Here is a 247,435-nt window from a genome sequence, read left to right as displayed (position 1 = left end):
TTAAAGTTTTATCAAAACAAAAGACTGTCCTTGGATAGGCGTTGTGGGGTGCCTAACACCTTCCCCACATGTAACCAAACTTTTGGACCTAAGAATCAAGATTTTTTGTCATCCACATTAGATTAGGAAAAATGTCTTTTTTCTTAACCTAGGATCGATAATAAAATCAACTAGAAATAGGTGACCAATCACACCTTAGGAAAACCCAATGATTGGTGGCAACTCCACTTACCTATGGTAATCCCTTAAAATTTAGCCCAAATTTCTACCGTAATGCTAAAGGTAGACCTACCTTCCTCCATCAAGAAAGAGAGAGCACACGAAGCTCCTCGCGAAGCACACCATCACCATTATCGAGAGGGACCCTCCAACGGGGCCCCGCGCGTGGGAGCTGTTGCCACGATAGGTGGTCGAACGAGGGCTCGCAACGACGGCAGCAGTTTTTTTCGTTTTCGTCCCAATCGAGGCCGAGCGTCGACAATCCTTATTCTTGGATTTGCCCTTGCCTTTGTTGTAGTGAGTTTGAAATTCTTGTATAAAAGAGTTCACTCCTAATTTTTGTTGTGTGGATGTTGCAACCATGGCCATCAAGTACTGTGAAGAGTCATTTGATGAGTCTTTCAATGATTGCTCTTCTGAATTTAAGACTACATGGATTTATTTAAAGGATAATGGGTCATTCCTTATCATTTTTCCAGAACTTTAGAGCACTAGCATTGGGGGTGTAAAAACCCCCAGTTGCTATTTTAGCCACCAAACTCATAAAATCATGCTCCAGCCAGGTTGTTATACCTAAAAATAATTGCAACCGGTACATTGCACTAGCAATGGGTGATGTAAAAAAATACCTTTTTTATATTCTCAAATATTACTTTATCTATTTTACCAACTCATCTAAAAATACACTCAACATCTCAGTTTTTATTTTAACATTAAGTAAAATAATATAAATTATCCTATTAACGCATTCTCTCTCTTCTCTCCCATATCTTTCTTTCATCTTTTTTGTACTTTCATATACTTTCATATTTACCTTTATGTTTAGCAACTATGAATAGTAGGTTGTATATATCCAACCTTGCTATTCATGGTTGCTAAAATTTTTTAGCAACCCACACCTGGATGAAGCCCAATTTGAGCGGGTGGTTTGCTAAAATAGCAACTAGGGGGATTTTACACCCCACAAATGCTTACAACCTCACTGTAGTTATTCCTACTATCTCAAGCCAGCACTATCAATAGGGAATGTAAAAAAATTACCTATTTTACCTCCTCAAATACTATTTTATCTATTTTACTAAATCATCCAACAATATATCTAACATCCCAATTTTTATTTTTAAATACAACCTAATAAAATAATATAAACTACCTAATAAAAAACTAAAATGTAAGAAAAGAGAGTGTGAGAGGAAGAGAGAGACTGAGAGAGTGTGAAAGATTAAAAAAAAAATTCTTTACAACCCCATGAATAGTAAGGTTGCATATATGCAACTACTGTAACAAGGAAGGAAATTTTTTTAGATTTACATACCCGGATGGAGCATGATTTTAAGGATTTAGTTGCTAAAATAGCAATTGGGAGTTTTTGCACTTCCAATGCTAGTGCTAAGGGCATCCGTTAGCATTTCCCTATAAGATAATTGGATAAAAAACATTAGGCTTAGCTCCATTAGGTTTACCGTAGCTAGTTATAATAGAACTCATGGAGCTGAGTAAGAATATTGACTGTAATTAAATTGTTAATTTGCATTGCTTAAAGGGAAAGTGTTTTGTAGGGTCACGATTTACAGGCGAAGCCCAAAACGTATGAGATATCGGCCCAATGAGCCCAATACAATAAATTTGTAGAGAGTAGGTCGAAGAACTAGGCCCTAATGAATTGAACAACGGCTAGTATTGAATTGAATGACAATCAAACACAAGTAAGAGATTCTGATCTCAATAGACTTTCAATCCGAGGAGGTCACCCTTATATAAGTTAATCACAGATGGATACAAAGACAATTTATGGAGGATCTCTCTTATATATTCTGATCTCTCTTTTTTCGATCTCCATCTTATGGAGGATCTCTCACATTATATAGCTCCCTTTGGGTCATCTTGATCCTATACTTGTTGATCATCTGAGCCTCTACTTGAGTACCCGTCCCATCAGACCCTCTTTGGCTTTCTGTGAGTTATGATAGCCAAGACAACATTATTCAGAGGTCTTCTCCACATAAATGCAGTCAGAAAAGTAGCTGTAGTGTATTTAATGCGATGGTAGCAGCTTTCCCTTAGATATTTTTGGGTTTCCTTCTTTCTAGTATGTTCGTAAGGCACGTTCCTATCATTGGAGTTTCTTGGAGGGTCACTCTAATTGCCGGAATACATACTTGAGCTGCATTCATCATATTCGAGGACGAGTTCCTCCTCGGATCACTCTCCATTCGTTTCCTACTTATGAGACTTTAACTAGGAACTTCTAATAGTTATTTGTTCCTCCTCGAACCTATCAATGTCCTCAGACAAAGCCCATGGCCCAATATATGATCTTGGGCCTTTATCCTTATAATAGCCCCTCAAAATTCCGGTTTTTCCCTCTCATCCAAGGAGAAAAAGTGGGGTTTTAATTTTTGAGAGATAAGACCAACTGATTCCTTGATTCACACGTGTGGGAGTGCGGTTTTACGCACATCATAATTGCTATTGACGCTTCGTAGCCCACAAGGCGTTATTAATTACTCCAGGCAGCTTTATGTCCTTTGTATCCAATGGTGAGGCACCAATCCAACGGCTGACATTTTTCCCTAGAATTTTGAATAGGAGTATTCCCATTTATTTCCTCCCTCTATATAAAGCCTTGAGGGAACTCATTTTCTTCTTTACTTCACAGATCTTCAAGTGCTCCAGAGAATTCCAACGCCCCATCTCACAAAACACTCTAAACTCCAGAGTCTCCACAACTCTTTCTTGTAAGAAGTCTTTGAAAATCTTCCTAAAAGTTCCAGAGATCAACATACTTATTCTCATAAGTCTTTATTTCTTTATATTCTTCTTTTTCTTCTTGGCCTTCCTCCTCGGCCTTTTCTTTTTCAAAAGCCTTTTTCTGCGTCATTTCTGTTCATTTAGATAGAGAGATTCAAGCACTTAGTAGACTCATCGGCCGGTATGGACGGTTTTAGGGCCAAATGCCATATCCCACAGGGGGTGGTTTTAGAGTATTGTCCCTTGGACCGAATACTTACTGACAGAGATGTGGGTCAAGTCGTCATTCCCATTATTGCTTTCATAGAGGGGAGGAGTGACACTTCCCATGGGTAGGATAACCAGGAATTACCTGATTAACCACAAACTAACTCCCCATCAGTGCGCCCCCAATCTATTTAGGGTCCTGGGTTGCGTAGATGCTCTTAACTAGCAGATGGGCTTGGGGCTCACATGGCATGATGTAATTCACATGTACGAGTGCCACAAGCTCAACAGCGTGGGATACTATCTCAAGTCCCAGTCCGACGTCGTCAGAATGGTATCGTGTCTTCCTAAATCAAACAAGGGCAAGAAGGACGACTTCCTTATTGTCTCCGGGGAAAAGAGTGACAGTCTTCATTGCCTAACTTGGGTGGGATATCCAGGTGGGGTACCCTAGGAGTAGGTCCTTTCGTAAGGATTTCAGTCCTCTCTCATACTATACGTTTTTTATAACTATTTTAACATTTCGTCTTCTCGGATTATAGTTTTTATTTTTCTAACCATAATTTCATCCTCGAATATTTTGCAGATAAAAACCACGTCGCTCTGAGACTTAGCTATGTTAACGTACTGAGTCTTAACAAACTACTAAGGTCCGAGGTATTCATCAGCGAAGACGAACAATTACGAGCTGCCCATCTAATTTTGGACTACGAACCCTTGTCTCGCATATTCCAAGACGCCTGGCTAGGCAATAAGGGTTGGTGACTCTAGGCTGAACCGAACAGACATATCTAAGCCAAGATTTTTTATTCAAAAAAATCTCCCACCCATTGAATTGCCTATTCAATGCGCTCTTCCTCAGGTAGCGGCTTCGAGAGAGGAGTTAACCTCTTCTCGTCACACTCTTGACATTGAGATCGACCAGTTCCGCTTTGAAGAGGCAAAAGGAGCACCAGAAAGACCTGTAGAGCTCTTGGATTTTAAACACAAGTCCAACAGACGCTCTACAGCTCATCCTCCGAAGCTAATCATAGCTCAAGTTGACACTAGCTTAGAAATCGAAGAAGAAGGAATGGATTTGAAGCCAAGGTCTGACTTAAAGGGGTTACTGACAAACAAGAACAAAGGGTCCACGTTGAAGGAAGTTCCTAAGACCCAAGTTCCTCCTAGTCTTCCTCTTCCTCCTCCTCCTCCACCTACAGACCTCGGATTGAAGGCCATTCCAAACTTGAGGAAGAAGAGGCCAATTGAAGACCTATAAGAAGGAGAGGTGGAGCCTCAAAAGGAGGCCAAGCAACAAAAGAAGGGTAAGGATCCCAAGGACAAAAGGGCCAAATTAGTGGAGAGTTGGGATGAGGCTGAAGTACGTTGAGGGCAACGCTCCTGGGCCCCTCGGCTAAAGGTGGAGGGTGCTCTTATTCCTTGGGATGCCACAATATGGGAAGCCCAAAGGGGGTACGCCACTGTCCTTGTCGAGACTCTAGAGCAACCCCTACTTCTCCCTCGGGATATGGAGAGCCTTAGGTGTACTAGGCAACCCGACCTCTTCATGTCATTAAAGAGTGACCTTGCCATGGTAAGTCAGTCAACACTCTCCTGAGTTTAACGCTGGGATTTTTATTTATTCATATGCATATATTTGACTATTATGCTATTGTCATATAGCTTAGTCAGCAGGTTTACGTGGCCAAGGAGTGGGTCAGGAACGCTCATGACAAAGTCAAAGCTGAGGTCCACTCCCGCCTTGAATTTAAGAAGGCCTTCGAGGCCCTTAAAGAAGAACATGCCCAATTGTCTGGGAAATTAAAGGAGGCAAACAAGGCTCACCTAAGTGCTGAGGCGAGCCTAAAAACCATGGAGAGGCAAATAGAGGACCAGCGCCAGCAATTGCATATAACTGAGATAAACCTGGCCACTGAAAAGTAACACGTTTTGGATCTCAAGGCTGAGCTACAAAAAGCCAAAGATGTTGCTCGGGTGTCCAGGGAAGCCGTTGAGGCCACGATGGCTGCATTTTATGACCGTGGGGTGCTAGACACGAAGGCCCGCTTGGCAGAGGAGGTGGTTGCAGTGTCCAGGGACTACTACACCAAGTCTTGGGGAGTAGCAATGGACCAGGCAAGAGTCCTTGTAGACTTCGAGCTAAGGAGGGCCGAGAGTATCTTTTTCCCAGAGGATATTCGAGAAATTCCGAGTACGATTCCTCCTTCTGAACAACTCCCTACCACCCATGCTCCCCATCCTGAAGCTGAAATTTCTAAAGGGCTGGGGTGGGTGAGGAGGCTCAGCCTCCGGTGAAGGCCAGCCCCTCCGAGGATGCCCTTATGATCAGGGATGTTGTCTCCCAGACTAAGGATGCAGAGGCTAAGTCTAAAGCTGATGATGTCCACTCTGAGGCTATTGATCCCCAAAAAGACCCTCCTCAAGCCAAGGCATAGGATCCAAGATATAGGACTTTCTTTTATAGTAGTTTGTTTGTTTGTTTGTTTTTTTCTTATTTTTTTTATTTTTTTAACTTTTTGTAATGGCGTTCTGCCCTTTGACAATGTATTCCCTCTTTTGTTTAATGAAAAATACTTTTCTTTCTTATCTCTCGTACCTTTACCTTTATGTGCTTTGAAATTTATGACTGTCATAAATAGTATTGCACTGTTGCTGTGCTAACTTTAATAAAAAATGGAAACAATTGTGTATTAGTAACAAAGAGATTTTTACCCTATGCTTGCGCTGCGAAATGACTGAACACTTGTATAAATAATCAAGGTCATTAATCCGAGGAGTTGTGCATAACCCTGGATCTATTTTAACACTTAGCGAGGATCAAATATTGAATGTTACTTTTGCCCAAGTATGTGGCCTGAGAGACCTGGCATAACGTAGGATCTGTACACTTAAAAAGATGTCATAGTGTGTTAACTTCCCCAAAGCATTTTGTCCGAGGACCCAAACATGACTAAGGTTCTGTTGAAACACTTAAATAGATGTCATAGTATGTTAATTTTCCCAAAGCATTTGGTCCGAGGACCCAGGCATGACTAAGGTTCTGTTTAAACACTTAAATAAATGTCATAGTGTGTTAATTTTACCTAAGTATGTGGTCCAAGAGACCTAACATAATTTAGGATTTGTTTAACACTTATATAAAAAAAAGAATAAATAATGGGAAGTGTCATGCCTTTATACAACAAATGAACATATAGATAAAAGAAACTTTCATTAATAATAATACCTTTTCAGGTTGTTTATATTCCAAGAGCGCGGTATTACATGTTCATCTAAGTCTTCTAGAAAATATGCTCCTATACCAGCCATCGAGGTGATGCGATATGGTTCTTCCCAATTAGGCCCTAGCTTTCCCCATGCTAGGTTTTTTGCAATACCCAGAACTTTTCTCGATACCAAGTCACCAGGTACTAATGGCCTCTGCTTTACGTTGGCATCATAACCTTACTTGAGTTTGTGTTGGTAGTATGCCAACTGAACCATTGCACTTTCTATTCTTTCTTCAATAAAATATAAGCTCTTCTAGCAACTCATTGTTACTGTTCGGACTGAATAAGCTGGTCTTTAGCGTTGGGAAACCAGTTTCTAAAGGAATAACAGCCTCTACTCCATAAGTCATTGAAAAGGGGGTCTCCCTTGTTGATCTCCGAGGTGTGGTTTGATATGTCCACAAGACATGTGGCAGTTCTTCCACCCATTTTCCCTTCGCATCATCCAACCTCTTCTTGAGTCCGTTCACTATGACCTTGTTCACAACCTCAACTTGTCCATTCCCTTGAGGATAAGCCGATGTAGAATATCTGTTCGTAATTCCCAAATCACAGCAGTATCTTTTGAAAGATTTGCTATCAAATTAAAGGCCATTGTCCGAGATGAGGGTGCAAGGGACCCCAAACCGAGTAACAATATTTTTCCCTACAAATTTCTTGGCGTCCATGTCTCTGATATTTGCTAAAGGCTCAGTTTCAACCCATTTAGTAAAGTAGTTCGTGCCGACCAGTAAGTGTCTCTTATTCCCTGCGGCCTTGGGGAATGGACCGACAATATCTAAGCCCCACTAAGCAAAAGGCCAGGGGCTAGATAGGGGGTTAAGGATTCCTCCTGATTGATGTATATTTGGTGCAAATCTTTGGCATTGACTACACTTCCTCAAAAAATTCCAAGACTTCCACAATCTATAAGAAGTGTATGTGCAAAGAATTGTTGGTCATTGGATCCACTATCATCAAGTACATTATTGAGTCAGGTTTCTCTCTTTTTCTCTCTCTTTAAGTTATAAAGAAACAAATTTTGTTGTCTTCTCTATTAGGACATATGTGTTTCACATGTTTGGAACATATGTCACTATTTTATGTAATTGGCTAATCCTTTAACAAAACACACTTTACTTGTATTTGGATAGATCTAGGATGTGTTTAATACTTCAAGAAACCTTATTTCAAGATCAAGTGTTAAAACCATGCAAGTCTGTCTAAGAATCAAGCTGAGAAAATGCCTATCATTAAAGCTCGACAGCTAGCATCTATCAAGCTTTAAGAGCTGTTCCAGCCCCGTGGCTCGACAGCAGCTCGACAGATAGCTATCTGTCGAGGTTTATGGAAAATAGAGTTTCAGTTCTATTTTGACTTCAATATGTGATTATGTATTTGAGCTTTCTTTTCTCACAACCCTAGACATATAAAAGGATTATTTTAAGGGCTGTCAAAGGTGACATAAATTGCACAAGTGTTGAGCAAAGTTTGTTCAAGCAAATTGTGATCAGAGACAGAATTTGTCCTAGTTCATCTCTCTTGTGAAGAAGCTGCTATGTTTGTGCACCGTAGGGTTTTGTAACCAAAGAGCTTTTCAATCTTCATCGTTTGGATGAACTGAAGAACTTTGCAGCTAACAACCTTCTCTAGTTGGTGATTGAAGTCGCGTACTAGGATCCGCGCAATTGGTTAGTCACGTACTGGGAGCCGTGCATCAAAAGGAGAGATTGTCACCACAGAACAAGTCCAATTAGGTATTGGGGTAAGAGTTCAACTATAGGTTGGTATAAGGTACTAGGATTCCTTTACTTGTAACTGCTTGTTTTGATAATAGTTGATTCTCAAGAGTGGTAACATTTAAATCACCTGATGGGATTTTTGCCATGTTGGCTTTCCTTATTCGTAAACAAATCATCGTGTCAATTTAATTTCTGCTGTACTTAGTTTAATTGGTGATTTGTTTGTACTACCATGCGCTTTGCATGTTAATTTGATTAATTAATAAACTTGTCTAATTAATCAATTGATTAATTAATAAACTTGGCCTATCACAAATACTACATTACTATATTTCCTAATGCAGGTTGGAGAAATTATAGGGAATTTGCCAAATAAAGAATGTGAAGGTGCAAAAGGAGACATATTAATGGATATAGGGCCATCAACTCGATTTTCACATCAAGTTCTCTCTCCTTCATTCTCATCATATGAGGATGATGATTGTGAAATTATAGTACTGGGAATTGAGATTCCAAGTTGGTTCAACTTCAACCATTAGAGTGAAAATTCAATATTGTTTTGGGTTGGCTGCGAAATTCCAAAAATTACCATCAGTATTGCTTTTGGATCAGAGGAGGCACATAGAAGTGGACTTTATTATCAGGTTTACCTTTCCATCAATGGTTGTGAAAAGAAACACCATAAGTCAATTTCTAAAGAACAAATTAATGATCATCTATGGTTGTTTTCTATATCTACTCAGAAATTGCAGGAGCAATTGAATAACTCAAATTCGTCTAAACAAAATCACATTGTGGTTACTTGTGAAACCCATCATTGGATCAGTACCCCTTAGGTTATATGTGCGACGATATTGAAATCTAAAAGATCTAGACGTGGGACTGATGCAGCACGTGTTAAAGTTCCCCATATCATAAAAAGGTGGGGGATTCATGTAGAATGCATATGTTGCCCTACGAAATCTGGTGTTATTTGCTTCCCCTTTCCGAGCGCTAGGCGTGGTGGTTGTTCTTCCTCGGTCACTTATGACACTAACTCCCTGCCTTTTCAATCTTTTTTCCCCACTTCTTGTGGCTTGAATATGTATCATGATATTACCAACAATGAAGGAGTTTAGTGGCCTTCAATGGAAAAAACAAAGAACGAGTTTGAATCTGGATTGAAGGGCTTTCATGGTGATTTAAATCTATCATTATCGGTCCCTAATGACCCTGAGCTCCTGCCTTTAATACGTCTTCCTTATGACTCAAATATGGATCATGAGGTTTCTAACACCGTAAGTGATTTGGGGCATCTGAGTTTGTTAGCAAATGTCTCAGAAGCAAAAAAACGTGAGCCTCCTCTGGTCCCTGATACAGCAAATGAGTCTAACTTTGGCTTTGGTCAGCCTGGTTTGGCATTTGGCTTATCCGTTAGTGGTGGATTTTATTTGGGTTCATCTTCAATGACCCGTACCTGCAACGAAGCAAATGAGGACATCTTGATCATCTTCAAAGAATTATGCTCCAACTCCAAGTTATCCCCCTTCACTTTTAAGTACTACAACTCCAAACCTTTTTTTTTTCCTTGGGAATTTGAATGGTATTGTTTTTAATATACAATCAGTGCTTGGTCTGTTTCTTGACATATATACATAAATGAAGTGTTTCAGCTTGTGTTATTGAAGTTTTTGTTATGTTACGAATGCTTGGAGTCACGGCCCTTGTAGTCATGTGCTAATTGTTTTCCATAAAAATCATTTTATCAAGTAGCCTGTGCTGGTTATGTCTGTTTAATTAAGTAATAGCAATAGAAACATTTCCAAAAGCAAATATATATTTCCACAGTGCATAATATGATTATTCATTGATGAAAGCACTAGCAGATCATCCTCTGTTGATGATGAAGATGATGTTCCTACAGTAAAGCCCAAAATGCTGTCGTCCAAGCAATTGGTGAAACACAGATTTTTTTTTTTAAATAACTATAAAATCTTTGCTATTTTATTAGTTAGTTAAGATTTGAAACTATTTTGGTATTTAACAAATCGAGTCCAAAGGAGTCGATTTTGGTGTATAAATCGAGTATATTGCACTCGATTTCCCATTGCACAACAGCTGAGCTGGATACACTGTCGACGTAGGCTGGAAATCGAGTAGAAAGGACTTGCTTTTCCTCCATGAAAATCGAGCTCAAAGGACTCGGTTTTGTTTAATGGAAACTGAGCCCTCTGAACTCGATTTTAGTTCAGCCAAACATGGATTTTTTTCTATCTTCCTTTCCTTTCTCTCCAAATGCCATCCCACTCCACTTCCAAGCCCCAAAAACCCATGAACAAATCAAATCCAAAACAAAAAATCAAACCCACTCTCCAACGTGTTCTTCTCCTCCACTAGAGCGGCGGCGAGAAACCGTGTGTCCGATCCGTAATTGGCAAGAAACCGCCTGGGTTTGGTAATCGGCGCCTGGGTTTTTGCATCGTTGCTTCTTTCTTCCACTGGAGCGGCGGCGAGGAACCACACAGTTGCTGGGTTGCTTCTTTCTTTTACTGGGATTTTGCTGGGTTGCTGGGTTTGGTAATCGGCACCTAGTTTTGCTTGCTTCTTTCTTCTTGTTCATCGCGTTTTGATCTCTGTTTCTGCATTACTAAATCGAGTCCATAGGACCTGATTTAAATGTATAAAAATTGAGTCCAATGGACTTAGTTTCTAGGCTTAGAAACCGAGTCCAATGAACTCGTTTTCTAGGCTTAGAAACCGAATCCGTTGGACTCGATTTCTCGCCTACATGGACATTCTGGCCACCTCAGCTGCTAGCAAAATAATAAATAACAAACCCAGAAATCGAATCCTCTGAACTCGAATTGCTAGATACCAAATTAGTTTGAAACGTTTCCTAAGTAATGATATTGTTTGGGTTTTGTAGTTATTTTCTAAAAAATCCCCACATGTCTAAGAATAAGAAGAACGGCACCGTTTCTCATTAAACAGAATGGTGACGTTTTGATGAACAATGCAGCTGTGCGCTTTAGAGTGTGCCGTGTTAATGAATGGAGTTAGTTATTCTTTAAACTCGCACGTGTATAGGTTAGTTAGATTTTAGCATAACAAACTCATATATATTAGGCTAACAGATTTAGATATTTTCTAATCTCACTCTTTGGTGTGTATATATTGTAACAGATTACACTTTGTAATTAAGTTGATGAATTCCAGTTTTTGTTCATAGTCTTTCTCTCTTTTTCTCTCTCTATTGTATGAGATTTTACAATTGAGGTACCTGTGTTATGTAATTAAATTCTGCAGATTGAAAGACCTTTCACCAAAAACAATATCAAATACTGGAGGACTTCATCAGATGCCTGGTCTGCGTGACTATGGACTTGCAGCTGTAGCAAGGGGTTCTTTTCAATACTTCTCGGATGTTTAAAGTCTATTTCAAAATATTTTATTGATTAATTTGTAAATGTGTATAAATTTAATTGTGTTATTTCAGTTTAAACCTGTAGTATACATGGAAATGTGAACTTCCATGAGGGCAAACATACGGTGAATCAAATTGTGAGATGGCTTGATGCGCGTGGCCCATAAATAAAGCCCAGTGAGAAATTATAGAGACAGGTTGCAGAGCAAATAGACAGCCAGACTGACTTCTCTTGTAAATCTTGATCACATGCAGAGCTATAGTCTTCAAATTTCTAAATTTTTCTGGGCAATCTTGATCACATGCATTTTCTGCACAGTATAGTGTTACTCATTATTATAGTCTCTGCTGTTTTCTTCAATAGCAATCAAGTCAGATATTTCATATTTTACATACAACGGACTTACAATGACCTCGTCCGTATATTTCTCACTAATAAACTATCATTTGTCCAAAAAGTTAAAGGTAAATTAAATATTTTGCTATCATTATAAATTCACAATGAAAACAAATGGCCAAGATTGGAATATAATGGAGTGGACTTACTTTTAGAATAGAGAAAAATTGGGTTGGCAAGAACTCATCGGATATGTAAGCATAGTTCCTTTATGTTTAATTTGGCCAATATGGTGGTAACAATCCACGAACTCAAGGTGAGGAAACGCTCTCAGTTTATTTGGAATATGTCTCTGGTGGCTCAATCCATAAATTATTTCAAGAATATTAAAAATTACAACAGGCAGACTGTTTCTGGACTCGCCTAGTTATATGAAAGGAATACAATGCACAGGTGTAAAAGGAAGAACTGAACTTATACAACCAATGGCCGAATGGCCTTACTTTATATTTCTTTATCCTTTTCTTCCTTCAACGTGTCTCACAAGCTTGACATCACATCTTTGCGACTTGACTTTTGTACATCCCTTTATAAATGTTGCAAGACTTTTGTAAATAGTTATAAAGGTTGCTGGACTTTTGTACATAAAGAAAAAAAGGATCACTTCAATTATTCTTTTTGGAAAGGCGAAAAAAGGATCACTTTTGGTTAAATTACCTTTTTTTTAAAAAAAATTATAAAAAGTTAAAACCCTTCAAAGGCCTAAGGGTAAAAACGTAATAATAGGCCCTCATTATGACCCAGCAGAAATGCGTTTACTCGACAAAATTTTTCTTTACAAAAGCACTGTTTAAACCTCCATTTGTACTTTTATATATATATATATATATATATATTTATATATATATATATATATATATATATGTTCCCTTGAGAAGATTGCACATTTTATATAGACTAATAGATTTTGTGTAAAATATATTGAAATGCCATGAAAAAAAAAATGGATAAACACTTGAAAAATTAAATTTTTCGTGAATGGTAAAAAGGTGAAAACTTGGACAAGATAAAAGAATGCTAAAGGTGAGTTTGGTTCAAATTTTTGATATTGTACTTTTTGAAAAGTGATGGTTTTAAAAATTACGACATAAAATTGGATTATTTTAAAAAGTTGAGAGTTTGATAAGAATGGTTAAAAATTGCTTTTTGAAAAAATTGAGTGTTTTAAAAATATGTATTAAAATTGTAGTTTTAGGTGTAAATTATTAAAAATGACAAAACATATATATGATAAACTTTCACCTTCTTATCAGTAATAATGTTAGAGATATATATTGGACATATTAGTCCAATGTAATAGACCCAAGCCCAGTCTTGCTTGTACTAGTAGTCTAGGGTTTAGTCGCCTATATATACTCATGTTATGGTTCATTGTAATACAAGTTATTGTACTACACTCTTATACATAATAAAGATGTAGCCCTTAAGGGATTCCTCCGTGGATGTAGGCCGATAAGGCTGAACCACGTAACCTTCGTGTTCTCAGTATTCCTATCCTATGTTTCTCCTTTCGCATCCACTCTAGCATACACAACATGGTATAACACATCGCGTTGCTAATATTCATACATTTAACATTGTATGAGAGCCAAAATTCATTCTTGGCATCAAACAAAATATCTCTAGTAAGCAAAGAAGAATATCACGTACACACCATCATCAAAAGTCACACATGCTTCTCTGCTGGATCTTGACTCCACAGCATCTCGTAGCCACCATGGCTCTGTGCTGTGTCAAAATCCAACAAACCAAGCAAGCCGTGACTTAACTTATCAGATCGGCGCAAATACAAGCTTCGCCTGACGAAACCAACACCACAGACATGCTCCACGACCTCTCACGACCAAAACGTAGAAATCTGGTCACCCGAAGCCCTGCCACGTGCCTCCACGCGCCTCAGTTGTCTTCTGAAAATCTCCCACGTGCTGCCTCAGATTCCTGACTTCTAGATCGTGTTCTTGGCACATGCGCCGCCATGACGGCCTCCTCGTCCACCGATCTACAAAACCTAAGATTCCGGCCTTCATCTGAGCTTACACGCGCTTTCATGCGCTACCAGGATTTTTGGCATATACTTCACACGCTGGTGGACTTTGCACGCGCTTTCCACGCGCCGAAACTGTTGCTGATGTCACCTGATGACGTCATCACTACACGTCAGCATAACACATCATCAAACACGCAAGCCTTAGTACACGTCAGTGGCTCTACTGCTCAATCCGTGACCCAACCCAGAAACCCGGAACCAACCCGGACCAGTATCCGTTGACTTTAGCTGGACTAGTTGACTTTGACTTTTTGCGTTGAGCTTTGACCAAAAGTCAAAATTTCTGAAAAGGCCTATCTTACTTAGTTTTTCGCGTAGATTCCAATTTCGAACTCCGTTTTTTCATTTGAAACTCTGAAATTGGTCAATTGGCACATTCTTCATTGTGGTTTCTTTAAAAACATTCTTCACGGTATCTTCAAGTGATCTTCTCATGCTTATCCAATCTCAAACCTTCATCGAGCTTCTGCCTTGAGTTTGAGGGAGGGTGTCAGAGATATATATTAGACATATTAGCCCAATGTAATAGGCCCAAGCTCAGTCTTGCTTGTACTAGTAGTCTAAGGTTTAGTTGCCTATATATACTCATGTTATGGTTCATTGTAACACAGGTTATTGTACTATACTCTTATACAATAAAGATGTAGCCCTTAAGAGATTCTTCCATGGATGTAAGCTGACAAGGCTGAACCACGTCATTTTCGTATTATCAGTGTCCTATTTTATGCTTCTCCTTCCGCATCTATTTTAGCATATACAATGTGGTATAACACATTCCGTTGCTAATAATAATTATATATAACAAATAATAACTAGCATCTTTGTCCCAGTTAACTCAACTAGTAAAATTACTGATGATTAAATAAGAGATTTGTGGTTTAATCCCCACCTACATCAAAAACCAATTGGTGTCTTAACTTGATGATAAAAAGCTATTATCAAGAGTAGACGCTATAAGTTGAAACTCTTTCAAAAAAATAACTAGCCTCTTTGTCCCATCAAAATATAAAATAAAATAACTAGCCGCAATGTGCATGCTCGAAAACTCTTCTATCTTTTTTTTGTTGGAGGCTTTATAATTCTAATTAGAATTCATAGAAGAAAAAACACACAAATATGTCATACAATAGAGAGTTGAAAGATTTTCGATTCAACTCTGTATAAGTGAAAAACTAAGTTGACAAAAGAAGAAGGAAAATCATTACTCTCTTTGTGAAGAAATTATTGTATTATATATTTCTCTTGAGAAAATATGGTTTTTATGTGTGGGACACTCATATGAAGGATTTACTTTTATGTAAAAAGACAATATAAAATACTGAAAGTACATCAAACAGATTAACTTAATTTTGATGATTTTGTAGCATTATAACAATATTAGTTTTGGGCCAATATTAATTAGTATTACTTGTTCGTTTATTTAAACCATTGGACTTGAATAAATCCTAGTTACATAGCATTTTGTGACCTTGTTAACATTTTCTTCTAATTACTCAAAAATTAAATTGAAAATTTGCATTATCGTGCAAAGGAAACATTCTAATGCTTATATATATCCTCCCCCCCCCCCCCCCCCCCAAAAAAAAAAAGAGAGGAAGAGAAACATTCATATATATATATATATATATATATATCATGTAATCCTGCGTCAGATAAAATGAATGAAAATATAGACCTACCAAAGCAAACAAAGAATAAAAGGAAGAAAGGGTTAATGGCAATTATCTATTGTAAATTATGGTTAATTTGCAATGTTTACCTTTAACTAAATTAATTTTTACAATTTGAGATTTGAGATTTGAGAATAATTCGCAATATCTACTCTACCATCTAAATTACTTAACAAGTTGATTGGTGGTACACACTTACAAAATAACATATTAGTTCACAATATTTTTTATTTCCCTTTAGTCACCTAATGATATATTTTGCTAAGGCTCAAATGTATTTCACAGCCTTTAAGTTTGGAACTGCTTTTCAATCGGTCACTCTACTTATTAAACTTATAATTTAAACTCTCAAATACTACAATAATGTCAATATGGCATTACGTCACCTCTCGTTATATCTTTGTTGTAAACCATACAAAACAACGTTGTTTTAAAAGCAAAATAGGGGGAAAAAAATAAATTGTAAAAAAGAGTAAATTATTTTAGAAAGTTTAAAAAAAAAATCACTCCTCTCTCCCTATCTTCCTCCATCCCATTACCCACAACAGCCATCACCACCCGTCGCGAGTACAGCACCACTCCCTACCCTCAAGTCCAACAACAAGTTTAGTGACAAAAACAACCTTCACAATAAAACCCAAAACCAGATGGCACATCACCACTCTCCACTTGCAAGTTTAGCTTAGGGTACAATGGTGATGTGCCTACATTTTTCATCTTGATTTGGGATTGTGGAGAGAGAAGTGTGTCGATGGTTTTGAGTTAGGAGTAGTGGTGTGGATAATGGGGGAGAGAAAGGATGAGATCATATTTTGTGTAACGGTTGCATACAAAATCCTTCTCACATAAATATGGACCGCACAAGTGTAGGACTAGCCTCCATGTAATAAATATGTTGTATACAACCATTGCACAAAATGATATTTGGAATGAGAAGTAACTAAAGGCATATTGACATGATCCTAATACTTGAGGGTTTAAATTGCAATTTCAAAAAAATTGAGGGATCCAATTAGAAGCCACCATAAACGTAGAGTATTTAAAGTAAATTTTGACTTTTGTTAATTTTTACTCTAATTTGGAGTGTTTGGTAATTAAATATTATAAATAAATTTCAAACGATGGTATTAAATATAAAATTTTAATAATTGAGAGTAGAGGGATATGAATTCATTGGAAACATCAACATGTGCTAGTTGTACTATAAAACTCTTGGCTATTAATTACAAATTTCAAATTAATAGAAATATTGTAAATAATAACATAGTATTTGTGTTGAAGTGTAATTAAGCAAATATAAAAAATCACTTTGAACCTTTACTCTTGGCTATAACACTCTCTCTTGATGTTTGTATAAATGACAACCTCCTTTGAGATTTAGTGATGGCACATGTAAGAGGGCATGAACTTCTCTATTACATTTATACAAACTTAAGAAAAAATAATGTTATTTTGGGAAACTTTTTGAGTTGTTGTTGTTGTAATTTATCCTAGGATAAATTACAACAACAACAACTAATTGTAACATTCATTATATACTTATATGTGAAAGAGATTAAAATTTGTCCAATCAATTATTGTGAAAACTATTGTGTTCATAATATTTCTCATGCAATTATTATCTTCAAAAATGAAAGACTTTGCTTTTTATAGGGGAAGACTTCTAAATTACAAGCTTTTGATAGTGGAAGGCTTCTTTCTTGTAGTGGAAGACAATTCAAATGGGTTGATGTTTTGTGATTTGTGAGAAAGATGACTATATTGCTTTTTGTAGTCTAGACTCTATGAACGTGGATCACGAACTGATTGAAAATTTTGAATGTTTTCGATAAGAAGAAATTATTATTATTATTTATATATTTAGTGGAAGATAGGCCTTTTGATTTATTTTATTTTTAATAAAAAAAATTATAAAAAAGGCTTGGCCTCAAGGAAGGGAAAAGGGAAGCGCACAACTTTTCTTTTTTTGATCAAAAGACAAAACTTTTTATAGTGGAAGATTTTAGGAGATTCACTTTTTTATTATTTATTTTATGTGAAACATGCCTTTGTTTTTTGTTTTTTGTTTTTTGTTTTTTTTTGAGATAATATAAACAAAATACATAGAGAATGGGGAAGGAAGGAATGGGAAGACAAGACTAACAACACTAGTACTTACAAAAAGGCCTAACATTTGTAAGTACTAGCGAGGCTTATGAGAAACATGCTATATTTTATATTTTATTCATCATCATATTAATCCTAAGGGAAAAAAATCATCGGCACAAGACTGTCGTCAGTCTCCTATAAATTAGCACCCAATTCTAAACGAAAATAAAATTCTTAGGGAAGAAGGGTAAAAATGGGTTTTGGGAAAAAATGTAAGGGTAATTAAAGAAAATAAGAGAAAGTTTACAATGATAGCCTATTGGGTGTTTGCTACATTATTTTTCCAATAGTCCAATGCAAAATAGTAAATTTTCACATTTGGGGGCTGAAAACGCAACATGGAAAATCCTTACCAAACGCAAAATTTACCATTTGAAAATGCACCTGTACTATCTAACTTGGGAAATGAAAATGTAAAAACGTTGGACAAGATCAAATATTTGGGATAAACACTGTAAAGTCTACGACTATAGTGAAAGTGTGAATGGTTCATTGGTGCAAAAATTAAAAAAAAAAAAAAAAAAGAAAAAGAAAAAGAAAAGGAATGAAAAAGTTATATAGTTTGAAAAAGTGGCCTATTAACTATATTGTTTGGAAACCGAAATTGGTTTCCCATTTTCGCCAAGAAACGAGTGTTCACAATATTGTTCATTATCTCAAACCCGTTTCTCCCAACGCAAATAGATGTGCCCAAAGAATTTTTTATTCTCATTTCTTAACTCATGATGCCCACAAACAAAGACCACTCCACTCCTATGGGATTTCCTAAGGTTGGTTTGTCTCTGTTTTTGACTTTCTTCCATTTTTCCAGAGATACCCATTTGTTTTTATTTATTTATTTATTCTTGTGGGTTTTGTGCAGCTTGATGATTCATTATTTGTGGGAATTGAGATTGTTTTATCCTCAGGTTTGTCTCTATTTTCCACTTTCACTGTCACGGCTTTTGATGCCAATTCACAATAATCCTGCAAGCTCCAATTAATGAATGAAAATTACAATGAGAGATAAATCCCCCATGTTCCAAGCCCACCCCACAGTTACAGTGCTACTACATTTTCTGTTCTTTAGGTCATGCAACACTATGACTTGCAGTATCCACTGCAATTCTATGCTATGTTTAGAATAGCATACAAGATCCTTCACTGGTCTCTCTCTTTATCAATTCTTGAACTAAGCCCTTCTTAGTGATAAAAACAAGCCACAGTATTACCTTAAATGTTATGTAACAAAGCCTTACCTAATGTTCTTCATTGGAAATAGTTGATTGAGTCACATTAGTGACATTTCTATTATTTGATATGTGGGGAAAAATGACAGCCACATGAAATCTTGTCCAGATGTGATTCCTGTTAAAAAAAGAGACTACATAGTCCAACCAACAACCTACACAGAAACCAGACTTCATGGAGAGAGAGAGAGAGAGAGAGAGAGAGAGAGAGAGAGAGAGAGAGATGGTAAATTTACAAACAACATAAAAAAAATTGAAGGGGTTCACATCCTATAGTCAGAAAATTACATCAACACTGTCTGTTATGATTTCTAAGTAAAAATATTATCAAGACAACTTGGAGAGAAAATTGACAGCCAGTCTAAGTTCTCTTGAAAATGAACATAATGGAGTGTACTTAGTTTGAGAATTGAGAAATTCAATGAATGACCCAACCAATCTTTTGTTTGGGTGGAAAAATTGGGTTGGCAAGCACTCATTGGATTGCTAGAAATATAGTTCCTTTATGTATAATGTGGCCAATATGGTGGGAACAAAATTAGCGAATGTTTTAAGATTTACCACTAGCTCTATTTACTAGTTCTTTATTTGATTGGTCTCGCGTTTGGGAATTTACGACCTAGTCATTCCATCTTAGAGTGTATAGAGTCGTAGTCTTTATGTACATAATATTGCTAATCTGTAATTCTTTAGACTTCTTCATGTCAATTGTAGTAATCTTTTTGCAATAAATATTTCTTTACAGAAATAAAAAAAAGAATAATCCAACCAATCAATGGCCTTGTACCCTACTGGTACTTCCCCTCTTAACAGAGGTGTAATGGGCATAGGAGAAGTGAGGTTAGCAATTATTCTATTGCCTAGCTAAAACCCCAAAAAAAGACTAATGAATAATTCCAATTATGCTTCTGGAATGGTAACTGGTGTTGTATCTCGGTTGCAGAGGACATGGTGATACCATGTTCAACATGAGATCAAGAAGCTCAGGTCTAGGTGGTCAAGGGGTCCCACAAGCCCCACATCACCTCTTCTCCCACATTATGGCTTGAGCCTGGAGTCCCCAATTGGAAAGCAAGAAGATGGAAAGAGTCAATGCCAGTGTCTGCCTCTTCCTCCTGGTTCTCCCACCAGCCCTTCTGCCTTGCCCAACACAAGAACAAGTGTCATTAAAAACAGAACTTCTACACAGAACAAATGGAACAAAGGAAGGGTGACTTTGGGGCACATCAATCACACTGATTTCATAAAATAGATTGGGGTCCATGTAGAATGCATCTGTTGTGGTTGTGGGTCTTCCTTGGTTCCACATAGACGTGTTGGAATCTGACGTCAATAACAAAGACGAAACCATTGACCAACCCATGCCAAACGTCCCCAAAAACACTACTTCCCCCTCTTCCGTTGGCTCCAACTCATATCGAAGAGGCCGAGCAGAAAGCAAGGTTCCATTGGTTACCACAAATGGATCAGAATTAGGCTTGAGTCAGCCAGGATTGGGATTTAAAAATGGCTTTGATGGTTCGTCTTCGGTGGTCCATACCTTTGTCAATGATGATTCCAACACCAGTTTGTATCCACCATCAAAGAAAACAAGATTGAACTTCAAAGAAATATGATTCCATATGAAAAACAACCTTGACGCCAAGGTGTGCCTCCTTTATCAACATCTTTGGCTGCCTTTGTTACTCTCTCTCTCTCTAAATTTATAGGCATATTCATAGGATGAGTATTTATAGAGAAATCAACTTGCTGGACTTTGTAATTTTTATTTATAAGATAATTATTAAATTTCTTTAATTTATTTATTTTAATACAATTGGCCCAGTTTTTGTTTTGATACACATCAATGTGCTCTTCAATAACTCAAGACCTCTGCAGATGACCATATGGCCCCATTTCTTTCTTGTTTTTAATGTTTTGGTTCTATACCATACCTTAGATATTCAAATTTTGCTTTCATTTTTCAAAATGCATTTCTCAATATTGAAATGTTGTGTACTTTATGATGGTTTTTAACTATACATTTGCTATCTATGTTGAATGTGAGTATTGTCACTTTTCAACTGAAAAAAAGAAAAATGAGAGTTCAAACTCAAGTTATATATAGAATTTAAGTGAACCATAAGTCAACTTGTAAATCAACCATGTTTTTTTTTTTTTTGCAGTTCTCTTTCTGAAGTGACGTTGAGGAAATTGATCCGGCATTCATATAGTATTCTTAACATTCCATTAGTTGCTGACTTCCTTTGAGGATTAGACTCTCCACTCAAGACGAGCTGTTAAAATGGGGGGTTAACTAGGGATGTGTTGTGTCATGCGTGTCTTCTGTTTAATACCCTGCTTTCTTGCAACTCATCTTTTTCTCATTGGAAACCCCTGGGCTTCAAGGTATGGAAAGATTCACAATGTCTTTCTTTTTCCAATGCCTTTTTTGAAAACATGTATACTTTGAATGTGAAACTTAAGTTTTTACCGAATAATGAGATGTTTGATCATTGTTTGAAATTGAAATTTAAGTCAAGAACACAAGTTGTTTGATGAAATGCTTCTTTAGAATATTGAACCTGCTTGCTTAGATGTTTCTGACCTATGCAACTCATTGCACCAATTGTTAAGTTTTTATTGTTAATTTCTAAAAAAATAATTTTATTTGATTACTTCTGCTTTTCTTGTGTTTTTAAAATTTTGATTATCCTTTCTCAAAGAGCCTATAGCAGCAAGTTAAGTCATATTGTGTTATAAAATCCTAGGTATATAATTGGTACCAAGTAGTTCTCTGATGTAAAAATAAGTTGAAGGGTAGAAGTTTAAAAGCACCATAAGCAAACTTGCTAGGTTTGCAGGGGTTTATTATGGTTGGCTTAAAAGAAATGCTTGTGTATTCTATTGCAATTTCAAGTCTGAGAAAGCATTAGGGCCAATGAGTTTGTAAAGAGAGAATTTTTTTTTTTTTAGTGTATAGAGTCACTTTGTAATTTATTTTTTAGGGGATTTGTGGTGCGTGCGCACGGGGGGGGGGGGGGGGGGGGGGAGGTGGGGGGGCATGTGGAGGTCCATATCTATGATTTTGATGGTAGCCATAATTGAGGGATTTAGTTTGATTCAATGCAAGTTAGTCGCAGCTTCTATTTAATTTCCTGCTTGCTCTGTTTTTGTTGTTAGGTGTTGCAACTATTAGCTACTGGTGTTTTCTGTTTGTAAAGTCTGTTTCTTTAATAAATTTATTTTTTCATCCAAAAAAAACTTATGATTACCTATGATTTTCTTTGAGGACCATGACCATTTTCACTTATTTTCTACATTGCCAAACAAACTACAAAGAAAGTGCGCATGCAAACCTGAATTCCTTTGCAGCCAAACCTCATTGTTCTAAGTAGCTTTTTTGTATTGATTGCATTGCTCCTATGGTTACTTTACTTTGCCATTTACTGTATGTATATACATTGGTTTAATCATTGAGAACATGCAACATTTGAGAAATATCTGTGTTGTGCAATCCCTTTTTTTTTTTTTTTAGGGAGTGGGGGTGGTGTCAGTTTCTCTTTTTGCTTTCCTCCTCCTCCTCTTCTTCTTCTTCTTCTTCTTCTTCTTCTTCTTCTTCTTCATCTTCTTTTTAATGTGTCTTATTGTTAAGATATTAAATTTAATGATAACAGATGAAGGTGTTTCAAAATCAACTCTCAGAGACCTAAATGCTAGAGATCTATCCAAGCAAGCTGAATCATGTAATGCTCAGTGTGGTAAAATATTGAAAGGTCCTAGTAGCCTAAAGGTTTAGCTTTGTTGTTTCTTTTTACTTTTAGATTTGAGTTGTTAGGGGGAATTCTAAACCCTTGAGTTAGTATGATAAAAATGTTATTTTGTGGATCTCCATCTTTAGTGATCGATATTTTGGTGAATATTCTAGGATGGGAGGATCAGAACATGGTCAATGAGATAAATTGCAATCTTTTCATAATAATTCATTAGTATCGAACTCTCTTCTATTCTTTAAAAATCTTGTAAAGCAATTTCCCCTTTCATTAAATTGCTCAAAAATACATAATTTTTTCCCCATTTTGGTGCCTAGATTCTGCTTCAAGAGCTAAGGAGTCACATTGGAAGAGAGGAAAGGAGTAAACACCTTTGCTATGGTATTTTCTATCACTTATGATATAGGGATTTAATTATTTTTTATACAAATTAACTGATTTAAATCTTTATTTGTGTTTTTGTCTAGGAATGTGAAGCAGCCTTTAAAGGACTAGATCCTATGTTAAAGTCATCAAGATGTACTTTTCTACCACTAAAAAGGTAGGAGATCTAGATGAGGATCTTTGGTTAGTTTTCATGGGAAAACATAGAAAGCTATTTGTCGAGATTTTGGTTTTGTTTAATACTGAGTGATTTGCACTAAAAAAAGAATTGGGCATAAAAGTTTTCATAAGAATACTCGAAACCCCAAAATAATTTTGAAGGTTCTAAAATTGATGCAAATTTGGGAGAAATTGCCAAAGGAGGGTATTGCAGTTGAGATATTACTTCAAATGTAAATAAATTTTTGAATATTTAACCAGATGGGGCAACATCATCTGTTGCTAAATGAAACTATTGCATAAAGACATCCTCTACGAGTTTGAGAGCAATTCTGCCCCCCACCCTTGGGTTTAGATTGCCTTCATCTTTAATTAGCTTAAAACAAATTATCATTGCCAATCTAGTCATTCACCCACTTGCAGCTCTCTCATACTTTCATATCTTGCAAATGAATTGTTAGGTATGATGGTCATGTATTGGATCCACTAGCCAGTCTTCAGTTCACAACGGGAACATACTACACGCTGGCATCCAACATTAAACAACTTGCGCCAAAGATCTATGTGGGGGTCCATGTGTGTTTTTCTTAGAAGGGGGATGCAATCTCAATTCTCTTTCATACTCAGTGGCAGATTCATTCTGTGCTTTTCTTGGGGAGCAGAGCTTGGCATCTGAGTTGGACAAGCCTGCCGTTTTGTATAACTAACTATCAACCAAGGAGCAAGTGATTCAGGGGGTGAAGCACACACATTCCCTGTGAAGATGTCTAAACCTGTGGTCATAGTAGATAGGACTGTGCCAAAAATGCAAAAGTCATACAACTGTATGTACATATTAGCATTTGGCTTAATCAAAATCTATTTTTATAGCTGCCTACCTTTGATATGATCTATCTTGCTTCTATGTAGATTTAGCTTGTTTTGCATCAAGGTAATCTCTGAAAATTTGTGTAGACAATATTCTGCATCTGTAATTTATGAGTCTTGATAATTTTTGTGTAGATAGCATATGCTTAGAATCCTAATCTTGAACCTCATCAATGATTAATTTATGAGTCAAGTCAATCTCTCTCTCTCTCTCTCTCTCTCTCTCTCTCTCCTTGTTGGAGCGAGGGCATGTGTCCTTGTGTGATTGGTGTTCTCTACAGTTTTATCATAATTTTTCTCTGCTAAATTCCTCTTTCATTACTCAATTCTGTGATCAAGTTTAATGGTGTAAAAGAGTTCACCCTTGGTTTTCATTCTGTGGATGTTGCAGCCATAGCCATCAAGTATTGTGAGGAGTCAATTGATGGGTCTTTCAGTTATTGCTCTAATGAGCTCAGAAATACATGGATTTCTTCAAGGATAATGGCTATGGTTATAGATGGCAACCCTCTTAGTATTATGAGCAGCAGTTCCTCATTATCTATAGTTCATTATCTATAGTTACTCCTACTATCACAAGCCTATAGTGAGTGAGCTCCTTCATCAAGCTTCACAGAAACAAGATTGGAGTTTCTAGATTGAAGTAGATTGGTGCTTCAGGATAACTCAATAGAGCGTTTGAGGCTATTCACGAATTTCAATAGGTCAATATTATCTTGTATTTGGTCACAAGGAAGTCATCAACTTTACCCAGAATAATATTTAGTCATCATCAAATCTATATTATCATACATCATATCATATCATATATCATATACTATATATAATAGTAGAAGCTGAGAGAAAGTTGATTCCTACAATTAAGGAGGTGCTGCCATGTAGGAAAATTGCCTATCTAAAAGTCAACCACGTTTAAGTAAAAAAGTGATACATTATACTGTTTCCCAAGCTTAACATCGTTGGATAGTGTTTGCATATATATATATATATAAGCCTTGCAACTAAAAAAACCTATCGATACAAAGAAGAGGAAGGAGAAGAAAAGGAGAAGAAAAAATGTGTGCGATCCAGAGGAGACAAAGAGAACTACCACCGGTCACGATGAGAGGTCCAAGAGGTATTGAGATACGGAGATAGAGAGAGGTAGATACAAAGAAATAGAGAGACAGACCATCAGATCTGTGTCCTCCACCGGTTAGTCTCTATTTTTTTTTCTTTTCTTTAAAGTTGGGTTTAAATATGATTTAGGTCTGGGTATTCTGATTGGATTGGATTGGATTGTATTGCATTGGATTGCATTTAGGTCTTCTTCTTCTTCTTCGTCTTCTTCTCAAAAATATTATGTATCATTTTTAAAGGATGCCAACAGTATTGATCTTATGTATAAAGTTATATAAAATATTGAGAAAAAAAAATTTTATATTACAATCTACTAAAAATGTTTTTTAAATATTTAAATCTTTATATTTTTTATATCACTAGTGTGTTTTACAACTACCACATGTATTAACTTAAGTCTTAATATTCTTAAGTTGTTTCAGTAAAAAGAAAAAGAAAAAAAAAGTCGTCACAAAAGAGGAGTTCATGTAAAGTTTTTGCAAAATGGAATATATGTTTTGTAAAGCCACCAAATTTGATAATTTGCAAATGATGGAACCACTCGCAACAATATTTGCATAGTTATATAGTTCTAGCTAAAGCAATTGTGTATACTTTTAGTCGTCAAGAAACACACATCTACAAGTTGTTAAACGTTCATCTTGGGTAGTTTTAATTTTTCATATAATTTTACCTTCACATATTCATCTATTTTAATTTAGATTTTTTTTTCAAAAAAAAATAGACTTTAATTTAGATATTTATAAGTAAACAATGAAATAATAATTCATGAATAATATTTTTTTTTAAAAATTATCTATACTTATTTATCTTGTGCGGTTGTAACTTTTCATATAATTTTGCATTTATGTATTCAACTACTTTAATTTAGATGTTTATAACTTAATAATGAAATCTATAAATAAGGTAATTAAAACAATCATATTTCTATAATTCAAAAGGTCACAATTTCATTTTTCAAAAAAAGGCCTTTTACATTTCCTTGGAATTTTTTTAAAATTTTTTTAAAAAAACCTTTGACATACCACTAACCTAACCACTTCATACATTAAAAATATTTAAGGCTCATTATTACTTCTGTTAATGTATTATGGATATCTTAATTGATTGAGACCAAATTAGAGAAATGCCATTCATATTTCCTTGAAAATAAAGAAGGGGAAAAAAAAAAATCTTTGACATACTACTAACGTAACTACATCTATAACTATTTAAGCCATCCATGATATCTATTTCTTATTGATAACCATAAAATTTACAACTAGCAAGGGAACATACAAAGTAATAAAGAATAACTGAATGAAGAAAAAAAAATGAAATTAAACGTCATAATAACCGTTTTTTGGAAAATAAAAAGGTGATCAAGAGTAGTAAAAAATAAAATAGAGATGGCTATACAGAGGACATTTAAAACTTTATAGGGCAATAAAATCAACAATTAAATATAATAATACAAAATTTAAACTTAAAACTAATCAAACTCTAACTAGGGAAATTATATATATATATATATAATCATAATCATCATACACCATGACTTGAAAAAATTTGATATATAGTTCTACCTCTTATTTAATGTTTGTTATGCAAATCATCAACCAATAAATATATAATAATGGTAAAAAATGTTATAGACAAGATTATGAAAAATATGATAAAACTTTTTTTTTTTAATTTTAAAAAACTCTTTATAAAGTCTAGGGACTAAAATAGTATTTTATCTAAAAAATTATAATGCGCAATGCACGGGTTTGCGATTAGTTGATAATTAAAAATAGTACTTATTAAGATGGTTGATCAATGTGTGAACAATCCTGCTTTACGGAATTAGACCAAAGGAAAGGTGGGAACCATGATGACAACTTGAATTTAAAAGAAAATTATTAAATGCCCATTGAACAAAGAAGGAACCATTAAAAATTCATCAATATTTATACAAAAAGATCATTTCGAACCATTTAGCAGCATTCGATGAATAAAACTGATGCAAAATTCAAATCTAAAATTGAGTAAGGAAGACCAGTTTCGTCAATTGGTTTAGCATTAGTTCATGGTGTATGATTTTGCATATACCAGCACTACGCAAGAAATCATTGTTCATACCAATATTTCAAGCTAGACTTTGAAAATTTTCCCCATTGAGACTATTAGAAGTGGATCTCTACCCACTTCACTATCCCCACTTAGACTAATTCAAGATACTAAGATGCTACTACCATTATTGAAAAAATAGACTTTTTAAAAATAAAAAATAAAACGATATGAGGACTGCTCAACTCTTTCATTGAAGCACCACAACACATTCATTGAAGCGCCATGGCACAAACTGCTCAACTCTTTCTATGCAACATGCAAAACGATACGAGGACTTCTACCACTAAATTACAGCCATGGTGTTATTGAAAAACTAGATAGCATTTCTCATCTTTTATTCTCTTGCTAGTATCTATTATGAACAAATTTGTAGTAAGGAAATCACGTAGACCGCGAGATTCATTTTTTATAAAAAAAATACAACTTCTTACTGACCCCTCTAAAAATATATCCTAGAGTCGCCACTAATTTACAACTTTTTAGAAACTCGAGTTTACTATATAACTCAAGTTCCAGAAACTCGAGTTTTCAGAAGACCTGTTAACAAGTCTTCTGAAGTATAAAAGAAGTTTGAAGCAAGACCAATCTACTAGCATTAAATTGACTCCATTTAAATTGACCAATCTACATATTTAATGTTTCTACATTCACGTTGAACCACATTAGCAGCCACGTCATCATTTTTTGTTTCCAATTTTTCTTATATATTTTTTAAAACATTTTCTCATTTAAGGTGACTTAAAAACTCCATTATTTAAAAATTAAAATATCTTTTAACTATAATTTTTATTATTAATTTTCCAAAACTCTCCCTCCATTTTACCTCTTCATCTCCCCATTATATTCTACCTTAATATCATTCTTTCTCTACCTTTTTACCTTCCTTTATTTTGACTCTTCTTATTCTCAACATTTTACTATAAGTTTGACATTTTCTTTTTCATTTTATGCATAGTCTCACACAAAAAAATGTTACTTCTCTCTCTCTGAGTCTCTCTCTCTCTCTCTCTCTCTCTCTTCATTTTTTGTTTTATTTTTTTACTTTTATTGCATCAATTCTTTAGGTTGATGAATTTTTGTGTTAATTAGAATTCTATTTTGGGTTGATGCAATTTAGTTTTGTGTTTTAAGTTGTTATCTTTTATATTCACTTTGATCAAATATTATCCTACTACATTATAGATATAGTATATAATAATATAATGTTATTATATTACATAAAATGACTTGGATAATTTGATGTTTATTGCAATATATTTTATTTTTACTCTTTTTTCCTCTCATCTTATTTTATTCAACATTTAAATCCAGTCACATCCTCCATACTATTAAATTATGCAGCACAAATCAAGAAAATGGCTAGATACAAACCTGCCTTCCTTTACCATACATTGGGGGAATCAATATATTTGTGTGATAAAGGGTCATATAATTTATAATTTAGATAGCACCCTTTGAATGTGTCTAGGCCCATAGATTGAGCAATTTGTAGACTTAAAAGGCTATTGAGAATGAACTTTTTGAATCAAGTCTAAAAAAAATGAACTACTATATATCATTTAGATAAAAACTTTCATGATAGATACATTAATATTTTTTTGCCAAAAATTTAAATCACGCAAACTTAATAATTTTATATTATGTGTTAGCATCGTCTCTGCTTCTTCTTCTTCTTCTTCTCAAAAATATTATGTATCATCTTTATAGGATGCCAATAATATTGATCTTATGTGCAAAGTTACATAAAATATTGAGAAAAAAAATGTTTTATATTACAATCTACTAAATTGTTTTAAATAATATTTAAATCTTTCTATTTTTTATATCACTGATGTGTTTCACAACTACCACATGTATTAACTTAAGTCTTAATATTCTTAAGTTGTTTCGGTAAAAAAAAAAAAAAATGTTGTCACAAAAGAGGAGTTCATATAAAGTTTTTTGCAAAATGAAATATCTGTTTTGTAAAGCCACCAAATTTGATAATTTGCAAATGATGAAACCACTAGCAACAATATTTGCATAGTTATATAGTTCCAGCTAAAGCAATTGTGTATACTTTTAGTTGTCAAAAAACACACATCTACAAGTGGTTAAACGTTCATCTTGGGTAGTTTTAACTTTTCATATAATTTTACCTTTACATATTCATCTATTTTAATTTAGATTTTTTTTTTCCAAAAAAAAATGACTTTAATTTAGATATTAATAAGTAAACAAAGAAAAAATGATTCATGAATAATAATTAAAAAAAAAAAATTATCTATACATATTTATCTTGTGCAGTTGTAACTTTACATATAATTTTGCATTTATGTATTCATCTACTATAATTTAGATGTTTATAACTTAATAATGAAATCTATAAATAAGGTAATTAAAACAATCATATTTCTATAATTCAAAAAGTCACAATTTCTTTTTTCAAAAAAAGGCCTTTTACATTTCCTTGGAATTATTTTTATAAAACCTTTGACATACCACTAACCTAACCACTTCATACATTAAAAAAATTTAAGGCTCATTATTACTTCCGTTGATGTATTATGGATATCTTAATTGATTGAGACCAAATTAGAGAAATGCCTTTCATATTTCCTTGAAAATTTAGAAGGAAAAAAAAAAAAAAATCTTTTTCATACTACTAACGTAACTACATCTATAACTATTTAAGCCATCCATGATATCTATTTCTTATTGATAACCATAAAATTTACAACTAGCAAGGGAACATACAAAGTAATAAAGAATAAATGAAGGAAGAAAAGAAAATGAAATTAAACGTCATAATAACCATTTTTTGGAAAATAAAAAGGTGGTTAAGAGTAGTAAGAAATAAAATAGAGATGGCTATACAAAGGATATTGAAAACTTTATAGTGCAATAAAATCAACAATTAAATATAATAATACAAAATTTAAACTTAAAACTAATCAAACTCTAACTAAGGAAATTACATACATATATATATATATATAATCATAATCTTCATACACCATGACTTGAAAAAATTTAATATATAGTTCTACCTGATCTTATTTAATGTATATGTTATGCAAATCAACCAATAAATATATAATAATGATAAAAAATGTTATAGACAAGATTATGAAAAATATGATAAAACTATTTTTTTTTTTTTAACTTTTTATAAATTCTAGGGACTAAAATAGTATTTTATCTAAAAAATTATTACGCGCAATGCGTGGGTCTGCGATTAGTTGATAATTAAAAATAGTACTTATTAAGATGGTGGGTCGATGTGTCAACAATCCCGTTTTATGGAATTAGACCAAAGGAAAGGTGGGAACCATGATGATAACTTGAATTTAAAAGAAAATTATTAAATGCCCATTGAACAAAGAAGGAACCATTAAAAATTCATCAAGATTTATACAAAAAGATCATTTCGGACCATTTAGCAGCATTTGATGAATAAAACTGATGCAAAATTCAAATTTAAAATTGAGTAAGAAAGACCAGTTTCGTCAATTGGTTTAGCATTAGTTCATGGTGTATGATTTTGCATATACCAGCACTACGCAAGAAATCATTGTTCATACCAATATTTCAAGCTAGACTTTGAAAATTTTCCCCACTGAGACTATTAGAAGTGGATCTCTACCCACTTCACTATCCCCACTTAGACTAATTCAAGATACTAAGATGCTACTACCATTATTGAAAAAATTGACTTTTTAAAAATAAAAAATAAAACGATACGAGGACTGCTCAACACTTTCATTGAAGCACCACAACTCATTCATTGAAGCGCCATAGCACAAACTGCTCAACTCTTTCTAAGCAACATGCAAAATGATACGAGGACTTCTACTACTATAAATTACAGCCATGGTGTTATTGAAAAACTAGATGGCATTTCTTATCTTTTATTCTCTTGCTAGTATCTATTATGAACAAATTTGTAAGAAGGAAATAACGTAGACCGCAAGATTCATTTTTTATAAAAAAAAAAAAATACATCTTCTTACTGACCTATCTAAAAATATATCCTAGAGTCACCACTAATTTACAACTTTTTAGAAACTCGAGTTTACTGTATAACTTAAATTCCTGAAACTCGAGTTTTCAGAAGACCTATTAACAAGTCTTCTGAAGTATAAAAGAAGTTTGCAGCAAGACCAATCTACTAGCATTAAATTGACTCCATGGCAAAGCTGGATTAGACATATAGAACAACTTTTTTTTTTTTTTTTGGCAAGTAGAAAAAAACCCACTTATACTTACACTAATACTATTGAGTCACTGTCCAAAAAAAAAAAAAAAAAAAAACCATTGAGTCATTTCTTCCTTTTCACTCTCACAATCTGACCTTTTTTCATTGCCCCAATTTATTTATTTATTAAAAGCAATGAATAAAAATAACATCCATGTCTTTTAATTTTTTAAAATAAATAAATTTTCTTGAAAATTCGGAACCTCTTGAAATGTAAGAGAGCTGCTTAATAAGAATCCTTCATGAAAATTTCAAATCCTGGTTGTCAAGGTAATCAATCCTATGCTAATAAATTGTTTCATCTTGTTTAGGCATTCTGTGAATAACTTCCTCCATTAGTATGTTTAGAGTGATAAGTTCTACAATCTTCGCTCCTTTTCAATAATTTCTTTCTATCTAAACATAGGGTAAAAATGAAACAAACCATGAAGCTTTAATAGGTCCAAACTTGAATAGAAAAACAAAATCACATATAATTACATCTTTATTCTTTGTAGAATCTGAATCAAGCAGTAGACGGTTAATAATAATAATATATAGTCAACTAAATTTCATACCATTATCTAATTTCTAGTCACCTACACCTCCACTCTAGTACAAGAAGGATCATGGTTTCTATACAAGATTTGAGGAGGATTAGATTATATTATTATCAAATCTACGTTGAACTCCTTTGAAAATAGAACTAATTCACTATTGTAGAAAGCATTGAAAAGAGTTGCATATTCTTTTAACTTTTTTTTTTTTTTTTGAGAAATAAACTCACGCACACACAAGAAGAAGGACAGAAATTCTAACAAAAAGACATACCACAAAATCTATTCAAAAGCCATACATATTCTCATAACCTAGTGATTTCAGAAAATGACATTATATATTGAACAATTACCTACCCATATGATTAGCTGATATACTATTACTTTGACATAGGCCAATTATTTATTTTTCTGGTGCAACTCTGAATTTTGAATTCTGTACCATGCAATTGTATACTTCCAAAATCCAAATGTTCTGAATGCACAAACAATGAATTAGTTTTATTTCCATGGGAATCCTAGTGCACCCAATTCCTAATGAATTAATTAGTTAATTATCATCAATAAAACTGGTTACCTACTAAGATTGGAAGAAAATTTTAATAAAAAGGGCGATTGCAGTTCAACCTCAACAGCTACCTCAAGGTCGGTAATCAACGGCACATGGGTAACAAAATTAGTCATCAACCACATACCGCCAAAAGAAGTCTTGGTCTTTGTCTCATTAGGGGAAAAAATGTATAATTAATTGGTTACCCACAAAGAATAATTGCAGCTCAACCTCAAAAGTTGACTTCAAGAGCATCATTATCAACGGCCTATCTTGTATGTCGTCACAAGTAAGGCATCAACCATACCGACACAAAAAAAGTCTAGGTCTTTGTAGGATTGACGCTATTTTGTCATCATCAAGAGGCTGTGCTCCCATATTTCTACTGTATAGACGCCTTATTTTGTTAGGCAAACGTAAATTTTGCATATTGGAAATGAAAATGCAAGCAATGAATCTGAGATTATTGTGCTCAATTCAATTCCAAACCATCCTTCTCTTGTTGGTTGTACTTCTACATATTAAAACTCTTTTTGTTTCTAGTATTAGTATTGCCACCCCAACTTATTTCGGTGGGAATGAGACTGATCATCAAGCTTTGTTGGCCTTCAAGAGACAGATAACACGTGACCCTGAAAACGTTTTCAGCTCTTGGAATGATTCCCTCCATTTCTGCGAGTGGGAAGGTGTTACTTGTGGCCGCAAGCATAGAAGAGTCACTGTATTAGATCTGAGTACCAGAGGTTTGGTGGGTTCCTTGTCTCCATACATAGGCAACCTCAGCTTCATTAGGGAAATCGTGCTGGCAAACAACACCATTGGAGGCAAAATCCCTGATGAAGTTGGCCGTCTATTCAGGTTGCGTGTATTGAGGTTGACTAATAACTCCTTCCAAGGGGAAATTCCTGCAAACCTTTCCCATTGCTCCAACATTAAGATTCTTAGAGTCGGATTCAATGACCTTTCGGGATCAATCCCAAAGGAGCTTGCTTCTTTATCAAAGTTGGAGATTCTAGCTCTTCGCACTAACAATCTCGGGGGAGGAATCCCACCTTTCTTTGGGAACTTTAGCTCTCTCCAAGTTTTATCTGCAGTCGAAAATGTCTTTGGAGGACACATTCCAGATGCCTTGGGTCAATTACGAAGCTTAAATTTACTTGCACTGTTTGGCAATAAACTCTCTGGTTTGATCCCTCTATCTTTATATAATCTTTCGTCTATTACTGAATTATACTTGTACAGAAATAACCTCTAGGGAAAAATTCCAGCTTTTATTGTGAATCTTAGCTCTCTACAATTATTAAATGTATTCGACAATGTTCTCGCAGGACATATTCCAGATACCTTGGGTCAATTAAGAAGCTTAACGCACCTTACACTCGGTGGGAATAAACTCTCTGGTTTGATCCCTCTATCTTTTTATAATCTTTCATCTATTACTGAATTATACTTGTACAGAAATAACCTCTAGGGAAAAATTCCAGCTTTTATTGTGAATCTTAGCTCTCTACAATTATTAAATGTGTTCGACAATGTTCTGGCAGGACATATTCCAGATACCTTGGGTCAATTAAGAAGCTTAACGTTCCTTGGACTGTATGAGAATAAACTCTCTGGTTTGATCCCTCCATCTTTATATAATCTTTCGTCTATTACTGAATTTTATCTCTGTAAAAATAAGCTTAGTGGAAGTCTTCCTACAAACTTATTCCTCACCCTTCCGCATCTCCAGTGGTTTCTAATCTATGAAAACCAATTTACTGGATCTCTTCCAGTCTCATTATCTAATGCTTCAGAGCTACAGTATTTCCAAGTTTACATGAACAATTTTAGGGGAAAAATTTCAGTCAATTTTGGAGGCCTGCACCGTTTGGAGGTATTATCAATTGATGATAATAATTTTGGAAGTGGAGATGATGATGATGAAATGAATTTCTTTCAATCTCTAGTCAATTGTAGCAGTTTACAGAAAATAGATCTTTCAGGGAATCAACTCAAAGGAACGTTGCCTAATGTTTTGGGTAATCTTTCGACCCAGCTTACCCATTTTGAAATTGCAGATAATCTTCTTTTTGGAGAGATCCCTATAGGGATGGGTAATTTGGTCAACTTGACAGCCTTAAGGATGAGTGGTAACAAGTTTTCAGGGACAATCCCAGATGATATTACTGGTCTTAAAAAGTTGCAGCGTTTATGGTTAAATAACAATAGGCTCTCAGGAATGTTACCAATTACCCTCGGAAACCTAACACTGTTAAATGAACTGTACTTATATAATAACAAATTGCAAGGAACTATCCCATCAAGTATAGAAAATTGCCAAAATTTGTTGTTGTTAGATCTTTCACAAAACAATCTCACTGGCATCATTCCAAAGCAACTCTTTGCGGTTTCCATGCTGTCAATTAGACTTAGTTTAGCTCAAAACTTTTTCTTAGGATCACTACCTTCTGAGGTCGGCAATCTTGTCCATTTATATGAGCTGGACTTATCTGAAAACAAGTTGTCTGGTAAAATTCCAAGCAGCCTAGCCTCTTGCACAAGCCTTGAGTACCTTTACCTGGAGGGTAATTTATTTCAAGGAGAAATTCCAACATCCCTGAGTTCTTCGAGGGGTATTCAAGTCATGGATCTTTCTCGGAACAACTTCTCTAGTCAAATTCCAAATTTCTTGGAGAAACTCTCCCTAGAGAATTTGAATTTATCCTTCAATGATTTTCAGGGAGAGGTTCCAACAAAAGGGGTTTTCGCAAATGCTAGCACAATATCACTCATTGGAAATAGTAGATTGTGTGGGGGCATATCGGAACTAAACTTGCCGAGGTGCTTAACAAAAGAAGAGAAGAAAATAAAGTGGCCTTTTTCAGTCAAAGTGGTAATCTCAATGGCATGTGTGATTTTGGTAATAACCATAGTGTCATTTTTCTTATTTTATTGGCGCAAAAATAAAAGAAATGATAATTCTTCAGAATCTTCCTTGAAGCAATTATTTTTGAAAGTGTCTTACCAAATGCTCCTTAAAGCAACTGATGGATTTTCATTAGCAAATTTGATTGGTGTTGGTAGTTTTGGCTCAGTGTATAAAGGCATCCTTGGTGACAATAGATCAACTGTTGCAATTAAGGTACTAAATATTCAACGTCAAGGAGCTTCCAGGAGCTTCGTCTCCGAGTGTGAAGCCTTGAAAAATATTCGTCATCGAAATCTTGTGAAGATCATAACTTGTTGCTCAAGTGTGGATTTTCATGGCAATGATTTTAGGGCTCTAGTTTACGAGTTCATGCCAAATGGAAGTCTAGAAAATTGGTTGCATATGGATCTAGAAACAAATATCATGCAGGTAGAGATACGAAATCTGAACATTCTTCAAAGAACAAACATTGCCATTGATGTCGCTTGTGCACTTGATTACCTACACCACCATTGCCCAATGCCAGTTGTTCATTGTGATATAAAGCCAAGTAACATTCTTTTCGATTGTGATATGATTGCTCATGTTGGAGATTTTGGGCTTGCGAAGTTTCTTTTAAGACTTACCGATTCGAAAGAAAGTAGTTCGATTGGAATAAGAGGAACAATTGGGTACACCCCTCCAGGTAAACATGATTTACTGTACTTTTTAATTGTTAACATATGCTTTCCCATATTTACAATGATTATTTTTGAGCTCCCACAATATAATGTGAATACATTATCTATATTAAATATTCTTAATGACAGAGTACGGTTTAGGAAGTGAGGTGTCAACCAAAGGAGATGTGTACAGCTATGGAATTTTATTGTTGGAGATGATAACAGGAAAGAGACCCACAGATAGTGTGTTCGAGGGAGGCCTTAACCTTCACAACTATGCTAGCATGGCCATACCAGACGGTGTAATGGAAGTTGTGGATCCAAAACTTTTAAATAATGTTGATGAAGTTCTTGGAAATAACAGTGGTTGCCTTGCAAATAAAATAAAGGAGTGTTTGATATCCATGGTCAAAGTCGGAGTGGCATGCTCTATGGAGTTGCCACAAGAACGATGGGACATTAGCAAGGCCATCTCTGAGTTGCAATTGGTTAGGGACATTATTCTTGGTGCTAGGATTTAGCACATCATGCTTGGCTATATGGAAGGTAAAAATCAAATTTAGCTTCTCACCATCTTAATGTTGGTATTAAGTTGTTTACTTATTTTGATCTTTTCTCTTAATGTTGTTTACTACTAACTATTCGCAGGTCCAAAAAGTCTTGTGCTCCTTCAAAGTGTTACATTGGATGGAAAGACTTTTCTGGCATTCTAGATAGGCTTGCCTATGGTTATTCATTGAATAAGAAGTATTTTGCATGTTTCATATACTTTGTCTTCTATATGTTTCTTTTATACGCCTAAGTAGCTCAAATAATTTCCTACAATCTTGTATTAGTTTATTAAATCTATTGTTATATATTATGCTTGGACAATTAAATACCAACTTTATTTGTAGATGTAAAATAATTTTCTACAAATAAGAAGAATTATTTTTCCCTTGCTAATTCCCATTCTTCAAAGCTTGAGCTCATAAAATAGAGGGATGGTCGATTTGGCTTATCAGTGTAAATTACATAACATGCTATGTTTGCCTAATTTTCAATAACAAAAGTAATCTGATGATCATGCTTGACAAGATAGGGCACACAGTAGATACCATACACATAATTTCAAGATCCTGTTGGCTAGTCAACTCTATTATGGATTTAATTCTATTATAAAAGTCGAGCTATAATTGTTAAGATGAAACTAAAAAATTTGGAGTCACCTAATCGTGTTGAATAACAGTTAAATTAAAAAGACAGTTTATTAATTATACAAGACTTTTTTTAGAAGCTCCACAAGTAATTCATGCTCTTGTTGGTCAGCTAAGATGGGTTCATGTTTGACCTTGACGAGTACCAAAATCATATCGGGTATGAGCAATAAGTGTATTAGATTAAGATAAGTTGTTATTCTGATAGCCTTTACCTGGTATTTGACGTGTTAATGACAAGAAAAAGCCAATAGATGTGCTCAAAGGATTTTTGATTCTCAGTGGAGTCTTTCTTCAAAGAGAAAGTGGTATCATTCCTTAACACATCATGCCCACAAAGACCACCACTCCACTCCTATGGGATTTCCTCCCACTATCCTCAGGTTGGTTTGTCTCTGTTTTCCACTTTCTTCCATTTTTCCAAAGATGCCCATTTGTTTTAATTAATTAATTTATTTTTGTGGGTTTTGTGGAGCTTGATGATTCATTATTTGTAGGAATTGAGATTGTTTTATCCTCAGGTTTGTCTCTGTTTTCTACTTTCACTGTCACGGTTTTTGATGTCAATCAGTGCCTTGGTAGTCTAATTAATCACGGTTTTGTGTAGTATTTTGCTCATCTAGGTTTCGTAGAAATTGTCTTATTGTTGGATATTGCATATTACACGTATGATTCTTTGGTTATACAGGTTTGATTTTATTATATGTATGATTTTTTGTTTTTCGTCCAAGTTATTTTTTGGAGGAAAAATTCTTACCATTAGCAAGAGGGTCAAAGGCAAGTTTAATAAATAATAGCTTATAACTATAATAAATAAATAAAAACCTATAAAAATCACAAGGATAAAAGTATCTGATTGTATATGAATTTGTCAAAAAAAAAAAAAAATTGATCGAGAAGCCCTTCTCCATCATTGATGATGATTGAAATTGTAGGTAAAAATGATCGAGAAGCCCTTCTCCATCATTGCTCTGCAGCTTTGTTAATTTCTTTATGGTTATTAAATAATGTGGCTTTGCTGGCAGGGACATCGACATGGCTAAACATGTACATTTATCAAGGTATTGAAAGATTCACATAGTAAGTATACTCTGAATTTGAAACTTTCTGATAAATTTGTGTTTCAGTTTTACCAAATAACGACTATGTTTGATGATTGTTTTAAATTGAAATTTAAGTCAAGCACACAAGTTGTTTGAAGAAATGCTTCTTCAGAATATTGAACTTGCTTGCTAAGATGTTTCTAACCTATGCAACTCATTGCACCAATTGTTAAGTTTTGATTGTTAATTTTTACAAAAGATAATTTTGTTTGATTACTTCTTCTTTTCTTGTGTGTTTTAAATTTTGATATTGTTTATTGTCATAGATGTTTCTTTACTTTAATTGATTCACTGAATAATATTACTTAGATTGTTCATTATTTTATTGAAAGGTAAATGACAACCGGACAAGAATGCATTGAACTCGTTGTCAAGAAAAGTGAAAATCAAATTGGCACTAAACTATGGCTTCAAAATGGGCCACTTGTTCTTTGGTTATCCTTTCTCAAAGAAGCTATTGAAGCAAGTTAAGTCATATTGTGCAATAAAATCCAAGGTATATAACTGGTACTAAGTAGTTCTCTGATGTAAAACTAAGTTGAAGTGCAGAAGTTTTAGAAGCACCATAAGCAAACTTGCTAGGTTTGCAATGGTTTATTATGGTTGGCTTAACATAAATGCTTGTGTATTCTTCAGCAATGTCAAGTCTAAGGAAGCATTAAGGCCAATGAGTTTGTAAAGAGAAAAGTTTTTGTTACTGTATAGAGTCATGTTGTAATTTGTTTTTTAGGGGGTAGGGGGCAGTGGGGAGGTCCATTTCTATGATTTTGATGGTAGCATAATTGATCGATTTAGTTTGATTCTTTGCACATTAATTGCAGCTTCTATTTAATTTCCTGCTTGCTCTGTTTTTGTTGTTAGGCGTTTGCTGTTTGTATAGTTTGTTTCGTTAATAAATTTAATTTTTCATCAAAAAAAAAAAATTATGGTTACCTATGATTTTCCTTGAGGACCTTGGCCTTTTTCTTTTTCAATTACATATTTTCTACGTTGCTAAACAAATCAAAGAAGGTGTGCATGCAAACCTGAATTCTCTTGCAGCCAAACCTCAATTTTAAGTAACTTTTTGTATTGATTGCATTGCTCCTATGGTTACTGTATTTTTCCATTTACTGTCTTTTTTTCTTTTTTCTTTTTGGTTTAGCTGTTGAGAACATGCAACATTTGAGAAATATGTGTTGTGCAATCCTTTTTTTTTGGGTGGGGGGGTCAATTTCTATATTTGCCTTTCTTTTCTTCTTCTTTTTCTTTTTAATGTATCTTATTGTTAAGATATTAAATTTAATGATGAACAGATGGTGTTTCAAGATCAACTCTCAGAGAACAAAATGCTTTAAATCTATCCAAGCAAGCTGAATCACGTAATGCTCCGTGTGGTAAAATGTTGAAAGGTCCTATTAGTCTAAAAGTTTAGCTTTATTGCTTCTTTTTACTTTTAGGTTTGAATTGTTAGCGGGAATTTCAAACCCCTGAGTTAATACCAATTTTTTAATTTTGTGGATCTCCATCTTTAGTGATTGATGTTTTGGTGAATATTCTTGGACGGGAGGATCAAAACATGGTTGATGAGATAAATTGCAATCTTCTCTTAATAATTCACTGGTATTGAACTCTCTTCTTTTCTTTGAAAATCTCTTATACCAATTTCCCCTTTCATTCAATTGCATAACAATTAACAATACATAATTTATTTCCCCGTTTTGGTTCCTAGATTCTACTTCAAGAGCTAAGGAGTCATATTGGAAGAGAGGTAAAGAGTAAACTCCTTTGCTATGGTACTTTCTATCACTTATGATTTAGGGATTAAATTATTTTTTATACAAATTAATTGTTTTAAATTTTCGTTTGCCTGTTTGTCTAGGAATGTGGAGCAACCTTTAAAGGACAAGATCCTATGTCAAGGTCATCAAGATGTACTTTTCTACAACTAAAAGGTAGGTGATTCAATTAGAAACTTTTAAAAAGGCATCTTTCAAAGTGCACCTTGCTCTTAAGGTTCTAAAAAGTTAATAGAGTTTTTGGATCACAAAATAAGACAATAAATTGATTGTTAATCTAAATGACGATCTTTGGTTAGTTTTCATGGGAAAACACAGAAAGGTATTTGCTGAGATTTTGGTTTTGTTTAATATTGAGTGATTTGCACTAAAAAAGACTTGGGCATAAAAATTTTCATAAGAATACTCAAACACCAAAACAAAATTTTTGAGGTTCTAAAATTGCTGCAAATTTGGGAGGAGCTTCCCAAGGAGGGTATTTGCAGTTGAGAATAATTGGGATTACTGAGTCTGTTCAAAAATTTGGATGTTCCAAGTTCTAGACCATTAAAATTATTATTCAAGTTTATGTTCTGTATGTATTTTAAACTATTCAATTAGAATGCGGAGTCATAGATTGGTTTATTCATTTATTTAGTTTATTTGATATTCATAAATATGTATTACAGTATGTTTCCTGGTCATATTTATTTGATGTTGATATACAGTTAGATTTAGATATGTTGATTTCCATAATCAGTGTATAATGCATTTCGACATTTTCCAGGTGTGTGTGTATGATCAGGGCAAGCTTTTTTGCACCAATGGTCCATTCTTGTTGCATTATGTGGTGTTAAAGAAGTGTTTTTTCTAAAAACTGGATCCAAAGATGTGTTTTTAATAAGTTGAGGGTGGGGGGGGGGGGGATTTTTGAAAAATCAGTGCTTTTTAACTTGCAACAGACAGGTACAAAATTGTTTGAGATGGGCTTTTTCTTTCTTTTTCCGTTTTCCCTAGGCAAATTGGGGGAGTGGGGCTGGTGGGGTTTGAACCATCATGACCAGACACCATAAAAGGTGTTGGAACACTATGGTACCTCTTGAATACCAGGGTTTTGTGAATGATTGGTATTTTAGCATCTTACCTTTCAAGCCTATGAAAATTTACTGTTAGCTGGTAATTTCATACATGCTGGCCAAAAATTAAGTTGTTGGGCCGCCTAAGTGCCTTTGTTTGGGATCTCTGGAAGAATATATTTCTATGATCATAACATAAAAACATATGTTTTTATTTGCTTGTTTCTTTCCTTGTTAATTAGGAATATTTGAATTAGTAAAGATGGAAAGACCACAAATTCATCATTTTTGGGATAACAACTATACCTACTGGCTAATGATAAAACTCCTTTATCCCTTAAGTTTTTATGTTTTTGTGCTTAAAATGATCCTTCCATTCTATAGGATCCTCTGTTTGCATTTGTTGGACCATTCTCTAAGGCTTTAAATTAAATTCTTTTGAGTAGTTTCAATTCAAGCTGTTTCCATTGGAAAACGTTAATGCTAGCTTTTGAAGTCCAAAGTCATAGTGCTTTCCTTTCTGGTATTTGTAGGGACACAACAAACACATGGGAAGTGGACACTCCAGTTAAACCACCAGATGTACTTTTCAGCATATTTCTTGGCAGTGTAACACATGATCAGATATTGAAGGTATGGATCTCTCTATCTTTTCATGATATGTCCATACGATGGTGTAAAACCTTTAGAGAATTTGGCAAATATAATTATTTTTTTGGATGCTTTGTTCAATTGTATATATTACATGAGGTGTATGAATATGAGAAGATAAGGGATTAACTCCATCAGATATTTCGTAATTGGAAACTCATATGTTGGGGGCAGTTTCTTCAGTTAGTGATTTGGGGAAAAATTGGCAGTTTTTTGAGACCATGCAAGTGCTTTGACTGAATGGGTTTGCATATGTGCTCATCAAATTTGTTGTCATGAACTGTGTAGTTATTTTTGCATGATTTTTAATAAAAAAAATTATGTCAAAGTAGAATTTGCATCATTTAATTGCAAGCTTCCATCTTTTAACTTTAATAAATATATAGATAGAGGGTTCAAAAGTCAAGACACATCTATTACATTTATCTTGCTTAAATGATCCTTGGGTATCTTCTTTAAAATTATTTCAATAGGAATGCTTTTAAATCAATTCATTTGAAGATATGTTTAAAACTATTTCTGGTTTTGAGAAAAAGAAGGTTTTCTTGAATAATTATGTTCTTGTTATTATATAGGGTGTAGGGGTGGGGCTGCAGTTTAAATGCTTTGTACATCCTAGTATTCCTTTGGCTGTATAAAACACTCAATGAATGCCCATATGAGGGGTTGGTTCCTAGCCACTAGTTCAATCAATTTGGCTGACTCAGGTGTTCTTACGTTGAGATACAGTTGCTTAAGGCTAGCTAATAAAGATGCATATGTGACTGCTTTAAAAGCAAACCAAAAGTACGCACCAAGAATTAGCATTTGATTGTGCAATAATTGTAAGTAGCACATGCTTTATAATTTGGATTTCAGGTTATTGTGTTTTTACATTGCATTTGAATTGCTCTCAAATTTTTCTTAATGTTTGTTTGGATTATGGACATTGTAATTGATCCCCATAAATGACCGATTTTGTCATCATCTTTCAGATGATCTTTTTATGTTGTCTTTCAAATGCTATATGGACCATTTATCTCTTTCTATATCCTTTGCACATTTATTATTTTAAAGGAATATGATCAACTTTTTATTAGTAAGACAATGATGGCCCTGCCTTATTGAATGGGATCTATGTGAGTGTTTCATTTTAATGTTTCAATATTTCAGGTATCAAGAGAAGGGAAAAAAAAAATGCAAGTAAAATAACTGATTTTATCAGTTCAAACAAGTTTCTTTGCTGATTTTTAGCTTGATGGCGGTGTAGATTATTTCAGTTTCATCTCAATTCTGATATGAAGATTTGCTTTAGATTTCTTTCATAAACCAACCCATGACCCTTCATTTGGAAGTGTAATGTTTAGCATGCCATTGCATGGCAGCGTTGGTTGATCTTTTATGAGAGGATCTATGCAGCTTTATTTATTTTTAGTTTTGTTTCCTTGGAGGACTTGGGATTATTATAAAGTATTTGATTGTCGTGTATCATGTTTCCTCTTTTGGAAGATTGGAAACTTTCACGGAAAATTGGGTACTTTGGATTACCAGTGCTGTATATAAAACTTTTGCTTGGAAATATTTTCCTTCAATTATTGTTGGTGGGCTTGAGAATATTATCCTTTTTGTATATCATGATGCTAAAACTTTATTAATTCTGATGGATAAATTATTCAGCAGATGGAAAGAAAGGCACATTGGATATGAAGAAAAATTGTTAAACCTTGATGTATTTGCAAAAAAGGGGTTTGTATATGACCCACAAAACAATTTTTTTTTTCTTTCTGGTTCTTACAGTCTGATTGAGAGCTTCTTTAACATCAATGTTTCCTCATCTAGTAAAGTCATGTATATTAGTTGAATCGATTGGGATAGAAAGGTTTTCCAGTTGCACTGAATGTATATCTGGGACATTTCGTTCATTTTTTTTGTCCTTATTTTATTGAATTTAAATTTTTTGATATGAATGATGTTTGACTTGGATCTTGATGCTTTAATTTGCAAGCTGCATGTTGTACACTCCACTCTTTCTTATCATGGTATATTGATGCAGGTTTGAGTCACTAGTTGCGCCTGAGCAGGAATCACTGAAGTTATATTTGTTAGTTGATTCAGTCTCTTGAGATAATTCTTATTTGTTATATTTTATGTGCAGTCCTTGAACGATTTCATTTTCTTTTTCTTTTGACACCCCCAAATGTTCATATTTTCACTGAAGTTAGCAGAAGTAGATTCTAGTTTTAAGTTATTCTATGCTGTAAGTGAGTTTACTTCTTGTTTGCACTATCTATTTTCTAAAATTTTCTGTCATCTTTCAGGTTTTAGCATCTAGAAACCGCCTGGATCCACCTGTGGGCTTTGCTTTGATAATACCTCCAGGACATTGTCCTATTCCAAAGGGGCCTACGGGGTTGTGTTTTAGGAAATGTGGCCATTGTAGCTCGTTATGCCCAACTTTCACATGGGCTAAGGGTGTGTTTATCATTGATTTTGATGCTCACCATGGAAATGGGACAAATGATGCTTTTTATGATGATCCAGATATATTTATCATTTCAACTCACCAAGTAAGAATTAATTTGGTCCAGGCCTGTGTTATATGTTTTCCCCTGCAATTTAATCACAAACTGCTTCTCCTGCTTAATATTCAAGGCCTTTATATTATTGATTTTGATCCATTAAATGGATGTACATCTTAGAAGTTCATTTCTCGGCAACCAATCTAATTCTATTTCATCTTGTTTGTTATAGGATGGAAGCTACCCTGGTACTGGTAAAGTTGATGAGGTAGGTCATGGAGATGGTGAAGGAACAGATTAAATTTGCCTATACTTGGAGGGTCAGATGATATTGCCATGACAACTGTGCTTGATGAAATTATTGTACCCTGTGCTCAAAGATTTAAGATTAAGGCAGATATAATTCTTGTCTCTGCTAGGTGAGTATTCCATTTCTATAAAAAGCAATTCATACTGCCGGTGAAAAACAATCTATGCTCTATTAAGCAGCTTCACTGTGCAATTTATTTCTCTCTGGTGAAGAGTTGTATATAGGTCAAGCAAGTCTATGGATATCCTAATTATTTCATAGATTATAAAATAAACTCATTTAGGTATATATAGGACTAGGAGAAATCCTAAAATGAGGCTCCTATGGGTGGAGCTAGAAATCTTTATAGGAAGAGGGAAGGGGGGCCGGGGGGATGTGGGGAGGGGGGGTGGGGGTGGTTGGAAGAGGGATTTTAAGTGAATAGCCACAGATCATCGCCCAACTTCTAATTTAAACAACGTATAGATGCAAATATTAGGAATACTACCGTGACATAAAATACTAACAATACTATCTATACTAACTATGACAAGGTTAGAGTTTTTTTTTTTTTTTTTTTTTAATAAATAAAACTTTTAAATATTAGTTGGCCTTTAATGAAAAAGGATGAAATATGATGTAATTATTGGGAAGTTATTTTACAAGGCTTTCGACAAAGTTGTTTGGGGTCATCCAATTTCAAGTTGTATGGTTGTGCACTTGTGCTGCATCTGCAATTTAATTGTTAGTGTTTCTTTCAATGACAATAGTGCATCTGTCACTAATTAGCTTATTTTTCAAAATATAACTTTTCTTTTTCTTGTTCTTTTCTTTTTAGGTTTGCGCTATTTGGGTGGCAGAAATGAAGGCATGAATTCAAAATGGATAGACATTTAAGAGTTTCTCCAGTATTGAAATTTAATTTCAAATAATCAAATTAAACTCACTTATCTATCACTGGATTTGAAACGATTAGTTATTGCACGAAAAATGTAAAGAATCTTTTTAATATTCAGCCTCATAGTCTTTCACCTTTTTTTATTATAGAGATTTTCAACTTATAGCATCTGATAGATATTTGGTAATGCATCCAAATTTGAACAACCCGAAAGGGCAACATCCTCTGCTATCAAATGAAATTATGGCATAAAGACATCCTCTATGGTTCTAAAGGCAATTCTGCTGCCCACCATCCCCTACCCGCTGGTTTAGATTGTCAGCATCTTTAAGTCGCTTATAACAAATTATCATAGTCAATCTAGTCATTAGCCCGCTTGCATCTCTCTCTCTCTCTCTCTCTGTGTTGGTAAAAGTGTGCTTAAGCATGAAGTGCAAAAGCTCCAGCGCTTTTAGCGTCTAAAGTGAGGTGCATTCAAAGAAGTGTGCTTTAGGTGCGCTTTATTGTGATTTTTTAAAAAGCTCGAACACGGTTTTGAGTGATTTTTATATTTTTCCAAAAAAAAAAAAAAAAAAAAACCAAAACTTAATTGTAGTCACCGAATCTTAACACTATTGATATAAACCATTAATTTGGTGTATAAAATGCAATTTATGGTGTAATGCTACACACCTCTATAAGAACTATTTGGGATCATAATCACTTTACAGTCCACTATTGAACTTATATTGACTAGTTCTTATTTTCATATACTTATTAAGTTATTAAATTATTAACTAATATTAATAATTAGTCATAGCACATTATGGCTACTGGAGATTCAAGAATGGATATTGATGGAAGTACTCATCTAGTTGATCCAAAAAATTGCAAAAGGACGGGCTTATATAAATGTTATATGAATTTTTATAAAATATTTTATTTCAATTTTTATATGTTTTATTTTTTTTTTTTTTTTTATCATTTGATTGTTGTATTGTCCATTGATAATTATTTTCAAATTTATCAAATCATTAAAAAAAAAAAAAACGTGCATCTCACTTCAATAAAGTGTATGCTTTGAGCCTAGGCTCTTGGAGGACCTTGCGCTTAAGTGCGCCCGGTGCTCTCTCTCTCTTTCTCAAGAATTTGTTAGGTATGATGGTCATGTATTGGATCCAAAAGCCAGTTTACAGTTCACGAGGAGAACATACTACACGCCAATGTCCAATATTAAACAACTTGCCAAAGATCTATGCGGGGGCTGATGTGTGCTTTTCCTAGAAGGTGGATACAATCTCGAGTTTGTCATACTTAGTCGCAGATTCATTCAGTGCTTTTCTTGGGGAGCAGAGTTTGGCGTCCAAGTATGACAACCCTCCCATTTTGTTTGAAACACCATTTGCCAAGGTTAAGCAAGTGATTTAGAGGGTGAAACACATACATTCCCTGTGAAAATGTACAAACCTGTGTTATATGTATTAGTAATTTTAATGCAGTTCACCTAATTCCATGTATATTTGGAAGGTGTCTATGAGTCTTTATGCCTAACTCCTATAGAAATGTCTCACTTCAATGCTAACTTGGTATACGAGTATTGGGGAAAAAAATCCTTTATAGTATGGTTAAGAATTTATGAGTTGAAGTATATTGTCCTCTATGTAATACTTTCAAAGTCTGCATTTTGTGACATCAATCTCTCTTTTTTTCTTATTTATTACAATTTTGTGACCATCAATCTATATTGCTTGTACTTTGGAGTGTTTATTGGTTCTATATGACCTTTGGAGTTTGGACCCTAATTCTTGAACTACCCGGATTTCACAAAATGATTTGTTCCAAAAATATTAAATAGAGGAAAAGGTTATCCTCCTCATTCAATTAATTTGTTACAGTTTAGATGTTTGAAATCATAAGGGGTGTCCAACTAATTAGGGGTACCCGAAAAATTGTAAAATTAGTCTAGTATGATTATGAACCAACCCTAAAATAAAATTTGCTTTATATTCTAAACTATTTTTGTTTCATGTAAAACTTGCAATAAATTGATGGATGGAAATTTATGAAGAATGGAAAAGTAAGAGGAAAGAAAAGATTATTGTTTTTCTTTTGCGTGTTTGGAAGGGAATAAAAAAGTGGAATAATAGAAATATATTAGGGTAAATTACAAAAAGTTCCTTTGAAGTTTGGACTTTGGAGGAAATCAATATATTAGCCATTTTGTTAATAACAGTAGAAAAATATTCCAAAATTTGAAAAATTTATGAAGTGTGCGTGGTACCTACGCTGTAAGAAACTAAGAATTGTAAAGGAAAAAAGAGAATTACCAGAGGCAGCTAGATTTGCGGAGTTACTGTGTTGGAAGTGCATTTTTAGAAGTTTGATGACAAGGAGCAGTAATATTTAACCGACAAAGTTTTCTCTAATCATGATTAGTTATATTTCCATGGGAATCCCAGTGCACCCCCCAAGAATTCCTCTTATGAATGGTAGAAAATTATCATCAACAAACCTGGTTAGCTACTAATTAAGAACGGTAGAAAAATTTAATAAAAATGGTAATTGCTCAACTCATTGCAGTTCAACCTCGACAGTTACCTTCAACTTCAAGGTCAATAATCAACGGCACATGGGCAACACTAGTATCTTGTCTTGTATCCTATTTACCAATTTGCGTGGCAACTTCAACGCAACCATATATACCTTTAGAAATGGTCATTCTCATTGATACTTGAAAGAGTAATTCATGTCGGCACTATCGAGAAACTGTGCACATCATGTAGAAAAACAGAGTCATGCATCTATTAAATTGTATGCAAATAAGTCATGATAGGCATGCAAAAAATCAAACCAAAGTCATGCTTGCAAAAAATCAAACCAAAGTCATGCTTGCAAAAAATCAAACCAAAGTCATGCTTGCAAAAAATCAAGACATACATTTAATGTTATCTTGTATGTGGTCACAAAATTAGTCATCAGCCAAATACCCACGAAAAAAGTCTAGGTCTTTGTCTCTTCAGGGGAAAAAATGACTAATTGGTTATCTACAAAGAATAATTGCAATTCAGCCTCAAAAGTTAACTTCACGATCAATATCAATGGCACAAGAACAAGACTAGCTATCTTGCATGTCGTCACAAGTAAGGCATTTATCATACCCACACAAAATAAAAAAGTCTGTGTCTTTTTAGAATTGTATGCAAATAGTCATGCTCGGCATGCAAAAAATCAAACCACCAAAGTCATCCTTGCCAAAAATCAAGACATGCATTTGATGTTAGTGGGAAAATTCAAGCCACCTTTTGACACTCATAGGTCATAACCAAGTATTTTCAGAAAATGACATTACGTATTTAACATTGGGAAATGCTAACAGATACTCTTAATTCATTTAAAAAAAGTTTTTATAGAATAAGAAAAAAAAATGTTTTGAAAGTTTTTTTCGTTTTCCATAAAAGTGGTGTGAAAACTTTTCTAAAATGAATTGTTAACCATTCCCTGATCGAAGGCACTCGTTAGCATGACCCTTTATCTACTCACATGATTAGTTGTTTCGCTTTTCATATAAGAAAAAGCTTAACTAGTTATTTCTCTTACTTTGACACTGACCAATTATTTATTTATTTATATATATATATTTTTTTTTTTGTAACCATGAGTTTTTAATCTGTAGCTTGCAATTGTACTTTCAGAATTCAAATGTTATGAAAGCACAAAAAGTGAAACATTTCTATTTCCCTGGAAATCCCAGTGCACGTTAGTTCCACTTATGACTTAGATATCTAATGATAGAACTAGGATTTCAAGCTAAAGGGACCTGGAATATAAGGGAAAAAAAAATTCTAAATAGGCATTCATATAGTATTAATAAATTATAAATACTCAAAATCGTTATTTATTAATACATTAAAATGCAATTATTTACCAAAAAAAAAAATTAATATTAGGCTAGCTAGGATTTTTTTTTTTTTTTTTTTTTTTTTTTTTTTTTGAAGTTAGAGAACATTCACACTAGTGGTGCTAAAAAATTTAATTTTTAATACCTCAAAAAACTAATTTATCTATTTTATCATCCCACTTTACAATATACCTAACAACTAATGTTTTTTTTTACCACTTCATTTAAAATAATATAAACAACTCATTAAAATACTAAAGGAAGAGAGAGAATTTGAGTTTTTTAATTGAAGGTAGAGAGATAATCTTAACAAAATAAAATATTTTATTTTTAACAACTTGCTACAGTTAACAAATATTTATACCAATTTACTGTAGTTGCAAAAAATTTAGTTTTAACTTCTCCAATAACACATGGTTTTTTGGTAGTAATATATATATATATATATATTTTTTTTTTTTTTTGTTGCTAAAATACAATCACCATTGTGAATGTTTTTATTGTTTTTGTTAGGTTTTTGGGTTGGATAATTGCTAATTGAAGGAGGGCCTAAGGTTTTGAAAGGGGTAACTACAAAAATGATATATATATATAAATAATAAGTAAATAAAAATTAGGTTCGTCCTTAGATTCGCCCTAATTTTAGCAAATTCCTCTGTTAAGGCCCAAAAATAGTGATTTTGTCTTTTTTAGTAATACTCCCTTCATTCCAATTTGTTTGTCTTGTTTGAAAAGTCAAACTTTTTAAGGGAACATAATTTACTGTATTGTCTGCCTTATAAAAATGTATAAGAGCACGTTTGGTACACTGTAATGATTACTACATGGGAATAGGAATAAGTATTATAAGGAATACATTAAGTTGGAATGTAATAAGTATTACTATTCATTAGTTTGGTGACTATTTAGGAATAGAATCCTGAATAAGTATCCACAATTTAGTAGAGTATAAAAAGAATATGTAATTAAATAATTTTTAAGTCAAATTTCCTAAAATACACTTATTTAAGGGTGTTCAAAATAGAGCTAATAATTAACAAGAAGGAAAATTTATTTTCTATCCTTTTGAAGATGTGACAACTAATGGCTTTTTAGGAAATTTTTTTAAAAAGTTATTGCATAAGGTGAATGAATAGATATTCAATACTTTTGATAATGAATAGTTATTCCTCATTTTGAAGAATAGCTATTCATAAGGAATAACTATTTATTGTAATAAAAACATAACCAAACAACCGAATAGTTATACCATAGAAATATCTATGATATTACAGTGTCTATTACAGTCTACCAAACGTGCCATAGGTTTACAAAACTATCCTTAAATAAATTTATTAGTTTTTTTTTTTTAAAAAAAGAGAGTTATTCTTAATGATGCAACTAAAAAAGTGGCTCAATTAGATTGATTTTTTAAATATTTGTTAGTTTTCTTTTCAAATAGTTTTGAAAATAAAGTAAGGTTATAATAGGAACATTAGTAAACTAATAACTTTTATTTTTAGAAATAGGACAATATTTTGGGACATCCCAAAATAGAATAGAAGACATACAAACTTGGACGGAGGGAGTATTTGTTTTCCTTAATAACTTTTAGTTTAAAAGTCAGAATCATTGTTATGGATTCCGTTCTGTTCTGGCCGGAACGGCCGAAATTTCTCGTACCGGTGTGTAAAACAGAATGGTAATACCCTCCTTTCCACCTCGGATTAAATTCCGCCCCATTTCGGCCCGTCCCGGGCGTTTCGGTCAATTCAGGCCAATTTTGGCCGAAATTCATTTTCCGGCCGGTATGAATTTTGTCTTCTTATTTTCCCTTTTTGAACTTGATCGGCATCTTTTTTGCTAGATCACCAAAAATCCTCCTCAATCTCTCATCTATATCTCATTTTCACACTTGTAGCTCCTTGTCTCTCTATCATCTCTCACTATCTGACCCTCTCAACCATGACAGAGAAGCTGAAAAGAAAATTGAAGAGCAAGATGAAGCAAAAAAAAGTGTGACTTACGAAACAAAAAGGGAGAAGAAGAAGATGAGAAGAGGAGAAAATAGCTCAGAAGGTGAAATGATCAAGAAAAAGTAGCAATAATGAAAGAAGTAGCATTTGAGCAGCTAATAGTGTTGTCACTAGTCACATGGGTGGGTTGGGAAATGGGAAAAATTGAAAAAGAAATCAGTAGGAAGCAACACTAGTCACGTGGGTGGGTTGGGAAATGGGAGAAACAGAAAAAATAGTCAATAGGAAGCTTCTTGGAAGCTCACTTGTGTACAATTACACAAAATATGAGTTTTATTTTATTTTTTTAAAACCATAATAAATGTTTTTTTAAAATAATAATATCACTTCTTTTAATAGAAAACTATATTAAATTTATTATTTTATAGAATAGTAATAATATATATATATATATATATATTTTAGCAGTAATTTCGAAACGGTTTCCGAAACGGTACCCGAAATTGACCGGTACCGAAATATTCCATTCCAATAAACAAACCGAAACGGTATTCATAACAATGGTCAGAATAAGGTCTTGTCTATTCTAAGACATCTCTTACAGATACTAGTTTCAATTTCCGCAATTATCTCAAATTTTCTATTTTTGATAAAAATTACTATTTTGCCACCTAATTACATGATAACACACGAATTAGGTTTTTTTAGGCGTTTTTCTAGTTGCCCAAAATCTAGACCTTTGCCTATTGCTTCTCTTTGGCAGATTCCATAAACCTATCACCTTTTGAATTTAGGGAACCCCTAGTGGATTTGAGGTTTTCATTAAGAAACTAACGTATTTAGTTTCTTTTCATTTTGAAAATGTGTTTGTATTTATTTAGCTTCCGTGACATCACTAGAATGAGCTACATATATCTAGAAGCTAAAACATAGTATTTATTGTTACTACACTCTTGTTGAACCAACTCATCCGCCACGTCATTATTCTTTTTCTTATTTATTTTTCACCTTTAATTTTATTGAAAATATTAAATATATAAATATATTGTATTTACAAATTTATCTTAGGCAATTTTTACTTTACATATTCATCCATTATAATTTTGATACTATAACTAAATAATAAATCAATGAAAAATTAAAACATAGTAATGAATGAGATTTGTTGTTGACCTAATTTAGGGAAAAAATCATATTATAATATGTCATATTTTGTATTCTTTTCATGCTTTAGTTTATTTGGAAAACAACAAAATAGTCTGAACAACATAATGAAGAACAGCTTGAGCAGTTGAAGAAGATTGTCTTTGTATAGTTTCCTTTCACTATTTGTAAATGTTTTATTTAACAAATTAGCAACAAATTGTTATGTCCTTGCTATATGACGTTCCTTATCTCATTAGTGTATTTTTTGAGATTTTTAAGAAATTAGATTCAATTTTGTGTTTAAAATTATTTATTTATCTATTCAGTATTCACATTTTGAATTAGATTATGACAATATTTTGATGTATAATAGACAGCACATGCCTTCTTGGAGCAGTAGGAACGCTAGAAGTCATAATACAAAATAAAAAGGGGGTGCCAATAGAGGCCATCGGGGCGACAATGTTAGAGTTGCATGAAATTTGGCAGGTTGAAGGGAAATGACATTTTGATCCAAACTCATGTAAAACGGCATTCGACAATGTTGAAATTGCATGAAATTTAGGCAAATTCTTCGTTAAGGCTCTGAAAATAGTGTTTTTGCTATTTATAGTAATATTTGTTTTTCTTTAATAACTTTTAATTTAAAAGTCAGAATAAGGTCCTATCTATTTTGAGACGTCTCTTAGAGATAGTATTTTCAGTTTCTGTAATTATCTAAATTTTGCTATTTTTGGCAAAAATCACTATTTTGCCACATAATTACGTGATTAGTGCGGATTAGGGTTTTTTGGCGTTTTCATAGCCGCCCTATGGTTTCTTTTACTATTTAAACATATTATAGCAGTCAGGGAAATTCAGTTTTTCAGATTTATAAAATACAAACTTTGTCTATTTCTCTTTAGTGGATTCCAGAACCCTATTACCTTGTGAATTCAAGGGACCCCTCATGGATTCAAGTTTTTCGTTTAGAAGCTAACGTGTTTAGTTTCTTTTTCCATTCAAAAAGAAACATGTTTGTTTTCTTGTAGCTTTCGCGACATCATATTTACACAATACTTCTTCGTTTTTTCAAAAAATTTCATCTACTTTTTTCCTCTTTGGAATTATACTCTTGGATTAGATTATAATCATCATTTATAAAGCTAAAACCATCACTTTTGCTTGGGATCAACCACCTGTTGCTCTTCCATGACTTCAAAGCCCTATTATAAAATTTGAATTTGATTATGCAATGGATATTTAGCTTGATCACATCACATTTCATATATAGGGCCGACTCAAGGCCTAGGCTTAAGGCTTCACTTGTAAAAAAAAATAATAATAATAATAAAAAGTCTTAATATTGCATAAGAAAAAGGCCCCCAAAATTGCTTAAAATGTCTTAATATTGTAAAATGATAATTTTTTAAAAGAAAAAATATAGGTGTGGTTTGCAATTTTTCCCCTCACCTTCAAGAAGGCGTCCAAAATATTAGGCCAATTGAAATCCAGCTCAATTGAAACTATAAACTATTTCACCAAAAAAATTATTATAAGTGTGTCGAAAAACTTGTGAAAGAGATGTAAATAAATTGTAAATACAAAAACTTAATTAGCAGTTTTACATCTTAGAAAACAAGAGCAATTTTAATACAAAAAAAAATGTATATAACATAAAAAGTCAAATAATAGTATTTAATTAATATTTAGAATTGATTCAAAAAAAAAATAGAATTAAAAAAGCCCAATAAAATTTTCCACATTAGGCCTTATAATATATTCAGCCAGCCAGTTGATATGTTTTACATATTTGGGAGTAAAAGTTTGACTTTGATGTGAGTTCTATTTTTTCCTTTTTTTTTATTTTTTATTTTGAAATTCTAATTTTGTTGAGTTTTATTAATTTTTTAAGTACGTTTTTCAATGTTTTGGATTGTAGTGTATAAAAAATTGGGTTTAAAAAAGTTTGTTTAAAACTAAAAGAATAATTTACAAACTCTATATACTTTTTAATGATACACAAAATGTTATAAATAAATTTACTATATAAAAAATATTTTCGCTAATGTACCTTTTGAATTTCTAATAAAAATTGAATTGTTTTCATTTTGGTACGACATTTTATATATATATATATATATATATTAAATTTGTAATTGTTAATATAATAAATGAAAATATGATTATGAAATACATTACTTTTTATTATATTAGTCTAACTTGCAAAAAAATAAATTTAATGAGATCCCCCCCTAAAAAAATTATCACATGAATCTGCAACTAATTTTAATAAAAATTGTGATTATAGTTCAACTACCTCAATAGTCTATCAAGGCCAATAATCAACGGCACATGGGCCTATTTTAGCAATTTGCGTGGCAGCATCAGCACAACCACAAAAGATGTATTGGTATTTCCATTGTGTAAACTGTAAACTAATATTTTGAATTCCATTCCAAAAGTCATTTCGGATTAATTAGTGGAACGAAATATTTCGATATCGGTATGTACGGTATACCATTTCAAAATTATGCACCAAATATATATAAACCTCGATAAAATCCCTAATTTTAGTTTGTCTTTCTAACCTTTTTTTTTATTTTTTTTTTTTAAATATCTATCTTTATTTATTTTTTTTTTTTAGAAAAGAAAAAAGAAACCTGTCTATCTAACTTTTTTTTTTTTTGGTATACAATATAAATATAAAATGATAGTATAATATTATTATTACGTAACAAAATATAAAAGAGAAAATAGAAGTGTCTTTTGCCTTTGGTCTCTATTCTCTCTCTCACCTGCCAAAATTATTCTAAAGACCTAATAAATTACACATCACAATAATTCTCAAAATTTGTTTCTCAAAAAAATAAATAAATAAAAATCCATGTTCACACGTTTCTCCTCATTTCCGGTCCACCATCTCCCTTTATTTTGTTCTCTACTTTTTTTTTCCTCTTCTTAACTCTATTTCTTGCTTCATCGGTTCTCAGTTCTCAGTTCTATCTTTTTCCTCTTCCCCACTTACCTCAAACATCATATCAGTTGCCGATTCTTTCATGTTTTCTCTCTCTTTTTCAAGTTTTTTTTCTTCTTCTCTCGAGTGTTATAATTTCGGTATTCAAAACAGTGGTGTAAACGCCTTATTTTGTCAAGAAAAGCACAACGTAGATTTTGCTCATTGGACATGATACGGCAAGGAAGAGGATCTTCATTTGCAGCAATGAGTCTGAGTCTATTGTGCCCAATTCACTCCCAAGCCAATGAAGCCATCCTTCTCTTTTTCATTATTCTGCTGCATGTAACAATTCTTGCTATTTTTGCTGGTAGTAAAAGTACTGGCACCTCTAGTTACTTCGGTGGGAATGAAACAGATCATCAGGCTTTGATGGCCTTCAAGACACATAACATTTGACCCTCAAAACATTTTCAGCTCGTGGAATGATTCCATCCATTTCTGCGAGTGGGAAGGTGTTACGTGTGGCCACAAGCATAAAAGAGTCACCGTATTAGATCTTCATTCCAAAGGTTTGGAGGGTTCCTTGTCTCCATTCATAGGCAACCTTAGCTTCATTAGGGAAATTGTGCTCTCAAACAACACCATTGGAGGCAAAATCCTTGATGAATTCGGTCGTTTGTTCAGGTTGCGAGTATTGAGGCTATATAACAACTCCTTCAATGAGGAAATACCTGCAAACCTTTCCCATTGCTTCAACCTCTACTTCTTTGATGTAGGTAGAAATAACCTTTCAGGATCAACCCCAATGGAGCTTTCTTTTTTGTTGAAGCTGGAGGTTCTTTATGTTGACACGAACAATCTCAAGGGAGGAATTCCAACTTTCATTGGGAACCTTAGCTCTCTACAAATTTTATTCGCATCCAACAATGTTCTGGGAGGACATATTCCAGATACCTTGGGTCAATTAAGAAACTTAACGGATCTTGAATTTAGTAGAAATAAACTCTCTGGTTTGATCCCTCCATCTTTATATAATCTCTCGTCTATTACCTTTTTTTCACTGTCCCAAAATAAGCTCAGTGGAAGTCTTCCTACAAATGTATTCCTCACCCTTCCGCTTCTCCAATGGTTTGTAATGTATGAAAACCGACTTACCGGATCTCTTCCAATCTCGTTGTCTAATGCTTCAAAGCTACAATACATTGAAGCTGACGCGAACAATTTTTCGGGAAAAATTTCTGTCAACTTTGGAGGTTTACACCGTTTGGAGGAATTATTAATTAGTAGCAATAATTTAGGAAGTGGAGATGATGATGAAATGAATTTCTTTCAATCTCTAGTCAATTGTAGCAATTTACGGAGAATAGATCTTGCAGCGAATCAATTCAAAGGTATGTTACCTAAAGTTTTGGGTAATCTTTCAACCCATCTTATCGTTTTTTCGATTAGTGAAAATCTTATTTTTGGAGAGATCCCTTTCTGGATGGGTAATTTGGTCAACTTGACATTCTTATGGATGAATGGTAACAAATTTACAGGGACAATCCCAGATGATATTGGCAGTCTTAAAAAATTACACCAATTATATTTACATGACAACAGGCTCTCAAGAAGGTTACCAATTACCCTTGGAAACCTATCATTGTTAAATGAATTGTCCTTAGATAATAACAAATTGCAAGGAACTATCCCATCAAGTATAGAAAAATGCCAAAATTTTTTGTTATTAAATCTTTCTCAAAACAATCTCACTGGCATCATTCCAAGACAACTCTTCACAATTTCCACGCTGACAATTGGACTTTATTTAGCTCAAAACTTTTTTGTAGGATCACTACATTTTGAAGTCGGCAATCTTGTCCATTTAGGATTGTTGGACTTATCTGAAAACAAGTTGTCTGGTAAAATTCCAAGCAGCCTAGGCTCTTGCACAAGCCTTGAGTACCTTTATGTGGAGGGTAATTTATTTCAAGGAGAAATTCCAATATCCTTGAGTTCTTCAAGAGGTATTCAAGTCATGGATCTTTCTCATAACAACTTCTCCAGTCAAATTCCAAATTTCTTGGAGAATCTTTCCCTTAAGAATTTGAATTTATCCTTCAATGATTTTCAGGGAGAGGTCCCAACAAAAGGAGTGTTTGCAAATGCTAGCGCAATATCACTCATTGGAAATAGTAGGGTGTGTGGGGGCATATCAGAACTAAAGTTCCCGAGGTGCTTAACAAAAGAGGAGAAGAAAATGAAGTGGCATTTTGCACTCAAAGTGGTAATCTTAATGGCATGTGTGATTTTGGTAATAACCATAGTGTCCTTTTTCTTATTTGTTTGGCATAAATAATAATAATAATAATAATAATAATAATAATAATAATAATAATAATAATATCTCTTTAGAATCTTCCTTGAAGCAATCATTTATGAAAGTGTCTTACCAAATGCTGCTTCAAGCAACTGATGGATTTTTGTTAGCAAATTTGGTTGGTGTCGGTAGTTTTGGTTCAGTGTATAAAGGCATCCTCGGTGAAGATAGATCAATTGTTGCAATTAAGGTACTAAATATTCAACGTCAAGGAGCTTCCAAGAGCTTCATCTCTGAGTGTGAAGTCTTGAAAAATATTCGTCATCGAAATCTTTTGAAGATCATAAGTTGTTGCTCAAGTGTGGATTTTCGTGGAAATGATTTTAAGGCTCTAGTTTATGAGTTCATGCCGAATGGGAGTCTAGAAAATTGGTTGCATATGGATTTGGAAATAAATAACGGGTAGGAAGAGATACAAAACTTGAACCTTCTTCAAAGAACAAACATTGCCATTGATGTTACTTATGCACTCGATTACCTACATCACCATTGCCAAATGCCAGTTGTTCACTGTGATCTAAAGCCAAGCAACATTCTTTCGATTGTAATATGGTTGCTCATGTAGGAGATTTTGGGCTTGAGAAGTTTCTTTTAAGACTTACAAATCCAAAAGAAAGTAGTTCAATTGGAATAAGGGGAACAATTGGGTACACTCCACCAGGTAACAATAATTTACTAGTCTTTTAAAATGTTAGCATATGCTTTCCCATATTTACCATGGTTATTTTTGAGCTCCCAAATTGTAATGTGAATACATTATATATATATATATATATATAATATTCTTAATGGCAGAGTATGGTCTAGGAAGTGACGTGTCACCAAAGGAGATGTGTACAACTATGAAATCTTATTGTTGGAGATGATAACAGGAAAGAGACCCACAAATAGTGTGTTTGAGGGAGGCCTAAACATTCACAACTATGCTAGCATGGCCTTACCTGACGATGTAATGGAAGTTGTGGATCCAAAACTTTTAAATAATGTTGATGAAGTTTTTGGAAATCACAATGATAGCCTTGCAAATAATATAAAGGAGTGTTTGATATCCATAGTCAAGGTTGGCATGCTCCATGGAGTTGCCACAAGAACGATGGGACATTAGTAAGGCCATCTTTGAGTTGCATTTGGTTAGGGACATTATTCTTGGTGCTAGGATTTAGCACAACATGCTTGGCTATATGGAAGGTTAAAAATCAAACTCCTCACCATCTTAATGTTGGTATTAAGTTTTTTACTTATTTTGATCTTTTCTCTTAATGTTGTTTTCTACTAACTATTCACAGATCCAAAAAGCCTTGTGCTCCTTCAAACTGTTACATTGGATGGAAAGAATTTTCTGGCATTCTAGATAAGCTTGCTTATGGTTATTCATTGAATAAGAAGTATTCTACATGTTTCATATACCTTGTCTTCTATATGTTTCTTTTATATGCGTGAGTAGCTCAAATAATTTCCTACAATCTTGTATTAGTGTATTAAATCTATTGATATTATGCTTGGAAAATTAACTATCAACTTTATTTGTAGATGTAAAATAATTTTCTACAAATAATGAGAATTATTTTTCACTTGTTTCCCATTCTTCATCAATATATTTTTCTTCAAAGCTTGAGCTCATAAAATAGAGGGATGGTCAATTTGGCTATATTAGTGTAAATTACATAACAATGCTACATTTGCCTAATTTTCAATAACAAAAGTAATTTGATGATCATGCTTGACAAGATAGGGCACACAGCAGATACCATGCACATAATTTCAAGATCATGTTGGCTAGTCAACTCTGTCATGGATTTAATTCTATTATAAAAGTCAAGCTATGATTGTTATGATGAAACCAAAAAATTTGGATTCACCTAATCATGTTGAAGAACAGTTAAATTAATGCTCCACAAGTAATTAATGCTCTTGTTGGTCAGCTAAGATGGGTTCGTGTTTGACCTTGACGAGTACAAAATCAAATCGGATAGTATAAGCAACAAATGTATTAGATTAAGATAAGCTGTTATTCTAATAACCTTTTCCTGTTATATATTTGATGTGAATGCATCGTCGTCTTTGAGTATTAGAGCGGAGGAAGTATGTGTTCAATGCATTGTCGTCGTCTTTGACATGAATGCATTTTTTGTCGAAAATACTTTTAGAAACTTTCAATTCAAAATCTTTTGAAGTGTGTATAGATTGTGTGCAATAACAACTGTGACCTTTTTATTTTGAGAAGTACTATGTGACCTTTCTCTTTCAATTCAAAGAGAAAGAGGCATCATTTCTTAACTCATCATGCCCACAAAGACCACTTCACTCCTATGGGATTTCCTCTCACCATCCCCAGGTTTTTCTCTGTTTTCCACTTTCTTCCATTTTTCCCGAAATACCAATTTGTTTTTATTTATTTTTGTGGGTTTTGTGTAGCATTTTGTGCAGCTTGATGATTCACTATTTGTGGGAATTGAGATTGTTTTATCCTCAGGTTTGTCTCTATTTTCCACTTTCACTGTCACGGTTTTTAATGCCAATCAGTGCCTTGGTAAGTCTAATTAATCAAGGCTTTGTAGAAATTATCTTGTTGTTGGATATTTCATATTACACATATGATTTTTTTTTATACATGTTTGATTTTATTTTGCTTTTGAGTCTTTGTTAGGGTTCTTTTTTGGTTATACAAGTTATTTTATTATATGTATGATTTTTTGTTTTTCGTCTAAGTTGTTTTTTGGAGGAAAAATACTTACCACTAGCAAAAGGGTCGAGGCATGATTAATAAATACTAGCTTATAACTTAATAAATAAATAAAAACCTATAAAAATCACAAGGATAAAAGTATTTGATTGTATATGAATTTGTCAAAAAAAAAAAAAAAAGATCGAGAAGCCCTTCTCCATCATGGATGATGATTGAAAGAAAAGCTATTAGCTTTTGCTCTGCACTGTGTGACTTTTGTGTGTGTCTGTTTTAGACAATTTAAATGAGAGAAGGTAAAAATGTGATGCTATTTGTAGGCCGATTAGACTTTTCATGGGCGGACTAAAAACATTTGTTTTTTTTTTTTTTAGAATACATTGCATTTATCCATGTGGCAGTACGTTGACCATCCAGCTCTACTGACTATGCATCCGCCACAACATATCAAATTATCGAAGGAAATGATTTTGGGTACATTGAAGTGTGTCAATGATGATTCCAACCCTAGTCTATATCCACCATCAAAGAAGACAAGATTGAACTTCGAAGAAATATGATTCCATCTCTTAAAAAAAAAAAAAAAAACCTTTATGCCAAGGAATGCCTCCTTTATCAACATCTTTGGCTGCCTTTGTTACTCTCTTCCTCTGAATTTATAGGCTCATTCATAGGATGAGTATTTATAGAGAAATCAAGTTGCTGAGCTTTGTAATTTTTATTTATAAGATTCTCTTCAGTTTTTATATTTTTGTTACTTGAATAGTTGAATTATCACTGTCAAATTGCATTGCATCATTTAGCGGTATATAAGTTTTTAGCTGAATCTTTTCTTGTTAACAGGAAATAAATTTTCTTAGTCAGCTTTCACATGCAAATATTGTTTGACACTACGGAAATGAATTGGTAAAAGTTGATCTCATAAAGGCCAGTGGATATGCACATGCACATACAACCGCACACACATACACAGTAATATAGATAATCAGGACAAAGGGAGGGGTAACGAAGGACTTCTCATGTTCAAATCTATGTAATATGTAAATATTGGATCCGTCATATATTCAGATGACATTTTAGAAAACTAATGATATCAAAGGTTGAATATCTAGTTTCACTTTCTTTTCTATAAGATATGAGGGATTGAAATCTATGTCCACAGCTAATTTTTATTAGTCAGTGAAAATGGCACTTAAGCTAATCCCAGTTTTGGAACTCCATCCAAAATTCAAGTAGAAAAAAAAAATCACTTTGATTGATAGAGATTATGCAACAATGCTAGTGGTTCCCAATTCAACAGCTTTTAAAAGCCCGTGGTGATAACATCCTTCCTTTCTATCATCATTCGTGCTTCGTAATTGTGAGACATGACTGATTTCGCTTCCATACTTTTATTTGCAGGGATAAGTGTAAACTGGAAGCAAGTGGAACAGTAGTGGAACAATGGGTGAAGCAAGCGAAGTCACAAGATGCTAATGAGTACTGGACCCTATTAGCACACAGCTCCTTTAGTCAATTTTAGGGATACGAGTTTCTCAGCGTGATTGGTCTGGAACTCGTTGGCTGTAATAATAATATAATTGAATTCATGAAGCCCGATAACTTCCCTGTATTGGAATTTATGTTTCTAGTTAACTCCAATATTGTTACTCTCCCAAAAAGCATTAGTAGCTCCCCTAGATTAGAACTTCTTGACATTGACAACTGCAAGCAGCATCGAGAAATTCCAAGGCTTCCACAATCAATGGGAATGGTGGATGCAAGGAACTGCATAGGGTTGGATCCAAAAACATCAAGCACATTATTGAATCAGGTGATTTCTCTCTCTCGTTTAAGTTATAAAGAAACAATATTTACTACTTTCCCCAAATTCATGTTACTTAAATTTCTTGTATTTGCTAAATGCAAGCAGTATTGAGAACTAGGAGGAAATTGGAATTGTTCAATTAAAATACCAGGAACTGAGATTCAAAAGTATTTCAACTTCAACCAATGAAATGTTGCATTAGCAACAAATGTATCATATTAAGATAAGTCGTTATTCATTTTAGAGAACCTTTACCTGGTATTTGACATGAATTTATTGTCGTATTTGAGTATTTGGGTAGTATAGTTAGAGCCATAGAGGGGAGGAAGTATGTGTTCAACTCAAAAGATAATAATTATTAGGATTTTTTTTTTAATAGATACCGGAAGATCAATTATTCTATCGTCTATCTAAAAAGCCAAAAAAAGATGTTAATGGATAATTCTAATTGTGCTTCTTTAATGCTTCTGTGAATAGTAACTGGTGTTGTATCTTGGTGGCAGAGGACATGGTGATACCATGTTCAACATGTGATCAAGACGCTCTGGTCCAGGGTTGAGGTGGCCCACAAGTCCCACATCACCTCTTCTCCCACATTATGGCTTGAACCTGAAGTCTCCAATTGGAAAGCTAGAAGATGGAAAGAGTCAATGTTATTGTCAGCCTCTTCCTCCAGGTTCTCCTACTAGCACTTCTGCCTTGCCCAACACAAGAACAAAGGAAGGGTGACTTTGGGGCTTGTATACCTTGGATTTAAGGTAATGAAGTTACAATAAATGTTTGGATTATCTGGGGGAAACTTTTAGTATTGCATATTGTCATATAGACTAAAAGTTCCTTGATTGGTTTTTTTTTTTTTTTCCACAGATAAGCCTAATTTTATTATGGTAACCGGCTAACTGCATACATGTGCCAGATGGTATGGTGCGTTTAGTATGGCTACAGGGTAAAAAAGTCAAGGTGTTATTACAAATGTTAAAAAATAAAATAAAATATAAATGAAACCATGTCTCCAGATAAAGAAAAGAAGATTGATGAACAAGTGCTTTGCAATCATTATTAGACACATGAAGTGTACCCGGTGTGAGTGGTCCACATGATGGACATGAAAATAAACTCAGCAGCAATGTGATGGAAGTAAAAACTCAAGAATAATGTAGCAAGAGTAGCATTTTTTCTATTTTGTTAATTTGCTAATTGTTATATTTGCATCTATAACAGTGGAAGTGAGCAAATGTGTGCAATTAAAGAAGTCAGAGTTGTTTTTGATGATCAGATATCAAAGCAACTGAAACCGGTATTTTTTCATCCGACAGTATATAAGTTTTTAGCAGAATCTAGATAGACAGTAATATAGATAATTGAGACAGAGAGGGAGAGTGAAGGACTTTTCACGTTCAAATCCATGTAATATTGGATCCCTCATTCATAATAATTCCAGATTATCATATTCTTAGGGTGAGGAAACAATCTCAGTTTATTTGGAATATGTCTGGTGGCTCAATCCATAAATTACTTCAAGAATATGGTTCCTTCAAGGAATCTGTCGTTCAAAATTACAACAGGCAGATTCTTTCTGGCTAGTTACATGAAAGGAATACATTGCACAGTTATTTGGGTATCAATTGTGGTTCTTTAGTTCTTTGTTTTAGGAATTGCGGGCTTGCAGCTTTGTTAATTTCTTTATGGCTATTTAATAATGTGGCTCTCCTGGCAGGGATGTCGAAGGGGCAAACATTTTATTAGATCCTAATGTTAAACATGTACATTTATTTTTTTATATGCTTTCCTGTTAATCATCAAAAGCAATTCTGATTTTTTTTGTTATTCTGAATCAGATAACAGTTTCTTCCTCTGTATTTCTTTTCGATCATCAGAAGTTTCTCCTTTTATGTTTCCATCAATGGTAGTAAAAAACAAATCCATGTTGAAAATATAACAGATTTGTTTGAGCATCTGCTCATGGATTTTGTATCTTTTACGCAAGAGGATGAGTATTTATTTCTATTCAGATAGAATCACGTTGAGGTTGAGGTTATATCTTTTGATTCCATAGAAGTAAGTGAATTACCTACGAATGAAAGCTCTGGTTTTTTGGAGCCCATCAATCCCGGCATCACTCGCACCAATTTCATAAAATGGATAGGGTTCCTCTTCATTGGCTCAAACCTTTTTCAATGATGATTCGAACAACAATCTGTATCCACCATCAAAGAAGACAAGAAAATCTTGATTGAACTTTGAAGAAATGCATTTTAAAAAACAAAAGCAAAATTTGAATATCTAAGGATATGGTATAGAACCAAAACATAAAAAAACGAGAAAGAAATGGGGCCATATGGTCAGCTGCAGAGACACCATAGGCCACAGAGCCCACGCGCCACCATTGCCTCAGTGTTTGGCTGACCCGAGACTACCTTAGCCTCTACACTCTTGTTTTGCTAAGTCACGCGCCGTCTAGTGCCATCATAGGTGGTAGATCAGACGTGGGTTTTGAGGTTGAGAGAGTAAGAGAGTATAAATTAGAGATAGGTGTTGTTTTGGCTCGGATTTAAAGGGGTCGAGATGTGGAACCACCGTCTGTGGTGGTGATGAGGATCAGAGATAGTGGAAGCTTGGGCTTCAGCCATGGGAGCTTCAGAGGTTAAAGACAGAGCTCGGGTTTAGAGTGAGAGAGAGGGCTCGGTGCGATTTATTGTGGTGGCATTGATGTTCAAAGTGGGAGCTTGAAGGGTCGGCCATGAAGATTCTAGAGAGTGAGGTGGACGGCTAAGGTTTAGAAAGGTTAAACCCCAATTTGTTTTAAGGCTTAGCATTCGACCCAGGCCTCCACACTTTTATTTTGAACCCACATGCTCATCAAACTTTCAGCCCACTTTGGTTTTAAACCTATACCTTGTTTTAAACATATTCAGCCCACCTTTTAAATAAAAGGCTCCATGGATGTTTTCTTTTCTTTAATAAAATGCCATCTTTTCTTTATTTGCTATTATGTATTTTTGTTACATTCTTTTTAATCCCTTTTCCCATATTTACATATTCACATATTTTCGCTATGTTTGCATTTTAATTCATTTCATCTTGTTTGCATCTAATTTGTTGTTTCCCATATTTGCATATTAATTCATAAATTCTCAGAATCATGTTTTAATACCAAAATTCCCAAAAATCATGTTTTAATACCAAAATTCCCAAAAATCATGTTTTAATCCCAAAAATTCCCAAAATCATATTTTGACCCCGGTCTTCCTCAAAAATTGCTTTTTGACCCGGAACTTTTCAATATTCATATTTTGACCCCTGTTTTTTCCATAAAATTACATCTTGACCCCAAGTCTTTCCAAAATTGCAATAAAACCCTCAATCATTTCAAAAATCACAAAGAGGCTCCTGAACCCTTTGGAAGTTGTTTGAAGGCATTCAAACAACTTCCAAGGTCTTTTAATTATCTTTAAATCCACACTTTTTCCTTACCTTCATTTAGAATAATTGATTTGCACCTTGTGTGATGTTTGCATGCCATGTCTAGGTTTACATACTCACGTGCTTGCTTCCATGCTTCTAACCTCATCTATGCTTAGATCTACATGATCACATACTTGATATCATGTCTATGGTTATGCCTTACTTAGATCTACATGTTTGTATGCATGTTCTATGCTCTTATGCCTATGTCTATGCCTTCATATGCTTGTATGCTCAGATTTGTGATCTTCTATGCTTTTATGCTTACATCCACATGCTTAGACCTACATGCTTGTTTCCTTGCTTCTATGTTCTCTACATGTTTTATGCTATTTTCCATGTGCTTGTGCGCTCCATGCCATGTTCGTGTGCCTAGACTTAGGTTATGTTTATCATGCCATGTGCTATTGTAGCCCTTTTGTTCCTTTTGTCACATCTTCTTGTGTTTTGGCCTATCGGTTCAGACCTGATCTAGACCCTATGATCTTTGTCGTCGTCCATACACCTTGGCCCATATCAAAGAGTTTGGATCACCCCTATTTGCATGTCTATGCTTGCTTGCTTCTGTGCTTTATGTTTGTGTTAGCCTCTCTAGTTTTAGGCTTTGCCATGCTTGACGCCCTCCGCGGGCTTGATCTTGTTTGGTTACACCCGACGCCAGTGAGGCCTTGTTCGGATGTAACCATTTAGGAGGCATCTCCGAATGTAGGGTTGCTTCTTGTGTGCCCTTCCCTTTTCTGCTCCGTGCAATGATATGCTTGTTTGTGCCACTCGTTGGCTTTATGTGCATCCTTACACACTTGCTTATATTTCCATGCATGAGTCTTGCTTGCTAGTGTGTCATTCATACTTCAACACAATGAAGCTATGGACACCCAATTCAAACCTACATTTGTCCCTCACGGACACCTCCTTTTGTTTGCTTTCTTTCTTGTTTTCCCTTTCGCTTGTTTGTTTGCTTTCTTGCTTGTTTACTTGCATCCTTGTTTCTATGCTTGCCATGTCTATCACATTTGTCTGCTTTATGCCTCTTCCATATGCTCTTTGCGCCTTTTTCTTTCCATTGCTTGTCTATTGGTTTATTGTCTTTGCCTTTGCATGTACACACATGGAGCGAGGGCGCATAGAGCTAGGGCACGGTTTCCCAAGCACAAGCAAAAGGGGCAAGGATGCAAGCATGTGGATTTGAGCCAAGCGGCTACAGTCAATAGGTTTAGGGTTTAGCTTTTCCCTTTGGTTATGTACTCTTCTAAACCCCTTCCTTCCTCCCCCCTTTCTCCCCTAGATGGTTTGTATTAGGTATATCATGTTGTGTACTATTCGTCCTCATCTTTAGAGTAGGCGACCCCAGTTTACTTTCCTGCACCTATATTTTGGGTCATGCTCTAAGGATGCAGGCATTTACTTTACTGCTCTGTGTGCTCGCATTGTGTATGATGTATGTGAATATATATATATATATATATATACCTACTTACCCCTTTCTGATATGATTGTCATAGCCCGTGTTACCTAAGGCAAGCGATGCCTAATTTCCACCACGAAAGTAAGGTGACTTGTCGCCAGATTTTCACCATAGAAATCTGGCACTTTGCTCAAATGCCTTAGGAAAGTATAGATTGGGACCACACCCATTTAAAAGACAAACCTCAAAGCCCCCATGTATGCAAAGCCCCGAAAGCCAATATCGAAATCATGTTTTTACTGCCAATTTTCAAAAATTAAGGCTTTATTAAAACAAAAGACTGTCCTTAGATAGGCGTTGTAGGGTGCCTAACACCTTCCTCACACGTAACTAAACTTCCGGACCTAAGAATCAAGATTTTTTGCCATCCATATTAGATCAGGAAAAATGCCTTTTTTTTTATCGGTAATAAAATCAAATAGAAATAGGTAGACCTACCTTCCTCTATCAAGAGAGAGAGAGAGAGAGAGAGCACCCGAAACTCCTTGCGAAGCACACCATCACCATTATCGAGAGGGACCCTCCAATGGGGCCCCGCGTGCGCAGGAGCTGTTGCATGATGGGTGGTTGAACGAGGGCCCACGACGGTGGCGACGGTTTTTTCCGCTTCCATCCTAATCAAGGCCAAGCATCGACAATCCTTATTCTTGGATTGGTCCCTGCCTTTGTTGTAGTGAGTTTGAAATTCTTGTATAAAAGAGTTCACTCCTAATTTTTATTGTGTGGATGTTGCAACCATGGCCATCAAGTACCGCGAGGAGTCATTTGATGAGTCTTTCAGTGATTGCTCTTCTGAATTTAAGACTGTTGTGAAATTTTAAAATACTCACAAGTGTATGAACCGTACCGAAGTATAGTTGGACAAGAACGAGGTCGAACCCACAGGGACTTGTATGAACGTAGGAAAATTAATTAAACCTTAACCAAATTCATCCTAATCTAGTTTAATAAAAATTGGTTGTTTGCAATCAAATAAACTAAGCAAATAATAAAATTAAACCAATAGTTAAACTAAGCAAAATATATAAAGTAATAAAAAGATGTAAACAATCAAGAGAAAGGAATTAAAGTTTTGGAATCCACCTTGTAAGTCATATTAGCATATATTTATGATCATTAATTTTTTCCAACTCACTACATGATAATCTAGAAATCAATCTTGCTATCATGGAAAATATCATCATTTAAACCCTTATTTTAAAAATCAAAAGCATGTTCTTCTTCGCTTCTTAAGTATAAAATCAAATCATCAATTGTATCTGTAGCCAAACAAATCACAAGATATATCTCATTCTAAAAATCAAATCATAAATTGTATCCATTGACAGACAAATCACAAGCGATATCCAATTTTATAATCAAGAATTAATAAACAAAGCATTCAATTAATTAAGACAAATCCTAAATCATGAGAAAAACATGATTGAACTCATATTTAGAATCCCATCTTAGTCAATTAATATGAAGCAAGAACAATTTAAATCATTAAAAAACGATTATTGTGGGAAAAATCAAATTACATAAATATTACTGATAATCCTTAACAGGGTTTCATCCTCAACCCTAATTATAAATTTAGATACTCATAGTAATTGAAAGAAAACATAAAAATAAAATACTAAACACTAAACTAGACAAATAAAATAAAACTAACTGTCATGGAAGAAAACCAAAGAAGTAGCCGCACTCTCTATGTACAGCCCCCAGCTCTAGCACTAGCCTCAGCCCCCTGAATTTTGCCCTAAAGAGTCTTTAAATAGGTCAAGGAATCCTATTACAAGTTGAATTCCCATTTGAAGAAAATTCCAGATTTTTAGGCTTCACTTAACCGACGGTTTTGGCCCATTTAATGTCAGAATTTGGACTTTTGGTAAACTAAAAAGTTGTAGCCCTTTAAGTTAACGTTCCAGCCCAACTTGAATCATCTCGATTGGACATCTAAGCCGAAAGTTATGCCAAAAATACTAACTGATGTGCAGTCTGAAATCGTAATCCGAATTGGACTTGAATTTGGTGCAAATTTCCTTTGATTCCTTACTCCAATTGGACTTAAATTTAATTGGGTTGGTCTTTTAATGAATTCATGCCTGGCTGGATGTAACTTGGCTTGAATCAATTGGCCTAGCCCCACTTTGCATGTAAAGCCCTTGTTACCTACAACGCAAAGATAATATATAATCAGTCACAAAATAACATAAAAGTAAGGCTAAAAATGTAGGCATGTGAGTACTTTATTGTATATATTTCATGCACATCAAATACTACATGGATTTATTTAAAGGATAATAGGTCATTCCTTATCATTTTTCCAGAACTTTAGAGCACTAGCATTGGGGGTGTAAAAACCCCTCGGTTGCTATTTTAGCCACCAAACTCATAAAATCATGCTCCAGCCAGGTTGTTATACCTAAAAAAATTTACAACCTAGCTACAGTCAGTTCGTACATTGCACTAGCAATGGGTGATGTAAAAAAATACCTATTTTACATTCTCAAACACTACTTTATCTATTTTACCAACTCATCTAACAATACACTCAATATCTCAGTTTTTATTTTTACATTCAACCCAGTAAAATAATATAAATTATTTTATTAGCACATTCTCTCTCTTCTCTCCCATCTCTCTCTTTCATCTCTTTTGTACTTTCATATAAAATAGGCAATAAATTCAACCAACCGACTAACATAATTACTTAGTTTGGGACAAAAAATCTATTAGCCTGTTTGCCAATTTCTTCAGTTATGGCATGTAAGAATTTGGCTTTGGCTTATCCCTTTCTTGCTTTGCATAAAATGTTATATATTAGTTTTTTTTTTTTTTTTTTTGGGTAGAAAGAAGAGATGTTTTATTTGATTAAGTAGTAGTTACAAAAGTTGGTCCATTAGTCATTTTTGGACAGAGTCTAGCGTTAAAGGTCAAGGATGTTAAGGAACACTCTCTAGGAGTGCTTTTTTCCTTTTCTTTTTTTTCCAAAAGATCCCATATGTAGGGATTATTTACAAAAGTAGGACATTGTGCATATTCCACTAGGCTGCTTCTTTCCATTACTTCTCTCTTGCCCAGGTCATCTGCAATGTTGTTAGCTTTATGAAAGATGTGATGTGGTAGGACGGTCCCCGCTCAGCTTAGTAGGGCCCTGCAATCACAAATTAATAGAGCTATAGCTAGAGCCATAATCTCATTTGATGTTAACCAACATATCACAATTTTAGAATCAATTTACAGGTCTATAAATTTGTATCCAAGTTCCCAGTCAATTAATAAACCTTGTCTAATTGCCCATAATTCTTGTAGCATTAGTTGTGACAAAACCTTGTCCAGATTCTTCCACTCTAGAATAAAAACATGAATTGTTTTCATGTGTGTATATATATATATATATATATAATGCGGGGTAGGGAATTATGCGTTTCCAAATGCACAGATGACAGAACAAGAAACCATATAAAAAGTAATCATCACAATTGGAACATCTGGATAAGATTTTCCATTTTGTTAGGACATTACAATAATAATCTCATAGGTAAGCCAGCGGTTTCTCTTCCAACGTTTGAATGTCAAAGTATATATTAAGAAGTGGAAATGTATAAGATCATAGATGATTGTGAGAGTCATTCTTGTCTCTTGAACTTTTAGCTTTGATTAAGAGGTAAAGAACGAAATGAAATCCAGTCAAGTTGTAGATTTAAATTTTGCTCAGTGGAACAAGAAAAAAAAAAAAAAAAGAACTCATTCACCAAGAATTTCTAGGATACAGTGATTTAAAAATAGAATGTAGAAGTAGATTAGTTAGTTCAACTTATAAAATTTTTTGTTATCAAATAAAAGATTTGTGGTTTGAATCCCGTTTATACTAAAAATCAATTAGTGTCTTGGCTTGATGATATAAAGTAATCATCATGGAACGGATTTTATATGTTGAAATTTTATTATATTATAAAAATAAAAATAAAAAGCATAGAAAGTGGAAATTACCAATGTTCTGTCATTAGAGGGTTTTAATTAAAATTTATGTCATTTCTGTCTAAACATTGGCTTTTGATATGCAACGCTTTGGCCTTTTTTTTTTTTTTTGGAAAATCCAAGCAGGCTTCATTAGAAAACAACGTTACAGAATACAATTCAAAGCATTATTCTTGATCACATTCACAAATTATTCAGGTAAGGACATTTCATTGACAAACTCCTGCCACCTATTATTAAGATCCCATTTGGCTAAGCAATGAGCTGCTCTTGATTAATTTTTCAGTACAATTACGTACGAGAAATTTATACTTCCAACTCCCCCAAAAAAACATGCTTTCCAATAACGTGAAGATGCAAACAATCAATAGTAAGGGTTAATCATGTCATTTTATGAAACACAATTAGTAAACCCTCGTAGCACGTTGGAGTTATAGGTAGGAGTAGGAGGACCCTAGGAATTGGATGAAAACAAGAGGCAATGGGCCAGTGGCCCCCAGTGGTCCTCTAATTTGTGGCTGAAATTACACTAACACTTTTGTGGCCCCCCAAAACATCTGAACCTTGAAAACTTTGCAATTAATATGCTTTTCTATTTCACCCTTTGGTCCATTGTCTCGATAATATAATGTTTTTAACGCTTTTGGTTTCATATGTCACTATTTGCTCACCTACCGATGCATTATGGTGTCCAAAAAAAAATTTTTAAATCACTAGATAATTTCATTGAGAATAACTCAATAGCTGTGTTATCTTTAATTTATATTGTTATATGATAAGTTAATTCTTGTTACACATTTTTTACGCATTTTTTTGCGTTTTCAAAATATGAAATTATAAAATTATAAAGTCGCATTTTCAATAATAATTTCATATTTTTATCTTTAAAAAAAAAAATTTCAACTTACATGATATTGAATATCTCATACACACATTATATATATATATGTAATTATCACGTTTTATATTATAAGCCACCTCAATCAACCTTACACCTCACTCTTGGCATTTACGTGATGTACCTTTCAAGTCACATATATATCGTCCGGCTAAAGAAATTACCACCTCTAATTGCAAGTGCCCCCACACACCAACTATTGCCAAAAAAGTAAAATCTTAATTTGTGGTTGCAAATTTTCTCTGGTAAAGTAACATCTTTATTTGTGGTTGCAAATGGTTACCAAGAATATGATGACATGGTATGAATCTCTTTTGTGGATGAGAAGAGGAGAGAAGATCTTATTTGGCATCCATTTCTTGTGGCTTTTCAATGCTCATTTGTCCTCTATTTTGTTTTTACTGCATTTCATTTTTTTTGTTTTCTAAATATTTTTCTCTTACAAATTACAATGGTGCTGATTTTTGTCCTAAAGTGTTATTTTTATTATTTTATGTGATATATGTAGCACCCGTGAACTATCTTCTGTGTGGTCAATCAAGGCCCTTCGTGAACCCCACTTGGCATTTGCCACCACCTGCCCCACCAACGAACAACTCATTTCCTACACATCTGTAACCCGTGAACCCATTTTCAATTTTTTCTCTCACCAGTCATTCAACTTAGGTATCAAATGCTTATCTCGAATTGCTTCACTTGCTGAATGGTTTAAGTAATATACATGATATTACTTATTGTTGTGATGTAGTGTAAGGTTGATGAGTCTATACTGAAAACCCCATTTTTGAATTAAGAAAAAAAAAAAAAGTATCAAATGCTTACCAAAGGTAATCTGAGGCTTGATTTGATGGGAAATCTGTTTTAGAACTCCTAACTGTTGTCTCAGAGTCTCAGTCTGGCTCAGTTTTCTAATTGGATAGAGTTCTTATAAGAAATTGCCGGTTTGTTTAATACTTCTTCTCTAGCAAGGAAATGATTTGGAACATTGTAATAGTTTATTTAGCTGTAGCCTTCTCTAGGGATTTGGATGTAGGTAATAGTTTTAATCTTTAACTTTTAAGGATTTGCAGAGCTCATTATTAGTGGATTTCCCATGAGAATGCGTTTGCTGTGATCCTTTACCATTTTGCTAGAATTGCAAATGATTCCTTGAATCTTGATAATGTGGTGGTCGTACAAATCAAAATCTTTTTGTCCTAGTTTTGGTGCTCTAATAGCTTGATAATTTATTTAGTGAGTTGTATTTTGGGCAATTCTTGACATAACTCTCGAAGAGAAACTATTTAGTATTATTAGAGAAGAGTAGTATAGACTGTATAGCACTCATTTTTCTTATATAATAGTGAGTTGTATTGTTAGGAACCCGGTGGTTCCTAATGGAGATTGATGAGAATTATAGGGGAATGGATGGGGATTGTAGGGAAATTGACTTAATTCGAGGTAGTCACCCTCCATAGAGAAAGAGAGAGATTAAGAGAGAGAAATGCACTAACAAATTGGTTTATTCTTCATTCATTCCTCATATTGGATTACAATCATGTATTTATAGGAGACAAGCTCTAATCTCATTGGTCCACATGGCCTTATCCTATTGGTTCTATTATTCCCCATGTGCATTAATAATTCCAACATGTGCTAAATGTGATTAACATGCTTGGAATTGTAACTAACTAACTAACTAGGTTCTATTATTCCCCATGTGCATTAATAATTCCAACATGTGCTAAATGTGATTAACATGCTTGGAATTGTAATTAACTAAATCTCAATACAACAATTATTATCCATATGCTTATAGCATTCCTAACATTTCCCTCCCCTTGAAAACACCTTGCCCACAAGGTGTTGTTGTGAAATAGCATCTTCATCAAAGGAGATCTTCCAATGGACCAATACCGTAGTGACATTTTGATCACCATATTCATGCATTTTTCTTTGACAAGCGGTTCGGTGCACATGAAGGTTTCTTCTTTCAAACTTTGCTCAAATTCTTGAGCCTTCAATGGTTCTTCAATCTTCAAGGTCTCATTGGTTTTTTGAACCTTGAAATGTTCTAGTATCCTCAAGACCTCATTTGATTCTAGAACCATTAGAATTCTTGGAGCTTGTATCTTGGATTCTTGGATCACCGACACTTGGATTGCCAATTCTTGAATCATAGACTCTTGAATGGAAGCCTCCATTGGTGCATCAAGAATGGGTTCTTGGAGGATCATCATCACCTTCTTTGTCGATTCTTTCGACTGAACTTCAAGGGCAACATGTACATGTATATCATCATCCACTTTGACACAAAAATCAACATCTCGGCTTGCAACAACAGTAGTAGATTCTGGGAACTTGATTTGTTCTTCGAGTTTCATTGAATCAAGAGATTGTAACTCCTCTTCCGTCGTGTTCTCGAAACCCTCTTGCAATCTTGAGAGCTCCTCCTTCATGGCCATGTTAGATTCATCCAAGGCCTTCATCTTCTTTGAAATCTCCTTGGATTCTTCTAAGGCTTTGTTCAACAATTCTTGTATTTTTTTCAAAATTTTTCTTTCATCACAATTGCTTGTCACTGGATCAACGACTCTGATACCATTTGTTAGGAACCCGGTGGTTCCTAATGGAGATTGATGAGAATTATAGGGGAATGGATGGGGATTGTAGGGAAATTGACTTAATTCGAGGTAGTCACCCTCCATAGAGAAAGAGAGAGATTAAGAGAGAGAAATGCACTAACAAATTGGTTTATTCTTCATTCATTCCTCATATTGGATTACAATCATGTATTTATAGGAGACTAGCTCTAATCTCATTGGTCCACATGGCCTTATCCTATTGGTTCTATTATTCCCCATGTGCATTAATAATTCCAACATGTGCTAAATGTGATTAACATGCTTGGAATTGTAACTAACTAACTAACTAGGTTCTATTATTCCCCATGTGCATTAATAATTCCAACATGTGCTAAATGTGATTAACATGCTTGGAATTGTAATTAAGTAAATCTCAATACAACAATTATTATCCATATGCTTATAGCATTCCTAACATGTATTAATAAATTGAATGGTAAGATTTATTATTCATTTGAAATAATAGAGTAATCACATTGTTGTATTCTAAGACTAAGACTATGAGTATCTAATAATTTTCTTATTTCAATTTTTTTTATTCTCTCTCTAAATTAAAACATAGGGAAATGTTAATGAATAATCTAAGGGTATTGATTTAATAACTATTTTTATAAACATTTGTATAGGTAAATAATAAAGCAATTAATTTTTTTTTGTAAGCTGGTTATATTTCCAATGAAAGTGGTGTTAAAATTTTTTTAATATGATTTATTAAGAATTGTTCTAAGGACACCCATTAACATTACCCTAAAACATATAGATGACAGAGGTTAGAATATATTGAAGATTTAACAATAATGAATAAACCTCACGCGCATTCAAGATGACCTTAGGGACTTCTTGTTTGAAATTTATATATATTTTGGGCATCGAAAACCGAGCATCACATTGCATGAAGAAAGGATGTGAAGCTTTACCTACAACTAGAACGGTGCATTTTTTAGTATTTAATTTTATTATTTTATATATTGAAAGAGGGGATTTAATATGAACATTTACATTAAAAATACTAGGATGTGCTACAATACTCTTAGCATAATGATGCCTAATTAATTGGTTCTAGAACCTCACAAACCTTCTTTTGTCACTAAGGATTCTCTAAATCACAAGGAAAAAAAATATTATGCAGGATCCTAGCAAGAGAGAGAAAATAAATTATTTACTGATTGTTTAGTGATTATATATCTAGAATAGTTGAATTAGAATTTAATGTTTACATTAACATGTGATGGGTTCTTGTGAATTTCAAATTTTTACTCTTTGGAGAAATTTGGATCCATGGCATTGGCCATTTGAAATTGAATGACAACTCCGAATTCATATAAAATACAGTATACGATATTATCTAAATCTCTAAAGTCCAAATACGTGTTATGTTAATAGTTGGTTTGTTGTAAGAATCCAATTGACCCTAAAAATATATTTTTAATCAATCTTGTAAAGTATTATTTTTGGAACTTAAAATTTCCAAAGTCTCATCCAACAGTTTATGCACAATATCTTAGGAACCCAACAAGAATATCTAAATTGGGAAGAAGAGTACAAGATTATACGGAAATTACCTTCTTCTTCTTCATCTTCTTCTTCTTTTTTAATTTTTTTTTAATATAAATAGAATAAAAACTCGTTCTGTAACATGTATAAAAACATAACATTTATGCCATCATTAGTCATTCTACACATTAGCCTTATATATATTAGGATTGACTAAGAGAGGAATTAATAATACATTTCCCTACAAATAAATACTTATGCAAGTTGCATGATGATTTACAATTAAAATATGAATTAATTAACAGATAATTAACACTGGATTCCATTCCTTGTTCCTTGGGAATGGGTTGTCTTTGGTTAAATAGCACACTGGTTTGTCCTCATTCACTGATCATGTGCTGAAATTCATGTTCTGTACAGTTGTAAACTTGTGTTAATTAATCTTAACCTTCTTCTTTATTCCAAAAATGGAATAGAGAAAGGCTTAATTTCTTGTAATCTGAATAAAGAGACGACAAAAAAAGTGAGTCAAAGTATCATATAGTATGTGAATGAAATCAAGTTTTAAACAAATTGAACTTGATTTGTTTGAGCATCAACCAATTCAAATAAGCCATTTTGGTTGTTGTGGTGGCAATTCAAACTGACATTAACACAAAAAAAAAAAAAAAAATGGATTATCGATCTCTATTCTTTAACCCCTAAAACTGTAGGCATTTGCTATATTCATTAATGTAGTTTGACATTTTTAGTACTTGTCCTAAGGCCACCAACTGTATTACTAATACTGCTTAATTATTATAAATAAATAAAAAAAAACTTTTTAATTGTGTTTTTTTTTTTTACTCCTTCAGATGAATGTAGTTTAGTACTGCACTGAAAGATGCAACAACAAAGAAATAATAATCTCGAACAGTATATTAATTGAAGACAAAATGTAATGCAATAAATTAAGGATTATTCTTTTCATTTTTTTCTTCTTCAATCTCTTAAATAGTTCTAGTTGTATCTACATTTTGCTAACAAATCCTAACACCCTATTCCAATTTAAGAATGGGACCACTGAAAGGTATATCATGGTGCCACTTCTACAATCAATGGGAAGCACATTTTTCTGTTCTATTGCTTATCTCTACTTTGAAATTTTCTAAGACTCGAATCTATCTCTTTTTTCTCTCTCATGAAAACAAGTATGTAATATCAAGCATCAAACAAGTAAGCAGCATGTAAACTCTTGCTATTTAGCATGCAAGCAAAAGAGTATAGCAAGTACCCCACCCCCTTTGTTTGTGTGTGTGTGGCCCTACAGCTGTTCAACACTCATTGCTCAAGGCCTGAACCTCTCCAAAGGGGGCATGCACCAAGACCCTAATGGATCTTGATGAAAGATATCTTGTCATTTTTGCTTTCTAGACCTTTCCAGTAGTCCAAAAACTAAGTGACTTATCCCATCCCTCTCTTTTTTCTAAATCCAGACAGTAATATTAGGCCAAACGCCAAGCTATGCAAGACAGTGAAGCTTCCCAAAATTCTATTTTTCTCATTGTAGAAAATACCAAGAATGCATCAACTTTAGTTTCAATGAACCAACAAAAGTTTGGTTGAAGTGTGTTCAAGTTCAACATTGTGTAATGTCAAATTGACAATGCGAATTGCTGCTAGTCTAGCCCACTGTAATTGTATCAGACACTCAAAACTGATGACTCCCTCTTTCCTACTCATCTCTCTCTCACACGAGAGCAAGCACACACACTTAAGGAGATTTGATTTTAGTATTCTATTTAATTGAAACATGGTTGGCAATTAAGATTTATTTAATCTTCTAATACTGTTTGATTCTCAGCAATACGTAGTGCCTCCTCTTAAATTACAGTTACACACCACAATAAAGAATCTTCCACAACTCATCTTTTGTGAGACAACAATTATTAAACTTTAGAAAACTATGGTCGTCCTACTTCACCACCATAGCCTTATATTAGGTTAGGATTGTCCTTATTATAAAGGAATCCAGATGGGCCTCAATGAAAAAACAGCAGTCATTAATCTTTCAAGGACATTGACACCATTTACATAGACTTCAATACATTTTCTTCAATCATCAAGTTGCGTTAGTCATGTCTATGATAATATATTGGTTACAAAGATGGCTATGACTGGAGAATGTACTTGAGAAGTCAGTTATATATATATATATATATATATATATGTATATTGAAACGTGGTTTACCTGGTTGGACCATATCCTAAAATTAAAATTTGCAACACTGATCTCGATTGGATCTATGGCGCCAGAATCAAACATGTTTGCAAAATAATAATAATAACCATATAATAATTCAAAACTATCAGTATAACAATCGGAAAAGGGTCCTAATCCTAAATAAGTTTTTCTGTGGAAGTGAACTGAAAGAAAAAGCAGAAATGCATCTCTTGTTTCTTTTCCAACAGTTGCAAACTAGAAATATCTTGCTGCATTTATTTAATATTTAATAATTAAAGCATAACATTTTTTGTTGTTACACTCTTATTGAACTACATTAGCATCCTATTTTAGTCCACTTAGATTTTGTCCATTTTATTTATTTCAGTTTACTTCAGTTTAGTTTGGTCCATTGTGGTCCACTTCGGACTAGTTTGATCCACTTCGGTCCACTTTGGACCATTATCGGTCCATTTCAAACCAATTCGCGCCATTTGTCCATTTTAGACCACTTTGATGATGCTTTGGGAGACAAGTTTGTATAGAAAGATGAGTTGTTTCATTGACAATTATGACACATTTTCAGCATAATGTTAATAGGTTCTTGAAAAAATTACATTTTTCTTATATTATTAAAGTCTTGTAATTTTTTTTTGGTAATATAAGTGATGATATTTAATTATAAATGCTTCATTTTTAGGCTATTTAAGATATATACAGGATGAATCATTTGAAAGGAGCATAAGAAACAAATTCTAACCACACATTACATTATTTATAAAATAAAATATGTCAACCTTATATAATAATTGAATGTAAAATGCATTATATTTCTTTGAAAAAAAGACTTTATTAAATTTAAAACACTTTCAAATACCAAATATAGATAGCTTAATTTAGAAATTTTAATATATTGTATGAACTATACTTTGTTAGAAACTAATCACATCATTTTAAAAAGGATTTGGGACTAACACTTATAAGTATTGTTATCTATTTTCATTTTTCACTTAACAAAAAAAAAATCATGAAATTTTTTCACACATCTCGCAGGTACATGACTGTGACTAGTATTGCTTAATAGTTAATACAAAGAAAATTGGACAACTTGTTCAATGACCAAGAACTTGTAAAAGTTGTATGTATCCATACTAATTGGCCTGAGCCTATTTTCCAAGGATGTCAATACTGTACCAGAGGCCGTACCAATTTGACCACCGGTACGATATATTTCAGATACCGATTAATACAGGTATACCGTTTCGGGTTTACCGCTATTTTTTATATTTATAAATAAATAAATAAATAAATATATATATATATATATATGTATGTATGTATGTATGTTTCTGTGTATATATATATATATTATAATAAATATAAAAGTTTACCATAAAATATTTCCTCAATTCAGAACTAATTATTCATGGTTTTAGACTTTAGTATCAATTAAAAGGGAAAAATAAAATAGAAAGCTTAAAAGTTACCATTGCATACTAAGAAAACAAATAATACTAATAAGTTAATGCAAATAAGTTACCATTCTGTCCTAACAAAAATTCAAAAATTACAAAACCTAAAAAAAAAAAAAAAAAAAAAACTTTTTTCTGTACCAGCCGGTATTGCCCAAAATTGGCCAGTACAGCCGGTATTTTTTCCGATACGAAACAGGGGGGTCGAGCGTACCGAATTACTGGCCGGTACGGTATATTCCGGCCGTACCGGCCGATACAGTACGGAATCGACAACCTTGCTATTTTCCCTGCCTGCCGTTTTGCCTTTGCTCCATACGCATAGAGGAAAATGTTGGAAAAATAGCAATAATCTTGGGATCAATCCATTGTGACAAACTCTTTGGATATAAGCATATATATAAAATGATATAGTTTATCTTCCAACCCAACTGGAAGAATCTTTGCTCAGCCCATTACCCAGTGGTTGAACTAAAATGACCATCTACTCTATTTTTGTTTAGATGACAAATTAAGTTATTATAGGGAGATGGTTTTTTGGGCCCACATAACATTGGGCCATGGGTGAAAGTAAGACCAATATAAGCTAGCCCACTTTAAGGATAAGCCTCACTAAAAGAGCCAAACCTCGGACCACGGATCAGACAATATGTTACCTTGGATCCGAGGATCAAACTCACCAAGAACCTCATCTGAAGACAAGACTCTTATCGAACCGACAAAGACGAAGTACCTATCAAGCTTCCAAGGAAAAATTCTAGAATGTACGAGATTGTTCGAGAAAGCTCACTGAAAATTATTGATAAATCTACAGTCATGCCCGCATTAATGAGGCTCACATGCCTGGCACAATCAATAATAATTGGCTTGAATAGTGTAAAGAGCCCTAAAAGACTCTATTCATCATAAAAGAAAAGAAGGAAGAGCCTGGTCAAACATAAAGATCTCCAGTAGTACAGGGACAACACATCCTTGTGCTAGATGTAGGACAAATATAAGGGAGGATAAGGGAAGAAGTGGGGGGACACAGAAAAAGAAATTAAAAACTTAGAGTGAGAATCACGGAGAGAAAAAGGGAGCTTTACAACACCTTCAAGAGCTTGTTCTTGATAGGAAAATTGTAACACCTTTCACATACTTGAGTAATATAACTTTTTACGTATATGCTTGTTCTTGTTTAAATCTCTTATTGTGGATTATCATTAGCCCATAATACAAATTAGTTGTCTCAAGTTAAGTTGATTTTCCATTTTTAACCCGCATGGTTATCTAAATTAGTCACGTAATTGTCAAGAATTTTGTATCAATGACTGTGTTTAGGTCTCTTGTGGCAAAGAATTTCGGTATAAAACTCATCCCTTTCATTTGATATAAACAAATCATATAAATTTTAAATGTCATGTAACAAATTAATATACGTGGATGACTAAAATCACTCTATCTTTAATTTTATTTTATTTAGATAATTCTAAGTAATTCATATGATTTTCAAATCTATAAGATAATAATTTATGTGTACAAGGATCTATTAAAATTTTTAATAAAATCATATGACCATCAAATATGTTGGTTAATAACTTAGTGTACAATGATCTATTAAATCATTTAATCAAATAATATGGGTATCATATCAGAGATATGAGTTAAAATAAAAAGTGTATGATATGATGGACTAGAGAGGTTTTCAAACGAGTAATTATACATATACAATAATATGGAATTATATTATGTTATAATCTCTCCTATTAGGTAATAGTGAGAGGAGTGAATATGATATTATTCTAACTTGTTTGTAACCCCGTGCATATGTATGGATATACTTAAAGATATACAATAAGATACATAATATAATTCCTATATATATATAATTTAAATACTATTGATAGTCATTTTTATATTTTGTTAACTCTTAAAAAATTTTGTGAAGATATTATTAGATATAAAATGTAAATTTTTCATTTTATTTTTTTAATTATTGTAAAGTACTTTTTTTAACAATTCATTTATTTTAAACTCTTTAGTTTTTGTACTTAATAACTCAATTTGATGAATATTTATGATGTGGTCCCACATTTGATTTTAAAATTAAGAAATAAAACTCTTCAAGAATAAATAATTTAAGACATATGATGCAAAATTGAAACTCTAATTTGGAATTCTAATTTCAGTTTCTCTTAACTTCACCTATTATTATTATTATATATATAGATATAATTTTTTTAACTCTTGAAATTATAGAATTCATTATTATTATTATTAGTATTTTTGAAAATTTAAGGATTTATTAATTTGCGGTTAAAATGTAATGTTGCCAAAATGTTGAGAGAAAAAGGCTTGACTGAGCGCGCTCACGCACCATCCTAACTCCAACCTGCTCTCTCTCTCTCTCTCTCTCTCCCTCTCATCAATATGCATCTCCAAGCATTCCCTCCATTTCCATCTTCTGCAGGTACCTCTCTCTCTCTCTCTTGCGTTGACATGCACTTATAAACCACTAGACCTTGTTTCCTTGAATTTATGTATGTCTTTAATAAATAAAAAATCGTTTATCTGGGTTGTAGTATATTAAGTATTCATATATGCCTGTTAAATTGATAGCTACGAAATTTGATTTGGGTGTCTTTTAAATTCTTTAATAGTTTGGTGTTTCAGTTGGGTTTTTCATTTTAACATGTTAGTGTTACTTATTGAGTCTTTCTTGAATTGCTGGGTAGTTCTAGTTTATTTTCAAAGTGGACACAAAAATTATTTTTGGTCATTCACCATCTTAGGAGGAGAAAAATTTTAGACTTTGTCAGTGAGCTCTAGCTCTAGTCACATATATTCCTCTTGTAAGCATAAGGTGGAGGGTGAGGTCATGGGTTCATTCAAGAACCATTGTAACTTACAAATAAATATTTTTTTGATGATTGATAGTTACGATGGGGGATGGGGGATTTGAAGTCTAGAAGTCGAGGTGTCAGTTGAGTTACAAAGTTCTTGGCTAACTTGCCAATAAAAAGATATTGCACGTTGATACGCTTTTGTGATGTAGGAAAGTAAGGAGTACTGGACTGAGCTATTATGCTGAATCTTTTGATGGACCAACTTTAGAAATTTAGCACTAATTGAGTTTTCTTGGACGGGTTTTTTTGTTTAAGGAATTTTAGGATGATAATATTATAAAATGGATCAAAATTTGATAAGTACAACAACAACTACAACAACCAAACCTTAATTGTAAAACTTTGGGTTCGGTTATGAATCCTCAACAGACCAATCAAGGTTGACCACTTACCAAAAGATTTTGAAGGAAACTGATGTCTGTTTGGTATTAAAATTTTAAAATCATGAGTGAAAGGAGAAAAAAAATGATGAAACCCAGAAAATCATTTTTAAGTTTCTTAACAATCATATCTACAAAGGAGAAGGTAATCATGCTCTCAAAGCATAAAAATTCTGATAGGATTGTTGGTTTAAAATCTTTTTCCTAAACAGACTAAGATTAAAAAAAAAAAAAAAAAAAAAAAATCCCTTACTAAACCAAGTAGAAACTACTAGAACAAAATAGAAAAGGATTCCAAAAGATAAATTGGACTCATGTGTCATTGTATTTTACTCATTGTTCTTATGTCTAGTTGGGTTGCAAAACAATTGGCATGAGAGTCAAGCTTGAGCCTGGCTTAGTTGGCGCCCATTTGGAATTGTGGTGGGATGTATAGTTTTAGGCTTTTAGCAGTAAGTATTTTGCAAAAAAATTTTCTTAATAAAAATGCTATTAGAATTTGGTAAAATACAGTTATAATGTGTTTTTAAAGTTGTTACATTGGTTTAGTAATCAAATTGATAAAGAGCTTTAAGAAGTGAGAAATAACAAAAGAGGGGATTATACAGTTCTTTGTATTTTAGAATTCTTTGCAATTAAAAAAAAGGAAGAATTGAGTCTCATTGAACAATAACTTTATCATCTCAGAAATATTTGCTTTAGACTATCTAATTGGAGCTCCACCTCCCAAATGAACCACATTAAATATAAATATATTGGTTCCCTAACTACTTTAGTGCTGCATTTCCCTCATGTTATGCTCCAGCTCTCAAGCAACTCCAAGCCTCCATCACAGGTTAGAGCTGTTACTGTTTGCTTGTTGAGTAACTGCCCTAAAGAAGAGATTTACAGATATCCAGAATCAATTTCTCTGTACTTTAACATGGATATGACTTATGCTCATATTTGGCTTGCTAGATTCACCATATGGTAACTGTCTTGATTAATATATATAATAATTTTGTAAAATCCTAGAAATATGGTCTGGCCTCTGGTGTTTTTAAGATCAAATAATTGTGTTTGTGTTAGGGAATGTGTTATTTTTTGTGCGGCATCATCTATACAAGTGGAAAAGTCATATTAGAATTGACATGGATGGGAAATTTGCGGGGGGTCAATTTTCCCCAAAGAAATTGAGAGGAGGAAGGAGATGTTTCTCAAGAAGTATTGGAGGAGCTTCTATTTCTTGTTCAAATAGTATGGGGAAGGATCCGTATGTTCCTTCTAATGAAAAGATCACTAATGCAAGGCCGATTTATGCTGTTGCTCCTGCCATGGGTCACAACCAGGTTATTTAGCTGACTAGTTCACTTTTGTACTCTTAAAATGTCATGAGTTTTGTTTAAGGTTGTTAAGAGGTCCTTTAAGTATGGATTTCTGGGGCTAATTGTTTCAGTTGCGATTTTCAAACATGGGGGGATTATTTTGATGGTCTAGTTTTGATATATAACAAAAAAAAAAAAAATTTGATATATAACATGCATAATTCCTGGTTTCCCAACTTTGTAGTGCAATCATTTTGAATAATGTAAAATGACTTCAAATTTGTATCATACCTTAAGATGCTGGATAATATCATAACAGGAAAAGATCTGGTGGATATATATGGTTATATTTTTGTTTGTTATTATAATTCTTGGGTAATGAATATATATGATCTGATTTTCAGTTCATTCTGTGCTGAATTTGGCTTATAAACATTAAAATATGAAAGTACTTGGGCTGTTATTTTAACTGACTAATACTTATAAATAAAAAAAAAAAAAAAAATTTAACTGACTAATAAAGATAACGTATGGGTAGTTTGAATTGGCAATTATGTCACAGGAATTTCTGGAAAGTACCTTATTCTACATACTCCTTTAAGAAACTATTTAGCTTCTGAGGTTATTTTAGTTATCCTATAGTTTATTTGTAAAATGTTTTTAAGTAGACAAGTCCTCCTCTTTCTCCATCATATACTACCTTCTAACGGCCCCCTTATGCAATATATTTTTTTTTTGATAAGTAAGAATGTTATATATACGAACGGCTACTCAATGCATGAAAAACATGGAGCAAACCTAGAAGAAGAAAATAGAGAAAAAACAAAAAAAGAAAACCAACAACATAATAATTACAAAAGAGAAAGAGAGCTAAGAAAAGAGGGGAGAGAATCACTAGTCATGAGTCTCCATGCCCGAAACCAATTAAAAAGAGTCCCACCGAAAGAAGCAATCATCTGAACACCGGAGCTATCCACATCCTCAAAAGTTTGCCGATTCCTCCCCTTCCAAATACACCATAGGATGCACAACGGAACTAAGTTCCAAACTTGAGACGAATGCTTCCCCAACCAATTCCACCAACCAAAAAGCAAATCTGGGATCGATCTAGGTATAACCCAAGACAAACCAAAAGTAATTAAGACAAAACTCCACAACCGATAAGCCATCTCACAATGAAGAAGTAAGTGATCTATCGTCTCTCCACAATGCCGGCACATAATGCACCAATCTACAAAATCCAATCCCCTCAATCTTCTGAAGTTATCACCTATTAGGATTTTATTCCAAGCTCACCAAACAAAAATAGAAACTCACCTAGGGTCCTTTACTCTCCATATACCTTTCCAAGGAAAGGCAATTGAGGGAGAAGCCCGCATTTTGTTATAATACGACCGGATGTCAAACTCCCCATTAGGCTTCAACTTCCATCCCAACCGGTCTCCAACATCCATTGGAGGAGTATTAGCTCCCAATATACGAAGAAAATGCAGCCCTTCATCCATCTCCCAATCATTAAATTCTCGAATAAAACAAACATCCCAAATTCTTCTATCCTCCATCCTCTGCCTAGACAAAGAAGCTTCTACAGATGCCTCCTTATCAATGGCAATACCATATAGCCTTGGGAAAGCCACTTGGAAAGATTGATCCCCATACCACCCATCCTGCCAAAATCTCACTCTATTCCCCAGCCCAACAACAAACTGACAGTTCTTGCTAAAATCTTCCCATGCCATAGGAATACCTCTCCACAAACCACAAACCACACCCATGAACTCCCCTACCTAGCTTTGAGGTCCATCCCCCCCATTCCTCCCCATATTTTGACGCTGCCACTCTCCTCCATAAACGATCCTCTTCCTTCCCAAACCGCCACAGCCATTTCCCCAATAAGGCCTTATTGAAAGTAGTAAGTTTCCTTATCCCCAAGTCACCATTGCCTATTGGCGCACAAACTTTATCCCATCCTACCAGATGAATCTTGCTATCACCCCATAGAAAGTCTCTTTACAACTTTTCAATTTTATTAGCTACATAAGTAGGAATGGTGAATAGAGATAGGAAATAGGTAGGAAGACTAGATAACGTACTCTTGAGTAACATCAATCGACCCCCTTAGACAAATACAACTTCTTCCACCCGGCTAATTTCCGCTCAATTTTTTCCAAAATAGGATTCCAAATTGAAGGGGAATTGTGTGCAGCCCCCAACGGCATGCCCAGATAAGACATAGGCAAAGTTCCAACTCTACAGCCCAAAATTTCAACCAGGGCATGCACATCATCAACCTTCCCTATTGGAACCATTTCACTCTTGTGCACATTGACCTTCAAACCTGTTACCGCCTGAAAACTGAGTAACAACAACCGAATATGAAGAATTTGCTCCACATCTGCATCACAAAAGAGGATAGTATCATCTGCAAACAATAGATGTGACACACATTCCCCACCACCCCTTCTACCTGCAACTTTAAAACCACTGAACAAGCCAGCTCCCTCCATTCTTCTCAACATCCTACTGAACACCTCCAGCAAAATAAAAAACAACATAGGAGATAATGGATCCCCTTGTCTTAAACCCCTTGAACTACCAAAAAAATCAGTTGGAGACCTATTAATCAAAACAGAGAATTGAACTGAGGAAATACAAGTACGAATCCACTTACACCACTTCACTCCAAAGCCCATTCTATTCAACAAATACAGCAGAGCCTCCCAATTTACATGATCGTACACTTTCTCAATATCAAGTTTACAAACGACTCTAGGAACCCTACTCTTCCTATGACTATCCACACACTCATTTGCAATAAGAACCGAGTCAAGGATTTGTCTCCCACCCACAAAGCTATTCTGAGTCTCAGAGATCAACTGATCTAAAACCACTCTCAAACGATTTGCCAAGACCTTAGCCAAGATTTTATACAAACTCCCCACCAAGCTAATAGGCTGGAAATCTCTAATATTAGAGGCGTCATTCTTTTTAGGAATTAAAGCAATGAAGGTAGCATTAAGGGATTTTTCAAACTTACAATGTTGAAAAAACTCTTCAAAGACCGCTAAGACGTCTTTCTCCACTACTCTCTAACAATGATGATAAAACATCATAGTAAACCTATCCAGACCTGGAGCTTTATCCCCTTCCAAGTCATTTACAACTTGAAGTATCTCCTCTCTCTCAAACTTCCTTTCAAGTCAAACCCTCTCCATATCCTCAATACGATCAAACTCCAAGCCCTCCACCCCTCAGACTCCTTGTACAAATTTTTATAAAACTAGACTACTTGATTAGTTTCCTTAGATTCCTCCTCAAAAACCACCCCATCCACCTCCAAGGTCCTCAAATGATTATACCTTCTATGGGAGTTAGCCATTTTGTGGAAGAACTTGGTATTATTATCCCCTTCCTTGATACATAACATCCTAGATTTTTGTCTCCAGGAAATTTCTTCCAGGGAAAGAAGATGCTCCACCTGGTACCTCAAATCTGCCCTATGGCTCCCCATCAGTGAGACCAAAATCCCCTTCCTTAGCGTCTAATATTTTCAACTCCTCCAGTAATTGTTTCTTTTGACGCTCTACATTACCAAATTTGAATTATCTTTAAGTCCTCATTCCTCTAATATTTGTTATAAATCACTTTGTGAAATTAGATGATTTTTTTCTTCATTTCCGAAGTTCCATAATGCCTTTCCTAGTCGACAATAGACCTGACCATCTCTTGATCAACATCCATCACACCCTTGCTGATCCAATAGCTGAAAAAAGTACTTTTTTCATCTGAGCACCATTTCACATAAAGTTCCTTTTCCTGCTAAAACTGGATGGTTGGAACACTGTACTCAGGGTTCCCAACTTCCCGTGAGTGACTATAAATGATTAAATCATTGAGTTTTTTAACTACCAACTGGTCAAGGTAAAGGTTTGAGTTTTTAGTTTTAGTGTGGAATAGGACCTGAATTAGGACTATGCTGTGTAGATTATGGACCCTCCAGTCTCCACTCCATGTTGAAAGATCTTTCAAATAGTATTAGCATTGAAAGAATTTAATTAGAGTAGAGTGTTATATCCTTATTTGTACCTCTTTAAAGGTGAAAAATTAGGATGCAGACTCTTATTATCTATCAAAAAAAGAAAAAAAGAAAAATTAGGATGCAGAAAGGAATAGAGGAAAAAAAAAAAAAAAAAAATTTGTCTTTCAAGCTAAAGTGGTCAATCACTTCAATTGGTAATCAGAAATTCCAGATTTTTGTTCTTCATTTTTTATTATTCTTTTTAGTGTGCAAGAGAACAGAGGAGGGAAGAGATCTTTTGATTCAATGGCTCTCAAGATATCCATCACTTCATTTACTAATCAGAAATTACATTTTTAATCTATGATTTTTTTAGCATACCAAGTGTATTCCCTTTTATTTTCAGTCATGGTCTTACTAATGTGTTTGAAGTTGTGTATATGCCATTAATTGAACTCTGGATTTATTGCCGTGTACAGGAGTCCCATCCAGAATCTAATTTTAGAGTTCCTGCAATTGTTAATGCTCTTGAAAAGATGGAACTGACTCCAAAGGTATTAAATGAAATGTACAACATGCTTCATTCTATATTGTTGAGACTCTTATTCTGAACGAAATTTGATATTTTCCTTGTTAATAACCCCAAAAAGGGTAGCACAAATGGCTGTGAACCACCCCTCATGAATTGGATGTCACTGGTTTAAATCTCCCATTCCCCCTTTTCCCCTTGAGGCCAAAACTTATAAAACAAATCCTTATATTTGAGTCTAATACTTGAATTTTTTTCTTCATTTTTCTTGTTTTAACAATTCTCTCTTGGTATTATGAACTGCTACAAGCAAGATTATATTTTCAGAATGAAATGGTGGCATTGAACAACTGGTGCCCCAAATCATTAGCAACCAAGATGAAAAGAAAATGTAGAAAGAGTTTAGGATTACATATAAATTTCTGGAGAACTTTTAGCTTAAGCAGTTACCTATAACATGATGATGCTGATTACACTAGTATTGGTAGTTGCAGTATTAGGGTTTGCCACTAATGCTTCATCTGTTTTGACTGTAAACATTTTCTTGAAAATGACGTATTTTCTAGAAAATATTTTTAGGAAACTGATCTTGAAAATGAGAAAAAAAAAACATTCTTTTTAATTGGTTCAGATGGAAACCATTAATATTGCTTGTAATTCCAAATAATTATATGATGAAAAAAAAAAAAAAAAAAAACACTCTAGGAATCAGCTTCAAGCAAGAGAAAACAAAATCTAGGAATTAGTACATAGAGTTGCCTGGAATCAGCACCAAGCTTTTGAAGGAAAAACTGCAACAATAAATTTTACTACTCAACCTAACTATCACCATTGGAGTACAATAGTGTGCTTATATAAAATAGTATGACTTAAGCCTAATTCTCATCGACTTAGGAAAGCCCAATTATTGAATTATAAAAGTACCCTTGAATTTAGGAAATTAAATAATTGCTAATTGTGAAAACTAGTAAGAGTGTAAGACCTATAATAAAATTCAATGTAAATCTTAAAAATTACAATTGACTTCTTAAATTACATAAAGTAAAATTGTCTTGCATTCCCTGCACCAAACTTCCATTGTGTGACCCATGTGACTAGAAAAATGCCCAGTCCTTTTTTTAATTGAGATTTGATAATTATTTTGATATTATGAATAAGGAGATTTGTTGTTCCAATTTGCTTAATCATGTTTTCCTTTATATAGATCCGTGGCTCAGAGATCATTGAACTTCACAATTTCAAGCCTGCTTCAATAGATGACATTGCAAGTGTTCATGCAAGAGCCTATGTATCAGGCCTTGAGAAGGTAGCCTCAAAATTAACTATTGTTGTTTTTCTTATTGTGTTCGGTGTTCATTGCGTCAGATCATAATAAGTGCTAAAAGTAGCTGAAATTTATATGGGTTTAAGGAATGGAAGCATGTGGCTAGTGCCATTTGTTTTTTGTTGTTTGTATATGTATAGTTTCCAATGTTTTGTTTATTTATTTTATTTTATTTTTTACTTTCATACATTTTTCATGAGAATGTTGAATCTTGTATATACTGGTATGCGGTTTTGGAATTTGTGAAAGAAGTTTGTTTTACTTCAGCGGATTTGTATACCATTGCTTTAGAGACAGGATATATTCTTAGTTAAAAAGCACAAGCATGCCTTGTTGAGGTCTCAGTAGTCAATGTAGATCTTGCCAGGCTAAATCCACCTCTAGAAACATTTTTTAAGAAGGTTCTGTTTTACACAACCTGGCCAGGCTAAATCCGTTTGAGGTTCTGGACCCCTAATTGATTGGCCAGATGAGAGTTCGTATATCAGGAAACTAGCTTTTGCTGACTGGGACAAGGGGCTCCTTATAGTTCTATTTTGGGGTGTAATATTGTGGTTTTTACCTCAACTGTCTGAGAATAAGAAGTTTCAGAGGCATCTTTCATTCATATCGACTTGGGTTTTTTTGGACCATATTTTGATCTGCCTCTTCCTTGATCTGGAATTCCCAGCAAATCCTTGTCACCTCAAATCCTTTTACTCCATATTATTAACACCTGATTAAATCTGTCAAGAACGAGGTGAGGACTACAGGGAAGCGGCTTACTGCAGTCCTTGGGCATGCCGACAAGGGTTAGAAACTGGGTTGCATATATGCTTTAAGTGGATGGAATTTACTCATTAGATGCATATTCTTCATCTCATTTAGAAGTAGAGACTACTATAGAGAGTGGTTGACTACTTATATAAATCATTAGTACAAGACTGGGAGCTAGAGTCAGTTGTCTCTTTCATGGACCCACTTTATTCTGGAGTATGGAGGGGAGATAGCATGGATAAATTGTGTTGGAAACCTTCATCCTAGGGGGTTTTTGAAGTTCAAAATTACTACAGGATGTGTTTGGTTGGTGTGAAAACCGGGTGGATAGAAAATGGATAATGAGTGTGGTTGGGAGGGGAGGGGGGAGAATGGGGCCTGGCATTCTTTTCTCCGGGACCACCAAAATTCAACCCCCCCCAAAATGGAGAGAAAATAGGAGAGAAGAGAGGGGATTGATGGTATTTACCATTCTGCTCCCTACTGTTTTCAAATTGTTTCTCCTTTTATTTCCCCTACTTTTAAGTTAACGCCAATTAAGTTAACGTTTGGCATGCATTTTTTATACCCCAACTCCAGCTTTTTTTTCCTTGTAAAATATTTAATAGGGGCATGAGAGTAAATTCTTGCAAACAAAATTTTCTATCCTCTCATTTTTCTTCTCAACCAAACAAAAGAGTTTTCCATCTCTCCACTTTTCAACCCCTCAAACCTAACACCATGAGGGAAAACTAAAATCTCTTCTATCCCTCCACTTTTTTATCCTCTCCCAATTTTCTATTCTCCAACTTTTCCATCTCTCCAACTAAACAAATCTTTGACAAAACTAAGTAGTAGAGAAAGTACAACTATCAAGTACATCATACAAGGAAGTAAAATTGAGAACACCCAAAGCATTTTTCCACCCAAGCAAAGTCTGAAAGAAGAATAAGATCAAGTCATGAGTTGAATTTTCGGTTCCTTCAAAGATTTGAGAATTCCTTTCTAGCCAGATGCTCTACATTAGACAATGAGGGATCATATTCCAAATTGCCCCATTTCTATGCTAGTTAAACTTGTCCGACCAACAGGCTAGAAGCTCCACCACCCCACTAGGCATAACCCAAGCAACCCCAAAGAGTGAAAGCAACGTGCTCCATAAGTCTCTGGCAAGAGAACAGTGTAAGAATTAGTCTCTGGCAAGAGAACAGTGTAAGAATAAGTCTCTGGCAAGAGAACAGTGTAACAATAAGTGGTTACTAGTCTCCCCATCCCTCTTATACATACAACACCAATCAATAACAAAGAGCCGAGGCTTCCATTAATTATCATTAGTTAAGATCTGACCCAACGTCGCCATCTATATAAAGAAATTGATCTTTGTCGGCACTTTTGATTTCCGCACTGTTTTCCAAGGAAAAGACATGTGAAGAAGGTAGCAAGACTTTATTTATGTTTTTCCTCAACACACTCCCTGTGTACTTTGGTCTTTGTATTTGAGATGTCTTTTCAATGAAGCTTTATTACTTATAATTTTATTTTTTTAATATTATAAATAATGGAGTTGTATTAATCAAAAACTAGGTACACCAGGGGGTCTACATGGGTAGCAGTACATCAAACTCTTAAATTACAAAGATCAAGCATTTCTAAAAAATTAGAACATGGAAAAAGATTAAAATCTGAACTCCAATCCAGCAAGGTTGGAGAAGGAGAGATTTAATTTCCGAAATAGACCGCTCCTTCACCTCAAAACATCTTGAGTTATGTTCTTGCCAAATACACTATAAGACACAATGTGGTACAGCCCTCCACAAATTTATGCTTTGATGTCTACCGAAGGAATCTTGTGAACTCGAAAATAAATCAGTAACACTCTGCAACATAACCCATAGAAGACCAAACAGAGCCCACACCATAGACCGTAACTCAGAAGCAATAGGACAATGAAGAAGAAGATGATTCACTGATTCCTCACTCTTTTTACACATATAGCACCAATCTACAACTTATCAAAAAAAAAAAAAAGTTGAAATGTAAAAGTACAACATTGACCTCACTGATGCATAAATCTTTATCCACAAGTACCATTGCGAACCAAGATCCATAATACTGAAAACAAAAATGAGAATGACAGTCTGAAGGAGAATCATAGGTAAGGCAAATTGATATATAGGTGCAAATGGGTGGCACCCTCCCCCTTCTCCACCCTTTTTGACATATACAGCTAATGTGAGAAGCATAAGAATTTAGATTGAGGGAATGATTTGAATATGACTTGATACCTTAATATGCAGGTCCTTTGAGAAAAAATATGAAGAGTACCACAAATTAGTACATGATCCCACTCTTTGGCTTTGCTTGCAATTTTTTTGCTTTCTTTTTATATCTGGTTTGTGATGACTGATGCTAGAGACTTAGAAATAAGTTTTGACCTCAATGCAATGGCAAGTTTAGGATGCATTGCATGTAGGGTTTATACCTTCAAGATGCTATAATACATTTGGAGGGATATGTATGTGCATATCCTTATTAGTCAGTCAATGTGTTGGTGACTTTTTGAGGTTTCAAGTATCCATTTTCCTTGAATGGTTAATTTTTTTACATTATTCTGGTGTTTTATTTTAATATTATATACTTTTATTGTTCATAGTCTTGCATGGAACCAATCAGGCTTATTTGGTTTATTTTTATAGGCAATGGATCAGGCTTCACAAGAGGGTATTATATTCATTGATGGTTCTGGGCCAACATATGCTACTTCCACTGTAAGTTCAACACTTTAGATGAATCTGTTTTCTTTCTTGAGCTTGTGGATATTTACAGACACTCATTCTGTTTAAAGTATTAAAAGTCATTTGCTTCTAGATATTTTTCACTGGACTTGTCATAATCGATGCCTATAATTTCTTTGCATCATCAAATCAGATTAATTAATTGATAGTTACATGAGCAAATCAATATAACTATCAAGATAAGGTAAGAAAAGGGATAACTATTAGAATAATTAAAATGATGATCTCTTGAAATCAGTTTATTTGAAACTTGATCCTAATTTTTTATTTTTCAACTGGATTCCACTTTGAGCTCTCTTGATATGGAGGAGCATTTTCATTACAGTAGAGAGAGATGTGTGTGTCACCGTGTGTGTGTGTGTGAGAGAGAGAGAGAAAGAGAAGTGGCATCTCCAGCGTAGTGGTTAGCTTGCATAATACATTGGTGAACCTTTTTTTATTCGAATCTGTGTTTTTAGTTTTTTTACCTTTGTCTTTATACTCTGAGAGAGAGAGAGAGAGAGAGATCAAATGCTATATAGGTGGAGCTTGATTTATTGTATTGGTTATGCTGGGAGTTCAGGGGCTGGCAGCCCACCTTGAATTGAACATTGGTGTCTGTATAATTATTGGAGGTATCTCTTTAGATGCTCTAGGCCTTTTTATTGTAATTTCCCATGTGTGTAGACTAAATAATAGGGCAGTATATTCTAATGATCTTTGTAACTCCTGTTATAGCCCAGTCATAATAAAATTGCAGCAACCCTGAGGACATAGCCTTACTTTTTGGGTGAACCATGTAAATCTGTGCGTTTGTTGATCTTTTCTTGATGGGTCATGGAAGATTAATATGCTATTACTTTGCAAATTCGCCTATTCAAGAATTATTTTATTGGTTCCTCGTGTGAAATCCAATTGAAGTGAAAGTCATGCCCTTTTATTGGTGTAAGTATGAGTCTTTTAGGGTTAATACAGTTTTTAATTTGGGTTTTTAATTTTATTGGTTATGGTCTCTTCTAAAAAAAAAAAAATTATTAGTTATGGTCAGTTTTATTACTTTTATATTGAGGGGCAAATCTGTAATTTCCACAATTCCTGCGAATTAAGGGTATTTTGGTAATTTAGTTGAGTCTAGAATCTTCTAAGGTACTCTAAGTATCTTAGGTTTATTTACTTTGGGTCCAAGTTAGTATTTATTAGGCCTTATTAGTAGTCACAATGTTAGTTGGAATCATAATACTTCTAGTACAAGTAAGAGTCTTTATATATATATATATATATATATATTGTGCTCAATCTATTCAAACAAAATAGAATAAGTTGATTAATAAAATTGAGTGTTTTGAGCAATAGGCACATTGGCCTTTGTTCTTTTTTCCTCCTCTTTTCTCTTTGTTTTCTCTTCTTTCTTTCTAAGGTTACTGTTCACAGGTACTGTATTCCATGGATCTGGGTTAGGTTTCTTGTTTCCTAACAAGATCAGTGATAGTTGTCTTCTCATTGGGAAGGTGTACATTAGATGAGTTAGCAGAAGTGATTGTGTTGAGATTGTATATCATGACTATTTTTGGAAGTCCATGCCTTCAAAAAATCAATTGCAGACTCCTCTCATATTTTGTAATATGTCTGTGCTTTATGGGTGGATTCAATGACACTTAAATTTCATATTAGTATGCTTAATTTAGGTATATTCACATCGATAACTTATTCAGATCAAAAGAAATTCTCTCAGTTTGAAATTTTCATTGAAATTCGGGTACTTTGGATAACTGTCTTAGTGTGCTCCAATGGATATATATTCAGCTGATGAAAAGAAACGCACATATTGTTAAACCTTTGCACAGAAGGGGCATGTGACCCAGAAAACATTTTTTTTGATTCCGACATTCTAATTGAGGACATTTTTAATGTCAATGTTTCTACAACTAGTTGAGTCATGTATGTATTAGTTTAACTGACTGGTAAAGAAAGGTTTTCCAGTTGATCTGAATGTAAATATGGGGCATGTCTCTCATTTTTATTGTCCTTTTATTGAATTTGAAATGTGATATCAATGGTTTTATGTGATTTTTATCTTACCATATACTCATATAGTGTATGTTTGAGTTGGATCTTGATGCTTCAATTTGCAAGCTATATCTTGTACATTCCACTCTTTCTTATCATGGGATATTGATGCAGACATTTCATGAGTCACTAGTTGCAGCTGGAGCAGGAATCACCTTAGTTGATTCAGTGGTGATGTCTCGACCTAGCACGTCAGTCTCTTATGATTATTCTTATTTGTTATATTTTGTGCTGTGCTGAAACAATTTCATTTCTTTTTTTGATACCGCTAAATGTTCATAATTGCACTGAATTTGGTAGAAGTAGATTCTAGTTTATATTATCCAACATTTTCTATTTTGTATTTCAGGTTGCAGCATCAAAAAATTGCCTGGATCCACCTGTGGGCTTTGCTTTGATAAGACCTCCAGGACATCATGCTATTCCAAAGGGGCCTATGGGGTTCTGTGTTTTTGGAAATGTGGCCATTGCAGCTCGTTATGCCCAACGTGTACATGGGTTGAAGCGTGTGTTTATCATTGATTTTGATGTTCACCATGGAAATGGGACTAACGACGCTTTTTATGATGATCTGGATATATTTTTCCTTTCAACTCACCAAGTATTAATTTGGTCCAGTCCTGTCTTATATGTTTTACCTTGCAATTTAATCAAAAACTTTTTATCCTGCTTAATATTCAAGGCCTTAATCTCTCTCATCAATTATATGAATTTTATCTTCTCCCGCATTTAAAGAATGTTAGATATGACTTAAAAGTGTGAATATACATACATACATACTTATGTGTATAAGGGATCATTGTCTGGTACTCTATTGCAATGGTAAAGTCTTGGATTGTCAAGTGCAAATGTGTTGGAAAAGGACCATATCTAAGCCACCTCTTCTAGGACCTTATTTAGGTGGAACCAAATGCTGTCACCAAGTAATGACCCATATATATGTATGTATGTATGTATGTATGTATAGGTGAGAATCAGGAATTCAGTGTCAAGTTCTTGTTTGACCTAGATTGAAAAGGAACATACCTGCACTTTTCAAATTATTATTTTTAAATATTTTTATGTAGTTGAGGCAAGATGATGTGCAATTGTATGTGATCTTATGGTGTACTCTAGCTGTTGTAGTGTCTAGAATCTAGATGCCAATAAGCATGCGTAAAGATGTTCTATTATCAATAGTCCAGTATCTTTTTTCTAATAACTGATTTGTCCAACTGATTTGTCCGGTTTATTGTTTTTGATCACTGCATGAATGTTCATCTTAGAAGTTCATTTTGCAGCAATCAATCTGATGCTATTTAGTCTTCTTTTGAATTAGGATGGAAGCTACCCTGGTACTGGTAAAGTTGATGAGGTAGGTCATGGAGATGGCGAAGGAACAACATTAAATTTGCCTCTACCTGGAGGATCAGGTGATATTGCCATGACAACTGTGTTTGATGAAGTTATTGTACCCTGTGCTCAAAGTTTTAAGCCGGATATAATTCTTGTTTCTGCTGGGTGAGTATCCCATTTCTATAAATGGCATTGCATACATTCTTGCCATGACAATGTTTGCTGAATTAATTAGCTTCACTGTGCAATTTATTTCTGTCTCTGGTGAAGAGTTGTAGAATTCTATTTGTAAGTCCGTGAATATCTTAATTATTTCATAGATTGTAAAATAAAATCACATGTAGGTATATATAGGACTAGGAGTAATCCCAAGTGAGGCTCCTATGGGTGGAGCTAGAATTTTTATTGGAAGAGAGAGAGAGAGAAAAAAAGGGGAGGGGGATGTATGTAAATAGCAACAGATCATCGCCCAACTTATAATTACAATGTATGGATGCAATATTAAGAATACTAACCATGACATTAAATACTGAGAATACTATACTAATTAAGAAAAGGTTAAAGGAAAATGATTTTACCATGACTGTATAGAGCTTTTAAATATAAGTTGTCATGAAGAAGGATGAAAATAATGAAACTGGAAAGTTATTTTATATGGGTTGCAGCTCAGTTGTTTTATGGCGTCATCCAATTCCAAGTTGTATGGTTGTGTTGCATCTGCAATTTAACTGCAAATTTTTCTTTCAATAACAGTAAGTACATCTGTCATTTATTAGCTTATTTTTCAAAATATAGCATTTTCTTTCCCTGTTCTTTCTTTTTGAGTTTGCTATTTCTGGGAGGGAGAAATGAATGCAAGGGTTCAACATGGATAGACATTTTAGTGTTTCTCCAGTATTGAAATTTAAATTTGAATTAATCAAATTAACAGACTTATCTATCACATGATTTCAATAATTTAGATATTACTTTGTATGTAAACAAAATTTTGAATATTTAACCCGAAGGGACAACATCATCTGCTGCCAAATGAAACTATGGCATAAAGACATCCTCTATGGGACCGAGGGCAATTCTGCCTCCCACCCCTGGATTTAGATTGCCTTCATCTTTAAGTAGCTTAAAAAAAATTATCATTGTCAATCTAGTCATTCAAACGTAAAGAAACATTTTATATTTAACTCTCATAGTCTTTGACCTTAAGATAGGCTCCTGTCAATATTTGGTAATGCTTCCAAATTTTAACAACCAGAAGCGGCAACATCATCTGCTGCCAAATGACTATGGCACAAAGACATCCTCTATGGGTCTGAGGGCGATTCTGCCCCTGCCCCTGGGTTTAGATTGTCTTGATCTTTAAGTAGCTTATAACAAATTATCATTGCCAATCTAGTCATTCACCCACTTGCATATCTCTCTCTCTCTCTCTCTCATACTTTCATATCTTGCAAATGACTGTGTTAGGTATGATGGTCATGTATTGGATCCACTAGCCAGTCTGCAGTTCACAACGGGAACATACTACACGCTAGCGTCCAATATTAAACAACTTGCCAAAGATCTATGTGGGGGTCGATGTGTGTTTTTCTTAGAAGGGGGATACAATCTCGATTCTCTTTCAAACTCAGTGGCAGATTCATTTCGTGCTTTTCTTGGGGAGAGGAGTTTGGCATCTGAGTTTGACAACCCTGCCATTTTGTATGATGAACCATCAACCAAGGTTAAGCAAGTGATTCAGAGGGTGAAGCACATACATTCCCTGTGAAGATGTCTAAACCTGTAGTTGTATGTATCAGTAAGTTTTAAGTAGTTCACTTGATTCCATGTACATTTGGAAGTTTTCTATATGCATAACTCCTACAGATATGTCATATGTCCCACTTCAACACAAAATTGGATTTCCAATTAAAAAAAAAAAAGTATAGTATGGTTAAGAATTTATGAGTTAAAGTACTTTGTCCAAATATGTAGAACTTTCAAAGTCTCTTTCTTCCTCACATCTTTGACATCACTATGTGTTGCTTGTAAGCTGGAGTTTTATTGGGTCATTTCGGCCTTTAGACCCTTCTTGAACTTTCGGAATTCACAAAATGATTTGTCCCAAAAATATTAAATAGTGGTAAAAGTATCCTTCTCATCGAATTAATTTGTGTCATTTAGATGTTTAAAACCATAAGGGGTGTCCAACTAATTAGGAGGTGCATGAAAAACTGTAAAATTAGTTTAGTATCACCCTAAAATATTACTTTCATTTTGAACCATTTCTGGTTTGTGTAAAATTTGTAGTAATCGATGGATGGTAAATATATGAAGAATAGCAAAGTAAAAGGAAAGAAAAGATAATCGTTTTACTTGTGTGTGTTTGGAAAGGCGATAGAAAAAATTGAAGAATATAGAAACTTAAAAGGGTCAATTACAAAAACTTTTGTGGAATGTTTCTCCACCCCAAAAGTTCAAGAGAATGACACTTTTCCTTGAGATTTGGAGAAAATTAACATATTAACCATTTCGTTAATAACAGAAACAAAATATTTCAAAATTTTGAAAAGTTGGTAAAGTATGTGTGATATTGTAAGAATTGTAAAGGGAAAGAGAGATTACTAGATGTAGCTAGATCTATGGATTTGCCTGGAGTTGCTGTTGGAGGTGCTTTTTCATTTTTTAGAAGTTTGATGAGAAAGAACAATAATATTTAGTGTGCGTTTGGATGTGGATTAAAATTATAAATTATTTTACTATTCAGCTTATTTTTGTTACTATTTTTGGACCTCACTGCACTTTTTGGCACTATTCATGGGGCTCACTGTATTATTTCAACTAACTTTTTCCTTTATTTATAGTACTTTTTACAATAACTTTTCAATTTTAGCAAAATAAGCGGTATCCAAACAGACCCTTAACCTAAAAAGTTTTTACTAATCATGATTAGGCCTTCGTTTATCAGTGCTACTAGAATTTGTAAGAAGCTACCTCATCATGATCTTCATAAACTTAGTCCCTTTGGAGTATGGTGAGGGCCTAACATATATATACTGAAAATTCGAATCAAACGTCCAAGTAAGTTTTCCAGCTTATGCCAAAGCTAATTCAAATGGAAAAAAAGGACAGTTTCGCTCTAAATATGTTTGTAGCTTTGGGCTCCAACCACTAATAAGAATATGACATTAGTTCCTGTTATGTGCATATGACTCACTTAATCTTAAAAAATGAGATATAAATATTTTCTAGGTAATGACACTTTTTTTTAAATTATTTATTTATTTATGAAAGACGATGACACATTCATATAGCTGGGTTCAGTTTATTCTTGTTCAACTCTCTTTTTTGTGGGAAATGATGAGAGAAATTTCCCAAGAATACCAAAAATATTCCAAGTCAAATGGCCACATGCAAGATGTTACTACTCAACCACTGTCTCTATCATGGGGCACAAACTTCTTTTATACTTCAGAAGACCTGTTAACAAGTCTTCTGAAGTATAAAAGAAGTTTTTAGAAGACCTGTTAACAAGTCTTCTGAAGTATAAAAGAAGTTTGAAGCAAGACCAATCTACTAGCATTAAATTGACTCCATGGCAAAGCTGGATTAGCCATATAGAAAAACCTTTTTTTTTTTTTTTGGTAAGTAGAAAAAAACCCACTTATACTTACACTAATACCATTGAGTCACTGTCAAAAAAAAAAAAAAAAAAAAAAATACCATTGAGTCATTTCTTCCTTTTCATTCTCACAATCTGTCCTTTTTTCATTGCCCCAGTTTATTTATTTATTAAAAGCAATGAATAAAAGTTACATCCATGTCTTTTAATTTTTTAAAATAAATAAATTTTCTTGAAAATTCGGAACCTGTTGAATAAAATTTGCAATGTCATCTTTCAATGGAAATGTAAGAGTGCTGCTTAATAAGAATCCTTCAAGAAAATATCAAATCTTGGTTGTCAAGGTGATCAATCCTATGCTAATAAATTGTTTCATCTTGTTTAGGCATATTGTGAATAACTTCCTCCATCAGTATGTTGAGGGTGATAAGTTCTACAATCTTTGCTCCTTTTCAATAATCTCTTTCTATCTAAACATAGGGTAAAAATGAAACAAACCATGAAGCTTTAATAGGTCCAAACTTGAATAGAAAAACAAAATCGCATATAATTACATCTTTATTCTTTGTAGAATCTGAATCAAACAGTAGACGGTTAATAATAATAATAATAATATATAATCTACTAACTTTCATACAATTATCTACTTTCTAGTCACCTACACCTCCACTTTAGTACAAGAAGGATCATGGTTTCTATACAAGATTTGAGGAGGATTAGATTATGTTATTATCAACTCTAGAAAATAGAACTAATTCACTATTGTAGAAAGCATTGAAAAGAGTTGCATATTCTTTTAACTTTTTTTTTTTTTTTTGAGAAATAAACTCACACACACACAAGAAGAAGGACGTGAATTCTAACAAAAAGACATACCACAAAATCTATTCAAAAGCCATACATATTCTCATAACCTAGTGATTTCAGAAAATGACATTATATATTGAACAATTACCTACTCATATGATTAGCTGATATACTATTACTTTGACATAGGCCAATTATTTATTTTTCTGGTGCAACTCTGAATTTTGAATTCTGTACCATGCAATTGTATACTTCCAAAATCCAAATGTTCTAAATGCACAAACAATGAATTAGTTTTATTTCCATGGGAATCCTAGTGCACCCAATTCCTAATGAATTAATTAGTTAATTATCATCAATAAAACTGGTTACCTACTAAGATTGGAGGAAAAATTTAATAAAAAGGGCGATTGCAGTTCAACCTTAACAGCTACCTTCAAGGTCGGTAATCAACGGCACATGGGTAACGAAATTAGTCATCAACCAAATACCGCCGAAAGAAGTCTTGGTCTTTGTCTCATTAGGAGAAAAAATGTATAATTAATTAGTTACCCACAAAGAATAATTGCAGCTCAGCCTCAAAAGTTGACTTCAAGATCATTATCAACGGCCCAAGTAAGGCATCCACCATACCCACACAAAAAAAGTCTAGGTCTTTGTAGGATTGACGCTATTTTGTCGTCATGAAGAGGCTGTGCTCCCATATTTCTACTGTATAGACGCCTTATTTTGTTAGGCAAACGTAAATTTTGCATATTGGAAATGAAAATGCAAGCAATGAATCTGAGATTATTGTGCTCAATTCAATTCCAAACCATCCTTCTCTTGTTGGTTGTACTTCTACATGTTAAAACTCTTTCTGTTTCTGGTATTAGTATTGCCACCTCAACTTATTTCGGTGGGAATGAGACTGATCATCAAGCTTTGTTGGCCTTCAAGAGACAGATAACACGTGACCCTGAAAACGTTTTCAGCTCGTGGAATGATTCCTTCCATTTCTGCGAGTGGGAAGGTGTTACTTGTGGCCGCAAGCATAGAAGAGTCACTGTATTAGATCTGAGTACCAGAGGTTTGGTGGGTTCCTTGTCTCCATACATAGGCAACCTCAGCTTCATTAGGGAAATAGTGCTGGCAAACAACACCATTGGAGGCAAAATCCCTGATGAAGTTGGCCGTCTATTCAGGTTGCGTGTATTGAGTTTGACTAATAACTCCTTCCAAGGGGAAATTCCTGCAAACCTTTCCCATTGCTCCAACATTAAGATTCTTAGAGTCAGTAGAAATAAACTTTCGGGGTCAATCCCAAAGGAGCTTGCTTCTTTATCAAAGCTGGAGTTTCTAGCTCTTTACGCTAACAATCTCAGGGGAGGAATCCCACCTTTCTTTGGGAACTTTAGCTCTCTCCAAGTTTTATCTGCAGCCGAAAATGTCTTTGGAGGACACATTCCAGATGCCTTGGGTCAATTAAGAAGCTTAACGTACCTTGCACTGTCTCGGAATAAACTCTCTGGTATGATCCCTCTATCTTTATATAATCTTTCGTCCATTACTGAATTATACTTGTACAAAAATAACCTCTAGGGAAAAATTCCAGCTTTTATTGTGAATCTTAGCTCTCTACAATTATTAAATGTATTCGACAATGTTCTGGCAGGACATATTCCAGATACCTTGGGTCAATTAAGAAGCTTAACGTACCTTGCACTGTCTGGCAATAAACTCTCTGGTTTGATCCCTCCATCTTTATATAATCTTTCGTCTATTACTATTTTTACAATGTCCAGAAATGAGCTTAGTGGAAGTCTTCCCACAAACTTATTCCTCACCCTTCCGCATCTCCAGTGGTTTGTAATCTATGAAAACCAACTTACCGGATCTCTTCCAGTTACATTATCTAATGCTTCTAAGTTACAAGAAATAGATTTTGGCAGTAACAATTTTACGGGAAAAATTTCAGTCAATTTTGGAGGCTTACACGGTTTGGAGGTATTATTAATTGATGATAATAATTTAGGAAGTGGAGATGATGATGAAATGAATTTCTTTCAATCTCTAGTCAATTGTAGCAGTTTACGGAAAATAAGTCTTTTAAGGAATCAACTCAAAGGTACGTTGCCTAATGTTTTGGGTAATCTTTCAACCCAGCTTACCTTTTTTGAAATTGACGAAAATCTTTTTTTTGGAGAGATCCCTATAGGGATGGGTAATTTGGTCAACTTGACAACCTTAGGGATGAGTGGTAACAAGTTTTCAGGGACAATCCCAGATGATATTACTGGTCTTAAAAAGTTGCAGCGTTTATGGTTAAATAACAATAGGCTCTCAGGAATGTTACCAATTACCCTCGGAAACCTAACATTGTTAAATGAATTGTACTTATGTAATAACAAATTGCAAGGAACTATCCCATCAAGTATAGAAAATTGCCAAAATTTGTTGTTGTTAGATCTTTCACAAAACAATCTCACTGGCATCATTCCAAAGCAACTCTTTGCGGTTTCCATGCTGTCAATTAGACTTAGTTTAGCTCAAAACTTTTTCTTAGGATCACTACCTTCTGAGGTCGGCAATCTTGTCCATTTATATGAGCTGGACTTATCTGAAAACAAGTTGTCTGGTAAAATTCCAAGCAGCCTAGCCTCTTGCACAAGCCTTGAGTACCTTTACCTGGAGGGTAATTTATTTCAAGGAGAAATTCCAACATCCCTGAGTTCTTTGAGGGGTATTCAAGTCATGGATCTTTCTCGGAACAACTTCTCTAGTCAAATTCCAAATTTCTTGGAGAAACTCTCCCTCAAGAATTTGAATTTATCCTTCAATGATTTTCAGGGAGAGGTTCCAACAAAAGGGGTTTTCGCAAATGCTAGCGCAATATCACTCATTGGAAATAGTAGATTGTGTGGGGGCATATCGGAACTAAACTTGTCGAGGTGCTTAGCAAAAGAAGAGAAGAAAATAAAGTGGCCTTTTTCAGTCAAAGTGGTAATCTCAATGGCATGTGTGATTTTGGTAATAACCATAGTGTCATTTTTCTTATTTTATTGGCGCAAAAATAAAAGAAATGATAATTCTTCAAAATCTTCCTTGAAGCAATCATTTTTGAGAGTGTCTTACCAAATGCTCCTTAAAGCAACTGATGGATTTTCATTAGCAAATTTGATTGGTGTTGGTAGTTTTGGCTCAGTGTATAAAGGCATCCTTGGTGACGATAGATCAATTGTTGCAATTAAGGTACTAAATATTCAACGTCAAGGAGCTTCCAGGAGTTTCGTCTCCGAGTGTGAAGCCTTGAAAAATATTCGTCACCGAAATCTTGTGAAGATCATAACTTGTTGCTCAAGTGTGGATTTTCATGGCAATGATTTTAGGGCTCTAGTTTACGAGTTCATGCCAAATGGAAGTCTAGAAAATTGGTTGCATATGGATCTAGAAACAAATATCATGCAGGTAGAGATACGAAATCTGAACATTCGTCAAAGAACAAACATTGCCATTGATGTCGCTTGTGCACTTGATTACCTACACCACCATTGCCCAATGCCAGTTGTTCATTGTGATATAAAGCCAAGCAACATTCTTTTCGATTGTGATATGATTGCTCATGTTGGAGATTTTGGGCTTGCGAAGTTTCTTTTAAGACTTACCGATTTGAAAGAAAGTAGTTCGATTGGAATAAGAGGAACAATTGGGTACACCCCTCCAGGTAAACATGATTTACTGTACTTTTTAATTGTTAACATATGCTTTCCCATATTTACAATGATTATTTTTGAGCTCCCAAAATATAATGTGAATACATTATCTATATTAAATATTCTTAATGACAGAGTACGGTTTAGGAAGTGAGGTGTCAACCAAAGGAGATGTGTACAGCTATGGAATTTTATTGTTGGAGATGATAACAGGAAAGAGACCCACAAATAGTGTGTTTGAGGGAGGCCTTAACCTTCACAACTATGCTAGCATGGCCGTACCAGACGGTGTAATGGAAGTTGTGGATCCAAAACTTTTAAATAATGTTGATGAAGTTCTTGGAAATCACAGTGGTTGCCTTGCAAATAAAATAAAGGAGTGTTTGATATCCATGGTCAAGGTCGGAGTGGCATGCTCTATGGAGTTGCCACAAGAACGATGGGACATTAGCAAGGCCATCTCTGAGTTGCATTTGGTTAGGGACATTATTCTTGGTGCTAGGATTTAGCACATCATGCTTGGCTATATGGAAGGTAAAAATCAAATTTAGCTTCTCACCATCTTAATGTTGGTATTAAGTTGTTTACTTATTTTGATCTTTTCTCTTAATGTTGTTTACTACTAACTATTCGCAGGTCCGACTCCTTCAAAGTGTTACATTGGATGGAAAGACTTTTCTGACATTCTAGATAGGCTTGCCTATGGTTATTCATTGAATAAGAAGTATTTTGCATGTTTCATATACCTTGTCTTCTATATGTTTCTTTTATACGCCTGAGTAGCTCAAATAATTTCCTACAATCTTGTATTAGTGTATTAAATCTATTGTTATATATTATGCTTGGACAATTAAATACCAACTTTATTTGTAGATGTAAAATAATTTTCTACAAATAAGAAGAATTATTTTTCCCTTGCTAATTTCCATTCTTCAAAGCTTGAGCTCATAAAATAGAGGGATGGTCGATTTGGCTTATCAGTGTAAATTACATAACATGCTATGTTTGCCTAATTTTCAATAACAAAAGTAATCTGATGATCATGCTTGACAAGATAGGGCACATAGTAGATACCATACACATAATTTCAAGATCTTGTTGGCTAGTCAACTCTATTATGGATTTAATTCTATTATAAAAGTCGAGCTATAATTGTTAAGATGAAACTAAAAAATTTGGAGTCACCTAATCGTGTTGAATAACAGTTAAATTAAAAAGACAGTTTATTAATTATACAAGACTTTTTTTAGAAGCTCCACAAGTAATTAATGCTCTTGTTGGTCAGCTAAGATGGGTTCGTGTTTGACCTTGACGAGTACAAAATCATATCGGGTATGAGCAACAAGTGTATTAGATTAAGATAAGTTGTTATTCTGATAGCCTCTACCTGGTATTTGACGTGAATGACAAGAAAAAGCCAATAGATGTGCTCAAAGGATTTTTGATTCTCAGTGGAGTCTTTCTTCAAAGAGAAAGTGGTATCATTCCTTAACACATCATGCCCACAAAGACCACCACTCCACTCCTATGGGATTTCCTCCCACTATCCTCAGGTTGGTTTGTCTCTGTTTTCCATTTTCTTCCATTTTTCCAAAGATGCCCATTTGTTTTAATTAATTAATTTATTTTTGTGGGTTTTGTGCAGCTTGATGATTCATTATTTGTAGGAATTGAGATTGTTTTATCCTTAGGTTTGTCTCTGTTTTCTACTTTCACTGTCACGGTTTTTGATGTCAATCAGTGCCTTGGTAGTCTAATTAATCACGGCTTTGTGTTGTATTTTGCTCATCTGGGTTTTGTAGAAATTGTCTTATTGTTGGATATTGCATATTACACGTATGATTCTTTGGTTATACAGGTTTGATTTTATTATATGTATGATTTTTTGTTTTTCGTCCAAGTTATTTTTTGGAGGAAAAATTCTTACCATTAGCAAGAGGGTCAAAGGCAAGTTTAATAAATACTAGCTTATAACTATAATAAATAAATAAAAACCTATAAAAATCACAAGGATAAAAGTATCTGACTGTATATGAATTTGTCAAAAAAAAAAAAAAAAAAAAAATGAACGAGAAGCCCTTCTCCATCATTGATGATGATTGAAATTGTAGGTAAAAATGATTGAGAAGCCCTTCTCCATCATTGCTCTGCAGCTTTGTTAATTTCTTTACGGTTATTAAATAATGTGGCTTTGTTGGCAGGGACATCGACATGGCTAAACATGTACATTTATCAAGGTATTGAAAGATTCACATAGTAAGAATACTCTGAATTTGAAACTTTCTAATAAATTTGTGTTACAGTTTTACCAAATAACGACTATGTTTGATGATTGTTTTAAATTAAAATTTAAGTCAAGCACACAAGTTGTTTGACGAAATGCTTCTTCAGAATATTGAACTTGCTTGCTAAGATGTTTCTAACCTATGCAACTCATTGCACCAATTGTTAAGTTTTGATTGTTAATTTTTACAAAAGATAATTTTGTTTGATTACTTCTTCTTTTCTTGTGTGTTTTAAATTTTGATATTGTTTATTGTCATAGATGTTTCTTTACTTTAATTGATTCACTGAATAATATTACTTAGATTGTTCATTATTTTATTGAAAGGTAAATGACAACCGGACAAGAATGCATTGAACTTGTTGTCAAGAAAAGTGAAAATCAAATTGGCACTAAACTATGGCTTCAATATGGGCCACTTGTTCTTTGGTTATCCTTTCTCAAAGAAGCTATTGCAGCAAGTTAAGTCATATTGTGTAATAAAATCCAAGGTATATAACTGGTACTAAGTAGTTCTCTGATGTAAAAATAAGTTGAAGGGCAGAAGCTTTAGAAGCACCATAAGCAAACTTGCTAGGTTTGCAATGGTTTATTATGGTTGGCTTAACATAAATGCTTGTGTATTCTTCAGCAATGTCAAGTCTAAGGAAGCATTAAGGCCAATGAGTTTGTAAAGAGAAAAGTTTTTGTTACTGTATAGAGTCATGTTGTAATTTGTTTTTTAGGGGGTGGGGGCAGTGGGGAGGTCCATTTCTATGATTTTGATGGTAGCATAATTGATCGATTTAGTTTGATTCTTTGCATGTTAATTGCAGCTTCTATTTAATTTCCTGCTTGCTCTGTTTTGTTGTTAGGTGTTTGCTGTTTGTATAGTTTGTTTCGTTAATAAATTTAATTTTTCATCCAAAAAAAACTTATGGTTACCTATGATTTTCCTTGAGGACCTTGGCCTTTTTCTTTTTTAGTTACATATTTTCTACGTTGCTAAACAAATCAAAGAAGGTGTGGATGCAAACCTGAATTCTCTTGCAGCCAAACCTCAATTTTAAGTAACTTTTTGTATTGATTGCATTGCTCCTGTGGTTACTGTATTTTTCCATTTACTGTCTTTTTTTCTTTTTTCTTTTTGGTTTAGTTGTTGAGAACATGCAACATTTGAGAAATATGTGTTGTGCAATCCTTTTTTTTTTTTTGGGTGGGGGGGGGGGTCAATTTCTATAGTAGCCTTTCTTTTCTTCTTCTTTTTCTTTTTAATGTATCTTATTGTTAAGATATTAAATTTAATGATGAACAGATGGTGTTTCAAGATCAACTCTCAAAGACCAAAATGCTTTAGATCTATCCAAGCAAGCTGAATCACGTAATGCTCTGTGTGGTAAAATGTTGAAAGGTCCTACTAGTCTAAAAGTTTAGCTTTATTGCTTCTTTTTACTTTTAGGTTTGAATTGTTAGCGGGAATTCCAAACCCCTGAGTTAATACTAATTTTTTTATTTTGTGGATCTCCATCTTTAGTGATTGATGTTTTGGTGAATATTCTTGGATGGGAGGATCAAAACATGGTTGATGAGATAAATTGCAATCTTCTCTTAATAATTCACTGGTATTGAACTCTCTTCTTTTCTTTGAAAATCTCTTATACCAGTTTCCCCTTTCATTCAATTGCATAACAATTAACAATACATAATTTATTTCCCCGTTTTGGTTCCTAGATTCTACTTCAAGAGCTAAGGAGTCATATTGGAAGAGAGGTAAAGAGTAAACTCCTTTGCTATGGTACTTTCTATCACTTATGATTTAGGGATTAAATTATTTTTTATACAAATTAATTGTTTTAAATTTTCGTTTGCCTGTTTGTCTAGGAATGTGGAGTAGCCTTTAAAGGACAAGATCCTATGTCAAGGTCATCAAGATGTACTTTTCTACAACTAAAAGGTAGGTGATTCAATTAGAAACTTTTAAAAAGGCATCTTTCAAAGTGCACCTTGCTCTTAAGGTTCTAAAAAGTTAATAGAGTTTTTGGATCACAAAATAAGACAATAAATTGATTGTTAATCTAAGGCGAAAAACACATTTTGGTCCCTACATTTTGACTCGATTCCCGTTTTAGTCCCTAAGTTTTTTTTTTACCGCTTTTAGTCCCTCTCCAGAAAAACGGTTCCATTTTAGTCCCTACCATTACTTCATAAACGGATATTGCTGATGTGGCAAACGGTATTGGTAGTCAATAATAAAATAATGTCTACAGTACCACTGTTAGTTACTCCCGCCCCTTCCTAGTCACTTGCCACTCACATGACGGTCCCTAACCAAGCAAAACCCCAAATCACCCAAATAGAAATCCCTAACCCCCAAATTTCCTCAGCTCCTCGCTCATCAGTCACCACACGGATTGAAGTCCCTCACCAGTTACGAACTCAAAAACACCTTCAAATCAATTGCTCCTCGCTCACCACACAGCCGAAAACCATCTTCAAATCAACTGCTTTCCATGGATTCAAGCTCGACGTTATCGAGTGGAAGCTTGAGGAAAAGGGGCCCAGCCCGATGCTTCTGCTCGGAGAGACCCGTTGTGGTCGTTTCGTGGACATCTGACAACCCTGGAAGCAGGTTCCACGGTTGTCCAAATTACTGGGTAAGGTAGTATCTCTCTTTGTAATGTTTTTAAATTTCTGGGTTTTTAACTTTGGAAGCACTTCAGGTTCATTTTCGTTTCAATCTTGCTTCAATCTTGCAATCCCCTTTAGTCTAAGTCTAACCCAGAATTTCTTTTCTTAAATAAATAAAAATTTTAAAAAATTTAAGGAAAAAAAAAAAAAAACTCAGCTTGTTGCTGACAATATAAATTGTGCTAATACAAGAACATTGTGCTAATACAAGAACATTGTGCTAATACTATTTTAGTTTCTGGTAAGGTAGTATTTGCTAATACTATTTGTTACTGTTTTTCATGATTTTGGTTGTTCATTTAACATCATTTATGTGGTCCTTGGGTGTCAGGTTGGACGCAAGTGTAAATTTTTTCAGTGGCTTGATGATGAAATCTGCGAGCGTGGGAAAGTGCTGATTCCGGAGCAGAGGCAACGGATTTTGACCCTTGAAGCTCAAATTGTAGGCTACAGGAAGAGAGAGAAGAGGCTGCTCATTTGCCTGGGGCTGTCTCTGGTGATAAGTGGGATGCTACTTTGTTTGATGCTTCTTCTGGTTGGCTAAATAGGTGGGGGGGAATGGGTCATTAGGTGGGTAGGTGTTAGTGGAAAAAGGCTTGAATTTTGTTGTATGTATTAGTGGCAAAAGGCCTGAATTTTGGTGTATGTATTAGTGGAAAAAGGCCATAATTTGTGTTGGAATGTGTTGTTTGTAGTAGTGGGAAAAGGCCTGATTTTTTGGTGTAATTCTCTTTGCAATCCAAGACTTTAGCAATGGAATATGGTCTTTTTAATTAATCTATGATTTGTGTACCAATTTATTACATTATTGTTAAGTGTTTGTGCCAAAGCAGTTTGTGATATTAACTGTGCATCAACTGTCAATTTGACACTGCAATTTTGAATGGAAACCAACAGCAGCTTGCAATTTTGAATGGCTGCAAAATTCTCTTTATGTATTAAAGGAGCTGGCTGCAAAATTTACCAAACCTGCATGCATCACCAGCAGCCTGCATAATTTACCAAACCTGCATAGTTTCTGCATAACTTACCAAACCAGCAGCTCTTTATTCATACATCATTACACATTTATTCATACATCATTACACATTAAAGTGGCTACTCCCAGCACATTAAACTCCAATGCTCACCAAATCTGCATAATCACCAAACTGCCCAACAAAGCTAAAAACCAGCAAATTTGAGTTTAAGCATTTTAAAAACCAAAGCTAAAAACCAGCAAAGCAAATCTGAATAATGGAAGCTGAATCATCATAACAATGGGAGAATAATTACAAAATATTTAACACCAATGGTAGTTTTTGGTGTACCACAATAATTACAAAATATGTGACAAAGCACATTCATACAAAAAAGGATTTGGTCAGCCCATAAACATCTGCCAATTGTTCTAGCAGTTACATAAATATATGAAGAGTGCTTCAACATATAGCACAACAAAAAAAAGGTCCTGCTTCAGTTTGCTATATTTTAGCAGATCTCATTGCTGCCATATATCTTGCTGCATTCCCAGTTGCATTCAAGGTTTCAGTAGTGACTGCACTTCTCTTCCTCTGTTTTTTTTGGTCTTCAATTGGACTGGTTATCAGTGGGGGTTGGAGGTGCACTTGTGGTCACATCATCATTAGAGCTTGGTTGTGCCCTATGTACTGTTGGCTGAGCATCCTTGGCTGCCTGCAAGCATAAGCACAATAACAATTAATAGTTTGCCAACTGAAAAACAAAACAATGAGGATATCTAAGTCAAAGTGTATACTTACCCTTCTAGTGGTCCTACTGGCTTGGGATGTACTCCCAGGCAAGGAGGAGTTCCCTCCTACTTCTCCCTTGCAGCTCCTCTTGTTGTATCCTAATTTCCCACATAACTTGCATTGTTTTGAGATGCCTAGGCCTCTTTTTTTTCTGTGACTTCTAGGTTCATTAGGCTCCAGTGCCCTCTTCTTCTTAGGCCTGCCAGGAGGTCTCCTCTTGATAGGGGGTTGCACAGGTGGCAGTCCACTAGGACCCCACATATTCTGGCCATTGATGGGCTCTATAATGGGTTCATAACAATCAATGTAGGTAGTCCTTTTGTAGCAAGCATTGACATACTTTTCAGCATCTTCTCTGTTGAAAAATATGCAAGAAATGGCATGGCAACATGGTATGCCAACTATGTCCCACTTCCTACAGCTGCATTTCTTCTCTTCCAAGTCCACAATGAAACTCTCAAGCCCATTCTTCACTTCAAACTTCATACGACCAGCCCAACATGCTATCCACTTGCTGCATGCCAACTTCTCCTTGTACAGCCTCTTCCTTATCTTAGGACACAACTCAGATTCCACCTTCGTAATCATTTCTCTATTTGCTTGAAATCTAATCATCAGATATAGCCTAATACACTCAAGCTGCAAGCACATAGAGAGAAAGGGAGAATTAATCATTCATGAATTACATAGGTCTATGGATCATAATGCACATGAAAGGGAGAATTATGCATACCATGGTGATTATAGGTTTGCTCCTGAACTTAACTATCGTGCTGTTGAAGCTTTCACACATGTTGTTCAAGACCGTGTCACTCTGCCCATCACTTTTGAACATGTGCCTAGCCCAGATAGTTGTTGACTGAGATTGCAGCCATTTGAATGCATCTTCATCCACCTCCTTTAGCTCATTCATTGCCCTCTCAAATGCTTGCCGATAGGTAGCCTTGGCTGCTTTCCAAAAAAGGTCTCTAATAATGACACCAGGATGATTTTTCCTCAAATTTTGGTATAAATGTCTGTAGCAGATTCTGTGCTCGTACTGTGGCCAATTGTCAACAAAGGTGTTCACCAACCCCTGCAAAGCACAATCATTTAATTCAGCAAGCAATGAAGCTACCATTAACTACAAATAATTCAACAAGCAATAAAGCTACCATTATACCTTCTGCTGGTCAGATATGAACACCCATTTACTTGTCATCTCCTATGTCAGCAAGTAATAAATTAAGAAACCAGGTCCAACTGTCCTTTGTTTCAGCCTCTACTATTGCATATGCGAATGGGAAGTATTCATCATTGGGATCTCTGCCAACAGCACACATTAGCTGACCACCTGTCTTGGTCTTCAGATGGCATGCATCTAGACCAATGATTGGCCTGCACCCTGCCAAGAAGCCCTTCTTGCAACCTTCAAGACAGATGTACATTCTTTCAAAATATGGCAGCCCGGTTGCCAATCCATGCTCAGCTGCCAAATCACCATCCTCATAAGTATGCACCTTCATCAATATTGTGCTCCCAGGACTGCACCTTCTCAACTCATCACAGTACTCCCATAGTTGGTTGAATTGTGCAGTTTGGGTCCCATCAACAGCATCTTGAGCTCTCTCTCTAGCCCTACTTGCCTTGCCTGCACTTATGTCAACCACATACTTCTCATGCACAGCCTCCTGAATATCCTTAAGCTTTATGCCAGGCTGTCTCCTAACCCTCTTCACTAACTTCTTCCCAATGTATGATGCTGTGCACCTTGGATTTCTATAGCTTCTGCTGCATGTGTGTTCCATGTTCAGTGTTTTCAATCTAAAACTCTTCTCCTTTGGCACCTTTACAAGGTAGGCAACAAAATTGCACCCTGGCTGGCATCGGGCTCTCACTCTCACCAAGTCATTTTTTACAAATTTTATACCCCACCCACCATGGACTGCATAATCAGTTATAGCATCTTTAAATTGTTTAGCTGAGATGAACAACATATCCTTTTCAAACCTAAGGTTCTCAGCTTTGGCTACTGGCCTAAAGATTGGATATTTGCTGCTCCTAATAGAATTGTCAACCTCAGCAACAGGGATGTCATCATCACTTGAATCATCACCACCCTCACTGCTTGATGATGATTCATCAAGGCTAAGCAACTCCTCACTCTCATAGTCAGAATTCATGACACCACCACCCATTTGTCCTGCTTCAACCTCAGCATTTTCAGCTTGATTGTCCCAACTATTAGGACTATCTTCACCAATATTCATTGGTTGCACTTCTGGTTCTGGCTCTGGCTCTGCCTCTTCTTCTAAGTCACTCCTCTCATCCTCACTACCCTCACTGCCCTCACTGCCCTCACTACCCTCACTGCCCTCACTACTCTCCTCAACTTGGTCATCAACAACTGGTGCTTTGCCAGCCCTCCTAGCACAAACTTCCTCATTAACAAATTCAACATCATCATGGCCTCCAAATTGTGAAAAATCAGGTCTGTACTCTTCATTATCATTTTGAAGCACTCTATCACTAGCAAAAACCTCTACACCTACACCTTCTACTTCACTACCAGGTACTCCAGCAGCTAAGGGATCAAAATCCTCCATTGGTAACTCAACTGGTTCATACACTGGATGCTCCACAAAGACATGAATCTCCCCATATCCCTTCACCAAGTCAGTCATGAACATAGCAGCATCATCATCAACTAGCTGATGGAAATTTGACCGCTCTGGGTCCACACCAGGCATTTTATACCATAGCTTATCTACTTCAGAGGAGCCAAAATCCCTACATATACTCTCAATCTCTACTTTTGACCACCTATCTGGGTCACAGTTATCCACTATATCAACTGTCCCTCCCACATACGCTTGAGGGTTCCACATGAAATGCCCACCATGGTGGACATGCAGAGTAAAAAGCTCATTCATCCTGCATGCAAGTCACGGGAAGAAAACAGAATGAAAATGAAAACAGATATTAATAATACTTTGTTAGGCTAATAAACAAATAAAAAAGCATATAATACCGACAAAGGAATCACAGGGACCCAGCCACTTCTTGAAAAGCAAGACACAATACAGACAATCAGTGCAAATACCAACACAAAGATTCCATGGTTTGTCAAAGGTCAATATAGTGGTCCCTGATAAACAATAGTGACACATAGTACAGACAAACAATGCAATTGCCAACAAAAATATAGTCAGTAATGTGGTCCCTGATAAACAAAAGTAAAACAAAAGCTATAAAGGGAGACGCAAATAACAAAAGCAACACACAACAACCAAACAATATTCCACTATCATGGTCAGTATTATGTCCACTACAAAAGCTATAAAGGGAGAGAGGAAGAGAGCGAGTGAAAGTGAGACACAACGAGAGAGAAACAAAGATAGATTGAAATTCCAGAGCAATAACAAAACACAACATCTCAAAATTCCCAAATTCTCAAAACCCAACAACTGCGATTCAAACCCAGAACGATTACCCAACACTTAAAATGGCATTCATAACATAACTAAAGAGAGAGAGAGTTGGAGAGAAATACAACTTTCGCAATCTGCTCAGCACACACAAACACACTGAAGCTTGCCGATTTGTGGGATTTTTGTGCTTGCCGATTTGTGGGTTCTTTGATCGGTCTTGTGATGAGCAACGGGTAAGGTAAGGTAAGAGATTAGGGATTTTCAGCAAGTTCGCCGTTAGATCTCATCTGACTGATTTGGGGTTTTGTTTGGTTAGGGATTGTCACGTGAGTGGCAAGTGACTAGTAAGGGTGGGAGTAACTAACAGTGGTACTGTAGACATTATTTTATTATTGACTACCAATGCCGTTTGCCACATCAGCAATATCCGTTTATGAAGTAACGGTAGGGACTAAAATGGAACCGTTTTTCTGGAGAGGGACTAAAAGCGGTAAAAAAAAACTTAGGGACTAAAACGGGAATCGGGTCAAAATGTAGGGACCAAAATGTGTTTTTCGCCTTAATCTAAATGACAATCTTTGGTTAGTTTTCATGGGAAAACACAGAAAGGTGTTTGCTGAGATTTTGGTTTTGTTTAATACTGAGTGATTTGCACTAAAAAAGAGTTGGGCATAAAAATTTTCATAAGAATACTCAAACACCAAAACAAAATTTTGGAGGTTCTAAAATTGCTGCAAATTTGGGAGGAGCTTCCCAAGGAGGGTATTTGCAGTTGAGAATAATTGGGATTACTGAGTCTGTTCAAAAATTTGGATGTTCCAAGTTCTAAACCATTAAAATTATTGTTCAAGTTTATGTTCTGTATGTATTTTAAACTATTCAATTAGAATGCGGAGTCATAGATTGGTTTATCCATTTATTTAGTTTATTTGATATTCATTAATATGTATTACAGTATGTTTCCTGGTCATATTTATTTGATGTTGATATACAGTTATATTTAGATATTTTGATTTCCATAATCAATGTATAATGCATTTCGACATTTTCCAAGTGTGTGTGTATGATCAGGGCAAGCTTTTTTGCACCAATGGTCCATTCTTGTTGCATTATGTGGTGTTAAAGAAGTGTTTTTTCTAAAAACTGGATCCAAAGATGTGTTTTTAATAAGTTGAGGGTGGGGGGGAATTTTTGAAAAATCAGTGCTTTTTAACTTGCAACAGCTAGGTACAAAATTGTTTGAGATGGGCTTTTTCTTTCTTTTTCCGTTTTCCCTAGGCAAATTGGGGGAGTGGGGCTGGTGGGGTTTGAACCATCATGACCAGACACCATAAAAGGTGTTGGAACACTATGGACCTCTTGAATACCAGGGTTTTGTGAATGATTGGTATTTTAGCATCTTACCTTTCAAGCCTATGAAAATTTACTGTTAGCTGGTAATTTCATACATGCTAGCCAAAAATTAAGTTGTTGGGCCGCCTAAATGCCTTTGTTTGGGATCTCTGGAAGAATATATTTCTATGATCATAACATAAAAACATCTGTTTTTATTTGCTTGTTTCTTTCCTTGTTAATTAGGAATATTTGAATTAGTAAAGATGGAAAGACCACAAATTCATCATTGTTGGGATAACAACTATACCTACTAGCTAATGATAAAACTCCTTTATCCCTTAAGTTTTTATGTTTTTGTGCTTAAAATGATCCTTCCATTCTATAGGATCCTCTATTTGCATTTGTTGGACCATTCTCTAAAGCTTTAAATTAAATTCTTTTGAGTAGTTTCAAGTCAAGCTGTTTCCATTGGAAAACAAGACAATCAGTAAGCGTTAATACTAGCTTTTGAAGTCCAAAGTCATAGTGCTTTCCTTTCTGGTATTTGTAGGGACACAGCAAACACATGGGAAGTGGACACTCCAGTTAAACCACCAGATGTACTTTTCAGCATATTTCTTGGCAGTGTAACACATGATCAGATATTGAAGGTATGGATCTCTCTATCTTTTCATGATATGTCCATACGATGGTGTAAAACCTTTAGAGAATTTGGCAAATATAATTATTTTTTGGATGCTTTGTTCAATTGTATATATTACATGAGGTGTATGAATATGAGAAGATAAGGGATTAACTCCATCAGATATTTCGTAATTGGAAACTCATATGTTGGGGGCAGTTTCTTCAGTTAGTGATTTGGGGAAAAATGGGCAGTTTTTTGAGACCATGCAAGTGCTTTGACTGAATGGGTTTGCATATGCGCTCATCAAATTTGTTGTCATGAACTGTGTAGTTATTTTTGCATGATTTTTAATAAAAAAAATTATGTCAAAGTAGAATTTGCATCATTTAATTGCAAGCTTCCATCTTTTAACTTTAATAAATATATAGATAGAGGGTTCAAAAGTCAAGACACATCTATTACATTTATCTTGCTTAAATGATCCTTGGGTATCTTCTTTAAAATTATTTCAATAGGAATGCTTTTAAATCAATTCATTTGAAAATATGTTTAAAACTATTTCTGGTTTTGAGAAAGAGAAGGTTTTCTTGAATAATTATGTTCTTGTAATTATATAGGGTGTAGGGGTGGGGTTGCAGTTTAAATGCTTTGTACATCCTAGTATTCCTTTGGCTGTATAAAACACTCAATGAATGCCCATATGAGGGGTTGGTTCCTAGCCACTAGTTCAATCAATTTGGCTGGCTCAGGTGTTCTTACGTTGAGATACAGTGCTTAAGGCTAGCTAATAAAGATGCATATGTGACTGCTTTAAAAGCAAACCAAAAGTACACACCAAGAATTAGCATTTGGTTGTGCAATAATTGTAAGTAGCACATGCTTTATAATTTGGATTTCAGGTTATTGTGTTTTTACATTGCATTTGAATTGCTCTCAAATTTTTCTTAATGTTTGTTTGGATTATGGACATTGTAATTGATCCCCATAAATGACCGATTTTGTCATCATCTTTCAGATGATCTTTTTATGTTGTCTTTCAAATGCTATATGGACCATTTATCTCTTTCTATATCCTTTGCACATTTATTATTTTAAAGGAATATGATCAACTTTTTATTAGTAAGACAACGATGGCCCTGCCTTATTGAATGGGATCTATGTGAGTGTTTCATTTTAATGTTTCAATATTTCAGGTATCAAGAGAAGGAAAAAAAAATGCAAGTAAGAGAACTGATTTTATCAGTTCAAACAAGTTTCTTTGCTGATTTTTAGCTTGATGGCGGTGTAGATTATTTCAGTTTCATCTCAATTCTGATATGAAGATTTGCTTTAGATTTCTTTCATAAACCAACCCATGACCCTTCATTTGGAAGTGTAATGTTTAGCATGCCATTGCATGGTAGCGTTGGTTGATCTTTTATGAGAGGATCTATGCAGCTTTATTTATTTTTAGTTTTGTTTCCTTGGAGGACTTGGGATTATTATAAAGTATTTGATTGTCGTGTATCATGTTTCCTCTTTTGGAAGAATGGAAACTTTCACGGAAAATTGGGTACTTTGGATTACCAGTGCTGTATATAAAACTTTTGCTTGGAAATATTTTCCTTCAATTATTGTTGGTGGGCTTGAGAATATTATCCTTTTTGTATATCATGATACTAAAACTTTATTAATTCTGATGGATAAATTATTCAGCGATGGAAAGAAAGGCACATTGGATATGAAGAAAAATTGTTAAACCTTGATGTATTTGCAAAAAAGGGGTTTGTATATGACCCACAAAACAATTTTTTTTTTCTTTCTGGTTCTTACAGTCTGATTGACAGCTTCTTTAACATCAATGTTTCCTCATCTAGTAAAGTCATGTATATTAGTTGAATTGACTGGGATAGAAAGGTTTTCCAGTTGCACTGAATGTATATCTGGGACATTTCGTTCATTTTTTTTGTCCTTAGTTTATTGAATTTAAATTTTTTGATATGAATGATGTTTGACTTGGATCTTGATGCTTTAATTTGCAAGCTGCATGTTGTACACTCCACTCTTTCTTATCATGGTATATTGATGCAGGTTTGAGTCACTAGTTGCGCCTGAGCAGGAATCACTGAAGTTATATTTGTTAGTTGATTCAGTCTCTTGAGATAATTCTTATTTGTTATATTTTATGTGCAGTCCTTGAACGATTTCATTTTCTTTTTCTTTTGACACCCCCAAATGTTCATATTTTCACTGAAGTTAGCAGAAGTAGATTCTAGTTTTAAGTTATTCTATGCTGTAAGTGAGTTCACTTCTTGTTTGCACTATCTATTTTCTAAAATTTTCTATGTCATCTTTCAGGTTTTAGCATCTAGAAACCGCCTGGATCCACCTGTGGGCTTTGCTTTGATAATACCTCCAGGACATTGTCCTATTCCAAAGGGGCCTACGGGGTTGTGTTTTAGGAAATGTGGCCATTGTAGCTCGTTATGCCCAACTTTCACATGGGCTAAGGGTGTGTTTATCATTGATTTTGATGCTCACCATGGAAATGGGACAAATGATGCTTTTTATGATGATCCAGATATATTTATCATTTCAACTCACCAAGTAAGAATTAATTTGGTCCAGGCCTGTGTTATATGTTTTCCCCTGCAATTTAATCACAAACTGCTTCTCCTGCTTAATATTCAAGGCCTTTATATTATTGATTTTGATCCATTAAATGGATGTACATCTTAGAAGTTCATTTCTCGGCAACCAATCTAATACTATTTCATCTTGTTTGTTATAGGATGGAAGCTACCCTGGTACTGGTAAAGTTGATAAGGAAGGTCATGGAGATGGTGACGGAACAGAAATTAAATTTGGCTATACTTGGAGGGTCAGATGATATTGCCATGACAACTGTGCTTGACGAAATTATTGTATCCTGTGCTCAAAGATTTAAGATTAAGGCAGATATAATTCTTGTCTCTGCTGGGTGAGTATTCCATTTCAATAAAAAGCAATTCATACTTCCGGTGAAAAACAATCTATGCTCTATTAAGCAGCTTCACTGTGCAATTTATTTGTGTCTCTGGTGAAGAGTTGTATATATATAGGTCAAGCAAGTCTATGGATATCCTACTTATTTCATAGATTATAAAATAAACTCATTTAGGTGTATATAGGACTAGGAGAAATCCTAAACTGAGGCTCCTATGGGTGGAGCTAGAAATCTTTACAGGAAGAGGGAGGAGGGGGGGATGGTGGGGTTGGGGTTGGGAGAGGGATTTAAGTGAATAGCCACAGATCATCGCCCAACTTCTAATTTAAACAATGTATAGATGCAAATATTAGGAATACTACCATTACATAAAATAGTAACAATACTATCTATACTAAATATGACAAGGTTAGAGGAATTTTTTATTTTTTTTAATAAATAAAACTTTTAAATATTAGTTGGCCTTTAATGAAAAAGGATGAAATATAATGTAATTATTGGGAAGTTATTTTACAAGGCTTTCGACAAAGTTGTTTGGGGTCATCCAATTTCAAGTTGTATGGTTGTGCACTTGTGCTGCATCTGCAATTTAATTGTTAGTGTTTCTTTCAATGACAATATTGCATCTGTCACTAATTAGCTTATTTTTCAAAATATAAATTTTCTTTTTCCTGTTCTTTTCTTTTTAGGTTTGCTCTATTTGGGTGGCAGAAATGAAGGCATGAATTCAAAATGGATAGACATTTAAGAGTTTCTCCAGTATTGAAATTTAATTTCAACTAATCAAATTAAACACACTTATCTATCACAGGATTTGAATCGATTAGTTATTGCATGTAAAATGTAAAGAATCTTTTTAATATTCAGCCTCAGTCTTTCACCTTTTTTTTGAGAGATTTTCAACCTATAACGTCTGATAGATATTTGGTAATGCTTCCAAATTTGAACAACCAGAAGGGGCAACTGAAAGTTCAAAAACGTGTACAAAACACCTTTGAACGTTTAGACCCCCAAATTACAACTTAACCAATTCAAGCAATATGTCAAACAACTAGTGTGCGGAAACTTAACACATGCTATAATATGAAATTGGTTAAAAACTATCTAAGCCATAACAAAATAAAATCCACAGCAGATAATAAAAAGGCAAAGATAGAGAGGAAGGAAGATGCAAACACAAAGACAACATGCGATGTGTTATCGAAGAGGAAACCGAAGTCCTCGGCGAAAAATCTCTTCGCCGCCCTCCAAGCGGTAATCAATCCACTAGAAAATACAGTTGGGATACAAGGACAGCAATAGACCCTCCAAGCCTAATCTACCCAGTGCACCTAAGCCCTCCAAGCTTCTTGCTCCAACGAGGTTGCGCCGAACCTTTTTCTTTTCTAGCTTCCCGGATTCCGCTACTAGACCATAGCATCAACCAATGAAGATTGGTTCCTTCCTAACTGCTTCCCAGAAATCCAAACAACTGTCTCACAGTGATGATGATGGTGAGAACCAGGTTTGGTATAATGCCTCTCAAGAATTTGACAATGGAGAGGAAGAGAGTTGAGGAATTTGAAGAGACTCTAAGGTAGGGATTGTGGGTGAAACAATCTTGTTTTTCTTTAGGGTTTCTCTCTCAAAATTCTCTCTGGAAGCTCTCTTTCAATCGTGGGTAAAAGGGGTATTTATACTGGAGTAGGAAAGGAATGCGAAACGACAGATTTTACAAAACAGGGGTGGCTCGCGGCTTGACCTCACGGCTTGACTAAGTCGCGAGATCCAGTCGCGAGTTAACCGTATGGCCAGTTGTCCTGTTTTGTCCTGTAGTGCTCCAGCTAGCATGACTGTTCATCTTCCAGCATGCTTGGCACGTGTGCAGCTTCTGGCGGCTTGCAGCCGCGAGTCCACCCGCGAGTCCCAGCCGTGAGTCTCTGTTTTCTTGCACACTCTTGAGCAATCTTCACTCTATCTCACTCACTACCCTTACAACAAACCCACCTAAATACAGGGTTACTAAATGCTGAATTACAAGCAAATTTGGCACGGAATAAAGCCAATTAGATGGTTGAATAAATTCAACCTTACAATCTCCCCTTTTGGCTATTCTGTGACAAAACCCTGAAACAGACTATAGACTTAACATGTGAGTTGGGAACAGTTGAACAAAACTCACTCACACCTAACTCTAGAAGCTGTGAAGCACTTGAATCATATGAACATAATACTCCTGAAACACAACAATACACCATGATCATTGTAAGCAGAAAATTATAAATGCATATGAAACAAGCAATATGTGATCAAGCAAAGATGGAGTTAATAAACAAACCATGGCTTGATCAACCAAGTGAACACCACAAGGTAGTGATCACAGTGCTCATTCACACTTGGAATGAACACAAGGACATACAAGTTAACAAGCACAAGGCAAGACACTTGTATGCTCAACACTCAACCAATGCATAACACACAAGGTATATGCATCTAGGAACAATCCTACAAGGGCACAAGAGTGACAGTACATAAACCAAAATGCAGAACATTTAGATTAAAGTACTGATTTCAACATAGCATAAAGGCTGCATAAAGCAAGGTACATACCATAAAGCCTACAAACTATGCATAAAACATTAACCCTAGAAGCTTACAAAAGCACATGGGTACAAACACAAAACATCCTGAATAACAGTTTACAAAACACAATATATCAGCTTAAAGAAAAAGTTGAAACTTGAAGAAGAATGTAAGGACACTCCCCCTTAGGTAATGACACTCCCCCTCTGATCATGCCTATATCACTCCCCCTTTTTGTCATGGAATAGGCTAGTCACCCTCTTCCAGCTTTCTCTGAATTTGATCCAATTGAGTTTGAAGAGAAGTAAACTTCATATCCCATCGCGTGCTTTGATGGTGTAGAGAAGCTGTGAGTCCAGACATCTTTGTATTCAACTCGTGGACAGAGGATACAATGCGATCAAGTTTCTCATCTAGGGAGAGAGTACTAAACTGAGAGTCACTGTGAGATGCAGAAGTTTCTGGTTTGGCTCTCTTCCGACTATGGCCAATGCTTGCATTGAATGTACGCATGTTGATTGGACTTGGTTTGGGGATAGGAAACTCATCAGCCGTTGGATAAATTCCCTTAAGCTTCAAGATCAATGAAATGAGACTGCAGAAAGGAACGCATATCCGAGACTCATTTCGAAGAACCGTTTTGCGCAGAACATGAAAGATATGAGCACAGATGTCTATTTCCACATCAGAGATTAGATCATGAAGAAACAAAGCACGTCCGAGGTTCATATACCCAGTGCTTGATAAGGGGTACAAATTGTGAAACATCACAATTGTAAGCACTCTCAGTTTTGGAGAAAGAGAGGAAACACTGATGGATTTGCCATTGGGTGAGAACTCCAAGTCTTGACCAAGACTTTCTTTGAGAAGCTCCTCATCAGGACAGAGATCATCATAAACTGGTGAATGTCGGAAAATGGGTCTGTTGATGTGAAGAATTTCTGCCAGATATGAAGGAGAGACAGAAAAGCTCTTTTTCCGAACCCAGCACTTAAGTTCATCTCCTTCCACAATTGCGTTAGCATAAAATTCTTTTACCAACTCTTCATACACGTCATCCGGATCAGAGAGAAGATAATTCCAATCCTTGTGAGCAAACCATTTCGGAATGTCAGTGTCATGAAGTGAGGACTGATCCAAAGCTCTTTCTAGTAATGGTGTGGCATGTAGAAAGAAATTCTCATAAGACTGATAGGCTGCATATGATCTGAACTTGTTGGGATCGAATCTCTTTGATGAAGAGCGAGTCCCTTTTGGTTGAGGTGGGTAATCATCCACATCAATTACTGGTTCCTTCCCTTTGGAACTACCTCCTTTCACAGCAGCTTTCTTGAATGGTGACATGACCAGTCTGCATTATGAACAAGGGAAATGACAGAACATAATCCAACAAACTATATTAGCAGTGGGTTAGAGAAAAATTAGGGACAAAGAAGGAACCCTAATAGCTGGATGAAAATGGTCAGAAAGTAGCAATGAGGGACACAAATGGCCCAAATTGAACTACACAGTAGAGGGATACCAAAAAGAACCACATAATTAGCTGAAAAAGGACCCACATACAACAACACATCAACAGGATACCACACAGGATCATAGTGAAACACGACATCAACAGCAGATCAGACAAAAATAGCTAACCCTAGCTAAGCACATGATGAAGAACACAACCACCAAAATAAACTAGCTCAAAAACAGAAACACAAGCTTCCAAAATCTAAGCATGGACAAAGAGTAATAGTTGAGCTAAAAACCCATCACAAAATCACAATCAAATGTGAATAAACCAGAGGGAAAACCATAACAACAAGTAAAATAGAGTGCAAGACAGAAAACCATACCTGTTAGTCGATGATTTTGAGCTGAAAAGAGGCAAATAATGGAGATCGAAAATGGAGGCACGGTGTGAATGTGTAAGAGCAGATGAGAAAGACAATGAACAGTCACAAAAAGATCGAGGGAAAAATAAAAAGTTTAAAAACTGCCCCTGTATATCCAAAACACGCGATTTTCGCGACTGAAATGAGTCGCCAAAAAATCGCCAGATCAAGCCGCCAAAACACTCAAGGACAAAAATTTGAAAAATTTTTCTAAGTGTTTTTTGCGACTGGAAGGTCTACCCGCGAGTGAGTCGCGAGCTGAGCCGCGAAAATCTCTGAGTGACCCTCGCGACTGGACCTTCCACTCGCGAACAAGTCGCCAAAAAAGACCAGCGAAGATGCGACTGAGGCTCGCGACTTGACATACCCGCGACTGAGCCGCCAAAACAGGGTAAAACTGGATTTTTGAAATTTTCAGATTTTTCAAACAAAATACTTTCCAAAAACACCTAAAACACTCAAAAATCTTTTTGTGCTTGAATTAACAAAGATTGAGCATGTGAAAACACATTTCATCAAGTACAATCACACAAATGAGTATGGCATTTATTGAACATAAACTTGTGTGTTGTGTGTGGATATCAACAATGAGATAGTCTTTCGACTAATGTGAAGCTTCAATGATCGATTCAACCAAGGCATACACAATTAGCACTAGATCATGTGACTTATCTCAATTATAGAAATATGTATATATGACCTCCCACACAACTTGATAACATAACTTGGAGCTTATCATTTGACTCCACTTTCAATCATAACATTTGATCTTTTTGATCTTTTGAGGCAATCATCTCTCATTGTGAGAGTGATATAAGACATTTCACTTTAAGATAAGGTCGCTTACCCTTTTTTCTAGTCAAATACTAGAATGTGCGACAGGCTTTTGCAGCTCAATATCTCTTTTCATTTGGAGATTTACATTTGGTGAGCTCTTTATAGCAAAACAAAAATAAAGAGTGGGAAGATATATAGACACAAGTCTATGCATGTCTCAAGATCAACATAACCATTCACTAATCATTCATGACAAGTTTGAAGATCTATTTACAACAATCACATAGATTTCAAGATTTTTCCCACAGTGATATAAGTGCATGAAAGCAAGCAATGCTCGTAAATGCACAAAGCCATTAGCACAAAGGTACAAGTCAAAACAAGTTTTGAGACAACACTCAACAAAGTCAATCAAGCTTTTTGATTTTCTAATTTTTATGTGATTTTTGGATTTTTGACACAAGAAACAAAAAGATTGTTAAAACAAAATTAAAAATATTCACAAGTAGACAAGCAAACAACCAACATAAAAAACAAACAGCAAGCAAAACAAACAAACATTGTCACAAAGCATAGGAAGTATTAATGCATGGACATGTTGTAATGCTTATACATGAGTACCCTTTTTCACCCACACGTCACTTGCGTTTGGGGTGATTTCCTTATAGGATTGGGTACGGGAGTTAGGGCTTTCAAACCTTCGTGAGAAGCTTTCCAAGCAATTGGTGAATGCACCAATCATCTTCATCACGTTCATCATTCCGGGATCTCCATTTTGATCTCTAGATTGATCACCTGCCCGAATTCTCCTGTCATTTTTGGGTCCTCCTGACCTTTGAGGAGTTGCACTGTTCTTTGCTCTCAGCTTTTGGCAATTTGGTCGAGTATGCCCTTGAAGTCCGCAATAATGGCACACATAAGTTCCTCTAGGACCTCTTTGTGGCCGTGGACGTGACTTTGCACGAGATTCAGACCTGCCCACAGACTGATTACGGGGATTCAGCATCCGTTGGTTCACCACATTCTTCTTCTCCTCCACCTCGAGCTTCTCACCAGTAAGGTCAGCCACAACTGGATCTTTGGCCTTTACAAACTTCACTTCTTTAGTGACATTTCCAGATGAACTACTTCCTCCGGTATATCCCAATCCGGATTTGTCTGAAAAGCTCTTTTGAGATGATATAACATCATCTAGTTTCTTGGTGGTGACCCTCTCTATTTTAGCATTTGCTTGCACAACCTCATTCTCAAGAAATCTCACTTTTGTGTAAGCTTCGGACAACTCACCATTCAGTGTTTCTATCTCACATTTGGCCTCCCTATATCGAATTAGGAGACTTTTGTAGTCCTCTTCAGCCTTCTTCATTTTTCTCACAGCAGCCTTGGCCACCCTTGTGTACTCACCCGACTTCTCCAAGAGTGAGTTATAATTCTCTTGAAGATTTGCTGTGCTTTCATCTTCTTCAGCATCTGATTCTTCAACAATTCCCAGTGATTCATCATCACTATGTTCTCCAAGGTCTCGTACAAGCAGATTTAACTCATCCGAAGACTCAACATGAGCAATAGTCATAAAAGCTGAATAGTTCCCCTCTCCATCACAACTCTCTTCAGATTCTAAGTCAGACGAATCCGAGTCACTCAAGGTCGTGGCATACACTTTACCTTTCGATTTCAAATAATTCGGACATTTCTTCTTAAAGTGTCCATGCCCGTTACATTCGAAACAAGTGACACCTTGTGTGGGTTGGGATTCTTTTCCATCTTTCTTTTTGAAATCCCTCTTCTCCCTTCCAGAACTTTGGAATTTTCTTTTATCATCAAATTTGCCATTATTTTTGAATTTCAAGAACTTTCTGAAATTTTTGACAAGGTAAGCTACATCTTTGTCAACCACATCATCTCCCGATGAGTCTTGATCTTCCACCTTCTCATTAATGGTCTTCAGAGCAAGGGATTTACTCTTCCGTTGATTGGGTAGCGACATCTCATAAGTCTGCAGAGAACCAACCAGCTCCTGCACTTTGATGTCATCAAGATCCTTGCTCTCTTCAATTGCTGTCACTTTAGCACGAAAACTTTCCGGCAATGATCGAAGGATCTTCCTTACAATCTTTGAGTCCTCCGTTTTCTCCCCCAAGTTGAACTTACTGACAACCACCTCATTTAGCTTTCCATAGAAAGAGTCAAAAGACTCATCCTCACTCATTTTGAGCTCCTCAAACTGAGTGGTCAGCATTTGTAACTTGGTGTCTTTCACTTTCTTCGTGCCTTCATAAGTGGTTTCCAGAATCTCCCATGCTTCTTTGGCAATGGTAATGTGAGAAATCCTGTGAAATTCATCTGGAGACACCACAGAAAATAGCATTGAGTGCTTTACTGTTAGCATTAGATGCAGCAAGTGCTGCCTTATCCCATGTGGATTTGGCTGCCTCAGGTTTGGTCCAACCAATCTCAACAGCATCCCAAACGGATTCATCAATAGAACACAGAAAAGCTCTCATGCGAACCTTCCAAAAAGCATAATTACTACCATCAAAATATGGAGGTGCATTTAGGGATTGAGACCTATCCATCTCAAAAGGGAGTAAAGGATCACACAATGGTAATGACACCAATAGCAGTGTACCCGCTCTGATACCAAATGAAAGTTCAAAAACGTGTACAAAACACCTTTGAACGTTTAGACCCCCAAATTACAACTTAACCAATTCAAGCAATATGTCAAACAACTAGTGTGCGGAAACTTAACACATGCTATAATATGAAATTGGTTAAAAACTATCTAAGCCATAACAAAATAAAATCCACAGCAGATAATAAAAAGGCAAAGATAGAGAGGAAGGAAGATGCAAACACAAAGACAACACGCGATGTGTTATCGAAGAGGAAACCGAAGTCCTCGGCGAAAAACCTCTCCGCCACCCTCCAAGCGGTAATCAATCCACTAGAAAATACAGTTGGGATACAAGGACAGCAATAGACCCTCCAAGCCTAATCTACCCAGTGCACCTAAGCCCTCCAAGCTTCTTGCTCCAACGAGGTTGCGCCGAACCTTTTTCTTTTCTAGTTTCCCGGATTCCGCTACTAGACCATAGCATCAACCAATGAAGATTGGCTCCTTCCTAACTGTTTCCCAGAAATCCAAACAACTGTCTCACAGTGATGATGATGGTGAGAACCAGGTTTGGTATAATGCCTCTCAAGGATTTGACAATGGAGAGGAAGATAGTTGAGGAATTTGAAGAGACTCTAAGGTAGGGATTGTGGGTGAAACAATCTTGTTTTTCTTTAGGGTTTCTCTCTCAAAATTCTCTCTGGAAGCTCTCTTTCAATCGTGGGTAAAAGGGGTATTTATACTGGAGTAGGAGAGGAATGCGAAACGACAGGTTTTACAAAACAGGGGTGGCTCGCGGCTTGACCTTGCGGCTTGACTAAGTCGCGAGATCCAGTCGCGAGTTAACCGTATGGCCAGTTGTCCTGTTTTGTCCTGTAGTGCTCCAGCTAGCATGACTGTTCATCTTCCAGCATGCTTGGCACGTGTGCAGCTTCTGGCGGCTTGCAGCCGCGAGTCCACCCGCGAGTCCCAGCCGCGAGTCTCTGTTTTCTTGCACACTCTTGAGCAATCTTCACTCTATCTCACTCACTACCCTTACAACAAACCCACCTAAATACAGGGTTACTAAATGCTGAATTACAAGCAAATTTGGCACGGAATAAAGCCAATTAGATGGTTGAATAAATTCAACCTTACAGCAACATCCTCTGCTATCAAATGAAATTATGGCATAAAGACATCCTCTATGGTTCTAAAGGCAATTCTTCTGCCCGCCATCCCCTACCCGCTGGTTTAGATTGTCATCGTCTTTAAGTAGCTTATAACAAATTATCATAGTCAATCTGGTCATTAGCCCGCTTGCCTCTCTCTCTCTGTCTCTCTGTGTGTGTTGGTAAAAGTGTGCTTAAGTGCGAAGTGCAAAAGCTCCGGTGCTTTTGGCGCCTAAAGTGAGGTGCATTCAAAGAAGTGTGCTTTAGGTGTGCTTTATTGTGATTTTTTAAAAAGCTCGAACGTGGTTTTTAGTGATTTTTATATTTTTCAAAAAAAAAAAAACCAAAATTTAATTTCAATCACAGAATCTTAACAGTATTGATTTAAAAAATTAATTTGGTGTATAAAATGCAATTTATGGTGTAATGCTACACACCTCTATAAGAACTATTTGGGATCGTAATCACTCTACAGTCCAGTTCTTATTTTCATATACTTATTAAGTTAATAATTATTAATTAATATTAGTAATTAGTCATAGCACATTATGGCTACTGGAGATTCAAGAATGGATATTGATGGAAGTACTCATCTAGTTGATCCAAAAAATTGCAAAAGGACGGGCTTATATAAATGTTATATGAATTTTTATAAAATATTTTATTTCAATTTTTATATGTTTTTTTATCATTTGATTGTTGTATTGCCCATTGATAATTATTTTCAAATTTATCAAATCATTTAAAAAAAAAAATGTGCATCTCAGTTCAATCAAGTGCGTGCTTTGAGCCTAGGTTCTTGGAGGACCTTGTGCTTAAGTGCGCCCGGTGCTTTTACTCTCTCTCTCAAGAATTTGTTAGGTATGATGGTCTTGTATTGGATCCATTAGCCAGTTTACAGTTCACGAGGAGAACATACTACACGCTAGTGTCCAATATCAAACAACTTGCCAAAGATCTATGCGGGGGCTGATGTGTGCTTTTCCTAGAAGGGGGATACAATCTCGAGTCTGTCATACTTAGTGGCAGATTCATTCAGTGCTTTTCTTGGGGAGCAGGGTTTGGCGTCTAAGTATGATAACCCTCCCATTTTGCATGAAACACCATTTGCCAAGGTTAAGCTAGTGATTTAGAGGGTGAAACACGTACATTCCCTGTGAAAATGTACAAACCTGTGTTATATGTATTAGTAAGTTTAATGTAGTTCACCTGATTCCATGTATATTTGGAAGGTGTCTATGAGTCTTTATGCCTAACTCCTATAGAAATGTCTCACTTCAATGATAACTTGGTATACGAGTATTGGGGAAAAAAAATCCCTTAATTATAGTATGGTTAAGAATTTATGAGTTGAAGTATATTGTCCTTTATGTAATACTTTCAAAGTCTGCATTTTGTGACATCAATCTCTCTCTTTTCTTTTTTATTACAATTTTGTGACCATCAATCTATATTGCTTGTACTCTGGAGTGTATTGGTTCTATATGACCTTTGGAGTTTGGACCCTAATTCTTGAACTACCCGGAATTCACAAAATGATTTGTTCCAAAAATATTAAATAGAGGAAAAGGTTATCCTCCTCATTCAATTAATTTGTTACAGTTTAGATGTTTGAAATCATAAGGGGTGTCCAACTAATTAGGGGTACCCGAAAAATTGTAAAATTAGTCTAGTATGATTATGAATCAACCCTAAAATAAAATTTGCTTTATATTCTAAACTATTTTTGTTTCATGTAAAACTTGCAATAAATTGATGGATGGAAATTTATGAAGAATGGAAAAGTAAGAGGAAAGAAAAGATTATTGTTTTTCTTTTGCGTGTTCGGAAGGGAATAAAAAAGTGGAATAATAGAAATTTATTAGGGTAAATTACAAAAAGTTCCTTTGAAGTTTGGACTTTGGAGGAAATCAATATATTAGCCTTTTTGTTAATAACAGTAGAAAAATATTCCAAAATTTGAAAATTTTATGAAGTGTGCGTGGTACCTACGCTGTAAGAAACTAAGAATTGTAAAGGAAAAAAGAGAATTACCAGAGGCAGCTAGATTTGCGGAGTTACTGTGTTGGAAGTGCATTTTTAGAAGTTTGATGACAAGGAGCAGTAATATTTAACCGACAAAGTTTTCTCTAATCATAATTAGTTATATTTCCATGGGAATCCCAGTGCACCCCCCAAGAATTCCTCTTATGAATGGTAGAAAATTATCATCAACAAACCTGGTTAGCTACTAATTAAGAACGGTAGAAAAATTTAATAAAAATGGTAATTGCTCAACTCATTGCAGTTCAACCTCGACAGTTACCTTCAACTTCAAGGTCAATAATCAACGGCACATGGGCAACACTAGTATCTTGTCTTGATTCCTATTTACCAATTTGCGTGGCAACTTCAACGCAACCATATATACCTTTAGAAATGGTCATTCTCATTGATACTTGAAAGAGTAATTCATGTCGGCACTATCGAGAAACTGTGCACATCATGTAGAGAAACAGAGTCATGCATTAATAGAGGTGAAGAACAAGTCAACACCTCTATTAAATTGTATGCAAATAAGTCATGATAGGCATGCAAAAAATCAAACCAAAGTCATGCTTGCAAAAAATCAAGACATACATTTAATGTTATCTTGTATGTGGTCACAAAGTTAGTCATCAGCCAAATACCCACGAAAAAAGTCTAGGTCTTTGTCTCTTCAGGGGAAAAAATGACTAATTGGTTATCTACAAAGAATAATTGCAATTCAGCCTCAAAAGTTAACTTCACGATCAATATCAATGGCACAAGAACAAGACTAGCTATCTTGCATGTCGTGATCACAAGTAAGGCATTTATCATACCCACACAAAATAAAAAAGTCTATGTCCTTCTAGAATTGTATGCAAATAGTCATGCTCGGCATGCAAAAAATCAAACCACCAAAGTCATGCTTGCCAAAAATCAAGACATGCATTTGATGTTAGTGGGAAAATTCAAGCCACCTTTTGACACTCATAGGTCATAACCAAGTATTTCTAGAAAATGACATTACGTATTTAACATTGGGAAATGCTAACAGATACCTTTAATTCATTTAAAAAAAGTTTTTATAGAACAAGAAAAAAAAAATGTTTCGAAAGTTTTTTTCATTTTTCATAAAAGCGGTGTGAAAACTTTTCTAAAATGAATTATTAACCATTCTCTGATCGAAGGCACTCGTTAGCATGACCCTTTATCTACTCACATGATTAGTTGTTTCGCTTTTCATATAAGAAAAAGCTTAACTAGTTATTTCTCTTACTTTGACACTGACCAATTATTTATTTATTTATATATATATATATATATTTTTTTTTGTAACCATGAGTTTTTAATCTGTAGCTTGCAATTGTACTTTCAGAATTCAAATGTTATGAAAGCACAAAAAGTGAAACATTTCTATTTCCATGGAAATCCCAGTGCACGTTAGTTCCACTTATGACTTAGATATCCAATGATAGAACTAGGATTTCAAGCTAAAGGGACCCGGAATATAAGGAAAAAAAAATTCTAAATAGGCATTCATATAGTATTAATAAATTATAAATACACAAAATCGTTATTTATTAATACATTAAAATGCAATTATTTACCCCAAAAAAAAATTAATATTAGGCTAGCTAGGATTTTTTTTTTTTTTTTTTTTTGAAGTTAGAGAACATTCACAATAGTGATGCTAAAAAAATTAACTTTTAATACCTCAAAAAACTAATTTATCTATTTTACCATCCTACTTTACAATATACCTAACAACTAATGTTTTATTTTTTTTACCACTTCATTTAAAATAATATAAACAACTCATTAAAATACTAAAGGAAGAGAGAGAATTTGAGTTTTTAAATTAAAGGTAGAGAGATAATCTTAATAAAATATTGTATTTTATTTTTAACAACTTGCTACAGTTAACAAATATTTATACCAATTTACTGTAGTTACAAAAAATTTAGTTTTAACTTCTCCAATAACACATGGTTTTTTGGTAGTAATATAGTTTTTTTTTGCTAAAATACAATCACCATTGTGAATGTTTTTATTGTTTTTGTTAAGTTTTTGGGTTGGATAATTGCTAATTGAAGGAGGGCCTAAGGTTTTGGAAGGGGTAACTACAAAAATGATATATATATATATATATATATATAAATATAATAAGTAAATAAAAATTAGGTTCATCCCTAGATTCGCCCTAATTTTAGCAAATTCCTCTGTTAAGGCCCAAAAATAATGATTTTGTCTTTTTTAGTAATACTCCCTCCATTTCAATTTGTTTGTCTTGTTTGAAAAGTCAAACTTTTTAAGGGAATATCATTTATTGTCTTGTTTGCCTTATAAAAATGTATAAGAGCATGTTTGGTACACTATAATGATTACTACATGGGAATAGAAATAAGTATTATAAGGAATACATTAAATTGGAATGTAATATGTATTACTATTCATTAGTTTGGTAACCATTTAGGAATAGAATCCTGAATAAGTATCCACAATTTAGTAGAGTATAAAAAGAATGTGTAATTAAATAATTTTTAAGTCAAATTTCCTAAAATACACTTATTTAAAGGTGTTCAAAATAGAGCTAATAATTAACAAGAAGGAAAATTTATTTTCTTTCCTTTTGAAGATGTGACAAGTAATGGCTTTTTAGGAAATTTTTTTAAAAAATTATTACATAAGGTGAAGGAATAGATATTCAGTATTTTTGATAATGAATAGTTATTCCTCATTTTGAAGAATAGATATTCATAAGGAATAACTATTTATTGTAATAAAAACATAACCAAACAACCGAATAGTTATACCACAAAAATATCTATTACATTACAGTGTCTATTACAGTCTACCAAACGTGCCCTAAGTTTACAAAACTACCCTTAAATAAATTTATCAATTTTTTTTTTTTTTAAAAAAGAGTTATTCTTAATGATGCAACTAAAAAGGTGGCCCAATTAGATTGATTTTTTAAATATTTGTTAGTTTTCTTTTCAAATAGTTTTCAAATAAACTTATAACTTTTATTTTTAGAAATAGGACAATATTTTGGGACATCCCAAAATAGAATAGAAGACAAACAAACTGGGACGGAGGGAGTATTTGTTTTCCTTAATAACTTTTAGTTTAAAACTCAGAATCATTGTTATGGATTCCGTTCCGTTCTGGCCGAAACGGCCGAAATTTCTCGTACCGGCCTGTAAAACGGAATAGTAATACCCTCCTTTCCACTTCGGATTAAATTCCGCCCCATTTCGGCCCGTTCCGAGGGTTTCGGTCAATTCCGGCCAATTTTGGCCGAAATTCATTTTCCAGCCGGTATGAATTTTGTCTTCTTATTTTCCCTTTTTGAACTTGATCGGCATCTTTTTTGCTAGATCACCAAAAATCCTCCTCATTATCTCATCTATATCTCATTTTCACACTTGTAGCTCCTTGTCTCTCTATCATCTCTCACTATCTGACCCTCTCAACCATGACAGAGAAGTTGAAAAAAAAAATTGAAGAGCAAGATGAAGCAAAAAAAAGTGTGACTTGCGGAACAAAAAGGGAGAAGAAGAAGATGAGAAGAGGAGAAAATAGCTCAGAAGGTGAAATGATGAAGAAAAAGTAGCAATAATGAAAGAAGTAGCATTTGAGTAGCTAATAGTGTTGTCACTAGTCACATGGGTGGGTTGGGAAATGGGAAATGGGAAAAACTGAAAAAGAAATCAGTAGGAAGCAACACTAGTCACGTGGGTGGGTTGGGAAATGGGAGAAACAGAAAAAATAATATATAAATATATATATTTTAGCAATAATTCCGAAACAGTTTCCGAAATGGTACCCGAAATTGACTGGTACCGAAATATTCCATTCTAATAAACAAACCAAAACGGGCTCCGAAACGGTATTCATAACAATGGTCAGAATAAGGTCTTGTCTATTCTGAGACATCTCTTATAGATACTAGTTTCAATTTCCGCAATTATCTCAAATTTTCTATTTTTGATAAAAATTACTATTTTGCCACCTAATTACATGATAACACACGAATTAGGTTTTTTTAGGTGTTTTTCTAGTTGCCCAAAATCTTGACCTTTGCCTATTGCTTCTCTTTGGCAGATTCCATAAACCTATCACATTTTGAATTTAGGGAACCCCTAGTGGATTAGGTTTTCATTAAGAAACTAACGTATTTAGTTTCTTTTCATTTTGAAAATGTGTTTGTATTTATTTAGCTTCCGTGACATCACTAGAATGAGCTACATATATCTAGAAGCTAAAACGTAGTATTTATTCTTGCTGCACTCTTGTTGAACCAACTCATCCGCCACGTCATTATTTTTTTTCTTATTTATTTTTCACCTTTAATTTTATTGAAAATATTAAATATATAAATATATTGTATTTACAAATTTATCTTAGGCAATTTTTACTTTTACATATTCATCCATTATAATTTTGATACAATAACTAAATAATAAATCAATGAAAAATTAAAACATAGTAATAAATGAGATTTGTTGTTGACCTGATTTAGGGAAAAAATCATATTATAATATGTCATATTTTGTATTCTTTTCATGCTTTAGTTTATTTGGAAAACAACAAAATAGTCTGAACAACATAATGAAGAACAGCTTGAGCAGTTGAAGAAGATTGTCTTTGTATAGTTTCCGTTCACTATTTGTAAATGGTTTATTTAACAAATTAGCAACAAATTGTTATGTCCTTGCTATATGACGTTCCTTATCTCATTAGTGTATTTTTTGAAAGTTTTAAGAAATTAGATTCAATTTTGTGTTTAAAATTATTTATTTATTTATTCAGTATTCACATTTTGAATTAGATTATGACAATATTTTGATGTAGAACAGACAGCACATGCCTTCTTGGAGCAGTAGGAACACTAGAAGTCATAATACAAAATAAAAAGGGGGTGCCAAAAGAGGCCATTGGGGCGACAATGTTAGAGTTGCATGAAATTTGGTAGGTTGAAGGGAAATGACATTTTGATCCAAACTCATGTAAAACGGCATTCGACAATGTCGAAATTGCATGAAATTTAGGCAAATTCCTTCATTAAGGCTTCGAAAATAGTGTTTTTGCTATTTATTGTAATATTTGTTTTTCCTTAATAACTTTTAATTTAAAAGTCAGAATAAGGTCCTGTCTATTTTGAGACGTCTCTTAGAGATAGTATTTTCAATTTCTGTAATTATCTAAATTTTGCTATTTTTGGCAAAAATCACTATTTTGCCACATAATTACGTGATTAGTGCGGATTAGGGTTTTTTGGCGTTTTCATAGCCGCCCTAAGGTTTCTTTTACTATTTAAACCTATTATAGCAGTCAGGGCAATTCAGTTTTTCAGATTTATAAAATACAGACTTTGTCTATTTCTCTTTAGTGGATTCCAGAACCCTATTACCTTGTGGATTCAAGGGACCCCTCGTGGATTCAGTTTTTCGTTTAGAAGCTAACATGTTTATTTTCTTTTTCCATTCAAAAAGTAACATGTTTGTTTTCTTGTAGCTTTTGTGACATCATATTTACACAATACTTCTTCGTTTTTTCAAAAAATTTCATCTACTTTTTTCCTCTTTGGAATTATACTCTTGGATTAGATTATAATCATCATTTATAAAGCTAAAACCATCACTTTTGCTTGGGATCAACCACCTGTTGCTCTTCCATGACTTCAAAGCCCTATTATAAATTTTGAATTTGATTATGCAATGGATATTTAGCTTGATCACATCACATTTCATATATAGGGCCGACTCAAGGCCTAGGCTTAAGGCTTCACTTGTAAAAATAAATAAATAAATAAATAAATTCTTAATATTGCATAAGAAAAAGGCCCCCAAAATTGCTAAAAATGTCATAATATTGTAAAATGATAATTTTTTTAAAGAAAAAATATAGGTGTGGTTTGCAATTTTTCCCCTCACCTCCAAGAAGGCGCCCAAAATATTAGGCCAATTGAAATCCAACTCAATTGAAACTATAAACTATTTCACCAAAAAAATTATTATGAGTGTGTCGAAAAACTTGTGAAAGAGATGTAAAAAAATTGTAAATACAAAAACTTAATTAGCAATTTTACATCTTAGAAAACAAGAGCAATTTTAATACAAAAAATGTATATAACATAAAAATTCAAATAATAGTATTTAATTAATATTTAGAATTGATTCAAAAAAAAATTAGAATTAAAAAAGCCCAGTAAAATTTTCCACATTAGGCCTCATAACACATTGAGCCAGCCTGTTGATATGTTTTACATATTTGGGAGTAGAAGTTTGACTTTGATGTGAGTTCTATTTTTTCGTTTCTTTTTTTATTTTGAAATTCTAATTTTGTTGAGTTTTATTAATTTTTTAAATACGTTTTTCAATGTTTTGGATTGTAGTGTATAAAAAATTGGGTTTAAAAAAGTTTGTTTAAAACTAAAAGAATAATTTGCAAACTCTATATACTTTTTAATGATACACAAAATGTTATAAATAAATTTACTAAATAAAAAATATTTTCGCTAACATACCTTTTGAATTTTTGATAAAAATTTAATTGTTTTCATTTTGGTACGACATATTTTATATATATATATATTAAATTTGTGATTGTTAATATAATAAATTAAAATATGATTATGAAATACATTACTTTTTATTATATTAGTCTAACTTGCAAAAAAATAAATTTAATGAGAACCCCCCTAAAAAAATTATCACATGAATCTGCGACTAATTTTAATAAAAATTGTGATTATAATTCAACTACCTCAATAGTCTATCAAGGCCAATAATCAACGGCACATGGCCTTATTTTAGCAATTTGCGTGGCAGCATCACCACAACCACAAAAGATGTATTGGTATTTCCATTGTGTAAACTGTAAACTAATATTTTGAATTCCATTCCAAAAGTTGTTTCGGATTAATTAGTGGAACGAAATATTTCGATATCGGTATGTACGGTATACCATTTTAAAATTATGCACCAAATATATATAAACCTCGATAAAATCCCTAATTTTAGTTTGTCTTTCTAACCTATTTTTTTATTTTTATTTTTAAAATGTCTATCTTTATTTATTATTTTTTTTTTCAGAAAAGAAAAAAGAAACCTGTCTATCTAACTTTTTTTTTTTTTGGTATACAATATAAATATAAAATGATAGTATAATATTATTATTACGTAACAAAATATAAAAGAGAAAATAGAAGTGTCTTTTGTCTTTGGTCTCTATTCTCTCTCTCACCTGCCAAAATTATGCTAAAGACCTAATAAATTACACATCACAATAATTCTCAAAATTTGTTTCTCAAAAAAATAAATAAATAAAAATCCATGTTCACACGTTTCTCTCCTCATTTCCGGTCCACCATCTCCCTTTATTTTGTTCTCTACTTTTTTTTTCCTCATCTTAACTCTATTTCTTCCTTCATCGGTTCTCAGTTCTCAGTTCTATCTTTTTCCTCTTCCCCACTTACCTCAAACATCATATCAGTTGCCGATTTTCTTTCATGCTTTCTCTCTCTTTTTCAAGTTTTTTTTCTTCCTCTCTCGAGTGTTATAATTTCGGTATTCAAAACAGTGGTGTAAACGCCTTATTTTGTCAAGAAAAGCACAACGTAGATTTTGCTCATTGGACATGATACGGCAAGGAAGAGGATCTTCATTTGCAGCAATGAGTCTGAGACTATTGTGCCCAATTCACTCCCAAGCCAATGAAGCCATCCTTCTCTTTTTCATTGTTCTGCTGCATGTAACAATTCTTTGCTGTTTTTGCTGGTAGTAAAAGTACTGGCACCTCTAGTTATTTCGGTGGGAATGAAACAGATCATCAGGCTTTGATGGCCTTCAAGACATATAACATTTGACCCTCAAAACATTTTCAGCTCGTGGAATGATTCCATCCATTTCTGCGAGTGGGAAGGTGTTACGTGTGGCCACAAGCATAAAAGAGTCACTGTATTAGATCTTCATTCCAAAGGTTTGGAGGGTTCCTTGTCTCCATTCATAGGCAACCTTAGCTTCATTAGGGAAATTGTGCTCTCAAACAACACCATTGGAGGCAAAATCCTTGATGAATTCGGTCGTTTGTTCAGGTTGCGAGTATTGAGGCTATATAACAACTCCTTCAATGGGGAAATACCTGCAAACCTTTCCCATTGCTTCAACCTCTACTTCTTTGATGTAGGTAGAAATAACCTTTCAGGATCAATCCCAATGAAGCTTTCTTTTTTGTTGAAGCTGGAGGTTCTTTATGTTGACACGAACAATCCCAAGGGAGGAATTCCAACTTTCATTGGGAACCTTAGCTGTCTACAAATTTTATTCGCATCCAACAATGTTCTGGGAGGACATATTCCAGATACCTTGGGTCAATTAAGAAACTTAACGGATCTTGAATTTAGTAGAAATAAACTCTCTGGTTTGATCCCTCCATCTTTATATAATCTCTCGTCTATTACCTTTTTTCACTGTCCCAAAATAAGCTCAGTGGAAGTCTTCCTACAAATGTATTCCTCACCCTTCCGCTTCTCCAATGGTTTGTAATGTATGAAAACCGACTTACCGGATCTCTTCCAATCTCGTTGTCTAATGCTTCAAAGCTACAATACATTGAAGCTGACGCGAACAATTTTTCGGGAAAAATTTCTGTCAACTTTGGAGGTTTACACCGTTTGGAGGAATTATTAATTAGTAGCAATAATTTAGGAAGTGGAGATGATGATGAAATGAATTTCTTTCAATCTCTAGTCAATTGTAGCAATTTACGGAGAATAGATCTTGCAGCGAATCAATTCAAAGGTATGTTACCTAAAGTTTTGGGTAATCTTTCAACCCATCTTATCGTTTTTTCGATTAGTAAAAATCTTATTTTTGGAGAGATCCCTTTCTGGATGGGTAATTTGGTCAACTTGACATTCTTATGGATGAATGGTAACAAATTTACGGGGACAATCCCAGATGATATTGGCAGTCTTAAAAAATTACACCAATTATATTTACATGACAACAGGCTCTCAGGAAGGTTACCAATTACCCTTGGAAACCTATCATTGTTAAATGAATTGTCCTTAGATAATAACAAATTGCAAGGAACTATCCCATCAAGTATAGAAAAATGCCAAAATTTTTTGTTATTAAATCTTTCTCAAAACAATCTCACTGGCATCATTCCAAGACAACTCTTCACAATTTCCACGCTGACAATTGGACTTTATTTAGCTCAAAACTTTTTTGTAGGATCACTACATTTTGAAGTCGGCAATCTTGTCCATTTAGGATTGTTGGACTTATCTGAAAACAAGTTGTCTGGTAAAATTCCAAGCAGCCTAGGCTCTTGCACAAGCCTTGAGTACCTTTATGTGGAGGGTAATTTATTTCAAGGAGAAATTCCAATATCCTTGAGTTCTTCAAGAGGTATTCAAGTCATGGATCTTTCTCATAACAACTTCTCCAATCAAATTCCAAATTTCTTGGAGAATCTTTCCCTTAAGAATTTGAATTTATCCTTCAATGATTTTCAGGGAGAGGTCCCAACAAAAGGAGTGTTTGCAAATGCTAGCGCAATATCACTCATTGGAAATAGTAGGGTGTGTGGGGGCATATCAGAACTAAAGTTCCCGAGGTGCTTAACAAAAGAGGAGAAGAAAATGAAGTGGCATTTTGCACTCAAAGTGGTAATCTTAATGGCATGTGTGATTTTGGTAATAACCATAGTGTCCTTTTTCTTATTTGTTTGGCATAAATAATAATAATAATAATAATAATAATAATAATAATAATATCTCTTTAGAATCTTCCTTGAAGAAATCATTTATGAAAGTGTCTTACCAAATGCTGCTTCAAGCAACTGATGGATTTTTGTTAGCAAATTTGGTTGGTGTCGGTAGTTTTGGTTTAGTGTATAAAGGCATCCTCGGTGAAGATAGATCAATTGTTGCAATTAAGGTACTAAATATTCAACGTCAAGGAGCTTCCAAGAGCTTCATCTCTGAGTGTGAAGTCTTAAAAAATATTCGTCATCGAAATCTTTTGAAGATCATAAGTTGTTGCTCAAGTGTGGATTTTCGTGGAAATGATTTTAAGGCTCTAGTTTATGAGTTCATGCTGAATGGGAGTCTAGAAAATTGGTTGCATATGGATTTGGAAATAAATAACGGGTAGGAAGAGATACGAAACTTGAACCTTCTTCAAAGAACAAACATTGCCATTGATGTTACTTATGCACTCGATTACCTGCATCACCATTGCCAAATGCCAGTTGTTCACTGTGATCTAAAGCCAAGCAACATTCTTTTCGATTGTGATATGGTTGCTCATGTAGGAGATTTTGGGCTTGAGAAGTTTCTTTTAAGACTTACAAATCCAAAAGAAAGTAGTTCAATTGGAATAAGGGGAACAATTGGGTACACTCCACCAGGTAACAATAATTTACTGGTCTTTTAAAATGTTAGCATATGCTTTCCCATATTTACCATGGTTATTTTTGAGCTCCCAAATTGTAATGTGAATACATTATATATATATATATATATAGATAAAATATTCTTAATGGCAGAGTATGGTCTAGGAAGTGACGTGTCACCAAAGGAGATGTGTACAACTATGAAATCTTATTGTTAGAGATGATAACAGGAAAGAGACCCACAAATAGTGTGTTTGAGGGAGGCCTAAACATTCACAACTATGCTAGCATGGCCTTACCTGACGATGTAATGGAAGTTGTGGATCCAAAACTTTTAAATAATGTTGATGAAGTTCTTGGAAATCACAATGATAGCCTTGCAAATAATATAAAGGAGTGTTTGATATCCATAGTCAAGGTTGGCATGCTCCATGGAGTTGCCACAAGAACGATGGGACATTAGTAAGGCCATCTCTGAGTTGCATTTGGTTAGGGACATTATTCTTGATGCTAGGATTTAGCACAACATGCTTGGCTATATGGAAGGTTAAAAATCAAACTCCTCACCATCTTAATGTTGGTATTAAGTTTTTTACTTATTTTGATCTTTTCTCTTAATGTTGTTTTCTACTAACTATTCACAGATCCAAAAAGCCTTGTGCTCCTTCAAACTGTTACATTGGATGGAAAGAATTTTCTGGCATTCTAGATAAGCTTGCTTATGGTTATTCATTGAATAAGAAGTATTCTACATGTTTCATATACCTTGTCTTCTATATGTTTCTTTTATATGCATGAGTAGCTCAAATAATTTCCTACAATCTTGTATTAGTGTATTAAATCTATTGATATTATGCTTGGAAAATTAACTACCAACTTTATTTGTAGATGTAAAATAATTTTCTACAAATAATAAGAATTATTTTTCACTTGTTTCCCATTCTTCATCAATATATTTTTCTTCAAAGCTTGAGCTCATAAAATAGAGGGATGGTCGATTTGGCTATATCAGTGTAAATTACATAACAATGCTACATTTGCCTAATTTTCAATAACAAAAGTAATCTGATGATCATGCTTGACCAGATAGGGCACACAGCAGATACCATGCACATAATTTCAAGATCATGTTGGCTAGTCAACTCTGTCATGGATTTAATTCTATTATAAAAGTCAAGCTATGATTGTGACGATGAAACCAAAAAATTTGGATTCACCTAATCATGTTGAAGAACAGTTAAATTAATGCTCCACAAGTAATTAATGCTCTTGTTGGTTAGCTAAGATGGGTTCGTGTTTGACCTTGACGAGTACAAAATCAAATCGGATAGTATAAGCAACAAATGTATTAGATTAAGATAAGTTGTTATTCTAATAACCTTTTCCTGTTATATATTTGATGTGAATGCATCGTCGTCTTTGAGTATTAGAGGGGAGGAAGTATGTGTTCAATGCATTGTCGTCGTCTTTGACGTGAATGCATTTTTTGTCGAAAATACTTTTAGAAACTTTCAATTCAAAATCTTTTGAAGTGTGTATAGATTGTGTGCAATAACAACTGTGACCTTTTTATTTTGAGAAGTACTATGTGACCTTTCTCTTTCAATTCAAAGAGAAAGAGGCATCATTTCTTAACTCATCATGCCCACAAAGACCACTTCACTCCTATGGGATTTCCTCTCACCATCCCCAGGTTTTTCTCTGTTTTCCACTTTCTTCCATTTTTCCCGAAATACCAATTTGTTTTTATTTATTTTTGTGGGTTTTGTGCAGCTTTTTGTGCAACTTGATGATTCACTATTTGTGGGAATTGAGATTGTTTTATCCTCAGGTTTGTCTCTATTTTCCACTTTCACTGTCACGGTTTTTGATGCCAATCAGTGCCTTGGTAAGTCTAATTAATCACGGCTTTGTAGAAATTATCTTGTTGTTGGATATTTCATATTACACATATGATTTTTTTTATACATGTTTGATTTTATTTTGCTTTTGAGTCTTTGTTAGGGTTCTTTTTTGGTTATACAAGTTATTTTATTATATGTATGATTTTTTGTTTTTCGTCTAAGTTGTTTTTTGGAGGAAAAATACTTACCACTAGCAAAAGGGTCGAGGCATGATTAATAAATACTAGCTTATAACTTTATAAATAAATAAAAACCTATAAAAATCACAAGGATAAAAGTATTTGATTGTATATGAATTTGTCAAAAAAAAAAAAAAAAAAAAAAAAAAAGATCAAGAAGCCCTTCTCCATCATGGATGATGATTGAAAGAAAAGCTATTAGCTTTTGCTCTGCACTGTGTGACTTTTGTGTGTGTCTGTTTTAGACAATTTAAATGAGAGAAGGTAAAAATGTGATGCTATTTGTAGGCCGATTAGACTTTTCATGGGCGGACTAAAAACATTTGTTTTTTTTTTTTTTTAGAATACATTGCATTTATCCATGTGGCAGTACGTTGACCATCCAGCTCTACTGACTATGCATCCGCCACAACATATCAAATTATCGAAGGAAATGATTTTGGGTACATTGAAGTGTGTCAATGATGATTCCAACCCTAGTCTATATCCACCATCAAAGAAGACAAGATTGAACTTCGAAGAAATATGATTCCATCTCTTAAAAAAAAAAAAAAAAAAAAAACCTTTATGCCAAGGAATGCCTCCTTTATCAACATCTTTGGCTGCCTTTGTTACTCTCTTCCTCTGAATTTATAGGCTCATTCATAGGATGAGTATTTATAGAGAAATCAAGTTGCTGAGCTTTGTAATTTTTATTTATAAGATTCTCTTCAGTTTTTATATTTTTGTTACTTGAATAGTTGAATTATCACTGTCAAATTGCATTGCATCATTTAGCGGTATATAAGTTTTTAGCTGAATCTTTTCTTGTTAACAGGAAATAAATTTTCTTAGTCAGCTTTCACATGCAAATATTGTTTGACACTACGGAAATGAATTGGTAAAAGTTGATCTCATAAAGGCCAGTGGATATGCACATGCACATACAACCGCACACACATACACAGTAATATAGATAATCAGGACAAAGGGAGGGATAACGAAGGACTTCTCATGTTCAAATCTATGTAATATGTAAATATTGGATCCGTCATATATTCAGATGACATTTTAGAAAACTAATGATATCAAAGGTTGAATATCTAGTTTCACTTTCTTTTCTATAAGATATGAGGGATTGAAATCTATGTCCACAGCTAATTTTTATTAGTCAGTGAAAATGGCACTTAAGCTAATCCCAGTTTTGGAACTCCATCCAAAATTCAAGTAGAAAAAAAAAATCACTTTGATTGATAGAGATTATGCAACAATGCTAGTGGTTCCCAATTCAACAGCTTTTAAAAGCCCGTGGTGATAACATTCTTCCTTTCTATCATCATTTGTGCTTCGTAATTGTGAGACATGACTGATTTCGCTTCCATACTTTTATTTGCAGGGATAAGTGTAAACTGGAAGCAAGTGGAACAGCAGTGGAACAATGGGTGAAGCAAGCGAAGTCACAAGATGCTAATGAGTACTGGACCCTATTAGCACACAGCTCCTTTAGTCAATTTTAGGGATATGAGTTTCTCAGCGTGATTGGTCTGGAACTCGTTGGCTGTAATAATAATATAATTGAATTCATGAAGCCCGATAACTTCCCTGTATTGGAATTTATGTTTCTAGTTAACTCCAATATTGTTACTCTCCCAAAAAGCATTAGTAGCTCCCCTAGATTAGAACTTCTTGACATTGACAACTGCAAGCAGCATCGAGAAATTCTAAGGCTTCCACAATCAATGGGAATGGTGGATGCAAGGAACTGCATAGGGTTGGATCCAAAAACATCAAGCACATTATTGAATCAGGTGATTTCTCTCTCTCGTTTAAGTTATAAAGAAACAATATTTGCTACTTTCCCCAAATTCATGTTACTTAAATTTCTTGTATTTGCTAAATGCAAGCAGTATTGAGAACTAGGAGGAAATTGGAATTGTTCAATTAAAATACCAGGAACTGAGATTCAAAAGTATTTCAACTTCAACCAATGAAATGTTGCATTAGCAACAAATGTATCATATTAAGATAAGTCGTTATTCATTTTAGAGAACCTTTACCTGGTATTTGACATGAATTTATTGTCGTATTTGAGTATTTGGGTAGTATAGTTAGAGCCATAGAGGGGAGGAAGTATGTGTTCAACTCAAAAGATAATAATTATTAGGATTTTTTTTTTTAATAGATACCGGAAGATCAATTATTCTATCGTCTATCTAAAAAGCCAAAAAAAAAGATGTTAATGGATAATTCTAATTGTGCTTCTTTAATGCTTCTGTGAATAGTAACTGGTGTCGTATCTTGGTGGCAGAGGACATGGTGATACCATGTTCAACATGTGATCAAGACGCTCTGGTCCAGGGTTGAGGTGGCCCACAAGTCCCACATCACCTCTTCTCCCACATTATGGCTTGAACCTGAAGTCTCCAATTGGAAAGCTAGAAGATGGAAAGAGTCAATGTTATTGTCAGCCTCTTCCTCCAGGTTCTCCTACTAGCCCTTCTGCCTTGCCCAACACAAGAACAAAGGAAGGGTGACTTTGGGGCTTGTATACCTTGGATTTAAGGTAATGAAGTTACAATAAATATTTGGATTATCTGGGGGAAACTTTTAGTATTGCATATTGTCGTATAGACTAAAAGTTCCTTGATTGGTTTTCTTTTTTTTTTTTTTTTTTTCCACAGATAAGCCTAATTTTATTATGGTAACTGCATACATGTGCCAGATGGTATGGTGCGTTTAGTATGGCTACAGGGTAAAAAAGCCAAGGTGTTATTACAAATGTTAAAAAATAAAATAAAATATAAATGAAACCATGTCTCCAGATAAAGAAAAGAAGATTGATGAACAAGTGCTTTGCAATCAGTATTAGACACATGAAGTGTACCCGGTGTGAGTGGTCCACATGATGGACATGAAAATAAACTCAGCAGCAATGTGATGAAGTAAAAACTCAAGAATAGTGTAGCAAGAGTAGGATTTTTTCTATTTTGTTACTTTGCTAATTGTTATATTTGCGTCTATAACAGTGGAAGTGAGCAAATGTGTGCAATTAAAGAAGTCAGAGTTGTTTCTGATGATCAGATATCAAAGCAACTGAAACCGGTATTTTTTTCATCCGGCAGTATATAAGTTTTTAGCTGAATCTAGATAGACAGTAATATAGATAATTGAGACAGAGAGGGAGAGTGAAGGACTTTTCACGTTCAAATCTATGTAATATTGGATCCCTCATTCATAATAATTCCAGATTATCATATTCTTAGGGTGAGGAAAAAATCTCAGTTTATTTGGAATATGTCTCTGGTGGCTCAATCCATAAATTACTTCAAGAATATGGTCCCTTCAAGGAATATGTCGTTCAAAATTACAACAGGCAGATTCTTTCTGGCTAGTTTCATGAAAGGAATACATTGCACAGTTATTTGGGTATCAATTGTTGTTCTTTAGTTCTTTGTTCCAGGAATTGCGGGCTTGCAGCTTTGTTAATTTCTTTATGGCTATTAAATAATGTGGCTCTCCTGGCAGGGATGTCGAAGGGGCAAACATTTTATTAGATCCTAATGTTAAACATGTACATTTATTTTTTTATATGCTTTCCTGTTAATCATCAAAAGCAATTCTGATTTCTTTTGTTATTCTGAATCAGATAACAGTTTCTTCCTCTGTATTTCTTTTCGATCATCAGAAGTTTCTCCTTTTATGTTTCCATCAATGGTAGTAAAAAACAAATCCATGTTCAAAATATAACAGATTTGTTTGAGCATCTGCTCATGGATTTTGTATCTTTTATGCAAGAGGATGAGTATTTATTTCTATTCAGATAGAATCACGTTGAGGTTGAGGTTATATCTTTTGATTCCATAGAAGTAAGTGAATTACTTACGAATGAAAGCTCTGGTTTTTTGGAGCCCATCAATCCCGGCATCACTCGCACCAATTTCATAAAATGGATAGGGCTCGTCTTCATTGGCTCAAACCTTTTTCAATGATGATTCGAACAACAATCTGTATCCACCATCAAAGAAGACAAGAAAATCTTGATTGAACTTTGAAGAAATGCATTTTAAAAAACAAAAGCAAAATTTGAATATCTAAACACATTTATATGCGTCAAAACAAAAACTGGGCCAACTGTATTAAAATAAATAAATTAAAGAAATTAAATAATTATCTTACAAATAAAAATTACAAATAATTATGGAGTGGGAAATAAACCCCAAAAAATTACAACACATTTATGGTGCGATTTATTGTGGTGGCATTGATGTTCAAAGTGGGAGCTTGAAGGGTCGGCCATGAAGATTCTAGAGAGTGAGGTGGACGGCTAAGGTTTAGAAAGGTTAAACCCCAATTAGTTTTAAGGCTTAGCATTCGACCCAGGCCTCCACACTTTAATTTTGAACCCACATGCACATCAAACTTTCAGCCCACTTTGGTTTTAAACCAATATCTTGTTTTAAACATATTCAGCCCACCTTTTAAATAAAAGGCTCCATGCATGTTTTCTTTTCTTTAATAAAATGCCATCTTTTCTTTATTTGCTATTATGTATTTTTGTTACATTCTTTTTAATCCCTTTTCCCATATTTACATATTCACATATTTTCGCTATGTTTGCATTTTAATTCATTTCATCTTGTTTGCATCTAATTTGTTTTTTCCCATATTTGCATATTAATTCATAAATTCCCAAAATCATATTTTAATACCAAAATTCCCAAAAATCATGTTTTTGACCCCGGTCTTCCTCAAAAATTGCTTTTTGACCCGGAACTTTTCAATATTCATATTTTGACCCCGGTTTTTCCATAAAATTACATCTTGACCCCAAGTCTTTCCAAAATTGCAATAAAACCCTCAATCATTTCGAAAATCACAAAGAGGCTCCTGAACCCTTTGGAAGTTATTTGAAGGCATTCAAACAACTTCCAAGGTCTTTTAATTATCTTTAAATCCACACTTTTTGCTTACCTTCATTTAGAATAATTGATTTGCACCTTGTGTGATGTTTGCATGTCATGTCTAGGTTTACATACTCACATGCTTGCTTCCATGCTTCTTACCTCATCTATGCTTAGATCTACATGATCACATACTTGATATCATGTCTATGGTTATGCCTTACTTAGATCTACATGTTTGTATGCATGTTCTATGCTCCTATGCCTATGTCTATGTCTATGCCTTCATATGCTTGTATGCTTGGATTTGTGATCTTCCATGCTTTTATGCTTACATCCACATACTTAGACCTACATGCTTGTTTCCTAGCTTCTATATTCTTTACATGTTTTATGCGATTTTCCATGTGCTTGTGTGCTCCATGCCAAGTTCGTGTGCCTAGACCTAGGTTATGTTTGTCATGCCATGTGCTATTGTAGCTCTTTTGTTCCTTTTGTCACATCTTCTTGTGTTTTGGCCTATCGGTTTGGACCTGATCTAGACCCTATGGTCTTTGTCATCGTCCATACACCTTGGCCCATATCAAAGGGTTTGGATCACCCCTATTTGCATGTCTATGCTTGCTTGCTTCTATGCTTTATGTTTGTTTTAGCCTCTCTAATTCTAGGCTTTGTTGTGCTTGACGCCCTCCGCGGGCTTGATCCTGTTTGGCTACACCCGACGCCCATGAGGCCTTGTTCGGATGTAACCATTTAGGAGGCATCTCCGGATGTAGGGTTGCTCCTTGCGTGCCCTTTCATTTTTCGCTCCGTGCAATGATATGCTTGTTTGTGCCACTCGTTGGCTTTATGTGCATCTTTACACATTTACTTATATGTCCATACATGAGTCTTGCTTGCTAGTGTGTCATTCATACTTCAACACAATGAAGTTATGGACACCCGATCCAAACCTACATTTGTCCCTTGTGGACACCACCTTTTGTTTGCTTTCTTTCTTGTTTGCCCTTTCGCTTGTTTGTTTTCTAGCTTGTTTGCCTTCTCGCTTGTTTGTTTTCTAGCTTGTTTGCCTTCTCGCTTGTTTGTTTTCTAGCTTGTTTGCCTTCTCACTTGTTTGCTTGCGTCCTTGTTCCTATGCTTGCCATGTCTGTCACATTTGTCTACTTTATGCCTCTTCCATATGCTCTTTGCACCTTTTTCTTTCCATTGCTTGTCAGCTGGTTTATTGTCTTTGTCTTTACATGTACACACATGGAGCTAGGGCACGGTTTCTCAGGCGCAAGCAAAAGGGGCAAGGATGCAGGCATGTGGATTTAAGCCAAGCAACTATAGTCAGTAGGCTTAGGGTTTAGCTTTTCCCTTTGGTTATGTACTCTTCTAAACCCCTTCCTTCCTCCTCCCTTTCTCCCCTAGATGGTTTGTATTAGGTATATCATGTTATGTACCATTTATCCTCATCTCTAGAGTATGGCGACCCATGTTTACTTTCCTGCACCTATATTTTGGGCCATGCTCTAGGGATGCAGACATTTACTTTGCTGCTTTGTGTGCTTGTATTGTGCATGATGTATGTATATATATATACTTGTTTACCCCCTTCCGATGTGATTGTCACAATCCGTGTCACCTAAGGTAAGAGATGCCTAATTTCCACCCCAAAAGTAAGGTGACTTGTGGCTAGATTTTCGTCGTAGAACTTTGGCACTTTGCTCAAATGCCTTAGGAAAGTAGAGATTGGGACCATACCCATTCAAAAGCCGAACCCTAAAGCCCCTATGCATGCAAAGCCCCAAAAGCCAATATCAGAATCATGTTTTTACTACCAATTTCTAAAAATTAAAGTTTTATCAAAACAAAAGACTGTCCTTGGATAGGCGTTGTGGGGTGCCTAACACCTTCCCCACATGTAACCAAACTTTTGGACCTAAGAATCAAGATTTTTTGTCATCCACATTAGATTAGGAAAAATGTCTTTTTTCTTAACCTAGGATCGATAATAAAATCAACTAGAAATAAGTGACCAATCACACCTTAGGAAAACCCAATGATTGGTGGCAACTCCACTTACCTTTGGTAATCCCTTAAAATTTAGCCCAAATTTCTACCATAATGCTAAAGGTAGACCTACCTTCCTCCATCGAGAAAGAGAGAGCACACGAAGCTCCTCGCGAAGCACACCATCACCATTATCGAGAGGGACCCTCCAACGAGGCCCCGTGCGCGGGAGCTGTTGCCATGATGGGTGGTCGAACGAGGGCTCGCAACGACGGCAACAGTTTTTTTCGTTTCCGTCCCAATCGAGGCCGAGCGTCGACAATCCTTATTCTTGGATTTGCCCTTGCCTTTGTTGTAGTGAGTTTGAAATTCTTGTATAAAAGAGTTCACTCCTAATTTTTGTTGTGTGGATGTTGCAACCATGGCCATCAAGTACTGTGAAGAGTCATTTGATGAGTCTTTCAATGATTGCTCTTCTAAATTTAAGACTACATGGATTTATTTAAAGGATAATGGGTCATTCCTTATCATTTTTCCAAAACTTTAGAGCACTAGCATTGGGGGTGTAAAAACCCCCAGTTGCTATTTTAGCCACCAAACTCATAAAATCATGCTCCAGCCAGGTTGTTATACCTAAAAATAATTGCAACCGGTACATTGCACTAGCAATGGGTGATGTAAAAAAATACCTTTTTTATATTCTCAAATATTACTTTATCTATTTTACCAACTCATCTAAAAATACACTCAACATCTCAGTTTTTATTTTAACATTAAGTAAAATAATATAAATTATCCTATTAACGCATTCTCTCTCTTCTCTCCCATCTCTTTCTTTCATCTTTTTTGTACTTTCATATACTTTCATATTTACCTTTATGTTTAGCAACTATGAATAGTAGGTTGTATATATCCAACCTTGCTATTCATGGTTGCTAAAATTTTTTAGCAATCCACACCTAGATAAAGCCCAATGTGAGCGGGTGGTTTGCTAAAATAGCAATTGGGGGGATTTTACACCCCACAAATGCTTACAACCTCACTGTAGTTATTCCTACTATCTCAAGCCAGCACTATCAATAGGGAATGTAAAAAAATTACCTATTTTACCTCCTCAAATACTATTTTATCTATTTTACTAAATCATCCAACAATATACCTAACATCCCAATTTTTATTTTTAAATACAACCTAATAAAATAATATAAACTACCTAATAAAAAACTAAAATGTAAGAAAAGAGAGTGTGAGAGGAAGAGAGAGACTGAGAGAGTGTGAAAGATTAAAAAAAAAAATTCTTTACAACCCCATGAATAGTAAGGTTGCATATATGCAACTACTGTAACAAGGAAGGAAATTTTTTTAGATTTACATACCCGGATGGAGCATGATTTTAAGGATTTAGTTGCTAAAATAGCAATTGGGAGTTTTTGCACTTCCAATGCTAGTGCTAAGGGCATCCGTTAGCATTTCCCTATAAGATAATTGGATAAAAAACATTAGGCTTAGCTCCATTAGGTTTACCGTAGCTAGTTATAATAGAATTCATGGAGCTGAGTAAGAATATTGACTGTAATTAAATTGCTAATTTGCATTGCTTAAAGGGAAAGTGTTTTGTAGGGTCACGATTTACAGCCGAAGCCCAAACCGTATGAGATATCGGCCCAATGAGCCCAATACAATAAATTTGTAGAGAGTAGGTCGAAGAACTAGGCCCTAATGAATTGAACAACGGCTAGTATTGAATTGAATGACAATCAAACACAAGTAAGAGATTCTGATCTCAATAGACTTTCAATCCGAGGAGGTCACCCTTATATAAGTTAATCACAGATGGATACAAAGACAATTTATGGAGGATCTCTCTTATATATTCTGATCTCTCTTTTTTCGATCTCCATCTTATGGAGGATCTCTCACATTATATAGCTCCCTTTGGGTCATCTTGATCCTATACTTGTTGATCATCTGAGCCTCTACTTGAGTACCCGTCCCATCAGACCCTCTTTGGCTTTCTGTGAGTTATGATAGCCAAGACAACATTATTCAGAGGTCTTCTCCACATAAATGCAGTCAGAAAAGTAGCTGTAGTGTATTTAATGCGATGGTAGCAGCTTTCCCTTAGATATTTTTGGGTTTCCTTCTTTCTAGTATGTTCGTAAGGCACGTTCCTATCATTGGAGTTTCTTGGAGGGTCACTCTAATTGCCGGAATACATACTTGAGCTGCATTCATCATATTCGAGGACGAGTTCCTCCTCGGATCACTCTCCATTCGTTTCCTACTTATGAGACTTTAACTAGGAACTTCTAATAGTTATTTGTTCCTCCTCGAACCTATCAATGTCCTCAGACAAAGCCCATGGCCCAATATATGATCTTGGGCCTTTATCCTTATAATAGCCCCTCAAAATTCCGGTTTTTCCCTCTCATCCAAGGAGAAAAAGTGGGGTTTTAATTTTTAAGAGATAAGACCAACTGATTCCTTGATTCACACGTGTGGGAGTGCGGTTTTACGCACATCATAATTGCTACTGACGCTTCGTAGCCCACAAGGCGTTATTAATTACTCCAGGCGGCTTTATGTCCTCTGTATCCAACGGTGAGGCACCAATCCAACGGCTGACATTTTTCCCTAGAATTTTGAGTAGGAGTATTCCCATTTATTTCCTCCCTCTATATAAAGCCTTGAGGGAACTCATTTTCTTCTTTACTTCACAAATCTTCAAGTGCTCCAGAGAATTCCAACGCCCCATCTCAGAAAACACTCTAAACTCCAGAGTCTCCACAACTCTTTCTTGTAAGAAGTCTTTGAAAATCTTCCTAAAAGTTCCAGAGATCAACATACTTATTCTCATAAGTCTTTATTTCTTTATATTCTTCTTTTTCTTCTTGGCCTTCCTCCTCGGCCTTTTCTTTTTCAAAAGCCTTTTTCCGCGTCATTTCTGTTCATTTAGATAGAAAGATTCAAGCACTTAGTAGACTCATCGGCCGGTATGGACGGTTTTAGGGCCAAATGCCATATCCCACAGGGGGTGGTTTTAGAGTATTGTCCCTTGGACCGAATACTTACTGACAGAGATGTGGGTCAAATCGTCATTCCCATTATTGCTTTCATAGAGGGGAGGAGTGACACTTCCCATGGGTAGGATAACCAGGAATTACCTGATTAACCACAAACTAACTCCCCATCAGTGCGCTCCCAATCTATTTAGGGTCCTGGGTTGCGTAGATGCTCTTAACTAGCAGATGGGCTTGGGGCTCACATGGCATGATGTGATTCACATGTACGAGTGCCACAAGCTCAACAGCGTGGGATACTATCTCAAGTCCCAGTCCGACGTCGTCAGAATGGTATCATGTCTTCCTAAATCAAACAAGGGCAAGAAGGACGACTTCCTTATTGTCTCCGGGGAAAAGAGTGACAGTCTTCATTGCCTAACTTGGGTGGGAGATCCAGGTGGGGTACCCTAGCAGTAGGTCCTTTCGCAAGGATTTCAGTCCTCTCTCATACTATACGTTTTTTATAACTATTTTAACATTTCGTCTTCTCGGATTATAGTTTTTATTTTTCTAACCATAATTTCATCCTCGAATATTTTGCAGATAAAAACCACGTCGCTCTGAGACTTAGCTATGTTAACGTACTGAGTCTTAACAAACTACTGAGGTCCGAGGTATTCATCAGCGAAGACGAACAATTACGAGCTGCCCATCTAATTTTGGACTACGAACCCTTGTCTTGCATATTCCAAGACGCTGGCTAGGCAATAAGGGTTGGTGACTCTAGGCTGAACCGAACAGACATATCTAAGCCAAGATTTTTTATTCAAAAAAATCTCCCACCCATTGAATTGCCTATTCAATGCGCTCTTCCTCAGGTAGCAGCTTCGAGAGAGGAGTCAACCTCTTCTCGTCACACTCTTGACATTGAGATCGACCAGTTCCGCTTTGAAGAGGCAAAGGGAGCACCAGAAAGACCTGTAGAGCTCTCGGATTTTGAACACAAGTCCAACAGACTCTCTACAGCTCATCCTCCGAAGCTAATCGTAGCTCAAGTTGACACTAGCTCAGAAATCGAAGAAGAAGGAATGGATTTGAAGCCAAGGTCCGACTTAAAGGGGTTACTAACAAACAAGAACAAAGGGTCCACGTTGAAGGAAGTTCCTAAGACCCAAGTTCCTCCCAGTCTTCCTCTTCCTCCTCCTCCTCCTCCACCTACAGACCTCGGATTGAAGGCCATTCCAAACTTGAGGAAGAAGAGGCCAATTGAAGACCTATAAGAAGGAGAGGTGGAGCCTCAAAAGGAGGCCAAGCAACAAAAGAAGGGTAAGGATCCCAAGGACAAAATGGCCAAATTAGTGGAGAGCTGGGATGAGACTGAAGTACGTCGAGGGCAATGCTCCTGGGCCCCTCGGCTAAAGGTGGAGGGTGCTCCTATTCCTTGGGATGCCATAATATGGGAAGCCTAAAGGGGGTACGCCACTATCCTTGTCGAGATTCTAGAGCAACCCCTACTTCTCCCTTGGGATATGGAGGGGCTTAGGTGTACTAGGCAACCCGACCTCTTCATGTCATTAAAGAGTGACCTTGCCATGGTAAGTCAGTCAACACTTTCCTGAGTTTAACGCTGGGATTTTTATTTATTCATATGCATATATTTGACCATTATGCTATTGTCATATAGCTTAGTCAGCAGGTTTACGTGGCCAAGGAGTGGGTCAGGAACGCTCATGACAAAGTCAAAGCTGAGGCCCACTCCCGCCTGGAATTTAAGAAGGCCTTCGGAGCCCTTAAAGAAGAACATGCCCAATTGTCTGGGAAATTAAAGGAGGCAAACAAGGCTCACCTAAGTGCTGAGGTGAGCCTAAAAACCATGGAGAGGCAAATAGAGGACCAGCGCCAGCAATTGCATATAACTAAGATAAACCTGGCCACTGAAAAGTAACACGTTTTGGATCTCAAGGCTGAGCTACAGAAAACCAAAGATGTTGCTCGGGTGTCCAGGGAAGCCGTTGAGGCCACGATGGCTGCATTTTATGAACGTGGGGTGCTAGACACGGAGGCCCGCTTGGCAGAGGAGGTGGTTGCAGTGTCCAGGGACTACTGCACCAAGTCTTGGGGAGTAGCAATGGACCAGGCAGGAGTCCTTGTAGACTTCGAGCTAAGGAGGGCCGAGAGTATCTTCTTCCCAGAGGATATTCGAGAAATTCCGAGTACGGTTCCTCCTTCTGAACAACTCCCTACCACCCATGCTCCCCATCCTGAAGCTGAAATTTCTAAAGGGCAGGGGTGGGTGAGGAGGCTCAGCCTCCGGTGAAGGTCAGCCCCTCCGAGGATGCCCTTATGATCAGGGATGTTGTCTCCCAGACTAAGGATGCAGAGGCTAAGTCTAAAGCTGATGATGTCCGCTCTGAGGCTATTGATCCCCAAAAAGACCCTCCTCAAGCCAAGGCATAGGATCCAAGATATAGGACTTTCTTTTATAGTAGTTTGTTTGTTTGTTTGTTTTTTTCTTATTTTTTTATTTTTTTAACTTTTTGTAATGGCGTTCTGCCCTTTGACAATGTATTCCCTCTTTTGTTTAATGAAAAATACTTTTCTTTCTTATCTCTCGTACCTTTACCTTTATGTGCTTTGAAATTTATGACTGTCATAAATAGTATTGCACTGTTGCTGTGCTAACTTTAATAAAAACTGGAAACAATTGTGTATTAGTAACAAAGAGATTTTTACCCTATGCTTGCGCTGCGAAATGACTGAACACTTGTATAAATAATCAAGGTCATTAATCCGAGGAGTTGTGCATAACCCTGGATCTATTTTAACACTTAGCGAGGATCAAATATTGAATGTTACTTTTGCCCAAGTATGTGGCCCGAGAGACCTGGCATAACGTAGGATCTGTACACTTAAAAAGATGTCATAGTGTGTTAACTTCCCCAAAGCATTTTGTCCGAGGACCCAAACATGACTAAGGTTCTGTTGAAACACTTAAATAGATGTCATAGTATGTTAATTTCCCCAAAGCATTTGGTCTGAGGACCCAGGCATGACTAAGGTTCTGTTTAAATACTTAAATGAATGTCATAGTGTGTTAATTTTACCTAAGTATGTGGTCCAAGAGACCTAACATAATTTAGGATCTGTTTAACACTTATATAAAAAAAAGAACAAATAATGGGAAGTGTCATGCCTTTATACAACAAATGAACATATTGATAAAAGAAACTTTCATTAATAATAATACCTTTTCAGGTTGTTTATATTCCAAGAGCGCGGTATTACATGTTCATCTAAGTCTTCTAAAAAATATGCTCCTATACTAGCCACCGAGGTGATGCGATATGGTTCTTCCCAATTAGGCCCTAGCTTTCCCCATGCTAGGTTTTTTGCAATACCCATAACTTTTCTCGATACCAAGTCACTAGGTACTAATGGCCTCTGCTTTACGTTGGCATCATAACCTTACTTGAGTTTGTGTTGGTAGTATGCCAACTGAACCATTGCACTTTCTATTCTTTCTTCAATAAAATATAAGCTCTTCTAGCAACTCATTGTTACTATTCGGACTGAATGAGCTGGTCTTTAGCGTTGGGAAACCAGTTTCTAAAGGAATGACAGCCTCTGCTCCATAAGTCATTGAAAAGGGGGTCTCCCTTGTTGATCTCCGAGGTGTGGTTTGATATGTCCACAAGATATGTGGCAGTTCTTCCACCCATTTTCCCTTCGCATCATCCAACCTCTTCTTGAGTCCGTTCACTATGACCTTGTTCACAACCTCAGCTTGTCCATTCCCTTGAGGATAAGCCGATGTAGAATATCTGTTCGTAATTCCCAAATCACAGCAGTATCTTTTGAAAGATTTGCTATCAAATTAAAGGCCATTGTCCGAGATGAGGGTGCAAGGGACCCCAAACCGAGTAACAATATTTTTCCCTACAAATTTCTTGGCGTCCATGTCTCTGATATTCGCTAAGGGCTCAGTTTCAACCCAGTAAAGTAGTTCGTGCCGACCAGTAAATGTCTCTTATTCCCTGCGGCCTTGGGGAATGGACCGACAATATCTAAGCCCCACTAAGCAAAAGGCCAGGGGCTAGATAGGGGGTTAAGGATTCCTCCTGATTGATGTCTATTTGGTGCAAATCTTTGGCATTGACTACACTTCCTCAAAAAATTCCAAGACTTCCACAATCTATAAGAAGTGTATGTGCAAAGAATTGTTGGTCATTGGATCCACTATCATCGAGTACATTATTGAGTCAGGTTTCTCTCTTTTTCTCTCTCTTTAAGTTATAAAGAAACAAATTTTGTTGTCTTCTCTATTAGGACATATGTGTTTCACATGTTTGGAACATATGTTACTATTTTATGTAATTGGCTAATCCTTTAACAAAACACACTTTACTTGTATTTGGATAGATCTAAGATGTGTTTAATACTTCAAGAAACCTTGTTTCAAGATCAAGTGTTAAAACTGTAAGGTTGAATTTATTCAACCATCTAATTGGCTTTATTCCGTGCCAAATTTGCTTGTATTTCAGCTTTTAGTAACCCTGTATTTAGGTGGGTTTGTTGTAAGGGTAGTGAGTGAGATAGAGTGAAGTTTGCTCAAGAGTGTGCAAGAAAACAGAGACTCGCGGCTTGGCCTCGTGGGTGACTCGCAGCTGCAAGCCGCCAAACGCAGCACACGTGCCACGCATGCCGGAAGGTGAACAGTCATGCCAGCTGGAGCACTACAGGACAAAACAGGACAACTGGCCATACGGTTATCTCGCGACTAGAACTTGCGACTCAGTCAAGTCACGAGGTCAAGCCGCGAGCGACCCCTGTTTTGTAAAACCTGACGTTTCACATTCCTCTTTCACTCTAGTATAAATACCCCTTTTACCCACGATTGTAAGAGAGCTTCCAGAGAGAATTTTGAGAGAGAAACCCTACAGAAAAACAAGATTGATTCACCAACAATCTATACATTAGAGTCTCTTCAAATTCCTCAACTCTCTTCCTCTCCATTGTCAAATCCTTGAGAGGCATTTTACCAAACCTTGTTCTCACCATATTCATCATTGTGAGTGGGCTGTTTGGATTTCTGGGAAGCAGTTAGGAAGGAACCAATCTACATTGGTTGATGCTATGGTCTAGTAGCAGAATCCGGGAAGCTAGAAAAGAAAAAGGTTCGGCGCAACCTCGTTGGAGCAAGAAGCTTGGAGGGCTTAGGTGCACTGGGTAGATTAGGCTTGGAGGGTCTTTTGCTGTCCATGTATCCCAACTGTATTTTCTAGTGGATTGATTACCGCTTGGAGGGCGGCGGAGAGGTTTTACGCCGAGGGCTTCGGTTTCCTCTTCGATAACACATCGCGTGTTGTCTTTGTGTTTGCATCTTCCTTCCCTTTTATCTTTGCCTTATTTTCTGCTGTGGATGTCTTTTATATTTGGCTTAGATTGATTTCCAATTCTATTTATAGCTTATGTTAATTTTCCGCATACTAGTTGTTTGACATAATGCTTGAATTGGTTAAGTTGTAATTTGGGGGTCTAAACGTTCAAGGGTGTTTTTACACATATTTGAACTTTCAATTGGTATCAGAGCGGGTACACTTGTTGTGGTTTTATTACCTAAGTGTGATCCTAGACTCCTGTGTTGTGGTAGCTGTTAAGGAAAATACCATGCTGAATTGTAGCTTAAGTATTGGTGAAATTGACTCTATGCATATGTCTAAAGGGTGTTTTACTAATGATCTTGTAGAGTTGTTAAAAACTAAGAAACATGCTAGAGTATTTGTTCACATGCTGGAATATTTTGAAAATCAGAATCATGTCTTACACAGTAGCATATCTGAATCTAAATCATTGATTAAGAAATATAAAAGAAAGAATAGAATGTTGTGTGAGATGATTGAGAATCTGAAAATGAAAAGTCAATCTGAAAGAAGCATGAAAACTGATAATGAATTTGTGTTTGAAGGTAAAAAATGTTTGTCACATGTGAGCTTATTTGTGCATACCTCATTGAAGGTGTTTAATGCATGTTTGTGGTATCTTGACAGTGGGTGTTCTTGCCATATGACAGGGGATAAGTCACTGTTTAAGACACTCAAAGAAAAGGTTGGTGACTATGTGACCTTTGGTGATGGAAGTCATGCTCAAGTCCTAGGCAAAGGAACCATTGAGATACCTGGTTTACCGCTGTTGAAAGATGTGTTGTACATAAAAGGGCTGAAGGCAAATTTGCTGAGCATTACTCAAATTTGTGATGATGATTTCCTGCTACAATTCTCTAAGAAGGGATGCTTGATCATCAATGAAGATGGGATTCAGGTTTTGGAGGGAAATCGGACTACAGATAACTGTTATGGAATAGTTCCCACGGCACCCATATCGTGTAGAAGTGCTCGTGTGGATATGTTGGAGCTGTGGCATCACAAATTTGGGCATGCCAACTTCAAACAAGTAGCAAAGTGTCCAAACTTGAAGCGGTTGAGGGACTTCCTAAGTTTGAAAAGGTGAAGAAGACCGTTTGTGGTACATGCCAAATGGGGAAGCAAACAAAGGCAAGTCATCACAAGGTGAATGTAATTGCCACTTCTCGGTGTTTGGAGTTACTTCATGTTGATCTAATGGGGCCTACCAGAACTGAAAGCCTAGGGGGAAGAGATACATTATGGTCATTGTGGATGATTACTCACGATATACTTGGGTTGAATTCCTTAGAGAAAAATCAGAAGCATGTGAGAGGTTGGAGATTCTGTGCAAGAAACTACAAAACGAAAAAGGGGTCCCTATTGCCAAAATTAGAAGTGATCATGGGAGGGAATTTGAGAATGCAAGATTCGAGTCCTTCTGTGAAAAGAATGGAATCAAAAGAGAATTTTCAACCCCCAAAACTCCACAACAAAATGGAGTGGTAGAGAGAAAAAATCGTGTGATTCAGGAGATGGCAAGAGTCATGTTGCTTAACAAGCAAATATCTCAAAAATTTTGGGGAGAAGCTGTCAACACCTCTTGTCACATTGGCAATAGAATATTTTTCCGAGTAGGTACAAAGAAGACCGCCTATGAGATTTGGAATGGAAAGAAGCCTAGAGTGAAGTATTTCCGGGTGTTTGGAAGTAAATGCTATATCCTAAATGATCGGGAGAATCTTGGGAAGTTTGATGCGAGAAGTGATGAGGGTATTTTTCTTGGGTACTCTACTACGAGTCGAGCGTATAGAGTTTTTAACAAGAGAACTAAGACTGTGATGGAGTCCATAAATGTCAAGATAGATGATGCCTTATCTAAGGTGGAGATGATTGATGATGTAGAAGGGCCGAGCACCAAAGAGCCCGATGTTGAGGTAGCGGCTCTGGATATGGAAGGTGAAGAACCTACACCAGAAGTAGAATTGACTCCCATCAACCCAAGAATGGAAACGAGATCGATGTCTAGTACATCAAGTCCTCTTACTCCTCCGGAAGTTTATCCTCCTATCTCTCGAAGTGATGAAGTCTCCACATCAAAGAAGCCATCTTCAAGAGTGATTAAGAACCATCCGGAAAGCAACATCATAGGGTCTCTAGATGAAGGTCTTCGCCTCAGAAAAGGAAACATCCTATTAGCTAATCATGTAACATATCACTGCTATCTTGCGCAATTTGAACCAAAAAGGGTTGAAGAGGCTCTTCAAGATGAGAATTGGGTTGAGTCTGTGAGAGTGTCTTTTTCAGGATACTCAGGCCCAAGGATCCCGAGCCTGAGTGAAAAAGAAAAAGGGGATTTGGTGGACTGGGCCTTGACTCACCGCAGCTAAATGGCTGTTTAAGAATCAAGTGAATGCAGAGAATGTTCCTGACATCATACAAAAGGATGACAAACAAGGATATCGAGGAGTGCCAAAATTAACAACGCAAGTTCAGAAGGAAAGATTAAGCAGGATTAGCAAGACAATAAAAAAAAGAGAAGTACTGTGGGGATCCTGGGAACAATATTTCATTAAAGCATTATCTATTCGATCACAGCAAGCTTACTAGGACGTGATACAAGGTCCAATCAAGCTCAAAAATTGCAGCCTTGAATGGCTATTTCAGCCTTCAAAACTTGCGAAGTTTGATTCTCGTTGGATCCGAGTATGTGCCATAGTTGCTTTTACAGGATATCGGGAAGCAGTATTTGTTTTCCCTTGGTATTTTCTTTCTACCTAAACTTTCTGATAATTTTTCTAGAGAATCTCTTCTTTCTATTGTGTTTCTTTCCCTTTTTTCTCGCTGCCTTCTTCACAACCCATCCTCTCCTTTTATAGTGGAGTTTTCTGGGCGTCTTGGGGAACCGTTGGTTCCCCTGTTTTGGTCTTTTGCAAACAGAGTATGTTCTGTCCTCATCATCTCGGTAAGTCCCCTTTTCCGTTTTCTCTCATTCTTTCCTTCTCTTGGTTCTGATTCCTTCGAAAGCTTCTGGTTGGCCATCCTCTTTGGGATGTGCTGAGGTATGCCCTTCTCGGCATCCTCACTTCTGGTGTCTTTTACTTCTCCGTTTCTTTCCTATTTGGGCGGAATCCTGTTTTGCTCTTTTGAAATCGTTTTGTTAACATTCTTCTTCCTTGTTTTGGTTCCCCGACGCCTTTTCTGTCTGTGCCATGAAGGGTCGCTTGCGTCCTTTTGTTTTTTTCTTGTTTTCTTTCTATCGATCTGTCCTGGTCTTCTTTTTTCTTCGCGCTCATTGATGGTGCCCGAGGATCCTTGCGTCTTATACTTTGCTATGATGTTCTCTCTTTTTCTTCTTTGGTTGCTTTTCCTTTTCTGGGCTTCGGGATCCTCAGGGCCTTTTGTATAATCCCTTTGGACTTGGTCTTTTTTCTTCTGGGCTTAACTCACTCTTTCTTGGGCTTAGCTTATTCTTTCTTGGGCTTATTTTACTGTGATTTTTTAGACCTCAACAGAGTCAATGCATGAAGAGCTGAATCAGTTTGTGAGGAATGATGTGTGGGAACTTGCTCCCAGGCCTGAAAACGTTCATGTTATAGGCACAAAATGGATTTTTAAAAACAAAACTGATGAAGACGGAGAGATAATTCGGAACAAATCTCGGTTAGTAGCTCAAGGATACACTCAAGTAGAAGGAGTAGATTTTGATGAATCCTTCGCTCCTGTGGCAAGACTCGAATCCATTCGAATCCTCATGTCCATTGCATGCACTTTGAATTTTAAACTCTATCAAATGGATGTAAAGTGCGCATTTCTGAATGGATATCTAAATGAAGAAGTATTTGTTGAGCAACCAAAAGGATTTGAGGATCCTCACTTTCCAGATCATGTATTGAGATTGAAGAAAGCCCTTTATGGCTTAAAACAAGCACCTAGAGCCTGGTACGATCGGCTTACACATTACCTTCTAGATAGAGGATTCAAAAGAGGGTATGCCGACCGAACTCTGTTTGTCAAAAATGATGAAGATTATCTCCTTGTGGCACAAGTTTATGTTGATGACATAGTATTTGGGGCAACCATTGAAGATTGTGCTATTGAATTTTCTGAGGAGATGAAGAAGGAATTTGAGATGAGTATGGTGGGGGAACTCACATTTTTCTTGGGTCTTCAAGTCAAACAACAGAAGGAGGGTATATTTGTATCACAAGAGAAGTATGCTAGAAACATTGTCAAGAAGTTTGGACTAGACTCCAAAAAACATGCCTCCACTCCCATGAGCTCATCCACTAAACTGAATGTTGATTCTTCTAGAGTAGAAGTAAGTCCTACCTTATATAGGAGCATCATTGGGAGTTTGCTCTATCTTACAGCCAGTAGACCAGACATTGCATTCAGTGTTGGCGTTTGTGCCAGATACCAAGCTAATCCAAAGGAATCTCATCTAACTGCTGCTAAGCGAATCATTCGATATGTGAATGGTACTTCAAACTATGGTCTGTGGTATTCAAAAGACTCAAATGCTTGTCTTGCTGGGTATTCAGATGCTGACTGGGCTGGCAGTGTAGACGATCGGAAAAGTACTTCAGGTAGCTGTTTCTACCTTGGTAACAATCTTGTCTCGTGGATGAGCAAGAAACAAAATTTCGTGTCTCTATCTACTGCTGAAGCAGAATACATCGCTGCTGGAAGTTGATGCACTCAGCTTCTTTGGATGAAGAAATTACTTCATGACTATGGAATTCCTCAAGAAACGATGTGTGTCTTCTGTGACAACACCAGTGCCATCAATCTTTCCAAGAATCCTGTCTAGCATTCAAAATCCAAACACATAGAGATACGTTACCATTTCATTCTGGATCTGGTAGAGGAAAGAGTTGTGTATCTTGAGTTCATACACACCGACAATCAAAAGGCGGACATCTTCACCAAGCCTCTCGATGGTCCACGGTTTGAATCACTCCGTAAGACCATTGGTGTTGGTACAATTCCTTGACTCTCTTGTGTGTTGTGTGCTTCACATATTTATAATATGATAAGCTTGTTTGTGTTGGGGCACACACTACTTTGTTAGCTCTTTGTGCAGCATGATTATTGTTTGTTTGTCTATTTGTGAATACTATTGCTCCTTCTTATGTTTGTTCAATCTTTTTCTTCTTTTGTGTCAAAAATCCAAAAATCACATAAAAATTAGAAAATCAAAAAGTTTGATTGACATTGTTGAGCTTTTGTCTCAAAACTTGTTTTGCCTTGTACCTTTGTGCTAATGGTTTTGTGCATTTTCGAGCATTGCTTGTTCTTTGCACTCATATCACTGTGGGAGAAATCTTGAAATCTATGTGATTATTGTAAATAGATCTTCAAACTTGTCATGAATGATTAGTGAATGGTTATGTTGATCTTGAAACTTGCATAGACTTGTGTCTATATATCTTCCCACTCTTTATTTTTGTTTTTTTTTTTGCTAAGAAGAGCTCACCAAATGTAAATCTCCAAATGAAAAGAGATATTGAGCTGTAAAAGCTTGTCGCACATTCTAGTATTCGACTAGGAAAAAGGGTAAGCGACCTTATATTAAAGAGAATGTTTATTCAAAAAGCCAAAGGCTTGTTCATTAAAGTGAAATATCAAATATCACTCTCACAATGAGAGGTGATTGCCTCAAAAGATCAAAAAGATCAAATGTTATGGTTGAAAGTGGAGTCAAATGTAAAGCTCCAAGATATGTTATCAAGTTTTGTGGGAGGTCATATATACATATTTCTATAATTGAGATGGATCACTTGATCTAGTGCTAATTGTGTATGCCTTGGTTGAATTGATCATTGAAGTTTCACATTAGACTAAGGACTATCTCATTGTTGATATCCACACACAACACACAAGTTTATGTTCAATAAATGCCATATTCATTTGTGTGATTGTACTTGATGAAATGTGTTTTCACATGTTCAATCTTTGTTAATTCAAGCACAAAAAGATTTTTGAGTGTTTTAGGTATTTTTGGAAAGTATTTTGTTAAAAATCTGAAATTTTTCAAAAACCCAGTTTTGCCCTGTTTTGGCGACTCAGTCGCGGGTAAGTCAAGTCGCGAGAATCAGTCGCGCCTTCGCGGGTCATATTTGGCGACTTGTTCGCGAGTGGAAGGTCCAGTCGCGAGGGTTACTCAGAGATTTTGGCGGCTCAGCTCGCGACTCTCTCGTGGGTAGACCTTCCAGTCGCGAAAAACACTTAGAAAAATTTTCAATTTTTTTGTCTTTGAGTGTTTTGGTGGCTTGAACTGGCGACTTTGTGGCAACTCACTTCAGTCGCGAAAAACGCGTGTTTCGAAAAAATTGGGGCAGTTTTTAAATCTTTTTCTGGTTTTCCCTCGAACTTTTTGTGACTGTTCATTATCTCTCTCAACTGCTCTTACCCATTCACACCGTGCCTCCATTGTCGATCTCCATTGTTGCTTCTTTTCAGATCAACATTTTCAAGTAACAGGTATGAGTTTTCTGTCTTAAACTCTATTTTACTTGTTTTTGTACTTTTCCCTCCGGATTATTCTCATTTGTGTATGATTTTGAGATGGATTTTTGGTTCGGCTGTTACTACTTGTCCATGCTTAGCCTGCTGTAGCTATTGTTTCAATTTTGAGCTTTATTATGTTGTTGATTTTGTTCTTCATCATGTGATTAGCTAGGGTTTGTTAGTTGTTGGTTTCTCATCTTGTCTGATCCGTTGTTGATGTGTTGATTCAATATGTTCCTATGTTGACTGTGTGTTTTTCTAAGCTGTCTGAGTGGTTTAATCTGACCAACTCTACTGTGTAGCCACATTTGGGTCATTTTTGTCCCTCATTGCTATTTTCTGGTCATTTTCATCTAGCTTTTAGGGTTTCTTCGTTATCCCTAAATTTCCACTTACCCACTGCTATTAATGTTTGCTGGATTGTGTTCTGTCATTTCCTCTATTCATGATTCAGACTAAACATGTCACCATTCAAGAAAGCAGCTGTGAAAGGAGGCAGTTCCAAAGGGAAGGAACACGTCATTGATGTTGAGGACTACCCACCTCAAACAAAAGAGACTCGTTCTTCATCAAAGAGATTCGATCCTAACAAGTTCAGATCTTATGCAGCCTGTCAGTCTTATGAGAATTATTTCCAAAATGCTACACCATTATTAGAAAGACCTTTGGATCAATCATCACTTCATGACACTGACATTCCGAAATGGTTTGCTCACAAGGACTGGAATTACCTTCTCTCTGATCTGGATGAAGCGTATGAAGATTTGGTAAAGGAATTTTATGCCAACGCGATTGTGGAAGAAGATGAACTTAAGTGCTGGGTTCGGAAAAAGAGCTTTTCAGTCTCTCTTGCATATTTGGCAGAAATCCTTCACATCAACAGACCCATATTTCGACACTCACCGGTCTATGATGATCTTTGTCCTGATGAGGAGCTTCTCAAGGAAAGTCTTGGACAAACCTTAGAGTTCTCAACAAATGGAAAATCCATCAGTGTTTCTTCTCTTCCTCCAAAACTAAGAGTGCTTACAATTGTGATGTTTCACAATTTGTATCCTTTATCAAGCACTGGGTATATGAACCTCGGACGAGCTTTGTTTCTTCATGATCTAATCTCTGATGTAGAAATTGACATCTGTGCTCATATCTTTCATGTTCTGCGCAAAACGGTTCTACGAACTGAGTCCCGAACATACATTCCTTTCTGCTGTCTCATTTCAAGAATCTTGAAGCTCAAGGGAATTTATCCAACGGCAGATGAATCTCCTCTCCCGAAACCTCGTCCAATCAACATGCGTACATTCAATGCAAGCATTGGACATAGTCGGAAGAGAGCCAAACCAGAAGCTTCTACATCTCACAGTGGCTCTCATTTCAGCACTCTCTTCCTTGATGAAAAACTTGATCACATTGTATCCTCTGTACACGAGTTGAATACAAAGATGTCTGGACTCACATCTACTCTACACCATCACAGCACTCGATGGGATATGAAGTTTACCTCATTTCAAACTCAATTGGATCAAATTCAGAGAAAGCTGGAAGAGGATGTCTAGCCTATTCCATGACAAAAAGGGGGGAGTGATAGGCCTGATCAGAGGGGGAGGACAATACCTAAGGGGGAGTGTTTTTGCATTCCTTTTCAGTTTAAGTTGATATATTGTGTTTTGTAAACTGTTATTTTGTGTTTGTACCCATGTGCTTTTGTAAGCTTTTAGGGTTAATGTTTTTATGCATAGTTTTGTAGGCTTTATGGTTTGTACCTTGCTTAATGCAGCCTTTTATGCTATGTTGAATTCAGTACTTCTATCTAAATGTCTTGCATTTTGATTTATGTACTGTCACTCTTGTGCCCTTATAGGATTGTTCCTAGATGCATATACTTAGTGTATTATGCATTGGTTGAGTGTTGAACATACAAGTATCTTGCCTTGTGCTTGTTAACTTGTATGTCCTTGTGTTTATTCCAAGTGTGAATGAGCACTGTGATCACTACCCTGTGGTGTTCACTTGGTTGATCAAACCATGGTTTGTTTCTTAATTCCATCTTTGCTTGATCACCTTAAGCTTGCTTCATATGCATTTCATGTTTTTCTGCATACAATGATCATGGTGTATTGTTGTGTTTCAGGAGTTTCATGTTCTTATGATTCAAGTGCTTCACAGCTTCTAGAGTTAGGTGTGAGTGAGTTTTGTTCAACTGTTCCCAACTCACATGTTAAGTCTAGAGTCTGTTTTAGGGTTTTGTCACGGAATAGCCAAAGGGGGAGATTGTAAGGTTGAATTTATTCAACCATCTAATTGGCTTTATTCCGTATCAAATTTGCTTGTATTTCAGCTTTTAGTAACCCTGTATTTAGGTGGGTTTGTTGTAAGGGTAGTGAGTGAGATAGAGTGAAGTTTGCTCAAGAGTGTGCAAGAAAACAGAGACTCGCGGCTGCAAGCCGCCAAACGCAGCACACGTGCCACGCATGCCGGAAGGTGAACAGTCATGCCAGCTGGAGCACTACAGGACCAAACCCAGCTGGGATTTTGCTGGTTGCTGGGTTTGGTAATCGGCACCTAGTTTTGCTTGCTTCTTTCTTCTTGTTCATCGCGTTTTGATCTCTGTTTCTGCGTTACTAAATTGAGTCCATAGGACTTGATTTAAATGTATAAAAATTGAGTCCAATGGACTCGGTTTCTAGGCTTAGAAACCGAGTCCAATGAACTCGTTTTCTAGGCTTAGAAACCGAGTCCGTTGGACTCGATTTCTCGCCTACGTGGACATTCTGGCCACCTCAGCTGCTAGCAAAATAATAAATAACAAACCCAGAAATCGAGTCCTCTGAACTCGAATTGCTAGATACCAAATTAGTTTGAAACGTTTCCTAACTAATGATATTGTTTGGGTTTTGTAGTTATTTTCTAAAAAATCCCGTGAAACGCATGTCTAAGAATAAGAAGAACGGCACTGTTTCTCATTAAATAGAATGGTGACGTTTTGATGAACAATGCAGCTGTGAGCTTTAGAGTGTGCCGTGTTAATGAATGGAGTTAGTTATTCTTTAAACTCGCACGTGTATAGGTTAGTTAGATTTTAGCATAACAAACTCATATATATTAGGCTAACAGATTTAGATATTTTCTAATCTCACTCTTTGGTGTGTATATATTGTAACAGATTACACTTTGTAATTTAGTTGATGAATTTCAGTTTTTGTTCATAGTCTTTCTCTCTTTTTCTCTCTCTATTGTATGAGATTTTACAATTGAGGTACCTGTGTTATGTAATTAAATTCTGCAGATTGAAAGACCTTTCACCAAAAACAATATCAAATACTGGAGGACTTCATCAGATGCCTGGTCTGCGTGACTATGGACTTGCAGCTGTAGCAAGGGATTCTTTTCAATACTTCTCGGATGTTTAAAGTCTATTTCAAAATATTTTATTGATTAATTTGTAAATGTTTATAAATTTAATTGTGTTATTTCAGTTTAAACCTGTAGTATACATGGAAATGTGAACTTCCATGAGGGCAAACATACGTTGAATCAAATTGTGAGATGGCTTGATGCGCGTGGCCCATAAATAAAGCCCAGTGAGAAATTATAGAGACAGGTTGCAGAGCAAATAGACAGCCAGACTGACTTCTCTTGTAAATCTTGATCACATGCAGAGCTATAGTCTTCAAATTTCTAAATTTTTCTGGGCAATCTTGATCACATGCATTTTCTGCACAGTATAGTGTTACTCATTATTATAGTCTCTGCTGTTTTCTTCAATAGCAATCAAGTCAGATATTTCATATTTTACATACAACGGACTTACAATGACCTCGTCCGTATATTTCTCACTAATAAACTATCATTTGTCCAAAAAGTTAAAGGTAAATTAAATATTTTGCTATCATTATAAATTCACAATGAAAACAAATGGCCAAGATTGGAATATAATGGAGTGGACTTACTTTTAGAATAGAGAAAAATTGGGTTGGCAAGAACTCATCGGATATGTAAGCATAGTTCCTTTATGTTTAATTTGGCCAATATGGTGGGAACAATCCACGAACTCAAGGTGAGGAAACGCTCTCAGTTTATTTGGAATATGTCTCTGGTGGCTCAATCCATAAATTATTTCAAGAATATTAAAAATTACAACAGGCAGACTGTTTCTGGACTCGCCTAGTTATATGAAAGGAATACAATGCACAGGTGTAAAAGGAAGAACTGAACTTATACAACCAATGGCCGAATGGCCTTACTTTATATTTCTTTATCCTTTTCTTCCTTCAACGTGTCTCACAAGCTTGACATCACATCTTTGCGACTTGACTTTTGTACATCCCTTTATAAATATTGCAAGACTTTTGTAAATAGTTATAAAGGTTGCTGGACTTTTGTACATAAAGAAAAAAGGATCACTTCAATTATTCTTTTTGGAAAGGCGAAAAAAGGATCACTTTTGGTTAAATTACCTTTATTTTAAAAAAAACTTATAAAAAGTTAAAACCCTTCAAAGGCCTAAGGGTAAAAACGTAATAATAGGCCCTCATTATGACCCAGCAGAAATGCGTTTACTCGACAAAATTTTTCTTTACAAAAGCACTGTTTAAACCTCCATTTGTACTTTTTTATATATATATATATATATTCCCTTGAGAAGATTGCACATTTTATATAGACTAATAGATTTTGTGTAAAATATATTGAAATGCCATGAAAAAAAAAATGGATAAACACTTGAAAAATTAAATTTTTCGTGAATGGTAAAAAGGTGAAAACTTGGACAAGATAAAAGAATGCTAAAGGTGAGTTTGGTTCAAATTTTTGATATTGTACTTTTTGAAAAGTGACGGTTTTAAAAATTACGATATAAAATTGGATTATTTTAAAAAGTTGAGAGTTTGATAAGAATGGTTAAAAATTGCTTTTTGAAAAAATTGAGTGTTTTAAAAATATGTATTAAAATTGTAGTTTTAGGTGTAAATTATTAAAAATGACAAAACATATATATGATAAACTTTCACCTTCTTATCAGTAATAATGTTAGAGATATATATTGGACATATTAGCCCAATGTAATAGATCCAAATCCAGTCTTGCTTGTACTAGTAGTCTAGGGTTTAGTCGCCTATATATACTCATGTTATGGTTCATTGTAATACAAGTTATTGTACTACACTCTTATACATAATAAAGATGTAGCCCTTAAGGGATTCCTCCGTGGATGTAGGCCGATAAGGCTGAACCACGTAACCTTCGTGTTCTCAGTATTCCTATCCTATGTTTCTCCTTTCGCATCCACTCTAGCATACACAACATGGTATAACACACCGCGTTGTTAATATTCATACATTTAACATTGTATCAGAGCCAAAATTCATTCTTGGCATCAAACAAAATATCTCTAGTAAGCAAAGAAGAATATCACGTACACACCATCATCAAAAGTCACACATGCTTCTCTGCTGGATCTTGACTCCACAGCATCTCGTAACCACCATGGCTCTGTGCTGTGTCAAAATCCAACAAACCAAGCAAGCCGTGACTTAACTTATCAAATCAGCGCAAATACAAGCTTCGCCTGACGAAACCAACACCACAGACATGCTCCACGACCTCTCACGACCAAAACGTAGAAATCTGGTCACCCGAAGCCCTGCCACGTGCCTCCACGCGCCTCAGTTTTCTTTTGAAAATCTCCCACGTGCTGCCTCAGATTCCTGACTTCTAGATCGTGTTCTTGGCACATGCGCCGCCATGACGGCCTCCTCGTCCACCGATCTACAAAACCTAAGATTCCGGCCTTCATCTGAGCTTACACGCGCTTTCATGCGCTACCAGGATTTTTGGCATATACTTCACACGCTGGTGGACTTTGCACGTGCTTTCCACGCGCCGAAACTGTTGCTGATGTCACCTGATGACGTCATCACTACACGTCAGCATAACACGTCATCAAACACGCAAGCCCTAGTACACGTCAGTGGCTCTACTGCTCAATCCGTGACCCAACCCAGAAACCCGGAACCAACCCGGACCAGTATCCGTTGACTTTAGCTGGACTAGTTGACTTTGACTTTTTGCGTTGAGCTTTGACCAAAAGTCAAAATTTCTGAAAGGGCCTATCTTACTTAGTTTTTCGCGTAGATTCCAATTTCGAACTCCGTTTTTTCATTTGAAACTCTGAAATTGGTCAATTGGCACATTCTTCATTGTGGTTTCTTTAAAAACATTCTTCACGGTATCTTCAAGTGATCTTCTCATGCTTATCCAATCTCAAACCTTCATCGAGCTTCTGCCTTGAGTTTGAGGGAGGGTGTCAGAGATATATATTAGACATATTAGCCCAATGTAATAGGCCCAAGCTCAGTCTTGCTTGTACTAGTAGTCTAAGGTTTAGTTGCCTATATATACTCATGTTATGGTTCATTGTAACACAGGTTATTGTACTATACTCTTATACAATAAAGATGTAGCCCTTAAGAGATTCCTTCACGTAATTTTCGTATTATCAGTGTCCTATTTTATGCTTCTCCTTCCGCATCTATTTTAGCATATACAATGTGGTATAACACATTCCGTTGCTAATAATAATTATATATAACAAATAATAACTAGCATCTTTGTCCCAGTTAACTCAACTAGTAAAATTACTGATGATTAAATAAGAGATTTGTGGTTTAATCCCCACCTACATCAAAAACCAATTGGTGTCTTAACTTGATGATAAAAAGCTATTATCAAGAGTAGACGCTATAAGTTGAAACTCTTTCAAAAAAATAACTAGCCTCTTTGTCCCATCAAAATATAAAATAAAATAACTAGCCGCAATGTGCATGCTCGAAAACTCTTCTATCTTTTTTTTGTTGGAGGCTTTATAATTCTAATTAAAATTCATAGAAGAAAAAACACACAAATATGTCATACAATAGAGAGTTGAAAGATTTTCGATTCAACTCTGTATAATTGAAAAACTAAGTTGACAAAAGAAGAAGGAAAATCATTACTCTCTTTGTGAAGAAATTATTGTATTATATATTTCTCTTGAGAAAATATGGTTTTTATGTGTGGGACACTCATATGAAGGATTTACTTTTATGTAAAAAGACAATATAAAATACTGAAAGTACACCAAACAGATTAACTTAATTTTGATGATTTTGTAGCATTATAACAATATTAGTTTTGGGCCAATATTAATTAGTATTACTTGTTCGTTTATTTAAACCATTGGACTTGAATAAATCCTAGTTACATAGCATTTTGTGACCTTGTTAACATTTTCTTCTAATTACTCAAAAATTAAATTGAAAATTTGCATTATCGTGCAAAGGAAACATTCTAATGCTTATATATATGCCCCCCCCCCCCCCCCCCCCCAAAAAAAAAAAAAGAGGAAGAGAAACATTCATATATATATATATATATATATATCATGTAATCCTGCGTCAGATAAAATGAATGAAAATATAGACCTACCAAAGCAAACAAAGAATAAAAGGAAGAAAGGGTTAATGGCAATTATCTATTGTAAATTATGGTTAATTTGCAATGTTTACCTTTAACTAAATTAATTTTTACAATTTGAGATTTGAGATTTGAGAATAATTCGCAATATCTACTCTACCATCTAAATTACTTAACAAGTTGATTGGTGGTACACACTTACAAAATAACATATTAGTTCACAATATTTTTTATTTCCCTTCAGTCACCTAATGATATATTTTGCTAAGGCTCAAATGTATTTCACAGCCTTTAAGTTTGGAACTGCTTTTAAATCGGTCACTCTACTTATTAAACTTATAATTTAAACTCTCAAATACTACAATAATGTCAATATGGCATTACGTCACCTCTCGTTATATCTTTGTTGTAAACCATACAAAACAACGTTGTTTTAAAAGCAAAATAGGGGGAAAAAAATAAATTGTAAAAAAGAGTAAATTATTTTAGAAAGTTTAAAAAAAAAATCACTCCTCTCTCCCTATCTTCCTCCATCCCATTACCCACAACAGCCATCACCACCCGTCGCGAGTACAGCACCACTCCCTACCCTCAAGTCCAACAACAAGTTAAGTGACAAAAACAACCTTCACAATAAAACCCAAAACCAGATGGCACATCACCACTCTCCACTTGCAAGTTTAGCTTAGGGTACAATGGTGATGTGCCTACATTTTTCATCTTGATTTGGGATTGTGGAGAGAGAAGTGTGTCGATGGTTTTGAGTTAGGAGTAGTGGTGTAGATAATGGGGGAGAGAAAGGATGAGATCATATTTTGTGTAACGGTTGCATACAAAATCCTTCTCACATAAATATGGACCGCACAAGTGTAGGACTAGCCTCCATGTAATAAATATGTTGTATACAACCATTGCACAAAATGATATTTGGAATGAGAAGTAACTAAAGGCATATTGACATGATCCTAATACTTGAGGGTTTAAATTGCAATTTCAAAAAAATTGAGGGATCCAATTAGAAGCCACCATAAACGTAGAGTATTTAAAGTAAATTTTGACTTTTGTTAATTTTTACTCTAATTTGGAGTGTTTGGTAATTAAATATTATAAATAAATTTCAAATGATGGTATTAAATATAAAATTTTAATAATTGAGAGTAGAGGGATATGAATTCATTGGAAACATCAACATGTGCTAGTTGTACTATAAAACTCTTGGCTATTAATTACAAATTTCAAATTAATAGAAATATTGTAAATAATAACATAGTATTTGTGTTGAAGTGTAATTAAGCAAATATAAAAAATCACTTTGAACCTTTACTCTTGGCTATAACACTCTCTCTTGATGTTTGTATAAATGACAACCTCCTTTGAGATTTAGTGATGGCACATGTAAGAGGGCATGAACTTCTCTATTACATTTATACAAACTTAAGAAAAAATAATGTTATTTTGGGAAACTTTTTGAGTTGTTGTTGTTGTAATTTATCCTAAGATAAATTACAACAACAACAACTAATTGTAACATTCATTATATACTTATATGTGAAAGAGATTAAAATCTGTCCAATCAATTATTGTGAAAACTATTGTGTTCATAATATTTCTCATGCAATTATTATCTTCAAAAATGAAAGACTTTGCTTTTTATAGGGGAAGACTTCTAAATTACAAGCTTTTGATAGTGGAAGGCTTCTTTCTTGTAGTGGAAGACAATTCAAATGGGTTGATGTTTTGTGATTTGTGAGAAAGATGACTATATTGCTTTTTGTAGTCTAGACTCTATGAACGTGGATCACGAACTGATTGAAAATTTTGAATGTTTTCGATAAGAAGAAATTATTATTATTATTTATATATTTAGTGGAAGATAGGCCTTTTGATTTATTTTATTTTTAATAAAAAAAATTATAAAAAAGGCTTGGCCTCAAGGAAGGGAAAAGGGAAGCGCACAACTTTTCTTTTTTTGATCAAAAGACAAAACTTTTTATAGTGGAAGATTTTAGGAGATTCACTTTTTTATTATTTATTTTATGTGAAACATGCCTTTGTTTTTTGTTTTTTTTTGAGATAATATAAACATAATACATAGAGGATGGGGAAGGAAGGAATGGGAAGACAAGACTAACAACACTAGTACTTACAAAAAGGCCTAACATTTGTAAGTACTAGCGAGGCTTATGAGAAACATGCTATATTTTATATTTTATTCATCATCATATTAATCCTAAGGGAAAAAAATCATCGGCACAAGACTGTCGTCAGTCTCCTATAAATTAGCACCCAATTCTAAACGAAAATAAAATTCTTAGGGAGGAAGGGTAAAAATGGGTTTTGGGAAAAAATGTAAGGGTAATTAAAGAAAATAAGAGAAAGTTTACAATGATAGCCTATTGGGTGTTTGCTACATTATTTTTCCAATAGTCCAATGCAAAATAGTAAATTTTCACATTTGGGGGCTGAAAACGCAACATGGAAAATCCTTACCAAACGCAAAATTTACCATTTGAAAATGCACCTGTACTATCTAACTTGGGAAATGAAAATGTAAAAACGTTGGACAAGATCAAATATTTGGGATAAACACTGTAAAGTCTACGACTATAGTGAAAGTGTGAATGGTTCATTGGTGCAAAAATTTAAAAAAAAAAAAAAAAAAAAAAAAAAAAAAAAAAAAAAAAAAGAAAAAAGAAAAGGAATGAAAAAGTTATATAGTTTGAAAAAGTGGCCTATTAACTATGTTGTTTGGAAACCGAAATTGGTTTCCCATTTTTGCCAAGAAACGAGTGTTCACAATATTGTTCATTATCTCAAACCCGTTTCTCCCAACGCAAATAGATGTGCCCAAAGAATTTTTTATTCTCATTTCTTAACTCATGATGCCCACACACAAAGACCACTCCACTCCTATGGGATTTCCTAAGGTTGGTTTGTCTCTGTTTTCGACTTTCTTCCATTTTTCCAGAGATACCCATTTGTTTTTATTTATTTATTTATTCTTGTGGGTTTTGTGCAGCTTGATGATTCATTATTTGTGGGAATTGAGATTGTTTTATCCCCAAGTTTGTCTCTGTTTTCCACTTTCACTGTCACGGCTTTTGATGCCAATTCACAATAATCCTGCAAGCTCCAATTAATGAATGAAAATTACAATGAGAGATAAATCCCCCATGTTCCAAGCCCACCCCACAGTTAGAGTGCTACTACATTTTCTGTTCTTTAGGTCATGCAACACTATGACATTCATTGCAGTATCCACTGCAATTCTATGCTATGTTTAGAATAGCATACAAGATCCTTCACTGGTCTCTCTCTCTTTATCAATTCTTGAACTAAGCCCTTCTTAGTGATAAAAACAAGCCACAGTAATGCCAATTTTTATCAATAAAGCTTTTCCTAGGAGTATTACCTTAAATGTTATGTAACAAAGCCTTACCTAATGTTCTTCATTGGAAATAGTTGATTGAGTCACATTAGTGACATTTCTATTATTTGATATGTGGGGAAAAATGACAGCCACATGAAATCTTGTCCAGATGTGATTCCTGTTAAAAAAAGAGACTGCATAGTCCAACCGACAACCTACACAGAAACCAGACTTCATGGAGAGAGAGAGAGAGAGAGAGAGAGAGAGAGAGATGGTAAATTTACTAACAACATAAAAAAAAATTGAAGGGGTTCACATCCTATAGTCAGAAAATTACATCAACACTGTCTGTTATGATTTCTAAGTAAAAATATTATCAAGACAACTTGGAGAGAAAATTGACAGCCAGTCTAAGTTCTCTTGAAAATGAACATAATGGAGTGTACTTAGTTTGAGAATTGGGAAATTCAATGAACGACCCAACCAATCTTTTGTTTGGTGGAAAAATTGGGTTGGCAAGCACTCGTTGGATTGCTAGAAATATAGTTCCTTTATGTATAATGTGGCCAATATGGTGGGAACAAAATTGGCGAATGTTTTAAGATTTACCACTAGCTCTATTTACTAGTTCTTCATGTCAATTGTAGTAATCTTTTTGCAATAAATATTTCTTTACAGATAAAAAAAAAAAAAAAAAAAAAAAAAAAAAGGAATAATCCAACCAATCAATGGCCTTGTACCCTACTGGTACTTCCCCTCTTTACAGAGGTGTAATGGGCATAGGAGAAGTGACGTTAGCAATTATTCTATTGCCTAGCTAAAACCCAAAAAAAAAGACTTTAATGAATAATTCCAATTATGCTTCTAGAATGGTAACTGGTGTTGTATCTTGGTTGCAGAGGACATGGTAATACCATGTTCAACGTGAGATCAAGAAGCTTAGGTCCAGGTGGTCAAGGGGGCCCACAAGCCCCACATCACCTCTTCTCCCACATTATGGCTTGAGCCTGGAGTCTCCAATTGGAAAGCAAGAAGATGGAAAGAGTCAATGCCATTGTCTGCCTTTTCCTCCTGGTTCTCCTACCAGCCCTTCTGCATTGCCCAACACAAGAACGAGTGTCATTAAAAACTGAACTTCTACACAGAACAAATGGAACAAAGGAAGGGTGAATTTGGGGCACATCAATCACACTGATTTTATAAAATAGATAGGGGTCCATGTAGAATGCATCTGTTGTGGTTGTGGGTCTTCCTTGGTTCCACATAGACGTGCCGGAATCTGATGCCAATGGCAAAGACGAAACCATTGACCAACCCATGCCAAACGTCCCCAAAAACCCCACTTCCCCCTCTTCCATTGGCTCCAACTCATATCGAAGAGGCCGAGCAGAAAGCAAGGTTCCATTGGTTACCACAAATGGATTAGAATTAGGCTTGAGTCAGCCAGATTTGGGATTTAAAAATGGCTTTGATGGTTCGTCTTCGGTGGTCCATACCTTTGTCAATGATGATTCCAACACCAGTCTGTATCCACCATTAAAGAAGACAAGATTGAACTTCAAAGAAATATGATTCCATATGAAAAACAACCTTGATGCCAAGGTATGCCTCCTTTATCAACATCTTTGGCTGCCTTTGTTACTCTCTCTCTCTCTCTCTATAAATTTATAGGCTTATTCACAGGATGAGTATTTATAGAGAAATCAACTTGCTGGACTTTGTAATTTTTATTTATGAGATAATTATTAAATTTCTTTAATTTATTTATTTTAATACAATTGGCCCAGTTTTTGTTTTGATGCATATCAATGTGCTCTTCAATAACTCAAGACCTTTGCAGATGACCATATGGCCCCATTTCTTTATTGTTTTTAATGTTTTGGTTCTATACCTTACCTTAGATATTCAAATTTTGCTTTCGTTTTTCAAAATGCATTTCTCAATATTGAAATGTTGTGGACTTTATGATGGTTTTTAACTATACATTTGCTATCTATGTTAAATGTGAGTATTGTCACTTTTCAAATGGAAAAATGAAAAATGAGAGTTCAAACTCAAGTTATATATAGAATTTAAGTGAACCATAAGTCAACTTGTAAATCAACCATGTTATTTATTTATTTATTTTTTTGCAGTTCTCTTTCTGAAGTGAAGTTGAGGAAATTGATCCGGCATTCATATTGTATTCTTAACATTCCATTAGTTGCTGACTTCCTTTGAGGATTAGACTCTCCACTCAAGACGAGCTGTTAAAATGGTGGGTTATCTAGGGATGTGTTATGTCATGCGTGTCTTCTGTTTAATACCCTGCTTTCTTGCAGCTCATCTTTTTCTCATTGGAAACCCTTGGGCTTCAAGGTATGGAAAGATTCACAATGTCTTTCTTTTTCCAATGCCTTTTTTGAAAACATGTATACTTTGAATGTGAAACTTAAGTTTTTACCGAATAATGAGATGTTTGATCATTGTTTGAAAGTGAAATTTAAGTCAAGAACACAAGTTGTTTGATGAAATGCTTCTTCAGAATATTGAACCTGCTTTCTTAGATGTTTCTGACCTATGCAACTCATTGCACCAATTGTTAAGTTTTTATTGTTAATTTCTAAAAAAATAATTTTATTTGATTACTTCTGCTTTTCTTGTGTTTTAAAAATTTTGATTATCCTTTCTCAAAGAGCCTATAGCAGCAAGTTAAGTCATATTGTGTAATAAAATCCTAGGTATATAATTGGCACCAAGTAGTTCTCTGATGTAAAAATAAGTTAAAGGGCAGAAGTTTAAAAGCACCATAAGCAAACTTGCTAGGTTTGCAGGGGTTTATTATGGTTGGCTTAAAAGAAATGCTGGTGTATTCTGCTGCAATTTCAAGCCTGAGAAAGCATTAGGGCCAATGAGTTTGTAAAGAGAGTTTTTTTTTTTTAGTGTATAGAGTCATTTTGTAATTTATTTTTTAGGGGATTTGTGGTGTGTGCGCCGGGGGGGGGGGGGGGGGGGGGGGCATATGGAGGTCCATATCTATGATTTTGATGGTAGCCATAATTGAGGGATTTAGTTTGATTCAATGCAAGTTAGTCGCAGCTTCTATTTAATTTCCTGCTTGCTTTGTTTTTGTTGTTAGGTGTTGCAGCTATTAGCTACTGGTGTTTTTCATTTGTAAAGTCTGTTTCTTTAATAAATTTATTTTTTCATCCAAAAAAAATTTATGATTACCTATGATTTTCCTTGAGGACCATGACCATTTTCACTTATTTTCTACATTGCCAAACAAACTACAAAGAAAGTGTGCATGCAAACCTGAATTCCTTTGCATTCAAACCTCATTGTTCTAAGTAGCTTTTTTGTATTGATTGCATTGCTCCTATGGTTACTATACTTTGCCATTTACTATATGTATATATATTGGTTTAATCATTGAGAACATGCAACATTTGAGAAATATCTGTGTTGTGCAATCCGTTTTTTTTTTTTTTTTTTTTTTGGGTGGGGGTGGGGGGGGGGGGGGTGTCAGTTTCTCTTTTTGCTTTCCTCTTCTTCTTCTTCTTCTTCTTCTTCTTTTTGATGTGTCTTATTGTTAAGATATTAAATTTAATGATAACAGATGAAGGTGTTTCAAAATCAACTCTCAGAGACCTAAATGCTAGAGAACTATCCAAGCAAGTTGAATCATATAATACTCAGTGTGGTAAAATATTGAAAGGTCCTAGTAGTCTAAAGGTTTAGCTTTGTTGATTCTTTTTACTTTTAGATTTAAGTTGTTAGTGGGAATTCTAAACCCTTGAGTTAGTATGATAAAAATGTTATTTTGTGGATCTCCATCTTTAGTGATCGATAATTTGGTGAATATTCTAGGATGGGAGGATCAAAACATGGTCAATGAGATAAATTGCAATCTTTTCATAATAATTCACTGGTATCGAACTCTCTTCTATTCTTTAAAAATCTCGTAAAGCAATTTCCCCTTTCATTAAATTGCTCAAAAATACATAATTCCCCCCCCCCCCCCCATTTTGGTGCCTAGATTATGCTTCAAGAGCTAAGGAGTCATATTGGAAGAGAGGAAAGGAGTAAACACCTTTGCTATGGTATTTTCTATCACTTATGATATAGGGATTTAATTATTTTTTATACAAATTAACTGATTTAAATCTTTATTTGTGTCTTTGTCTAGGAATGTGAAGCAGCCTTTAAAGGACTAGATCCTATGTTAAAGTCATCAAGATGTACTATTCTACCACTAAAAAGGTAGGAGATCTAAATGAGGATCTTTGGTTAGTTTTCATGGGAAAACACATAAAGCTATTTGCTGAGATTTTGGTTTTGTTTAATACTGAGTGATTTGCACTAAAAAAAGAATTGGGCATAAAAGTTTTCATAAGAATACTCGAAACCCCAAAATAATTTTGGAGGTTCTAAAATTGATGCAAATTTGGGAGGAATTGCCAAAGGAGGGTATTTGCAGTTGAGACATTACTTCAAATGTAAATAAATTTTTCAATATTTAACCAAATGGGGCAACATCATCTGTTGCTAAATGAAACTATGGCATAAAGACATCCACTACGAGTCTGAGAGCAATTCTGCCCCCCACCCCTAGGTTTAGATTGCCTTCATCTGTAATTAGCTTAAAACAAATTATCATTGCCAATCTAGTCATTCACCCACTTGCAGCTCTCTCATACTTTCATATCTTGCAAATGAATTGTTAGGTATGATGGTCATGTATTGGATCCACTAGCCAGTCTTCAGTTCACAACGGGAACATACTACATGCTGGCATTCAACATTAAACAACTTGCGCCAAAGATCTATGTGGGGGTCCATGTGTGTTTTTCTTAGAAGGAGGATGCAATCTCAATTCTCTTTCATACTCAGTGGTAGATTCATTTTGTGCTTTTCTTGGGGAGCAGAGCTTGGCATCTGAGTTGGACAACCCTGCCGTTTTGTATAACTAACTATCAACCAAGGAGCAAGTGATTTAGAGGGTGAAGCACACACATTCCCTATGAGTCTTGATAATTTTTGTGTAGATAGCATATGCTTAGAATCCTAATCTTGAACCTCATCAATGATTAATTTATGAGTCAAGTCAATCTCTCTCTCTCTCTCTATCTCTCTCTCTCTCTCTCTCTCTTCTTGTTGGAGCAAGGGCATGTGTCCTTGTGTGATTGGTGTTCTCTACAGTTTTATCTTAAATTTTCTCTCCTAAATTCCTCTTTCATTACTCAATTATGTGATCAAGTTTAAAAGTGTAAAAGAGTTCAACCTTGGTTTTCGTTCTGTGGATGTTGCAGCCATAGCCATCAAGTATTGTGAGGAGTCATTCGATGGGTCTTTCAGTTATTGCTCTAATGAGCTCCAAAATACTTGAATTTCTTCAAGGATAATGGCTATGGTTACAGATGGCAACCCTCTCAGTATTATGAGCAGTAGTTCCTCATTGTCTATAGTTACTCCTACTATCGCAAGCCTATAGTGAGTGAGCTCCTTCATCAAGCTTCACAGAAACAAGATTGGAGTTTTTGGATTGAAGGTAGATTGGTGCTTCAGGATAACTCAATAGCGTTTGAGGCTATTCATGAATTTCAATAGGTCAATATTATCTTGTATTTGGTCACAAGGAAGTCATCAACTTTACCCAGAATAATATTTAGTCATCATCAAATCTATATTATCATATATCATATCATATCATATATCATATACTATATATAATAGCAGAAGTTGAGAGAAAGTTAATTCCTACGATTAAGGAGGTGCTGCCATGTAGGAAAATTGCCTATCTAAAATTCAGCCACGTTTAAGTAAAAAAGCGATATATTATACTATTTCCCAAGCTTAGCACCGTTGGATAGTATTTGCGTATATATATATATATATATATATATATAAAACGGTTAAAGTAAAAAAAAAAAAAAAAAAAAAAAAAAGCCTTGCAACTAAAAAAACCTAGCAATATAGAAAAGGGGAAGGAGAAGAAAAAACACGTGCGATCCAGAGGAGATGGAGAGAACTACCATCGGTCACGATGAAAGGTCCAAGAGGTATTGAGATAAGGAGATAGAGAGAGGCAGATACAAAGAAATAGAGAGATAGACCATCAGATCCATATCCTCCGTCGATTAGTCTCTGTTTTTTTTTTTTTTTTTTTTTTTTTCTTTTTTTCTTTAAAGTTGGGTTTAAATATGATTTAGGTCTAGGTATTCTGATTGGATTCGATTGGATTGTATTGTATTGGATTGCATTTAGGTCTTCTTCTTCTTCTACTTCTTCTTCTCAAAAATATTATGTATCATTTTTAAAGGATGCCAACAGTATTGATCTTATGTGAAAAGTTACATAAAATATTGAGAAAAAAAAAATGTTTTATATTACAATCTAATAAAAATGTTTTTTAAATATTTAAATCTTTCTATTTTTGATATCACTAATGTATTTTACAACTACCACATGTATTAACTTAAGTCTTAATATTCTTAAGTTGTTTCGGTAAAAAGAAAAAGAAAAAAAAGGTTGTCACAAAAGAGGAGTTAATGTAAAGTTTTTTGCAAAATGGAATATCTGTTTTGTAAAGCCACCAAATTTGATAATTTGCAAATGATGGAACCACTCGCAACAATATTTGCATAGTTATATAGTTCTAGCTAAAGCAATTGTGTATACTTTTAGTCGTCAAGAAACACACATCTACAAGTGGTTAAACGTTCATCTTGGGTAGTTTTAACTTTTCATATAATTTTACCTTTACATATTCATCTATTTTAATTTAGATTTTTTTCCCAAAAAAAAAAGACGTTAATTTAGATATTTATAAGTAAACAATGAAATAATGATTCATGGATAATATTTTTTTAAAAAAAATTATCTATACATATTTATCTTGTGCGGTTGTAACTTTACATATAAATTTGCATTTATGCATTCATCTACTTTAATTTAGATGTTTATAACTTAATAATGAAATCTATAAATAAGGTAATTAAAACAATCATATTTCTATAATTCAAAAAGTCACAATTTCTTTTTACAAAAAAAGGCCTTTTACATTTCCTGGGAATTATTTTTAAAATTTTTTTATAAAACGTTTGACATACCACTAACTAACCACTTCATACATTAAAAAAATTTAAGGCTTTATTACTTCCGTTAATGTAATATGGATATCTTAATTGATTGAGACCAAATTAGAGAAATGCCATTCATATTTCCTTGAAAATAAAGAAGGGGAAAAAAAATTCTTTGACATACTACTAATGTAACTACATCTATAACTATTTAAGCCATCCATAATATCTATTTCTTATTGATAACCATAAAATTTACAACTAGCAAGGGAATATACAAAGTAATAAAGAATAAATGAAGGAAGGAAAAAAATAAATGAAATTAAACGTCATAATAACCCTTTTTTGGAAAATAAAAAAGTGGTCAAGAGGAGTAAGAAATAAAATAGAGATGGCTATACAGAGGACATTGAAAACTTTATAGTGCAATAAAATCAACAATTAAATATAATAATAATAAATTTAAACTTAAAACTAATCAAACTCTAACTAGGGAAATTATATATATATATAAAATCATAATCTTCATACACCATGACTTGAAAAAATTTAATATATAGTTCTACCTCTTATTTAATGTCTATGTTATGCAAATCAACCAGTAAATATATAATAATGGTAAAAAATGTTATAGACAAGATTATGAAAAATATGATAAAAATATTAAAAAAAAAAAACTCTTTATAAAGTCTAGGGACTAAAATAGTATTTTATCTAAAAAAATTATTACGCACAATGCGTGGGTCTGCGATTAATTGATAATTAAAAATAGTACTTATTAAGATGGTGGTTTGATGTGTCAACAATCCCATTTTATTGAATTAGACCAAAGGAAAGGTGGGAACCATGATGACAACTTGAATTTAAAAGAAAATTATTAAATGCCCATTGAACAAAGAAGGAACCATTAAAAATTCATCAAGATTTATACAAAAAGATCATTTCGGACCATTTAGCAGCATTCGATGAATAAAACTGATGCAAAATTCAAATCTAAAATTGAGTAAGGAAGACCAGTTTCATCAATTGGTTTAGCATTAGTTCATGGTGTATGATTTTGCATATACCAGCACTACGCAAGAAATCATTGTTCATACCAATATTTCAAGCTAGACTTTGAAAATTTTCCCCACTGAGACTGTTAGAAGTGGATCTCTATCCACTTCACTATCCCCACTTAGACTAATTCAAGATACTAAGATGCTACTACCATTATTGAAAAAATAGACTTTTTAAAAATAAAAAATAAAACAATCCGAGGACTGCTCAACTCTTTCGTTGAAGCACCACAACACATTCATTGAAGCGCCATAGCACAAACTGCTCAACTCATTCTAAGCAACATGCAAAACGATACGAGGACTTCTACCACTAAATTACAGCCATGGTGTTATTGAAAAACTAGATAGCATTTCTCATATTTTATTCTCTTGCTAGTATCTATTATGAACAAATTTGTAATAAGGAAATCATGTAGACCGCAAGATTCATTTTTTATAAAAAAAAATACATCTTCTTACTGACCCCTCTAAAAATATATCCTAGAGTCGCCACTAATTTACAAATTTTTAGAAACTCGAGTTTACTGTATAACTCAAGTTCCAGAAACTTGAGTTTTCAGAAGACCTGTTAACAAGTCTTCTGAAGTATAAAAGAAGTTTGAAGCAAGACCAATCTACTAGAATTAAATTGACTCCATTTAAATTGACCAATCTACATATTTAATATTTCTACGTTCACGTTGAGCCATATCAGCAGCCATGTTATCATTTTTTGTTTCCAATTTTTCTTATATATTTTTAAAAATATTTTCTCATTTAAGGAGACTTAAAAGCTCCATTATTTAAAAATTAGAATATCTTTTAACCATTATTTTTATTATTAATTTTCCATAACTCTCCCTCTCTTTTACCTCTTCATCTCCCCACTACATTCTACCTTAATATCATTCTTTCTCTACCTTTTTATCTGCCTTTATTTTGACTCTTCTTATTATCAACATTTTACTATAAATTTGACATTTTCTTTTTCATTCTATGCATAGTTTTCTCAAACAAAGAAATGTTACTTCTCTCTCTCTCTCTCTCTCTCATTTTTTGTTTTATTTTTTTTATTGCATCAATTCTTTAGGTTGATGAATTTTTGTGTTAATTAGAATTCTATTTTAGGTTGATGCAATTTAGTTTTGTGTTTTAAGTTGTTATCTTTTATATTCACTTTGATCAAATATTATCCTACTACATTATAAATATAGTATATAATAATATAATGTTATTATATTACATAAAATGACTTGGATAATTTGATGTTTATTGCTATATATTTTATTTTTACTCTTTTTTCCTCTTGTCTTATTTTATTCAACATTTAAATTCAGTCACATCCTCCATACTATTAAATTATGCAACACAAATCAAGAAAATGGCTAGATACAAACCTGCCTTCCTTTACCATACATTGGGGGAATCAATATATTTATGTGATAAAGGGTCATATAATTTATAATTTAGATAGCACCCTTTGAATGTGTCTAGGCCCATAGATTGAGCAATTTGTAGACTTAAATGGCTATTGAGAATGAACTTTTTGAATCAAGTCTAAAAAAAATGAACTACTATATATCATTTAGATAAAAACTTTCATGATAGATACATTAATATTTTTTTTGCCAAAAATTTAAATCACGCAAACTTAATAATTTTATATTATGTGTTAGCATCGTCTCTGCTTCTTCTTCTTCTTCTTCTTCTTCTTCTCAAAAATATTATGTATCATCTTTAAAGGATGCCAACAGTATTGATATTATGTGAAAAGTTACATAAAATATTGAGAAAAAAAAATTATATTACAATCTACTAATTAAAAATGTTTTTTAAATATTTAAATCTTTCGATTTTTATATCACTGACGTGTTTTACAACTACCACATGTGTTAACTTAAGTCTTAATATTCTTAAGTTGTTTCGAAAGAAAAAAAAAAAAAGGTTGTCACAAAAGAGGAGTTCATGTAAAGTTTTTTGCAAAATGAAATATCTGTTTTGTAAAGCCACCAAATTTGATAATTTGCAAATGATGGAACCACTCGCAACAATATTTGCATAGTTATATAGTTCCAGCTAAAGCAATTGTGTATACTTTTAGTCGTCAAAAAACACACATCTACAAGTGGTTAAACATTCATCTTGGATAGTTTTAACTTTTCATATAATTTTACCTTTACATATTCATCTATTTTAATTTAGATATTTATAACTAAACAATGAAATAATGATTCATGAATAATAATTAAAAAAAAATTATCTATACATATTTATCCTGTGCGGTTGTAACTTTACATATAATTTTGCATTTATGTATTCATCTACTATAATTTAGATGTATATAACTTAATAATGAAATTTATAAATAAGGTAATTAAAACAATCATATTTCTATAATTCAAAAAGTCACATTTTTTTTTTTTAAAAGGCCGTTTACATTTCCTGGGAATTATTTTTTAAATTTTTTTATAAAACCTTTGACATACCACTAACCTAACCACTTCATACATTAAAAAAATTTAAGGCTCATTATTACTTCTGTTGATGTCTTATGGATATCTTAATTGATTGAGACCAAATTAGAGAAATGCCTTTCATATTTCTTTGAAAATTCAGAAGGAAAAAAACAAAAAAAAATCTTTGTCATAATACTAACGTAACTACATTTATAACTATTTAAGCCATCCATGATATCTATTTCTTATTGATAACCATAAAATTTACAACAAGCAAGGGAATATATAAAGTAATAAAGAATAAATGAAGGAAGAAAAAAAAAGAAATTAAACGTCATAAAAACCGTTTTTTCGAAAATAAAAAGGTGGTCAAGAGGAGTAAGAAATAAAATAGAGATGGCTATACAAAGGACATTGAAAAACTTTATAGTGCAATAAAATCAACAATTAAATATAATAATAAAAAATTTAAACTTAAAACTAATCAAACTCTAACTAGGGAAATTATATATATATATATATATATATAATCATAATCTTCATACACCATGACTTGAAAAAATTTAATATATAGTTCTACCTCTTATTTAATGTCTATGTTATGCAAATCAACCAGTAAATATATAATAGTGGTAAAAAATGTTATAGACAAGATTATGAAAAATATGATAAAACTATTTAAAAAAAAAAAAAAAAAAAAACTCTTTATAAAGTCTAGGGACTAAAATAGTATTTTATCTAAAAAATTATCACGCACAATGCGCGGGTCTGCAATTAGTTGATAATTAAAAACAGTACTTATTAAGATGGTGGGTTGATGTGTCAACAATCCCGTTTTATGGAATTAGACCAAAGGAAAGGTGGGAACCATGATGACAACTTGAATTTAAAAGAAAATTATTAAATGCCCATTGAACAAAGAAGGAACCATTAAAAATTCATCAAGATTTATACAAAAAGATCATTTCGGACCATTTAGTTGCATTCGATGAATAAAACTGATGCAAAATTCAAATCTAAAATTGAGTAAGGAAGACCAGTTTCGTCAATTGGTTTAGCATTAGTTCATGGTGTATGATTTTGCATATACCAGCATTACGCAAGAAATCATTGTTCATACCAATATTTCAAGCTAGACTTCGAAAATTTTCCCCACTAAGACTGTTAGAAGTGGATCTCTACCCACTTCACTATCCCCACTTAGACTAATTCAAGATACTAAGATGCTACTACCATTATTGAAAAAATAGACTTTTTAAAAATAAAAAATAAAACAATCCGAGGACTGCTCAACTCTTTCGTTGAAGCACCACAACATATTCATTGAAACGCCATAGCACAAACTGCTCAACTCATTCTAAGCAACATGCAAAACGATACGAGGACTTCTACCACTAAATTACAGCCATGGTGTTATTGAAAAACTAGATAGCATTTCTCATATTTTATTCTCTTGCTAGTATCTATTATGAACAAATTTGGAATAAGGAAATCACGTAGACCGCAAGATTCATTTTTTTATAAAAAAAATACATCTTCTTACTTACCCCTCTAAAAATATATCTTAGAGTCACCACTAATTTACAAATTTTTAGAAACTCAAGTTTACTGTATAACTCAAATTCTAGAAACTCGAGTTTTCAGAAGACCTGTTAACAAGTCTTCTGAAGTATAAAAGAAGTTTGAAGCAAGACCAATCTACTAGCATTAAATTGACTCCATGGCAAAGCTGGATTAGCCATATAGAACAACTTTTTATTAATTTTTTTTTTTGGTAAGTAGAAAAAAACCCACTTATACTATACCATTGAGTCACTGTCCAAAAAAAAAAAAAAAAAAAACCATTGATTCATTTCTTCCTTTTCACTCTCACAATCTGACCTTTTTTCATTGCCCCAATTTATTTATTTATTAAAAGCAATGAATAAAAATAACATCCATGTCTTTTAATTTTTTAAAATAAATAAATTTTCTTGAAAATTCGGAACCTATTGAAATGTAAGAGAGCTACATAATAAGAATCCTTCACGAAAATTTCAAATCCTGGTTGTCAAGGTGATCAATCCTATGCTAATAAATTGTTTCATCTTGTTTAGGCATTCTGTGAATAACTTCCTCCATTAGTATGTTTAGGGTGATAAGTTCTACAATCTTTGCTCCTTTTCAATAATTTCTTTCTATCTAAACATAGAGTAAAAATGAAACAAACCATAAAGCTTTAAAAGGTCCAAACTTGAATAGAAAAACAAAATCACATATAATTACATCTTTATTCTTTGTAGAATCTGAATCAAACATTAGACGGTTAATAATAATAATATATAACCTACTAAATTTCATACCATTATCTACTTTCTAGTCACCTACACCTCCACTCCAGTACAAGAAGGATCAAGGTTTCTATACAAGATTTGAGGAGGATTAGATTATATTATTATCAACTCTACGTTGAGCTCCTTTGAAAATAGAACTAATTCACTATTGTAGAAAGCATTGAAAAGATTTGCATATTCTTTTTAACTTTTTTTTTTTTTTTTTTTGAGAAATAAACTCACGCACACACAAGAAGGACAAAAATTCTAACAAAAAGACATACCACAAAATCTATTTAAAAGCCATACATATTCTCATAACCTAGTGATTTCAGAAAATGACATTATATATTGAACAATTACCTACTCATATGATTAGCTGATATACTATTACTTTGACATAGGCCAATTATTTATTTTTCTGGTGCAACTCTGAATTTTGAATTCTGTACCATGCAATTATGTACTTCCAAAATCCAAATGTTCTAAATGCACAAACAATGAATTAGTTTTATTTCCATGGGAATCCTAGTGCACCCAATTCCTAATGAATTAATTAGTTAATTATCATCAATAAAACTGGTTACCTACTAAGATTGGAAGAAAATTTTAATAAAAATGGCGATTGCAGTTCAACCTCAACAGCCACCTCCAAGGGCAAATGGGTAATCAAAGTTAGTCATCAACCAAATACTGCCAAAAGAAGTCTTGGTCTTGGTCTTTGCCTCAAAAGTTGACTTCAAGATCAACATCAACGGCCCATGGACGAGAATATCTTGTATGTCGTCACAAGTAAGGCATCAACCATATCCCACACCAAAAGAGTCTAGGTCTTTGTAGGATTGACGCCTATTTTGTCGTCATCAGGAGGCTGGTGCACCCATATTTCTACTTTATAAACGCCTTATTTTGTTAGGTAAACGTAAATTTTGCATACTGGAAATGAAAATGCAAGCAATGAATCTGAGATTATTGTGCTCAATTCAATTCCAAACCATCCTTCTCTTGTGGGTTGTACTTCTACATGTTAAAACTCTTTCTGTTTCTGGTATTAGTATTGCCACCTCAACTTATTTCGGTGGGAATGAGACTGATCATCAAGCTTTGTTGGCCTTCAAGAGACAGATAACACGTGACCCTGAAAACGTTTTCAGCTCTTGGAATGATTCCCTCCATTTCTGCGAGTGGGAAGGTGTTACTTGTGGCCGCAAGCATAGAAGAGTCACTGTATTAGATCTGAGTACCAGAGGTTTGGTGGGTTCCTTGTCTCCATACATAGGCAACCTCAGCTTCATTAGGGAAATAGTGCTGGCAAACAACACCATTGGAGGCAAAATCCCTGATGAAGTTGGCCGTCTATTCAGGTTGCGTGTATTGAGGTTGACTAATAACTCCTTCCAAGGGGAAATTCCTGCAAACCTTTCCCATTGCTCCAACATTAAGATTCTTAGAGTCGGATTCAATGACCTTTCGGGATCAATCCCAAAGGAGCTTGCTTCTTTATCAAAGCTGGAGTTTCTTGCTGTTACCGACAACAATCTCAGGGGAGAAATCCCATCTTTCATTGGGAACTTTAGCTCTCTCCAAGTTTTATTTGCACCTGGAAATAAACTCTCTGGTTTGATCCCTCTATCTTTATATAATCTTTCGTCTATTACTAAATTAAGCTTGTACGACAATAAGCTTAGTGGAAGTCTTCCTACAAACTTATTCCTCACCCTTCCGCATCTCCAGTGGTTTCTAATCTTTGAAAACCAATTTACCGGATCTCTTCCACTCTCATTATCTAATGCTTCAGAGCTACAATACTTAGAAGTTGGCGCAAACAATTTTACGGGAAAAATTTCAGTCAATTTTGGAGGCCTGCACCGTTTGGAGTCATTATTAATTGCTGAAAGTAATTTAGGTAGTGGAGATGATGATGAAATGAATTTCATTCAATCTCTAGTCAATTGTAGCAGTTTACATCAAATAGCTCTTTCAGGGAATCAACTCAAAGGTACGTTGCCTAATGTTTTGGGTAATCTTTCAACCCAGCTTACCTTTTTTACAATTGGTGAAAATCTTCTTTTTGGAGAGATCCCTATAGGGATGGGTAATTTGGTCAACTTGACAACCTTATTGATGAGTGGTAACAAGTTTTCAGGGACAATCCCAGACGATATTAGCAGTCTTAAAAAGTTACAACGATTAGATTTATCTAACAACAAACTCTCAGGAATGTTACCAATTACCCTCGGAAACCTAACATCATTAAATGAACTGCACTTAGGAAGTAACAAATTGCAAGGAACTATCCCATCAAGTATAGAAAATTGCCAAAATTTGTTGCTGTTAGATCTTTCACAAAACAATCTCACAGGCATCATTCCAAAGCAACTCTTTGCAGTTTCCATGCTGTCAATTAGACTTAGTTTAGCTCAAAACTTTTTCATAGGATCACTACCTTCTGAGGTTGGCAATCTTGTCCATTTATATAATCTGGACTTATCTGACAACAAGTTGTCTGGTAAAATTCCAAGCAGCCTAGCCTCTTGCACAAGCCTTGAGTACCTTTACCTAGAGGGTAATTTATTTCAAAGAGAAATACCAACATCCCTGAGTTCTTCGAGGGGTATTCAAGTCATGGATCTTTCTCGGAACAACTTCTCTAGTCAAATTCCAAATTTCTTGGAGAAACTCTCCCTCAAGAATTTGAATTTATCCTTCAATGATTTTCAGGGAGAGGTTCCAACAAAAGGGGTTTTCGCAAATGCTAGCGCAATATCACTCATTGGAAATAGTAGATTGTGTGGGGGCATATCGGAACTAAACTTGCCGAGGTGCTTAGCAAAAGAAGAGAAGAAAATAAAGTGGCCCTTTACAGTCAAAGTGGCAATCTCAATGGCATGTGTGATTTTGGTAATAACCATAGTGTCATTTTTCTTATTTTATTGGCGCAAAAATAAAAGAAATGATAATTCTTCAGAATCTTCCTTGAAGCAATCATTTTTGAGAGTGTCTTACCAAATGCTCCTTAAAGCAACTGATGGATTTTCATTAGCAAATTTGATTGGTGTTGGTAGTTTTGGCTCAGTGTATAAAGGCATCCTTGGTGACGATAGATCAATTGTTGCAATTAAGGTACTAAATATTCAACGTCAAGGAGCTTCCAGGAGCTTCGTCTCCGAGTGTGAAGCCTTGAAAACTATTCGTCACCGAAATCTTGTGAAGATCATAACTTGTTGCTCAAGTGTGGATTTTCATGGCAATGATTTTAGGGCTCTAGTTTACGAGTTCATGCCAAATGGAAGTCTAGAAAATTGGTTGCATATGGATCTAGAAACAAATATCATGCAGGTAGAGATACTAAATCTGAACATTCTTCAAAGAACAAACATTGCCATTGATGTCGCTTGTGCACTTGATTACCTACACCACCATTGCCCAATGCCAGTTGTTCATTGTGATATAAAGCCAAGCAACATTCTTTTCGATTGTGATATGATTGCTCATGTTGGAGATTTTGGGCTTGCGAAGTTTCTTTTAAGACTTACCAATTTGAAAGAAAGTAGTTCGATTGGAATAAGAGGAACAATTGGGTACACCCCTCCAGGTAAACATGATTTACTGTACTTTTTAATTGTTAACATATGCTTTCCCATATTTACAATGATTATTTTTGAGCTCCCAAAATATAATGTGAATACATTATCTATATTAAATATTCTTAATGACAGAGTACGGTTTAGGAAGTGAGGTGTCAACCAAAGGAGATGTGTACAGCTATGGAATTTTATTGTTGGAGATGATAACAGGAAAGAGACCCACAGATAGTGTGTTTGAGGGAGGCCTTAACCTTCACAACTATGCTAGCATGGCCGTACCAGACGGTGTAATGGAAGTTGTGGATCCAAAACTTTTAAATAATGTTGATGAAGTTCTTAGAAATCACAATGGTTGCCTTGCAAATAAAATAAAGGAGTGTTTGATATCCATGGTCAAGGTCGGAGTGGCATGCTCTATGGAGTTGCCACAAGAACGATGGGACATTAGCAAGGCCATCTCTGAGTTGCATTTGGTTAGGGACATTATTCTTGGTGCTAGGATTTAGCACATCATCCTTGGCTATATGGAAGGTAAAAATCAAATTTAGCTTCTCACCATCTTAATGTTGGTATTAAGTTGTTTACTTATTTTGATCTTTTCTCTTAATGTTGTTTACTACTAACTATTCGCAGGTCCAAAAAGTCTTCTGCTCCTTCAAAGTGTTACATTGGATGGAAAGACTTTTCTGGCATTCTAGATAGGCTTGCCTATGGTTATTCATTGAATAAGAAGTATTCTGCATGTTTCATATACCTTGTCTTCTATATGTTTCTTTTATACGCCTGAGTAGCTCAAATAATTTCCTACAATCTTGTATTAGTGTATTAAATCTATTGTTATATATTATGCTTGGACAATTAAATACCAACTTTATTTGTAGATGTAAAATAATTTTCTACAAATAAGAAGAATTATTTTTCCCTTGCTAATTCCCATTCTTCAAAGCTTGAGCTCATAAAATAGAGGGATGGTCGATTTGGCTTATCAGTGTAAATTACATAACATGCTATGTTTGCCTAATTTTCAATAACAAAAGTAATCTGATGATCATGCTTGACAAGATAGGGCACACAGTAGATACCATACACATAATTTCAAGATCCTGTTGGCTAGTCAACTCTATTATGGATTTAATTCTATTATAAAAGTCGAGCTATAATTGTTAAGATGAAACTAAAAAATTTGGAGTCACCTAATCGTGTTGAATAACAATTAAATTAAAAAGACAGTTTATTAATAAACAAGACTTTTTTTAGAAGCTCCACAAGTAATTAATGCTCTTGTTGGTCAGCTAAGATGGGTTCATGTTTGACCTTGATGAGTACAAAATCATATCAGGTATGAGCAACAAGTGTATTAGATTAAGATAAGTTGTTATTCTGATAGCCTTTACCTGGTATTTGACGTGAATGACAAGAAAAAGCCAATAGATGTGCTCAAAGGATTTTTGATTCTCAGTGGAGTCTTTCTTCAAAGAGAAAGTGGTATCATTCCTTAACACATCATGCCCAAAAATACCACCACTCCACTCCTATGGGATTTCCTCCCACTATCCTCAAGTTGGTTTGTCTCTGTTTTCCACTTTCTTCCATTTTTCCAAAGATGCCCATTTGTTTTAATTTATTTATTTATTTTTGTGGGTTTTGTGCAGCTTGATGATTCATTATTTGTGGGAATTGAGATTGTTTTATCCTCAGGTTTGTCTCTGTTTTCTACTTTCACTTTCACCGTTTTTGATGTCAATCAGTGCCTTGGTAGTCTAATTAATCACGGCTTTGTGTTGTATTTTGCTCATCTGGGTTTTGTAGAAATTGTCTTATTGTTGGATATTGCATATTACACGTATGATTCTTTGGTTATACAGGTTTGATTTTATTATATGTATGATTTTTTGTTTTTCGTCCAAGTTATTTTTTGGAGGAAAAATTCCTACCATTAGCAAGACGGTCAAAGGCAAGTTTAATAAATACTAGCTTATTAACTATAATAAATAAATAAAAACCTATAAAAATCACAAGGATAAAAGAATCTGATTGTATATGAATTTGTCAAAAAAAAATGATCGAGAAGCCCTTCTCCATCATTGATGATGATTGAAATTGTAGGTAAAAATGATCGAGAAGCCCTTCTCCATCATTGCTCTGCAGCTTTGTTAATTTCTTTATGGTTATTAAATAATGTGGCTTTGCTGGCAAGGACATCGACATGGCTAAACATGTACATTTATCAAGGTATTGAAAGATTCACATAGTAAGTATACTCTGAATTTGAAACTTTCTAATAAATTTGTGTTTCGGTTTTACCAAATAACGACTATGTTTGATGATTGTTTTAAATTGAAATTTAAGTCAAGCACACAAGTTGTTTGACGAAATGCTTCTTTAGAATATTGAACTTGCTTGCTAAGATGTTTCTAACCTGTGCAACTCATTGCACCAATTGTTAAGTTTTGATTGTTAATTTTTACAAAAGATAATTTTGTTTGATTACTCCTTCTTTTCTTGTGTGTTTTAAATTTTGATATTGTTTATTGTCATAGATGTTTCTTTACTTTAATTGATTCACTGAATAATATTACTTAGATTGTTCATTATTTTATTGAAAGGTAAATGACAACCGGACAAGAATGCACTGAACTCGTTGTCAAGAAAAGTGAAAATCAAATTGGCACTAAACTATGGCTTCAAAATGGGCCACTTGTTCTTTGGTTATCCTTTCTCAAAGAAGCTATTGCAGCAAGTTAAGTCATATTGTGTAATAAAGTCCAAGGTATATAACTGGTACTAAGTAGTTCTCTGATGTAAAAATAAGTTGAAGGCCAGAAGTTTTAGAAGCACCATAAGCAAACTTGCTAGGTTTGCAATGGTTTATCATGGTTGGCTTAACACAAATACTTGTGTATTCTTCAGCAATGTCAAGTCTAAGGAAGCATTAAGGCTAATGAGTTTGTAAAGAGAAAAGTTTTTGTTACTGTATAGAGTCATGTTGTAATTTGTTTTTTAGGGGGTAGGGGGCAGTGGGGAGGTCCATTTCTATGATTTTGAAGGTAGCATAATTGATCGATTTTGTTTGATTCTTTGCACGTTAATTGTAGCTTCTATTTAATTTCCTACTTGCTCTGTTTTTGTTGTTAGGTGTTTGTTGTTTGTATAGTTTGTTTTGTTAATAAATTTAATTTTTCATAAAAAAAAAATTAAAAAATTTAAAAAAAAAACTTATGGTTACCTATGATTTTCCTTGAGGACCTTGGCCTTTTTCTTTTTCAGTTACATATTTTCTACGTTGCTAAACAAATCAAAGAAGGTGTGCATGCAAACCTGAATTCTCTTGCAGCTAAACCTCAATTTTAAGTAACTTTTTGTATTGATTGCATTGCTCCTATGGTTACTGTATTTTTCCATTTACTGTCTTTTTTTCTTTTTTCTTTTTGGTTTAGCTATTGAGAACATGCAACATTTGAGAAATATGTGTTGTGCAATCCTTTTTTTTTTGGGCGGGGGGGGGGGGGGGTCAATTTCTATATTTGCCTTTCTTTTCTTCTTCTTTTTCTTTTTAATGTATCTTATTGTTAAGATATTAAATTTAATGATGAACAGATGGTGTTTCAAGATCAACTCTCAGAGACCAAAATGCCTTAGATCTATCCAAGCAAGCTGAATCACGTAATGCTCTGTGTGGTAAAATGTTGAAAGGTCCTATTAGTCTAAAAGTTTGGCTTTATTGCTTCTTTTTACTTTTAGGTTTGAATTGTTAGTAGGAATTCCAAACCCCTGAGTTAATACCAATTTTTTTATTTTGTGGATCTCCATCTTTAGTGATTGATGTTTTGGTGAATATTCTTGGATGGGAGGATCAAAACATGGTTGATGAGATAAATTGCAATCTTCTCTTAATAATTCACTGGTATTGAACTCTCTTCTTTTTTTTGAAAATCTCTTATACCAATTTCCCCTTTCATTCAATTGCATAACAATTAACAATACATAATTTATTTCCCCGTTTTGGTTCCTAGATTCTACTTCAAGAACTAAGGAGTCATATTGGAAGAGAGGTAAAGAGTAAACTCCTTTGCTATGGTACTTTCTATCACTTATGATTTAGGGATTAAATTATTTTTTATACAAATTAATTGTTTTAAATTTTCGTTTGCCTGTTTGTCTAGGAATGTGGAGCAGCCTTTAAAGGACAAGATCCTATGTCAAGGTCATCAAGATGTACTTTTCTACAACTAAAAGGTAGGTGATTCAATTAGAAACTTTTAAAAAGGCATCTTTCAAAGTGCACCTTGCTCTTAAGGTTCTAAAAAGTTAATAGAGTTTTTGGATCACAGAATAAGACAATAAATTGATTGTTAATCTAAATGACGATCTTTGGTTAGGTTTCATGGGAAAACATAGAAAGGTTTTCATTGAGATTTTGGTTTTGTTTAATACTGAGTGATTTGCACTAAAAAAGAGTTAGGCATAAAAATTTTCATAAGAATACTCAAACACCAAAACAAAATTTTGGAGGTTCTAAAATTGCTGCAAATTTGGGAGGAGCTTCCCAAGGAGGGTATTTGCAGTTGAGAATAATTGGGATTACTGAGTCTGTTCAAAAATTTGGATGTACCAAGTTCTAGACCATTAAAATTATTATTCAAGTTTATGTTCTGTATGTATTTTAAACTATTCAATTAGAATGCGGAGTCATAGATTGGTTTATTCATTTATTTAGTTTATTTGATATTCATTAATATGTATTACAGTATGTTTCCTAGTCATATTTATTTGATGTTGATATACAGTTAGATTTAGATATGTTGATTTCCATAATCAGTGTATAATGCATTTCGACATTTTCTAGGTGTGTGTGTATGATCAAGGCAAGCTTTTTTGCACCAATGGTCCATTGTTGTTGCATTATGTGGTGTTAAAGAAGTGTTTTTTCTAAAAACTGGATCCAAAGATGTGTTTTTAATAAGTTGAGGGTGGGGGGGAATTTTTGAAAAATCAGTGCTTTTTAACTTGCAACAGCCAGATACAAAATTGTTTGAGATGGGCTTTTTCTTTCTTTTTTCGTTTTCCCTAGGCAAACTGGGGGAGTGGGGCTGGTGGGGTTTGAACCATCATGACTAGACACCATAAAAGGTGTTGGAACACTATGGTACCTCTTGAATACCAGGGTTTTGTGAATGATTGGTGCTAGGATTTAGCACATCATGCATGGCTATATGGAAGGTAAAAATCAAATTTAGCTTCTCACCATCTTAATGATGGTATTAAGTTTTTTACTTATTTTGATCTTTTCTCTTAATGTTGTTTACTACTAACTATTTGCAGGTCCAAAAAGTCTTGTGCTCCTTCAAAGTGTTACATTGGATGGAAAGACTTTTCTGGCATTCTAGATAGGCTTACCTATGGTTATTAATTGAATAAGAAGTATTTTGCATGTTTCATATACCTTGTCTTCTATATGTTTCTTTTATACGCTTGAGTAGCTCAAATAATTTCCTACAATCTTGTATTAGTGTATTAAATCTATTGTTATATATTATGCTTGGACAATTAAATACCAACTTTATTTGTAGATGTAAAATAGTTTTCTACAAATAAGAAGAATTATTTTTCCCTTGCTAATTCCCATTCTTCAAAGCTTGAGCTCATGAAATAGAGGGATGGTTGATTGGGCTTAACAGTGTAAATTACATAACATGCTATGTTTGCCTAATTTTCAATAACAAAAGTAATCTGATGATCATGCTTGACAAGATAGGGCACACTGTAGATACCATGCACATAATTTCAAGATCATGTTGGCTAGTCAACTTTATTATGGATTTAATTCTATTATAAAAGTCGAGCTATAATTGTTAAGATGAAACTAAAAAATTTGGAGTCACCTAATCGTGTTGAATAACAGTTTAATTAAAAAGACAGTTTATTAATTATACAAGACTTTTTTTAGAAGCTCCACAATTAATTAATGCTCTTGTTGGTTAGCTAGGATGGGTTCATGTTTGACCTTGACGAGTACAAAATCATATCGGGTATGAGCAATAAATGTATTAGATTAAGATAAGTTGTTATTCTGATAGCCTTTACCTGGTATTTGACGTGAATGACAAGAAAAAGCCAATAGATGTGCTCAAAGGATTTTTTATTCTCAATGGAGTCTTTCTTCAAAGAGAAAGTGGCATCATTTCTTAACACATCATGCTCACAAAGACCACCACTCCACTCCTATGGGATTTCCTCCCACTATCCTTAGGTTGGTTTGTCTCTGTTTTCCACTTTCTTCCATTTTTCCAGAGTTACCCATTTGTTTTAATTTATTTATTTATTTTTTTGGGTTTTGTGCAGCTTGATGATTCATTATTTGTGGGAATTGAGATTGTTTTATCCCCAAGTTTGTCTTTGTTTTCTACTTTCACTGTCATGGTTTTTGATGCCAATCAGTGCCCTGGTAGTCTAATTAATCACGGCTTTGTGTTGTATTTTGCTCATCTAGGTTTTGTAGAAATTGTCTTATTGTTGGATATTGCATATTACACGTATGATTCTTTGGTTATACATGTTTGATTTTATTATATGTATGATTTTTTGTTTTTCGTCCAAGTTATTTTTTGGAGGAAAAATTCTTACCATTAGCAAGAGGGTCGAAGGCAAGTTTAATAAATACTAGCTTATAACTATAATAAATAAATAAAAACCTATAAAAATCACAAGGATAAAAGTATCTGATTGTATATGAATTTGTCAAAAAAAAAAAATGATCGAGAAGCCCTTCTCCATCATTGATGATGATTGAAAAAAAAAGAAAGCTTTATAGCTTTTGCTCTGCAGTGTGTGACTTTTGTGTGTATCTGTTTTAGAAAATTTCAATGAGAGAAGGTAAATTGTGATGCTATTTGTAGGCCGATTAGACTTTTCATGGGCGGACTAAAAACATTTGGTTTTATTTTTTATTTTTTATTTTTTTAGAATAAACTGAATTTTTCCATGTGGCAGTACGTTGACCATCCAGCCTTGCTGAATATGCATCCGCCACAACATATCGGATTATCGAAGGAAATGATATTGGGTACATTGATGTGTGTCAATGATGATTCCAACCCCAGTCTGTATCCACCATCAAAGAAGATAAGATTGAACTTCGAAGAAATATGGTTCCATCTAAAAAACAACCTTGATGTCAAGGTATGCCTCCTTTGTTACTTTCTTTCTCTGAATTTATAGGCTCATTCATAGGATGAGTATTTATAGAGAAATCAAGTTGCTGGACTTTGTAATTTTTATTTATAAGATTCTCTTCAGTTTTTATATTTTTGTTACTTGAATAGTTGAATTACCACTGTCAAATTGCATTGCATCATCTAGAGGTATATAAGTTTTTCGCTGAATCTTTTCTTGTTAATAGGAAATAAATTTTCTTAGTCAGCTTTCACATCCAAATATTGTTTGACGCTACGGAAATGAATTGGTAAAAGTTGATCTCATAAAGGCTTGTGGATACGCACAGGCACATACAACCGCACACACATACAAAGTAATATAGATAATCGGGACAAAGGGAGGGAGAGAACGAAGGACTTCTCATGTTCAAATCTATGTAATATGTAAATATTGGATCTGTCATAGTTACGTGAAAGGAATAGAGTGCACAGGTATTTGGGTATCAATTGTGATTCCTTGTTTGTTCCAGGAATTTCAGCTTTGTTAATTTCTTTATGGTTATTAAATAATGTGGCTTTCCTGGCAGGGACATCGACATGACTAAACATGTACATTTATCAAGGTATTGAAAGATTCACATAGTAAGTATACTCTAAAATTGAAACTTTCTAATAAATTTGTGTTTCAGTTTTACCAAATAACGACTATGTTTGATGATTGTTTTAAATTGAAATTTAAGTCAAGCACACAAGTTTTTTGACGAAATGCTTCTTCAGAATATTGAACTTGCTTGCTAAGATGTTTCTAACCTATGCAACTCATTGCACCAATTGTTAAGTTTTGATTGTTAATTTTTACAAAAGATAATTTTGTTTGATTACTTCTTCTTTTCTTGTGTGTTTTAAATTTTGATATTGTTTATTGTCATAGATGTTTCTTTACTTTAATTGATTCACTGAATAATATTACTTAGATTGTTCATTATTTTATTGAAAGGTAAATGACAACCGGACAATAATGCATTGAACTCGTTGTCAAGAAAAGTGAAAATCAAATTGGCACTAAGCTATGGCTTCAAAATGGGCCACTTATTCTTTGGTTATCCTTTCTCAAAGAAGCTATTGCAGCAAGTTAAGTCATATTGTTTAATAAAATCCAAGGAATATAACTGGTACTAAGTAGTTCTCTGATGTAAAAATAAGTTGAAGGGCAGAAGTTTTAGAAGCACCATAAGCAAACTTGCTAGGTTTGCAATGGTTTATTATGGTTGGCTTAACATAAATTCTTGTGTATTCTTCAACAATGTCAAGTCTGAGGAAGCATTAAGGCCAATGAGTTTGTAAAGAGAAAAGTTTTTGTTACTGTATAGAGTCATGTTATAATTTGTTTTTTAGGGGGTAGGGGGCAGTGGGGAGGTCCATTTCTATGATTTTGATGGTAGCATAATTGATCGATTTAGTTTGATTCTTTGCATGTTAATTGCAGCTTCTATTTAATTTCCTGCTTGCTTTGTTTTTGTTGTTAGGTGTTTGCTGTTTGTATAGTTTGTTTCATTAATAAATTTAATTTTTCATAAAAAAATAAAAATAAAATAAAAAATAGAACTTATGGTTACCTATGATTTTCCTTGAGGACCTTGGCCTTTTTCTGTTACATATTTTCTACGTTGCTAAACAAATCAAAGAAGGTGTGCATGCAAACCTAAATTCTCTTGCAGCCAAACCTCAATTTTAAGTAACTTTTTGTATTGACTGCATTGCTCCTATGGTTATTGTATTTTTCCATTTACTGTCGATTTTCTTTTTTTTTTTTCTTTTTGGTTTAGTTGTTGAGAACATGCAACATTTGAGAAACATGTGTTGTGCAATCCTTTTTTTTGGGGGGTGGGGGGGTCAATTTCTATATTTGCCTTTCTTTTCTTCTTCTTTTTCTTTTTAATGTATCTTATTGTTAAGATATTAAATTTAATGATGAACAGATGGTGCTTCAAGATCAACTCTCAAAGACCAAAATGCTTTAGATCTATCCAAGCAAGCTGAATCACATAATGCCTGTGGTAAAATGTTGAAAGGTCCTATTAGTCTAAAAGTTTAGCTTTATTGTTTCTTTTTACTTTTAGGTATGAATTGTTAGCGGGAATTCCAAACCCCTGAGTTAATACCAATTTTTTTATTTTGTGGATCTCCGTCTTTAGTGATTGATGTTTTGGTGAATATTCTTGGATAGGAGGATCAGAACATGGTTGATGAGATAAATTGCAATCTTTTCTTAATAATTCATTGGTATTGAACTCTCTTCTTTTCTTTGAAAATCTCTTATACCAATTTCCCCTTTCATTCAATTGCATAACAATTAACAATACATAATTTATTTCCCCGTTTTGGTTCCTAGATTCTGCTTCAAGAGCTAAGGAGTCATATTGGAAGAGAGGTAAAGAGTAAACTCCTTTGGTATGGTACTTTCTATCACTTATGATTTAGGGATTAAATTATTTTTATACAAATTAATTGTTTCAAATCTTCGTTTGCCTGTTTGTCTAGGAATGTGGAGCAGCCTTTAAAGGACAAGATCCTATGTCAAGGTCATCAAGATGTACTTTTCTACAACTAAAAGGTAGGTGATTCAATTAGAAACTTTTAAAAAGGCATCTTTCAAAGTGCACCTTGCTCTTAAGGTTCTAAAAAGTTAATAGAGTTTTTGGATCACAGAATAAGACAATAAATTGATTGTTAATCTAAATGACGATCTTTGGTTAGGTTTCATGGGAAAACATAGAAAGGTTTTCATTGAGATTTTGGTTTTGTTTAATACTGAGTGATTTGCACTAAAAAAGAGTTAGGCATAAAAATTTTCATAAGAATACTCAAACACCAAAACAAAATTTTGGAGGTTCTAAAATTGCTGCAAATTTGGGAGGAGCTTCCCAAGGAGGGTATTTGCAGTTGAGAATAATTGGGATTACTGAGTCTGTTCAAAAATTTGGATGTTCCAAGTTCTAGACCATTAAAATTATTATTCAAGTTTATGTTCTGTATGTATTTTAAACTATTCAATTAGAATGCAGAGTCGTAGATTGGTTTATTCATTTATTTAGTTTATTTGATATTCATTAATATGTATTACAATATGTTTCCTAGTCATATTTATTTGATGTTGATATACAGTTAGATTTAGATATGTTGATTTCCATAATCAGTGTATAATGCATTTCGACATTTTCTAGGTGTGTGTGTATGATCAAGGCAAGCTTTTTTGCACCAATGGTCCATTCTTGTTGCATTAGATGGTGTTAAAGAAGTGTTTTTTCTAAAAACTGGACCCAAAGATATGTTTTTAATAAGTTGAGGGTGGGGGGGAATTTTTGAAAAATCAGTGCTTTTTAACTTGCAACAGCCAGATACAAAATTGTTTGAGATGGGCTTTTTCTTTCTTTTTTCGTTTTCCCTAGGCAAATTGGGGGAGTGGGGCTGGTGGGGTTTGAACCATCATGACCAGACACCATAAAAGGTGTTGGAACACTATGGTACCTCTTGAATACCAGGGTTTTGTGAATGATTGGTATTTTAGCATCTTACCTTTCAAGCCTATGAAAATTTACTGTTAGCTGGTAATTTCATACATGCTGGCCAAAAATTAAGTTGTTGGGCCGCCTAAATGCCTTTGTTTGGGATCTCTGGAAGAATATATTTCTATGATCGTAACATAAAAGCATATGTTTTTATTTGCTTGTTTCTTTCCTTGTTAATTAGGAATATTGGAATTAGTAAAGATGGAAAGACCACAAATTCATCATTGTTGGGATAACAACTATACCTACTGGCTAATGATAGAACTCCTTTACCCTTAAGTTTTTATGTTTTTGTGCTTAAAATGATCCTTCCATTCTATAGGATCCTCTATTTGCATTTGTTGGACCATTCTCTAAAGCTTTAAATTAAATTCTTTTGAGTAGTTTCAAGTCAAGCTATTTCCATTGGAAAACAAGACAATCAGTAAGCGTTAATGCTAGCTTTTGAAGTCCAAAGTCATAGTGCTTTCCTTTCTGGTATTTGTAGGGACACAGCAAACACATGGGAAGTGGACATTCCAGTTAAACCACCAGATGTACTTTTTAGCATATTTCTTGGCAGTGTAACACATGGTCAGATATTGAAGGTATGGATCTCTCTATCTTTTCATGATATGTCCATACGATGGTGTAAAACCTTTAGAGAATTTGGTAAATATAATTATTTTTTGGATGCTTTGTTCAATTGTATATATTACATGAGGTGTATGAATATGAGAAGATCAGGGATTAACTCCATCAAATATTTCGTAATTGGAAACTCATATGTTGGGGGCAGTTTCTTCAGTTAGTGATTTGGGGGAAAATGGGCAATTGTTTGAGACCATGCAAGTGCTTTAACTGAATGGTTTTGCATCTGCCCCCATAAAATGTGTTGTCATGAACTGTGTAGTTATTTTTGTATGATTTTTAATAAAAAAAAAATTATGTCAAAGTAGAATTTGCATCATTTAATTGCAAGCTTCCATCTTTTAACTTTAATAAATATATAGATAGAGGGTTCAAAAGTCAAGACACATCTATTACATTTATCTTGCTTAAATGATCCTTGGGTATCTTCTTTAAAATTATTTCAATAGGAATGCTTTTAAATCAATTCATTTGAAGATATGTTTAAAACTATTTCTGGTTTTGAGAAAAAGAAGGTTTTCTTGAATAATTATGTTCTTGTTATTATATAGGGTGTAGGGGTGGGGCTGCAGTTTAAATGCTTTGTAATAATTTTAAGTGAATAGCCACAGATCATCGCCCAACTTCTAATTTAAACAATGTATAGATGCAAATATTAGGAATACTACCATGACATAAAATAGTAACAATACTATCTATGCTAACTATGACAAGGTTAGAGGAATTTTTTATTTTTTTTAATAAATAAAACTTTTAAATATTAGTTGGCTTTTAATGAAAAAGGATGAAATATAATGTAATTATTGGGAAGTTATTTTACAAGGCTTTCGACAAAGTTGTTTGGGGTCATCCAATTTCAAGTTGTATGGTTGTGCACTTGTGCTGCATCTGCAATTTAATTGTTATTCTTTCAATGACAATAGTGCATCTGTCAATAATTAGCTTATTTTTCAAAATATAAATTTTCTTTTTCCTGTTCTTTTCTTTTTAGGTTTGCTCTATTTGGGTGGCAGAAATGAAGGCATGAATTCAAAATGGATAGACATTTAAGAGTTTCTCCAGTATTGAAATTTAATTTCAACTAATCAAATTAAACCCACTTATCTATCACAGGATTTGAGTCGATTAGTTATTGCACGTAAAATGTAAAGAATCTTTTTAATATTCAGCCTCATAGTCTTTCACCTTTTTTTTTTGAGAGATTTTCAACCTATAGCGCACGATAGATATTTGGTAATGCTTCCAAATTTGAACAACCAGAAGGGGCAACATCGTCTGCTATCAAATGAAATTATGGCATAAAGACATCCTCTATGGTTCTAAAGGCAATTCTGCTGCCCACGATCCCCTACCTGCTGGTTCAGATTGTCATCATCTTTAAGTAGCTTATAACAAATTATTATAGTCAATCTAGTCATTAGCCCGCTTGCCTCTCTCTCTCTCTCTCTCTCTCTCTCTCTCTCTCTCTCTCTCTCTCTCTCTCTCTCTCTCTCTCTCTCTCTCTCTCTCTTTGTGTGTGTTGGTAAAAGTGTGCTTAAGCGCGAAGTGCAAAAGTTCCAGCGCTTTTGGCGTCTAAAGTGAGGTGCATTCAAAGAAGTGTGCTTTAGGTGCACCTTATTGTGATTTTTTTAAAAGCTCGAACACGGTTTTTAGTGATTTTTATATTTAAAAAAAAAAACGAAAATTTAATTGTAGTCATAGAATCTTAACACTATTGATATAAACCATTAATATGGTGTATAAAATGCAATTTATGGTGTAATGCTACACACCTCTATAAGAACTATTTGGGATCGTAATCACCCTACAGTCCACTATTGAACTTATATTGACTAGTTCTTATTTTCATATACTTAATTATTAAGTTAATAATTATTAACTAATATTAGTAATTAGTCACAGCACATTATGGCTACTGGAGATTCAAGAATGGATATTGATGGAAGTACTCATCTAGTTGATCCAAAAAATTGCAAAAGGATGGGCTTATATAAATGTTATATGAATTTTTATAAAATATTTTACTTCAATTTTTATATGTTTTTTTATCATTTGATTGTTGTATTGCCCATTGATAATTATTTTCAAATTTATCAAATCATTTTTAAAAAAAAAATGTGCATCTCAATTCAATCAAGTGCGTGCTTTGAGCCTAGGCTCTTGGAGGACCTTGCGCTTAAGTGTGCCCGGTGCTTTTACTCTCTCTCTCTCTCTCTCTCAAGAATTTGTTAGGTATGATGGTCATGTATTGGATCCATTAGCCAGTTTACAGTTCACGAGGAGAACATACTACACGCTAGTGTCCAATATTAAACAACTTGCCAAAGATCTATGCGGGGGCTGATGTGTGCTTTTCCTAGAAGGGGGATACAATCTGACAATCTCGAGTCTATCATACTTAGTGGCAGATTCATTCAGTGCTTTTCTTGGGGAGCAGAGTTTGGCGTCCAAGTATGACACCCCTCCCATTTTGTATGAAACACCATTTGCCAAGGTTAAGCAAGTGATTTAGAGGGTGAAACACATACATTCCCTGTGAAAATGTACAAACCTGTGTTATATGTATTAATAAGTTTAATGCAGTTCACCTGATTCCATGTATATTTGGAAGGTGTCTATGAGTCTTTATGCCTAACTCCTATAGAAATGTCTCACTTCAATTCTAACTTGGTATACGAGTATTGGGGAAAAAAAATCCCTTGTAGTAAGGTTAAGAATTTATGAGTTGAAGTATATTGTCCTTTATGTAATACTTTCAAGGTCGGAGTGGCATGCTCTATGGAGTTGCCACAAGAACGATGGGACATTAGCAAGGCCATCTCTAAGTTGCATTTGGTTAGGGACATTATTCTTGGTGCTAGGATTTAGCACATCATGCTTGGCTATATGGAAGGTAAAAATCAAATTTAGCTTCTCACCATCTTAACTATTCGCAGGTCCAAAAAGTCTTGTGCCTTCAAAGTGTTACATTGGATGGAAAGACTTTTCTAGCATTCTAGATAGACTTGCCTATGGTTATTCATTGAATAAGAAGTATTTTTCATGTTTCATATACCTTGTCTTCTATATGTTTCTTTTATACGCATGAGTAGCTCAAATAATTTCCTACAATCTTGTATTAGTGTATTAAATCTATTGTTATATATTATGCTTGGACAATTAAATACCAACTTTATTTGTAGATGTAAAATGATTTTCTACAAATAAGAAGAATTATTTTTCCCTTGCTAATTCCCATTCTTCAAAGCTTGAGCTCATAAAATAGAGGGATGGTCGATTTGGCTTATCAGTGTAAATTACATAACATGCTATGTTTGCCTAATTTTCAATAACAAAAGTAATCTGATGATCATGCTTGACAAGATAGGGCACATAGTAGATACCATGCACATAATTTCAAGATCATGTTGGCTAGTCAACTCTATTATGGATTTAATCTATATATATCTAAAAGCCAAAGCATAACATTTATTATTGTTACGCTCCAGTTGAGTCACATTAGCATCCACGTCATTATCAAAAAAAAAATTCCAATTTTCCTATAATTTTTTTTAACATTTACTCATTTTTTAAATATTTACACTTTCTTCAACCTTTTTCTACCCCTTACCTTTTCATCTCCTCACTACCCTATACCTTAATATCACTCTTCATCTTTCCCTTCATCTTCTTCTTCTTTTTGTCCTTTCTTATTTACATTCTCTTACTATAAATTTGGCATTATCTCTTCCATTCTTTACGTACTTTTCCCTCACAAAAAAAGGCTCTCTCTCTCAATTTTTTGGTGGATTTTTTTATTTTTCTTGCATCTCTGCCTTAGGTTGATAAATTGTTGTGTTCTTTAGAACTTTATATTGAGCTAATGCGATTTAGTTTTGTGATTTAAGTTTTTTTTTTTTTTTTTCTCTCTTTAATTGTTAATTTTATTACATGTGTTTTTCTTTAAATTCTTAGTTTGGGTTGCTTTGAATTCACCTATTTAGTTGTTCAATATATGTTATTTTTGTACAACATGACATTTGTTCAATGAAGTTCCTTTTAGACTTGATACATTATCTTTTCATTTTATTTTATTTTTCTCTCCTAACGTGCAGTGATTGACTTCTAACAAAAACTATTCTATTTATATATATATAGAAATTTATTTCTTCTTAATTCCAATAGTTTAAATTTTGTATGGGCCATAAGAAACAAAGGGATCCATAATGCATTCATGTTCTCTTCATATCATGATAAATTTGAATAGTTGAATAGTATTGTTATTTAATTTACCACTACTACATATTTTTTCCTAAAAGCTACATATCATCGATCGTAACACCAAATAGATATTTCAAAGTTCATTTGCATGATTACTTTGTTATGTGGTGAGTTGAAACATTGTTGAGTAATGATGTACATTAGATTGTATGTTTAGCCTCTTGACTTACAAAGGGTAAGTATTGATTTATGCTAAGTTTTTGTTATTGGTATTCTTTAGAGCTATAATGGTTGATAGGTCTAATGAGACTCCATTAATTTATGTGAGGCTTCAATCTCACCCAAATGACGAGTAATAAAACAAGACAATTCATGTTCAGCTTTCAAGTTTATTCTTTTTATGAAAAAAAAAAATGCTTAGCTTTTTGGTAACCACAAATTCATTTTGTTGACTCAACATCATAAAGTAACTTTAATTTAGTTATATGGATAGGGTTTATCATTTTTCATATTGCAATATATATATATTCAAGCTAACATCAATAGCACTACTACAATTGACCATTTAAATTCAGCCATATCCTTCATATCATTAAATTTTTAATATTTTCTCTCATTTTTTTTAATTTTTAAAAATTAAACATATAATGTTTTAATTAAATACAAATAAATAAAAATTTCCTTATAAAATCTACTTTTTTTTTAATAACATTTACACTTTCTCCAACATTTCTCATTCCTTTCACATTTCATCTCCCCACTACCCTCTACCTAATATCACTTTTCATCTTTCCCTTTATTTTCATTTATTTTGTTTCTTCTTCTTCTTATCCTCCTATTATAAATTTTTCATTATCTTTTCTATCCTATACTTCTATGCATAATTTTCCTTCACAAAAAAAGTTATTTCTCTCTCTCAATTTTTTGGTGGATTTTTTTTTTTTCCTTGCATCTCTGCTTTAGGTTATTAATTTTTTGTATTTTTAAGAACTCTACTTTGAGTTGATGCAATTTAGTTTTGTGTTTTAAGTTCTTTTCTTTTTTCTTTTTTGTTCTCTTTGATTGTTAAATGTTATCCAAGTGCATTATAAAGAATATGATATTATTCTATTACATAGCATGATTTGGATAATTTTATCATATAAGAATTTTACATAAGTTACATAGACAATAGTAAAACAATAATAATAAAAATAATTACGCGCAGCGCGCAAGTCTGTGACTAGTAAATCTAAAATCCAACTCCCAAGCCATATGAAGACCATGTCTAATAGCCCAAAGTTTTGCAACATTATTAGAAGTGATACCCAGTTTATAGAAAAGCCCTTCATCCATTTGCCTTCATGGTCATGAATAGCTCCTCCAGCCCCCGCTTTGCCCGAGTTGTCTTGAGCGCTTCCGTTCGTATTTAAAGTGACAAAGGGAAGATGAAGAGGATTCCATTTGATAGATTTTAGGGTAAATTATAACTTACCCACCTATAGTTTGATCGAAATGTAAGTTGTCTACCTGTGGTTTTTTGATAATTTACCCACCTAAGGTTAGCTCAGTTAGAGTTTATTGGCCCACTTATATTAAAAACATGGCTAAATATGTAATTTTTCTCCATTTTTATCTCTCTCTCTCTCTCTCTCCTCCAAAAAAAAAAAAACATAAACATACAAGATCAAATAAGATTACAAAGAATTCAATGGAACACTTGCATCATGAGATTTCAAACACAGATAGGCAACTTAAATTTTACTCAAATTACAAGTGGGTAAATTGTAATTTATCCTTGATTTTATAACTCGGGGGGAGGAGGGTGTTTAGAATGTTTTAGTTGTGAGAAAATGGAACCCTCTGGCTAAATTAATTCTGTAATAAATGCATTCACTTAAAGAGGTTATAGCTTGAGAGAATATAAACCTATATCTGTCTAACCACAGCTGCAACATCCCAAAAGCAAATAAAGTATTCTTGCGAACCCATTTTGGTCAAGTATGGAACGTGAGTTTCTACTACGTTTCTTTCCTCACCTAAACAAAGTTTTCACATAGCTACTTGCTAAAGGCCTTAATCTAATTTATTGGCCAAAAAAAAGTACTAATATTAATGATGCTTCTCAAATTCATGGCTAATTTTTCCAAATAGCATAATTTTAGAAAAAAAAAATTAAGAAAAATGTATCCGGCCAAACTTATTTAGTTATGTAGTATTTTTTTTGGAACTCAAGTTTGAAAATTTTGAGTTTACCAAACTCAATTTCCAAGCATTATGGACTCATGTGATAATATGATCAAACATAGTACTTAGAGCTCGAGTTTTGTAAACTTGAGTTTCACTTGGAACTCGAGTTTCACAAACTTGAGTTCTAAAAAAGTACTACAGAACTAAATAAGTTTGGCCAGATACCTTTCTCATAAATTTTCCTAAAATTATGCTATTTGGCAAAAAAGCCTCAAATCCATGTTGTAATGTACAAAACTCAATATCTTCAATTTAGTTTATTTTCATATCTATATTTCCAACTAATTCAACTTATTTAACATCTCTTATGCTTTGTGATTTCCAGTGGACCTGAATCCAAATTTATCCAACAAATTATTGAAAAGATATCAGATACCAAATTAAATTGCACACAATTATTTGTTGCTAAATACCCTATTGGAGTAGATTCACGTGCCAAGGCCATAGAATCACTTTTAGATATTAAGTCAAATGATATTCGAATGGTTGGGATTCATGGCCTTGGGGGAATAGGTAAGACTACAATGCAAAAGCTGTTTATAACAGAATTGTTGATCATTTTGAAGGAAGTTGTTTGCTTGAGAATGTTAGAGAAAAGTCTAGAACAAATGATGGCATAATCCAGTTACAAGAGAATCTTCTTTCTAAGATCTTACGGGACAAACATTTGAAGGTGGATAGTGTAGCGGAAGGAATCAATATGATACAGGAAAGGCTTCATAGTAAAAGGATTCTTTTAATTCTTGATGACGTGGACAAATCTAAACAAATTGAAAATTTGCTTGGATCATGTGATTGGTTTGTTTCAGGAAGTAGAATCATTATAACAACAAGAGATGAACACTTAGTAGCAACTCTTGGAAAGGTTTCTACATCTTATGAGGTTAAGGAATTAGACAACCATGAAGCTCTTGAACTCTTTAGTCGACATGCCTTCCATGGAAACAAACCTAGGGAAGATTATTTGGAACTTGCAAGCCATGTTATACATTATGCCAAAGGCCTTCCACTAGCTCTAGTAATAATAGGTTCTGATTTGTGTGGAAGAACTAAACTTGAGTGGAAAAGTGCAATAGATAAATATGAAAAATTTCCCAAAGAAGATATTGAAGAGATACTTAAAGTAAGTTATGATGGATTGGAAGAAACTGAAAAGGAAACTTTCCTTGATATTGCATGTTTCTTCAAAGGATGGTACATGAATTATGTTGTAGATATACGCTTGCGATTTATATCCAAATTTTGGTTTTCCAATACTTGTTAATAAATCTCTCATAACTGTTGATCAAAATGGCGCACTATCAATGCATGATTTGATACAACAAATGGGTAAGGAAGTTGTTCGGCAAGAATCACCTGAAATCCTAGGAAAATGTAGTAGGTTATGGTATTAAAGATGCCCTTGAAGTGTTGACTAGAAGAAAGGTATTAGTTCTTTCTTTTCAAATTTTTAAAAGGGATAATTATAGTAAACTCACCTGTGATATGGCCCGTTTTCACTTTGTCTACCCGTGGTTTAAAACTTTACACTTTACCCACTTGAGATTAGTCCCGTTAGCCTTCCGTAACCCACCTCTCCGTTTGCTGTTAGAAAAACACATTTTTATTCAAAAACAAATATAACAAGAATCAAAAAGTTAGGGTTTTTCATTGCTCATGAACTTCAATGTGAACAAAGTGGAGGAACAACACACCAATCAAATGGCTCAATGAAATTATTTTTAATCTATAACAACATCAACAATTTCACAACAACTCAAAATTTTGAACCAAATTTTACAAGAAGACCAACATCTCAAAACAACCAGCAACGTTATCAATAAAGAGAGAGTGAGATAGAGATAAGCCGACAACTGAAGTGTGAGGTATAGAAAAATCCAGCCGTGGGTTTGGATCATGGCAGATTAGCCATGGATTTGTTGTTGTGGTGGTGGCTTCTAGGTGCTAGATTGGAATGTAAGACAGGGAGAGAAATCCAGCAACACGTTTTGAGAGTGTGTTTGGTTTCTTACTGTTGTGGATTGACCTTGACCTCAACTTGTCCCTCTCCTAATTTCCGGTCTTTTCTGCACAACCAAAGGAACAGAACAGAACAGAACAGACTACAACAGTAAAAGGACGAGAAGAAAAGCAAAAAGTCATCAGAAAAATGGGGGATTCTCGGTACTCTAAAAAGAACGTCGACGAGCTTTTTCCGGACTCTTTTTTTATAAATCTTTGTGGTGTAATGCATGAAGCAAGGGAGAAGGAAATTAAAGAAAACATCCTTAACATGACACTCCTACCTGAAAGTAGGAACTCTTTTTTTCTTACTCGTACCACGTGAACACCACTTCCTATTAATAATAATGGCAAACAAACCTCAAGCTCAAGCCAACATTGGTCCCCCTTTTCCTGAAGATTATTTAGTTCATGAGCAATGAAAAATCCTAATTTTTTGATTCTTGTTATATATATATATATATATATTTTTTTTTTTTTTTTTTTTTTTTGCCTAAAAATATATTTTTCTAACAGCAAATGGAGAGATGGGTTACGGAAGGCTAATGGGACTAATCTCAGGTGAACAAAGTGTAAAGTTTTAAATCACGGGTAGGCAAAGTGAAAACAGGTCATACTACAGGTGGGTTTACTGTAATTATCCATTTTTAAATTTTTTTTCCCACTAGGTAGATGTAATGAATCTTTTTTCTTTGACTTTTTTTTTCTTTTTAACACAGTAAAAAATATAAGCTTATCAGTATCATCTTTTATCAAAATTTCATGATGATTATACTTATGGAAAATTCTATTGTGTGTATCATTCATTTAATGCATTATCCTATTAGGGATCTTGCAAAATTCTAGGTATTATGTTGCATTCTCCTAATCCAATAACAGTGCAACTACACGCTAAAGCTTTCAAAAGGATGGAAAATCTCAAATTTCTCATAGTTCGTAATGTACACATTTGTGAAGAACTCAAATTTCTCCCCAATGGTTTAAGATTGCTTGAATGGCCCGGATATCATTTTTCCTTGCCATCAAAATATTGTCCTCAACAACTTGTTGCATTTGGAATGCCACATAGTCACATTAGATTAGAGAAGCTATTCAAGCAGGTATGATTACTAGTATCTCTAAATTATGATTTTCTTAAATTTTATTTTAAAATATGTTCAAGAGTTATATTGGTTTTTTTCACCTTGTACAGGAGTTATGGTTTGAAAATTTGAAAAGTATCCATTTCAGTGAATGTCATTCCATTACAAATTTACCTAACTTTTGTGCTCCAAACTTAGAGGAAGTGGACCTTTCTTATTGTAAAAATTTGGTTGAGGTTCATGAGTCTTTTGGATTTCTTGATAAGCTTCAAGAATGGCGCCTCAAACACTGCGAGAAACTTCAAATTCTTCCAAGCAAGCTGATGTTGAAATCTCTTAAATATTTTAATCTTGAGGGCTGCTCAAGCCTTGAGAAGTTCCCCAATATTCATCCAATTATGAAATGTTTAGAGGTTTTAGAATTGTCAAGGAGTGGTATTAGAGGGTTACCCTCATCAATCGGTTATCTCATTGCACTTAGGACGTTATACTTATATGATTGCCCAAATCTTAGGGCTTGTTTGGATGGAGGGGGGAAGGAGGGGGAGTGGAGGGGAGTGGAGTAGAGTTGGCTAAAAATAGGCTAATTTTGGGCTAAATCTACTCTACTACTCTACTCCCCCTCCCTTCCCCTCTATCCCAAACAAATACTGTTACCATCCCCGAACACATTAGTAGTTTTACTAGATTAGTGGTACTTGAAATAATCAGTTGCAAGAAGCTTCAAAAAATTCCAAGACTTCCACAATCTATAAGAAGTGTGTGTGCAAAGAATTGTTGGTCATTGGATCCATTATCATCGAGTACATTATTGAGTCAGGTTTCTCTCTTTTTCTCTCTCTTTAAGTTACAAAGAAACAAATTTTGTTGTCTTCTCAAATACTACATTACTATATTTCCTAATGCAGATTGGAGAAATTATAGGGAATTTACCAAATAAAGAATGTGAAGGTGCAAGAGGAGACATATTAATGGATATAGGGCCATCAACTCGATTTTCACATCAGGTTCTCTCTCCTTCATTCTCATCATATGAGGATGATGATTGCGAAATTATAGTACCGGGAATTGAGATTCCAAGTCGGTTCAACTTCAACCATCAAAGTGTCGAAAATTCAATATCGTTCTGGGTTGGCTGCGAAATTCCAAAAATTACCATCTGTATTGCTTTTGGACCGAAGGAGGCACATAGAAGTGGACTTTATTATCAGGTTTACCTTTCCATCAATGGTTGTGAAAAGAAACGCCATAAGTCAATTTCTAAAGAACAAATTAATGATCATCTATGGTTGTTTTCTATATCTTCTCAGAAATTGCAGGAGCAATTGAATAACTCAAATTCGTCTAAACAAAATCACATTGTGGTTACTTGTGAAACCCATCATTGGATTAGCACCCCTTACTCTCCTAAGGTTATATGTGTGAAGATAATTAAACCTAAAAAACGTAGATGTGTGGCTGATTTAGCACGTGTTAAAGTTCCACATATCATAAAAAGGTGGGGGATTCATGTAGAATGCATATGTTGCCCTACGAAATCTGGTATTACTTGCTTCCCCTTTTCAAGCGCAAGGCATGGTGGTTGTTCTTCCTCGGTCACTTATGACACTAACTCTCTGCCTTTTCAATCTGTTTTCCCCACTTCTTGTGGCTCGAATATGTATCATCAGATTTCCAACAATGAAAGAGTTTTGGGGCTTTCAATGGAAAAAACAAAGAACGAGTTTGAATCTGGAATGAAGGGCTTTCATGGTGATTTGAATTTGTCATTTTCTGTCCCTAATGACCCTGAGCTCCTGCCTTTACTACCTCTTCCTTATGACTCAAATATGGATCACGAGGTTTCCAACACTGTAAGTGATTTGGGGCATTTGAAGGATTTTCATAATGATGGGCGTAATTTGAGTTTGTTAGCAAACGTCTCAGAAGCAGAAAAACGTGAGCCTCCTCTGGTCACTGATACAGCAAACGGGTCTAACTTTGGCTTTGGCCAGCCTGATTTGGCATTAGGCTTAACTTTTAGTGGTGGGTCTGGTTTGGGTTTATCTTCAATGACCCATACCTGCATAAATGATGACACTAATTTCAATATGTTTCCACCAACAAAGCAAATGAGGACATCTTGATCAAACTTCAAGGAATTATGCTCCAACTCCAAGTTAGCCCCCATCACTTGTAAGTACTACAACTCTTTTTTTCCTTGGGGAATTTGAATGGTATTGTTTTTAATGTACAATGAGTTCTTGGTCTGTTTCTTGACATATATACATAAATGAAGTGTTTCAGCTTGTGTTATTGAAGTTTTTGTTATGTTGCAACTGCTTGGATATTGTATGGGTAATACACTCACGGCCCTTGTAGTCGTGCTAATTTTTTTTTTCCATGAAGACATTTTATCAAGTAAACTGTGTGCTGGTTTTGTCTGTTTAATTAAGTAATAGCAATAAAAACAATTCCAACAGAGAATATATAGTTTCACAATGCATAATTTGAGTATACATTGAAATACCTGTGTGATGTAAATAAATTCTGCAGATTGAAAGACCTTTCACCAAAAACAATATCAAATACTGGAAGATTTCATCAAATGCCTGGTTTGCGTTACTATGGACCTGCAGGTTGCAGCTGTAGCAAGGGATTCTTCTCAATGCCTCTGCGTTGTCTTTTGGTAATTGGATTGTATAACTTCTCGGTCGTACGTCTATTTCAAAATATTTTATTGATTAATTTGTAAACATTTATAAATTTAATTGTGTTATTTCAGTTTAAACCTGTAGACATGAAAATGTGAACTTCCATGAGGCCAATCATATGATGAATCAAATTGTAAGATGGCTTGATCCACGTGCGGCATAAAGCCCAGTAAGAACTGTAATTGCCCCTGCTTCTGTTTCGTCCTTGAGCTGTTTCATATTCTGAAACCCGTATTTGGACATTATGAGTTATGCATATTTGGAAAATATTGCTTACGAAAATTGTCACTTCTTTGATGGAAAATTAGTCACAAGCTCACCCACTGCGTGAGAATATATTATAATTATTTCTTCTCCCAAAAAAGAATATATAATTATTTCGTAATGTGGTATAATATATCATTTATTCGCAATATTATTCATAAATTTGTGATGGGGTAAAAGTAGTTTGTGCACAAGCTCGAACTTCAAAAATTTTAACAAAAAAATGAATCAAGCTTTTTTGTTTGATAATGAGCTCAAGCTCTACTAGTGTTTAAAATAAAATGAATGAATAGGGCTGTCTTTTAATACTTATGCTCGATTATAGACCTAGTGGTGGCTCCATGTTTAACTTAGGGTGGTCACAGGACCACCTTGACTAGCAAAAAATGTTTATATATAATTGCAAAATAAAAGAAATTATAATAAACTAACCTATTTTGACCGCCCTAATAAAAATGTTGAATACCATGACTTGAAAATCACAAGAATTTGGTTTCACAAAGGTAAGAGTAATGCTACATTCACAATATTTTCACAATAATTTTGTAACAAATCTTATGTTGTAAGTTGTTACAAATTGTAATTTGGGTCAAATACTGAAATTACTTTTTTACTCACCAATAACACCTTATTGCATAAGATTTTTTGTGAAAATTTTATGGATGTTGCATTACTTTGAACATTGTTCTAGCCCTCCAAACATACTTAATAAAAATTAGTCCAAATAACAACAAAAATATCCCAAACAAAAACAAGACTAAACCAAACAATAACAAATGAACAAATTATTCAACAAAAAGCCTATTCAAAAACAAAAAATAAAAATAAAAATCCCTAGTCATTCAAATTTGCAACTCGTTCAACCTATTATGTAAAATAATTTCTAATTTCATTTTTCCTTAAAAAAACAGTGAAAAAAAAAAATACTGTGGTCGTAAGTTCTCCTTGGCGATGCTTGCAATTATACTCTCTTTGACTTTGCAATCGCAATAATTTTACTCTCCTTAGTTTGGCTTGCATTTGTAGCAAATATCATCTGTCTCTCTATCTTTGTCTCTGTCTCTCTTTCTCTCTTTCTCCATTTTCACTTTATCTTTTATTATTCTTTTTTTTTTTCCTTTTTCTCTTTATTAGTACAAAGAAATTATAATACTTCATGTATTTTTGTGTGTGTATGTATTTCTTTTTTTGGTAACGTTGATATATTCAAATTATCTTTTTGTTAAATTTTGTATAATTTAACTTTGTTAGTGACTACCCTAAAAAAAATTCCTAAAACCACCAAATACATTCCTAAGTATGTTAAAACTATGGAGAAAATCTATTAGACAACTATCTTATTTGGATTCAATATTCGTAGATGAGGGCTGAATTAACACTCCTCCTAAGTCGTAAAGAGCATTCACATTGGTGTGTATTTTAGCATAACAAGTTATTTAATCACCAAAGAACCCAAAAACCATGCTTTGTCGAAGATGCTAAAATCTTTTTTTTTTTTTTTTGGCAACTCAGCCACAATAAACTGGTATAGATATTAGTTGACTATAGCGAGTTGTTAAAAATAAAACATAATATTGTATTAACATTCTTGCTATTCCTTCAATTAAAAAACCCAAATTCTCTCTCTTCTTTTTGTCTCGCACTTATGCCAGTTCTCATTCGTTGTTAGTTCTCTCTTCTTTGTCTCTTGCCCCTCTCTCCCTCTCTTTTCCTTGTGGGTTTTCTTCTCTTCTTGTTGTGATGATCAGAAGTGAGATCGAATTTGGGTATGTGGTGGTTGTGATATGGTTCTTGTTTTTGTGTTTGTTCATATGAGTTTAGTGGTTGTGGTAGTGGTAGTGGTAGTGGTGGTTGATTTTGGCTGTGGAGGTGGGTTTCGTGGATTTTGGCTATGAGTTTCATGGGCTTAACTATGGAGGTGGGTTGTGGTTTTGTTTTGTTTTTTTTTTTTTTTTTTTTTTTTTTGCAATGGGTTGTGGTTGCCACAATGGTGGTTGTTGCTGACGGTGGAGGTGACTATGGCTAGTTGCTAATTGCTATAGATTTTTGTAGTAGTTGTTTTTATTATTATTTTAATAAGTTGTTTATATTATTTTAGATAAAGTAGTAAAAAAATTAGAAACTTTAATTTTAGGTGTATTGTAAAGTGAAATAATAAAATAAATAAAATAATTTTTAACACCACTGATATGAATGTTCTAACACGCTAACACCACCGCCTTAGACCCAAATAACAGTCTCCTCCCACGAGCAAAATAGCCAATTACCATCAATTCTTGAAATATTTTGCGCAGAAACACTATTTCGGAAAAATATAGTGATCTACCACTTTTTGTGGTACTCGAGCTTGGTGAGCTTGAGTACCATATTTTTTTAATCCACCGTGGCACCATGACATGGGAAGTTTAATTAAAAAAATAAAAAATTTGGCCATTTAGTACTCGAGCTTTGTGGGCTCGAGTACTGTACATGGTACCCAAGTCCATCAAGCTCGGGTACCATTCTGTACTGGCTGCTTATTTTATCTGAACGTCACTCCTTTCTCTCTCATTTACTTAATAGTATTTGCTAATTTTTTTTTGTGTTCAATTATGCTTTTACATCATTACATGTGACTTTGAAATTTGTAAATTTATGATAAAAATGATTTTTATTTTTAATTAAAATGCTTTTTAATTGAAAGATTACTATAAACAAAATTTTTTAAAGCTTTTTTATATTTTATTAATTCTATTCACTTTATAAAAATAATGAAAATTCATTTGAAAGTTATTTAAATTGCTTTAGATTTTTTTAGGTAAATTTTTATATTTTTACACATTTAATACCTTTATTTGTATTTTAATTAATGTTAAATTAATTTTAACTTCATCACAGTTCGACCTTGGTTAAACTCTGGTCCAACCTTAAAAACCTTGAATATTTCCATTTTTCAATTCTTTGAATTTTTTGAAAAGGGTGGCTGAATGCCTAAATCTCATCATATCCAAATATGCAAACCTTTCAGTAAAATTTCTAGCACCAGCAGACTTGAAAGCTATTATATACTTTATTATGGGCGTTGGTTGATCCTTTGCATTTCAAATGCACGCAATTTACTTTCTGAATGTAAGTAGTTTGACACTTTGTAACTCCTATTGTTTTTTCCCAATGTCAATGCAGTTAAGAAAAAAATTGTGTTTCTTTTAATTAATTTAGAGCACTCGCATAAGTGGGTGCATAATAGAAAAAGAGGTAAAATTTACACAATTTCTCCTAAAATTAAACCGCATCAGCTTGTCTATTGTTGTGTAAATATTTTATTAATTTTTCTCTCATCATTATACCTCCACCCTCTCTCTCTTCTTCTCCATCGCACTCTCTATCTCTACAACCGATCAATCCGTCCACCCACCTCCCAACCACCATCATCACAACATTACATTTTACAATACATAATAATCTGACCATAAAATCAATGGGAAAGTAAACACTCCCACACACGGACACACCAACAAAGACAAAGAAAGCATTGTTGCAAATTCATGGTTGTGGGTCGGTGCTTAGGGGTTGATTAGAACAAGTCTCGGTGCTTGTGGTAGAGATCAGTGTTTGTGGGTCGATTTGAACGAGTCTCTATGCTTGTGGATTTGTGCTTGTGACAGAACTGGATACTTGTGGTGGCCTAGGGTTTAAACATAGGGAGAGGTGATCTGACCGTGAGGGAGAGGGAGAGGCAATATGAGCAAAGGAGGCTCTAGCTCATGCCCATGGAGGCTCAAGTGGACAGAGGCGATTTGAGTGTGTTTAGAACTGGGTAGAGAGAGAAAGTGTGTGTTTAGAGGAATGGGTAGAGTGTGTTTGTGCGTGCATGTTTAGAAAGGTTAAAAGGGTAGCTAAGAGATAATAAAAAAGTGAAAAAAAATTATATAAATAAAATAGAGTGTATAATTCATAATCTGATATGAGTGTTTTTGAGAAGTTGCCGTGTAAAACAGAAAAATAAGATTTTATGATAAAATAGATAGAAAATTTTATACGAATTGACACAAATGCTCTTACCTTGCAAATCATAAAAATGATCTAAGATACTTACAGTTATTTTATTTTTTATTTTTTGAGAATAATTTTTTAAACACACAGGAATTTTACACTGACTCACTCACTCGGGCTCAACTCATTAGTTCACCTAGACTAGCCAGTCAAGAGGGTCTAACCTTTGACTACGTAGACTAGGGTGTTAAACCAAGAGGAGCAAGCTAACCTCACCAATATGGGACTAAGCTACTATCTTTTTTTTTTAGAATAATTTTTTAAAAACACACAGTAATTGCTTCTTGTGTGGCCTCAAATATGAGAAAATTTTATTATCAAATATTTCATGCAAAAGTAAACAAATGATCATGCTTCAACTGGGAAAACAATTTATTTGATGGATTCATCAGAAAATTATGTTAAAACATAGTAGTTTAAAACAAAATACCATAAAAAAATGACATGGCAGCTTACCTGTGAAGAAGTACATCTGCAATTAATTGAATTTGGCTACGTCAAACGGGTGGGGCTTGTAGTACGGTGAAATAAATACTAATAGAGACCTATTTTCATCATCAATTAAACCCTGGTGCACCTGCATTTGCACTAAATAGACTCCCACCTTATCTTGTCAAGCTCAAGTAAGGCATCAGTCATACCCACAAAAAAAGGTCTAGGCCTCTGTAGAAGTGACGCCCCATTTTATTAAGCGAACCTAAATTTTGCACATCGGAAATGAAAAAGCAAGGAAGAGGATTTTCACTTGCAGCAATGAGTCTCAGACTATTGTGTCCAATTCACTTCCAAGCCATCCTTCTCTTGTTCATTGCACTCCTGCATGTAAAAATTCCAACTATTTTTGCTGGTAGTAGTACTTCCACCTTCAGTTATTTTGGTGGGAATGAGACGGATCATCAAGCTTTGTTGGCCTTCAAAAAGAAGATAACACATGGCCCTGAAAACATTTTGAGCTCGCGGAATGATTCCCTCCATTTCTGCGAGTGGGAAGGCATTACGTGCGGCCACAAGCATAGAAGAGTCATTGTATTAGATATGAGGTCCAGAGGTTTGGTGGGTTCCTTGTCTCCATACATAGGCAACCTCAGCTTCATTAGGGTAATCAAGCTCGACAACAACACCATTGGAGGCCAAATCGTAGATGAAGTTGGTCGTCTACTCAGGTTGTGAGGATTGAGCCTGACTAATAACTCCTTCCAAGGGAAAATTCCTGCAAACCTTTCCCATTGCTCTAAACTTAAATATCTTGGAGTTTCTAAAAATAACCTTTCAGGGTCAATCCCAAAGGAGCTTGCTTCTTTGTCAAAGCTGGAGTTTCTTCTTGTTCGCAACAACAATCTCACAGGAGAAATCCCATCTTACATTGGAAACTTTAGCTCTTTTCAAATTTTATCTGCAGCCCATAATGTCTTGGGAGGATACATTCCAGATGCCTTGGGTCAATTGAGAAGCTTAGACACACTTGGACTGATGGGAAACGAACTCTCTGGTTTGGTCCCTCCATCTTTATATAATCTTTCGTCTATTGTTATTTTGTCATTCGCCAGAAATGATCTTAGTGGAAGCCTTCCAGCAGACTTATTCCTCACCCTTCCTCATCTCCAGTGGCTTCAAATTTATGAAAACAAGTTTACCGGACCTCTTCCGGTCTCATTATCTAATGCTTCAGAGTTAAGTATAATTTAGGAAGTGGAGATGATGATGAAATGAATTTTTTTCAATCTCTAGCCAATTGTAGCAGTTTGCAGAAGCTGGATCTCGAGATGAATCAATTTGAAGGTACATTGCCTAATGTTTTGGGAAATTTTTCTACCCAGCTTACATTTTTTGCGATTGACCAAAATCTTATTTTTGGAGAGATCCCTTTTAGGGATAGGCAACCTAGTTAACTTGAACAACTTATTTATGGATGGCAACAAATTTACAGGGATAATCCCAAGTGATATTGGTAATCTTCAAAAGTTACAACGATTTTCTTTGAGTAACAATAGGCTCTCAGGAAGGTTACCAATTACCCTTGGAAACCTATCATTATTAAATGAGCTGTCCTTAAATAATAACAAATTGTAAGGAACTATCCCATCAAGTATAGAAAATTGCCAAAATTTGTTGTTGCAAGATCTTTCTCAAAACAATCTCACTGGCACCATTCCAAAGCAACTCTTTGCAATTTCCATGCTATCAATTAGACTCAGTTTAGCACAAAACTTTTTCGTAGGATCATTACCATCAGAAGTCGGCAAGTTAGTCCATTTAGCAATGTTGAACTTATCTGAAAACAAGTTGTCTGGTAAAATTCCAAGCAGCCTAGGCTCTTGCACAAGCCTTGAGTACCTTTATGTGGAGGGCAATTTATTTCAAGGAGAAATTCCAACATCCCTGAGTTCTTTGAGAGGTATTCAAGTCATGGATCTTTCTCGAAATAACTTCTCTAGTCAAATTCCAAATTTCTTGGAAAAACTCTCCCTCAAGAATTTGAATTTATCATTCAATGATTTTCAAGGAGAGGTTCCAACAAAAGGAGTGTTTGCAAATGCTAGCTCAATATCAGTGGTCAGAAATATCAAGCTTTGTGGGGGCATATCAAAACTCATGTTGCCTAGTTGCTTAACTAAAAAAGAGAAGAAAACAAAGTGGTCTCTCACACTCACAATTGTAATCTTAGTGGCATGTGTGCTCCTTGTAGTTGCCACAATGTCTTTTTTCTTATTTTATTGTCCCAAAAATATAAGAAAAGATGAGTCTTCAGGACCTACCTTGAGAAAGTCGCTTTTGAAAGTGTCTTACCAAATGCTTCTCAAAGCAACAGATGGGTTCTCATTAACAAATTTGATTGGTGTGGGTAGTTTTGGTTCAGTGTATAAAGGCATCCTTGGTGAAGATGGGTCAATTGTTGCAGTCAAGGTACTAAATCTTCAACGTCAAGGTGCTCTTAGGAGCTTCATCTCTGAGTGTGATGCCTTGAAAAATATTCGTCACCAGAATCTTGTGAAGATAATAACTTCCTGCTCAAGTGTGGATTTTCAGGGAAATGATTTTAAGGCTCTAGTTTATGAGTTCATGCCAAATGGAAGTCTAGAAAAATGGTTACATATGGATTTGGAAACAGATACAGAGCAAGCAAAGATACAAAATTTGAACCTTCTTCAAAGAACAAACATTGCTATTGATGTTGCATGTGCACTCGATTACCTACACTACCATTGTCTAGTGCCAGTTGTTCACTGTGATCTAAAGCCAAGTAACATTCTCTTCGATTATGATATGACAGCTCATGTTGGAGATTTTGGGCTTGCAAAACTTCTTTCAGAACTTACAATTCCAAAACAAAGCAGCTCAATTGGAATAAGGGGAACAATCGGCTACACTCCTCCAGGTAACAAAAATTTACTGGTCTTTTAATTGTTAATATATGCTTTCCCACATTAACCATGATTACATTAATTTTAGATCCCTAATTGTCATGTGAATGTATTATTTATGTCAAATATCCTGAATGACAGAATACGGTCTAGGAAGTGAGGTGTCAACCAAAGGGGATGTCTACAGCTATGGAATCTTATTGTTAGAGATGATAACAGGAAAGAGGCTCACAGATCACATGTTTGAGGGAGGCTTTAACCTTCACCGTTATGCTAGCATGGCCTTGCCTAATTGTGTAATGGAGATTGTTGACTCAAAGCTTTTAAATAATGTTGATGAAGTGATTGATAATCATAATTTTAGCCCTACAAATAGAAAAGAGGAGTGTTTGATATCCATGGTCAAGGTTGGAGTGGCGTGCTCTGTGGATTTGCCACAAGAACGATGGGACATTAGCAAGGCCATTTCTGAGGTGCATTTGGCCAGGGACATTCTTCTTGGCTCTAGGAGTTAATACAACATGTTTGACTACATGGAAGGTCAAAAATCATACTTTTCACCCTCTTAATGTTGGTATTAATTAAATAATTTACTTACTTTGCTATTTTCCTCTTTATGTTGTATCGCAGGCCCATAAAGACTGCGAACCTTCAAAGTTTTACAATGGATGGAGAGATTCTTCTGGCATACTAGATAAGCATGGTCATGGTTTATTGCATAAGGAGTGTTCTGCATGTTTCTTATACCTTGTCTTATATTTGTGTTTCATACGTTTGTGAGTAACTCAAAATAATTTCCCTAAAACTTGTATCTATGTTTAATTCTATTGATATTATGCTTTGAAAATCAACTATTTAATTTAATTTGTAGTTGTAATATATTCAAGCAAATAATAAGATGTATTTCCCACTTGCTACCAATTCCTCGTCAATACATTTTTCTTCAAAGGTCGATGTTAAATAATAGAAGGATGGATGATTTGTTTATATTAATACAAATCACATATATCCATGCTATGGTTACCCAATTTTCAAGAACAAAAGTAATCACGTGATAACAATGCCTGACAAGATAGAATAAGGAGTATTAGGTTTCATTCATGTTCTTCCAAGATCATGTTGGCTAGTCAAATCTGTTAAGGAGTTAATTCTATTCTGCTAGTGATAAGATGAAATTGCAAAATTTGGAGTGACCTAATCATGGTTGAGAACCATTAAATTAAAGACAATCTATTTTATACATGACTTTTCTAAGAAGCTCCATAAGATCCAAGTTTCAGCATGTCGAGTAAGATGAGTTTGTATATGATCCTATAATCAGGTATGCCAAATGATGCATTAGATTAAGGACAAATTTGGCTATAAACCTGGTTAGAGATTTAGACTACAAACTATTCTCAGAAGTTGGTATGTGTACTTTTCAAGCGCAATGCACACAACTCACTTAGAGCATCTCTAACAAGCTCTTTAAACCCAAAATTTGGAGAGTAAACCCACAAAAGATTACTCCAACAGTCTCTCTAAATCACTGTTCATGAGCAAAAAATTGTTTGCTAATGAACAGTGGCTCTCTTGGTCTGATGACTTACTGTTCATTAGCAAAACAATTTATGAGAATAAAAAATTAAACCAATCAATTAAAATATTCAATTTTTACTTAATATTTACAACCGCTACAAACTCATCCCAAATTTTTTTTCTCTCTCTCAATCGTCTCTGAGCTCAAGAGGGAGAAAATACAATCTTTCATATAAAATAAAACTAATCAAACAAACCCCCCCCCCCCCCCCCCCACCCCCCAAAAAAAAAAATGTGTAGAACGTCGATCTGACCCATATGCTGATTAAGCTGCGTGTTCCTAGAAGTGGGGAGGAGGACGATCGGTATGCATGAACGTGGATTTAAAAGACCAACTCTCTCTAGTCTTTGTTCTCTATTGATGATCTACATGTGTATGAGAGAGAGAGAGAGAGAGAGAGAGAGAGAGAGAGAGAGAGAATTTTTTTGTGTGAGATAGAGGGAGAGAGATTTGTGTGTGTGTGTGTAAGAGAGAGAGAGAAAGAAAGAGAAAGAGGGAGAGCTAGAGATATGCTCTGGAGATCAAGAACTGAAAAACAAAAAGTAAAACAAAAGTGAAGATAGAGAGAGAGGTAGGTGTATGTGTGTGGAGGAGAAAAAAAAATTATTGTGAAAAAAATGTTATAAACGCAACACTTCTCATTAAAAAAACATATATAATTATTAATGTTGTTTGGAATTTGTAAAATATATACATTAGGAATGAATGAAGAAATGTTAAAAAAAGAATAAAGAAATAATATTTTAATAGGATAGAGAAAAATATAGAGAGCCTGTTGAAAAGTGTATTTGAAAAAATAAGTAGGTAAAAGGAAAAAATCACTATTCATTCTTCAAATTGTATATAAATTTAGAGAGATTGTTAAAGATGCTCTTAACCACGCTTGGCCAACCAACAAGTGAGTCATGTGCAAAGTACACATTTCAACTTCTTAAAGTAGTTTGAAGCCTAATGCTACAATCAAGTTTGTAGCCAAAGTTTTTTCATAGATTAAATTAGGTTGTTATTCACATAAACTTTACCTAACGTGTTGATGAGAATGTGCCATGTTCCTCTCAAATTGATTCTCCCAAAACATAGTAGTAGGAAATTAAAATGCCGATAGAAATACCTACTCCATCTTCAATGGCATACTAGATAAGTATGCTATTGGTTTATTGAACAAGGAGTGTTCTATTTGTTTCTTATACCTTGTCTTATATCCGGATTCTATGAACCTGAGTATTATGCTTGGAAAGTTAACTATGTAATTTCATTTGCAGTTTTAGTGAGAGTTCAATTAGAGTATAAAACACTAAGAATGTTTAGACCCCCAAATTACAAATTACCAATTCAAGCTTAATGTCAAACAATTAATGTGCGGAACATGAACACAAGCTTAAAACGGAATTGATAAACAATCTAAACCAAATAAAATCACATCCACAGTAGAAATTAAATAAAAAAGATTAAGGGAAGAAAGATGCAAACACAAGGACAACACTCAATGTGTTATTGAAGAGGAAACCGAAACCCTCGACGTAAAACCTCTCCGCCGCCCTCCAAGCGGTAAACAATCCACTAAAGAATGTAGTTGGGATACATGAACAGTAGAAGACCCTCCAAGCCTAATCTACCCAATGTACCTAAGCCCTCCAAGCTCCTACTCCAACGAGGTTACGCCGAATCTATTTCTTCTTTAACTTGCCGGATTCCGCTACTTGACCATAGCATCTACCAATATGAAATTGGTTCCTTCTTAACTACTTCCCAAACACAAATGGCCTTCTCACATGTATAGGTATGATGAGAAAAGGTTTTGGTAATGTATCTCTCAAGGATTTGACAATGGAGAGGAAAAGAGTAGAGGAATTTGAAAAATCTCTATGTGAAGATTGTAGATGAATCAATCTTGTTTTTCTCTAGGGTTTCTCTCTCAAAATTTTCTCTGGAAGCTCTCTCAATATCGTAGGTATAAGCTCTCTCAAAATTTTCCCAAACAGGGTGTTCTGGTGACTTGACCTCGCGACTGGGTTGAGTCGCGAGCTAATGGCCTGGCCAGTCTGGGACATTTGTCCTGTAGTGCAACAGCTGGCGCGACTCTTCAGCTTCTGGCATGCTTAGCACGTGTGCAACTTTCTGGCGGCTTGCAAGCCGTGAGCCACCTGTAAGATCCAGTCGCGAGTCCCTGCTTCTTTGCACAATCTTGAGCATTTCTTCACACTCTCTCACACACTACCCTTACATGATTCCCATCTAAATACAATGTTACTAATTGCTAAAATACAAGTAAATTTGGCACAGAATAAAGCCAACAAGATGGTTGATAAAATTCAACCTTACATTTAGTATTTCAGCCAATGATAAGTAGTATTTTCCACTTGCTTCCCATTCTCATTAATATATTTTTCTTCAAAGTTATAGCTCAAATAATAGATGGATATTTTATTTTATTTTATTTTGATAGGTATGGATGTTTTATCTGGTTATATCAACGCAAATCACATCTGCAAGAAGTAGGTACCATACATGTGATTTCAAAATCATATTAACTTAGTCAAGAGTTCAATTATATTTTGCAAGTTGGCCTATGATGGTAAAGATTAAATTATAAAATTTGGAGTTAATTTGATCTGACCCGTATGTTTATATACGATAAAAAAGATAATCTTTATTGGTTTTTGATGGGTCGATTAGTTCTACATGGCCCATATTTTTTTTTCATATTAAAAAAAAAAAATTGAACATACTCTTTAACCCTTTTTTTTCATATTTTCTTTTTGTACAAAAATTTCCTAACCTCTTTTTTTATATATATATTTTTAAAAATTACAAAAACTTTCCCCTCTTAGAAAAGTTTCCTTCCCTTCCCTCAAATTCTATATAGAAGCTCCTACATGGAGATCTCTTAGAGAAAAACTTATTCACAATATTATTCGTAAATTTGTGATGGGGTAAAAGTAATTTGTGCACAAGCTCGAACTTAAAAAAATTTTAACAAAAATATAAATCAAGTTTTTTTTGTTTGATAATGAGCTCAAGCTCTACTAGTGTTTAAAATAAAATGAATAAACAAGGCTGTCTTTTAATACCCAATCTCAATTATAGACCCAACGGCGGCTCCAAGTTTAACTTAGGGAGGTCACAAGACCACCTTGACTAACAAAAAATATTTATATATACTTGCAAAATAAAATTATAATAAACTAACCTATTTTGACAGCCCTAATAAATATGTTGAATACCATGACTTGAAAATCACAAGAATTTGGCTCTACAAAAGTAAGAGTAATGTTACATCTACAACATTTCCACAATAATTTTGTAATAAATCTTATGTGGTAAGTTATTACTGATTCTAATTTGAATCTAATACTGATATTATTTTTTTACTCACCAATAACATCTTATTGCATAAGATTTTTTCCGAATGTAGCATTACTCCGAACGTTGTTTTGGCCCTCCAAACATACTTCTTAATAAAAATTAGCCCAAATAACAACAAAATATCCCAAACAAAAACAAGACTAGACCAAACAACAACAAATGAACAAATTATTCAACAAAAAGCCTATTCAAAAACAAAAAATTAAAATCCCTAATCATTCAAATTTGCAACTCGTTCAACCCATTACATAAAAATAATTTCATTGTTCATTTTTCCTTAAAAAATAGTTCAAGAAAAATACTATGGTTATATGTTCTCCTTGGCGATGCTTGTAATTATGCTTTCTTTGACTTTGCAATCGCAACAATTTTACTTTTCTTAATTTGGCTCGCAGTTGTAGCAAATATCATCTCTCTCTCTCTCTCTCTCTCTCTCTCTCTCTTCTATTATCATTCAAACTCTCTCTCATTTCTCTTTTCTATTATCATTCAAACTCTGTCTCATTTTATTATTCTTCTCTCAACATTTTTAGTTTTTACTTTATCTTTTATTATTCTATTTTTTCTTTTTCTATTTATTAGTACAAAAAAAAATTATAATAATTCATGTATTTTTGTGTGTATGTGTTTCTTTTTTTTGTTAACGTTGATATATTCAAGTTATCTCTTTGTTAAACTTTGTATAATTTAAATTTGTTAATAACTATACTAAAAAAAAATGCCTAAAACCACCAAACACATTCCTAAGTACGTTAACACTAGGGAGAAAATCTATTAGACTACTACCTTATTTGGATTCAATATTTGTAGATGAGGGCTGAATTAACACTCCTCCTAACAAGTCATTAACACGTTAACACTACTGCCTTAGACCCAAATAACAGTCTCCTCCATCATTTGCCAAAATCGAGGGTACTTAAACATAATCCTACGGGTACCCCCCAAAAAAAAAAAAAAAAAAAACAGAAAATAAAGTAATAAACACGGTTGGATGATGGATGAACGGGTCGGGTCGGGCTTAAACTCAATGATCTCGATTCATTATCCTCAATTGTTTACAAAAACATTTCCCCCCAACTTGGAAAACTTTATATTATCCTTCCCTCTCATTCTCTCTTTCTATAGAAGCTCTGTGAGGAAAACTTTTTCACAACATTATTCATTTTTTTTTTTTCCTCTCAAACCCATTTCTGCCAACACAAATTAGTAGCAGGAAAATGCCAATAGAAATGCCCAAAGGGCTACCATTCTCAGTGGACACATGGACTTCTTCTTCAAAGAGAAAGAGGCACCACTTTTTAACTCATGCCCACAAAGACCACTCCTTTGGCATCTCTTCCCACTTCTCTTTCCCTATCTACTCAACCCTTCTCACCAGGACTCTGGTCCTTCAACACTACCCCCAGGTTTGTCTCTGCTTTCAGGGTTTTTTTTTTTCTTTTTTAATTGGGTTGAGCTTAATTTTGTGGGGTTTGTGCAGCTTGATGATTCATTGTTTGTGGAAATTGAAATTGGGCAATCGGTGGTTGTGGACGATCCTGATGGGGCTTTCACTGTCACGGCTTTTGATGCCAACCACTGCCCTGGTAATTTATTGTTCTTCTTTTATAGTTTTTGATTGGCTCTGTTTCGTATTTTGTTGTTTAATTGGTTTGCTCATGTGGGTTTTGTGGAAATCGTATGATTTTGTTCTTATTGTGGATATTTCATATTATATATGCATATTTCAGGGATAAGATTTGTTTAAATTTGATCTTATAATGATATGTTGTATTTTTTATGGCTACGATTGAATAGAGATTGGAGTGGATGTTACCCTTAGAATTAGAGAGGGATGAATTAGCAGGCAAAGCAATATGTAGTTCCAAGTTATTTTGGAGAGAAATTTAAGTGAATGGCATGAAGCCAAGTTTAATAAAAAGTCTATAACTTCAACAAAAATAAGTACTGGGGAGGGGAGGATGTTACTCTATTTTATGAGTTCAGGCATGATGAATAAAATTTCTGCTCCTTGGTCTAGCTAAATACAGATTTGTGGTCCGTTTGGACTGAAGGGGAGGGAGGGGGAGTAGAGTAGAGTTGATTGAAAATTAGCCTAATTTTTGGCCAACTCTACTCTACTCCTTTTTGCTCCCCCTCCCCCACCCCCCCCCCCCCCCCCTCTCAATCCAAACAGGCCCTTAAGGAATAAACAGCCCTGTTGTTTGTAAATAGGTGTCATCCCTTTGCCCTTTAAGTGTCAGTGGCTTTTAACATGGTTACTACTTCAACCATCGCTGGTCTTTTGTTGGGGCTTTTAACGTGGTTCAGAATTTCCCCTAGAGAGCATGGGCAACAGTTGGGTATCTCTGGCCTAATATTCTGCATTTTTAAGTAAATAATTTGTCACATTTAAAATGATGTGCAATAATGTGTCACAGAAGAAAATTATATACCTAATAAACAAAAGACGTAGTCAGAGCAGAGAATATAAGATTAGGATATGGTGCCATACACAATAAACATTTTCTATTATATTGTTTATTTTCAAGTGCCTGCATCATATTGACATAATTAGGCTAGGAATGTCTTGGATTTAGGAATTATGGGAGAAAATCAACTAAAGGAAAACAACAATGCTAGTAAAACTTGTTCAGAAAGTTCTTAAAAATAATAAAAAATTCTTGGATCATTTAATTTGCAGAATGTGTAGGCAATTATTTCTAAATCTCATCAGCTCTTAGCAAAAAAAATGGTGAAACTTAGGAGCAGTATATTATGTTCCCCAATTAAATTTAAACGCCTGATTGCATTGACCATTAAAACACAATTAAATTCAATGCAACTAGGTCTAGTTGTTTGAATTCAATTGGGGAACCTAATGTAATAGACCTAAAGTACTATATCTAAGTTTTACTGACAAAAGAAAATGGTTTCTAATGCATCACGTAAGTGAAATTTCTACTTGGGAGCTTGTGTGTCAGTAAAGACTATTCTACAAAAGCAAAGAAGCACAATCAACTTAGTACATATCTCAGGAGCCATGTTGCCAAGGGAAAATCATTAAAATTTGCGAAAGATAAAATGTCAGCAGACTCATACAGTTCAATACTCCTTTGATAAATTACTTGTCAAATAGATCCCCCATTTGATTATGCATTTATCTCTTTCTTTCATTTGTGTTCAAAACCTAAAATGATTTTGAGAAGCTCTATTGACAGATTGTCCCTTTTCTGGTATGGGTTGTGTAAACCTCAGGAGCTGTAATGTTCTTGTTTGAAGGCAATTTTGGTAATATCTTGCACACAGGAGATTGCAGACTCACGGCTGAGTGTGTACAAAGTTTACCAAAGAAGTTTGTTGGCAAGAAAGGAAAAGTACCAAGGTGTCAACTTGATTATGTTTTCCTAGACTGCACATTTGGGAGATTTCGTCAGAACCTTCCCAGCAAGCACTCAGCAATCCAACAGGTACCCATGGTCTTCATTCTATTCATGTTTCTTTTATAATTTATGAAGTGATCGGTGGTCTCAAACATGCTGCGATGTGTATATTATGACCTTACTGTAAGCCCTACATACTTTTTTTTTTTTTTTTCCTCATGTTAGATTGAAATGTGCAGAACGTGCAAATATAATACAGCTGTCTTTATATACTTGTATTTGGTTTAATCAAAATCTATTTTCATGGCTATTACCATTGATAGTATCTATCTTGCTTGCTCCTTTGTAGTTTTAGTTTGTTTTACATTAAGGTAATCTTTTGAAAATTTGTGGAAACAATATTCTGCATCTTTAATTTATGGATCATGAAAATTTTTCTGTAGATAGCATATCCTTAGAATCCTGATTTCGAACCTCATCAATGGTTAATTCATTTAGCAGGCATTCATATTTGATGTGTAATTATAAATGAGCCCTTATGTAGGCCTAATTTTAAACTAGGATACTTTATTTTCCTCTACACATTTTTTTTATTGCTGCATCTAACCTCAAGGTTAATATGAGCTCTGGTTTAGGTATATATCATAAATGGATGCTGTTAATTCACAGTTCATTCTCGTTATGCGTATCATTATCTTAGTGTCCATAAGTAAGGCACTTAAGCAGGCTTTGGGAATTCTTACTAGCATTATTATATATCAGTAATAGTAATCAATAAGGGCATCCAATTGTGAAAGAAATATATTTCATCCAAATTATTTTAAAATAGATGACCTTTTATTCTCCTTGTTATAATCTTGACGATTGTTTGCGTAATAAAAAAGTTTCATGTTTATGTTTTATTATTATATTTCTTAGCAGTTTATGACTCTCTCTCTCTCTCTCTCGTTGGAGTGAGTGCATGTGTGGGCATGTGATTGTTTTTCTCTACAGTTCTATCTTAAATGTTAAGCACATCTCTTATGTCACAGTATCAATATAACCTCAATCTGCTTCTTACATTTCAAACTACGTTTCCATGAAATAGGTTATTAATTGTATATGGAAGCATCCTGATGCCCCTGTGGTTTATCTGGCCTGTGACCTTCTCGGCCAGGAAGAAATTCTAGCAAATGTGTCCCAAACATTTGGGTCCAAGATCTATGTTGATAAAGCCTCTAATCCAGAGTGTTTCCAAGCTCTAACCCTAACATTTCCTGACATTATCTCTGAAGATTCCTCGTCCCGCTTCCAGGTATTAGATGGATTTCCTAAACTATATGAAAGAGCAAAAGCAAAGCTTTTGGAGGCCCAAGCTCACTGCCAGCCTGCCCCACTCATAATCCGCCCATCAGCACAGTGGTATGCATGTGAGGAAGAGTTCTCGGAGAATGAAAGTCAAAGAAAACTGAGAATGAATGAAGCAGTAAGGGACCAATTTGGTGTTTGGCATGTTTGTTACTCCATTCACTCATCCAAGGAAGAATTAGAATGGGCCCTGCAACTTCTTGTGCCTAAATGGGTTGTTTCAACAACCCCCAGTTGTAGGGCCATGGAGCTAGATTTTGTTAAGAAACACTGCTTTGGCAATCAAGTAGCTCCAAATGACCCTATCTGGAAGCTTCTTGATATTTCCACAGAAGGTTCTCCAGATTTGGATGTATCCGTCAAAGGTGTTAGTGTTTCTCCTATGGTTGAAGAGCACACCCAAACTTATGCTCAACCTCAATTTGAACCAGTAAAAGTATCTACTGGCCTAAAAGGACTTATAAAATTGTCCCCTCCAAGCAAAAAAGTGACATTATTTGGAAGAGCGAGACTTGGTCTCCAAGATTTTAGTTTTTCACATGAAGGTCCAATAGTTGCATCTATCAACAATAACCCTCCACAAATATCTGCCAGCAAAGTGGAAGAATTCTCATTCCAGGAGGAAACTGAAGTGAAATGCCATAAGTCAGAAAGCAAGACAGGTATAGCAGATATTGAAGTGCAATGTCTGAAGTCAGTCGATAAAGAGACTGAAGTTCTTAACAATGCTTCTTTAACAATTGGATCATCAAAGAGCTATAGTGAAAGATTGAGGAAGTTTTATAGGACAATGAATGTTCCTGTCCCTCAGCCTCTTCCCTCCTTAGTGGAGCTTATGAAAGCCAACAAGTGTACCAAGAGGAAATTTGAGTTATAGTCTTGCCTTTTCTGATGAGGAGGCAACGGGAAAGTATACATATAGCATTAGGATTGGTGCTTTGGCCATACAAGTATACAACACGTCATTGTATTTATATTTCCCTTCATGGGGTGATTTTTTTTTAAAGTAATTTTTTCCCATTTTGTAGCAATAGTTGATCCCTCTATGAATAAAGGATGCATTGGATGTTTCAATAATTGCAACTTGAGTGTACATTCAAATACTGAGGTGCCTGTTTGTGTGTTACTTAAAAATGGAATGATCAATTCTTTGAAGATCACTTGCAATATCTCCTTATCCTTTAAATTTGGTGGCTTTTGTCCATACATCCTTAAAATTGGATTTGCCCCTGCTTTGGCTATGGTGAGGATGAAATTCTTGTGTAAAAGAGTTCACTCCTGGTTTTTGTTCTGTGAATGTTGCAGCCCTGGCCATCGAGTTCTGTGTGGAGTCATTTGATGAGTCTTTCTTTCAGTGACTGCTCTTCTGAGTTTAAGGGTTCATGGATTTCTTCAAAGGATAATGGCTCACTCGTTCTTTTTGCAGAACCAAAGGCATGGTACTAATATGGCAACTCTTCCAGTATTTTGTGCAGCAATTTCTCATTGTTTATAGTTAGTCCTACTGCTGGTAGCCTTTAGCAAGCTCTAAAGCTTCACAGAAACAACATTGGAGATCTTGGATAGAAAAATATTGGAGCTTGAGGACAACTAAGTAAAGCATTCGAGGCTGTGGAATCGGTTGAACAGGAAGCTATGATCATATGGCTTTCAAACTATGTAAAATTTGCAGTATATGCATTAAAACAATCAAGAGTAATATGAGTTAAGTGAAAAGAAGAAAATAGAGAGAATGAGCTAAGAAACTGAGAGAGAAAAATTGCATTTGATCTGAGTACATTACACACGCTCACACCCACATGATCATATATACTAAACCTTTTGGTCAAAATCCCCTCTCTAAGCTACCAATTATAAGCGTTTCTATTCCTATTAAAAAAACTAACTACCATGTAACATACTTGGTCAATGCACGTACTCGGTTCCCTTAACAGACTTGATTTAATCTGCACACATGTTCAGTAAACTTTAACAGTTTGTATACATTTTAAACTTAGCAGTTTGGTTCATGTTAGGATCAAATGTATCTAGTGTTGGCAACTGTATTTCCAAAAATGTAATTTAATATTTTTAGGTTGAGTTTTAGTGTCCAAGAATGTGTTTGAAGTTGTACATAGAAAACACGAGAATACAGGTCAAGAAATTGCTCAAGAAGAAGAGGTTTTGCAGGCTCAATTACAAGTTGACCGATTAAGGTTCATTAAGCCTTGACTCCAAGTTCGACTAGTCAACAAGTCAAGCTCTGTTTTTCCAGACTTTTCAGTCTACAGCCATGGTGACCAAGTGACCTAGAAATCCATGCATTGAGGTTCCATGACATTTAAAAAGGCTTTTTAGGTCATTATAAGATAAGAGAGAACAGTGAAAGTTGGAGAAACTATTGTGACATATATGCACCAAGGGTTTTGTACTATGCCGCATCTCTGGTTCCATTGAAGATCTAGAGTATTCTAGTGAAGTCATCAACACAAAAACTAATACATTAAAAAGTTGTGTGATGAGTTGGATATGGATTGAGTATCCATGCACCGAAGAGATTCATGAAGTAGAAGAGTCTAACTAGGTTGGAATTACATGTGGTCACATGAGTAAGTTTAACTATAGCAATACTAAGAGGATCAGGTATATTCTGCATTGTTGTAACTTTCATTTTACATATTTAATTCTTCAAGTTGGTGATAAAATTCAAACCATCCGTTGAGGTTTTTTCTGGGTTTTCCCATTATAACTATATCATCCGTGTCAAATTTACTTTTCCATGTACTTAATTTATGGAATATAATGTGCTCACTGTAAACACAATTGGGCCATTACATAATTTGAATAATTAATCAACTTAGGTAATTCATTAATTTAATTGGGGTCTAAGTCTTCCAACAATCCACATCCACACTTCTATATATACTTTGATTTTCTTTGTATGTAATATCCCAGTTGTTAGGGTCATATTATTCATTAGTTGGCTAATTCTTTGACAAAACGCATTTTACTTGTATTTGGGTAGTTCTAAGTGGTTTCTAAAATATTCTAAAGTATGTCTCAGGACTTTTTAACAAGTGGTATTATTAAAGACATGAAGACTGCACCAAGAAACAAGTGAAAAAAAGCTGAAAAAGTGTACCTCGACACTAGTCTCGACACAAGCTCGATACAACCTCAATATCTCTCGATCTATCGAGCTATGTAGATCCAAAAAATTTTAAATCTTTTTTTTGGCCCATGATGACATGAATTACTAGGGTTTTGTTCACTAAACTTCTAGGGAATATAAAAGGTTTATTTTAAAGTCATTATACACATAGAGACTCACATAGAGAAGAGATACACTTATTGTGAAGCTACTGCATTCATATGCGTCTTAGAATTCTGTAACCAAGTGCTTCCATCTCTTCAAAGTATATTGAAGAACTTTGCATTCAACAACAAGATTCAGTTGCTCGGAGTTAATCATGTACTGGGATTTGTGCGAAGGAGTTAGTCACGAATTGAGATCAATACAAACGGAAGAAATCTCTACAAAATCAAGACCAATTCCAATTGGGGATTGGTATAAAGATTTAACTATAAGTTAGTACTTTGGGATATGCCAGGTTTGGGGTAAGATTTCTTGTACTTGTAATCTCTTGATTTTGATTAGTGATTCTTGAGAGTAGTGACCTGAAAATCACCCGGTAGAATTTTTGCCTTGTGAGAGATTTTCCCCATTAGTCAACAAATCATAATGTCAATTTAATTTCCTCTGCACTCTAGTTTATTTGGTGATTTGTTCATGCCTTCACATATTGCATGTAATTTGACCTAATTAATCAACTTTGGTAATTGAATTAATTAGCGGGATCAATCTATAACCCAACAAAATATATAACTAATGACTAGTAAATAAATTTATCATAGAAATCAAACACATAATTTCGTTATAATATTCAATTATAACTTTGTAATATTTGATTGACTAACCTAATTAAAAGTGTGTTTAGTTGTATAATATTGCTATATCCAATTCATTTAGTTAAGTAATGAATTCGTTAAAGAGGTTTAAAACATGTATTGTATATCCAAGAGTTAGGCCATTTTGGATATACACCACTATAAATTTCTTTAAAAAACCTTCTCCCCTCTCTCCATGTGTGTGTGTTAATACTTAGTATTCTCCCAAAAAAAATAAAATAAAATAAAATAAAAGAAGAAAGAAGTAATGAATTCGTCTTTAAGTTACAATAGTAAGGTCCGGGGTTATAGATTGATTTTTGTCATGTAAAATGCAACAGTAATAAGGTTACAGATGCTCTGGCAAAAAACGCTAAAGCTAGTCCAGAGTATGGGTTTGGTTAGAAGACCTACATGGAGACATTGCTCCGTTAGCTTCTCTTTTTTTTCTTTTTTTTTTTTCTTTTTTTTTCATTAAGATTTTTGTTTTTGATTGATAATAAATTCCCAGTTTGGTTTCTCACAAAAAAAAAAAAAAAAAAGTTACAATAGTATGTTTTATATATTAGTTCTATTTCTCTATGCTTGAAATTTTTTAAGGAAAAATTTTACATTTCCACCCTATTTCTTCTTCTTCATTTTTAAAAAAAAAATATTTGTAGGGTTTTATTTCAATCTATGACATCTGCTCTTAATGATTACTATCTTTTAATTTTATTATTAGACCAAGACATCAATTGGTTTCTTATGTAAGTAAAGATCAAATCTCAAATCTTTTATTTAATAAAAAAAGATTTTACCAGTTGAACTAACTGGAACAAGAATGGACTTAGGATTTCAAGCTAGGAAGGCAAAATATAGCAAAAAAAAAAAACTTCAAATAGTTATCTATATAGTATTAATAAATTAATAACAAAGACATATACACAAAATCATTGTTTTTTAATATATTAAAATGCAATCACTTATCAACAAAGACAAAAATAATTAAAAAACACTAATGAAAGATATAACTAATAAATAAATAAATAAAAATTAGTCTATCTAAAGCTCCGTAGCTTGAAAGATGGGAGATGGGCCTAAGGTTTTGAAAGATGGAAGCCCAACTGCTAGAATGAAAAATATAACTAGTAAAAAATAAAATTAGGACAAGGTGGGCCTGGGCCCCTTAGATATGTTCCTAACTGGAACCCACCCCTTATCATCTATGTTGGTGTAAAGGATAATAGAAACACGTGACTTCTGGCCTACACACCCGCTATACTAGTTCACATAAAATAAATAAATTGACTAAACCGTCCCTATATGTCTGTGATTAACATTACATATTGATTAAGGCGATTGGAAGGTTAGGTGTACAAAGATTATTGCTCGATATGTACTATATATATATATCCTGAAAATTGGCATCTTTTTGGTACGAAGTAGGGTTTATAGTTTCATTACCATAAAGAATTGTTATTGACCCACAAAGTGATGACTATTTACATGCTGAATTAGAATTACCCATGATTTTCAAGACCGTTTCGGGATCTACTCTTAGCAAACACTAAACACAGAAGTAATTATTTAAGGAAATTAAGAGGTAATAAGTCTCTTTATTATTGACGGATAGTGATTAAATGGTCGTCCGTTACAATGGATGACTATAAGTATATTAAAGTAAAAAATAACTCTACCAATCCAGCTAGCAATGAGTAACGGCAAAAAGATTGTTACAAAGTTCTTTATGAGCTGTCGCCGCCCAAACGTTACAAACTCTCATTTAAGGAGAGACTTTATTGCCATTAATGAAGTAATTCACCCAGGTGCAACATCTAGGGGAGATTAATGGACAAATGCATTAACCAGAGAACTAGTTATATACAGCTAGCTAGCTCAATTAAGTAATCTCACAGACATCATATTGCAATATATGCTATAGATTTCAAACGAGAGATTATTTAACTTAAGCATCGGAGGGCCTATGGTTGGCACCACCCTGGTTAGGGGCAGACCTAGGATTTCAAGTTAAGAGGAGCCGAAGTATAAGAAGAAAAAAAATCCAAATAAGTATCCATATAGTACTAACAAACTATCAACCAAGATCAGAACGCGAAATCATTGTTTCATAATACATTAAGATGCAATCATTTACCAATAAAAAAAAAATAAAAAAATAAAATACAAAATAATAAGAGCATCAACTATTGCAAATATATATATATATATATATATTCACAAACCAAAATTTAATTTTGGTACTTTAATATAGCATTTAAAATGTCTTGTACAATAGTGTTTTTTGATATTTGGTATTCTGAATACTAATATTTTTCATTTAGAACATCTAATACTAGTACTCTAATATTAAGCTAACTAAGATTTTTTATTTTTTATTTTAAAATTTTGTTTTTGTTAAATTTTTGAGTTTGATGGTTGCTAGTTGGGTTAGGCTAATTAAAAGAGAGGGAGTCTAAGTTTTTGGAAAAGTGAGGCACAATTTTAGAAATAAAAAAATATAATCATTAATTATTATTTTTTTCCCCTTTGGGCTAGGGGGGCCCAAATTTTTTTTTTTTTTTTCCTTTGGGGCCAGGGGGGCCCGAGCCCCCTTGGCCCCCCTGTGGATCCGTCCCTGATCCCGATGTCTTTCACCTTTATTCTCTTTGTTCTTAATAGGAAATCAGGTTCGTCGATTGATACCGACGAGGAACATACCTATGAGGCTGTTTTGTAATTCATCAATTATCAAGCTTTGGAAGCTTAATGTACAGGAAAAACATTCTGCACGCCACACGTAGTACAAATATAGGTGTCACTTCAAACAGAGCTGTCTCCACAAATTTTAAAAGAACATCATGAATATGCTTTGTTGTCATTTGAACATCTCTACTCCATTATTCTAATTCTATTTCATTATTTTGAGAAACTGATTTTATATATCTACTAAAACTTACCTTGAACAAACTAAATAATTCAGATGGATAGAAAAGATGACAAAAGAATGAACTTACTAAGTGTGTGTTTGGGAAGTAATGAAAATTATAAATTATTTTACTATTCAGTTTATTTTTGCTATTATTTATGAGTTTTACTGCACTTTTTGGTACTATTCATAGGTCCACTATACTATTTCAACTAATTTTTACCTTTATTTATAATATTTTCATCAATAAGTTTTCAATTTCAATAAAATAAGCTGTATCTAAATAGACCCTAAATATCTCTATCAAAAAAAAAAAAAAAAACCTTACTAAGTATCCGTTTGGATCCGCGTTTGCAGATCCACATTTGCGTATCTTTTTTCTTTTTTTTTTTCAGCCGCATGTTTTGACTTTTTAGCAGTAAACAGTGCACCCGTACACTGTTCACGAGTCCCACAAACTTCATTTTTCAGCAACTTTTTCATTAAAAATGGGTCTCATGGTAGTATTCACACATTTAAAAATTATTTTGTTACAGTGTTTTCAGTTTTCAGTTTTTAGTTTCAGTAAAATAAATTCTATCCAAACGGACCTTAAATATAAACCACAATTTGGTTGGTATAAGTTGTACTTTCACATCATTCTTACGAAGAAAATGGTGTTAAGAGTTTGGTTGAAAAAGGCAACCATATATATCTTATATAAAAGCTTGACAAGGTAAAAGAATTTGTTGCACAAATTAAGCAGCTTTCACAACTGTAGCCAGAAGAACTCCATTATACATCATGGTTTCTATCAGTTTGACGGATAAGCATGAATTGTAATGCTACGTAAGCTAACAATTGTCATGGGAACAAGTCGTGCTAGTTAAAAGTGACCTACCAACTACATAGAGAGAACTTGATTCCATACCTTTAGTAAATTGTAATTATTGTTTGTGATAGCCATGAAGTGAGGAAGCTTTGTTGATTGAATATATACGTAATGGGAATGGGGTTTAATTGTTTTATCAAATTGATTTCTTTATGTTTCTATTAAGATAATGACAAGACAAAATTTACTTTGAAGGTAGAAAATGACTCGTAATCAATGGAAATGCATGCCGTCTTAACAAGGAATGACGATTGAGGGTGTTCCATTTTATTTTTGGGGCCCTTAAAGGAAGCCACCAGTTCTTTTGAAAACAGTAGCTAACCTGTGCTTTCAATATAAACCAGACATATACTCCTTTGAATGCGGACAAAGATTGACAGGTCAAATACTTCAAACTGTGTCCACTAACTCTTTCATCCATATCTAATATCATTTTGAAAATTTTATTATGAATATTAGGATCTTTTTTTTTTTTCATGATTGTGTACAATAAGGACAAGCTAGTATGGAGTGTTAGCAAAATTATTTTGAAAAACAATTTATATAAAGCATCAAATTTTTTTCCTTTTTGGATCAGATAAAGCATCAACTATTAATGTCAACTTAGCAATCATAAATTTCAGAAACAAAAAATCAGCAATAGGGTTATAAACTGATAATTATATATGTCAAGGTCATGGGTTTCTTTAACTTTTGTGACAACATGAATCATGTAATATTACTTCTACACAATCCATTCTCTCCATGTTCTAGTGATAGGACATAGGAATTTGTTTGCAAATCCTTACCTGTTTTTTTATCTCCTTCTGTCAATATTAAGATCTCAGTAAACCTTAAGGAGCCACCTCATTGGAGAGTTGTTATGAGCACTTTGCTATGATAGCATAGCCACTTGGACATGTTGATTAGACAAACCAACCAATCTATATAGAAGGGTAATACTAAATAATTGATATAGGGTAAAACTTAATTTAGAGACAAAATAACCTCTTTTTTTAAAAAAAAAAACACAAAATAACCTAATTGAATTCAAACACTCAATTACATTGAATTTAATTGTCTTTGAAAATATAACATTTATTTATATTAATGTATCCAAGTGTACGTTTGAACTCAATTGATCAGAAACCCAATATGCTGCATCTATCTAGGAATTGTAGTTAAGTTTTACCGAGAGAGAGAGAGAGTATTTCCCTCCTAGCCTTTTTGAATTCTTGTTGGAAAAAGATTAGCCATATGAAAGCTGCACGTATGGACCATAATTACTTAGTTTCCCACTTTGTAGTTCATATATAGTAAAAGGTTGAGCATTTTGACGCCTTTACATTTTACTTTAGCCTTGTTTTGAAACACATTCTATGTGTTTCGAGTATAATATTTCCTTTATGCACTGTAAACCATAATTTGCAATGGCTGCGGAGAAAATGGTGCTATGTCATGGTTGTCCATGGATATTAATTAGCATTATTAGTACTTTTTTTATCTTTTACTTTTCTTTTTTCTTTCCCTTTGCCTTTGGCTTTGGGTTGACCCAATAGTCATTAACAGTCATTCGTTTGATCTATTAATAGTACTTACTATTTGGGTTTCAGCTATTTCACATTTCTTTTTTCACATATATTTTTATGTGTAAAAATATAAACATCCTCATATTAATTATTATTGATATATGTATTAAATAATGTATGTGAACGAGTGTAAAAGAATATTTAAGCCTTACAATTTTGTCAAGACATCAACATTTTGAAATTTTTTATTTAAAAAAAAAAAAAAAAAAAAAAAAGTTTAACTTAATACTTGTCCCATATATCATCATCAAACTAAGACATGTACACATAAAACGTAATATTTCCACAAGTTCTCTTGTTTTCATGTATTAAAAAACTCTAATGGCTTGCTTGAAGTGGAAGAATGATTTTGATCCTTATCCTTAAATGACTTGTTTAATATGTACTACTAATACAGCCGTCTTTTATCGACCAACTCATTTCTATTTTTGAACAGTAATCAAGCAATCACTCTCTCTCCAAAGCACTATAAATATATACTTGACCAAAGTTTCAAACCTCAATATTACTATCATTCAAAAAAAAAAAAAAAAAAAAAAAGAACCTCAATATTACTAACATACTTTCTTTGACCAATTGTTTCATATATTTATTGTTATAGGATGGGAGATGGCAGTGTCAACCTACCCCCTGGTTTCCATTTCTGTCCAACTGATGAAGAACTTGTCCTTCACTTTCTCCTTCGCAAGGCCTCACTCTTACCATGTCATCCTGACATAATTCCAGATCTTGATCTTTGTCTGCATGATCCTTGGGAATTCAATGGCATGTTTCTTTATAATATATATATATATATATATATATATTTTCTTTTTTTTGTGTCTTGTTCTATATATTTCTGTTTAGAGTTCTAGACATGTAATAAAATGACTTATTGATCATTTTCATTACATATATATAGCTAATGAATCATATGGGTTGTGTTGTATATATAGGTAAGGCATTGACTAGTGGAAGTGTGTACTATTTCTTCAGCAATAAGGTGACAGAAAATTGGATCACAAAAAATGGATATTGGATTGAATTGGGTATTATTGATGAACCTATAGTCACCAGTGCTGGTAACAAAGTGGGAATCAAGAAATATCTTGTCTTCTACATTGGTGAAGCTCCAGGTGGAGTTGAAACTGATTGGATAATGCAAGAATACCATCTCTGCAACCATGATTTGAGGGGTGCATTGCACAACAGAAGAGGAAAACGAAAAATAGTGAGTAAATGCTAAACTGTTTCTACATCAACTTTTCATGTGTGATTTTTTTTTTCCTTTTGGTTTTTTTTATGGAAAGAAAAGAAAAATATGTAATAAGTTGTAATTGATGGAATTTAAAATGAGAAAAATAATTTTTATTCTAAAGCGAAACACAAAAAGTGGAACAATAGATTTTTATTCCATATACAGTGTAATTTTTAATAGAAACCATATGTCCAAATCCAACCATTAGTGTTCCACTTTATACTCCCTAATTTTTTTTTCTTTTTTTTTTAACTTTGATTACTTTATAAAGGAGAAAAAAGACATGTAATAGCTTAATAGAATTGATGTGATTAGTGAAGCATAAAGTCAAACATTTTATTCTTATATTTCATACAAGTTTGGAGTATAAATTAATGGCACCCTTACCTTCAGTTAGTTTATTTCCCCTTTTTGTTAATTACAGGATTGTAGTAAGTGGGTTTTATGCCGAGTTTATGAGAGGAAAGGCAATTTTGCGCAATGGTTCTGCAACAGCGATGATGAAGAAAATGGAACGGAGCTTTCAAGCCCTGACGAAATGTTTTTGTCAGCTATAGATGATGAATTTGATGACACAAGTTTTCCCAAGTAGATTTGGTATTAAGTTTTAGATTAGTTATCATGTAGGCCTTATGCCTATGTGTGCATGAAATGCAAATCTTAGTCAAAGTGTAAGATTGATATCTTTACTAAGTAATCTTTTATCTTTTTTCTGATTTTCATTATGCTGGCTACTTTGTGTTGCCGATGTATAAAGAAATGTTGTATACAGTGCACAAAATTCTCATTTCAACAGTATATGGGGTACTTTGTGTTACCATTGTATACTAAAGAAAATTTCAATATATCTTTTAAAAGTTGCCTGCTTAGCCTAGCATGTTGTCATCTATGCTGTTAGCTTCCACAACTGGATGTAAAACAAGCACTTGTAAGTTGTAACACACCGGATATATTATTCCACACATGTTTAAGAATGTTCGGATTAATGAACTTTCCATGCTTAGACCTTTGAAGGGCCAAAAATATATATACAAAAACATGAGCTTGGCCTAAAACGTTATGTGATATAGGAATATTAAGATGAATTATTGACGAGAAAAATAGAGAATACAAGATATTATTATTTTGACAACTTACGTTCATGGTGTAAAGATCAACATTACCTCTTTATTATTAATTTCATATGCATACGCATTCAAAGAGAGCAAAATAGGTGTAATATGATGAGTTCAAATTCAGCAAGGATGGAGTGTAAAACTCTTGTTTTATACCATTCAATAAGAGATTATCACGTCAACTTTTCACTTAAAACTCAATAGATCCTATCATGCATAATAACATCTCAATAAACTCACAATTAATTTGGATTTTCAAATAGATATTAGAACTGATTAAGTATGTTTGTGCCTATTCTTTAATATATAATATGATGATGTGGCATGTTGAGATTGAAGGGGTAAAACTTGGGTTTTACACCATATCCTTATAAAATTTAATCTCTAATATGATAAGGAAAAAGTCTGGCAACAAACTCGGTTATGGTTTAAGGCTACAACTCCACTCAATATCTTTTTATTGGATGTGAATTTTGACAAATCCACCATTGGATTACATTTTTTTCTTATATCTTTGATACTTGCAAAATTTTTAGAAGATCAAAGATCAATAGCTATGTAATCAATAAAATGTTTAAATTTCAAAATTTTGTAGTTTAAAATTATGCATAAAAAATAAGTTAGACATGTGTGTTAAGAACATTAAAAAAAAAAAAAAACATGCAATTTAACAATTAGATTTTCAAATTATATGGTCATGTTAGTTTAATCCAAATGATAACGTTAAACAGAGTTTGAACCTTTTTTTCAAGGGGGCCAAGCTAAATTTATTACTAATTTTTAAATCCACAAAATAAATGTCACTTTTTTATACCATAACATGTACAATATAAAAAGAGAAATATAATAAAGAAGAAAATAAATTAAAAAATTTATGGATGAAAAAGTTATAATGTTAGGTTCTAAACATTTAGGATTAAATGTTTAGGAACTAAATTTGTTGCATGTTGGCAAATTGAGTACAAAAACTAGTCTAGTATAAGATCTTAGTGTCTTTGAAGAGTTTTAGACATTACTCAAGTTGATACAAGTCAAGATTCAAGAACATACAAGCTGCAGAAAGAGGAATTTAGAAACTGTAAGGCTCGACTGATTGAGTGTGTCCTTCAACCGACTGAGACTAGATTTTTGCAGATTTTAAATTAGGCCTAAAAGCCCACAAAATGTTTAGGGTTTGAGTCTAATACTGCTAGGTATAAAAAGGAAACCCTAATACACGTTTTCCAAGGCTTGTGAGTTACTCCTGTGAGATCTGTGAGGTTCTGTAACCTTCTAACTCAACAAAGTATCTACTAGAAAAAAGATCCAATTACTAATACCGATGGAGATAAGTTGCTGCAAATCAAGTCAACCAAAGTTGATGATCTAAATTTTTGAGTGGGGTACACAAAGTCACAAACTGGAGTGTTTGTATGCAACAAATTCATTATAGAAGAGTATGTGGATTTAGAGCTGCGTGTGGTCACGTAAGTACTACATGTGGTAGTATTAGATTTAGGATTAAGTCTTTTATAAAACTTACATTCTATTAGTGAATTGTTGCCTTGTAGATTGTTTAGATTAAATCATCCCTAGGTTTTTTACCTTGAAACTGGATAATTACATTATTTTCCTCGATCATCATTTCGCTGCGTTCTTTAATTTTCCGCTATTTGTGATATGACTAATATTTGTTTAACCTAGATTTGTTTAATTGAACTAAGTAGCAACTTGGCTATAAAACCTAACATATAACATGTCCCAAA

At 34.4% G+C, this 247,435-nt stretch overlaps 9 protein-coding genes, 1 long non-coding RNA gene and 5 pseudogenes across 21 annotated transcripts; all 15 read left to right on the top strand.

The window, feature by feature from the left end:
• The first annotated feature begins 33,024 nt into the window (after positions 1 to 33,024).
• LOC126702547 (receptor kinase-like protein Xa21) lies at positions 33,025 to 37,099 on the top strand. The gene is made up of 5 exons (XM_050401272.1): positions 33,025 to 33,946; positions 34,091 to 34,162; positions 34,307 to 36,358; positions 36,483 to 36,881; positions 36,984 to 37,099. The coding sequence occupies exons 1-4, from the start codon at positions 33,040 to 33,042 to the stop codon at positions 36,854 to 36,856; spliced, it is 3,405 nt and encodes a 1,134-aa protein (XP_050257229.1). The 5' UTR covers positions 33,025 to 33,039; the 3' UTR covers positions 36,857 to 36,881; positions 36,984 to 37,099.
• Positions 37,100 to 42,005: 4,906 nt separating this feature from the next.
• Positions 42,006 to 43,689, top strand: LOC126702559 (uncharacterized). The gene is made up of 2 exons (XR_007647785.1): positions 42,006 to 42,100; positions 43,271 to 43,689. It is a non-coding gene; the product is annotated as an uncharacterized LOC126702559 (long non-coding RNA).
• A 374-nt stretch (positions 43,690 to 44,063) lies between these two features.
• LOC126703899 (histone deacetylase 14, chloroplastic-like) lies at positions 44,064 to 45,946 on the top strand (annotated as a pseudogene).
• Positions 45,947 to 48,337: 2,391 nt separating this feature from the next.
• LOC126703898 (probable LRR receptor-like serine/threonine-protein kinase At3g47570) lies at positions 48,338 to 63,798 on the top strand (annotated as a pseudogene).
• On the top strand, positions 60,526 to 120,638 carry LOC126703897 (histone deacetylase 14, chloroplastic-like; annotated as a pseudogene).
• On the top strand, positions 82,456 to 99,470 carry LOC126702554 (histone deacetylase 14, chloroplastic-like). Of its 4 annotated transcripts, none has more exons than XM_050401294.1 (10): positions 82,496 to 82,604; positions 84,226 to 84,255; positions 84,489 to 84,748; positions 89,222 to 89,296; positions 90,476 to 90,577; positions 94,027 to 94,098; positions 96,286 to 96,342; positions 96,521 to 96,772; positions 97,490 to 97,671; positions 98,971 to 99,470. In XM_050401294.1, exons 1-10 carry the CDS (start codon positions 82,565 to 82,567, stop codon positions 99,269 to 99,271), a joined length of 1,371 nt encoding a protein of 456 aa, XP_050257251.1. In that variant the 5' UTR covers positions 82,496 to 82,564; the 3' UTR covers positions 99,272 to 99,470. The 4 variants fall into 4 exon arrangements, with proteins under 4 accessions (XP_050257252.1, XP_050257251.1, XP_050257254.1 ...); XM_050401297.1 differs by having other exon boundaries at positions 82,497 to 82,604; positions 96,521 to 96,661; XM_050401295.1 differs by lacking the exon at positions 84,226 to 84,255 and having other exon boundaries at positions 82,456 to 82,604.
• On the top strand, positions 102,535 to 205,735 carry LOC126702548 (probable LRR receptor-like serine/threonine-protein kinase At3g47570). 8 transcript variants are annotated; one of them, XM_050401273.1, is made up of 22 exons: positions 102,535 to 103,421; positions 103,566 to 105,614; positions 105,739 to 106,137; positions 106,240 to 107,156; positions 107,249 to 107,294; positions 107,805 to 107,859; positions 195,801 to 195,964; positions 196,792 to 196,857; positions 197,011 to 197,098; positions 197,208 to 197,246; positions 197,358 to 197,430; positions 198,266 to 198,414; positions 198,517 to 199,444; positions 200,158 to 200,373; positions 200,696 to 200,840; positions 200,936 to 200,990; positions 202,328 to 202,405; positions 202,576 to 202,631; positions 202,741 to 202,779; positions 202,890 to 202,962; positions 204,405 to 204,504; positions 205,539 to 205,735. In XM_050401273.1, the coding sequence occupies exons 1-3, from the start codon at positions 102,674 to 102,676 to the stop codon at positions 106,110 to 106,112; spliced, it is 3,171 nt and encodes a 1,056-aa protein (XP_050257230.1). In that variant the 5' UTR covers positions 102,535 to 102,673; the 3' UTR covers positions 106,113 to 106,137; positions 106,240 to 107,156; positions 107,249 to 107,294; positions 107,805 to 107,859; positions 195,801 to 195,964; positions 196,792 to 196,857; positions 197,011 to 197,098; positions 197,208 to 197,246; positions 197,358 to 197,430; positions 198,266 to 198,414; positions 198,517 to 199,444; positions 200,158 to 200,373; positions 200,696 to 200,840; positions 200,936 to 200,990; positions 202,328 to 202,405; positions 202,576 to 202,631; positions 202,741 to 202,779; positions 202,890 to 202,962; positions 204,405 to 204,504; positions 205,539 to 205,735. The 8 variants fall into 8 exon arrangements, with proteins under 8 accessions (XP_050257230.1, XP_050257233.1, XP_050257232.1 ...); XM_050401276.1 differs by lacking the exons at positions 197,011 to 197,098; positions 197,208 to 197,246; positions 197,358 to 197,430; ... (4 more) ...; positions 200,936 to 200,990; positions 202,328 to 202,405 and having other exon boundaries at positions 202,544 to 202,631; XM_050401275.1 differs by lacking the exons at positions 197,208 to 197,246; positions 197,358 to 197,430; positions 198,266 to 198,414; ... (4 more) ...; positions 202,328 to 202,405; positions 202,576 to 202,631.
• Positions 109,834 to 111,335, top strand: LOC126702557 (uncharacterized). Its single transcript, XM_050401302.1, has 2 exons — positions 109,834 to 110,520; positions 110,886 to 111,335. Exons 1-2 carry the CDS (start codon positions 110,377 to 110,379, stop codon positions 111,096 to 111,098), a joined length of 357 nt encoding a protein of 118 aa, XP_050257259.1. The 5' UTR covers positions 109,834 to 110,376; the 3' UTR covers positions 111,099 to 111,335.
• On the top strand, positions 140,186 to 145,552 carry LOC126703896 (receptor kinase-like protein Xa21; annotated as a pseudogene).
• LOC126703895 (receptor kinase-like protein Xa21) lies at positions 190,226 to 193,700 on the top strand. Its single transcript, XM_050402954.1, has 3 exons — positions 190,226 to 190,272; positions 190,663 to 193,202; positions 193,327 to 193,700. Exons 1-3 carry the CDS (start codon positions 190,226 to 190,228, stop codon positions 193,698 to 193,700), a joined length of 2,961 nt encoding a protein of 986 aa, XP_050258911.1.
• A 3,299-nt stretch (positions 205,736 to 209,034) lies between the features above and the next one.
• On the top strand, positions 209,035 to 212,382 carry LOC126703894 (disease resistance protein RUN1-like; annotated as a pseudogene).
• Positions 212,383 to 221,765: 9,383 nt separating this feature from the next.
• On the top strand, positions 221,766 to 222,734 carry LOC126703893 (probable LRR receptor-like serine/threonine-protein kinase At3g47570). The gene is made up of 2 exons (XM_050402953.1): positions 221,766 to 222,096; positions 222,322 to 222,734. Exons 1-2 carry the CDS (start codon positions 221,766 to 221,768, stop codon positions 222,732 to 222,734), a joined length of 744 nt encoding a protein of 247 aa, XP_050258910.1.
• LOC126702550 (receptor kinase-like protein Xa21) lies at positions 222,732 to 225,397 on the top strand. Its single transcript, XM_050401282.1, has 3 exons — positions 222,732 to 224,424; positions 224,552 to 224,950; positions 225,041 to 225,397. The coding sequence occupies exons 1-2, from the start codon at positions 223,224 to 223,226 to the stop codon at positions 224,923 to 224,925; spliced, it is 1,575 nt and encodes a 524-aa protein (XP_050257239.1). The 5' UTR covers positions 222,732 to 223,223; the 3' UTR covers positions 224,926 to 224,950; positions 225,041 to 225,397.
• A 5,037-nt stretch (positions 225,398 to 230,434) lies between these two features.
• On the top strand, positions 230,435 to 235,168 carry LOC126702602 (uncharacterized). 2 transcript variants are annotated; one of them, XM_050401350.1, is made up of 4 exons: positions 230,435 to 230,761; positions 230,836 to 230,941; positions 232,593 to 232,804; positions 233,805 to 235,168. In XM_050401350.1, the coding sequence occupies exons 1-4, from the start codon at positions 230,573 to 230,575 to the stop codon at positions 234,939 to 234,941; spliced, it is 1,644 nt and encodes a 547-aa protein (XP_050257307.1). In that variant the 5' UTR covers positions 230,435 to 230,572; the 3' UTR covers positions 234,942 to 235,168. The 2 variants fall into 2 exon arrangements, with proteins under 2 accessions (XP_050257307.1, XP_050257308.1); XM_050401351.1 differs by having other exon boundaries at positions 230,721 to 230,761; positions 232,556 to 232,804.
• Positions 235,169 to 243,861: 8,693 nt separating this feature from the next.
• On the top strand, positions 243,862 to 245,422 carry LOC126703357 (NAC domain-containing protein 104-like). Its single transcript, XM_050402319.1, has 3 exons — positions 243,862 to 244,103; positions 244,274 to 244,548; positions 245,000 to 245,422. The coding sequence occupies exons 1-3, from the start codon at positions 243,941 to 243,943 to the stop codon at positions 245,165 to 245,167; spliced, it is 606 nt and encodes a 201-aa protein (XP_050258276.1). The 5' UTR covers positions 243,862 to 243,940; the 3' UTR covers positions 245,168 to 245,422.
• The last annotated feature ends 2,013 nt before the right edge of the window (positions 245,423 to 247,435 follow it).

Source organism: Quercus robur, chromosome 10 (assembly GCF_932294415.1).
Source record: "Quercus robur chromosome 10, dhQueRobu3.1, whole genome shotgun sequence".
NCBI classification, from domain to species: Eukaryota; Viridiplantae; Streptophyta; class Magnoliopsida; order Fagales; family Fagaceae; genus Quercus; species Quercus robur.
Note: the sequence above shows the minus strand (reverse complement) of the source record. Positions and strands in the feature narration are given on the sequence as shown.

Excerpts from the sequence above, each read along its gene's own strand:
- LOC126702547 (XM_050401272.1), top strand. The coding sequence starts at position 33,040 with ATGTCGTCACAAGTAAGGCATCAACCATACCGACACAAAAAAAGTCTA. Across the intron at positions 33,947-34,090 it reads GTTTGGCAATAAACTCTCTG|GACATATTCCAGATACCTTG; the intron begins GTTTGATCCCTC and ends ATGTTCTCGCAG. Across the intron at positions 34,163-34,306 it reads CGGTGGGAATAAACTCTCTG|GACATATTCCAGATACCTTG; the intron begins GTTTGATCCCTC and ends ATGTTCTGGCAG.
- LOC126702554 (XM_050401294.1), top strand. The coding sequence starts at position 82,565 with ATGCATCTCCAAGCATTCCCTCCATTTCCATCTTCTGCAG. Across the intron at positions 84,256-84,488 it reads ACTCCAAGCCTCCATCACAG|GGAATGTGTTATTTTTTGTG; the intron begins GTTAGAGCTGTT and ends TGTTTGTGTTAG. Across the intron at positions 94,099-96,285 it reads CAACATATGCTACTTCCACT|ACATTTCATGAGTCACTAGT; the intron begins GTAAGTTCAACA and ends ATATTGATGCAG.
- LOC126702548 (XM_050401276.1), top strand. The coding sequence starts at position 102,674 with ATGAAAATGCAAGCAATGAATCTGAGATTATTGTGCTCAATTCAATTC. Across the intron at positions 103,422-103,565 it reads GTCTCGGAATAAACTCTCTG|GACATATTCCAGATACCTTG; the intron begins GTATGATCCCTC and ends ATGTTCTGGCAG. Across the intron at positions 105,615-105,738 it reads AATTGGGTACACCCCTCCAG|AGTACGGTTTAGGAAGTGAG; the intron begins GTAAACATGATT and ends TCTTAATGACAG.
- LOC126702557 (XM_050401302.1), top strand. The coding sequence starts at position 110,377 with ATGGATTCAAGCTCGACGTTATCGAGTGGAAGCTTGAGGAAAAGGGGC. Across the intron at positions 110,521-110,885 it reads ACGGTTGTCCAAATTACTGG|GTTGGACGCAAGTGTAAATT; the intron begins GTAAGGTAGTAT and ends CTTGGGTGTCAG.
- LOC126703895 (XM_050402954.1), top strand. The coding sequence starts at position 190,226 with ATGGCGATTGCAGTTCAACCTCAACAGCCACCTCCAAGGGCAAATGG. Across the intron at positions 190,273-190,662 it reads CCACCTCCAAGGGCAAATGG|TATTGCCACCTCAACTTATT; the intron begins GTAATCAAAGTT and ends TTCTGGTATTAG. Across the intron at positions 193,203-193,326 it reads AATTGGGTACACCCCTCCAG|AGTACGGTTTAGGAAGTGAG; the intron begins GTAAACATGATT and ends TCTTAATGACAG.
- LOC126703893 (XM_050402953.1), top strand. The coding sequence starts at position 221,766 with ATGAAAAAGCAAGGAAGAGGATTTTCACTTGCAGCAATGAGTCTCAGA. Across the intron at positions 222,097-222,321 it reads ATTAGATATGAGGTCCAGAG|GGTCAATCCCAAAGGAGCTT; the intron begins GTTTGGTGGGTT and ends ATAACCTTTCAG.
- LOC126702550 (XM_050401282.1), top strand. The coding sequence starts at position 223,224 with ATGCTATCAATTAGACTCAGTTTAGCACAAAACTTTTTCGTAGGATCA. Across the intron at positions 224,425-224,551 it reads AATCGGCTACACTCCTCCAG|AATACGGTCTAGGAAGTGAG; the intron begins GTAACAAAAATT and ends CCTGAATGACAG.
- LOC126702602 (XM_050401350.1), top strand. The coding sequence starts at position 230,573 with ATGCCAATAGAAATGCCCAAAGGGCTACCATTCTCAGTGGACACATGG. Across the intron at positions 230,762-230,835 it reads TCCTTCAACACTACCCCCAG|CTTGATGATTCATTGTTTGT; the intron begins GTTTGTCTCTGC and ends GGGTTTGTGCAG. Across the intron at positions 230,942-232,592 it reads TGATGCCAACCACTGCCCTG|GAGCTGTAATGTTCTTGTTT; the intron begins GTAATTTATTGT and ends TGTAAACCTCAG.
- LOC126703357 (XM_050402319.1), top strand. The coding sequence starts at position 243,941 with ATGGGAGATGGCAGTGTCAACCTACCCCCTGGTTTCCATTTCTGTCCA. Across the intron at positions 244,104-244,273 it reads TGATCCTTGGGAATTCAATG|GTAAGGCATTGACTAGTGGA; the intron begins GCATGTTTCTTT and ends TTGTATATATAG. Across the intron at positions 244,549-244,999 it reads GAAGAGGAAAACGAAAAATA|GATTGTAGTAAGTGGGTTTT; the intron begins GTGAGTAAATGC and ends TGTTAATTACAG.